At 57.0% G+C, this 270,305-nt stretch overlaps 11 protein-coding genes across 62 annotated transcripts; 5 read left to right on the forward strand and 6 right to left on the reverse strand.

The window, feature by feature from the left end:
* Window positions 1-244: 244 nt before the first annotated feature.
* Window positions 245-142,622, reverse strand: MACF1 (microtubule actin crosslinking factor 1). Of its 37 annotated transcripts, none has more exons than XM_085559687.1 (102): window positions 142,382-142,622; window positions 109,453-109,514; window positions 108,394-108,483; window positions 107,417-107,515; window positions 105,906-105,983; window positions 104,451-104,543; window positions 98,553-98,719; window positions 97,848-97,960; window positions 97,649-97,755; window positions 97,092-97,211; window positions 96,899-96,994; window positions 96,531-96,658; window positions 96,343-96,436; window positions 95,489-95,643; window positions 94,569-94,845; window positions 93,984-94,112; window positions 93,658-93,735; window positions 93,405-93,566; window positions 92,785-92,889; window positions 92,164-92,259; window positions 91,711-91,836; window positions 89,588-89,743; window positions 88,288-88,442; window positions 87,782-87,908; window positions 87,164-87,347; window positions 86,477-86,646; window positions 86,036-86,214; window positions 85,710-85,848; window positions 85,171-85,364; window positions 84,856-85,018; window positions 84,303-84,386; window positions 84,106-84,213; window positions 83,381-83,479; window positions 81,552-81,704; window positions 81,356-81,444; window positions 80,839-80,974; window positions 72,869-78,103; window positions 72,219-72,368; window positions 71,632-71,847; window positions 71,400-71,549; window positions 70,503-70,736; window positions 69,079-69,222; window positions 68,759-68,992; window positions 67,989-68,216; window positions 66,647-67,153; window positions 66,169-66,345; window positions 65,581-65,704; window positions 65,070-65,278; window positions 64,227-64,544; window positions 63,348-63,514; window positions 61,637-61,793; window positions 60,898-61,015; window positions 59,601-59,663; window positions 57,954-58,195; window positions 57,102-57,231; window positions 56,111-56,310; window positions 54,958-55,453; window positions 52,936-54,407; window positions 34,612-34,773; window positions 34,314-34,484; window positions 32,453-32,619; window positions 31,338-31,497; window positions 30,573-30,899; window positions 29,817-29,901; window positions 28,615-28,856; window positions 28,310-28,516; window positions 27,458-27,577; window positions 26,269-26,376; window positions 25,698-25,916; window positions 24,963-25,166; window positions 24,194-24,202; window positions 22,227-22,458; window positions 21,203-21,429; window positions 19,854-19,976; window positions 19,665-19,766; window positions 18,399-18,500; window positions 18,126-18,299; window positions 17,875-18,030; window positions 17,531-17,728; window positions 17,075-17,203; window positions 16,575-16,748; window positions 15,695-15,850; window positions 15,369-15,575; window positions 15,124-15,243; window positions 14,756-14,925; window positions 14,480-14,639; window positions 14,054-14,248; window positions 13,293-13,421; window positions 13,069-13,212; window positions 12,778-12,966; window positions 12,362-12,479; window positions 11,731-11,894; window positions 11,380-11,394; window positions 10,523-10,685; window positions 10,280-10,434; window positions 9,961-10,035; window positions 9,234-9,251; window positions 7,250-7,367; window positions 5,754-5,965; window positions 5,141-5,251; window positions 3,330-3,453; window positions 245-1,979 (listed from the first exon to the last, which is right to left on the reverse strand). In XM_085559687.1, exons 1-102 carry the CDS (start codon window positions 142,599-142,601, stop codon window positions 1,660-1,662), a joined length of 22,563 nt encoding a protein of 7,520 aa, XP_085415813.1. In that variant the 5' UTR covers window positions 142,602-142,622; the 3' UTR covers window positions 245-1,659. The 37 variants fall into 37 exon arrangements, with proteins under 37 accessions (XP_085415813.1, XP_085415816.1, XP_085415817.1 ...); XM_085559690.1 differs by lacking the exon at window positions 142,382-142,622 and adding an exon at window positions 135,797-135,958; XM_085559691.1 differs by lacking the exon at window positions 142,382-142,622 and adding an exon at window positions 126,022-127,435.
* A 5,423-nt stretch (window positions 142,623-148,045) lies between these two features.
* NDUFS5 (NADH:ubiquinone oxidoreductase subunit S5) lies at window positions 148,046-149,632 on the reverse strand. Its single transcript, XM_021539377.3, has 2 exons — window positions 149,344-149,632; window positions 148,046-148,273 (listed from the first exon to the last, which is right to left on the reverse strand). The coding sequence occupies exons 1-2, from the start codon at window positions 149,557-149,559 to the stop codon at window positions 148,169-148,171; spliced, it is 321 nt and encodes a 106-aa protein (XP_021395052.1). The 5' UTR covers window positions 149,560-149,632; the 3' UTR covers window positions 148,046-148,168.
* A 1,578-nt stretch (window positions 149,633-151,210) lies between these two features.
* On the reverse strand, window positions 151,211-158,830 carry AZIN2 (antizyme inhibitor 2). Of its 6 annotated transcripts, none has more exons than XM_085559703.1 (11): window positions 158,596-158,830; window positions 157,976-158,089; window positions 156,729-156,868; window positions 156,479-156,652; window positions 155,654-155,826; window positions 155,127-155,258; window positions 154,536-154,701; window positions 154,254-154,416; window positions 153,273-153,385; window positions 152,913-153,127; window positions 151,211-151,812 (listed from the first exon to the last, which is right to left on the reverse strand). In XM_085559703.1, the coding sequence occupies exons 3-11, from the start codon at window positions 156,825-156,827 to the stop codon at window positions 151,671-151,673; spliced, it is 1,377 nt and encodes a 458-aa protein (XP_085415829.1). In that variant the 5' UTR covers window positions 156,828-156,868; window positions 157,976-158,089; window positions 158,596-158,830; the 3' UTR covers window positions 151,211-151,670. The 6 variants fall into 6 exon arrangements, with proteins under 6 accessions (XP_085415829.1, XP_085415828.1, XP_021395096.1 ...); XM_085559702.1 differs by having other exon boundaries at window positions 156,729-156,887; window positions 158,596-158,735; XM_021539421.3 differs by having other exon boundaries at window positions 156,729-156,887; window positions 158,495-158,615.
* Window positions 158,831-160,481: 1,651 nt separating this feature from the next.
* On the forward strand, window positions 160,482-167,332 carry AK2 (adenylate kinase 2). 2 transcript variants are annotated; one of them, XM_021539426.3, is made up of 7 exons: window positions 160,482-160,603; window positions 160,979-161,104; window positions 162,886-162,996; window positions 163,099-163,193; window positions 163,759-163,831; window positions 164,386-164,581; window positions 166,514-167,332. In XM_021539426.3, the coding sequence occupies exons 1-7, from the start codon at window positions 160,490-160,492 to the stop codon at window positions 166,519-166,521; spliced, it is 723 nt and encodes a 240-aa protein (XP_021395101.3). In that variant the 5' UTR covers window positions 160,482-160,489; the 3' UTR covers window positions 166,522-167,332. The 2 variants fall into 2 exon arrangements, with proteins under 2 accessions (XP_021395101.3, XP_077644658.1); XM_077788532.2 differs by lacking the exon at window positions 166,514-167,332 and having other exon boundaries at window positions 164,386-164,802.
* Window positions 167,333-169,449: 2,117 nt separating this feature from the next.
* RNF19B (ring finger protein 19B) lies at window positions 169,450-195,299 on the forward strand. Its single transcript, XM_021539427.4, has 10 exons — window positions 169,450-169,538; window positions 183,124-183,793; window positions 188,633-188,838; window positions 190,896-191,040; window positions 191,424-191,586; window positions 192,034-192,148; window positions 192,545-192,685; window positions 192,829-193,036; window positions 193,984-194,115; window positions 194,500-195,299. The coding sequence occupies exons 2-10, from the start codon at window positions 183,234-183,236 to the stop codon at window positions 194,981-194,983; spliced, it is 2,154 nt and encodes a 717-aa protein (XP_021395102.1). The 5' UTR covers window positions 169,450-169,538; window positions 183,124-183,233; the 3' UTR covers window positions 194,984-195,299.
* Window positions 195,300-195,957: 658 nt separating this feature from the next.
* TMEM54 (transmembrane protein 54) lies at window positions 195,958-200,409 on the forward strand. 4 transcript variants are annotated; one of them, XM_085559706.1, is made up of 7 exons: window positions 195,958-196,174; window positions 196,683-196,876; window positions 197,124-197,183; window positions 197,895-198,083; window positions 198,674-198,808; window positions 198,945-199,303; window positions 200,081-200,409. In XM_085559706.1, the coding sequence occupies exons 1-6, from the start codon at window positions 196,162-196,164 to the stop codon at window positions 199,035-199,037; spliced, it is 684 nt and encodes a 227-aa protein (XP_085415832.1). In that variant the 5' UTR covers window positions 195,958-196,161; the 3' UTR covers window positions 199,038-199,303; window positions 200,081-200,409. The 4 variants fall into 4 exon arrangements, with proteins under 4 accessions (XP_085415832.1, XP_085415831.1, XP_077644636.2 ...); XM_085559705.1 differs by lacking the exon at window positions 200,081-200,409 and having other exon boundaries at window positions 195,994-196,174; window positions 198,674-199,187; XM_077788510.2 differs by lacking the exons at window positions 195,958-196,174; window positions 200,081-200,409 and having other exon boundaries at window positions 196,329-196,876; window positions 198,945-199,284.
* Window positions 199,277-202,915, reverse strand: HPCA (hippocalcin). Its single transcript, XM_021539378.4, has 4 exons — window positions 202,724-202,915; window positions 200,986-201,425; window positions 200,384-200,489; window positions 199,277-200,142 (listed from the first exon to the last, which is right to left on the reverse strand). Exons 2-4 carry the CDS (start codon window positions 201,361-201,363, stop codon window positions 200,045-200,047), a joined length of 582 nt encoding a protein of 193 aa, XP_021395053.1. The 5' UTR covers window positions 201,364-201,425; window positions 202,724-202,915; the 3' UTR covers window positions 199,277-200,044.
* Window positions 202,916-210,433: 7,518 nt separating this feature from the next.
* FNDC5 (fibronectin type III domain containing 5) lies at window positions 210,434-225,479 on the forward strand. Its single transcript, XM_021539428.4, has 6 exons — window positions 210,434-210,595; window positions 218,822-218,937; window positions 219,252-219,450; window positions 220,948-221,040; window positions 223,020-223,153; window positions 223,796-225,479. Exons 1-6 carry the CDS (start codon window positions 210,517-210,519, stop codon window positions 223,835-223,837), a joined length of 663 nt encoding a protein of 220 aa, XP_021395103.1. The 5' UTR covers window positions 210,434-210,516; the 3' UTR covers window positions 223,838-225,479.
* Window positions 211,411-238,400, reverse strand: S100PBP (S100P binding protein). Of its 4 annotated transcripts, none has more exons than XM_085559714.1 (5): window positions 238,348-238,400; window positions 236,221-237,376; window positions 235,933-236,030; window positions 235,181-235,285; window positions 211,411-215,476 (listed from the first exon to the last, which is right to left on the reverse strand). In XM_085559714.1, exons 2-5 carry the CDS (start codon window positions 237,271-237,273, stop codon window positions 215,353-215,355), a joined length of 1,380 nt encoding a protein of 459 aa, XP_085415840.1. In that variant the 5' UTR covers window positions 237,274-237,376; window positions 238,348-238,400; the 3' UTR covers window positions 211,411-215,352. The 4 variants fall into 4 exon arrangements, with proteins under 4 accessions (XP_085415840.1, XP_085415841.1, XP_085415838.1 ...); XM_085559715.1 differs by lacking the exon at window positions 238,348-238,400 and adding an exon at window positions 238,044-238,178; XM_085559712.1 differs by lacking the exon at window positions 211,411-215,476 and adding an exon at window positions 222,385-223,365 and having other exon boundaries at window positions 238,348-238,395.
* Window positions 238,196-245,048, forward strand: YARS1 (tyrosyl-tRNA synthetase 1). 2 transcript variants are annotated; one of them, XM_085559711.1, is made up of 14 exons: window positions 238,196-238,253; window positions 238,651-238,715; window positions 239,759-239,905; window positions 239,984-240,159; window positions 241,263-241,392; window positions 241,623-241,703; window positions 242,020-242,112; window positions 242,308-242,443; window positions 242,616-242,701; window positions 243,073-243,208; window positions 243,523-243,617; window positions 243,732-243,925; window positions 244,101-244,242; window positions 244,406-245,048. In XM_085559711.1, the coding sequence occupies exons 2-14, from the start codon at window positions 238,659-238,661 to the stop codon at window positions 244,514-244,516; spliced, it is 1,584 nt and encodes a 527-aa protein (XP_085415837.1). In that variant the 5' UTR covers window positions 238,196-238,253; window positions 238,651-238,658; the 3' UTR covers window positions 244,517-245,048. The 2 variants fall into 2 exon arrangements, with proteins under 2 accessions (XP_085415837.1, XP_077644659.2); XM_077788533.2 differs by lacking the exon at window positions 238,196-238,253 and adding an exon at window positions 238,513-238,559.
* Window positions 245,049-245,207: 159 nt separating this feature from the next.
* Window positions 245,208-269,974, reverse strand: NHSL3 (NHS like 3). Of its 3 annotated transcripts, none has more exons than XM_077788534.2 (7): window positions 269,712-269,974; window positions 251,064-251,219; window positions 250,802-250,857; window positions 249,653-249,770; window positions 249,196-249,312; window positions 246,259-249,108; window positions 245,208-246,031 (listed from the first exon to the last, which is right to left on the reverse strand). In XM_077788534.2, the coding sequence occupies exons 1-7, from the start codon at window positions 269,914-269,916 to the stop codon at window positions 246,009-246,011; spliced, it is 3,525 nt and encodes a 1,174-aa protein (XP_077644660.2). In that variant the 5' UTR covers window positions 269,917-269,974; the 3' UTR covers window positions 245,208-246,008. The 3 variants fall into 3 exon arrangements, with proteins under 3 accessions (XP_077644660.2, XP_085415834.1, XP_085415835.1); XM_085559708.1 differs by lacking the exon at window positions 269,712-269,974 and adding an exon at window positions 261,247-261,472; XM_085559709.1 differs by lacking the exon at window positions 269,712-269,974 and adding an exon at window positions 252,609-252,883.
* Between the last annotated feature and the right edge of the window lie 331 nt (window positions 269,975-270,305).

Consider the following 270,305-nt stretch of genomic DNA (forward strand, 5'->3'; position numbering starts at 1 on the left):
CCCAAATTCTTGGGCACCCCCTTGCATCCCTTGCCCTCACAGGCACCCACTTCCCGACCCCACTGAGCACCTCCCCAGCCTCACCCACCCACCTGGACCGTTTAATTTTGGGGCTGCCTGGCTCCCTGCTCCATCCCACAAGAAAACCCGGGTGCCAACATCCCTGATTTCCCCAGCCCCTGCCTTCCCACGCGGGATAACCAGCTCCAGCTCATCCTTACAAAGCTAACACGGGGGAATAAAGTAGGAGGCAAGATCGTTTATTACCGCAAGCAATTTTAATACAAAAATGTGTCTGGTTCTTTTAAACAATTCATTGGTAGAGCTTCGGTTTTGCCTCAATTTGAAACCAATTGAGAGAATCACACAGCAACACGGTCAGAGCCGGAGAGGAACAATATTTAATAAATACAGGAGCTGTGGAGAGCCCTGGGCCCCGGCCCGTCTCCTGGTCACTTGGTCAGTTGGATTTTATTACAAAGAAAAAGGAGCGTACAAAAGCGAGACAGGACTTGCAGCGAGTGTGCTGGTGAGACTCATTTCAAGGACAAGCAAAAACTGTGCGTGTAAGTCCAGATTTCTCCTAGGAGCAGAGTTCACATCAATCTCAGCCTGGCTGGAAGTGGAATGACCAGTTAAATAATAAATAGGAAACAAAGAGATGCAGATAAAACAGTGATTGTGTAAGGAACGCCTCGGGGCGGGCTGGTTAAGCCATCAATCCAGCAAAAAAATCTTTGATTTTGGAGGGCCCACCACCTCTAAGGGATGCATCCCAGTGATCCAGACCCGCAATCCTACCCCATGTATCCGCTGGTGTGAAGCTCCTCCTCAAACCCCTCCCCAAACCCTTCACCCTCGGTTTGTTCTTTAAAAACAAAGTTGTCAGGACAGTATTTTCAAGACAGCAAAATTGTCACGGCCTTTGCTGTAGTGTGTGCAAATTTTATTAAAGTCAAACTCCGCTTTCTTCAGATAAAACCACGTAGCTTTAAAAAAAATGGAAACATAAGCCCCAAGTCCCCTCACCTCATGTTTCTCTGGTTGAGGTATCTGTGATTTACAAAAAGAGAGTTCCTTGAACACTGCAGGATTCAGGTCTTTGCTTTTAAATATAATTTACCTTGCTGAGACAGCAAGTCAAGTTTATAAAGATGCATTTAGGAAACAATCCTAAAAGATAAAGCAGGTTCACACCCTGCACCGCGCAGAAATCCTATTTATATTTTAGTTTTTCTTTACACTTTCACATCTTGACCTTTTTTTTTTTGCTTCCTTTTTTTTTTTAAATCTTTTTCTTGTTTTTTTTTTTTCTTTCTCTCCCACATTTCAGTTTTCCAGGCCCCTCTCTAAACAGGGGTCACCGAGAGGCAATTTTTTTATCTACATAAATATTCACATGAAAATAGTAACTTACAAAAAAAAAAGAGAGAAAAAAAAAAATCAAAACCAAAACAAAACAAAAACCAAAAAAAACCCCCAAATAAGGCAGCTTCATAACACAACTTCTCTTTTACACTTTTAACAATATAGTTTCTCCCATTTAGAATAAATATACATCCAATGTACGGAGCAGGGTTAAAAACTGGACACGGGTCGGGTGCGGTTTTCGCGTTGTTCTTCCTTCCTCTCTCTGTCGGGAGGGCGGCGGGTACAGTATTATCTCTTGGGGCCGGGCGTTTTCGGGGTGGCAGCGGGCGTTTTCTTGGACATGGTGGGGATTTTGGAGGGTTTGGCGGCGGCGCGGCGCGAGCCCTGCCCGCCGGCCGCGCTGCTCTCCGAGGTGTCCGAGCACGCCGACTGCGTCTCCAGCACGTCCAGGTCGGAGGCGTCGCTGCCCCGGCGGCTGCTGGCCCGGCTCCCGGCGCGGCTCCCGGCGCGGCTCGTGGGACGGCTGGCTGCTTTCTTGGGGTCTGCAGGGAGAGCCCAGGGAGCTGGGAGGGAGGTTCTGGCTCCTGAGACCCCAGGGTTTGTGAATCCTGAGACCCAAAGGTTTGTGTCTCCTGATGTCCCAAGGTTTGTGTCTCCTGATGCCCCAAGGTTTGTGTCTCCTGATACTCCCTAAGGTTTGTGTCTCCTGAGACCCAAAGGTTTGTGTCTCCTGATACTCCCTAAGGTTTGTGAATCCTGATGTCCTAAGGTTTGTCACTCCTGATGCCCCAAGTTTTGCTCCTCCTGATTCCTTAAGTTTTGTCACTCCTGATGCCCCAAGTTTTGTTCCTCCTAATGCCCTCTGTTCCTCCTGATACCTTAAGGTTTGTTCCTCCTGATACCCTAAGGTTTGTGTCTCCTGATACCCCAAGGTTTGTCACTCCTGATACCCTAAGGTTTGTTTCTCCTGATGCCCTTTGTTCCTCCTGATACCCTAATATTTACTCCTCCTGATGCCCTTTCTTTCTCCTGGTACCTTAAGTTTTGTTCCTCCTGGTACCTTAAGTTTTGTCACTCCTGATGCCCCAAGTTTTGTTCCTCTTCATGCCTTTGTTTCTCCTGATGCCTTAAGTTTTATCACTCCTGATGCCTTAAATTTTGTTCCTTCTGATGCCCTTTGCTCCTCCTGATGTCCCAAGTTCCTCCTGATATCCTGTTTTACTCCTCCTGATGCCCCAAGTTTTGTTCCTCTTCATGCCCTAAATTTTGTCCCTCCTGATGCCCTTTGTTCCTCCTGATGCCCTGAATTTTGTCCCTCCTGATGCCTTCAGTTTTAGCTTTTGTGTATTCCAGATTCTGTACTTTTATCAGTGTAGAACTCTGAACTTTTACGTAAAGTGGTGACAGACAGCTCAGGCACACAAAACAATCAATTTCCAGCCCCAGAACCACGGGCACCACTGCAGCTTCAGGCCCAAAAAGTGCAAACAACAGGGAATTGAGGAGAGCAAACTAGGAGGATGGGGCTGCACAACCTGGAGTTGGAATTGGACAATTAACCCAAATATTTAAATGGACCAAACTTATAAAAGTGTGAGAGCTCATGACTCAGGGTCCATCTTGGGTGGAGGCACGGCCAGGCTCTCGTGCTGCCCAAGGTGTATCCTGTAAAGGCCTTTTAATAAATCCTTTATTCCTTTAACTCTGTTCCAGGGAGCCTCTCCAGGCATAACTCCCCCATCCCCAGATCCACAGCAAAACCCCCAACCCCTCTCTGGATGCTTCCACCAGCACCCCTGAGATGGAATGTTCAACATCTGATTCCTTCCCGAATTGCAGCAATTCCTTGGAGTGCAGAGCTGTCCCAGCATCTCCTCCCCCACCGCCCATCCCTCAAATATTCTGTATTTTCTCCACTGTGCCGGGGGGGAGTTTTTCCATCTTTTCCCCTCACTCACCTGCCCGAGTGGCTTTGGCACCTGTCGAGGCGGGTGAGGAGCTGTTACTGGTGTCCCCAGCCAGGGAGGTCCTGCTGGAGTGGAAGGTGGGGCGCTTCAGCTTGCTGCCCGCCGAGGGGGTCACCTTGGGAGGAAGCACACACAGGACATCCTTCAGCTGCCACCTGCGCTGTGACAGGCCCAGGTCACACCCCAGATCACATCCTCAGCAAAAATCTGGGCACTTAAGGAACCCCCATCTCAACGGTCAGGGAAGGCACCAGCTGCTCTTTCAGTTTCGGTTCCCTTATTTATAAAATAAGGGAAAAGCCCAAATGCTGAAAATTTGGAGGGGAATGGCAGTGTGTGAGCTGCAGGCTGATGAAAGGGAATTTGTTGGGAAAAAGAAAATCCCAAGCATCAGCTGGGCTTGAAACTTCCACGAGGGGAATATGGAAAAACAGGGATTTTAGAGTCCAAGCAGCTCAAGAGCATTTTGGAAGGTCAAGTCCAACTCGGGATCTGGAGTAGCACAACCCATTGTGGGCAGAGGTGCAGGGACACCCTGGTGCTGATGTCCAAACCCAATGCCCAGAGGCAGCCAAATTGGAGAATTGATGGACAGGGACACAAAGCACAGCAGATGAGCTCTGGCTGCATCCCACAACGGTGCCTTTTCCCGACCTTTGAGGTGTTGGAAGTGCAGCTGGTGTGGGGTGAAGCAGCACAACAGGCAACTCTGCTCCCACCGCTGCTGCAGGAAGCCAAGGGGAAGGTGCCAGCAGGGCGAGGGCACCTGGATCCAGCTGGAAAAGGCAGCTCCAGTTCCAGTTCACCATCCCAAGCTCTGGGTTTGGGGCAGTGCTGCAGGAAAGCTCCTGCCTGTGGTGTCCCCAGCCCTGGGGGTTTTAGTATCCCTGTATCCCTGGAGAGATGGACACAGATCCCAGAGGGCATTTCCCACATTTCCCTGCGGATTTTGTGATTTTTGGGAACCTCAGAAATGTTGGAATGTGATGAAACTGGAGCTGCAAGGGGAGAGGGGCAGCTGAGGGAATCAAAATCCATTAGCACGCGATTTTCGAGGTACCATTGTCATCACCAGAGATTTCGATTCTCATCCTTGATCCTATTTTAAAATAGGCAGCAAGCATCAATTTGGGGCAATTGGGGAAGTGCTCCTGACCTCGAGGTCAATCAAATGAATCCATTTTCCACATGGAAGCACCGCTGAGCAGGACACAGTCACCTCACCAGAGCAGTGAGCCACCGGGATCTACCCGGTGCTCCTCATCACCCACTGGCAAGGGCAGGAAAAGTCCATGAGGAGGCTGAAAACTTTAGGGAAACCAAAGTCCCAGCCCAAATTCATCCTCCTGGGAGCATCAAGGCGGTGGCTGGACACACCAGACGTGCTTCAACACGGTGATAAACACAAGCTCTCCATAAAACTGAGGCGGTGTGCTTACGGTGCATGCGCTGTAGCTGATTTTCAAGTCTCAACTCGGCTGCTGGATTTCAATTTTTGGGAAGCCAAACGCGGCCCCTTTCCAATAAAACTCGGAAAATTAATAAATTTTTCAAAGCGCCAGAGGATTAACACGGTCTGGAAGCGGGCGAAGGTGGATTGGAAAGCGTTGTGCTTCACTCTGAAGCCGACATTTTAATTTTAATCCGAGTTGGAGACCCATGAAAAACGCCAACAGTCGGAGCGTTAGCGGTGCTACAAGCGCTGCTCTAGCACGAGGAAAGCGTTAGGAGCAGGCAGGGCAGTGGGGTGGCTCCGTGCCAGCCTGCCAGCAGCTCCCTGGGGCTGGCAGACCATACTCTACCTCGGCGCTCGGGAGCTGGAAGTCGGAATAATCGATTCCCCTCAGGGGGGTGCCCGCTTTACTGTTTATCAACCAGGGTTTGTCATAACATCGGGAGAAGTGGTGTGGAGTCTGTGAAATGGAAAAGCCAAGGAAAAGCAGGGGGAGAGGTGGGATGAGTGGTAAAAAAATAAAAAAATAAAAAAAGAGGAATGGGAGAGTATCCGGAAAACGAGGGGGGGAACGGCACTAAAATGGAGCAGAATTGTATAAATTAAAATAAAGGGAAGAAACCCAAAAGGTGATGAAATAATGACGTGGTGGGGAAGGAGAGATGAGGGGTGATGGCTTCTTCCTGACACCACAGCCCTGCCTCGGGCACCAGGAGCCTTCGGCTGCACGGCGAGCGCTGGGGACGCTCCTGTGGAGCCACGGGGATCCAAATCTGGGCTGGAAACCTGGAAACCTGCAGCATCCCACCCCCATCCCACCTGGACACCAAGGAGCACCTTCTAGAGCCCTCCATAATCCCCCACGCCCCAACCTTCCTCCTCCCTACACCCGCAGCTCCTCAGCTGGGTTTTGGAGAGCAGCGGTTTCTAAAGGGAGGGGGAAGCTTCAGCCCTGTCCCCACCTTGGCTCCGCTGGCCGGAGTGGCCGGAGAGGAGGGCATGGAGGCGCAGCTGTGGTTGCTCTGGCTGGCACTGGAGCTGGAGCGGGTCGGGGAGGCAGCCCGGGAGGAAGGTTTGGATCTCCGGCCCCGCGAGCGGAACGGGGTCATTCCCTGCGAGGCTCCTTCGGGCAGGATGAACTTCTCCCGCAGCTCCAGGTTGGTCCGTCCTCGTGCTGGAAGGGGAGAAAGGAGGGGAGAGCTCAGCCTGGGAGGGACCCGACATCCTCAGCGGGGCTCAGGAGGCTCCAGGGCTGGGAGCAGCTTCCTTGGGCATCTCCCCACGCAGCGAGGCCACCCTGGTTCTCCTGCTCTGCCTTAAAGCCATCTCCTGCCACGGATCAGCTCTTTGAGAAACTGGCTGATTAAAAGCTGCCCCAGGGCCTGGAATTCACACGGGATGCTCTGTTCCTCTCATGTGGAAAAGCATCCCGATGGCCTTTACCTCACCATGTCACAGTGTGATCTTTACCGTGGCTTACAAACAGCAAAAGCAGCTTTGAAGGGTTGAGGCTCCTGAGAATCTGAGAGAGATTCTGCTCTCTCACAGCTCTGGGCAGCTCTCCATGAATTTTTTGGGGAGAGAGGAGAGCAAACCACCTTCCCAACTTTTCCAACCAGCCATCGAAAACCGATTTTTCAGAATCCTTCATCCAAACGCCTCAAAGAGCTGGAGGGTCTCCCTTTGACAAGCAAGGGGCAACCAAGCAGGGAGAAGGTCTGTGGGCTTCAGCTGACGTGTGCCAGAGTGCTTCATGCTCAGGGGTTTCAAACAGAGAGCCAGGGCATGCACCGAGCCTTACGGGACACCGGGGGGATTCCAGGGCCGACGGATTATGGACCAGAAAGCCAAGAAAGCAATTGCAGGAGGGAAGCACCACGCTGAGATAGGCAAGGGATAGCAACAACCTCGATGTCAGCGCTGCAGAACATCTGCTGCAAAGCGTGAAGGAGCAGGAAAACCCTGAGGGCTCTCCCCGGAGCTCGCTGTAAATCCCGCTGCTCTCAGCAGCAGCCGTCGGGCAGCCGGAGCACGGAATGCAGCAGCTTGAACAAGACACAGCCGAAGCAGTTAACATCCCTGAGACCCCAGGGAGACGTGGAGCACTCACCAAAACTCGCTCCACTCCTGGCCAGCCCCTGGCTAATCCTGCTCTGTCCCCCGGGCATGGCTCTTGTCCAGCCCAGTGGCTCTGACCACTGCCAAACCTCAAGGTTTTGGGGAGGAGGTGACCCCAGCTCCGCTTGCTGAGGTGTTAAAACCAAGGAAAACAAAACCCTTCCCTCTTTCCCTGGATAAACGCTGCCAGGTTAGCTGCAGCACCACCAAATCGGGTGATTCCAAATTCCTGGTTTGCTTCGGATCTGTTTTCTCCAGCTCCTGCCCACGCTGGTCACCCAGCCACAGCATCCAAACTCCCCTGGGTGGGTGAGGAGACCCTGACTGCACCCAGCCTTACCTCTGCACGGGTCATTCTTCACTAGGAACTCGTCCAGGGCCATCCATCCTCCGCCCACACGGACCATGACCGTGCTCCTCAGGATCCTGACCAGCCGCAGCTGCTGGGAGTCGCCGAACTGTGGGGAGAGGAGAAGGTCAGGGAGAGGGGAACAACCAGGGCAAGGCGGCTCCTTCCCTCCCCAGGCTGCACCAAAGGCTTTCATCCACCTATTCCACACTTTAAAGGCTTCTCCAGACAGGTTCTTCTGGAATAAGTGAGAGGTAATCCCAATTGATGAGTTTAAAGATGATGTAAGCAACCCAAATCCTTTAATTTTAAAGCTGGTTTTGGGTTTTTTTTTTTTTTTTTTTTTTTTTAGAGCAACAAAGGAGATTTTAGATTTTGGGGTTGGATGGGTTTTCTCAACCAGAATTCTAGATGTTTTTTTTTTCTCTTTTTTTCTGGTGAAGGAAGGCTGGCAATGCCCTGACCCTCCTGGTGCAGCCCACATGGGAAGGAGCTGGCTGATTCAGCAGGACAAGCTGAGCCAGACACCTCTGATCACCACCAAGTCTGAAATCCAGGGATTCCCCTGAGCCTCAGGCTTGACCCCACCAGCCACAAAGCCCCTGCTGCAGCAATTGCCCAGTGAGGATGTTTGGATGAGCGCAGAGTGATGGGAATCCAGGCAGGAACCCCCAGCAATGTTGATTAGTGATTGTGATGCTCATTAGTGGCTTGAAATGCCTGTGGTATCAAAAAAGTGCGCCCCAGATCAAAAGGGTGTGTTTATAAAGCTCCCCTAAATCTCCTGGACACCCGAGCCCAAGGCTCCTGGGTGTCTGCCAGGCATGGGAGGGACATGGAGAGCCTGGCAGGGATGTGGCAGCTCTGCAGAGCACCTGCTGCCATGAGGAGAAGGAAAACCAGGTCTTGTGCAAGCAAGACCCTCCCCAGAATGATTTAAAAAAAGGGAAAAAAAAAAGCCCCAAATAGGAACATTTTCTGTGGGTGGAGATGCAAAAAAAAAAAGCAGATTCAATGAAAACAGAGAGTGCAGAGTGACTGGGATGGGTCAGGGCAGGAGGTGACATCTCTGACCCGCAGGGACACGGGACCTGGACCATTGGTGGATCTCCCTGCTGTCCTTGTCTCAGTTAAAGAGCTGCCACTGTGCTCACAGGCAGGAAAGGGAGCAGGGAAACTTTTTCCCTCTCTCCAGGCTCTCCATGAGATGTCCTTCAAGAGCCAACCCCGGGGATGAATCAATTCTCGTTATTTTTCAATTTTTGTTGTAGACATTTCTATAATCACTGCCTAAATGAAAGCCAGGGATCTCAGGAGTCATCCACTTCCAACACCCAAGTTTGTTTCATTCTGGGCATCTTTTGGGGCATCTTTTTGGGTGGGCACCATCACTGCATGTGAAAAAGAAGCTTTTTTTCATCTGGGCAGGGGCAGTGGGGATGTCAGAGGGACACAGGGCGCTCCAACCCTGTTCAAAAAGGGGCTGGATTATCTCAGGTCACGACACTCTCAGGATTCATGCAGGTTCTGGAGCCCCAGTGAGGAGTTACTCAGTGGGAGTAGCAGGGATGAGGGTTTAGTTGTCCTACAGGATTACTCAGTGCTCTCATTCCATGGTGATTGCAGTCCAAACCCACCCTGAGCCTGGTGCAGGTTGTGCCCCCTGGGCTGGCTGTGCCCCTCAGGAGGACACATCCATCTGTGCCCCAGTGATTTACCACCATGAATATATCCAGGGGAGGATCCCGGACAGAAAAATCTCTCTGCTTTTGCCAAATCTTGTTTTTTCCATCGAATTTTTTCTGTCCAAATTTTTTTTTTTTGGGGGGTGGCACTCCTCTGTACCAGGCTCTGCTGAGCAGAGCTCCCAGATCACATCCTCCCACAGCACCACAGCATCACAACACACAGAGCTACAGTGGTTAAAAGAATTCCAGAGGTGAAACACAGCACCACAAGGTAAACTAAACTGTACCTGATTGCCGAGGAAGAACTATGGAGGGACAGGAGTGGTGTAGGGAGGGGGAACGGGGAGAGGGAAGGAAAGTCCAGAGGAAGAGGAGGGGAAAGAAAAACAAGAAAAACATTTATGGGATTAACAGTGCAATAATCATGAAATCTGTTAACTGCAGGAGTTAGAAATCTGGGGGGGTTTGGGCTATTTGGGGGGGAAGGAGAAGCTCTGGGAGCTTGGGGCCGGCGCTGCCGGAGCAGGATCAGCTCCTCCCTGCTGGAACATCAACCCCAACCCCAGCTGGGGCAGGAAAGTGGGAATTCCGCCGCCACTTCACCTCGGGGAAGGGTTTGAAACACAACCAGCAGCTGGTTACAAAGAGATTCTGTCAGGAAATTATTCTCCCTTCTTCGGGAGCGAGCTAAGAAAAACACAGGCACAGGGAACACTCATCCAGGAGGGAAACTTCAAGGGCGGCTCCGGCTGAGTGAATGCGGCGTTTCACGGGGGCCCGGGCTGCCTGCCCCAGAACAGGGACACTTTTATGTTCTCCCAGCTCAGGGAACACCCTGGGGCCAAGGATGGAGCTGGGAAAACACATCCCAGCCACCTCTGCCAGCGCCGGGGGATGAGTGTCTGCCTCACCCCGCGTTCCCCCCGTGCCAAGCTGGGCACCCCCTGGGTGATGCCCCCTCCCTTGGTAGGAAAAAGGAGGATTTGGGGAGGTTTCCAGCCCTCTCTGCCTTACCCGGTATTTGTTCTCGCCGATCTGCTCCACTTGGAATCTCTTGGCACACTTGCACTGGGCCACTTGCCTGGTGACCTGCCACCACCAACACGAGAGGTGAGGAACCAGGATTTTGGGAGTGTCCCCCAGTACAAATCAGTGCTCGGATAAAACAGCCCCAAGCAGCCTTTCCTTCTAAAACACGCTCACTTCCAACCAATTAATTTGGCTCAGCACCACCAAAATCCTCTTTTGATCGAATCTTTCTCTTCCCCACTGCCAACCCGCAGCCTGAACCACCCCCAGCCTTGCTGAGCACCCCCTTTTTTTGGTGCTTCACCTCATCCTCGATCTTGTCAGCATCAGTGGTGGGTCTGTAGGCGTCCTTGTTGGGATGCAGGGCGGCCACAAACTCGTAGTAGTCGATGTAGCCGTCACCGTCGCGGTCGAAGATATCGGCCACCGCCGTCATCTCCAGCTTCGTGGTGGGGAATTCTGGAAGGAGGAGGAAATGAGGAGGGGATGAGCTCCTCCATCAGAGCCAGGCATGCAGGAGCAGCAAGGCTGTTTCCCAGGGACTCACTGGAAGCCAGGATGCCGTCGATGAATTCCTGCCGGGTGATCTTCCCGTCCTGGTCCTTGTCGATGCGCCGGAAGAAATCCATCACCCGGGACTTCTTGTGGTTCATCCAGCGCATGTACTTCTTCCTCCAGACGTCAAAGTCAAAGTTTGCAAACTCCTTCAACTGCAAGGAAAGCCCACAGAGAGTCAGTGGGGGAAATCCCCAAGGAGCAACGCTCACCAACCACCCCAAAACGCCTCGGGTGAGCTCCCGACCGCCCTGCCCGCCCTCCTGGGAAGGTTTAATTGGATTCATCCAGACAATTCCCAGCGCAGGGCTTGCCCAGACTGAATTCCCAGCACAGGACACAGAGCAGAGCCGACAGGCAGCACGTGGATTGTGCATCCCAGGAGCTGCTGCGGGGACACACAGGCGGGGAGGATCAGCTACAGGCACACAGACACACACACAGCCCGTCTGCTCCGCCTTCTGGGGAGCCTTCCTCACCCCAGGGGCTTGCCAGGGAGGAATTCCCACTGCCAGCATCAATCTGGGCACGGATCTCCCCTCTCCCTCTCCCTCTGAGCAGCCAAGAAGGGATTTCTTGCTCGTCTCCCAGCTCCACAAGTCCCAGCCAAATTTAGACCCTCCAATTTAAACACCCATCTTATCTCCCCACCCCAAAAGGACCCCACCAGCTCAAGCAGCTCACATAAAGGTAAGACAACAATTTTAAGTTTGGTTTTGTTGTTTTGTTGGGTTTTTTTGTCTCTAAACACTTTTGGGGTGAAAAGCAACAAAGAAAAAACATGGATACGAAGGAACTACACTGACCTACAGCAAAAGCAACAGAAAACAACAAAAAAAAACCACTCACTTCTGGGCATAGCTGCTTTGTTAAGCATAAATAAAAACAAAAATGACATTAGATGGTTGGATAAAATAGAGACAGTAATTATCAAACTAATTACTAGGAGAAAAGCAGGGTCTGGCTGTCATTAACTCTACAGATACCAAATACAGGGGCACAAAGCTGGTTAATGTGCAGTTAATTACTTAATTACCAAAAGGTTTTTAGCCTTAATATTTTAGGAATATTTGATTTCTGAAAAGGCAGCAGGAACTGTCTGCAAGAGCTGGGGCAGCACTGATTTTAAAATGCTTCTTGCACCTCTCTGGGGATGAACTCCCAGCTCCCACCCTGCCCAGAGCAGCCAGGGGTTGTTACCTCCTCCAGCCTGTCCAGGGCATCGTTGAGCTTCCTCTGCCTCTCCAGGGCCAGCAGCCAGACCTGCTGCCAGCGGGCTGAGAGCTGGTTTATCCTGGGATTCTTGGTTTCAGACTGGGAGATAATGGGCATGCTGGGGGGAGCAGCCTGCCCCAAGCACTTCCCTGGGAAAAAAAAGGGAGAGAAGCTGTTTGAGGTGCTGAAGAGCAGCAGAGAAATGTGGTTTGGGTTTTTTTTTTGGAAGGGAAAACCTCCCACGGCCTTGCTGGCTGCTGTCCCCCGGTGGGAGGACAGGGTGACAGACAGCTCTACACCCACATCCCCTAGCACTCAGGAATTCACACTGGACTCTGGCTTTGAGAAACCACATAAAAAGACCCCAAAACTTTATCCTAAAGCAACTGCAGAGAATGAGAGAGAGAGGGGAGCAGTGCTGGCCCCAGCACCCCCAGGAACAGCGCACCCAGCACGGCTGTTTTGGGAAATGTCACCTGGATTCTCCCCTCCCGACGAGGCTCAGCCGCCTTCCTGGTGGCTGCTAGTGCAGGATGCCTTGTTAATTGATAATCACAGCTAATTAGCTTCCTAGGAATTTCATTTCCTGCCATCCCAGGACCCAAAGCAGACTCACTGTTGCTGCGGGATTTGTCGATGAAGGGCCCGTGGGGAGGCTCAGTCGCTTTTCTTTTGTAAGTTTTCGTCACCCGGTCCACGTCCGGCTGTTTCCGTGTCATCTCCTCCATAAAGGACTGTCAAAACACAGAAAAGAGGAAAAAAACCTTTGCAATTTCAGCCTTTTTGGCTTTCCAGCCCTCACTGGGACGTGCCAGGCCTGCAGAGGCAGGTGAACATGGAGCCCCAGCGATTGGGGATTGTGGTTGAGCCGCTGCTCAGAGCTGCCTTGGATTTGCCCGGAGATGATCCCTGGGCTGGTTTTGCTCCAGCTGGGAAGAGGGAATTCCAGGAGAAGGCAGTGCCTCCTCCACCCAGGGAGCCAGGGGAAGCCTCCCTCCCCTGCCCCTCTCCCGAGCTCAGCTCGGGGCTCACCTGGTGTTCGGAGATGAGCGCTTTGACCTGATCAATATTCTGGGGCATGGGGTCCTGGTCCCGCTGGATCAGGGTGGTCTCAGCCCACTGGATCCAAGCCAGGAGCTCCTCCAGAAGCTCTGCATTGGCCACCAGCTCGGAAAGCGCCGACTCCAACCTCTGCTGGTGCTGCTTTGCCCACGTGAGAACCTGTTGGGAGCACGGGGTGAGCACCCGGCGTGGGAAACCTGGAGCAGGACCCACCACTCCCTGGAAGCAGCAGCAGCCTGGAACCAGCCCTGCAGGACTCACCTCCTCGAACCTGGCTCGGATGATGGTGATCCAGTGCTTGATGGTGGTGATGCAGTCGGGGTGGCAGGCGCCCAGGATGACCTCGCCCATCGCCACCGCCGCGTTCACGTCCACCCTCTTCTCCTCCACTTTCTTCATGAACTCCTGCAAGCCCCAAAGGAATTACTTGCTGATATTCCCCCCTCTAAACTTGGCCTGGGTTGTGTTTTGGAGCTCCCCCTCACCTTGTGGGCATCGATGAGGGCCTGCAGGGCCTCGGCGTCGTCCGGCAGCGCTCCCCGAAATCGCAGGGACTGCTCAGCTTCCGAGAGCCACTCCAGCAGCATGTGCACGGCTGTCCTGAACTCCTCAGCCTGCAGCAACAGCAGCACAGGCTTTTGTCAGCCCTCCCCCTCCCCAGACAGGCTGCTGCATTCACTCCTGCCAGTGACAACACTCCTGGAGTGACAACAGGGCTGAAAAGGGCTTTAAAAGCACATTAAAAATGGGGGAAAAGCTGTTTGGGGCTGGGGTTTGGGCTGCCGGGTCCTGCAGCACTCTGGCACCTCCCTCCCCTCAGCATCAGCAGCACTGAAGAAGGAAATGTTTTTAAAAACAGCACAAGTGCTGTATCCTGAGCAATTTGGCACCTGGATAGTTTATTCTGTAAATTGCCTACTTGAAGTAAAAGCTGCTTAAGAGCCTTTGACCTTTTTGGTTGGTTTTTTTTCATTTTTTTAGCTTCAATTGAGTCTCTCTGGACACTGGCAAACACTGGCCTGGCCTGTCGTGCACATCAGTGAGATCTTTCCATCCTCCCTTTTCAAACCAGCCTTTATCTGCTCATTTTTTTAGGAAAAACAACCAGTGACAGGCTGATACCACCCCACTGCTTCGCAGGAACCACTGCAGGGCTGGCGTGTCCTGCCTGGAGAAGGCAAAACCTCTTCCCTGAGCTTGGTGTGGAACAAACCTGGAGGCCCAGCAAGAGAGTTTTCCTCCTCACCTGCTTCAGGGCCTGCTCCAGGCGGGTTTGCTTGGACACAGAGAGCTTGCACACCGTGTCCCAGCGGTTGCTGAGCTCCTGCAGCTGCACCTTCACCCAGGTGGTGTCGTCCCGGCTGTTGTCGATGAGCTCCCGGCCCGAGCGCTTCAGCACCTGCACGGTCCCCGTGCGCTTCCCCAGCTCCTTCTGGAACACCTGCATGGACACAGCAGAAGCTGAGCAAGGCCAGGCAGCTCCACTCCTGTCGCCTTCCCAGTAAGGTGGAAGTTCTTCCCGTTTTTTGGATGTTTTTTCTCCCCTTTTTATCCACTGCAGGAAAGCAGGACAGGCATTCCTGCAGCAAAGCACCAGCTCTGCTCTTTGGCTCTTAGGGAGGACAAGCCCCACTCAGGTCTTGGAGAAGAGCTTGGGGGAAGGTGCTCTCACCTTGTGAGCGTCCATCAGGTTCATGACCAGATCCAGGTCCCCGTGGACAGGCTGGTCCTCAGCTAACTGGGGCTCCACCTTGTAGAGCCAGTCCACCAGAGCCTGCAGCGCATCCATGAACTGCCCAGAGAACAGCAGGGCCTCCTCCAGCTTGTGCTGCCTGGAAAACAAACATCCCACTGAGCTCCCCTGAGCAAATCTCTCCTTTTTGTCACACCCCAGTGACCCCATGCCCACCCTGTGGCACTGCTGGTACAACCCTGGGGCCGGGCTCACCTTTCCACGGATTTCCCACACACCGTGTCCCACTTATCCCGGACTTCTCCCAGCAAATTGTCCAGCTTTTGAGTGTCATCTGAAAGCAAGGCTTTTTCTTTGAGGGCTCTGCCTGTCCTGATGGTGGTGTCATACACAGGCTGCTTCCCACCCAGAGTCTTCTGGAACTCCTGGGAAATGGGAGAGAGAAAACAAAACTGCTTCACAAAGCCTGGCCTTGGCTCTGAGGATTCCCAGATTTCCATGGCAATGGGAGGCATGGACGTGCTTTTCTCCTGTCCTGGCAGAGGAGATATTGCCCTGCTCACCCTCCCAACAGAGCCCCTTCCACCCTGTCCAGCACCAGCCTGGCTTTGGCAGAGCTTCACCTTGTGTTTGGAGAGCTGGAGCTTGATTTTGTCAGGATCATTGGAGATCTCCAGCTCTGAGTCCAGGTGATTCTCTGCATCCTCCAGCCAGTCAATCAGCTTCTTCCAGGCTTCGTGGAACTGCAAGGCAACACCAGCAAGGCTGAAACTTCACCCCATGGTGGTGCCCCCAGTCCCTTTGTGGTCCTGGGATCTCCTTCTGGCCGTTCCCTGGGCTCTGCCACAGCCTTGCCACAGCCTCTCACCTGCTTGGCTCTCTTCCTGGCGTCGTCAAGAGCCCGGCCCCGCTCCACCGAGCGCTGCACCACCTTCTCCCAGCGGGATTGGACGCTGACCAGCAGGTTCTTGATCAGCACCACGTCCTGCTTCTGGCTGAGGAACTTCAGCTGGTTCCCGCTCTGGTCCAGCTCGATGATGCGATCCCGGTGCGCGTTCACCTCGTTGGCGAACACCTGCCAACAACCAAGGGTGTCCCAGGTGTCAGAGGAGATGGCTGTGACCTCGAGGAGCCACGGGCAAGGCGAGGAGCCGCCCTGGCTCCCTCCATCCCGGGGATGGAGCCCTCGGGTACCTTGTGCTCGTCGATCTGGGCCAGCACCGCGGCCAGGATGAGGCTGGGCGGGGGTGCAACGTTCAGGCTCTGCTCAGCCAGGGTCAGCCAGTTGATGAAATCCTGCAGGGAGTTCTGGAAGTCCGTGGCCAGGGCCAATGCCTCCTCCAGCTTCGCCTGTGGCAGCGGGGAGGGAGAGAAAGAGAGGGAAAAAACACAACACGGAGGGGTGAGAGCTCTGATCTGCAGACAGAGGCAGCCTTTGTGTCCCTGCAGCAGGAACCTCAGCGCCCCGGCCCAGGAACGCCGCTGCCTTGCCAAGGGGAGGGGGCTGCAGTGAAAGGCAAGGCTTTCTCTCCAAACAAGAATGGTCCCTGAAAGAGGAGCCCTTCCTCAGCACCCCAGCAGCTGCGTCACCCTCAGCTTCCTGGGAAAGGGATCTCCGTGGGGACGGGGCTGGGTGGGAGGGGGATGAGGTTCTGATGGCAGCAGCTGCGGCGCTGCAAATTTATTCTGGGCCCGGGCCACCACGGCCCTTGTTTTATCTCATCCCCGGCCAAAAGCTGAGGATGGAGTCAGCTTGGAGGAGGGTTTGGCTTGACCAACAAAGCCTGCCTTTGAGAGCTGCGGGAGGCTTCTTCCCACCTCCCTGAATTAACCCAAAGTGCCATTTCACCCTCATTTTCTGTGCGATTTAACCAATTCTAACGACTATCGACAAAAAAAAACCCCAGGCTAACAGCTTGACACTCAGCACCACCTGACAAACAGACTCAACCTTTACACCCAAGGGAGACGGATTAAAAAAACCCCAACTCCCAACTCTGTGGGGAAAGCAGAGTGGCAGCAGCTGCTGTCAGACCATGGGGCAAGGCTGGATGCATTTTTCCCTCAACATTACCTTTCTCTCCTCCATCTTGGTGCTGACCAGGCACCATTTCTGCTCCAGCAGGGCCACGCTCTGCTCTGTCTTGGAGCTGGAGCCGGAATCGTCGCGGTTGAGCAGCATCAGCCTCCCCTTGGCCAGCAGCTGGCTGTAGACATCCTCCTTGGCTTTGAGCTGGCTGTACAGCTCCTGCAAAGAGCCACCAGCCAAGGGTTAGGCACAGAAAAGCTCAGAGAGGGAACACGCCGTGCTGCAAGGCTGCAGGTGATGGGAACACGAGGCTGGGAAGTGACAGCAGGGCGACACTTTGAGCTGAGAAAAGGTGGTTAAAGCATCCTGATGGTTGTTCCAGGCATCAGGAGCAAAATTATCTGGAAGAGGAGACCAGAGCAGCCTACTCTCCCCATCACACACAGGAAGGAGAAGTTTTGATGCTGACATTTGACAGGAACTTGCTGAATTAAAAGCATATATATAAAAAAAAAATTTTTAAAAAATCTCTCCTGAGAAATTACCATGTGGGCATTGAGCTGCTCCCGGGCAGTTTCTGGCAGACCTCCTGTGGGTTTCGATGCCGACAATTGGCTCTCCATCCTCGTTAGCCACAGGAGGAAGTCTTCAATCTCACCATGGAAACCCTGAGCCTGTTGGGGAGCAGAGAATGGGCCCCGGATCAGATGACATCAGCCACCATTGATCATGTGCCAGGGGTAACGCTGGGTTTGCTTTGAAAGCAGATAAAGAGGCAGAGCTGGACGTGCCAGCGTGCTCAGGAGGGTGAGACTGGTGTGCCCACAACCCACAGGTGTGCCTGCTCCCCACTGCACTTCTGGGCAGGCACTGAACCACAGCAGTTACAGAAAAACATCCATAAATAATCCCAGAGTCGCCACAACTCCTTCCCTGCTTTTATTCCTCCCTAAAACAAAGGGAAAAAGGGACACCCCACTGCACAGGGGGGTATTGCTGACCTGCTGGAGCGTGGATTGCAGCTGCTGCTCCCTCTCCTCTGTTTTCTGCAGCACGGATTCCCAGCAGGAATTCAGCTTCTCCAGGCGGTTCCGCAGGCTGCTGGCATCATCCCCTGCACTCGACTCCAGCAGCTCGTTCCCTGCTTTGTTCACTGTCTCCACGGTCGCTTGGTGGGCCAGGACGTCGTTCTTCAGCACCTGCACGAGGTGGGCAAAGGTTGGACATCGCTCCTAAACGCCCTGCCTCGCTCTCAGGGATCGAAACAGCTCAAAGCCTTCGTGAGAAATTGAGTCCCGCCAGGGGAACGGGGCTAAAAGCGGATCTGGAGCGGGAAAACACTCACATGGTGCTTCGCAAGTTCAACCTCGATGACTTTGGGGTCCCCGTTGATGGGTTTTTGGGCATCCAGCAGCTCCTCGGTGTGGGTCAGCCAGGCCATCAGCTCGGCCAGGGCGTGCTGGAACTGGCCCAGCGCCAGCAGGGCAGCTTCCAGCTTGTGCTGGGCAAGGACAGGGAGGGAAAAGGGCAGTTTTAAAGGGTTGGGGAGCACCACAGCCTGTTTCATCCTGTGACAGCCCCAGGTGTTCACTCTACCTGTCTGTGAGCAATTTTCTCGCCCAAGTTCTCCCAGAGATGTTTGAGCTCTGTCAGTGGCTCCTTGATGATGTCTCTGTCTGTCTCATCCGTAGCCTTTTTTAGCATCAGTTCACCTTGGTGATTAAGCTTTTCCATCTCAATCTGCTGCTGGTAAACCTCCATTTTAAACTCCTGCCAAGACAAGCAGGACAAGAACCAGAAGCGGGTGAATCACCGGAGCCCTGCGAGGCGAAGCAGCGCCGCAGAACCTCTCCCTGCCCTCCCAGCTACCTTCATCTCGTTCATCTGCTCCTTCACCGTGCTGAGGTCGGTGCCCACAGGGGACATGTTGCACAGTTTGATCACGGCGTTGTCCAGCCAGTCAAACATGGCCTGCAAGGAGCAAGGACAACGTGAGGCAATGGCAAAGTGTCCCCCCTGCAGCTGGTCAGGGGACAAAGGTGGTCCCTCCACCACCCCACAGCCGTGAAGCTCGTCTGCCAGGGCAGCTCTGCCTGCCCAGCTCCCTCCTGCCTTCCCTCACCCTGCTGCTCTGAGCAGGAATCAAGTTTTGGGAATGCTGGAACCCCCAGCCTGGTTCAGGGGTTCCGTGTGGTGGAAAAGTCTCTCCTCCCACCCGAGCTTCCAAAGAAAACTCAGCAGCCTCTTGCTGTTGGGTCTCAAGGCAGTTTATTGCAAGTTATCTAAAAGATTTTCTCCTTGGGCTGCTGTGGTTTGCTCACAGCTCAGGCAGAGGCACACACACACCCTGACATCCTCTCTGACTCCCAACTGCTTCTTCTCCCCACCCCGGGCTACTCTTATCTTTTATATGGTGCATTACATGATAAATGTTTACAGTTTTTCCCAATGCCCATTACCTATATTAAATGGTGCTTTTCTATCTTTTATATGGTACATTACGTGTTACATGGTTACAGTTTTTCCCCAATGCCCATTACCTATATTAAATGGTGCTTTTCTACTCTAAACCAACCTGTGAGTGCCAACATCACCAAGAACATGGAGGTGAGGAAGAAGAAGGAGGAAGAACAGGATCAGCCCACTTTCCTCCATCTTAGAACTTCTGACCCCCATGTACAAAGCAAAAACCCCCCTGCACAAGTGTTAAAACCCCCTCTACAATACTAAAAAAATTTCGCCTCTACTTTGTAACTACTCCTACTATACCATCTAACCCTTTGTGACTGGTTTGTTCCACCTCCAAAGTTGGTAACTCATTCCATGGCTCAAACTCAAAATCACAGCTGTTTCCAGCTGCCTGCCAGGGTCTCAAATGCTTCTGACCAAGGCCTGGAACCTCCAAAAATGTCTGAGGGACATTTTGAGTTCCAACAGGGAAGGCCAATGCAATCAAATATCTGCTCCTCCTCAGAGCTGGTGGCTGAGCTCAGGCTGGCTCAGAGCCTGCAGATGCTCGCCCAGGAGATGCTTCCTGCCCTAAGGAATTGCAAATCCCAGCAGAACTGCAGGGAGAGGGCTCCCAGTGGTGTTCCCCAGGCCCACCCACGCCACACCAGCAGCCCTGCCTCTTACTTGGAGCGTGTCTTGGTACTGCACAGCTGACTGCATGGCTTCCTCCAGCTTCTCCAGCCTCTCCTTCCATGTTTTGTTTAGGTTTTCCCACGCGTTGTTCATCTGTGGAACACAAAATTCGCCAGGCTCCTCAACCAGAGCTCCCACTTGCTCCCACCTGATTTTCTCTGCAGGGGAAGCTCTCCTTACCTCATCAATGCTCTTTTTCACTTCTGGCTTCTCAGTCTCACCGCAGGCAAAGATCAGGTCGGTCCCGAGGAGGCGGATGAACTCCAGCTCTTCGTGCAGCCCGTCTGTCTCCTCCTTGATAGTCTGCAGAGGCACAGCCACAGAAGAAAAACCTTTATGATCAACCCCTCTTCCAAAACTGCTCCATGAGCAGGAGGGTCCTTCCTGCTCCAGTGCCCCACTCCTTGGCCAACAGCCTAACTCCAAACCCCAAGAGCAGGTGACACAGAGAGCTGCTGTTGAGATGGTTGCACAGAAGAATTCTGAAAATAATAAATTCTGAAATTTATGCTATTTCAGAAGGCCTCTCTCTTCTCTCTTTGTTTCAAGATTCCCAAATCTTGATTGTAACAGCATGCTCTTATACCTCCCCACAAAGTTTATACTTTACTCATTGGCTACAACAGATCAACACAGTGCTCATTGGTACAAAGCAGTCTCCACCACTGTTTTCAGCTAACATCCAGCTGCAGGTTTCTCTCATTTATCTTTTTCTTCTTCTCAGTTTCCATGTCAACAACCTTGGCAGAATTCCTTTCAGGGGTAAATGTGAACCTTATCAGCTTCTTCTCCAGCCAGCTCTTCCTGGCTCCCAGACCAGCTGTCAGCCCCTTCCACATCAGAGAGCAGGAGGTCATTTTTGTCACCACCACCACCACCCTGGTCTGCTCCCACCTCTGGGACTAAAATAAGAACATCTGTATTTAGCTGGGAGCCTGAACTGTCCTGAAGATGTTTACAGGAGCGTTTTGTCAATACAGGAGTGAGGGTTTTGAGGTTCAAAAGGTACAAACCAGAGCTAGAATGGTTATGAAAAGGGAGCAGCAAGGCTAAACTTAGCAAAGCATAAAGAAACATCCCAGCTCCTCATGGCCTGAGTCAACTCAAATCCACCTGAAGTGCATTTTGCCACTTGAAGCAACCAGCAACAGACAAATCCAAGCACTTTATCTCTGGTCTGACCAAAATCTAAATATACTGCTCCCACGCCAGCCAGCCTCTGGCTGGGGCTGGGAGCAGAGCCCTGCAAGCCTCCACATCACTCCAAGCAAGTGGGCACAGAGCTCTGACCACACAGAGCTCCCAAAAGAGCTGCAGATAATGTGATTTAAGGTGAAGGACATGTGAAATCCACCTCTGGCTTTTTCCTTGCAGCTCCAAACTGCAATGGAAATAAAAGAACTCTTCATAATCTTGACTGACCGCCTACAAAACTGATTTTCAGCCACCTCTGGCCACAGTCATGATCTAAGATCTTCCCAGTTGAGCAGATAAGCTGAGGGCAGACCAGCTGCAGGCATGGGCCTCACCTCTGCTGCTTCCACCTGCTGCTTGATGATGGAGGGGTCAATGCCTGGGCTCTCCAGGTCGTGGACAATGTCCTGGGTGTCCTTGATGGTTGTCAGGAGCGCTGCCATGTCGTACCAGAACTTCTCCGCAAGCTCCAGGACATCAAGGAACTTCATCTCGCGCTCCTCGGTGCGAGCTTTGATGTCTTCCCAGAAGAAAACCATCTGATCCAACTTGTCCTGGATGACTGTGGGAGGAAATGGAAGTATTCGGTGAAGGAGGGAACCTTTTGACAACGCAAGAGCATTTTGAAAACGCTCAGGAACAGCCAACAGAATATCCAGAGGGGAATAAAGATGGTCAGAGCTATCAGAGCATTAACTCTGGGAGATGCTGAGGGACGTGAGAAACTCCAGCTTGCAGAAAAGCCTTTATTTATGTGCAAGCTCGGGGAAAATTTGCCCACACACTCTCCCTCCAACAAACCTCTGTTCTGGCCACCTCTAGCATGAAGTCCCTGCTCACTCAGTGCATGAGCTGCCTGTTGATCTGCCAGGGAAGGTGCCAATTAGTGCCAATGGTGCTGACGGGCTTTTTGTGCTGGGGGAGGTCCCTCCCCTCCATTAGATGCTGAAGTGATGTCAACAAATCCTGTCCCAGGGGCCACCAGCAAGAGGCCAGCTGGGCTGAGAAGCCACAAATAGTTCTTTTCTCTTCTGACTGATGCCACCCTGTCTGTTCCAGATGGAAATAGGTGCATTCATCCATCCATCCATCCATCCATCCATCCATCCATCCATCCATCCATCCATCCAACAGACTCATCCTTCCTCCTAAAGCCAGGAGAACCTCCCAAATCCAAACAGAGGACTCAAGCTTGGTCCTAAACCTAGGAGAACCTCCCAAATCCATCCAGAAGACTCACCCTTCCTCTTACAGCCAGAAGAACCTCCAAAACACACCCCAGCACATCAAAGCCTCCCCAGCAGCGATGGAACCACGTTCTGGGGAGAAGCTGGGATGCTTAAATCCACCCAGAGCTACCTTTGGCTGCCAGGTCCTTGTCTGCTCCCTGGGAGCGGGCGATGAGCTCCTCCCCACGGCGTTTGAGGGCCTCGAAGGAGGGCTGCAGCTTCTCCAGCTCCACCGTGGAGTTTTTGTTCTCGCTGATGCACTCCCGGATCTTGTCGACCTCGGCGGGGATCAGGGGCGGCAGGCGCAGGCGGGAGGAGAGGCCCTCCAGGGTCTCCAGCATGGGCTCGATCTTGTCGTGGAACTGCGGAGGAGCGAGGCCGTCAGGCCAGGAGGGAGGGGACAGGGGACACTGCGGGGCCGCCAGCGCGAGCCACGGCCTGGAGAGGGGCCGGGCAGCGCCTGCGACAGCGGCAGCAGCACCGCTGCAGCAGCAACGGCACCTCTGCAGCAGCAACGGCACCTCTGCAGCAGGAATGAGATCTCTGCAGCAGCAACGGCACCTCTGCAGCAGCAATGGCACCTCTGCAGCAGCAACGGCACCTCTGCAGCAGGAATGAGATCTCTGCAGCAGCAATGACACCGCTGCAGCAGCAACGGCACCTCTGCAGCAGGAATGAGATCTCTGCAGCAGCAATGACACCTCTGCAGCAGCAATGGCACCTCTGCAGCAGCAACGGCACCTCTGCAGCAGGAATGAGATCTCTGCAGCAGCAATGACACCGCTGCAGCAACAGCACCGCTGCAGCAGCAATGAGATCTCTGCAGCAGCAATGAGATCTCTGCAGCAGCAATGACACCGCTGCAGCAGCAATGGCACCGCTGCAGCAACAGCACCGCTGCAGCAGCAATGAGATCTCTGCAGCAGCAATGAGATCTCTGCAGCAGCAACAGCACCCCTGCAGCAGCAATGGCACCTCTGCAGCAGCAATGGCACCCCTGCAGCAGCAACGGCACCTCTGCAGCAGCAATGGCACCTCTGCAGCAGCAATGGCACCTCTGCAGCATCAATGGCACCTCTGCAACAGCAATGGCACCTCTGCAGCAGCAATGAGATCTCTGCAGCAGCAACAGCACCTCTGCAGCAGGAATGGCACCTCTGCAGCAGGAATGGCACCTCTGCAGCATCAATGGCACCTCTGCAGCAGCAATGGCACCTCTGCAGCAGCAACGCCACCTCTGCAGCCTCCCGCTCACACCTGCCCTGCTCCAGCAGAGCACCCACAGCCACTCACAGAGCCGCCGCCAGCACTTGTCACCCAAACACGGCAGCGCCCTAAAAATTCACTTTTTTTGCTGCTGCCTCGGTTTTGGTGGCACGGCACAAAACCTCAGCGCTGGCTGGGGGAACACCCAGGCAAAAAATGCTGCTGGAAAAGCGCCCGTGTTCGGTGCTGATGGGAATCTCCACGTGCTGGAAAGCCATCCCAGTTTTTCGGATCAGCAGGAGCTGCATGCGGGTCGGGAGGAGCTGCGGCCTCAAAAGCAGAACCAGAAAGGCAGGAGTGAGGGAGGGAGGGAGGGAGGGGGTCTAGCAGGGTTTGTTGTTGGGTTTTTGTAGAGAGAAGTCAACTTTGGCCTCAAAGATCCCAAACTGTCTCTGCTGGTGGGAAGGACAGCTCAGCACTGGGGCTGCTCTTGTCCCTCTCCCATTCCTACTGGGAACACCCTGGTGCAGGTGCCCCCAAAATCCCAGGCTCTCCCAGCAGAGAGGGAACGGGGCTCTCGGTGCAAAGTTGATCAGGACAGGCTGGCTCAGCCAAACAAGCAGGAGCAAGCCAGCACATCCAGCTGGAGCAGTGGGAGCCCTTCCAAAAGCAAAACCTCTGCCCTGCAGGAAGCATTCCCAGCGGAAGCTGAGACCAGGCGGCAAGGCGGCGAAAGCCATCCCAAAAAATGTGATTCCAGCCCCCGCCCCCGGCGTTAGATTTGAAGCACGTTGTGCTGAGCTGTGCATGGACCAGAAATGAAAAGTCTGGGTGTCAAATAGAATCAGGCCAGGGAGGGTTAATGAATCTGTGGTGGGGGGACTCGCTTACCTCCGAAATCTGCAATGGTGGGGCGCAGTCAACACAAGAATGAAATGGGACCATGTGGGGAGGACGGGCACAGGCAGCAACACACACAGACAACACATTCCACAATGGGAGTGAGAGATGAGAGGGGAGGGGAATGTGGGGGGGGGAAAAACTCGGAGTTAATACAAGTGCAAACCAAGAGAAGTGACTACACAATACAGGAATTAAGAAAATAAACACCCAAGACGTGACAAAAACCAACTGCGCTACGGTAACACGGGGTGAAATGAAACATAACTGGGGGGTCATCAACCCTCAGCAGCAGGAGCCTTCACCCCCTTTTTGGACTTTAGCACCTCCAGTTTCTGCCCTTCCTTTCCTATTTCTCCTCCTGCACTCACCCACCTCCTCAGGAGATGCCCAGACCCCGGAGACATCCCTTACCTCTCCCTTACAAAGCATCCCATGGCTGCTCACTGCACTCACAGCTTATCAGAACTGAAAATTATCTCTTCAAGCTCTTCCAGGGGGCCCTTCCAACCTTGGGTGGATGCCAGAGCAGCCCCTTTGAACCAGCATCATTACTGAGGTCGTAAAAATTTACGGCCCTATTTACTGCGTGGAGCCTCAAACGCCTTCTCCTCTGCTCCCACAGCCAGCAGGAAACTCCCCTGGAGGTGCCTGACCACTTTATGCCTTATAAAGGGATTTTACAGGGGGAATAAAACCACATTCCAAAATCCCGGGGGGCCGTGAGAGGAGGATTCACCTCCCTGGCAGCCCGGCGTACCTGGGTGGATTGTGAGAATGCCTCATCCAGGGCCAGGGCCCGCTGGCAAACCTCCTCCTTGATTTTGGCATACAAGGCCTCAGCCCTGGAGTATTTTTCCTGCACCATCTCCCCTTCCTCGGGGTTGAGGTCCTTGAGCTGGGGCCCGATTTTCAGCAGCTTGTCGATGTGAGGTTTGTGTTCAGCGATGGACTCTCTCAGTTGCTAGGGAATAGAGGGTGGGGGGGGAAAAAAAAGCCACATTTGTTTAGAAATCTGCTGCGAGCTGCTGCCTGTTTATTCCAAACAGCACTGCGAGAGCAGTGATGGTATCTGGGAGGAACTCACACCCTGGATTTCATGCCCCAGCATCTGCCAAGCACGTGGCACTCGGCTCTTCCCAACATGGCTATGGCACAGCGCCTGGCACGGGTCCTGCCCCAGCCTCTGACCCTCCCCACAGCTCCACGGGGGACCCCACTGGGAATTCTTTGCTCTGCAGTCTCTATCCTAAAAGCACAAGGTGTTTTTTTCCTGCCATGAACAGGAAGGAGATCCAAAAGCAGTCAAGGTTTCCTTGGGAGTAAGCTGAATTTTGGTAAGGAGCGCTTCAACGTAACAAGCGATTTTCTTGCACTACACAAGCAAACTCCCCAAAAAGAACAGAAAATGGGGGAAATGGAGGAAAATTCAGAAGAAAAAGGTGCTCTTGCCCTCTGTTGATGGACAGGAGGTGCAAACTCTGCATCCTCTTACCCTCATATCATCCTGCTGCTGCTTGAGCTGCTCGTGGTCGATGGCTGGGGGTGGCAGCTGGGAGATGAGGGCTTGGGTCTCCTCAATCCACGGGTTCAGCTCCTCGTAGGTCTCCCAAAACTGGTTGACCAGGACCTGGGCACGCTCCAAGCGGGCGTAGCGCTCCGAGTTGAGCTGGCTCACAGCCTCATACTGCTGCACCAGGGACTCGGTTTTCTCCTAAAAAAATAAAACCAGGGAGGAGAGTTATGGGGAGGGATGCAAAAGGGCCCAGGAAAAGGGCCAGCTCCATGCTGAGAGCTGGAAGAGAAGGAGGTGCCTTTGGTGGCCTTCCACGCTGTAATTCCAATTAAAGCAGCCTCGGGAATCTCCCCCTTCCCCACCCCCAAACCTTGCAATAAAAACAGGCAGTAAAGGAGAGTCATAAATGTAAAGAGATTCCTGCTAACGCTGGTGAGAATTACTGAAGATGGAGTAATTTTAAACTCCTTCAGCCCGTGCAAGGGCTGAGGATTCACCTCTGTGCCCTCTGTGTGCCCCCCTGTTGCAGGAAATGGCAGAGGGGGCTCACCTGGAGAAGAGCTTTTTGTTCCTCACCGCAGGTGCCGAAGATCTCGTTGCGCTGGCTGAACAGCTCGTCCATGGAGTCTTTGTGCCGGATGATGTCGATGGAAAACGCCTGCAGGAAGGGAAAGGGGAGAGCTCAGAGCTGAGCCCCACCTCCCCCCAGCCCATGGGCAGCATCCTCCTGCCAAAGAGACCCCGCAAAACTCAGCGCAAGCGTCCTGTGGCGAACTCACAAACCAGATTCCTGCCTGGTTTCCTCATCTACAGCAGCCTCTCTCTCTTTCAAAGACCCCAAAACAGCTCTTAAAAATAGCTATAACCCACACCCAAGGTCCTCACTGGAGGAAAAGCTCCATCATCCATTTGTTAGTGAATGTTATCCCACAAAATGATGCTCTCCAGAGCTGCATCCACCAGTGACTTTGCCATTCCCAAGGTCCACAAGATTAACAGTGGGAAGCTGAGCTCAATTTAACTTAATGCTCGATGGTTCAGCCCCCCCTCTCTTATAACACTGTCTTATTTTCCTTTTCTTTCTTTAATTTTAAATCCAATAAGCCTGCGTGCTGCTCTGATTGCCCAGGCAGAGGGAAGAAAAGGGCCGTTTATTTAAAGTGCACGTTCTTTCAGGCATGAGCTCATCTCAAAGATACATAGGAAAAAAAAAAAACCACCCAACAACCCCTCCAGCACCTCTTTGTTCCACGTCTGGCTGCTGGGAGGGAACTGTGGAGTCCCTCACTGCAGGGAACAATGAGCAAAAAGCAAATGGAAACCACCCTCATTAATCAATAGATACATTTCTCTAAACCCTTCCTGCTGCCAGCTCCGGTGAGACCCTGGCAGGGCTTGCTCTGGTGGTCACAAGAAAATGATTCCATGGGAGCAGTTCTCCCAAGGGAGACCAAAACAAAGCACCCATCAAGCCCTCAATGGCTCCTGTAAACAGATAGGAAGATTTTTCCCTGGAAAGCCCAACACTTGGATGATTTAGAGCAATTTTTTCCTTTGGTTTTTTTTTTTTTTTTCCCTTTCACACCTCAAGGACAAGTGTTGCATCTCTCCTGCTGCTCTGAGCTCAGCACTGCACACCCCAGGGTAAAGCTGCTCCCCCAAAATGCATCCCATGACCCCAGCTGGACACCCCTCCTTGCTGCCCACCCCGCAGAAGCCACCAGGGAGTGCACACAGACCTTCTGCACCTGCAGCTGAGCCGTCGTCTGGTCCTGCTCCAGGCGGATGGGACCCAGAGCCATCAGCTTCCTCTTGGTCTCAGCCACCCAGGCCAGCTCTGCATCAGCTGCCTGCTCGTACTGGCACAGGGGAGAGGAGGGACAGTGGTCAGGGATGGAGCACACAGGGGGAGCGAGCTGGGCAATCACAGAGGGACCCAGCAGGGACCAACACCTCGTCCTGGCGTGTGGAGGAGAAGGGGGACACTGGGGTGGGGCTCAGGTTTCTGACTCCACGCTGCCCTCGTGGCTCCTGCTGCTGGTTTTGGGGCAAGTTGGAGCAGCCAGCTCTCCCCACACCCTCCCTGCCTGCAGGGAAAGGGACGTCCCTAAAAACAGGAGCATTTCCTTTGCTCCTCCATGGAGAACTGACTCCATGGAGCGAGGTCAGGTACTCCCAGCACTCCACAGCCTCCAGTTCGTGCAGGACAAGCCTTTTTGGGGAGGACTGCTGGCCTGGAACAAATCCCTGTGCTCTCCCAGTGGGGGATGATGTTTTCCCAGTTTTGACAGTCACCCGTCACCAGTTTCACACCATCTACACCACCCCTGCAGGCAGAAGTTCACAGGCAGGATAACACAGTGCTGCTCCAGAGTTATCCCACCCCAAAACCACACACCAGGACGGGTCAGCCACCACCCCTGCTGCCACATGCTGCTGCTGGGGTCCATTCCTTGGCATCCCTGATGGGATTTGCCCTTTGGCTGGCTGTGCTTGCCATCCCTGCCACTGCCAGGGCCCCGTGTGAGGAGCAGAGCCCAGCTGCTCGCTGCTGCTCTCCCAAGCAAACCCCGCAGGGGTTCTTCACTCACCTGCTGAGACCTCTGAATGGCAGCATCGATCTCCTCCACCCTCTGCTTGATGGTGTCACTGACCAGCTTGTAGCGCTCGTTGGTGTCCGACACCAGCTTGTCCAGCCCCTCCCGGGCTCTCCAGGGAACCAGCTCCAGCAGAGCCCGGCTCACCTCGTTCACCGTGTCCAGGACGAGCCTGTGCTCCATCACCTCCTTCTTCAGCTCCTGTGGAAGGCACCCATGGATGTGTGTCCTTCCCAGCTCCTCCCCAGCCTCCCAAAGCAGAGGAGAAACCATCCCAACCCGGGCTGCCGCTCCCTCACCTTTTGCCGCTGCTGGAACTGGGGGATCTGCTCGCCGGCAGGGGATTGTGCCCCACCGGATGCCAGCTCGTCCTCCACCTTGCTCATCCACCCAGTCAGCTCCTCGTGGGTGGACTGGAATTTGGTGGCCAGCTGCCGGGCCTGCTCCAGCGTGCGCAGGGCCTTGGAGCTGGCGGCGGTGATGTCGGAGTAGCGGGTCTTGATTCCATCCAGCTTCTCCTGGATCAGCAGCACCTCCTCCCCTGCGGGACAGCAGCAAGGGGAAAATGATGCTGGGCTCTGGGGGCTGAAGGAGCCACCCCAGGAGGCTTCAGATGCCAGTTTTTATTGTCTTTCCCCCTTTTAAAGAGCGAATTCCAGCCTCACTTTTCTTTGTGTTCATGCAACCGTTTTTAGTAAGAGTTGACATCTTCCACCAGCATGGCGTCCACCTCATCCTGGGGTGGGATGGGATGGGATGGGATGGGATGGGATGGGATGGGATGGGATGGGATGGGATGGGATGGGATGGGATGGGATGGGATGGGAGTGTGCTGCCAAGCCCAGCTTTGCCACAAGCCCCAAAAGCCAGCCCAACTCAGTTCTCATCAACGTGCCAAAGCTCCAAGAAAAAAGGGTCAGTTCACCCTTCGCTGCTGTTTCCAAGAGGACACAGAGCTGCCTGCCAAACCCTTTGTAATCACTCTTCCTGCTCCACAGCTCCCACAAGGACACAGGGCTGTACATCTGCTCTGAGCAGACCACATCTGAAGGAAACGCAGCGCCCCGACCTCTCTTCCCACTCATAAACATAAACTCACACCCACGTGGCAACAGCCACAACTGCTCAGTCTGGGAAAGCAGCATTAGGAGAGGGCTGGGGGTATTTTTAACCTCTTTTCCATGTGATTTAGCAGCTGGCTGCAGTGAGAAAAGCCTCCCTCAGCACTGAGCATCCCCACAGCAGCAGGGAATCACCCGCTCCCCAAGCTGTGAGGTTGGGATTTTGGGACCAAGCAAATCCTGAGCTGGAGTGTTTGTGGCTTAGCATCCAAGGCTGGATGCAAACCAGCTACTCGGGGAGTTTCCAAAAGGAAATGAAGACCTGAGGGAGAAAAGCCTCCACCCAACAGAGCACGGACTTCCCAAGGAAAAGCATGTGGAGTTTGGATTCCCAGACCCCCCACATTTCCCAGAGCATGCCAAGATCTCCTCTGTGTTACCTGTGGTTTGCTTCAGGAGAGCTTGTCCATTTCTAATGGCTTGGTCCACGTTCTTCTTCCTATTCACAATTTCTTCATTCAGAGCCTGAAGAAAAAGGCAAATTTGGGTTATCCTGCTGCAGGCAGGTCCAGGTGTCCTGCCAGCCAGAGATGCTGTGGGGAGCATGGATTTCCCTACTGAGCACAGGCAGGCTGGACAACCCATCTGAAAACTGTCCAGTGGGAATTATTGGGATTTTTTGGGACTCAAAGGCCCAAATCTCAGAGCAAACCCAACCCAACCCATTGGATCTGTGTCACCAAAGGACTCGCCCTTGTATTAGAACCTCACTCTTGAAAAGAGTCTGCACAGCCCCAGGGAGCGGATGCAGAGGCTTCCTCAGTGGCCAGCCCAGCTCCAAAAACCCACCAGACTTTTCCAGCTCTCTGTTTTGGAAACAGCATCCAGCTTTCTGAAGGCACAGGGTGGCCAAGCTGGCTCAGACACTGTTCACAAATCAAACGAACCATTTGAAGTTCCCCCGCCTCAAAAAAGCCATTTTTTGGGAGTGGGGGCCCACAATTGTTGTTTATAACACATAAAATCTCTTTACACTCCTCTCCAAGCCTCACAGAGCCCCAGAAGCAGAACGAGCTTCGCAGAATTAAAACCAGGCCAGAAACATAAACAAAACCAGATAAAATGCAACAAAACAAACAACGCAAACATGGAATTAAAAAAAAACAAAACAAAACCAAAAAAAAAAGGGGAAATACCAGCTGGTCGGCATGCTGCTTCTGCAGGACGTCCCGTTTGTAATCCTTTATGGACACTGAGCCCAGCTTGTCCTCCACCTCAGCCAGCCAGTTGAGCACTTCCACCTCCTCCTCCCCAAAAATCCTGGCGTTGGCCAGAGCCTGGTCCAGCAGTGCTGCCTTGCGGCCGCACCGCTCGCGGACCTCGCCGTAGCGGCTCTGCAGAGCCTCTAATTTCTCTGCCAGCAGCCTCTGCTCAGCAGCACAGCTCAGGGAGGACAGCGAGTGCCCGACCCCCAGCGCCCGAGACACGTTGGTGGCGTGGCTCTCTATCTCTTCCTCGAGAGCCTGAATGGTGGAGGGTAGAAGGGACAACAGAAAGGGGTGGGGGGGGAAAAAAAAATAAAAAAAAAAAATGAGCGGAGAATGAGGGAAATGAAAGAAACGCAACGTAAAAGGGGGAACGCAACGGTGAACGTAACTGAAAAATGGAGGAGACATAAAAGCCACCCGTGAACGGGCAAACTGAGTGGAAATTTAAAAGAAACACACGGATGGGGATGGTTTTTTTTCTCTATCCAAACCTGCTGGGAGGTGCAAGGACATCGGTTTAATGTTTACCCACGCGGATGGGTCAAGGCTTGCAGCCTTCTCTGTACATAAAACAGCCTGGATAACTCCTCCAGTCCTTGTTTGTGCCAAAAACCTCTCTGGTTGTGGTGGAAACAACCACTGGAGCGGGGCCTGACTCCAACCACCTCCATCCTGCTCCTGCACAGGTCCTACCTTGTGGCGGCTGATCTGCTGCTGGATTTTGGCAGTCTGGGTACCAATGGGCTCAGAGTTGGCCAGTTTCTTCTCTGTCACCGACAGCCAGTCAGACACGGGCTCCGTGGTTTCATGGAACTGCTTTGCCAGCACCAAGATATCCTCCAGCTGCTTCTGCCTATAAAAAGTAATCATGAAAATTAGAAGGAAATGCTCAAGGCCAGGTTGGACGCGGCCCTGAGCGTCCTGGTCTGGTGGAAGGTGTCCCTGCTCTCAGCAGGGGGCTGGAACAAGATGCTTTTTCAGGTCCCCTCCAACCAAAAGCAGTCTGATTCTTAGAATCAATGAAAACACTAAGGAGCAGCTCCCAGTTGGAGCCAGGCATGGGAAGCAGCTTCAGGTATTTGGAAGCAGCAGCTCTGTTCAGAGCAAGGTGAGACACCATTGTCAGGCAAGCTACAATGGCAAAGATAAAAATCAATGTGGAGGAGCTGCAAAATAAGCTTTTCCTGCAGCTGTGCCTTTAGTTTATTGCCCTGTGAAGGTAGGAGAAGGGCTTCCCCATTGTGCAGCTTTTCATGAAAGAGTTTGAGATGGAAAGGACCTTAAAGATCACTTAGCTCCATTTGTTCCATCCCTATCACTCTCTTGCAGATCCCTCAGCTTGTGGCCAGGCTCTTGGTCTTTCAGAGCTTCTGGTTAAAGACAATCCTGGATGGACAACCCTGGATGGACAGTCCAGCTTGCTGGCAATGATTAAAAACACGGAGAAAGGTCCAATCTGGCCTCAGAAGTGACTTCACAACCTTAAACATCAGCTTAGGTGGAAATAAGTAACTCATAAACAAGATTCTGGCAGCACAAAGGTGTCAACAGGATGTTGCTAAACGTTAAAGCTTACAGGAATAAAAATAACATCCCTCCCCTGCAGGGAAATTATTTAATCTCAGCTCTTCCCTGCCATTGTCAACCACTGCTATCAGCACCAGCTCCCAGCCAGCCTTTGATTCCTCATGTTTTCCAGCTGTTTCCAGGATGTATCTGCACCGAGATCTCCGCCAGCTTCCCCAGCGCTTCCCCCGACTTCAGGGGCACCACAACCGCTGGGATGAGCTGGTCCCAGTGCCTCTCACCTGGCAGCTGCCCTGCCCAGCAGCCCTTCCCAGCGCCGTGCCAGGCTCTCCAGCTGCCCCACGATCTTGTCCCGGTCCACGGGCTCGGCCGCCTGCGCGATCCTGTCGCCCTCGGCCTGGATCATCTCCACCGTGGCCTTGCGATCGTCCAGGAGGCGCTGGAGCAGCTGGGGGGAGGCAAAGGAACGGGGGGAGTCACCAGATTGGGGTAGAAGCACAGCCAGCCCCTGGAGGGGTCAGATCCAGAACCACAGCCAGCCCCTGGAGGGGTCAGATCCAGAACCACATCCAGGCTTGGAGGGGTCAGATCCAGAACCACAGCCAGGCTTGGAGGGGTCAGATCCAGAACCACAGCCAGGCTTGGAGGGGTCAGATCTAGAACCACAGCCAGCCCTTGGAGGGGTCAGATCCAGACCCACATCCAGGCTTGGAGGGGTCAGATCCAGAACCACAGCCAGGCTTGGAGGGGTCAGATCCAGAACCACAGCCAGCCTCTGGAGGGGTCAGATCCAGAACCACAGCCAGCCTCTGGAGGGGTCAGATCCAGAACCACATCCAGGCTTGGAGGGGTCAGATCCAGAACCACAGCCAGCCCCTGGAGGGGTCAGATCCAGAACCACAGCCAGCCCTTGGAGGGGTCAGATCCAGAACCACAGCCAGCCTCTGGAGGGGTCAGATCCAGAACCACATCCAGGCTTGGAGGGGTCAGATCCAGAACCACAGCCAGCCTCTGGAGGGGTCAGATCCAGAACCACATCCAGGCTTGGAGGGGTCAGATCCAGAACCACATCCAGGCTTGGAGGGGTCAGATCTAGAACCACAGCCAGCCCTTGGAGTGGTCAGATCTCTAATTGTGGCTCAGAATCGCTGCCAGCACTGGGCTGAGATCAAGCCCAGCCCAAGGGGGCAGCTCTGCCTCCAAAACCAGTTCAAAAAATTATAGAGTTATATTGTATTGTTATATTATATTACATTATAATAATCACATGCTTTGATTTGGGCAGCCCTGAAGTGGTCAAGCAGCTGGACAGGGTGATCATTGTAGGTCCCATCCAACTGAACTTTCATTTTTTCTATTCTATTCTATTCTATTCTATTCTATTCTATTCTATTCTATTCTATTCTATTCTATTCCATTCCATTCCATTCCATTCCATTCCATTCCATTCCATTCTCCTTTCCATTCCATTCCATTCTCCTTTCCATTCCATTCTCCTTTCCCTTTTCACTTCCCCTTTTCTTTCCCCTTCCCTCCCCCTTCCCCCTCTTTTACACTCCTCAAGATCCAAACCACTTCTGTGCCAGAAGAGTTTTCCCAGTCTTTCCCACCAACCCCCTCCAACTTATCAAGTTCTCAACTTCCACTTGAAGCACATTTCCTCTTCCAACCTCCACACGTCAAACCAAGCCTGGGTAAGAATTCATTTCTAAAATATTTCCCCATGACCACACTTGACCTTCCCTCCTCCCACTCCAAGGGCAGGCGCCGACCTCGGGCTGTTATCTCAGCAAACATTGGCACACCTTGGGCCTGCTCTCACACTTTGCAACGTTCCCTTTGTCCAAACACCCAAACCAGGCCCTGCACCACCACCAGCTCGCTCCTGACACAGCAGAATTAGCAGCACAAAGCAAAACTCGGGGCTGGAAAAACACGGCCCACCAGCAAAACCAACTTCAAGAGGCAGCGGGACAACGACGGCGATGGGGATGGTTGAGTGTGGGCAAACTGTTCATTACACTGGGGTGTGAGGAACTGAGATCCACCAGGAGAGAAGCATGGACACCCCAGCTGGACCCCCAAAATGCTGCCTGCCTGTCCTGAGCTTCTCTGCCATAGAGCCACCCGGTGCTCACTCACCTTCTGCTCTTGGATCTGGGCTTTCACCACCTTGTACTCGGCGGAGGGAGGTTTCTGGTTGGAGATGAGCTCCTCGGTGTCTGCCAGCCAGCTCAGCAGCGGCTCCAGGGCGTCCTGGAACTTCCCGCAGTGCAACAGGGCCTCCTGCAGCTGAGCCACCCGCTGGGCCACCTGAATCCCAAAAAACAACCCCACTGCAGAGTCAGGCACCGGCAGCGCAGCCTCAGCTGCCTGCCCTGACCCCCTCCTTCCCCCAGACCCCAGTCAAAGCAGGGACAGCCCCTCCCCATGCTCCCACCTTCTTGTTGAGGGTGTTCCAGCGGGTGTTGATGTCTTCCATGTCATGCTCCAGGCCTTGGACATCACAGTTTTTCCCGGCGCTTTGGATGAGTCCCTGACCAACTCCATTGACTTGCTGCAGCTTCAGCTGGAGGGGATCCACTTGCTCCTTCTGGAATTGCTGTGGGGTGGAAAAGGTGGGAGAGAAAAGGTGATTTATAAGTTATGAGCTGCTCTTCCAGCTGCTCAGTCTTTCCATGGATACTACAGGCTTTCCTCTCTAGGGAAGATGCGGTAGCCACTTACACTGATTTTATTGGAATTGTGCAAGTTTGTCTGAACTCCTCCCTTGCCTTGACCTAGTGACACAGATGTCACAGGAATCTGTTGGTTTGGAGCACAACTCGGGGTCTATCCACACCCACCTCTGGTTTTAAATGGATAAATCCCATCTTTCCAAGCACTGGAGTGAGGTAAAAAGAGAAAGCTGAGGAAGAAATGAGAGCATTGGCTCTGACTCGCCATCAGATTGGGAAATAATGCTCCTGGGGAAAAACCCCAAGCAATTCTCACAGTGGAGCTATTGAGAACGGAGACCTGACATCATATGAGTTTTGTTAACCACGAAATTACAGGCAGCGAGGAGCTCGCTGTATTTCGAAAGACAAAGGCAAAAGGCAATTAATGTGCGAGTCGTTTACCACGGATTTGGCACGGTCCTGCCTGGGAATCCTGTGGGGAAAAGCTTTCTAAACCAAAAAAGATTTGATAGGGAAGGGGGAGGAGAGCGAATGAAGCTGCCCATTGTCAGCAGAGGCAGCAGGGAGAATCCTGTTTCTCCGGAGGAGATAAATGCTCTTTATCAGAGCTGGGGATCTGCTGGAACCACACGCTGCCCGTGCACCGTCCCTCTGCAGTCCTTCCCCACCGCTCCCAAGGGACAAGCCTGCCCTGTCCCCCACAGCAAACACCCCAAAATTAGGGAGGAGATTCCTGGCTGGCTCTGCTCCCCTGGCCCGGGAGCCCATGCAGAGCACGGGTCACCCGCAGCCGGCGCTGGGCAGGAGCAGAGCCCTTGGCCCTGTCCCGATGTTTTCCCGTTGGGAAGCGGAGGGGATGGCAGCCAGCCACCTGCTCCCTGTGCCCAAGAATGCACGGGCACTGCCTGCATGAAAAATTCCCACTTGGATGCAAGATCTCCCCCAGCAGAGCAGCAGCTCGTGGAGGACACAGCTCCCTGCGCCCGGCAATCGCTTTGCTCCGGAGGAGCACGAAACAAAACCTCCTAAAAACACCAAAATCCCCCAAAACACACAGGCACAGCTCCCAGCCTGAGCAAGAGGCACTGCTTTGACTTTCCCTGCCTCGTTTCCAAAGGAAAAAAAAGCTACTTTTTCCCAGCAGAGCTCAGCAACCGGAGGGCAGGGAGGTCCCTCCAGGACATGAGCAAAGGGTGAGCTGGCAGACACTGTCCAGAGCTGTTTGCTCATGGAGAATTCTGCCACGGTTATAAGAAATAAATGGGGACTTGGAATCACCAATTCCCGGGCTGTTCTCCTGTTACTGTTTATATATGGAGCTGCTGGGTAGAAGAGCCAAACCCACAAAAGGATCAGGCTGATAAGCCTGGCATGCCAGGCTGGTCCGAGCTCTCCATGTACTGCAAAACAAACTCCAAAGGAGCCAGGCAGGGAGGGAGCCCTGTGGAAAAGCCTGGGTGATCCAACCAGGGGTACCTGCAACACAGGTATCAGCCAGCCTGAGAGCCTGATGCTCCCTGAGGAGCCTGACAAAAATAATCCCAGCAACAGCCTGAGGGTGAGAGTGTCCAACACACTTGTTTTCCTTTGCTCATAAAAGATTCCAGTGATTTAGCTCATTAACCTCACTGTGACTCAGCTTGGAAACAAATATTTAACGACTCCCCTTTGCTGTGGAGCAAGGTGTCCTGCCCTGGGCAAGAGCTGGACAGACATTTTGGGCGAGCAGAAGGAAATCTGCTCCACCACACCTCCTCCTCCTCACTCCCAGAAAGGCTTCCCAAAGCATCCCCTTGCTTTCTGCTTCCCTCATCTCCCTTAACCCCTCTGCTGCTGGATGTGGAATTCCAGGAAGCGTCTCCAGCAGTGCTTGGAGCGAGGGGAAGGTCTGTGGGGTTAACAATCAGAGGTGCTGAACCTAAAATGAGGATTCTCACTGCTGAATTTCAAGCAACAGACAAGAACCCAATGGTTTCTCCCTCACCCAGGTCCTCTCTGGGCGTCCCAGCCCGTGCTCACATGGACCCCCATGTGAAACCACCTCTCCAAGCCCCTCCACGTGGTTATCTCAAAGGGGTGGTGCAGCCCAAAGGATGAGTAATTGCCACCAAATCGGGATTTTTGGTGCTGACTAAACTTCTGATGTCTCCTTAGTGATATTTCTCCTATTCCAGATGGCAGGAAATCAGCGCTCGGCTGTGGGAACTCCAGCACCGAGGTCTCTCCAGGCAAGAGCCACGAGCAACACAAATCCCCAAAGACCAGGGAGGATCTGAGCCCTTTCCTGAGCGCCTTCCACGCCTCAGCACCTCAACTCTCACAGAAAAATACAGACACCGATGACTGCACGGGGCAGGAATTGCTTGCACTTAATTCATTTTACAGGTTTCTCTTTCCTGAATATATTTTCTGCTTCAAAGATGGGAACTCCCTGCCAGGAGCCAGCGAGAAGGTTTTTCTAAAGTCCGTGATCTCCGTCTGAGTGACCATAACGTACTTTAATAAGCCAAAAAAGTGTAAGTCAACATTTCAGGTCATCGAGCAGCGAGAATCTTTTGCCTCCCTTACTTACACAATCACACAATTCCACCCCCCCCCCCACCACCCAAAAAACTTTTTCCCTGCCAAATTCAAGCCGATCTCAGGAGGGAGAAGGCTGTTTGGAAGCCCAGATCGTGCGTTACTGAGTGGGCTCCCACCTCCCACCCATCCCCGGAGTGCAAAATAAAGCGAATTCTGCGCCTGAAGCCCCGGCTGCGGGAGCCTGAGCAACAAATACCTCGTTATCTGGAACGAATCCATCTGGGAGAGCAGGGGGCCCTTCTGCCACGAGAGCAGCGCCGAGGGGTCCCTCCGTGCCCGACGTCCCCTCTCCCTCCCCGGGACGGGGGGACAGGGCACCCCCACAGCTGCGGGGACGGAGGGCACCCCTCCACGCCGCCCTGGGGAGGGTTTGTGCCCTGGCTGCCGTGGCCAAGGGTGTCCCCAGCAGCTCTGGGGTGGTGGGACCTTCTGGGAGGGGCGAGAAGGCACCAGGGGGACCCTCCCAAGCTGCCGCCCCCGCTGCAGGTAAGCTCGCAACGGGGTCATCCTCCAAAGCCACCACTTCGGCGGGCAGGTGCTCCAGGATGGGCGGCACCACCGCGATGGCAAAGTTGTCTGTATCCCCCAAGGCCACTGCCAGTGGCACGGGGTCACCACCGAGGTCCCCGGCACCTGAGGCGAGCGGCTCGGCCGCTGGTGGTGGCACAGTGGCAACAGGCACGTCAGCAAAGGGTGGTGGGGCTTCCAGAAGCTCCTCCACCATCAAGGGCATGGCGGTGGTGGTGGCTCCTGCAGGTTCCTCAGCATCCATGGTAGGATCCCCGGTGGCTGGTGGCATCCCCCGAGCCTGGGGCTCCAGGACAGCCACATCTCCTGCTGAAAGCTCCTCAAAATCCCATGGGATGGCAGGCCCTGCAATGGACAATGTGCCAGGAAGCTCTTCTGGGGTGGCTGGGCTGGCAGCACGTGGGACCTCCCAGCTGGGGGCAAACAACAAGTCCACATCTCCTGGCTGCAGGATGGCTGCTGGTGTCCCCCCACGTGTGACAGCCACCTCCACGGGGCACCCCTCTAAGTGGGCAGCCCCTTCAAGAGACAGAGCACGGCCCAGGGAAACCATTTCCCACGGGGGGTCCTCAACAGGCACCGGGAATGTTGTCAGAGCCTTGGAGCCTGGCTCTGATGCAGAGCCAGCGTGGAAAGGCAGCAGAGAAGCACAGCAAACATCCCCACTCCCTGCTGGATGAGTCCAGCCCTCAGCTCCACTCCCTGATCCCAAATCTGTGGCTTCATCGTCAGAAACCAGTTCTGGGACATCCCAGCTGGCAACCTCAGTCCTTCCAGGCAGAAGGTGACGGGTCCTGAACGGATCCATGGCCTCAACGCCAGCCTGGGGGGACCCCAGCTCCTCCACCGCTGTGTCCGGGGCTGGGGGCTGGCAGGGGGACACTCGGCCAGGACAGGTCCCCTCGGGAAGCAAATCTTGGCTATCTTCACCCCACCCCACTGGAGCACCGGGGTATCCATCTCCCCCCAGTCCAGCAGCTGGATGTGCCCCTGTGCCAGGACATGGCATCCCACCAGCCACAAGCTCCGGGTCCACCAGTGGGTCAGGATCAACCTCCCCCACCAGCGCTGGGGAGCCCTCCAGGAGGGACCCCAGCCCTGCCATGGCCACGGGGCTGGGGGAGGCGCCTCCGTCCGAGTCCGTCGGGGTGACAGCCAAGGTGTCCCTTTCTGAGAAGGGCTCTGTCAAGGGCTCCAGCGTGCTCAGCACCTGTGAGCTGCAGGTGACATCAAAGTCCTCCAGATCTGACACAACGGCAGAGTCCGAGGCGCTGATATCCAAGGGGGCCCTGTGCTGACCCCCTTCAACCACCAACCCGGCCAGTTTGGTCGGATCGGGGTCCAGCCCCTCTGAGTCCATTGGGGACATCTGAATCTCCAGGCAGCTGGGGACAGCTCCATCACTCCCATCTTCATTCAGGCACTGCTCTTCCAGCTCCAGGAACATCTGCACCGAGTCCGTGTCGGACAGCTCGGGGCCTGTGGGGCTGGCTGAGCGCTCCAAAACCGGAGCAAAGTCCTCAACTCCACATTGCACCGCCACGTCCTCCGTGCAGCACGCGCTGCCACCACCCCCAGGGGACGTGCAGGACCCCGGGCTGGGGGCAGAGCCATCCTCTAGAGCCGTGGATTGTTCCCTCTCTTCAGAAATATCTGCCAAGCAACAGCTCCTCTTCTCCTCTGCCACCAGAACAGCCTTTCCTCTCTCTGACAGCGTCGCCTCCTCCCACTCCTCCATCATCACCCAGCGCTCGTCCTCCTCAAATCTCAGCTCAGACTCCGTTTTCTCCCTGAGATTGGAGGTGACGAGAATATCCAGTCCCGTATCCAGCAGCTCTTCACTAAGGCACGGAGAGAGGTTGACATTCTCCACTGTAGAGTCCGACTCGGAGGCCTCCAGGGTCTCCTGGTGCCCATCGTTGAAGTTCCCCCTGATGAAATTCTTCCTGGCTCGTGGCCAGGTGGCACTGGGGAGCCGGCGGGCCCTGGCCAGGTCCCTGACACGGCTGTCACCGGCGTTCAGCAGGGCCTGGCGCTCGTCCCGGGCACCGCCATAGCCATCCACGCTGAACTGCTTGGCCACCAGAGCCTCTGCCGTGCCGGATGATTTGGAGACGTGCTCCAAGGTGAGAGACTCCGACACGGGCTCGCCGTGGTCGGGCTGGCCCGGCTGCTCGGCGAGCATGGCGCTGGAATCCCGCTTATCCCGCAGGGAAGGGTTGGAAGCGCCCGCCTCCGACACCTCGCTCAGCGAAGCCCCCATCCTCTCCGCAAACTCGGTGAAGTTGGGCGGCATGAAGGACTTCCAAGAGCGCCGGTTGACGTTCTCCTTCTTCTCGGGGTTCGGTCGCCTCTTTGGCGGAGCCGGCGCCGGCTTGGAGACGTCGCTGCTGAGCTTCAGCTGGTCGAAGATGACTCGCTCATCCAGCTTTTTGGGTTCCGGCGGCCTGGACTCGAAGACGTTGGCAGCTCCCAGAGTCCCGTTGCTGGATATGGTGCTGCCATCCCCCTTGCCCAGGGTGCTCTTGGAGAGCTGGTTGAGCTTCGATCCCTGATCGATCTGCTCGTTAATTCTCATCGTGTCGTATATCGATCTCTGGGGCACGTAGCAATCCTCTATATAACCATCCTCATCCTCGCCCTTCCCCAGGCAAGTGCGGTTCTGCCGTAAACAGTCTGGCCGGCTCAGTGGTTTGCCCATGCTCTCGTCCTTACGGATGACGGGACCACGCCGGCAACCTTTCGCCCGCCACGGCAGGAAGCATCACACGGCCAGCACGTCCCAAACCCGCCGGGGCAGCCTCGAATCCCAAAGTGACACTACGGGGATGGCAAGGGGGACCGGCAGCACCGCGCCGGCTCAGCAGCCCGACCGGCAGTCCCGAGCAGTGAAACAACCCATCTCACCCCCGCGGCCCCCCTAGACAACCGCATCCATCAGCAGATCATCCAACAGCTCCGGGAAAATATTCCAAGCGGTTTGCGACAGAAAGGGCGGAAGAGTTTGAAGCTCTTAAATGATCCTGTCCGTCCTTCTTTGCTAACAAAGGCACGGCTTGTCCCGGCCGCTCCCGGCTGGCAGTGGCGAGCGGCTCCGCGCGTTCCGAGCGCCGTGGAAGTCCAGCTGGTCCGAATTAGCCTCTCCCCCGGACTCTCGTGTTTTCATTTGAACCGAGCTTGTCAGCGGATATTCGTACAACTTTAAACACAGGAAGTTCTTCATTCAGGGCAAACTCGGAGGTTTCCTGTCTCAAAAACATGATGGCATTGTCGCTGCCGTCACCTCGCCCGGTGCCACCGGCAGTGCCGGAACCCCCAAAATCCAGCCGGTGGGTGCGCGGCGGTGGCGGCACGGCCGCGGAGGAAGGCTGCTGGGTCTTCGCTTTTTTTTTTTTTTTCCGCTTTCTCCCCAGGATAAAAAAAAAAAAAAATTGGCTATAAAACGCATCCAAAAATGGCAAAGGGACGGAGCGGGATGGAATCCCCCGAGTTGTCTCCGGGAGCCGACGGGGGGGACGGGGAGCAGCCGCGGCTGGAGGCGGCTGTTGCCGCTGCTGCTGCTGCTTCTTCTTCCTCCTCCTCCTCCTGCTGCTGCTGCTGCTGCCGGCCCCGCTCGCACTAACTTTCCCGGCGGCCGGTGTCGGGCAGCGGCGGCTCCGCGCCACCGGGCGGCCCGGCCATGGCGGGGCGGGCGCGGGGCCGGTACCGGCGGCGATGCGGGGCGTACCGGGGCTGGGAACGGGGCAGGCACACACACACACACACAACCCCCGGGGCCGCCCTCCCGTTCCCCTTCCCCGCCGCTCTCGCCCCTTTTGTGCGCGGCTCAGCGGCCGGGCCGGGGGCGGGGGGCTCCGCGCCGCCCCCGCGGGCAGCCCCCGGCCGGCGCGGCGGGATGCATGGCCGCTGCCTTCCTCCTCCTCCTGTTCCTCCTCGTCCTCCTCCTGCTCCCGGCCGCCGGCCGCCCGCTCTCCTTCCCGCCGGCGGAACAAAAGGCCGAGCCGCGCAGGCCGCCGCACGCCCCGGCCCCGCCGCCGCCGCCAGCACCGGCTCCGGCGGAGCTCCAGCCCCGGCGGAGGGCGGGGGGACGCGGGGGCGGCGCCGCGGGGCGGAGCGGCAGCGCCGGGGCCGCCCCTTCCAGCCCCGAGCCGTGCCGCCGTGCCTCCCGCACCCTCCCCGCACCGACCCCCCCAGCGGCCCCGGGGAGCGGGGCACCGGAGCGCGACCCGGCTGGCAAGCGGGGGGATGCTCGGTGGCAGCGCGGGGGTGGTCCCCGCCCGCCCCGCCGGGGATGGCCCCTCCTCCGGGGGGAGGCGGCAGCCCCCGACAAAGAGCAGCAACGCCCTGGCTCGGCGGCGGCTCCGGCTCCGGCTGCCACCGCCACCGGCCCCGCTCCCCCGGCTCTTTGTCCGCTGCCCGCGCTGGCGGGGAGATGGAGAGCCCCTGCCACACGCACGCATCGGGTGTCCCTGCTCCTCGCAGCCGCCCTCGCACAAAGAGCCGAGTTGCGAATTCACCGGAGAAACCCACCCGAAACACCCCCGAAGTACCAGCGTTGCCTCCCCCCATCGCTCTGCCAAAAAGCCACCCGGCAACTTGTTACCGTTCCCCTCAACCACTGCAGGCTCTTTTCCTAAAAATCATGATTTTTATAGCCCCAGCTCTTGGGTAGCATCCTGCTCCTCCCATCCTGAGTCCTGTCACCCTCTTTTCCTCCCCCAAAACCCTTGGGTTTAAGAGATGGGGAACATTGGAAGTGGGGAGGGAGGCAGCCCGGGCGCGTGAATCAGCGCTGCGAAGTGATGCTGAGGGAAGTCACAGACTTGGGAGAGAAAACAGGAGGGTTGGGAACAGCCTCCACGCATCTCCAGGCAACAACCCGCCCCACCAGCCACCCGGCCTGCTACTTTGGGATGAATTATGGCATCGGGATAAAAATACAAGGTGTTTAATACAGAAAAACGTGCAGCGTTGCACTCCAAAAGCACCAACACCGTGAGAATCGCAACTCGGTCTCTGCCTTGCTGTGCCACAGCTTCACCAAAAGCCTTCCCACCTGGCTATGGTGAGCCACAGCCAAAGAAGATGAAATCCCGAATATTTTTTGGATGCACTGCCATCCTGGAACCACCGAGACTTTTGCCAAAGTCGTGGTATGGTGTGGTGGGAGCCCAGCTCCCACATCCCCAAGCTCTCAGACCCTGCATCCCCACGTCCCGGCACCAACCGCACGTGCAGCAGCTCCAGCACCGCATTCCCGAAGCTTTGTTTTGCTTTGGAGAGATGGGAACGGATGTTTTGTGGGAGGGGAGGGTTCGGGGGCAAACTGCCCATTAAATAACCCGAAGTGCTCCTCAGATGGAGATTCTTGCACAGTGGGAAACCTTCGGAACCCCTTTTTTTCCACCATCAAATAGAACCAAGGAAAAGAGCGGGAGGCAGGGAGGGAGCGGGAATCTTGGAGGGGGGGGGAATTCCAAATATTCCTCAGGGATCACCTCTGCCCATCCAGGGCACGTCCCCTCCACATCCCCCCGAGCCCTCCAGGACAGACAGCCGGACATTCATCCTGCACATTCATCCCCAGCTGCCAACACTGCCGGAGAGCATCCCAACGCCTGGATTTTTCACCCTTTGCCGGGGGACACCGCTGCTCCCCGGGTCCCCTGCTATTAATCCAGAGCAGCTGAAACAACAAGAGGACAATGGTGCCGTGCCAAAAAAACGCCGGCCCGGCTCCTGGCTACCACCTTGGCCGGGAGCTGGCGGAGCTGCACCGTTACCGCTCCGGGGCCCCTCCGCCAGGAATCCCAGGCATCCGGGCTGGGGCGAGGAGGTTTTTTTGTTCCACTGAGAAGAAGGAACGATCCCCCTCCTCTCTCTCTTTCCCTCTCGACGTGGAGCTGCCCCGTTTCACAGCCAGAAATTCTTTTCCCATTTCCTCACCGAATCACGTGCGGGGAGCGAGCCGAGTTTTCCTCCGACACATTCCCCCCACCAACCACCAATTTCTGAAACCATTAGGGAAATATTGGGCAGCCGGTTGGAAAGCTGCTGTTCCCGGCCCAAAGATCCCGTGCAGTTCCTCAAATCACGGCTTGAAGCCTCCAAGTGCCACTCCAGTGATGGGGACAGGAGCCAAACAGTGCTGGGAATTGCAAGGTCAGGGCTTTGCTCGAGCTTTGTGCTGGTGGCAAGGGATGGATTGGAAGGACATGAAGGTCCTGCCTGATTTTTGTCCTTTCTGCTGTTTCCAAGTGATCACCAAGACCCCTCACTTGGCTTTTGCTCAGTCCCACAAACAGCTCCTGTCACCCAACCCAGACCCAGCCCAGGCCACGTCCTGCAGATTAAACACCCTCAGCTAAAACCCACCCAGAGGCTTTCCAAGACCTTCTCCAAGCAGGAGCATCCCCATTTGCCTCCTGAACCTGCTGGTTTCAAGCTTTCCTCACACGGCCACCGGCCCTGGTGCCTGGGGACACGCTGTCCCTTGTCACAGGCTGATGTCACCCTGTTTAGGCTGTGCTACGTCCTGCCACCTCTGCCACCACTGTTTACATGGCACAGCACTCTTTGGAAACCAGTGTATTTTTAGTTTTAATGCATCTCAGCAGCTGGAAGCGAGGGACAGGCGTTATGTGATGAGCAAGAGAGCTCAGAGGCAGCTCAAGATCTCTGATGGATGGGTCATTTATGAGATCAAGGTGCAACCAAGGGTTTTTTTCACCCTCAAAGCTTCCTTAAACTTCACCTTGGTGCCCTCCTGCCCTGGGAGTGCAGGCTGGGTGGAAGAGAGCTCCTAGCACTATGAGCTTTGTCCCTGCAGGTCTTGCTGACCATGTCATAAAATCATAGAATAGTTTGTGTTGGAAGGACAAGAAAACTCATCCTGTCCCACTCTCTGCTTTGAGCAGGGACATTTTCCACTAGACCAGGCTGCTCCAGCCTGGCCTTGAGGGATGGGGCAGCCACAGCTCCTCTGGGCAACCTGCTCCCCATGTCTGGCATCGTGTGGGGGTCACTGTGTCCCCCCAATGTGACTCCACGAGTGCCAGCCCTGGGCTGGGACACTGTGCCATGTCCAAGCAAGGCAGAGTGGATAACCCCAAGTGCCTCCAGCCCAGCAGAAGGACCGAGGGCGCATTCCACCCTCCCTCAGACACTGCAATAAAAGCACAAAGCCAAATCAAGCACACACAAAAATCTCCCTTAGAAACGGCGCTTTAGGTTGCGCTGGGATTTTTAGCAGAGGATTCATGGCTTTTTTTAAAGCCTTTGCTGTGTTTGTCAGAAGGTCAGAGAGACTTCTTTCTTTCCCTCTTGCTCTCCTAACTCTTTCCTTTCCCCAAATTTTTGTGCATTCCAGCTCCTGATCCAGGCAGGAGCACTGGGGTATTCCCAGCCCTCTGTGCTGCTCTGGGTGCTCCCTGATCCCTTTGGCTCACACTGACTTCAAACCAAGCTCACATCAGGGCTCTGCCACCACTCGATCCCCCTTCAAAGGCTGCTCGGGATGCAGGGAGCCAGCACATCTTTCAATCAGCCATTTGGAACCTGGAGCCTGCTCATTCAGGACTCTCCTCCACAGGGCTGTGGGAGGAAACCTCGGCAGACTCCGTGGGGGTCTGCACCTCCACGGGGAAAGTTTTAGGAAGAGGTTAAAATCCAAACTCCCAGAGAAACCTCCTGCACTTTGGCTGCACAGCTGCAGTGAGCGGTACATAAAAAAAAATAATAAAAAAAAAAGATATTAAATTTATTTTGCTCTTCCAAGAGTGCAGGAGCTGCGCTGCAGCGCTTTCCCTGCAAGGCAGCTAATATAGATGTTGGTATAAATAATTCTCCAGAATGAAGCCTGGAGCCCACGTGTTACAGCAGAGCTCAGGCACAGCCCCACGGCACTCAGCGCTCCCACGGAACCCCCAGAGCACCCAAAAACTCCCTGAGATGGGCCTGTGAGACAAGGGTAGAGCCCCGTGCCAGGGCCCTCGTGGCCAGGAGGTGAAAGCTGCTGAAATGCCCATTTTTGTCCTCAGCTGCTCTGTTTCCCTTCAAATTGAAGCAGCCTGGGCTCTCTGGGCATCCCACTGCCACCCCAGAGCCCAAAAACTGCAGAAGCTGCTCCCCAGAGCAGAGGGGAACAACAGGGATGGGGTGAGCAAGGAAGTGTCCTGAGGCTCTTTAGGAAGTGAGGAAAGTGTGCTATCATCCTCTGGATGGGAGACATCCAAACCCCTCCTTCAGCAGGAGCATTGGCAATTGTTCTTGAAAGGCTGCAGTGCCTAATCCAAGTCCTTCCCTGCTTGCTCCAGAGCCAGTGGCCACAGTCCCTCCTTTCCCAAGCCTGGCTCGGATGCTGTGGGTGATGGCAATGTCCCCACAGATCCCCCCCTCCACGGCTGCATCCTGCCAGGACCAGGCTCCTCTCCCTCCTCTGCTCAGCCCTTGCAGACAAAAAAGCAAAAAAGCTTCCCATCTCCTCCTCCCTCGGATCCTCAGCTCTCCTGCTCTTATGCAAAGCTGGTATTTTTAGTCTCTCCTGGAAACACTGGGAAGTGTCATCACCAGCAGCTAACGAGAGGGGACATTCCTCCGGCCACCTCCCTTGGCTGGGACCTGGCAGGGTCACCAAAGCATCTGCAAGTGGGTGGCTTTTGGAGCACTGACCCAAGGCAGCTCCTGAAAGGCACCATTTGATCACAGCCCGATTGTTTCACGGTCAAGAAAAGAAAAGGAAAGGAGGAGGGAGAAAAAAAAAAAAGCTACGATTTTGGTCGATCTCAGCAACTCTTGGCTTAATTTGCTCTTGTTCTCAAGATCAGGGAAGCCTCTGCTGACACGTCAAGGTCAAAGCCCACCCGTGGTTTGCTGATGAACCAGCACACCAGCAGCATTCCCTCTGGGAAGGAGGAGCTCCAGGGGTACATTTGCTCTTCCCTCACTGCTAAAATTTACTCCCAAGGTGCGAGGAGGCTGCAAAGGGCCACTCAAAACTCCTGGGCAAGCACAAGACTGCCAGGTTAGAAATGCAGCCAGCCCCAACAGCTTGGGCCACTCTTCCCCAGCCAGGCTGGGTGACAGCCCTGTCACCCAGCAGAGCCCCTGCTTATCACCCCCATTTATCATCCCCTTCCCCAACGAGGGGAGATGGTGCCTTTAAGGCAGCTTAACAGCTGTCAGAGAGGAGGCATTTCTGCGTGTGCTGCTGATGCTGAAAATACAAGCCAGAGATACTTTAAGTAGGTCTGGAAAGCGTTCAAGGAGAAGACACCGTCACGCAGCCTGTCCCCACTCCCAGCCCGGTCCCACCCAGCTGCTCCCGGCCCCACGACTGTCGGGAGCCGCACGCATTCCTCCGGGGGCACACAAGGGTTAAAAATACCCTGGGCCAGGCTGGGGCACAGCAAGTGGCAGAGTGTCCCTTCCCTGCCACATCCCATTCTCAGAAACCCACCTCCCCTCGCCCACCTGCCGGGGTTTTGGCTGTTTGATGGGGTGTGGAGTGCCCAAAAAAAGCCACCCCCGAGGCGTGGGCTGGCTGCCTGTGTGATCACTTGTCCTGGCTAAGGATCACTCTTGTCCTGCTGCCTCCAGAAATTAAGGCTTTGATTGTCAATACCTGGTGACATCAGCACATGGAGTCAACTCCTGCCCTCCAGTCCAGCCCCTCAATCCCAAAATGGGATGCTGCTTTTCCTCTCTGCCCATCCTCCTTAGGAGGGTTGGAATGAGGTGATCTTTAAGGTCTCTTCCAACCCAAACCATTCTGTGATCTTCAAGAGAAGCTCTGCAGTGGCAGGAGCAGAGCTAACAGTCCCAGGGAGAACCACAAAACCACTCAAGATCACCCTACAAAGGAAGGTCACAAAATGCCCCTTGTGCACCCAGGCACCACAAGCATCAAACCTAAATGAGCTAAAACTTCTGGGGAGAACCCCAAACTCTGATCCTCCTGCAAAATATCCTCAATGAAAAACACTTCAGGACGCTGGGCAGTCCCCATCCCACCCCTCCCTGCCTCTGACATCAATGGCTTAGGAGGTCACAGCAGTGGCAATCCCCTCTCCAAAACCATCACCCTCAGGCAGTGACACCTGGGAGAAACCCAGGGACACAGGCACTGGATCCAGGCACCAGTGGTAGAAAGGTTGGGGGAATTAGGAGTCATAAAGGAAGTGCTGAGAGAAGCTGGCATCCCCCAGGCAGGAAGGGGGGACAGAGGAGGGCACGGGAGCCACTGTGGGCTCCCAAGTGCTGCCTTCTCCCAGGGGCAGGGTCAGGCAGCAGCACTGGAATGGCCAGATGAGTAATTCTGGTTTGGGCCTCACTGAATGCATCACCATTCCCAGGATTTCTTTCCTGATTTTTGTTTTTTTAATTGAAGCAGACAAAGAGGGTGCTGGAGGCACAACGGCTGTGCAGGCCCTGGCTGACCTGACCTACTCTAAAATAAAGCAGTGAGCCTTCAGTTATTGCTGTCTAGGGATTCTCCCTCCCCCTCTTCATCATCCACCATTAAACCTTTATCGGTTCACCGCACTGAGCAACTCCAGTTTCCAAAAACTTCCCCAAAAACACCAGGAGGAGAGGCAGGATCCCAAAATCCCACCTCTTCCCTCCGCCGCCTTGGCAAAGCCATCACCCACCCCAAGAAGCTGGATGCGGGAGACCCTCTCCTGCTCCTCCTGCTCCTCTCCAGGGTGGGGTTTAATTAATTAATTAACTCTGGGATAAACAGCCCGGGCAGTGCCAGCTGGGCAGGTCCTGGCTCGCCACATTCCTGCGCCGTGCCCCAGCGCCACCGAGCTCAGCTGTGGTGACAACAGGAGCCACCAGCCACCTCACCAGGCGTCCCCCCCTCGGCCAACTGCACCTGCACCCACCCCAAAGTGATGGCCACCCTTGGTTGTGTCGAGTTTGATGCTTTTTCTCCCCCTTGGGTTTTGTTTTGGGGGAAGCTCCCCGGATTCTTGCAGGGATCCCTCCTGGTTGTTGAGCTCGGAAGGAACGCAGGGTTGATCCTGCTCTCGTCTTCCTCACGGGGACAAAGTGTCCCCCAGCAAAGCAGAACATCCTGACATGATACAGCTGAGATTCTTCCTGGAGGAAATGCCCACAGAAGCTGTGGCTGCCTCCATCCCTGGAAGAGATCAAGGACAAGCTGGACAGAGCTTGGAGCAGGCTGGGAGAGTGGAAGGTGTCCCTGCCTCTCCTCACCCAAACCATTCCATGATTCCACGACTGGGGAGGCACCAGGATCCATCACTCCTGACCACTGCAAGGCAGAGAGCCCAAAAATCCCTGCCAGCTGACCCAGGGCTGAGCCTCAAAGCTGTGAATTTCCTAAGTGAGATGTGACGTTAGGAGTTTCTCCAAAATCAACCCCGTGAATCAAAGAGGGTCCCAGCTCAGAACTGCCAACGCCAAGCACAAGCCACGCTTTGAAACCCAAGTTCAAAATCCACTGCGTAAAAGATAAACAAAAGCCAAGCTTAAGCTTGCTTAGCCAGGAGGCTGAGCTACCCCAGCACAGATGTCTCCCCAAAACACCCAAGAATTTGGTGGCTGCTCTTTGGCCAGACAGGACGAGCCTGGGGCTTTCTGGCACCTCTGCTCCCACCCAGCAAACCTCTCCTCTGCTTCTTCAGAGGTGGATGAGCCACTTGCACTGAGCAGCACAAGCCTCACCCCATTAGTTTCACCATTTTTGGGGTGAAAAGTTCTCACTCAGGGTCTTCCAGCTGATCAGGGGTTGCTGATGATGGAGACAAAGCAATGCAAAAATCCCCTATGCCTCCATGCGAGTGACCCCCCCCCCATCTCATCTGTACCTGGGGAATCATTTCCCTGGGGAATTCTGCTGTTTGTCAAACTGAATCCACAGAGCTGTTATGTTTAGAAACATCTCAACTGTAGCTCATTTGATTCCGTCATTAAAATTTAATATTAGCGTAAGCTTTGAGAAACCTGAGCTGACAGCAGAGACAGTGGAGGGGGAAGAAGTGCCCCAGCCTGGAAACTCCTACGAGCAGCTCTTGCTGGTGCCTGGCACTTGTCCCTCGTGCTGAAGAGCCCAACTCGGCTGTGTGAAGCCTGGCACAAAGATTCTCCTGACTTTTATCACCTTTTTTCACAAAACAGAGGCTCCTCAGAGGAGCAGCAAAGGAACGTGAGCCACTTGGGTTCAACTGCTGGAGAGCAGGAGTTAAAGATGAGGTTCCTTTGCTCTGACAGCCTAACATGAGCTAAACCCATGTTCTTTCTTCTGTGGCACAGCTGGATCCGAAGCGATCCATCGGGATGTCCATATAAGCACAGGCTCCCAAACCACAGAAATGCCTTTCAGCTGCACTTGCTCTCACCAGAAAACTCAGGGCTGAATTCGATGACCCCTTGAAGTCTCCCTCCAGATGGGGTTTCTTACAATCCTGCCACAACCAACCAGTCCCTGCCTGGTTTTCCCACACTCCCACAACTCCAGCTCCACCCTGGATCGCTGTCCTGGCTCCTGACTCCTGACGGGAGCTGGTGAGGACCGGTCCCCAAAATCCCATCCACTCACTGAAGCAAAACCCCTCCTGCAAACAAAGCTTCCCCCTGAGCATGATCCGCCAGCTGCTTCCCAGCCTCCTGCCTCGTAGGAACCCGGCTAGGAGGAAAACTTACAGCAGGAGAGGGCTCATCCATCCCAAAGCCAGGATTAGTCCCTCTCTGACCTGGGAAAGGGGCTGGGGGGATAGAGAGGAAATGCACAAATGGCAGCTTTCCAAAAGTTAAGGAGGCTGTGGCCTTTTGGGGAAAGAAAAGGGAAAAGAAAAATACATGGGAAGCTTTCAGACATGAGCTGCTCCCAAAGTCATCTGTTCCCAGCCTCCACCAGAGCCTTCAGTGTGTCTTCTTTATTAAAATCTGGACACAATGAGTCCAGAAGTGCCCACCTTTGTCAGGGCTCTATTGGCAACTTGCCTGGAGCCCCCGGGGCCGTGCCTAATTTGCATCTCATTTACACAGATGTTCATTAAAATTAATGCCTTAAGACATAATATCTGCCTGCATTTGATCCTTCTGGAGAGACGGAGCGCTCCCGGAGAGGCCCCGTCACCCCATCCCTCACCCCGGGGCACTGCTAGCATCAGCAGCTCCTCTGCTCCACCAGGACACGCCGGGCACGCCCCTGGTTTGCAATCCAAGGAGGGCAAGAGTGGTGATGTTGTGTTAGAGAGAGGATTTGTTGGGAAATCAAAGCAAGAGGAGCCCCCCGAGATGCCCACAGAGCACGAGCCAGGCTTTTCCACAGCCTCCCTCCTGGTGCCCTTCCAGGTGCAGATCAGGCTCTGGGATTGTGTTCCCCTTACGTAGGAGCAGGAGGTGAAGCTGTGCCAAGATCAGCTCTGCAACCTTTAGGGTTTGTGTAAAAATCCCTGGGGATGAGCCGTGCACGGGAGGAGCGGAGGAAAGGAGGAATGAAGGAATGCTGCTGCAACCACCATTGCTCCATCCTCCACTCGTGCTTCTCCCCCGTTTCACTCCCAGCCATTACAAACAGCAAAACCTTCCCACCACGGCTGCAGCTTTCACCTCCACACCCACAAAGGCCCCAACTGCTCCACGATGGGCAGAGAATGACTCTTGGTAAGGACACCTCAGGCCCCCAAACCCCCTCGGCCCAGGTCACCCATGATTTAAAGGGTCATCCTCAAGGTCACCGAGCTTTGGACCACGTGCAAACCCCACGGTGGGTTAAGCTGCTCCTGCCCAAGCTGGGTTTTGTCATCTTTCCTAATGAAAGCTGCTCAGCCAGGAATAACCCCGTGCTCTGCAGGAAAGGTTCGCTGATTTTAAGGACTAAAACCTCCTTTTTGGATATGTTTGTTGCAAGTGACTCGGTGGTGTTTAATGATGAATTGAAATCCTTCCCATTGACATCAGCTCAAAGCAAGCTGCCCAACACAAGCCACACCATCAGGTGAGGTTGAATTTGCCCCATAAATACACTTCAGCTCTTTTTGTTTTGGATAGGCAAACCCCAAACCAGAAACACCTTGTCCTGGTGAAGGTTTCACAGAGCTGCTCAAATGGTGGAATGGGATCAATTAGCCATGAGATGAAAAGTAAATGGCTGTAAAACTGCCTCTCCCTCCCACCCTCCCATCAACACCAGGAAACAAGCAGCCAGATGTAAATCAGCCCAATCATCAGCTCCTGAGCACATCAGGAATAGAAGTTTCACAGCAAGAGAATTTCTAAGCCGTGTTAATGTAATTAATGTAGTGTAACAGCATGACCCACCAGCATAATACTGTACAGAAAAATATCAAACACACTTCAACTCTTCCCTCTCTCAGTGCTTCATGCAAGTCTCGATGGTCTCCATCAGCTCCTTGCTTGAAATGTGAACAGCCACATAAAATTTCACCTCGGTTTTATTTCCTTGTCTCACAGTTTATCTGTGGCTCTTTTTATACCCAAGGATCCCAAAATGGGTGTAATGTGTGGCCCAGACAGAGTGAACAGCAAACAGGCACAGTGGGCCAGGCAGAGCCAGACCTACAGGATAATCTGATGTGGACTAGACTCTCAAACAGTGCAAATTCACAGCTCAAGTGGACTCAAACCCCTCCCTTCCTCCCCCAAAATCTAAATGCCACCCACCTCAGCCAGCCCACGAGGTGCTGGCATGCCAACATTACACATCACCAGGAGAACAGGGATTTTCCTGCCACTCCCATCATCTTTCCACACCTTTTCACCACAGACTATCAAGTCCACCAGCAGGATTTCACATCCTCCACAGCAAGGACGTTTCAGTGCAGACCCACTCCCAGTCGCAGCAACACAAACAACGGAGACGCCGCGGCTCGAAGCCCACCAAAAACCACAACGCCAAAAACCACTTCAAAAAAAAAAAAAAAACAAAACCAAAAACAAAACAACCCAAAAAAAAGAAACCATCACGGAATCAAACTTACCTTGAAGTCGGCCAGCTGCTGGTTGATGGTTTCCACCTCTGTCCCCACCACCCCCTGCAAGGCCTCGCTCTCCTCGGCCGCCGCCGTCATGCGGCTCAGCTCCTTCAGGCGGCTGTAGAAGTCCTCGACGCGGGACAGGGTGGTCTCCACCTGCTCCTGCCGGCTCCTGCCCCTCTCCGTCAGCTTGCTGCACTGCTTGCTCAGCGTCTCCAGCTCCCGCTTCAGCCCCAGCAGGTCGGGGCTGCCCTCGTCCTCCAGCATCTTCCTGCACTCGCTCTCCGAGGATTCCATGTCGCTTCTCAGCCGCTGGAGCTTGCCCAGGAAGGCGCGGACGTCCTCGGCCTGGGACTGGAGGCTGTCCGAGTCTCTGCCGATGGGGCCCATGCTGTCCAGCTCGTCATCCAGATCCGCCAGCTGGGAGAACATCTCCCTGACCCTGCTGTTGAACTGGCCAATCCCTTCCAGCTTGTTTTCCATGAGAGCACAGCAGTCGTTGACTTTCTGCTTCACAGCCTTGAAGTCCTGCTGAGCCACCTCAGCTTGGCTTAAGAGCTGGGAGCAGTTGGATCCAGCTGGAGCATCTTCTACCAGACCTTGAGTGAGGTTTTTCAGGTAATCCACTTGTGGCTCCAGGGTCTGCAGCACCTCCTGCTGTGCCCTGAGCTTCTCCAAATTCTTGTTGCTGCAGGCTTGTGGCCCCAGGGCATCGTAGATCTCCAGCTGGTGCTTGGCCCCTTCCAGCTTCTTCTCGATGTTCTTGAAGCTCTCCTGGAACTCCTTGAGCCTCTGGGACATTTCTTCAATGGAGCCAGTCTTGGTTTGCAGCTCTTCCGTGATGGCATCCATCTTCTGGTTGATGCTGGCCTTCTCATCCCGGATGTCATCCTCGTCCGTCTGGGAAGCGTCAGTCAGGATGTCAGCAGCACTGTTGAGCATCTCCAGCAGGGACCGACGCTTCTCCACGTCACTCAGCATGGCCTTGGACCTCAGAAGAGTGGCCTCCAGCTGCACTGGATCCAGGGTTACCTCCAGCTCTGCCATCCTCGCCTTGCAGTCCTCCACCCAGGGCAGGAGATCGTCCGCGTGCCGCTGGTACTTCTGAGCTTTCTGCAAGCAGTCCTTGAGCTTGGAGTGCCTGTCAGCAGCCTGTTTGCTGAGCTCCTCCCAGTGTGTTTTCAGGCTGACCAGCTGGTTCTGCAGAGTGGTCTTCTCCTCCCCAGGCTGGACTGAGAGCAGCAAAGATTCTCCCTCGGCCACGATCATCTCATAGGAGCCGCTGTGTTGGTTGAGGCTCTTCTGGAACTCTTCTTGCTCCTGGATTTGGCTCTGCAGCCTCTCCAGTTTAGCAGAGATGGGTTGGCTCTGGGCTTGCTGGCACCTTTTGTCATCCAGCCAGGTCCTGAGTTCATCAAACATGTGCTGGAACTGCTGGGAGCTGGCGAGCGCAGTCTGCAGTCGGTTCATCCGGTCGGCTGGAACGGCAATGAGATTAGAAGGCGACAATTAAGCTCAAATCAAATAAGCGAAGTGCAATTATTTAAAATCATCTCAGATGCACCAACTGTGTTTTGATTAACAGGAAGGAGCTTTCCATTGCATCACCAGCCCTTTTTGCTCATTGATTCATAAATTTTTTAAGTAGTAAGAGGCAGCGGTAATGCACAAGTCTCAGCTCTTCTGACCAGTCTCTAAATGTGACCTCTCAGACCAGAAGATCATCCCAAGGTCAGAGGGTGGCCACTGAATTTAGGAACCTGGTTTGTTTCCCAAGCATGTGCCACCCTGCTTGAAGAGTCACGTCAGTGGGGCTAAACACCTCTGCTCCCTCTCCAGGCTCAGGTATTTCTGGAGTGGGAACTCTCCCATGCTTGGTGCCACATAAAACAAGCAAGAAGAACCCTAAAAAGTGATAAATGGTGCTTCCCCGTTTATTTTCATAAACCCAGTGGTGGGAGAGCCCTTTAGCAAAGAGCAGGGGTGCAGCTTGACATCCTAACATCTTAAGCAACCCCTCTATCTCACCTGCCAGATCCTCCAACCCTTTGAGGGGAAGTGCCACCGTCTCCAGACGTTTCCTCAACTCATCTTTGAGGTACTGCTCCCCAATCAGGACGGAGAGGTCATCACAGAGGGTCTGAGCCTCCGAGATCTCCTCTTCCAGCTGCTCCAGGTCCGAGCGGATCTCACTGGTCTCCTCCAGCTGCTGTTTGACAGCATCAGGCTGGGTGCTGATGGCAGACTGGCTGCTCAGGCGCTGCCCCACAGCCTTCACCTTCTCTGAGAGGCCCTGGAGAAGCTCCTGGTACTGGGTGCTCTTTACTATGGCTTGGTCGATCTGGCTGGAGCGGGAGTTGAGGCGCTCGGTGAGCTCGGACCATTTCTGGTTGACCCCTTGGAGCTCATCCCGCACCTGGCTGGTGGATGGGGAAACATCTCCCGGGCCAGTCAGGATGCTCTGAGCTGCCTGGTTGAGCTGCTCGTGCTGTTGTCGGCGAGCTTCGAATTCCTTCAGCATAAACTGGAACAGAAATAACGTAAAAATGTTTGCATAAAACTGACAGCTCCGAGTACACACAGTCAAAACAAACCAGACCTCCAGGGGTTTTATCCAGCCCATGGAATCAGCAGGAATAGGCCCTGGGGTGGGACAGCAGTTGGGCTGGGTAGCTCAGGATCTACTGTGACCTTGGGAGTTAAAAACCTGGGAGGGGTCTGCGACTCCAGGACTTTGCTGTCTCTTATTTGTCTTGTAATGTAGCATAAACCACTGAGATGAGATGAAAATCCAATTATCTCCACTGGGGCTTTTTTGCTCCATGATGTGGCTGGTTACAGCCATGTTAGGATTTGGAAGCAGGAGGAATGGAAGGTCAGGCTGGCAGGCAGAGGGGCAGCATTAACAATCCTGCAGAGCATCAGCACAGGCCTTGTTTAAATGAATTTCACTCTCCAAGAGGGGCCAAGTGATTCATGGCTGAGTCAACCCAGCGCAGGAAGGCAGCTCAGCACTGCACCCTTTCCAGGTTACTCACAGCGGTTTGGGCTCAGCAGGGTTTGGAATACTTGGAAGAGGAGCCATGAGGTCTCTGAACACTCACTGCACGTCAGAACGTTCACAGGACACACACAACCTCCCCCATCCCACGCCCACCACGGGGGCACAAACTCCTCTCACCTGCACCTGCTGCTTCTGAGCGTTCAGCATGTTGGGGTCGATGGAGAGGGGGCCCAGCACACTCATCATCAGCTCCTTCTCCATCAGCCAGGGCCGCAGCTGGGCCTCGGTGGCCTGGAAGGTGGCCAGCTGGCTGGCCGACTCCTCCAGCTTCTGCTGCCGCGCGGCCGTGGCCTGGCTGGCCCTCTCCCACCTGCAATCTGGAGCACAACCTCTTGTCAGCCGTGATCAAGCCCCTGGCCAGCCCACCTCTCCATCAGCAAGGTTGTTTTCCCCTCCTCGTGGTTTTCCCAATGGGAAATCTCTGTTTTTCAATAGAACTTAGCGTGGCTCTGTCCACTTCCCCCATCTAAGAAGCCATTACCCAAATTTAGCAGCTACACAGTCTGGAAGCTCCTAGGAGAAGACCTTGCAAGCAGGATTTCTGTGCTCTAGTCAATGCTGCCATCACCTTGGGTGAGCCACCTCACATTCCTGGCCCCATAAATGAGGGTACTCATGAGAGTACCTCACACAGCACACTTGGATCTCCTGGGATGGAGTCAACACGTTCCTGCCACTTCAAAGGAGGGAATCTCTGGGCTTCTTTTTGAACACACAGCCTTGTTTAGTCAACACCTAATTACCTAGGGTAGCCTCACTAATGACTAGAATTTTATATCAAGCAGTGAAGCTTTTAATCAAAACAATCAACCTGTGCCACTAACACATTTCCCTCCCCACCCCTTTTTTTTTTTTTTTCCTTTAAGAAGCAATTTAAGGAGGCAATCCTTTAAAATCCACATCCATCACAGAGATTTCACTAATCACGACAGCGCTCATCTCAGGAACATCTTCCACACCAGACAGCTCAGAGATAGGTTTGCTATTTACTGAATTTTAATTAGAAGTGACTCTGCTCTAGCGTGACTTTGGGATCGCCCCACACTCCTGAACCACGTCTAACGTGATGTTTGGAGACAGAAGCCTCATTAATGCTTCAGGCACTTACTCAGGTCTTCCTGCATCTTCTTCCAGTTCGCTGCTTCTGGGGAATCTGGATATTTCTCCAGCAAGCCAGAAAGTGCTTCCTTTACCTTCTGGATCTTCCCAGAATTCTGTTCCAATTCAGCCAGAAATGCCTGGAAAAGAATGATTTTGTCTTCCTCAGATATAGGGCAGAAGAATTACTGAGTAGGAATGAAGCAGCACCTACAAGCTGGAGCTGGATGATTTCTAATTTCTGTTCTTTGCTCTGTAGTTAAATCAATTTTTTTAGCACTGTTGTGAGCTAACTTGGCCACAAGGGCAGGGAAATGCTGTGAATTGCTTTCCAGGAGAAGCTGGAGTGACCCAGCAGCAAGGGCTCCAAATAATCTGTTTCCCTCAGCCTGCCATCAACAGGTCTAAAAGCAAAGGGGAACTTTGGGCTGCTGCTCCACGAATCTGCCAGGAATTCACAGAATTCACAGAATGACCAGGTTGGAAAAGACCTTCCAGATCATCGAGTCCAACCCAGCCCTAACACCTCAACTAACACCCAGTGCCACATCCAGTCTTTTTTAAAACACATCCAGGGATGATGACTCCCTCACCTCCCTGGGCAGGCCATTCCAGAACTTTATTATTCTTTCCATTAAAAACTTTTTCCTAATATCCAACCCGTATTTCCCTTGGCGTAGCCCAAGGCTGTGCCTGGGAATGCCCTCCTTTAACTCAGGGCAAACCCTTGTGGCTAATTTGGTGCAATAAAGCCCATCTCTGGGATCCTTTGGGAGCTGCACGGCAGAGGGGTGGAACTGGATGACATTTAAGGGATGTTTTGTGACCCTGTGATCCCGGAAAGCCGGGAAGGAGCAATCACCTTGTTGTGCTCAGCCTGGGCTCTCATCGTCTCCGTCTTGGTGGGCGAGGAGGAGGCCTCCAGCTCAGACAGCATCTTTTCCTTGGACTCCAGCCACTTGAGCATGGAGCTGGCCTCCTCCTGCACCTCCTGCATCCTGTCCAGCATGGCCGAGAGCTGCTGCTGGCGCTCCCGCAGCGCCGCGCCCAGCGCCTGGTACCGCCGCCTCGCCTCCGACACGTCGCGCTGGATCTCCGTCAGATCTGCCCCCAAAAAACCAGCCCGGGGTCAGCAGCGCTGCCCCCGCTCCCCAGCTCACACCATCAGCTCCTCAGCCAGCCCCAGAGAGCTGAGCTGAGCTGAGATGAGGAGCAAGGGCCACGCTCTGCCCGCCTGCATCATCCTCGCCTCTCCTGCCACGCGCGATTTTCCTCTTGTCCCCCCCTGTTGGAACTCAGAATGTCCCTCAGACATTTTTGGAGGTTCCAGGCCTTGGTCAGAAGCATTTTAGACCCTGGCAGACACCTGGAAACAGCTGTGATTTTGAGTTTGAGCCATGGAATGAGTTACCAACTTTGGAGGTGGAACAAGCAGTCACAAAGGGTTAGATGGGATAGTAAAAGTAGTTACAAAACAGAGGGGAAATTTTTTTGGTATTGTACAGGGGGGTTTTAGCACCTGTACAGGGGGGGTTTTACTTTGTACATGGGGGTCAGAAGTTCTAAGATGGAGGAAAGTGGGCTGATCCTGTTCTTCCTCCTTCTTCTTCCTTGCCTCCATGTTCTTGGTGATGTTGGCACTCACAGGTTGGTTTAGAGTAGAAAAGCACTTTGTAATATAGGTAGTAGGTATTGGGGGAAAACTATAAACATGTAATACATAATATATCATATAAAAGATAGCAGCAGCCCTGGGCGGGAGAGAAGAAGCAGTCGGGAGTCAGAGAGGATGTCAGGGTGTGTGTGTGCCTCTGCCTGAGCTGTGAGCAAACCACAGCAGCCCCAGAAGAAAATCTTTTAGATAACTCACAATAAATTGCCTTGAGACCAAACAGCAAGAGCCTGTGCAGTTTTTCTTTGGAAGCTCGGGTGGGAGGAGAAATTTCACCACCACATGGGACCCCAGAGCAAGGCTGGGGTTCCCACACCCCCCGTGCCCTTTGACAGTTTACAAACAAAGCTCTCTGTTGGTGAGCTTGATGCAAACTGAGCTCCCTTTTTGTAAAGCCACTGCTAATACAAGGTTAAATAATTTGGCACCGAGATACGAAGCCGTTTTTATGCACCTATTATCTCGTTGAACCAGCGAACTAACAGCAGATAACGGGCAATAATTAAAATTGCTCTTCAAACTGGAGGGTTGGACACCATTATAATCCCACAGAAGCAATAAATTTAATTGCAGGCCTTGATCTCCCATTTATCAGCTCCTAACACCACCTGACGAGGTGTCGGGGTGCTGTCACTCCCCAAGGCTGCCCCTCTCCGTCCTTCAGCCTGATCTCCACCCTCCATCACAGCAGCTGAGAATTCCCAACCCATTGCCAAGCTCGTTTCCCTTCTGCTGGGGTGCTGATGGTGTCACGCTGAGGTTTGTATTCCCAGGGAATGGAAATGCATAGAGAAAAAAGGGACAGGGGCATGGCTCAGTGGTGTTGACAGAACTCACCTTTGCACGTGTGGTATCCATTCACGCTGCCTCCTGAGCCTCCTGGAGTGGGCAGAGTGGCACCTGGGCAAAGGGGACAGGGACAAGAGGGACAAGACAGAAGTGTTAGGGATGCAGACAGCAAGTGATGGATGGCTGCTGCATGACAGGGACCACCAAGCACTGACACGGCATCTCCACCGCCCACCTGCCCAGCACTGGGCATTAATTTGGTTTGGAGCCCCTTCATTTCTCCTCCTCCTGCTCCCCTCACTTTCCTGGAGCTGTTCCTACCTTTGTGGAGCTTCTGAAGGTTCTGGAGCAGCTCTCCCAGCATCCCAACATCACCCAGAGAGCAGGGATAATGTGCCTGCTGCATGGGCTGCAGTGCTGGGGACCACAGGCCTGGGAAGCTGCTACCCTGAGCATGATTTTGTGATTTATACCAAATAAAACTGCTGAATGCCTTCCCTGAAGGGATTCATTCCCCCACATCCTCCTTTTTTGATGGGATGAGACTATTCAAACCAGCCCTGTGCTCATGCTGTCTTTGCCCAGAGATGCAGGATGCACCAGTGTCCCTTCTCTGGACACCAGATGTCACATCCAAAGGGAGATGCACATTTTCAGGCAAGTCTCTCTTTTCTAACCACGTATTTTAAAGCTTTCCTGGACATGAGGGGCTGCACCTTTGGTCACCCACAAGCCTCTCCTCACTTCTCCTGATGATTTCCCAAAGAACTGCTCATGAACTTAATCCTAACAAACAAATCCAAACCATAAATTCCCATCAGTGATGAGAGTCCAGGGACTTGTTCTCACAAGCTGGAAGACATCTTTGAGCTGCTTTCCAAACGAACCAGACATAATCTCATTGCTTCACAGACTTGAAGCCAAAAGAGAGACCAGGAAATCTCATCTGACTATCGCAGCCCCAAATGTCATCCAGATATGAAACCCAAATGCTGGAGGTTGATTAAAACACTGCAGCCCTCAGGAGGCTGAAGAACATCACCAGGAGAGAGCACGAGCCACTTCCATGAGCTCCCAAGCTCTACCAGAGAGTGATATGTGTCCCCACAGCAAACACAGGGTTCGTTAGGCTACAGTTAATTAAGCCAAGTCAGGATGATGCATTAAAGCAATGAGTGCCAGTGACTCAACCACTGGGCTGAGCCCCATGATACTCAGATCACCACAGGCCCTCTGAATTTGGTTAAAAGGGGGAAATAACCAATTTTTTTTTGCTGAAGGCAGGCTCAGAGAAGGTGCAGTGGTGACAGCAGAGTTGTCCTCAGGAGCGCTGGCCACAACTCACCTGCCTTGGGCGGGGTGCTGGGGGCCGTGATCTCCACGATCAGGTTCTCCAGGAGGGTCCCTCTGCGGCCAATCTCCTCCACCTGGGGCCCCTTCCCCTTCCATTCCTCCAGGAGATCCTGCTCAAAAGCAAAGTTTGGCACTGGAGGCCACGTTTGCCCGGCCACTGTCCCCTCTGTGGTGACACCAAGGACACAGCACCCAGGGAAGCAGCTCATGGCTGCACCGGGGGAAGTGGGTGTGACACATCTATTTTTGCCAGGGGGGAATCAAACAGCAAAAAAAAAAGCTCTTCCCAACTAATGGGTCTGCTGAAGGAAACCTTCTCCCTCCCACCATTCCGGGGACATCCCTCCTCCCCCTCCCTGCATCCCGGGTGCCGTGGAGCTGCTCTGCCTCTGAGTCAAAGCCCAGCACATCCTGATTTATCACATCCCTCTGCTGCAGCACGGCGGGAGCTCGGGTGAACGAGGCCGCCTTCCACACCCACCATGGGAAACATTCCCAAAAAACCAGCATGCTCAGCTCTCCCACTCCCAAATCCCAACCAGAGTTGGCGCAGGGAGTGGCAGGAAACCAGGCAGTGCCCAAGGAAGCTCTCACACTGCTCCCTGCTCTGCAAGCCACTGGATGCACGCTGAGACCTCAAACCACCTCCCAGGCCTCTGCTTGCTGGGATTTGTTTCACATCCCAGCATTTCGACGCTTTCCCAGCTTGATTCCAGCTTCCCTTGGCCCACCTGGACCTGCTGCCTGTGCTGCTGCAGCTCCTGGGTGCCCAGGGAGGTCTCGGCAGGTGGAATTTTGCCTTCACTCTCCCTCAGCCACTTCCTCATGGCGCCAACCAGATCCCGAAACTCATCCAGTTGCTCCTGGCAGGATGATGCATCCTTTTCTCTGCCAGTGAAAAGGTTTTGGAGAGTCAGAGCTCGTGCTCTGCCTTGCAATTACCCCCTCCTGAATGCAGCAGGGTTGTGTCTCTAGGAGCCCATTTTATAATTATTATTATTATTATTAGATGTTGCTTGGGAACAGCACAAAATGGGGTGCAAGCAGTGCCAGCCCCTCACTGCTGCTGACCCCCTCGAATCCTGGCTGGTGGCACTTTTGGGCACTCCAGTGGTGGCCAACAGCCACGGGACCACCGCTGCCAAGCTGCCCAGGCTCTTTGTCCTGGGAAAATCGACGCTTTTGGGAAGACAGGGCTCATTCATGCCTGGACCCCCAGGCTCCTGCATCCCGGGGAGCCCAGGCTGTGCTGCCCCTCCTCCCTGGCCACAGCTCCGGCCATTCAGCCCACCCTGGGGAACAAGGCAGCCCCTGGGTGGGAGTCACGGGCCCCTCTGGCTCCTCCGTGCTGCCCGCAGCTTCGAGTGGCCTGCCCAGCCCTGAATTACTGGGGATTATTGGGATTGTGGTATTGATGATTCTGAAATTGCAAAAATTCTCTGTCTGTCAGCCCCACAGCCAAAGAAGAAGCCATAATTGGTCTGTGCTGGTTTCCAGGTTGTTTATTCTGTTTATCTCTAACATGTTCTGCTGCCCTGCCCAGCTCTGTCCTGCAGGGCAGCGTGTGGGGCTCTGCCCTCAGTGGGATGCTACAAACATTAAATACCAGAAACTCCCTGGGCTGGATTTACAAGAACGTGCCAATATCTGTCACCTACGTTGGACAGTGTGTCCCCAGCCTGAACCAACAGAAAAATGCCAACACCACAGTGAGACATGGAGGGCATGAAGAAGGAGAAAAAGGACAAGACACACCCCATTTCCTCCATCTTGTCCCCTTTGCACCCCTAATCTAGAATCCTAAAGTTTTACTTTTGCACTCGTGCCACACTTAAATTATTACTGATATCAAACACTCAGAGCTGGTAATTGATCCTGTAAGATTGAAAACTCTTTTCCATGGACAGAGATCACAGCCAGTGTCTCTGGGGGCTCTGTCCAGGGGGGTTCCTGACCCCTGCCAGGGTCCCAGACCTTCCAGGGCAGCCAGAGGGAAGCCCTGGATTCCCACAGGGAGTTTCATCTGCTTTTCCCCACCACCTTCCCTGCATTCCGCAGGGATTTTGGAGATGCAGCCAGAGAGGGGTGGCTCCCAGGGATGCTGCTGCTCTGACCCTGCTCAAGTTCCCTTTTATCCCCATTTCAGGCTGCTCTGCTGTCACCTCGCTTCCCCATCCTCCCAGCAGCCAGCAGGCTGCTCTGGGATGGAGCTGTGAAACGCAGAGCTCCTGCTCCTGCTGCAGCACCAGGAATTTTTCACAACGCCCCCAGCCAAGGCTTTTTTTAAAGCGTCAGCTGGAGCAGAGCTGCCTCAGGATCCTGGCGTGGGAGGAGGGTGGCAGGAAGAGCTGGCTCATGCCCCCCCATCCTTGGAAAGGAGATCTCCACAGGGCCTTGCTCGGACCATGAGGCCACCCCCAAGCTCCCCTCTGTGGGACTCACCTGTCTTTTGCCACCTTTTGTAGCTGCAGGAAATCTTTCTTCAGGCTCTGCAGCTTCTCCTGCTGCTGGAAGGTGCTGGGGGCGAAGCCACAGGAGCTCAGCTCCTCGGCCAGATGCTCCAGGGTGACCAGGTCCTCCTGGTGCTGCCTCATCTCTGAATTCAGCTCCTGCCGAGAGCAAAGGGTGATGCTGACCGTGTCCCCCAGCAGCAGAGGGGATGAACTGGGCAGCTCCACACCCCGCTGAGATGGACAGAACCCCTGTGGGCAGCGTGGCACCACTGCCAAATGTTGGGCACAGCTCACTGCCACCTGCTCCTCCAGCTCAGCAAATACTTTGAGCAGCTGCAGGGGCAAATCCCACTTTCCCCACTGCTGGTGACTGGGATGGGGAGCCCTAGATCAAGCTAAATCAACCCCTGCCACAGCACAGGTGTCTGGTTTCATGTCATCTTCCAGCATTTCTGAGGCTGTGGATGAACCACCCCCCGTGGGAAGCCAGAGGGAGAAACCCTGCACAGCCACCGTGGCCCACAGCACTCCTGAAAATGTCCAAGACAACCCGAAACAAGCTGGTCTAGTGGAAAGCATCCCTGTCCCTGAGAGGGGGCTTGGAATGAGATTATCTTTAAGGTCCCTTCCAACCCAAACCATTCCAGGATTCTCTGGCTCTAAGCCCTCCAAGGTCTCTGTCACATCCTGCCAGCACAGGGCTATTTTGCTGTATGAACCCCACGGAGTCTCTAAGTGATAAAATCCTGCTACGTTTGCAGTGGATCCTATAAAATCCCATCTGAAAAGCAGCCTGGCTCTTCGGAAAGCCAACCTGGACCTTCCTCAGCCACCTGGTGCAGGCAGAAGTCGTCCCCCAGGGCCTCACCTGGATGTGCTGGGAGAAGTGGGCAATGTCGTGGTCCGGCTGATTCCCGGCCGCCAACATCCGCGTCCTGCTCTCGGTGAACTGCTGCAGCCTCTCCCACAGCTGCTCGTACTGCTCCACGGTGGGGAGGAGGCCCTTGAGGGCATCCTCCCTCTCCTGCTGCTGCTGGCACAGCCTCCCGAAGCGCTCTGTCACCCGGGCCAGCTTGTCCTGCAGGGCAGAGGCCGCGGGGCTGTCGGCCGCCTCTGTGAACCGTGTCACCATCTCCCGGGTGGCTTCCAGGCAGCTCCTCTGCCTGGCAATGTCCTGCTTCAGCTTCTGTGGGGAGCACGGGAGGAGAAGGGAGGGTTTTTAAAGGAAGTTTCTCAAGCAGAATTAACTGGGAGCTCTGACATAACCAGAGTTGGGAAAAAAAAATAGTTTTATATCCCGTTTTTCCTGTCTTTTCTGACCTGCCCAACATGCTCCGCTTTTCCCTGTGTCTGAAATCTTGTTAGGAAAGAAAAAAAAAGGAGATTTTCAACGAGTCTGCAACCTTGCACAGTTTGCCCAGAGATGCTGGAGCTGCCCCATCCTTGGAAATGTCCGAGGCCAGATTGTACAGGGCCCTGAGCAACCTGGTCTAGTGGAAGGTGTCCCTGCCCATGGCAGGGTGTTAGAATTAGATGGTCCTTAAGGTTCCCTCCCACCCAAACCATTCAGTGATTCTATGAAAATAAGAACATTCTGCTCCTATTCCTTTTTAGGGTTTTTTTTGGTGCTTTCAGCACGCAGTAGTTACCCCTGCACGGTGCAGGTGCTGCTCTGGGGTGTTTGGGGTGAGGGAGCTGGGCCCAGCCTTACCACACTGGTGGCAAGCGAGTCCTGGATGGAGGCAGAGGAGAGCACAGCTGGCTGGTCCTTCTCCAGGCTCTTCTCAACCTCAGCCACCGACTGCAGGAGGCTCTCCAGGCTCTCCTGGACGCTCTGGGACTGGGCGATGGATTTCTGCAGCAGGTCCGAGCGCTCGGACATCTGCTGGGAGAGCCTCTGGAAGCGGCTCACGATGGCATCTGCAGGGTTCAGCGCAGAGCACGCTCAGTGGCACAGAGCTCCAAGTGCTCAGAGAGCACCTCTGGCTCCCCCAAAACTCTCAGTGATGGCAAACCCCCGTCCCCAAACTCGGCAGCGAGACCGGGGACGCAACACAAGCGGCCGCATCCCTCCCCCCACACGCAAACACAAACCCTGAGGATGCACTGCCATGCGGTTACCCCCAAATTCCCCAAAAAAGTGATTTATCTCTGTCCCCTCTGGCTTGTTCCCACTCTGCCCAACCCTCCCTGCCAACGCTGGCAGCTGCTTTGCTCTGTACCTGTTGTTTCCTGAATGTGGCCGTGGTCTGGGGCTGGCTCCCCTTGGATGTCCAGCAGGGTCCGAGCTGCTTTCTGGAGCTTCTCCACTGGCACCTGGTGCTCAGCCAGGTCTCCCTGCAGTTGCTGTTTGCACACAAGACCAGCCAAAATCAGAGATGAATCCCAGGCAGGATTGCCACACTCATGGAGCTCACAGCTCCTTTTACACCCTCGGAGGTTTCCTCTGCACTTCATCACTAAATCATTAAGAAATTATGGAAAAATCTACCCCCACACTGCAGGCAGAGCTGGATCAGAGGGTTTGGGTTGTGCCAGTGCTCTGGCACCCTCACGAGGGAGCAGTGTCCCTCTCTGTGTCCCTCTGGGGTGTCTGTGCCTGCAGCCCCTGCTCCTTACCCTGAGCACCTCTCCCAGATGTTTGACCCCACCTGACCTGCAGCACCAGAACCTGCAACATCTGCAGCTGCATCTTTGCCCTCAACCAGCAAAAAAAAAAAAACACCACCAACAGGTCAAGTCTCCTCCCTGCTGCTGACAGCTCAGAGCAGCCAAATTCTTGTATTTCCCAGGAAATCCCTCAGGTGTACCTTGGTGCTGGCCAGCTGCTGCTGCAGCACGGCCAGGTCTGAGGAAACCGTCTCAGAGAGCAGCTTCCCGAGGGCAGCTTCACTCTGCTGCAGCCACGTCCTGAGAGACTCTGCCACCTCCTGGAACTGCTGGTAGTGATCCAGCAAGGTGTTCAGGTGGGAGCCCAGCTTGGAGCACTGCGAGGGAGCAACGAGAGGTGACGGGGATGCACACGAGCACCGAGCAACCCGTGGGGAAATGCACAAACAGCAAGAAAGAAAAAGCAATTAAAAAAAAATCAATCTTGCCACACAGGCTAAATGAATTACCAGGGGGAACATGCAGACCAACAGCAAGACAAGGGTGTTGCCCATGCCCTGAAGAAGACAATCCTTGTCCTACAAGCTATAAATGTCCTCACAGCTGGGACAAATATCCCTCCCCAAATATCCTCTGCACAGCAGGAAAAGAGGACGCAGCTCACAGCCCAGCCCATACCTTGGAGTGCAGCGTGGTGTATCTCTGCGTGGCATCCTCCAGCTTGCTCTTGACCACCCTCCTGGAGCTCTCCAGCTGGGATTCATCATCCCCAGCATCCCCATCGAGAAACTTCTCCCCCGACATGGTGACGAAGCGCAGGTCACCCTTGTGGGAGATGACATCCTCCGAGAAGCTGCCCTGGCGCCGCAGCAGCTGCCTGAGGGAGGCAGGCTCGCCGCCCCCTTGGCACATCCCTTGCAAATCCCGCTCCGCCTGCTCCAGCCAGGCCTCGAACTCGCCGTGGTCCCGCAGGAACTTCTGCAGCTCCTCCCGCAGGAGCTGCGCCCGCTTCAGCCGCGCCTCGGCGCGCGCCAGCGAGGCCGGGTAGCGCTCCCGGAGCTCCGCCAGCCGCGCCCGCAGCCGCTCCCGCTCCTCGCCGGGGCCCTGCCTGTCCAGGAAAGCCTGTGCTGCCTGCCAGGCCAGGATCACGTCCTGCTGCTGCGACAGCAGCTCCTGGTGCTGCGCCTGCAAGGGACAAAGCCACGCTCGGAGCTGCGGCAGCAGCTCGGAGAGCCAGCACAGACCCTGCCGGGTGTTTTGCTGGGGGATGGTCAGAGGGAAGAATGAGAAACAATTCTTATCTCCACTTGTTGTCGTGCAGGTGTGGGGTGTGTCAGTAAGAAATCACCGGAGGGTGATTTCTGTGATTTCTTAGTTGGGCGCTGGATGGTGTTTGGATGGGTTGACCAGTTAGGTCAAAGCTGTATTGAACTGGCTGGAAGGCTTAGGGAGTTTCTTAAGTAGTATAACATACTATAAGCTGATATAATAAAGCAATTGATCAGCCTTCTGCAACCATGGCCTTCTGCAATAATTAGTCAATGCTAATTATTCCCCGGCTGGTGGCCTGTGGTGACACTGCCCCACATGCACGACCCGGCCTCTGTGTCCCCCAGCAGCTGTGGCTGGGCCATCCCTGGAAGGGTTCAAGGCCAGAGTGGAGCAGCCTGGTCTAGTGGGAGGTGGGAGTGGAACAGGATGATCCTTAAGATCCTTTCCAAACCAGTTATTTTCATGGTTCTGTGACAAAGCACCAGCAGGGTGGGGAAAACTGGGAATGCCCCGGGTTGGGCTACAGGAGTTCTGCTCACAGCAGTGACCCCTCCTGTGGTCACCATGGGCACCTTCTGGACCCTGATTGCACCTTGGCATGGCACACACCCACCACACAATCTGCATCTCCTGCAGGAAGTCGGGCAGGAGCTTCCCACATGGAGCATCCCATGTTTCAGAGCCAGCTAACAGCAGGGTCAGGGCGTGGGGCAGGAGGCTTTGGGTGGGACAAGGTGTCAGTGCTGACCTTCAGCCTCTCGTAGTGCTCATCCAGGCTCTCAGCAGCACGGTCTGCTCCCACAAGGTGCCCGTCAGGGACATCCCCAGTGCTTTTTCCCGCTTGTGTCCCCGTGCCTTGATGGACAGGGTGTGGTCTGTACTCTGGGAGCCCTCCCTTCTGCTCCAGAGATGCCACCCAGCTCAAAAGGGAATCGATCTTATTGCTGTTCTCCTCCAGCTCTTTGGCAGCTTTCACCTGAAAGCACAAGGGCTTCAGATAAGAATGACCCAGTTCTTGCATGTTCAGCAAACTGCTGCACGGGGGAGGGAGACAAAAATCAGCAGAAGGAAAAAAAAAAACAAAACAAAAAAACCCGAGGAGTTTCCCAGCCTCAGCAAATGCCTGAGACACCCCCAGACCCTTTGTGGCTCTCTGGAAGGTACAAAGAAGTTGTGAAAAATCTCAGCCTCGCTGCTACATTGAATTTCTCATCCTCACACAACCCAGGGCCCCCACCCCAAAAGGGCTGGGGTGTGATTGACAATCCTCACCCATCAGGGGTCACCCCAAAGGCAGAGTAAGGGACTTTTCCTCCACCATTCCCCCCACAACCAGCTCATCCCTGGCTGAAGCTCCCAAGGCATTTCATGACAGAAATATCTGGGGGAAGCCTGGCCCGGGGAGCACCCAGGAAGGAACCACAAATTGCTCTGTGCTGCATCACCCAGATGGGCTTCCAGGACCTCACAGTTCCCCTCAGGCAAAGCCTGGAGGCTCTGCAGCTCCTGGCACGTTACCTTCTCAGTCTCCTGCTGCACTGCAGCACTCACAGCACTCTCCAGCTCCTTCTGGGCCACCTCCGTCCTCTCCTGCAGGGACTGGTACTGCTCCTTGGCACGCTGCAGGTCCTGCTGCAGTGCTGCCAGCTCCCCGGGCTCCAGCTTGGCTTTGTTCTCCTCCAAAAACTGCTCTGTACTCTTGAGGAGGCCGGCGAAGGAGGCGGCTCTGCTGTGCATGCTCCTCTGCAGCTCCTGGGTGGGCGACGCCGTGAGGCTCTGGCCACTCCCGAGGTGAAACTCCTCCACCTCTGCCCCCCCAAATTTTAAATATCACTGACCTTAACATCGCTTTGCCTCTGCTGCAAGGCAGGCAGGTCTCCCTCTGCTCTCTGCTGCTCTGCCAGCGTGTCCTCTGCTTGGCCCAGCCAGCGGCTCAGCTCGGCCAGGCTCTGTGCCCGGGCTGCCTGCTGCTCCTGCAGGGTCTGCGGGACACCAAAGGGGACAGGGGACAGTCAGGAGCAGCCCTGCACCTCCTCCCACGCTGCTGAAAGGCAAGGTGAGGTTACAGCTGGAGCAGCTCCTGGAGGGGAGGATGCAGCACAGAAAACTTGGTGGCTCTCCAAGTGCTCCCTGTCCCTGCTGAGCTGGTGGCACCTTTGTCACCCTTGGAGGTTTCTCTCTGAGGAGCCTGTTGCTGGGCTGCTCTCCCAGGAAAACTCAGCCACGAGTTTCTGTGCCTTTCCCATTGCACCTCACACACATCAAAACAGCAGCAGAAACTCAATGGATGAGAGGCAACAAAGACCTGGGTCAGGCAGCGCCACTGTGGAGCCCCAGATAACACCAAATTAGGGGTTTTTTTTAATGATTTGGGGTTGGAAAGGGAGCCCTGGAGAGGGAAAGTGTTTCTGTAGCTGATCCAGCTCCTCTTTTTGCTGCCAGAGCATAACACAGAAGCGCCTGTTTGAGCAATTGAGCATGATGTGACCTGAGAGTCCCTGTGACACCCCTGTCCCCCTCTGCCAGGGGGGATAAAAGGTTTTTGAGTATTTCACTGGGCATTTCAGCAAGGTGATGTACAAACTTGTGCAAAACACTGTGCCTGTTTCTCCCAGTCATAAGATAAAACAACAGAAGCAAATTGAAAGAGCCTTCTTAAGAGCTCTTCAGCTGCAAAGCGAGTTCTTCCTGGGTTAGGATGGGCGCACACTCAATCTGAAAAGGCAAAGCAAACTGGTTAATACACACACACACTCCAGAGAGGACAGGCAAGAGTTACAGAGAGCAATTGTTAATTAAAAAACACATTAATCCTGTCTTGGATGAGAGGATCCATGCAGTGGTGGGTGCTGCAGCAGTGCAGCAGAGATCTGAGGACTTGTTTTTTGTCCTTGCCAGCTGTTTCCCTGGGACAGCAATGCCTGATATGTGCAGGGGAAACAGGACTTTGGGTGTCTGTGGTGGCTCTTCTGCACAGGGATTTTGGGGCTGATTACAGGGTTTATTCCCAAACAATCCCATATCTAACACAGAACTGCTACCCAGACCTCGGCAGGGCTCCGTATTTTGGGAGCAAAGCAACCTTCTGCCTGGTAGGAAGAAGAAAGACTTTTAGAGGAAGCTCACGATGTGCAGTGAGAACTCCTGAACTGGGAGTGGCATGCAAGGGAAATCCCAAATTTGAGATGCCTCAGCTCCTGTTCCTGTGGCTGGGAAGCGCTTCAGCGAGCAAAGGGCAGCCAGGGAGGAGAAGTCTCACAACCTTCACCTGCTCCGTCTGCTCCACTCGCTGGAGACAGACCTGCAGCACCTCCAGCCGTGCTGTCACACGCTCTGACAGGTCCCTGAAGGCTTTCTGCAGCTCGTTGAGCAGCCTCAGCAGCTGCCTGCTCTGCTGGGGGGTTAAATCCTGGGCGTGCTCCGAGATCAGGAACTGGATGTCGAAGGCAGCGGCGTCCAGCTCAGCCTTGGTGTCAGCGAGGGGCTCCTTCAGCTCCTGAATGGGAGAGAAAAAACAGCTCAAACGACCCTGCAGCCAGGGCTCTGCTGCACTGCTTCCTATCTGCGGGTGCCACAGGAAATGTATTCCAGAAACTCCCCCAAATATATTCACCAAACTCTCCCAAAACAGCATTCAGCATGAAGGTGAGAGTGTCTCGCCACAGGGGTTTTCCAGCTTCCCTCTGCACCTCACCAAGAGGTTTCTTGAATGTATGTAGGGCTGCCCTTGGGTCTGAAGATGACCCAAACCTGGCCACAGTGACTCCACATGCCACCACCAGCTCTCAAAGCCTTCAATCCCCTGATTTCCATGCCAAGATGCCACCACCACGCTTGGAAATGATCTTTATGGCTAGAAGAGGGATGAGGAGACTGGGGCTCCTCGTACAGGTGATGGAGAGGATGCAGCTCTCTCCTCAACAGTCTGACAGGAATCTCCCCAGGTCACTCAGCCACCACCACAGCCTTGCACAGGAGCACGTCCAAACAACCAAACCGTGTATCACGGAAACAAAGGACTTTGGAGAACACTCTGCTGCAGCACCAGCTAACAGCAAACCCTTGGTAGGGGAGAGAAGCAGGATTAAAAGCTTCTGCTCTCTGTGCAGAGGGCAGCAAGTTCATCAGGCTGCAGGATTAGGGGCATTGCCATGGTTACCTTGTAGTGCTGCAGGCAGTGACTCAAGCTGCTGGCATCGGTGACCTGCTGGAGATCGCTGTCATCCAGCGACGCCGTGGTGCCAGACACCCAGCTCAGCAGCTCCTGCAGCCTGCCCTGAAGAGCCTCGTGCTGGGCCAGGATTTTAGCCTTAAAAGCAGAAAAATCATCGTTTCAAGGAGGAATTTTAGGAAGCTTGTGGGGCAGCAGCGGGGCAAGTTGCCAGCTCTACCTTTTCAGCTTCTGCCGCCCCACGAAGGTTTTGCAGCCGGGACTGCAGGACTTCACTTGCAGAGCTCAGAGACTTCTGGAGGTTCTTGGCATCCTTCTCCAAAGCCTTCAGCAACTGCTCAGGGACTTCTTCAGGGGGGTTGGCCACAATCCTCTGCACAGCATCCAGCTCCTGATTCACTGAGAAGCTCAGCTCCTGCAGCTCAGCTCCCAGGGCCTGAGACAAAGACAGCATCGTTACGTCTGCGACAGGGTGACTTCACCTCCCTGCTGCCAAAACCCAGCAGGGGTTTTGGAGAGGCAGCTCCAAACACTGAGTCTAGAAAAATTCATCCCACCCTCCAGCCCTGCTCAGCTGCCAGCACTCTCCTGCCTTTCTGCAGGCTGTAAAATTCACATCAGCCAAGCTCGGGCTGTTGTCTGGGCAGGGTGGATGGGAGAAGGAGGGATGAGGTTTGATATAAAACCTGTTAAACCTGAGACAAAACTCCCAGAAGCAGGGAGGGGTGCAAGGGCTGTGCAGGAAGCTGGGGAGAGGGGGGAAAAGCTCTGTCTAACACCAGCCAAGCCTGGCCCAGCCTCACTCACCTCTGCTTGCTGCCTCAGGTCGTGCAGGGCTGCCAAATTCTGCTCCGCCGGCTGCACCCGTTTGATTCTCATCTCGATGTCTCGGAGCATGGAGAGATAAGATATCAGCCTCTGGTCGTGCTCCAGACACATCTTCTTGCTGAACTTGATCTGCACAATCAGACAGGAAATCAAAGCTTCAAACGTAGGCAGAAAAGGAGACAAAGTGTTCTATAAAATTCTTTTTTTTTTTTTCTCCAAAGGAGAAATTTGTTAATAACGTTCCCGCTCATGGATTTGCCACTTGCCAGCCTTATCTACAAGATTTACTACAAGAAAAATAAAACACACAGTTCTTTTTCCAACATAAGCTTATAAACGGCAAGAGATCTCTTGGAGCTGCAGCAAAAGTGCCAAAAATAAAATAAAAAAAGAGTTCTACTTGTTAGTCATTTAGCAGTAATGCTCCAGCAAAAGGAGCCACAACTCAGCCCTGAATGTTTCCAGTTGTACATCACCAGTTCCTTTGCCAAATCCACTGCAGCTGATACTGCAACATCCACTCCTCACGCTCCAGCTGCCCTCTGTGCCCAGGACCTCAGTCAGATTTAGCACCAAACACCCACAAATAGCTGAGAAAAATTGCCAAAAGAGCAAAAATATTCACTGACCTGGGCTGGTCGCGTGGATTCCCTCGAGGTTTCCAGCAGCTCCCCCTCCATGATCACAGGTAAGAGCAAACCCCGGTCACCCGGACCTGGCTGCTTGCTCCTCTCCTGGGGGTGCTCTTCTTGGGATTTTGGGGGAGCAGGGGCTTGCTCTGCTCTGAGCTCAGCTCTTTGCTCGTGCTCTTTCTCCTCTCCAAGCCCCAGGACTGCAGAAGTTTCCTGACCTTCTGTGGGCTCCTCTGTGATAATTAAGTCAGGGGGCAGTTCCTGTGCCACGGTGGCTGTGCTGGACACATCCCGGGTGGTTTCCACCCTGGTGTCTTCCTGAGCCATCCTCTCCTCCAGACTCAGGGCCACCAAGGAATCGTGACCATCCTTGATCCCACCTTTCACCACCTCGTGCTCGGGGGGCACAGGGAACCCCTGATCCTCTCTGGGGGTTTCTGTGTCTTTCCCAGGAATTGTTTTCTTTCCTTTTCCACCCTTGTGCTTGGCTGTGTCTCGCGCCAACCCAGCAGCAGTCTCGGTGCTGGATTCAGGTTTTGGCTCTGGCACACTGGAGACAAAGTGCTCCTCCTCACCCTTTTTCCTTGGAATTTCATGGGAAACCAGAGAAGGAAGGAGCTGCTTTTCTGCAGGCTTCTCTGGCTGAGTGCTGTCTCCTGGAATGCTGCCCTGCTTTGCTTTCTTTTTCTTGCTTTTCTTTTTCTGGGTAGGTTTCAGCTCAGTTTCACTTGATTTTTCCTGATCAATTGGACCTTCTGTGCCAGAGGTTTCTCTTTCTGTGCGTTTCACAGCTTTTTTCCCTCCAAGCTCATCTCCCACAGGAACACCAACCTCAGCGGGTTCTCCAGACTCTGCAGGGCCCATCCCTCCCTTCCCTGGGCTCACACTGACAGATTCCCTCAGAGCTGCTGGAGGCTCCTGGACCACGCTGGTCACTCTTTCTCTTTGCCCAGAAGTCACCACTGCACCTTCTCCACCTGCCACAACTCCCTCTTCACTCACAAACTCTCTCCTCCTCCTCCTCTCCTCACCATCCTCCTCCCTGTGAGGCACCTCTGTGCCCAAGAACTGCTCCTTTTCCAAGCCCGGTCTCTCTATTTTCTCTGTCTCTCCATCCACTTCTTCCCTGGATTCCTTGCCCCGGGCTGCTCCCACTTGGGAGCTGCCTTTTGGGATCCCTTTTTCCACCACTGCCCCTTCAGGGAGCGACGCTGTCCCCAACACTGAGGGGTGCTCTGGAGTCACCTCAGCCTTTGCCTGGGGGTGATGAAGACGATGATGGTCGTCTTGGGGATGGACACCACCTTCTGAAGCTTTCTGGGGTTTCCATTTCCTTTCTGTCTGTGCTCTGGGGGATTTCTCAGTGGCTGCAGCAGCACTCTGAGCTGTGTCATAGCTCACAGGTTCAGGCTGAGCTTTGGGCTCAGCACCATCAGACCTGGCAGATGTGGCAGGGAGGATGACACCTTCCCCTTTTGGAGACAGTTTTTCTACTTTTTCCTGCGCAAGTTGCTTTTGTCCTACTTTGCAAACCTCAGAACCAACTTCCTCTTCAGGTATCTCCACATCCCGAAGACCAGCAGCTAATTTTTGGCTGATCAGCCCTTTTCCAACAGCTTCCTTCACAGTCAACCTTTTCCCACCGGGGGCATCAACAATTCCCCCAGCCCTGAGCTGGTTGGTGGCGATGACTTTGGCCATGGGCTCATCCAGCATCCCCTGCTCCACAGCTTCCCTCAGGGACAGCCTCTGGCTGACGCTGCCCTCCACCACCCCTCCAGTGTCTGCCTGTGCCTGCAGCAGCCTCAGGGCGGGCAGGGGGTCCACCTTCCCCAGCCTCACCGCCTCAGCACACGGCAGCTTGGTCCCTGTCCCCTCATCCCTGATGGCCTGGAAGGGATGGACCTCCAGGTACCTCTGGCCAGACTCGACGTCGATTTTACACTTCTTCAGGAACTCCGAGTAGGGAACGACCATGCAGGTCTCGGGGTCCACAATTCCTTCTCTCATTTCTGAAGATGACAGGGCTTTCTCCACCACCTGCTGGGGTACCAAGCCCCCCTGCACCGCCTGGCTCAGCGCCACTCGCTGGCCAGAAGCTGGATCAAGAACGCTCCCGCTCTCAGCCTGGATTTCCTGCACTTTCCTCTGGAATTTTGGGCTAACAAGCCCCAGTGACACTGCCTGGGCCAAAGGCAGCTTCTCCTTTGTAGCTGGATGGACAAAGTCCTGCAGGACCACACTTTCAGCTTTCCTGAGCTCCTTGCATAGATCTGGGTCGATCAAACCGTGTTCCATCGCGCTGTCCACCGAAAGCCTCATCCCAGACACGTGGTGGATGATTCCTCCATCAGCAACCTGCTTGGTCAAGAGCTGAAAAGCTTTTTCCCTCTCCAGGAGCCCTTTTTCAACAGACTCTGCCACAGTCAGAGGCCGTTTGGTTTCAGGATCCACAATTCCACTGGTCTCAGCCTGCAGATTAATGAGCTTCTGCCTGGTCACCTCATCAGTGGCCTTCCCCTTGGAAGCCTTCTCCAGCTTCACCAGCTCTGTCTGACCCGTTGGCTCTATGAGGCCCAGGTTTGAAGCCAAAGTCACCGACACCTTTTTGCCACGTTTCAAGTCAACAATCCCCCCAGTAACCACCTGCCCTTCCAAGATCCTCATGGCTGTCTCCTTGTCCAGAAGGCCAACAGCAGCAGCATCCTTGATGGAGTAGACAAAGTTGTTGCCTGGGTCAAGGACACCACTTATGGCTTTGTCGGACGCGAGGACCTTCTGGAGCAGCTCCTCATCCATCAGACCTTCTTCGATCACGTCCTCGGTGGTCAAGGATTCGCACACCTGAGAGTCAAAGAAGCCGCTGAACATCTTCATCCTCTCCATGAGTTTCACGGCCGTGTGGCCGGACACCACCCCAGAGGCCACGGCCTGGTCCAGCAGCAGCGTCCTGCCCGTCTGCTCGTGGATGATGCCACCGCTTTGGAGCTGCATCAGGAGCTTTTCCAAGGTGTCCTCTGCTTCCTGCTCCTCAGGGGCTGCCAGGGATGGTTCCTCAACACCCTCATCACCCAACACTTCTTCCCGCTCTTCTTCCTCCACTTTCAACACAGTTTCCATGTCCGTGCTTTGCCTCTCTGCCGGCGCTGCCTCCCCACGTGCGGGGAGCACAACCTCCTCTCCTCCCAGCACGCCATTTTCAGCTGTCCCCTCCTTTGGCAAACAAACCTCTCCAACATCTTCTGCCTCTCGTTCGGGTTCCCTCACACCCTGAGACCTCTCTGCCACAATTTTCAGACTGTCTCTACTTTCTGGAACGCCCACTGTAATGCAGATTTCACTTTTCACAACCACTGCTCCACTTTCCAATGCCCTCTTCTGGTGTTCGGGACCTTCCACTCCATCTACGGCAGGAGGCTTTGACTCTTCTGCCTCAACCATCATTTCTTCTGTTTCTCTAATTAATCCACTATCAAGGTCACTGGGAGGTTCTGGCATCAATGATTTTACCTGATGTTTATCCTTGGTTGTAAAAGTGACCCGTTCTTTCCCAAATTCAGCATCAGCTTCACCCCTGATGGTCTCCTGTTCAGTGGAAATCTGCTCCTGCTCTTCCGCACGCAGGAAATCCTCTGCATCCTCCAAGAGGAGACTTTCGGGTCCCACCACCACCTCCCCATTCTCCAAAGCAGTTCTGGGTGGTAGGATCTTCTCGCTTTCACCTTTTGAAGGAGCAAATTGAAGCTCAAGCCGCTGCAAAGCCAAACCATTGCAAGGTTCACTTTCAAGCGCTGCGTCTGCCTGTGTCTCCTCAAAGCCTTCCAACACCTGTGCACAGGATCCATTTTCTTGGCTTTGGATGAGAGCTTTAGTGAGATTGTTCAACTCTGCATCCACTAAGAGCACCTTCTGGCCATCGTGGATGTTGATGTAGCTGTGGGTCATCAAGTGGAACATCAGCCTTTCGTCGTCGCTCCTCAGCTGAGGCTCCTCCTGACCTGTGGGGCTCCTTCCAGGGGAGCTCTGGCCATGTCTGCTGCTGCTTGGGGACCCAGCGAGCTGCACGCTGCCCATGACATCAGGTATGGCTGTTGACTTCAGCTTCTCCACCACCTCTCTCTCCAGGACGCCCCGTTCCACTGCCTTCTGCCAGGACAACACCTCCGTGGTGTCCGGTGTAAGAACGGCCTGAAGGAGCTGCCTCTTGCTGAGAACCTCCTGAATCAGCTCTGTGGAGAGGATCCCCTGCTCCAAAGCATCTGCCACAGGGATGATCTCCCCCGTCTCTGGCCACAGCAGCCCCACAAAGGACCCCAGGGATTCCAGGACCAGCAGTGCAAGCCTTGGAGCTACCAACCCCTTCCTTAGGGCTTCATCCACGGTCAGCCTCTGTCCCGTGACGCTGTCCATGATCCCACCCGTCCGCAGCTGCCGGATCAGAAGCGTGCAGGCCAAATCCTGGTCAATCAAACTGTGCCTGACAGCCTCATCCACGGTCAGCCTGTGTCCTGTCCTGGGGTCAACAATGCCACCAGCAAAGAGGTGGGCTTCCAGCAACCTGATGGTCACCTGCCTGTCTATCAGCCCCTCCTGCACCGCACGGAAGATGCTGACCTCCCTGCCTGACCTCAAGCTCACCATCCCACCTGCCAGCTGCTTGACTGGCAGCAGCCTCAGCCCAGTCTCCTGGTGGATGATGCACCTGTCCAGGAGCTCGGGCAGACTGATTTTCTCAGCAGTGTTGGGGTCAATCAAATCCTTGCCACCTTCCAGGTGAGACAGGAGCCTGGAGTGGAGCTGGTGGGGAAGGAGCTTCCCTTGCACTGCTGTCTCCATGCTGATTCTGCCCTGCTGGAATTTAAAGCCCCCAGTGATGAGCTCAACCTCAAGAATCTTCAGCCCAAGGCTCTCACTGATCCTCCCCTCTTCTATGGCAGCGACGACGGGGAGGAGCTGCCTCCCTTCACATCTGACTTCTTCCACCTGCTGGAGAGCATCCTTCAGTTCCTGCAGCACCCGGAACGCCCAGAGATCAATGATGTTTCTTGCCAGAGCTTTCTCCAAGGAGAGTTTCTCACTGGTTTCTGGGACAACTAAGTCAGAGGAGATCACCTGGGCCTCCAGGAGGGCCAGGCCTGTGTCCTGATCTATAAGACCTCTCTGCATGGCACCAAAGACAGGGAAAATTTCTACCGTGCCAAGATCGATCACTCCTGCCACGGCTTCGCTGCCCTGGAACAGAAAGAGAAGGAAAAAAGAATTAAATCAGAGTCCAGCATTTCCAGCACTCATTGCATGAGTTTCAGGGAGGCCTCAGTTAAAAAAAAAAACAACCAAACAAAAAAAACAAACTTAAAATCCCCAAACAGGCTAGAAAGTCCTAAAGTGTTTGAAATCTAGTCCATCACCAGGGCAACACCAAGATGCTTCCAATATCCACCAGCAGTAATGCAGCAAAGCAGCAAGCACCAAAACTCAGAATCATTCCTAATGCTCCACAGAAAAGAGGGCAGGAGACCAACAAGCACAACAAAGCCCTTCACCAGCTCCAGCTTTAAAAAGTAAACACAACACAAAGCCCACTGTGCACTCACGGGGAAGAAAACCCCCCCCCCCAAAACCACCCACTTTGGGGTAAAGAGGAACCTTTCCCAGCACAGCCTCCACATTGATTCCTGCCATGCTGAAAATCCTGCACTTCCCAAGCAAATCCCAAGTGGCAGGATGGGTGGGGAACACCCCAGAGCCCCATGCCATGGAGCAGCTCCCAGCCATGCATCGGGGCAGGAGCAGCACAGCTCCCCAGGCATGACCACAGCCCCTGCTCTGCCACTCCAGCACCTCCAAGTTGCTCCCCAGACAGGGCCAGGGGAGAAATGGAACAAGCTGGAGGTTCCAGCATGAGAACAGTGACCAACTGGGACCACACCAACTACTGTGGTGTTTTTTGGAGGGGCTCTTCTTGCTGCTATCTCCACAGGGAGGGTAATAATTTAGGTGATAAAGTGTCTTTGTTCGAAGCCTCTTTGGATGTTTGGGTTTCTCCCACTGCCACTGGTTGGGTGTAAGGCTGGCCCAAGCACGCCAAGATTTTTGTGGGGATAGCAAGGAGGGAATCAGGACTATGGAATGAATTCCTTTTGCATCCCAACACCCTGCTGTGGGGACAGGAGGAACCTTCTGGGACAACCTAAGCTCTCCACCACCATGGCCAGACCCTGACGTGCATACTCGGAGATGAACAAGCCGTGGAAAGACAGAGAAGAGAGGGAAAGGGGGGAAAACAAAAGAGAAGGATAAAAAAGGAGACGGATGGGAGGGGAGGGGAGTAAAAGGCTTTTACTTACCGACTTGCAGGGTGTGCCTTGAGCAGTTAAAGACAGAGCCTTATGGAGCAGTTCAGCCGTATCACACACAGTGTAAAGCTTGGGGTTAGCGTCCAGCATGCGACTGTTTTGTTTTGCAAAAAGAACCCCCACACACAGGTCCGTCCTCTTTCCCTTTTGTGTGTTTTGTTTGTTTAAATCCCAGGGGGGTTAGTTAAACTTGTAAGCAAGGATGTCAGTTAATCTTAAAAACAGTTGACATGAAACACAAACCATACAGGGACACATCATGCTCAATTTAGCGCGCTCTGCTTTGCATTTTTTGGTCTTTTGTAACTTCTTTCTGACAGTTGGATGTTTCCAGCAAGCAAATGTTAAAGAGTTCTTCATGCTCCCTCTACAGTGAAGCAACAGCTCTGCACTAGAGCCGCAGGGATGGTTTTGCAGACGGGGATTTAAGGTGAAGCCCCACTGCCATCTCTTGTTTTGCAGCTTGGCCTTCGTCGAGTCCGTGAGTGAAAACTGTTCCAGCCCCAAAGCAGCATCATGCTGTACCAAAACAAGCCCTGGAGAAGGTTTTTGCTCTAAAATAATTTTCCTGACCAAAAGGGAGGAAAAGGGAAAGGAAAAGAAGCATCCATTCCACGGGGAGGCTGCACCAAATCAGTGATGGCTTAACAAAATGATGTGTTCACCTTTCTGCTGTCAGCACGAGGGCTGAAGGGCTTGCAATAAAATAAATAATTTCCTGCTCTGAAACACCTGGAATGTGCTGTAAAGCTTGGAGCAAATCACTGCATATTTAGGTGAAAGCTGGACAGGCAGATCTCAAAAAGAGCAGCTCTGCCACCTTCTCCACACGAGTGGCTTGAACAGGGCTTCACTCACAGACCTGAGAGCCAAAACCTGCGTCTCACAGCCAGATGTGAGCGGGCTGTTGCTTCAGGGTACAGGGAGCCAGCAAGCAAACACACAAAAATATCCATTGACACATGAATATACACTTAGAGAACACGCACACGTAAATCTGTGAATGACAGCTGGTAACAGAGGCAATAAGGATGCGCTTCCAGCCCTCCCTACAAGGATGGGACCTGGTGGGTATGGACAGGGAACGGGTCCTGGAGGTCTCCCAGGTCAGCTGAAGGGCTGGATAATGCCGTTGCCTTCCACAAGGAAGAGCTACTTGGTTCAGCCAGCGCTGAGAAGAAGCCTTGGCCAGACCCTGAGATCCCTGAGGCCACATGAGTCCCACCTTCAGCACCCCCTGCCCACAGGCAGCTGTGGGACTGAGCCCTCTGAGGGTTACAGCCATCAGGGGACACAGATTTCCTCAGGGGACACAGATTCCCAGGGCAGAATTCCATCTGCCACCCTGCTCACCGAGCACAAACGAGCTTTGTGCAGAGGGCAGAGCCCTGATGGCCACCAAAGGACAACTTCTCCCATGGAGCTGGAAGGCAGCAGGAAAACAGCTCCTGCTTGGCACCCCCAGATGCTTTGGGTGACCATGAATAGGAGAGAGGGGAGGGCAACCAAGAGGCTGTGAGTGGCCAGTGGCCAGGAGACACACAGCAAAACCTTCTGCACAGCCTGAGGAGAGAAGGTGAGGAGTGAACAGGGCTGAGCAGGGAGCAGTACCTTGTGCTCTGTCTCCTGAGCCAGCTGGCTCTGGAGCTGCTGGAGCTGCTCCGTGGAGTTGCTGCAGAGAGCCTGGTAGGTCTCCTTCAGAGCACCAATCTGAGCAGAAATCTGGTCCTTTTCTGGTTGGGAAAGCCTGTAAAGGGAAGGGGAAATATCTCAGGATACTGCCCAAACCAGCTCCACAGAATTACCACGTGCTTCCAAGGCCAAATCCACCACGAGTCCCTTCCTCTCCCTGCCCTGCTCAGCTAAAACCTGCCAGGATAACTGAGCAAAGGCCTTGTAACAATCAAATCCCCAAACATATGGGGCTGCATCTCAACTAAAGAGGATTCATATCGTCCCACAGCATAAATGGGTTGCAAATTTCACAGATCTCATTGCAGATAATAAAGAAGACAACTGCTGTGTGCAGCTCATTGTTTTTAACTGGAGTCAGGCACTGGAATCCATGGATCCACCAGCTCTAAGGACTCTCACCTCCAGCCCCTGTTCTCCCCCTGGTCACACTCACTTGTGGCTGTGTTTTGCCAGGAAGATTTGGGAAGTTTTGATGGCCTCAGAGACCTGCTCCTTCTTCGCAGTCAGCTCCTCGTTCAGGGCCTGGAAAAAAAATGTAAAAAAAAAAAAAAAGAAAGAAAGGATCTTAATGCAGCTGTGACAAAAGAGCAGAAGTTAAACCCCAGGGCCTGGTGTCAGTCCTGCTTTACCTGCTGCTCTGAGATGGATTTCTCGATGTCTCCCAGCTCTCTGCTGCCAGCAGCAGCTGTCCTGCCCTGCACACTCTGCTGCAAGCCCAGGGCCCAGCCCAGCAGCTCCTTCACCTTGTCCACGTGCTCCTGCTTCTCCTCCTCCACCACTTTCTGCAAACACAGGAGGAAGGAGGAAGACAACCACGTCAAAAGGGATCTCCAAAGCGGGAGCAGAGCCCAGGGCGAGCCCTCAGCACGGAGCAGCATCCTTGGGGGTGGGGGGATGTGGGGACAGAGTGCAGGTGAAATGTAAATTTTAAGGAATTTAGAGATTTTAGAGGAGCTGAGATTTTAGTTAGAAATAAGCCTTACTAGAGTTAATCAAAATAAATGAGTAGGCCTTGATGAAGTTAAGAGTTAGTTAACTAATAATTGATTGCTTGTCAGCACAATGTTGAGTTATCTGTGTTTATAATGAAGAATATAAATTGACAAATAGCTTTTAGAACATAAGACAATTGTGGCCTCCTCTGTTCTGAAACCAACTGAAGACAAGGAATGGGAGTTCTACCAAGAGTTCATTTGTCATATTGGCATTGGAAAGGTAGAAAGGTCAGGAGGAGGAAGACTTCATTGACTTCCTCATTTTGGGACCCCTCCCCATGAAAGGGACCACCCACCCATTTCAAGGAGCAAATTATGCATGCTGAATAGTTTTTGAAATAATTAGCATAGGAAGTGAGGAAGGGGATGTACCAAAACGATGAATATGTATTTGTATTTTGGGTATTCAATACTTTGCTGGATAAAAAGACTCTTTAATCACCTGAGAGGTGCGGTGTGGATTTGGGAGTGATCCCACACACAATAAACACACACTTTCTGACTTTAAACTGTTAGAGAGTTTTTGTCTGTCACAGCTGGGTATCAGTACTAGATCAATATCCAGATTTCTTTAATAATTCAGAAATTGTAGCTTTGTAAACACACACTTTTTATCTTTAAACTGTTAGAGAGTTTTTGTCTATCACAGTTGGGTATTGTCCTAGATCAATATCCAGATTTCTTGAATAATTCACACTGACCCATTTCAAGGAAGAAACTACACATGCTTAGTAGCTTTTGAAGTGATTAGCATACGAAGTGAGGAATGTGATGTACCAAAATGATGAATATGCATTTGTATTTTGGGTATTCAACGCTCTGATGGATAAAAAGACTCTGTGATCACCTGGAAGGTGCGGTGTGTATTTGGGAACTATCCCACACACAATAAACAGAAACTTTCTAACTTTAAACTGTTAGAGAGTTTTTGTCCACCACAGATGTGTACCAGTACAAGATCAATATCCAGATTTCTTTAATTTAAATTCAGAAATTGTAGCTTTGTAAACACACACTTTCTAACTTTAAACTTTTAGAGAGTTTTTGTCCGTCACAACTGGGAATCGGTACTAGATCAATATCTAGATTTCTTTAATAATTCAGAAATTGTAGCTTTGTAAACGCACACTTTCTAACTTTAAACTTTTAGAGAGTTTTTGTCCGTCACAGCTGGGAATCGGTACTAGATCAATATCCAGATTTCTTTAATAATTCAGAAATTGTAGCTTTGTAAACACACACTTTCTAACTTTAAACTTTTAGAGAGTTTTTGTCCGTCACAGCTGGGAATCGGTACTAGATCAATATCCAGATTTCTTTAATAATTCAGAAATTGTAGCTTTGTAAACACACACTTTCTAACTTTAAACTTTTAGAGAGCTTTTGTCCATCACAGCTGGGTATCAGCACTAGATCAATATCCAGATTTCTTTAATAATCACAGGGGTGTCCCACAGCCTCACCTCCTCCTCCTCCAGCCGCCGCAGCGCGTCGCTGATGTACTTCACGTGCTGGGTGGTGAGTGTCACCAGGGCCGTGTAGCGAGTCCTCAGATCCATGAACTGCCGAGGGACAGAGGGGAAAACAGAAGGAAGAGGGGGTGCATCAGTGCTGCTGGTGGATGCAGAGTGTCACCCTTCACAGTCCACGACAGGGGTGAGGCACCTGTGGGCTTGGCAACCCCCCAGGGCACCTGGCAGAGCCAGGATGGCACCACTGGGATGCAGCAGGTCTGCTGGGAAGGGTGGTGGCCACACAAGGCATGCTGCACGACACTGGAGCGAGGGGACACTCCGGCCACGGACACTCTTACAGAGGATCTTTAATACCCACACAGAGCAGACAGGAGCTCGGGTCCCTAAAAAGGTTCTCATCCCAAAGGTGCACACACAGCAACACTGCATGGTGCTCTGGTTATTTACCTCGCGAGGCTGAAGGGCTGAGCCGAGCCCGCTGGATTTGACCCAGGGGTTCCCAGGAGTCTGGGTATGGCATACCTGGTGCTTAGGGCACTAAGCCATCCTCTCTGGCTATTGGAAAAAACAGCGAGGGTGGAAACTTTATTTATACAAGAGAGTTCAGCAGGAAGGAGCTCATTTCACAGAGGCTGCTGGGTGGTTTTGCTGGGTGTGGAAGAACCCCCCCCCACCTGAAATTTCCCCTCTGCTGAGCTTAGGTGGGCTCCTACCTCCTGGGTGATGGCATCTGAGGAGGAAAGCATCCGCCGGCGCTTCATGGGGGACTTCTGCTGCGACTCCACGAAGGCCCTGTAGGTCATCAGCTGCAGCTCATAGTCCTGAGAAGGTGGGGAGATGTGGAGCTTGTGAGATCTGCAAACTCTGCCAGGGCTGCTCCTGCCCAGCCCACCCGACCCAGGAACTGTACCTTGACGGCGGCCGAGTACTGCTGGGAGAATTTCTGACACTGGTCCAGCTTGGCTTGGTTTTTCTCAATTTCTGCAGCCAAAGCCTTTGAGGAAATTCAGAGCAAAAGTGGTTGTCAGAACAGGTTGGCTGAGTTGTTGCCCAGGGAAGCTGTGGATGCCCCAACCCTGGAAGTGCTCAAGGCCAGGTTGGACAGGGCTTGGAGCAATCTGGTCTAGTGGAAGGTGTCCCTGCCCATGGCAGGAGGATAGAAAGAAGATGATTTTAGAGATCCCTTCCAACCCAACCTGTCTGGGATTCTATGACAGCGGCCATGGGCACGTGAGCAGAATTTTGGTTCACATCCCTGCACTTTTGGGTAAAATCTTTACACTCTCCAATTTTTCACGCAAGACCTCATCTGCACCTCAAGCCAAGCAGAGCTCCTCCATTTCCCAGACACCCAGCTCAGGCCTGCAGCCTCTTCCCTGCTGCTTTTCATATTTCCAAGCTCAGAGATGAAACGAAGTGACACGTTCACGGCAGCAAGGAGACATCACCAGGTCCTGCCTCACCGTTTGCTGGCTGAGCTGCTCCGACAGCACCCGGCTGTCCTCAGCCTGGCCAGGCTTCATCAGCTCCTGCTGGGCTGTGATCTCCTCAATCCACTGGATCAGGGCTCTGTGGCACTGCCGGTAATCACTCAGCACCTCCTGGATGCTCTCCAGCTCCGTGTGGCTGGAGAGAAAACCACGACAGGTTAAGAGGAGGGGGTGAAAACAGCACCAGCAGGAATCCCAGGCAGAAAGATTTCACCTCCACCAAGCCTGCCCCAAGGTGTCAGCTGAAGGATGAGAGCAAATCTGGGAGAGGAGGCAGGGGTCTCTCACCGGGTCTCGATCTGGGCGCAGGCTCGCTGCCAGCGATCCCACAGCTGGCTCCCCTTCTCCTGGAAGCGCTCCAGGTCGATGCTGCGCTCCTGCCTCAGCCTCAACAGCTGCTCCCCCACCTCCTTCGCCTTGGCCATCTCCTCCTCCAGCGTGGAGAACACGGAGCCCTTGTCCTTCACCTCGCCGAGCCATTGCTGCAAAAGGAGACAGCACCGGGTCAGTGCCACTGAAAGCAGAAGGGACCAAGTCAGAGATGTCCTCCCAGCCACAGGTGACAAAGCTGCAAAGGGGTTAATGGGTTTGTTTTCCCACTCTCCTTAAGCTGCAAAGAACTGGGAGGTGTAGAATGAAGGGGAAATGCTCCCAGTCAGATTGGTTCAGGTCCTGTCCTACAGCAGCAGACAGAGTACAAGGCACATCACCTCCTCTACACTCACAAAACAATCAGGGCCCTCACAAAACCCTCTCAAATGTACCAAGGCAAGAAAATTCAGCAGAACAAAGGGAAGGACGCTGCTTGACAAACCACCAGCACCCACCTGCAGGGCTGCCCTGTGAGTCTGAATGGCTGCCAGATCAGCAGGAACAGCCTCCTCCTGGCTCAGCTTCACCTCGTAGCCTTTCACCAGGGACTCTGCTCCTTGGGTGCTGCGGATAATGATGTCAACCGTCTTCAGCCTGGCAAACCAAACAGAACACAATGACATCCCAGGCGTGGCAGAGAGCTGCAGGCTGCACCGTGTGCTGCAGGGGCACGGATGCAGTTACATCCACCACAAGGTGTGTTGGAGGGACAGAACAAGGCCTTCAGCAGACTGGGAACACTCAAAAGGGAGTTTGGGAGCAGAGGCACATCCCCACTCACTTTTCCAGGTAGGTGGAAGACAGCCCATGTGTCTGCTCCATCTTGTTCACCACCAAGTCCAGCTCTGAACGCAGGTGGGGCGTGCTGGGCCCTGCAGGAGCTTTGTCCAGGAAGCTGCAGCACCTCTGGGACACAACCCGCAGCTCCGACTGCAGCTGCTGCAGATCCGCCTGCGTGCGCTGCAGGGGGAGAGAGACAGCGTGAAAGGAGAGCCCAGAGGGGCAGGGAAAAGGCAGGACTGCCCTTGGCAAAGGAGCTGGTGGGGAACAAGGCAGGGATCCCAGCTGCTGGGGCTCCCCGCTGCCTCCTGCGCAGCGAGATTCCCTCAAAACCCGTGCCCTGCGCCCACGCAGGGGAGCTACAGCTGTTCTTGGATGTGGATTTTTGGATATTTTTGCCCGCCTCACCCCTCCCTGGCCGCCTCCCAGCAGCAGGCCTGACCTCCTGCTCTGCCATGCGGATGGCGTTTTCCTGGATGGTGTCACCGTCGGCCCGGGCGCCGCTCGGGGACTGGATGCGGCTCACGAGCCGCTGCTCGCACTCCTCCAGCCGCAGGCGGATGTTCTTCAGCTCCGACAGGTAGCTCCTGGCAAGGGTCTCATCCTTGTCTTCTGCAAGCCAGAGACACACAGAGAGCAGCTCAGTATCTGTCCCAAACGGGACCTGCTGGAATCCCCAGAGCCCAGCGCTGACACCGACTGCTAACATCTCTGCTCAGGTGGAAAACACCTTAATTAAATCAGCTCGTTCTGGAAATGAGTCCAGCCTCGGGGAACCTGACTGCAGTCCTCAGTCCTAGTGGGATTCACAAGTGCCACCAGCACATGTATTTTCCCAAAGACTAAATGCAGGAAGAGCTCCTTGCATGGAATGCATCCCCGTTACCAACACTACAAGGGGAAGAGGGCTCAGAGCTCAGCTGAAGCTGCAAAGCCAAGGCCTCTCTGCTGGAATGGTGCTGGACAAAGGCCCAATTCTTGGAGGGATAGATGGAGAAATAAGGAGAGCAGCTGCTCACACCATCAACCAGCTAGCTCAGGAAAAGAAGAACACTAAGCCATCCCATAAATCCTTTGATTATGAGTTCCCACAGCTCCTGGTAAAGCCATCAGGCCCTTTGAAGCTCACCGTTCTCCATGGACTCCAGCAGCTGCCGGATGTGTTCCTTGGAAGATTCCACTTCCTCCTCCAAGCGCAGCCGGTCCGACACGGAGAAGAGCTCTGAGTCCCGGCTGTCCTGCAGGAAATCCTCGTAGTGGGCCTGCAGGCTCTTCAGGGCTTGCTGACACTCCCCCTGGGCCAAGGATCTGAGCTGTGAGTGGAAAGAGGCACAAGCAAACATCAGGAACAACTTCCTGCACACCAACTGAACTGCCTTCATTTGCCCAAGGAGAATTTTCAAATCCTCTCTATCGGACCCGTGCCTCCCTCCAGCTGTGCTCACTCCCTAATGAAATGCTCAATCCACCATCTCTCAGCAGCAGCAAACTCCTGACCCTCTTTTTCTTGGGAAAAGCTGCAATCCTTCTGCACAGCACCCCTAAACTCAGGTTTTCAAGGTGTGACTTGTTCCCCTTTTCCCCGTTGCTGTAAACTGAGACCCTTTTCAAGGTGTGCACTGTTCCAGGTGTAAAGATCCTTGATTTCCCCAGTCTTGCACTCCCTGGTTTTCTCCTCTTTGTGGCCACGCAGAGAAGCCTGGAGAGCAGCAGAACCCCAGAACCAGGCAGGGAAGCTCCCCTGTACCTTTTCCAAGCTGAAGCTCTGCACCAGGGCTATGTCCTTCCTCAGGTAGTTCCAGGAGATGAGGCTCTTTGTGTTCATGTGGAGCTGGTGCCAGAGAGCCATCACTTTCTGGTACAGCTGCTCCACCCTGCAAGGGGAAAGGAGCAGATCCATCAGCCCTGGATCTTCCCAGCAAACGCAGCCTGACCCTGTTAATCCCCCAGCTCATCAGTCCAGTGACCCCAGAGTGGCAGCATGCAGGGAGCGATGCTCCTGCTGTTCAGTGCCAGACATCCCTGCAGGGATCCCTCCTCCCAAATTGTCATTTTTTTTCATTTTGCAAGCTACTGCAGCTTGCAGAAAAAAACCTCTCTGCAGTAGAGTTTGCAGCTGGAGAACCACGAGGGATTATTTTCCTCACCCCAAACAACTTTCATACCTCCGTCCCCACTCTCTTCCCATTCCCACCCCAAATCTGTCCCCTCCCATGCCACCATCCCATCCCTCCGTGACTGTCACCAAGTTACCTGTTGGCCACCTCGATGGCCTCTTTGTTGGGTGGGGGGATCAGGAAGCAGACAGAAGGCACCATGGCCTCGTTCCCCGTGGGGCTGATCACCTTCCACTTGGTCCTCTGGGAATTGTCCTCCAGGACACACTCGTCGTTCCTGCAGATGGTGATCTGCAACAGCACCAGCACCAGGAGCCCGTCAGAAACCAGCAGCAGGGCCCTGCTCACCTGCCCCTCTCCTGGGGGTGAGCCCAGCTCCCAGAAATTCACAGATGGATGGGTTTGAATGGAGCAACAGCCTGGAAGGGTGCCAGGCAGTGCGGCAGGCTCGTGCCGGGAGAGGAAGGGACAAGGAAGCTACAGGGAGTTGGCTGCCACCCACGTGCTTGTTTGGCTGAGGCTGATGAAGCCCATCCTCCTTGGAAGGGGAAAGGACTCCAGCTCCTGCCCAGAATAAACCTGAGACACGGAAATCTGCTCCAGGAAAAACACTCCTGCTGTTTCCCTCCCCCTGCCTTCCCACTCCGCTCCTGCTTTCCACTGACAGATCCTGCAGCGCTCATCCTAAACCACCTTGTCGCTGCCTTCCCTTCCCAAGGGCCACTGTCGGAACTCAAAATGTCCCTCAGACATTTTTGGATGTTCCGGGCCCAGGTCAGAAGCATTTGAGACCCTGGCAGGCAGCTGGAAACAGCTGTGATTTTGGGTTTGAACCATGGAATTATTTATCAACTTTGCAGGAAGAACAAGAAGTCACAAAAGTTTAGATATTATAGTAGAAGTAGTCACAAAGTAGAGGGAAGAATTTTTTCGTGCTGTACAGGGGGGTTTTGGTTTTGTACATGGGGGGGTCAGAGGTTTTAAGATGGATTTGGGATTTGGGCCTGCCCTGTCCTCCCTCTTTCTCCTTCCTCACCTCCATGTTCTTGGTGATGTTGGCACTCACGGATTGGTTTAGAGTAGAAAATCACAATTTAATATAGGTAATAGGCATTGGGGAAAACTGTAAATATGTAACACGTAATGTACCATATAAAAGATAACAGTGGCCCAGGTGTGGGGAGAGAGGAGAAGATGAGAGTCAGAGAGGATGTCAGGGTGTGTGTGTGCCTCTGCCTGAGCTGTGAGCAAACCACAGCAGCCCAAGGAGAAAATCTTTTAGGTAACTTGCAATAAACAACCATGAGACTGAACAAGAAGAGACTGCTGAGCCTTTCTTTGGAAGCACGGCTTGGAGGAGAAGGTTTTTCACCACACGAAGCCACCCTTGACCTTGGGTGGTCCTGGAGAGGCCTGCAGCCCCCTGCAGCCCTCACCTCGATCTGCCGGTAGTCACAGACAGCCCTGATGGGGATGGTGGTGCTCCTCACAGCCTGCTCAGGGTTCCTGGGCCGCAGCTGCACGATGCTTTTGGACCGTCCCACCAGGCTGGCCACCGAGCTCTTGGACTGGATCAGCTGCTCCTTCTCATCCTGGCAGGGACAAGGAGGATGGGATGCTCAAATTTGGCGAGGGGAGGTTGGTCCCGGGCGTCTCAGCTCACCCCCCACCCCAGCGCTGGCCTGCAAGGGCTGAGCAAACACGTCAGGAGCATCCTGCTGCCCTGGAAGGGTGGGAAGAGGGCTCAGGAGATGGGATGGGACGTCACTGCTACTCCCACTGCCCTGCAAAGCCACATGCACACCTCTGGCTCTCTGGCTGGTAGGACAAGAAAACGTTTTCTTTCAAAAGGGCAAAAAAAAATAAAGAGAACACAACATCCACCAAAACAACGTCCCAGCAGCTGAGAGGGGCCGAGAGCAGGACAACGTCCAGCCCAAAGCTGGTTTAGCTGCCTGGAGGAGAGCCCAGGGAAGCATGCTCCCTTCTCTAAAGCAAAGGATGAAGGGGTATTTAAACAAGGGCTGGAATGGGAGGCAATGAATTATGGGGATAAAACATCTCAGGAGAAAGGGGCTCGGGGTGCAGCGACCGCACAGGCCTCCGGCTGTGGGGAGAAATCTGCCAGCTGGAGGTCATTGATTCCTACAGATCCCTGCTGGGTTTGGTGATGGCACCAACCCGGGGGGAATGGTGGCAAAGGTGACCTGGAACAGCCTCTGGCACCGTGGAGACGTGTGCGGATCACGACACTGGCAGCTCGTGTGATGAGTGACAGCTCAGCCCCTGCTGGCTGTGGCAAAGGTTTCAAAAAGGAACAAAAAAAAAAAGGAGCCCAGAAAAGGTTCTCCCTCATGCTCGGTACTCTGGGGTTGGTTAGTGTGCTAGGACAGTGGAGGAGAATTTAATGGTTAAAAAAAAAAATCAATCAAATCAAATTAAATTAAAATAAAAGAATAAATGATTAAATAAACTACCTGTGCCTGTCCCAGGGAGCATGATTGGAAGAAATACAACTTTAACTTATTAGGTAAGAAAGAGTCCTATAGCTGAGCTCAGGGCAGCTGCCCCAGTCCTGGGTTTGTGGCCACTCTCTGGCTGCCCAGAACAGCCTCTCCCACCCCAGGTGGCACCTGCCAGACTCCTGATGGTCCAGGGCTCCCAAATACAGACCCCAGGAGCCAGCCTGGCTCTCCATGTCCTGGCAGCACCAGAGACAGGCCAGGACAACCCCGAGACCGTGACAGAGAGGATGGGGGAGCCCCCAGGCCTCCAGGAGAGAAGACAGTGCTGATGCACCCATCACCCCCAGCAAGGGCACCCCAGTGCCACTGGGGACACCCTGATGTGCACATCTTAGTGACCACTTGCCTGCACTGCTCAGTGTCACCTCCTGACCCTGCCACCACAGCTCAGCACTTCAGCCACAGCCCAACTCCTCCCCTGACCCTGGTGTCAAACACCAGCTGATGCTTTGCTCCTTGGGGGTTGGTTTTAAGTTGGTTTTTCTCAAGCCAAATCAGGCAAGAAGGTGACAGTGCCACGGGCTGGGCTCAGCTCAGCTAAGCCAGGCCACGTGCTCAGAGATCAGCCCCTGGCACAGCCCGGCTGCCCTGGCTCTCCCCCATCCAGCAGGATGGATTAGCACGGGATTTAGGCTGCATAAAGAGCAGGCATTTCTCCACCAGCTCCAAAGCAGAACCAGGAGCATCCTAGAGGCCCTGCCTTTGTGCAGGATGGGCTTGGCTGGGGCAGGAGCAGCTCACACGTCGGGCTGTGACCTTGCACAGCCAGCACAGGCTGCCTGCTCCTCACCCTGAGGACACACAGAGAGGTCAGATGGTGCCTCTGAATGACAGTGACCAGCTCCAGCTACACCACACAGCCTGCAGCTCGTTCAGCAGCTCCACGGGAAAACAAATCACGGCAGGAGGTGGAACACAAACCACATCCCACCAAACCGCGGGGACAAGGGGCCCAGCTCTCCCTGGAGAAGCAAGAGGTGTCCCAGGCAAGGCTGCTGGAGCAGAGCAGGGTGGTGAGGTGCCAGAGAACCCACCATGGAGTCCTGCAGGAGGTCCTCCAGCCGTGTCAGGCTCGTGCTGTGGTCGCAGGAATATTTCCTTTTGATGGAGTCCTGCAGGTTCCGCAGGTACGTCTCTGACTCGCGGGCGTCGCTGAAGAACTGTGGAGGCAAAAAGGGTCACAGGGACCTGGAGAAGACCCCTGAGCAGCCTGAAGGCAGGCAAGGAGCACCCCAAAGGCTCAGCCAGCAGCTCCTGACACCGCTCTGGCTTTAGGGCTGCAAGGGCAGGATCGTCCCAGGTGGATGAGCAGAACTACAGGGAAGCTGATCCCTTTTTCCCCCCTACAAATGCCCAGGGAGCAGCTAACAGACATTCCAGAGAAAACACAAATCCCTCCTTCCCTCTCCAGCAAGGACACCAGCAGCGTGAGCAGCTCATGGAGTGGGATTCAGCAGATGGCACCGAGGGAATTTGGCCCCAAATACCTGGAAATAGGCAGCGTTCTCCTTGACGTGCTGCTCCACGCACAGGCAGAGCTGCTTGATCCACTGCCACTGGGTGTGCACAGCAGCACTGTAGGCCTGTGGAAAACACAGAAAAGGGCACTGGAAAAGGGCATTCACAGACAGGAGGGGCACAGCAAGGACACAGGAGATGGAGGGAGGGACAGAAATGACCAAAATCTGGCTGCAGCCAGGAGGGTTTGGACACAGGACATGGCACTCTGTCTCAGTGTCCCCATGTCACCCACGATGCCAGAGGCAGGAACAATTTTGCTTTTACCCTGTGGAAAAAGTTCCCACAGCCTTTTGCTTCACCACCACAGTGTCCCTGGAAGCCTGGATGACTCCAGGGCAGCCAAGACCATTCCCTGCATCACCTCTCTGTGGGAAAGGCTCACGCTCTGCGTGTTTGTGTCTTAATTTGAGGTGTGTTTATTTGGGAACGGCCCCTTCCCAAAATTAAAAAGCTCCACCACTGCACTGATGTCCTGCCACCACAAAACACTTCCTCAGGCCCTGTGGGGTGGGGCAGTGAGTCTCCCAGTTGCAGATGGGGTGATCTGATCCTTGGGAACCCCACAGCTCTGCCAGGCTCCTGCTCACCTCCACGGTTTGCTTGGCCGGGTGGTTCTCCAGGGAGAGCAGCTCAGCCGTGTCCTGGAGGGAACGGAAGATGTCCTGCTTCTCCTCCAGCTCTGCTGTCAGCTCCTGCAGGAGGGAAAGTCCAAATCTCAGCTCTGGGACCTCGCTCAGACCTTGTGTCCAACTAACACAGCGTGCCAGTGGATGCCAGGGAATCCAGCACAGCACCACAGCCCCAATCCCAACAGGAATCTGCCTCCTGTGGGCACTGGAAACCCGCCCAGGGACCTCTTCACACGGTGTGATTGTGGAAAGATGGGAATTTGTTTATACTGCTGTAAAGAGGAATTAATTTTCCTCTTTGGCTCAGACTTAACCTCCCTCGCCCCCACCAGTTCAAGATGCCTTGAGCTCCAAAATAATGCTAAAAACACATCTTTTGATGCCTTTTTGATCGCAATTCAATTGAACACACACGTTCATTGCACTTTCTGCTCTGGGGAGAGCTTCCATCAGCTCTCTTCAGGAGCAACAAAGCTCAGGGAGCTGGGAGGGAGCATCCAGCCTCGGGATGTCGGGTCTGTTTGGAGCTGAGGGCTCCACGGAGAACCAAAAGCAGCACCTGCCATGCCAGCACTCACCGAGAAGTAATTCTTCTTGGCTGCAATGTTGGGGTTGTTGTCACTCCAGTCGTAGGCCAGCTCCTCCTCCTCCTTCTCATTCAGCCAGATCAGCTCAGCAGTGGCCCGGGACACGAATCCATGCAAGCTCTGCAGGTGCCTCAGCCTGAAGCTCGAGGTTTCCTGGGCACAAAGAATGGTTTATCATTCCTCCTCCCTGCCCTGTGGCTGATGGGTTTCTGCCCCTCTGCCCGGGCTCCCTGGCAGTGCTCACCATCAGCTTGCAGTACTGAGTCTCCAGCTTGCCCAGCGTCTCCGTGTAGCTTGCGCGGAAATTTGGAGACATTTTACCCTGCAGGATGAGAAACGCTCCCGTTACCCATCACAGGGCAGCACCACTCGGAGCCCCATCCCCAAATCTTCCTCCACAGCTCTGCATGAGGAAGGGGAGGGTGGAGAGGATGGCTCAGGGCAGCACTGCATCAACTCAGAAGCTCCATCCTTAAAAAATCACCTCTGTCCCAAGAAAGTGACCCACAAGAGCTGATCCTAACGCCCCTCATTCCCCACGTGGGGCCATGCCTGGTGTCCCCACCATACCTCATACATCCTGGCCTCCTTCACGCTGGAGCCCAGGTCCTCCACGCTGGCATGGATGTGCCTCTGGGTCTCCAGCTGGGATTCCACGCTCGGCAGGTCGGTGCCCCACTCTGCCCGCTCCAGCCTCATCTGAAACCAAGAGGCTCAGTCAGCACTGCTCATTCTGCTCTCAGAGGGACACCAGGAATCCTCCCAGGCCACCCCAGAGGGAACAAACACCTCCCAGTCTTGGTAGAAGATCCTAAGCCAGTGCTCCAACACTGAATTATTTCTGGGACAGCCCACACAAGCTTCCCACCCACGTAAGACCAAGTGTCTGCATCAGCACAGATCTGCTTCCAGCTTTGAAAGGCTCCCACTGGCCAGCAGTGGGGATCAGAGAGAAACTGATCCCCAGTTTCTCTCCGGGGAGAAAGAGAGAAAACCCAGAGAGAAGAGAAAACAAGAGAGAAACCCCAGCTCCAGACAGAAGCCTCAGATCTCCAAAAACTACAACCCATCAAAGCAACCATTCGCAGATAAAGGCAGGAAAAGGCCTGGGGCAGCTTCCCACATCACAGGCAGCAGGTTTGGCCCAGCACTCACCTGCATCTCCTCCACCCAGGCCAGCAGCTCGTAGACGAAGCGGAGGCTGCCTTCATCTTCGGAGGAGGAGATGGCCACCAGCTCCGTCCTGGTCATCGGCTTCCGGAACCAGGAGGCCGAGGAGGTGTGGAGCCCCTTGGTCAGGGACTCGCCCTTCAGGTGCGTGGTGCTCGGCGTGGACGTGGGCACCAGCTCCAGGGTGGAGAAATGGCCTTTCCTGTACAGGTTGGTGCACTCCAACCTCAGCGTCACCAGCTCGTCCTGCAGCCTCATGATCCTGGGGGAGCGAGCGAGGAGAGGGTGAGGAGATGGACACCACACTGAGCAGGTTTGCAGCCCCTGAGGAGGCTTCTCCAAGGTCACCTTGTCAGCGTTCAGGAGCACACCGAATCACGGGATATGATTCCATGCAGGTGCTTTAATAAGAGCTCTGGGAGTCGGGGTACAAACCCAAATCTGACTCCGACACGGCTTTCGAGCTGAGCGTATTTTATATCCTATCGTTATATAACTTACATATTAATTATTAAACTTATATTGTTCTGTTGTATACATTGACATGAGTTTCTCTCGTGGTATTTCTTAGGTCCCTGACCAGTTTCTCATGATTATTCTTACATTTAACTTACATATTAATGATTATATTGTTCTATTGTATACATTGACATGAGTTTCTCGTGGTATTTCTTAGGTCCCTGACCACAGTTTCTCATGATTATTCTTATGATTAAACAGTAATTATATTTAATTACTAAACAATCATCCCATCTAACAAGTCTATCATTTCTCATGTACAAGTGCAGTTCTAGCAAGCACAACTTCTCCATGTGCTAAGGGTGTTTATTTTTCCAGAGCCTACTAAGCTTAATTTTCCTTTTCACCCTAAATCCCCAAGATTTTAAAACCCTTTTGCCATCAACCTGAACACCAGCTCCTCCAGCTGGTAGTAGTTCTCGTCGCGGAGGATCTGCACGTCCACCTGGAGCTGGCGGAGGAGCCCCTCGCACTCCTGCAGGTACACCACCACGTCGGCCTCGTACTGCACTGGCTGGCCTGACTCCAGCTGAGCAGCATCCTGAGGGGACAGGGGACACTCAGGGCCACGTCCCCTCAGCCCAGGAGGGGCAGGCAGAACGTCACAGCAGCCCAGCTTGGAGATGGAAACACCTCTGCATCCTCAAGCGTAGCTGGAGCAGAACAGGAATCCATCCCCCCACACCACAGCCAGGACAAACCCTTTAGAAAAATTTCTATTTGTGGAAGCTTCCAGTTCATCTCCAGATGGGATCACCGTTTTTAGCTCCCAACCCTTTCAACCAACATCTCTTTCTCCCATAACAAAGAAAATCTCTTCAGAAAACGGCTCCCTACACAGGGTCTGCCACTGAGTCCGCCCGGCAAATAAATCAGATTTTGGGGGTTTTAAGCCTCATTATACAACAAAAAATAGTCAGCAAGCTTCTCCAGAAGTGCTGTTCTCCTCCACACCATCCCCATCAGCACCTCTGCAGATGTCTAGCCTCACTTGCTGCATTCCCAGAGACAAGACCATTCCCCATGTCCCTGTCCTCAAAGTGATCTGTGGATCACCAAATATCCACCACCACCCCTACAGCACCTCTGGGACAGGCTCAAGGGCTGAAAAGAAAGGAAAACATTCCAGGGGAACCCATCACCCCAGGCAAAAGAGAGGAGAGGAGATGGGTAAAAAAAAAGAGTAGGAAAACAAATAAATCAATAAAATCAGGAGTGAGAAACCCCACTCCCCACTCACAGCCTGTAGCGTGTTCTTCGCCAGGGTGAGCTTTTCTTCACAGCTCAGAGCACCATTCTGGATTTTGTTGGCGATTTGTAGCAGCAATTCCAGCCTGGAATGACAGAGGGAGGTGAGAGAGGGGTTTTGGATGTCCCCCCAGGCAGAGGGAGGAGCAGGGGATGTCCCTGCCTGGGCACAGCACCGACCTCTCCACCGCTGGCCGCAGGAGCTTCTCGCGCTCCAGCATCTCGATGATGAGCTTGCCCCACTCCTCCTCCACATCGTTGGGGTGGTAGCCTTGGGGCAACTTGATGCGTCCAAATTCAATCCAAACCTGGGGGAAACATCAGCAGAATGGCATTTCCCACCTCTGCCTTGAGCTGGCTGGGGATTCCAGCGAGGGAAGAGAGGCTCTGCCTCCGCTCCCGCCGTGCGCTGCTCGCTGCCTCCTTTATCCTGAGGGGTATCCCCACTTCTCCACTCCAAAATAAACCTGAACTGAGCAAGTTCAGCCTTGCTAAAAAAGCCCAACATTCCCACCTACCAGCCTCTGGGCAGCCACGATGAGCCTCACCTCTAGCAGTTTGTAGAGCTCCTCTATCTGTCCTTTCTCCTGCTCTTTCGCTGGGATTTCAGTTTCTTTGAAGTGTATGTACTGGTTATAAAGTGCCTGGGATGAGAAAGGCTCGTCAGGAACCACCCTGGGGAATGCCACCACCCTTCCCTCAGCACTGGACACACTGAGGAGAGACTTGTGCAGCACCTACCTTTAGCTCTACAGGGTTCTGGGGGAAGGATTTGTCTGACATGAGTATCGTGTGCTGCTTGATCCACGAGATGAGGGACTCCACACGGGTCTGGTACTCCAGCCACCTCGAATCCACCTCCTGTGGGGTGAGAATGTCTTTGCAAGCACTGCTGGTGGGCAAATCACAGAAGGGACTGAGGTGCCACAGACAAGCTACAGGGTGGATCATGTGCCAGGGCCTCCCTGCTGTGATGCCACCCCAGGTACAGAGAGGAAGAGGAGGAGGAGGATCCTCCTTGCCAGCTGCTCTGTGGAAATTCAGCTTTTTTCCTGCAGGAAATCTTAGGAACGGCCTCTTCCCAAAATTAAAAAGCTCCACCACTGCACTGAGAGCCTGGGCAGAGCTGTGGCCTTACAGACACGCCAGCAGGTCACAGGGCAGACACCATAATGGGGCCTTCCACCCTCTCCTCAGCCCTTTTCCACAGGGAACAGAGCCTTTCCCAAACCCTCCCCACAGCCCCCAGCTGCCTCCCAAATGCCCATCCCAGCCCCCCAGCCCTCAGCAGTGCTTACGATGGCGCTGATCCCTTCTCCTCCCTCGGGGACTTTGGGAAAGGCATCGTAGATTGAAGACACGTAAGTTATCACGGATTTCTCATCCGGAGAGGGAACGTCCACGTCTGGCAGGAGGGAAGCAGAAGGGCAGTGAGGAAAGGGAGTGGGAAGAGAGGCTGGCACGTCCCCGAGCTGGTGACATGCCCTGGCCACCCACCTTCGGCGTCCAGCAGCCGTGTGACCCCCAGGCGCTCGGCGATCTCGAAGGCCTGCTCCAGGTTCTCCCGGTTACTCTGCAGCTGCACCCTCTCCATGTCCACCAGATCTGGCCTGCAAGACACACCTCAGACTCACAACCAGCACCAGGTGGCCAGGGCAGAGCATCCAGAATGGGCACTGCTGCCACGGGTGGCTCTGAGCCCCTGTCCCAGGGTGGTGGCTCTCCAAGGGGACCTGGGCTGCAGGACTTCCCTGTCTCATCCCCTTTGGGAAGGGGGTTCAGGCTGCAAAGAAAAACCTTCCCAGCTGAGGAAGGAGGAGCCAAGAGAGGTTTAGCTGCTGTTTGGGAGACCTCCAAGAATCTGGGATAAAAGCATGGATGGAAGTGCTGCTGTTCATGGAGAGCTAAAGGGCAGCACTGCAGCACTCATGACTTTAAAAGCTTTTCTTTTCTGCCTCTCTCCTCAACGTCATTAAGATCTTTTTTCCCTGCAACCTGATGTATCTTTTTGCTCATTCCAAGCATCCCCCCTCCACAGCTACCTGGCAGAAGAGAGAATTCCAGGTGAAAAAGACATTGCTCCCTGCCAGCCTCACCCACCTCTCCAAGCACTCCAGCCCATCGCTGACCACAGCAGTGGACAGAGACCCCTGGGAGATCCCCATCCCTCATGACACTCCCCCATTGCTTCTTTCTGCCCACCTGTATCTGTGGATGAGGGCGTTGAACATTTTGCCATCGCTCCAGCAGGAGGAGAAGTTGGTGCATTTCAAGCCGATGTAACCTGCTGTCACCTTCTGTGTCCACAGCAGGAGCTTCTCCTTGGCTGACATATCCCCCAGCTCCCCGCTGATGTAGATGTCAGAGATCTGGAAGGAAGCAGCACAGCCATGGGAGGATGCAGGAGCAGGGAAACCTCCAGCAGGCACATCCAGCTTCTGTGAACTTGCCCCAGACCTGGCTACCAGAAAGGGCAGGAGGCAACTTGTGCTCACCACGGGGGAGAGGGGATCCTGCGGCCGTGGAACTGGGGAAGGGGGTCATAGGACCTGCAGGGTGGGGTTTGGGCAGGCTGGAGATCCAAGCAGGCAGAGCCAGACGTTTTCTAACCCCATTTCACAGGTGCTGCTTGGCCACACAGCCCAGCCCAGCTGCGACACGAGCTGACAACCCCAAAGCCACCAGGGCCGCTCCCTCCACACCATCCCTGTCCCCACAGACAGGGACACACCTCACTGGGAACACAATGTCCTGGAGAGAGGAGGCTCCAGGCAGGTCCCTTCCTGTCTCTCCCTGCTCCAAACACACCGTGCACCCTCCTGTACCCCCTGCCCAGCACCCACCACGAGGAGCCCCAGCACCCTCAGACACCCAGGGCTCCCTCAGGAACAGTCACTGCCCCCCAGCATCACCCGGGGTGGGCAATGAGAAAGGACCACCATCAATATCTCTTGTTGGGGCTGCAGGTGTGGCAGGGGAGCTCCACCTGGAGCACCCCGTTGTAAAAAAAATCCCAACTTCAGGAGCGAGAAAGAGAGAGGAGATCTCTCCCTGACCTCCAGCCACGGAGCAGCTCCATGCTGGGGGAAAAGGGAAGGATGGGGAGAAGGATGTGACATCCCCCCTGTGGCTCGCTGGTGCCAGGGGTGCTGTGACCCAATTCCCAACAAAAGACAGCGACAGTCACGGACCCCTCAGACAGGGCTGGCTGCGAATCCCAGACTGGCACGTGACGCCACGCACGTGTCCCCACATGCCAGCATATTCCTGATTGGCACGGCTTCCTCCTCACCCTCCCCTCTCCAGCTCCCCACTTAGAACAATTACCTCCCCTTAATTAAGGGGAGGACAAAGAGGAGGATGGGAGCCACTCGGATTTTTCAGGGTGCCCACGGAAAGGCAACACAGGCTGTTTGCTCCCTGATTCCTCCTCCCGGCGCTGCAGGGTGCAGGTGTGCCAGGACCCAGCCCTACCCACCACCCTGAAAACACCCAAATCCCTCCCCAAAACAGGCTCAGCTGGGTGCTGGCACCGCTCAGGTCCATCCCTTTGCAGGCTGGAGACAGGGACCTGCGGGATTATCCCTCTCGGCGGGGCGGATGCTGCCGGTGTCATTGGTATGCTGCAGCTCACCTCCCTCTCCAGCCCGATACAATCCTCACACATCAAACTGCTCTTTGTCAGCTGCTGCCACACTGCCGGAGCTGCCTTTAACTCCTCCAGCCCCGGGGCTGCCTTTCCCCAGGGATGTCGGGAGCCCAGCAGAGCAGGGATAGATGGGATGATGTGCTGGCTGAGCAGCAGGATGCAGGATGGGACCCTCCACGCCTGCAAGGAGCAGGGGAGGACCCACAAAGCTGCCTCTGCTCAGCACCTCTTTATTAATTACCTGATGGCTCTCAATTAAGGGCAGAATTGAAGCCTTCTGTGAACCCACCCACCAGCTGTGCCCCACCCGGGCTCTCCAGCAGTGCTGCCCATCCAGGAGCACCTCACAGCACCCAGATCTGATAAATCCTTTATTTTTAATCCCTGGTACAGCACTGGGGTTCTCCAACCACTGGGCCTGTTCCCTGAGAGCATCCTTGAAGGAAACTCTCCTGGAGATGTGCTTATGGAGGTGCAGGGTGCGGCAGCAGCTCCACCCTCCTTTCTTCACGCGTCTGTGACAGGACAAAGATTTAGGGAGGCACCAGCAAGAAAAGAGAGTGGAAACTCGCAGGACTTGGGGCCAAACCCTTCCAGAATCAGCTCTGTGCATCAAGCAACTGGTGGCAGGATGCTGAAGGCCACATGGTGGCTGTGACAGTGGTCCCAACCTGGCAAAGGCATCAGGGCCACAGCCCCTCACACCACACGCTTGTCCTGGGGCATTCACAGCTTGACCAGACCCCAGGGCACCTTTGCCCACGCTGTCACCCCCACAAGAGTGACCAGCAAACAGCAACAGGCTCCGAAACACAGCATCACCCCCTCCTGTTCCTCCTGGAGACCCTCAAAGCAGGCAGAGCCCCCATGTCTCCATGTTCATCCTGCACGGGCAGCACGAAGGGGACACCCCAAATTCACACCCTGAGGGCACAAGTGGCACTGGTGACAGCAGCCACTGGATCCCACAGGGACTGTCACTCCCAGCCTGCCTGTGCCAAGAGCAGGGAACAGGACAGGTCAGTCCCCAAGGGATACTTTCCCAGTGGAGATGCTGAAGGGGAAAAGCTTCAGGAGTTTTCTTCTCCAGCATCCTGCCACCCCTCCCTGCTCAGCATGAAGTTGCCCCTTGCCAAAATGACCGTGCCCAGGAGCCACCAGGATTTGGGGTCCACCGAGCCAGGTCCCCCCACCCCGCTGTGGAAAGGGGGCGAGAGCACACTCACACACTGACCATTGCTCCGGCCGTCCCCGAGCTCCCCCTCCAAGCCCGGCCCTCCACAGCGAGCCTGAGGCCACCATCAGAGGGTGACACCGTGGTCCCACCAGCTCCTGTGCCCTTGGCCGGCCGGTCGCTGCCGTACCCCGAGGAGCTCCGGGCCGCGCTGCCGCTGAAGGAGGACGGGCTGCGGGAGGCCGGCAGCCCGTGACCGTCTCCCTCCCCGGCCCCAGACGACGACGACGGCAACCCCGAGCTTCTCCCCACGCTGGGGTTTTCCAGCTGATCCACCATGGGGGACGGCGTGGACAGCTCGGACACGGTGCCCGGCTCTGCTGCAGAGGAGCAGGTCCAGGCGGCGCTGGAGCTGGGATCATCGCTGCCTCCTCTCCCCCGGGCATCCAGGGCGCTGCCGGGCACGGCGCCGGCCGGGGACAGGAGTCCCCCGGCACGGCCATCGCTCCCCGCTCGCAGCGGCAGCAGCACGGCCCGGCAGCTGCCGCTCCTGTGCAGCTCGACCAGCCGGCTCACCGCCTTCTCGCAGTCCTTCTCGGCCGGGTTCTCCAGCAGGCGGGCGATGACGGTGGTGCCTTCCTCCCGGCCAGCTCCCGCCGCCACACCCGGCCGCTGCGGCTCCAGCACCAGGCGCGCTTTCTGCACCTCCCCTTGGAAGCGCTCCTTCACCTGCACGATGATCCCGGGGCGCAGCGCCGCCGCATCGGGGTCCCCGCTGCAGGACCTGCTGCCGGGGGGTTCCTCTCCTCCATCCTGCCCGGGGGCTGCCTTCCACTTGGGCGCCTCCTCATCCTCGGCCGCCTCCAGCGCCGGCGGCTCCTCCTGCGGGGCTGCCTCTGGCATGGCTCTCCTCTTCCCTCTCCGCCTCCGTTTGAAGCGCACCCTTTTTTTGGGAGACAGCGGTGCCTTCCCCGCGGCTTTTTCCTTCTGCTCTTTAACGCAGCCCAGCGAATTGCCCATGTCCTCCTGCTCGGTGCCGGCAGGAAGGCAGCAGAGCAGGCGGCCGGCTCCCGAATCAATCCCGAGCCGGGCTTCATCCGTCCAAGCGCCCGGCGCGCAGCGCTCCGCCAGCTGCCCCTTGTCGCCGTCCCCTCCCGCCAGCCCTGCCGCCACCGCCGCCGCTCCAGACAGCCATCTTACACTGCCAGAAGACAAATTCAAAGCATCTCACTGCAGTTCAGAAATCACTTGACCTAAAAGCAGAGGGAGCGGGGATTGGCTGCGGCGTCCTTCTCTCCAAATATGAGGTAATTGGAGCACGGCCCTCGCCAACACAAACAGGGGCGCAGGAATCAGGCAGCGGAGCGAGGAGGGGAGTGGGAGAGGGTGGGGAAGACGGGGATGTAAAACACAAAACCTAAGGAAGGTTGGCAAAGGTAGAATAAAGGAAGGGGTGGGAGAGAAATGGGAAGAAAAAAAAAAAAAAAGCAGGGAGGAGTCAGAGTGACTCTGCATGCTCGCCAGCCGGCTCCGCAGGGCTGTTTCTCTCCGGTTCGGAAGGTTTGCTCCTTAATTCCTGATTCCGGGAGCTCCAAAAGCCCAACTCGTGTGCTCACGCTGCTGCCAGGCTCAGCCAGTTTGGCACAGATGGGCACAGAGGTGCCCTGGAGACCCAGCATCGCTCCAGGGAGCTGCAGGCAGAGGCTCCCAGCAGGAACGGGAGCGTGATGCTGCCCATCCCAGTCCGGCCCCAGTCCTGCCTCTCTCCTGTGGCTCCTGCCCCAAACACTGCCCAAGGCAGGGGTTTGAGGAGCACGGAGCACCCCAACTCTGCCTGCCAGCTCAGAGGGACCAGGGTAGGGTAACATGCACCAGAAGTGGGGGTGAGACAAAAATTGGGGAGTAGGGGGCATAAAGATGGGGAGACTGAGCTCAGCCCCAAGAAAGCAGGGAAACATTCAATGAGGAAACACTCAGCAGGGAGCAATCCAGAAGATGACTAAGGGAAACCAGCGACCACAAGAGCTCCCAGGGCATGGGGAAAAGCCCCCAGGGCAGCAGAGCACCCTCCTCATCCTCACCACACTGAGTCTGAGCTCCACATCAGCACCATCCCACCCCAAAGCTCTCCCAGGGCTCTAGCTGCCTGCCCCCAGGCAGCAGCACTGGGAGATTAAGAGGTTCACAATGGAGCCACAACCCCAGAAAAAATCCCGTTAGCGCAGCGGGAGCAGCCAGCACCGTCCTGCTCCCGTGTCACCCGCCCTGTCCCCCACGCCAGGGTGGCAGTGTCCCCTCCCAGCCAGGCATGGAGGGGACCCAGAACCTCCTGATGTCCCTCTCCTGCATGCACCAGGGCTGGCTGACCACAAGGACAGCAGGGACAAGATGCCACAGCCAGGGCCCCACCGGGATGACCGTGACTCATCAGCATTCAGAGCCTGCTCGATCCCGGCTGCTTCCCAGGGAAAAGCCTGGGAAAAGCCTCGTCAGCAGCCTTACACACAGCTCAGCCCCATGCTTCCCCCAAAATCCTCTCCCTGAGGCACTGCCCATCCTCCAAAAAATACAGTCTTCCAGCACAATTTTCCTTAAGAGTCTCAAATCCAGCACGAGTCCTGGCTGGAAGATGCCAGCAGGGACAAGGCAGGGAGCTGGGATGCAGCAAATCCCATAAGTTGGGGCCCACAGAGCTGCTGACAGCAGCACTGCCCAGCAAACCCCAAATGCCAACTCGCTGATGGCCACACGTCACCCCCCTGAAGCCATCAGAGTTACAATCGGATAATTTGAAGCTACTAAAGACTCAAAACTTGCTTTTCCAAGGGCAGCTCTAGCACACAACTGCTGGAGACAGTCCCAGGTCAGGGCACTTCTCCCATCCCTGTGCTGTCACCCAGCTGACACATTCCATCCCAGTGAAAACTTCCCAAAAGGCCAGGAGTGCCTTGGGATAACAGCCTGTGGCCCCTTCCAAATTTGCTTTTCTCCTCCAGTGACTCCAGCTGAGCAAACAGCCACGGCCAACAACCCCAGGAGGCCACGGCACACAACCCATCATTAACGATTTCATTATGCAAATGACGAAGGGAGGCTGTTGCTGTTCCCCCAGCGTGGTCTCCATGACACTGCCATGAACCTCCAGACCCATCCATGTGCTGCCATCTCCATGGAAAATGCAGAAAACAAGGAAATAAGGAAATTCCACTGCCCCGGCGAGACGACGCGCTGCCGATGCCTGCCCCGCGTCCTCCAGCAAGAAAATTCCATGTCCTACCTGGAAGTGGAGGATGATGGTCCAGATGAGCCCCAGGGTGAGCTTGGGGTTGCCATCTGTGATGTCATCGTTGCGGATATTCACCAGTTTCACCTGGAAAAAAAAGAAAAACGGGGTTAAAGTTTCCCATCTCCGACGCGGAGAGCCGGGGCACGCGTCCCCACCGCGCTGTCCCCAGGGCCACCCCGGGCACTCCAGTGAGGAGCAGGCACACAGGAGGATCCCAGTGCTTCCCAAAGAGGCAGAGATGCCACCTCATCACCCAGCTTGGGGAGGATTTTTCCATGTTCCCAGCACTCTCCATCCAGAAGTGCTTTCCCAGCACTTAATGGCTTTACTTCGGCTCACAGAGCAGCGTCCCCGAAGCCCTGAGCACTGGTGCATAATTGAACAGCTACAGAGCACAGGGAGTGGGGAAAAGGGGATGACCAAGCTTGAACTTGGGCTCAAAACCAAGCCCTGATGAAGGCAGGAACACCCTTACTCCTCCCCTGGGGGAGTCCCCTCTCCCCAGCACTCCACAGGACCCCACGGATCATTCCCTGGCAGGAGTGTCTGGGGTAAGACATCCCAGCAAGGCCACCACACTTCAAAAAGCTGTTTTCATCCAAGTGGAGAAACAAGTTCCACAGAGCCCTTGGCAAAATGTCTCTGTCAAGGAGCTGAGGAGGAGGAGGAGGAGGGGGGCTGGAAGCAGCTCACCCTCCCTGGAGTAGGGAATGTGCTCAAATTTATTCCATGCCCTCAGGCCAGCAGCGAGGGAGAAAAGTCTCTGCTTCAGCATGAACTGGTACCATTTATCATCATCATCATCATCACCTTGGAATATCTGGGAGCATCATGGTGGGGAGAACCTGACCCAACAGGCAGAACAGGACACCCAGCCCCTGGGGCTGTGGGGGTTCCACCTGCAGAGCCAACAAGTCTCGGGATGCATCCCATTGCTCCGGGCAGGATCTGCCCAGGGCTGTGCAGCTTGGCTGCTCTCAGGCACAGCTCCCAAAAGCCTGGTGGAGAGAGCTTCTCCTCCAAAAACCGAGGGATAACAAGACCATGCTGATATCCAGAGGGGTGGTGCCACACAGTGCCAGCCCCCAGGTCAAGGCTGCGTGGGCTGGGCAGAGCCAGCTGCCACATCACCCCAAAAGTTGGTGGGAAGGCACAGAGGTGCCACAGCTGCCAGGGAGCCTTTAGAGGTGCAGAAGTGACATTTGCCAGCCCCTTCTCAGAGCTGGGGTCAGGTCCCTTTTTCATAGTGGTTTTTGTGTGCAGGGGTGGTTTCCAGAGGCACAACACCCACAGGGGGAAAATCCCCCTGAAATCCATCCTCCATCAGCACCACAGAGACACACCCCGTGCACAGGCTGCTTCTCGACTCCTTCCAAAGCTTCAGACAAAGACAAAGAACTGCACAAACCACCCAGCTCTGCTGGATGAGCTTTTATCAGCCCTTACCTGTCGCTGCTTCAGGAAATCCAGGGCAATCTGCACGTTCTGCAGGCGGTGGAAGCGCATCCGCCCCTTCTCACGTGGCTGCAAGAGACAACACAGCACTTTTAGGTCAGGCTCTGCTCCTGGGGCTGGGCTGGCAGCACCCCACATGCACAGTGACCCCCCCCCCGGGAGGTGCCAGCGTGCTGCTGTGACCCCCTGTGCCCCCACACGTCCTGCTCTACCTTGTTCTGGAGTAAATAAGGTCATTGCTCTGCACAGCCCTGCTGGGAGAAGGTTAAAATGCCCTGCTGGGAGGTGGAGGTGGGAAGATGCTGAGATCCAGACCTCTGAGAGTCTGTGTCAAGGCCTGCCTCAAGCTCTGAGACCCCAGGGCAGGACCTTGCCCAGCTCATGGACAGCCAGGCAAGCTGGGCTCAGCAAAGAGGTGGACTCAGGACAGGTACAGAGTCCAGTTTGTGCAGGTGGAAGCAGAGGCAGGACAGGGGGACTCACTCAGGACAGGGGGACTCAGGACTGCAGGATGGCAGAGGAACCCTGACCTCAGCACCAGCCCCAGGTCAGCTGCTGCTCCAAGTACCTCTGAATCCCTTGGGAAGGGGCACATGAGACACCCTGGGCTTTGCCCATCTCTGCTGAAATTGAGGAATTTCCAGAGGTTTCCATCAACTGAGCCACGGCCAGGGAAAGGGGATGGGAGGCTTTGAATCAGTGGGAGCAGCGACACCCAAAACCAAATCCCAGCCTCAAGACAAGGAATCACCAGGATGTTTGTGGAATCCCAGGGATTCCATGTGGATTCCCAGCAGAACAAACTGCTGGGACACCCCAAGTACTCTGAGTCCCCTTCCTTTTCCAGCCTGAAAGGAAGAGCTGTCCCAGCAGGGGAAGAGCTGTCTTTCCAAGGGGAAATCTGTCCCTGCCAGGGGGGAAAAAAGTTTGTCCCTGCCAAGGGGGAAAAATTTGTCTCTGCCAAGGGGAAAAGTTTGTCCCTGCCAAGGGGAAAATCTATCCCAAGGGGGAAATCTATGCCAAGAGGAATATCTATGCCAAGGGGAACTCCTCCAGGGCTGCAGGGGACCATCAGGAAGGTGCTAGAGCCCGCTGCAGGGAGGTGACACTGCACAAGGGCGTTGTCACCCCTGAGCACAAGGGCTGACAAACACATCTGGGCACATTTCGGGCTCTGAGCCTCACCTGGGCTGTGCTGTGCTCGCTCCCACCCCCAGTCCCATGCAGGATCCCAGGAGGTGCCCGTGCCCAGGGCCTGTCCATGCAGTGCCAGGTGTGCAGGGACCCGTCGCTGTCCCCTCCCGCCCCGTGGAGGGGACACATGCTGTCACAGCGGGCGGTGGCGTGTCCTGCCTGCACGCTGCCCCGCAGTGCACGCCCAGACACAATCCAGGCAACACAGCCCTGCCCCAGCCTCTGATCCCAAACCCCGCGGGGATGGCACTGGGTTGATCTGGTGGCACTGCCAGGGAGCTGCTGCGGCCGGGGCAGGCTCGACCTACTTCTTCATCATCATCATCTTCCTCCTCCTCGCTGCTGGCACGGCACCAGGCCGGCGCTGGCACCAGGCGAAGGCTCCGCTGAGCTGGTGGCTCTACGGGCTAAGGGTGGGGAGGGTGGCACGGCGGGGACACAGGATGGAAACCAAAATGTGACACCCAGGCACGAGGAGAAACGAAAATAAAAATAAAAAAAAACGAACAGCAACAGCACGGGGTGAAGGAGGCCGGGTCTCCGGAACACCCCGGGCTCCAGCACTGGAATTTCCTCCTGATTTTGGAAGCTGAGGAGCAGGAAGCTGTCTGGATCACGAGTAGAGTGATCCAAGTTTTCAGCCCCCACAAAATGTGATTTGGCGGCTCCGGAGGGTACGGAGGGACGTAGGAGATCTTTGCCCAGATCCTATTTTTGGGGGAAACTAAAATAATTCCTGCTGTGCTACGGCAATGGGGATCTTCCCAGAGCTGAGGGAATGTGTCAGTCAGTCAGGGAAGAGGAGGAGGAGGAGGAAGGAGGGGGAACTCTACGATGCTCCAGGCACCAATGACTGCCACAAACCCAGGAGCTGAGCATGAGGCAGGAGTGTCACATCTGAGACAAATTGCTGGGCACGCTGCCACAGAAGCAGTTTTGGGTCAAATTCTGCTGTTATTCATGATTTTAAATATGGAGCCAGATCTGGAAGGTGAAGGCGTGTAAAACTTGGCAAAAAGAGGGCTTTACCTAAGGCACCATAATCAGGTGAGAGACCAGCCTGGGGAACAGGGGTTTGAGTAAAAATAGATAAATAAAATATACAGAGATAAATGTAATAGCAAATAATAATCTTCATGATAATAAAAGAAACAATGACAGACATTTGAAACTGAAACCATGGGGTGAGAAAAGACAGCTGATGGCTGGGGGTGAAGGGGAGAAGGGAGAGGATGGAGGGGATTTAGGGGGAGTCCAAAATCCCTGCCCAGCCCTGAGGACTCACCAGCTTCACTCCCGACAGCACTTCCAGGAGGGAGATGAGGTTGTGACCATCTCTCAGGTCTTCATAGAGGTCATTGATGTGCTTGCGCACCTGGGGAGGGGAAAAGCCATCAGCGATGCCAAAATCATCACCACAAAAAGCAGAATTATCACCAGGGAAAGCAGCCACCCCCTTCCCAAACAGCCTGGCAGAAGCTGCTGCCAGTTTCACACACAAAATCCAACCGTGGCACCATCTGTAGCCCAGGGAACCCCGTGATACTGCAGGGAGGGCAGCCCCTCCTGAATTTACCTTCTCACGTTCCTCCAGCTCCCACCTGGCAGCAGAGCAGCTTTCCACGGGCACCAAGTGCAGCCTCTCATCCCCCAACAGCCAGACCTTGTCCTGGGCTTTTACTCACTTGGGAATCCCTGGATGTTTTCCCCCAGCAGCCTCAAGATTTTTCTGTGTTTTCCCCTCCTCTGCAAGGTTTAGGAAGCAGCCAAAAGCTTGGCACAGAGCTTTGCAAAGCTGGCAGGAAAACACAGCTGGGACACCTAGTGCTCAAACCATTTTTTTTTTCCTTCCTTTTTTTTTTTTGGTAAATGGAGAATTAATTAAAACCCACCCAGCATTAAGCAAGAAAGCAGGAGGCAGCACGTGGTGCCTTGTTAATCTTGCTTAACAAACTTTGGGTCTTGTCTCCATCCTGGAGCATCCTTCCAAGGACAAAAATGCCCCTTTTTTCTGGCAAGGGGGGATTCAGGATCCCCTCCTTTCCTCCAGGATGCACAAGCCTCGTGTTAAAAAAGGATCAGGAGGGATTATTATTACCTTGCCCGGGAGGGAAAGGTAATAAAGGGCTGGGTGGTGATGCTACAGTGCCCTCCAAAGGCTCCAGCACATTTCCAGCACATCCTGCTCTGCTCTGACTCACGTGAATGCTCAAAACAAACTGTCCTGGCATTAAAAAAATAACTTTAAAACCCTTCAAAAGGCATTTATCTGCCAGTCCCGAGCTGCAACAGGCAGAGAGATGGTCACTTCAGTGGCTTTATAACAAAAATCCATGACTCTTACCTTCATCAAGTGTTTGTTGACCCATTTAGTGAAGGTTTTCTTTTGGACTCTGTCCCGTTCATCTGTCAGAAGGAGACAAAGGCAGCTCTTGGTCAGTGGTTCTCATGCAGAAACTCAAACGACTTTGAAATGAGGGGAAGAGACAGAGGCAACGCCGGCGCTGCCAGCACGGATCCCAGGGAACAGAGGCAGCTTATTCAGGGAATGCTGCGGGATGGGGCCCTTCCCGCAGCTCCAGCACACCCCCCGGGCAGGGAAATGCAAGTCAGGCCAAAATACACCGATTTTTTCTGCTGAGAATGAGGGTATTTAACGAAAGCAGCGTGGATGACTGGGATAGGTACAACCGGCAGCACCCACGGAACGCCCGGAATTCATCCCCTCTGTGCCCCCCCACCTCCCCCGGAGGCAGCACAGGGGGGTTTGCCCAATTTTAGGAGGGTGTCCCCCTCCCCTGCCTCCTCCTGGAAGGCTTTAGGGTGTTACATAAACCCCCAGATGTCCCGTAACGGGTCCTGGCTGGGCGTGCAATTAGCAGCTTATTCTGTCACTGTATTTTTGGTTCATTGGATTGCCAGGATTTAATGTTTATTTCTGTCCCACAGCTCAACCCCGGCCGGACACTGGGAGCTCTGAGTGCCACCAAGACAGGGTGACAATGTGGGTGTCATCCCCAGGGGTGGCAGGGGGACGGGATGGGAGAATTGTGGTGAAGCCAAGCAGCGATGGGGGAGCTCTAGGCAGGCTTTTTGCTCCACGAAAAAGTAATATCAGAGGAAAAACAGGTGAAAGGAGATGGTCCCACAGGGCACGGAGCTCCCACTCAGCTCCCCAGGCTGCCAGCCCTGTGTCCAGCAGGATTTAACAACATCATCTTGGAGCACAGAGAGATCCCCAGCACCAACCCATGGCACACAACCCTGAGCACTGCATCTCCAGCCCACAGGACCCCGTGGATATTTCGGGAAAGGATGAGCCCTGCTCACCCAAATCTCTGACATCAGGTGGCCACACCCCTTGCTTTGGTTTTAAGTCAAAAATCGAGAAAAAGGAGAAAAGCAGCAACTCCCAGGCCCAGCTCCCCAGGGCAGCCCCAGAACACCCTCCTGGGGTGGGGAGGGTCGCTGGGGGTCCCTGCAGAGCCCCAGGGACCCTCGGGAGCACCTCCCGATGTCTCCATCCACGCAGGCTGGAAGGCACCACCCAACGTTCTTCCTCTTCCTCACCCACCCTGTGGCTTCCCCCTCCGAAATCGCCGCAGACACGTGGCACAGGGTGGCACAGGGTGACACAGGGTGGCACAGGGTGGCACAGGCGTCACCTCCCCGTGCCCCACTCCTTCCCCAGGCCACGGCACGGAACCAGGTGCCACAAACAACCCCTGGGCTGAGCCACATCCACCCTCACTTCCCATCCCACCAGCTCCAGCCTTGGCACTGCTTCCAGGAGCCTCGGAGCTGCCGCCTGGCACCGCCAGCCATAGGAATCTGCATCAGTGCCACGTTATTTTGGGGATTTTCCTCCAGCAGAGCATCCCTTCCCAACTCTGGTGTCCGTGCGGGATGGATGAAGCACGGACAGGGGGTACTAACCCATGCAGCACATCCGGCACACCAGGCAGGCGCTGAGCCGCCTCTTCTCCCCGGAGAGAAGCCGCCTCTCCATCGCCCGGGGATGGCGAGCGCTGGTCCCGGCAAAGCGGCAGCACCCGGGGCAGGCTCTCGTGGCGGCACCTCCCGCTCGCCCAGCTGGACCCCGATGGCTGCGGACGGATGAGTTCTGGGCCACAGCTCCTCCCACAGAGCCACTTCCTACCCCCGGTGCCCGCGGTGCGGGCAGCGCCCGTTCCTCCTCCGCGCCACCTCCGCCGACCTCGCACCGCTCGCCGCTCCTCCGGCCGCTCCCGGCCCCGCAAAACCCTCACCGGCCCGCGGTCCTGCGGCCGGCACAGCGGCTCCACCAGCCCCAGCAGCCACGGGCAGAGCCGCTGCTCCGTCCGCCCCGTGGGGATGGAGCGATGCCGAGCGCGGCGCGGCTCCGCAGCCCCAAATCCCGGCGGGATGCGGGATGCGGGATGCGGGCTCGTCCCGCAGAGCCGGGCGCTGCCCGCTGGCCGGCTCTTGGCTGGTTTTCCCTCGTCTTGCTGTCCAGTTAATTGCGCCAGGGCCAGCAGGGACAATGCCGGGCTGTTCTCCGCGCTGCCCGGTGCCCGAACCGCGTCCCCGGTGCCAGCGGCGCGGGCGGGACGCGGCCCCGCTCGGCACGCGGGGAGATAACGGGGCCGCCTTATCGCCGCCTCTCTTCCTCTTCTTCTAAATATAATCCCCCTGCAGCCCTTCTGCCGGCTGCTGCCCCGGCCTGGAGGGCGACAGGAGCCGGGCTGCTGTCCCGGGGAGGTGGCAGAGCATCGCACGGAGCAGGGGACAGAGGATGGATGTCACCACGGATGTCACCACGGATGTCACCATGGATGTCACCGGGTCCCACACGGTGATTCGGCAGCCAGACACCTCCAGCACTGCATCCCAAAGGTGCTCACAGCCCAGGGGCTCCTCCATGAGATCCCTCTTCCCATGTCCCGCAGAAACGGGGAGTTTTCCTCCGTTTTTTTTTTTCCCCTCCGTTTTTTTTTTTTGCCCTGACTCACTTCCTTCGAGTGGTTCCCGGGCTCTAACCAGATTAAACCTCCCCAGCCCCGGACCCGTGCTATCAGCTGAGCTAATAATAATGCTGGTTACTGCTTACTAACAATATTAAGGCATTGCAAGCTTATCTCTGCCCAGCTAATCTTTACCAGAGTCACCCTGACAAACAATTTGTTGCAATCCCCCCTATGCTCGTCCTCTCCTTGGTCTAGCAGAGGTTTGCTGGCCCCAGCCACCAAAAACCACCCTGTCACCATCCAGGGACATCCAGGCAGGCAGGTAGAGCAGGGACAGAGGGAAGATTATGGGGAAAAGAAAAGGAAAATCTTTCCCACTCCAAAGACAATCCAGTGGCAGGAAAACGGACTGCAGAGCCTCCGGCCCCTCACACACAGGACATGGAGCAAGGGCTGGTGGCAGTGCCACAGGGAACACCAGCAGCAAACAGAGACCAGCAGCCTCTGCAGGACCACACGTGGCTTCATTGCCTCCCCACCTCCTCTCCTGACATCGAACATCAGAGCTCAGCTCAAGGCATCCCCAAAAACGGGGGATCCCAAAGGAACCGGGGCACTGTGGCACGAATCCCCCACAACCGGTGGCTGCACAAGGGGAAGGTGAGGCTTGGGGGAGTTTCCTCTCCTCTTGAACTCACCTAATACAAGGAAACAAGGAAAACCATCCTGCCCCCCCCAGCTGCTGAGGCATCAGCTGAGCACAGAAAGGAAAACTCCCACTGCCCATCCCGCTGGACCTCAGCATCGCCAGGCACTTTCCATCCTCACAGGGATGGCTCCCACAGGTGCTGGGTGCCAGAGAACCCCCCCAGCACCCCACAACGCCCTGCACAGGCAATCCCCTCCCTGTTTGCCTGCAGCAGCCTCTGTCCTGGCAGCCTGCCTGTCCCCAGCAGCTCCCAACACGTCCGGCCAGTGGCTGCTGCTCCCCTCCAGATTTCTCCTCCATCATCACCGGCCTTGCTCGCTGTCACTCTCCATCCTGTGTGCCTCCTCCTGCCTCAGGCTGCTGCCAGAGTCCAGCCCCAGCCCCAGGAACCAGCGGGACAAAAGGTGCCTGGCAGGCACCATCCCTAATCCCAACCCTGCCTTGCCACCCTCCATCCCACCCGGTGCCCCCTGGCATGGCCTTTTGCCATCCTTGGGAGGGAACCAGGGGGTTTCATGTTGCCCACCAGCTCCTGGAATAAAGCTGGGAAGTGGCTCCCAAATTTTCTCCTGCTGTTGAATCCAAAGGAACACAGGAGACATCAGACAGGGCACTGATCCCAAAGAGATTTCGAGGATATGTCCAAGCCCATGCTCAGTGTGAAAGTGGGATTAAACAACTGTGAGGTAAAGGAGGGGTTGGTTACTTAAAAAAGCCAAAACTCCAATGTTTTAAGCACTGAAACCCAGAGTTTTCCCTTCAAAACAAGCAAAGAATGAGAATGTGCAGGGGGCTTTTTGAACCTAGCACTTTTGAGATGGGGGGGATATGCAAAAAAAATCTGGCTGGCTGAGGAGCACAAGGTATTTAAAACATGCTGGCTGCCAACTTGAGAGCTGACATAATCCATCACGACAACAGAGCCAACAGGGCAGGATTTACAGAGCCTTTCACCCAGGGAGAGGAAACGGAGCCTGATTCAGCCTGCAAGAATGCACAAGAGATACCTGCGGTGGAAAAGTATCCAACGCCCGGATATTTAATGAGGGAGACACCTGAGATGTGGTGATGCAAAGGAGGAGCAGGGCAGATGCTCAGCAGAGCTGGCTGAGCGTCACAAAGCAAAAAACCTGCTGCAAAATGATTCTGATCTTCCAGAATTGGGCTCTACCTGCCCTTTTCTGGGGAGAAGTAGTGGAAAAACCCAGTGTTGCTGCTTGCAACACTTACTCGAGGATTTTTTCGAAAAGGGGTGGATTTGGGGGAAGGAAACAAGTAGGATGAAGCAGCAAGTCAGCATGGGGAAGAGACAGACCAGTTGGGAAGGATCTAGGAGGCTCCCAAATGGAGCCAAGAACATCACTGGACAACACTGCCCAGCCACGGAGATTAATTAAGTGGACAGATCAGCAGGAGGAATTGCAGCAAGGCTGGGTTTAGTGGGTGACAGGGTGCATTCTGCATGATGTGTTTGTGCAATTCCCTCACAGCCTCCCTCTCCCGGCAGCTCAGAGGGAGAAAGGGATCAGCGTATCCCAAAGCAGCATCCAGGGAAAAGTCTGTGCGGCGGTCCCGCCCCTTGGCATGGAAAAAGGGAAAAGAAAAGAGGGAATCGGTCATGGACGCCGGGAAAGGGCCCCATGCGGAGGCACCGGCGAGAACAAGCGCGGCTGGAAAGAAAGAGAGAGGAATCAAAACAAACAGATCCCATGGGGAAGAAGAGGTCGGGACGGGGAAAGCGTTACCGAGCCCTGTCTGGGGCCCGGAGCGATCCCACAGCCCTGAAACGAATCCTCGCCCTCCTTGAGCAGTCATGTGCGGGCCCTATTTTGGGAAACTGAGGCAGGGTCAGCCCCAGCTGCTCGGAGAGGCCGTGCCAGCTCCAGGAGGAGCTCCCATGGCCGCGTCTTGTTGGCGTTGGGAGCCGACCGAGACGCCGCTGTCACCGAGAGGGGTGGCAGCGACCGGGGCAGAACCCCAGCCACGCGTCGGGGGATTGTGCCAGACAAAAATCAGCCTCATCCCCCCCACCCCATCCCAGTCACCCCCAGCCCCACACAGGCCGGGAATGGGTGGTGAGGCCACATTTAGGCTCCCAAACCTCTGTCCCCCCCCCATCCCCATTTGGGTTCAGAGCCCACTGAGGGTTCCCCGATGTCGTGTCCTCCTTCCTCCTCCCCACAGCTGTGCCTCGCCCCTGTCCTTGGGTTGCCACGGCTCCTGGGGAGGAAAACAATCCATATCCCGGTGGTGCCAGCCACCTCAGCACCCCGTGCCCCCCTGAACACCCCCACCTGCCCTGCCCTACCTTCCCTGCTCCGGCTCCTCCAGTACAGGACGCCGGCGATGCCCAGGACGTGGCTCAGGACAAAGGCAGCGGGTGGCAGATAGGAGCTCTCCGACAGAGGCATCGCTTCCTACTCCCGGCCCCTCATCCCAAGCCTGGATATGACTTTCCTTCTCTCTCCGGAGCCCGGCATGGCCGGGGAGGGGTGAGGGGATGAGCCGCTGCCTGGAGAAACTTCCAAAACTTCCTGCCTGCAGCTCTGCCCGCAGCTGGCTGTGTCCTGCGGAGCTGGCAGGGCTTGGGACGGCTGGCAGCGCCGCTGGGACTGGGAGATTTGGGAGCTCCAAGAGGGGGGCGGGTAAAGGGAGAAAAGCGAGCGTCAGGCCGGCTCAAACATCTTTCCTCGGAGTTCTCGCGGCCAAACTTCTTCGTCCCCCCCCCTCCCCTTGGTGGGGAGAGACGTCATCTCCTCCATATCCATTCCCAGCCCTGCCGGGAAGGAGCTGCAGCCGAGGGGATATCGGCGGTGGTGGCATCGCCACGGCGTCCCCGAGCTCACGGGGGTTTGGGACAGGCACAGAACCTCAGTTCCTCCCCACCCATGGGTGACAGCCAGCAGCAGACCCTGCCAGCAGGCAGCCGGAGGTGCCAGGCGCAGCCAGGAGAGGCTGGGACATGGAGCAGCACTTCCAGGGGCTCCCCCCTTCCCGTGGAAAAAGGGAAAGGAAAGATGCATTGAGCCAGCAGGGTCTGCCCCCAGGAAACTCTGCCCAGCAAGGGGGTGAAAGCAACGCTGATAAAATTTGGCCTTCTGGGGGTTGAGGACCACAAGCACATCCCCATCACCCTGCCTGGATGCTCTGAATAACATTTCCCCATGAGGAAACACCCCAAAAGATGCTCCAACAGCAGAGGTTTGTGCACTTCCCCACCCCTCCAATGGCCGGGTGTCCTGCTTGCCCTCAGCACGGCAGATTTTGGGGCCCAGCCCCGTTTCCCAGCGGTTTGCACCGCGTTGGGCGTTACTCAGAGTTTCGGTTCTTTTCGGAAACGCTTCCGCTGCCGGCGGTGCCGGGAAGGGCGCGGGCAAACCGAGAGCAGCCGGTGCTGCCCGGCCCCTCCGCCGTTGTAACCACGAGCAGACGGGTTGGGGAGGCTCCCACAAAGCCTGGATTGAGCTCAGCCCCTCACCCAGCGCTGCCAGCTCCGCAGGGACAAACTGCCTCTTGCACTGAGGTTGTATATGGAATTAAAGGCTCGTTTTGCGCCCTTCCCGTCTCCCAAAGGCTCAGACAAGAAGGGGTTGTTCTGCTGGGGTTGTTCAGGTGAGGGTGGTGCAGAGCAGAGCTGCAGAGCATCAGCCTGGCTCAGGATTTACTGGTGGGAGAGCCAGGAAGCCCAGCTCAGGATTTACTGACCAGGAGATGAAGCATCAGATGCCATCCCACAACTCCTGCTCCACATTTGGGAAACCCCGTGAGGTCCAGGGCTTCAAAAAGATATTTATATTATATTTACAACCCTGAGCGGTTCCCCATACCCAACAGCCACCAACCAGCCAGGCACACAAAGAAAACCATATCAAGCAAAACCTGATAGACCCAAACGCTGCCTGAAACATTCCAAAAGCTGGCACAGTCTGCCCAGAAAAGCTGTGGCTGCCCCTGGATGCCTACAAGTGTCCAAGGCCAGCTTGGACAGGGCTTGGAGCACCCTGGGATGGTGGAAGGTGTCTCTGCCCATGGCAGGGGGGATGGAATGAGATGATCTTTAAGGTCCCTTCCATGCAGCCATTCCATGATCCTATGATTGCACCATTCCCTGGGGTTCCTGCAACCCCCACATCTTTTGGGACAACGAGATGGGTGATAAAAAAAATACAGAATTACCCCAGGGCTCGGCGCTGTTGCAATATATTCTCCAGAGCTCCATCCCTGCCTGGATGAAAAATATCCTGGCATAGTTTTCCTCCAAAGACGTCTGCTTTCTGTTAAAGCTGCAGAAGGAATGACCCACCACGAGGCCACCATAAATGGGCCCGTGGTCCAACCTGAGAGGGGCAAAGAGCCTCCTGCAAGGCAGATGAGAGCTGGGGACGTGATGGAGCTGGGATGTGCCAGCCAAAAAGGGTCCAGGAAGCAGGAGCTGGCTTCCCACATCCCCTCACCCCAGCTGCAACCGTGGGGGCTCAGCTGCTCCTGGGCTTCCCGGGTGTTTCCTGCACAGAGGGGATGATAAAATGCACTGAGAGCTGCCAGCTGCTCCAGCTGGAGAAGGCTTTGGGTGAAATACATTCTTAAAATATATATAATTGTATGTAAATAGATGGTTTTTGGTTTTATAAATATAATTCAATGGAATCGCAGAATGCCCTGACTTGGAAAAGACCCACAAGGATCACCAAGCCCAACTTTTGAATATATTTATATAAATGCGTATTTATCAATACATGCCTCTCCTGCATCAGGACATCCTGGGGATTCCTGTGACCCCAAATTCCTCCAGCCCAGTTGAACACCATCACCCCCCTTTCCTTCCCCCACTGCAGGGAGCTGACAGGGCAGGAAGGAGGTGGCTGCCCCGGGGTTTCAGGAGCCGGGTTTTGGGGTGACTCTGCCAGGCTCTGGGGATCACTCAGCCCCGGATGCAGCCACCAGCCCCCACACCTCCCTCTCCCCGCCATGGAAACCACCCAGAGCACCCAAAACACAAACAGCTCATTTTTAGCTCCTTGCAGGGCGCCTTTGCCCAGAAAGGAAAGGGGGTGGGGAGAGGACACGACTCCCGCCCGCGCAGGAATTTGGGGAGAGGAGAGGCCCTGCCCTCCCACGGGGAGGGGTCCCCACCTGGCAGGGCACCCCCTTGTTTAACAGGCAGCATTTTGCACCACCCAGGAGGGTGGGAGCCCAGCACTGCCCCCCAGCCGGGTTCAGGGTACCCCACGGGGCGGCCGGGGGTCCCGCATCCCCTCGCTCCAGCCTCTCTCCTGCCCGCGGCTGAGTCATGCCAAGCTTTGGGCATCCTGGGCTCTCCCTCCCCCTCCATGTGCCTCCCCACGAGTGAGTAATGCTCAGGCGACAGAGATCAGCTCCCGGCTCAGCTCCCGGCTCCGGCATCTCCTTATATGACCGGAGAAGCTGCCGGGCAGCGTCACCCGGGAGCGGGGCACAGCCCCCGTGTCCTGGCACCGCTCGGGGCACGGAGACACCCTGGCATCGCTGTGGGCAAAGCCACCGGGGCGCTCCTTCATCCCCTAGGTGCTGTGGCCTCGCAGAAGGCAGCAAAAGGTCTGTGTGGCCGAGTGTCCCAGCCCGGGGAGGTGGCAGCCAGGTGGCACTGTGGAAACGCTGGAGTGGGCATCGCTGTGGCAGAGCCAGAGCTGGCACCCAGCAGCACAGAGCCGGGGTGCAGCATCCCTCCGGGGCTGTACCTGCACCCTGCCATGCCCAGGTGGGTGAGGGTGCTGCCAGTGCCCCCCTGGCCCAGCCCAGCCAAGCCCCACCATTGCCTGCAGCAGGAAAAACTGGGCACGGGGGCAGCTGGGAGTGCCCTGGAGGGCTCCTGTGCCCCAAGGGGTCATCGTGGTCACCCCACCCTGCCCACCAGGTTCCCACAGCACTTCAAGGGCCTGGCCAGCAGCAGTGCTGAGCACGCACAAACTCGTGACTGCAGGACAGCAGCCAGGTTTCCTGCCCTGCTTCCTCAGCAAAGATTTTCCCCTTTCTGTTGTTTTTTCCTCCTTTCTGGGACTTTTAGAAGCAGATCTCGGTCGGTTAGAGCAGTGGCTAAAAATCGACCAGGAGGGGAAGGAGAGTCCAGGTTTTGGATCGGGGCTGGCCTGGTAAATCAAAACCAGCATCACCCAGGGGCAGGTGGGTCGAGGAGTCTGGCTGGGTGGCACAGGGGTGGCACAAACACAGCTCCTAACCCTCATCCAAGGGATGGAGCACGTACCCCACCCCAGCGCCCGGCTGCGGTCACTCCCCCTCGGATCACAGCATCACACCCTCCCGGCAAACCACAGCAAAGGCGGCTGCGGACAGACAGACGACAGACAGACAGACAGCTCAGCAAGACCCGTCCCTGGCTGCCCAGCGCTGCCACACGTGCCAGGGCTCCCCGTTCTGCCGGCAAGCACGGGCACGGCCCTGCCGGGGTGCGGAGCCCCGCTCCACCCTGCCCGCGGCACCAGGAGCCTTGGGAAAGGAAAGCCAGAACAAAGATGACGTTTCTTCTGATCTGGGCTATTAAAAACAAGGTGGAACGAGGCAGGTCGCAGCTCCCGACGCTGCCCAGCTCCTCGGCTCCAGCTCCCCATCCCCTCCTGCTGCCGGTGAATCACTGCCCGAGCGTGTGCGGGCACGGCCGGGGAGCCCTCGCCAGCCGGCTCCTGGCACAGCGGGCACATTCCCCACGTTCAACGTTTCCTTCTGGCTTTCATCATCCCCCCGCGGCCACATTCCTGCTGGGAGGGACAGGGAAAAGCCTGCCGGGTCCAGTGCAGGCCCCTGGGCATCGCCACCCAACTCCAGCGGGGCAAAAATCAGGACTGTGGAAAAGTGCCAGCAGCAAAGCTCTTGTGGCCTTGGCAAACCAATGTCCCAAGCACAGGGGTTTGTGGAAATAGGGATTTTGGCTCTGAGTATCCCTCCACTGCTCCCCACTTGCACAGCAATAGTGGGAGCTCGAGCTGGGATTCATCTGGATTAACCAGAGCAGCTCCATCCCACCCAGGGCTGGGGGGCTGCTCTGCAGCAGCACCCTCAGTCTGCACTGTGAGGGCAGCACAAATCAATATTTGCCTGCAAATGCCTCACAGAGGAGCTTCCAAAGGTCAGCAAAATGAGGGGAGAGGGAAAGGGTTGGGAGGGAACCTCAGAACCCCACCCAGGCACCATCGGTGGTAAAATCGGAACTGAGCAAAAGGAAGCTCCAGTGATAAGAATGAAGATGTTCCCTTTTCCAGCAGACGTCTGGGCACCAAAATTAGAATAATATCTTTTAAAAAAGACAAGACTTCCCTTCCCACAGCACGGCTGGCACTGCTGCCTCGGGGGGGGACGTGGGAAAACACCCCAGGACCCCCTTGCTGTGGGATACAGAGGTGGAGGGCCGGGGTAAGAAGGTTCACGGCAAGGCTGGAAGCAAACATCATTCCTGTGCCTTTCCTCCTGCAAAGGCAAACAGCTGAACTCAATGGCCACCTGCTCATGATTTAATCATTGCCCAGCAGCACGAACTCCTGCTGCAGGGCTGGAGGGCAAAGCCCCCAGCACACCAGCAGTTATGGGGTCTGCGGGAATGTGACATCCCAACGGGGGCCATCCAAAGGGACCAACTCCAGTGAGATGGACAGAGCCAACAGGAGAACCCTTGAGAACCTCAAAAATAACTTGAGACTGTTCCCTACACGGCAGGATCAGGAAGAGGCTCCCACATTTCCTGCAGGAAGAGCAGTTGGCGTTCCCAGGGCATCACCCTCCTTGCCTTGGTGGGGCTCACTTTTTGGTGTCCCAGATCCAGCACCTTTCCCGGGGCACCCAGAGCCAGCAGCACTTCCAGCCCTGCTGCCCACCCCTCCATGCATCCCCCCCAGCTCCCTGCATCCCTGGCACGGATCCCAGCACACCCTTGCCCAGGAGCCACGTGCACACACAGCCAGCCTGGACACATCCCATTCTGACACTGCCCGGCCTTTGGAGCTCTCCCTGCAGCGTCAGGCTGGAGGGGGGGGTGATCTCACCGCTGCTTTCCCAGCATGACAAACCTCCCTCCCCAAGGCTGCTGGATTCTGCTGACGCAGCAGCTCAGGCATTATTTCATCGCTTCCCACTTCTCGGAAGCCTCCCGTGGCTTGTCACCCCTCCGAGGACGCTGGCAGCTCCTGCTCGTTGAGCGATGCCATAAAATTCACGGCCACGTCACCCCGGAAAGCAGCGGACCCCGCGGAGCTGGCACGGACTCGGTGGCATCGTCCTGCACGGGGAGGGAGGGCAGGAGGGAACGGGGACAGGCACTGGGGGCACAGATCAAAGCTGCACGGAGAGCTCGGAGCCATCCTGGATGCACTGGGAAATGCTGGGTGAGAGGGAAGAGGTGAGGACGGGGATGGAAAGGAACAGCGAAGGTCTCCCGGCAGAAAACGCCGCGGGCTTTTCGGGAGGGAGCAACACCAGCCCTGGGCTTGCTCGCACACCCACGTGCAAGAGGACACACACATCTGCACGCCCTCCCAGGGGCCTGTGCTGACACGAGAGGTGGCTTCTTTCCCAGGCCGGGGGAGGAGGAGGAAGGCGATGCCATCTCCGGGTCCCTCCCTGCCCCTCCGGCCACGGGGACAACGCCGCACACCTCCACAGAGCCGCCACCAGCTCCAGAATTCCCAACACACCCCGGCACTGCAGGGAGAAAGCCATGGAAAAACAAGTCACCAAAAACCCAGGAGATTTGATGGAAACCCCGGCGGGGGTGGGGAGGCACAGGAGAACAACCCAAATCCCAAATCCCGCACCCGATCCCGCTGCCTGCACAGGAGCACCAGGGATGCCCTGAATGGTGGAAAAATGCCCCAAATTAAGTGTCAGGCCCCTCTGGCAGGAGGCAGAGCCTGGTGTGCTGTGGCTGCTGGGGGTGCGGAGCTGCTCGCCAAGCCCCGGGGAGCCGGATCGGAGCCGTGGCACTGCCATCACCCCCGGCAGCTCAAATCCAAGCTTTGCACTTCCCACGGCAGTGGAGGGATGGCCAGCATCAAAACTCCTTTTCTGCCAGCTAACAAAAGAGCCGGTGTCTCCTCAGAGAGGCTCGTTATTCCAACGCCAACCAAGGGCTGCTTGGCAGCGGGGGAAATAGGGAAATGTTGGGATAGTGGGAACTGGCTGTGCTTTGTTTGGGGGCTGCTGTGTTTGCACAGCCCCCACACAATGGGGGTGTTGGGGTCAGGGCTGGGCTTTCCCCACCAGCTCTGGTGGCCTCGTCCTATTCCCCCACAAATAAAGCACCAAGGTCACTGCCCAAGGTGCTGTTAGGAAGTTGTGGGTCTCCCCTTTTTTTCTGCCTGGTGTGCCCCAAAAAGCAGCTCAGGGTCTCCCCACGCTCGCCTCGCTGAGAACACCAGGACGGCGACGGTGGAGCCGGAGATGTGCAAAGCCTCCTCTGAGAAATGGAGGTCAAAGAGAAGGAAGCAGCCGATTCCCTCCTCTTCCTCTGCAGATGGAGGGCAGGCAGCAACCTTGAGCCCTGATCTCATTAGATGTCCCAAACTAAGCAGTGTGAAACCTGATTAGCGCCGGGCGGCAGGAGGGAGAAGGAGCGGCGGCTCGTTCAGGCAGCCAGCCCCAGCCTCTGGAGAGGGGGGTCTGAGGAGCACAGCACCCACAGCTGCCTCCCCACAGCACCCAGGACCTGCTCCTGGTCCTCCCAAACTCGATCACTCCCCAGGTCATGGCCGTGCTGTGCCCTGAAGTGATGCTTCATCCCAGCTGCTCCCGCCAGCTCCCGGCCAGTTGGCCTTGGCGTGCAGCAGCACAGAGAAACGTAGGATTAAATCAAAAGGGGGAGGCAGGAGCCCAAAACTTCTGTTCCCTAGAGACCTGCTCTCCTGCAGAGAAACTTAATCCCTGTTAAAAAGCAAATGAAATAATCCAGTTGCTAACACTGCTCCGGCCGCTCCGTTCAAGCCCCAGACCCGCCGGACCCCTCCAGCCTGGCCCGAGCCCAGCAGATTCCCTCAGCAGGGCTGAGCTGGACCTTTCTGGGGCTAAAACCACCCCTGGCACCACAAAGCTTTGGTGGCAGAGCTGTAAATCAGCAGAGATCCTCAGTTAGGGCACAGCCCGTGAGTGTCCCTGCCCAGCAGGGCTGCCCAGGGGACATCTCACCGGGTGGAAAAGTGTCCCCTGCCCTTCCCCAGGAGACCCAGCCCCATCCTCCTCACAGGGACACAGGGCTGGCAGAGCCACGTGCTGGACGAGCCAAAACTCACCAGGGCCTCCACCCAGGGCAGCCAGGGAAGATGTTGGCCCTGGATCTCTTATCACACCCGGCCACCTTGGGCGGCCCCGTCTGCTCCTCGGGGAAGCCACCACATGATGGGACGAGAGCAAACAGCGACGAGGGGACGAGCTGTGCCACCACTCCAGCGCTGTGGACGCTGCTCCTGCCTCCTGCTCGGATCCCACACACCCCTCAGGCAGCAGAGCCAGCACCTAACACCCAAATCCCTCCTTTTGAACAGCAGAAACTCGGCAAAATTCCTCACTGCGGGCACACGCGCCCACGGTGAGATGACAGGAACAAGCATGGACCCACTCCTTGGTCACAGGGGAAAATCTGAGCCTGGTTCCTCTGGGGAAAGCACGTGGCAGCTCCAAGGTCAGATGGAGCCAGATTAGCTGGCAATGCACGGACAGGGCCGAGGAGATGCCAGGTTTGAGCCGGCTACCAAGTAAACAACAAAACTCCTCAGAAAGCGAAACCAGCCGGCCTCCTGCTTGCTGGTAAAATTAACCCAGCAATAAATTTGTAATCTGATGGGTTTCCTCAGCCAAGCCCACAGGATCCGGTCATCTCGGGGCCGTGACCGACGCTGCCCAGGGAAACTCAAGATGGAAAGTGTGTGGAAAGTCTGGGTGACCCCACACCCGCCGGGGCAGGGTCCCCCCCAGGAGCAGCACCCTTTGTCTCCAGCATGGAGACAGGGATCTGGCAGGGCCCCCCAGCCCCATCCCAGCTGGACGGGCTGGGGGCACTGGGATGCTCTCCAAGCCCCTTGGAGGGCTGACAGGGATGGATGCTGGCACGGAGCCGGGGGTCAGGGGCCTGGACTCACACACACACACGAGCATTTACATATGAAACACTCCCAGCTCCAATATCCGCTGCTGCCTCCACCTCCCCGGGGAGATGAATAGAGATGAGGGGGGAGAAGGGAAAAGAAACCTCTCCAGCAATAAAACCTTGTTTTCCTCCAGCTCTGGCCAGCCCCACAGCTCAAGGGCAGGCCGGGCTGGCTGTTCTCAGTGCTGGGAGCACACTTAGATCCATGGCAATGCCAAACAGTGACAGCAGGATGCACGGCACAGCATCCCCCTGCCAGTGAGCACCACAGAGCCAACCATTCCCTGTGGGCACCCCTTTTGTGCCTGGATGCATTGGGAAGCCCCCCAGCAGCGTGGAAGGGCTCAAACTGGTCTGGTTCAAGCAGCACTTGGCCTCCTCCGAGCACAGAACCCCAGAGTGGTTTGGTTGGAAGGGACCTTAAAGGCCATTTCATCCCCACGGGCAAACACACCTTCCACCAGACCAGGTTGCTCCAAGCCCTGTCCAACCTGGCCTTGGACACTTGCAGCCTCCACCGCCCTGAATTAAAACCACAAAGGGCTGTGGTAAACACAGCTGGTGACAGACAAAGTCGTCATCACTGGGTCTAGAGGCAGCAGAAGAGACCAAAACCCACAGGCTGAGCTTCTCAGGGACGTGCCAGCCGCGCTTCCACGTCCTTGTTCCGGGCTCGCGGGAACGGAAAGTGCCACGAGCTCTGGGATGTGGGAGCCAACGCTGCCAGCAGGGCTCTGGGCAGCACCTGGAGAGGGGGAAGGCTGCCAGCTCAGCTCCTGCAAGCAGTCACCTTGTAAACACGATTAATAATGTCATCCTGGCTCCCCGGCCTCGCTCAGCGGGCACGCCGGGAACGCGCCGAGCTGCAGCTGGAGACGGGGCTGGAAAGCTCCGTGGCAGAGCTTCAGCAGCAGCCCCAAAACACAGAGTGGGGCTCAACGGCACCCAAACCCCCCACCCAAACCCAGCACCCGTCCCTGCTGCGGCTGCCAAGGGGCTGGAGATGGAAGGGACGGAGCCAGCCGCCAGCCCCGGCACACCCAGCCGGCACATGGCGACTCGGGGCTCCTTTTACATTGATTCCCAGGGCCAGCTGCAGCGAGGCTCAGGAAAAATGTATGATGGACACCACGGCAGCAGAAGAAAGTGAATTATATTCCTCCCAGACTCGATAACTCAGGGCAGCTGTCAGCACAGAGCTGCGGGATTAACCCTTCGCAGCGGCGGTGGCGGCATGGGAGGGTGGGGACACTGCCAGCCTGCTGGTGACAACTCCCTTGGCTCCCTGCTAAATTAAACATGGAATTGATTCACCTTTGTTATACAATGGGATCAGCTGGTAAAGCCCAGCCGAGGCCTTGCTGTAAAAAAGGGGCAAGTCAATGACAGCATTGTTGGATGACAGGCGATGGCATTCCAGGTGCCTTCTGTTTTCCTCTCCTCTCCTTCCAGCAGAACTCCTGCAGCAGAACGAGGCTGGCTGCGAATTCCAGAGGAAAAAGCTCCTCTGGCAACAGGGAGGATAAAAAAATCAAGAAAGAAAGGGGAGGAAAAGCATTCTCAGAGCAGCAGGTAAGCCGAGCTGCTCTCCTGCAGCCCGGGCTCGCTGCTGGTGGCAGCGGGACAACGGCTGCGTGCCTCCAGCCACCTGCCAGGGGCCAGCCCAGCACGATCGGGTGTCCCAGCTGGCTCTCCAGGGACAGCCCGAGAGAGGCAGGACAGGGCAGAGCACTGGGAAAGAGCTTTGGAAAGAAGGGAAGTGGGAAAACAGCGACCTGCGCCCGGGTGCCCCCGCGCAGCGCAGCAAAGGCACCCTGGGCAGAGCAGGATCAGCCCCCAGCCCGTGGGAACGGCAGCCTGCTCTCCTCCAGAGCAGGAATTTCAGCTCAAATCTTTTCCCAGTTATTTGCCAAGCAGCTTCCCTGCACTGCTGGCAGGGCTGGGCCGGCCACTGCCCCAGCTCTCCTTTGTGCCCAGCTCCAAACCCAAGCAGAGGACAAAGGAGGGAAGCGGAGCAGAGCAGCCCTGCCGGGGAAGCCAGCAGCTCCTCCTGGCTGGGATCTGCCTCCATCAGGGATCCACGACAGATGGTGGCACCCATCTGCCCAGCCTCACCCTGCCACGGGTCACAAATACCTCTCAGGGTGCCGAGTCCATCCAGGAACCTCTTGTACTTCTCCAAGTTCATCTTCCAGGCGTGCTGCTCAGCCGGGCGGCATCGGGGCGAGCAGCAGCAGCTCCGGCCGCCGTGCCCGGCTCAGCGCTCCCCCCGGGCTCCTCGCAGTCGCCCTTTGACCACTGGCAGTGTTTCCTTATTTGAGGAAAGCCTCCCAGGGCTGAGGCCAGCCCCCTTTTTGCAAATGAGCCCAGCAACTGCCCTGCACCACCAGAGCCCCCCCCCGGCATCCCCCATCCCACCCCTCCGGCCGCAGCTTTCAGAGATTGGATGTCCTGGGGATATTTCCAGCCAGGAGAGTGTTGGAGGCAATTGGGAGAGGAAGGAAAAAAAAAAAAAAAAAAATCAATGGGATTGAAAGCGAGGAAAACGCAGGCAGGGGCAGATGGGTTCCCATCCTTGTGGGAAAAGCCACACTGACTGACACCGGTCTATGAGAAGCCATCAGAAAAATGCCACAAAATGTTGGAAAAATGGGCCAGGTGAGACCCAGGAGCAGATGGGGAGCAGATCCCTCCCGTCTCTGCCCCCCGACACTCGCCACATGTTCACCTCGCCCTGGCTGCAAGGGGCTTACAAAGCTGAAAAGGAGATTTACTGGTTTTAAAGGAATTTTTGGCAGCAGGAACCAGCCCAGAGCGATCCGAGTGCCTGACCCGCTCATTGCTGCCCTTCAGCAGGACTGGTGTCCACCAGGCACAGAGCAGGGCTTCTGTTAAATCAAATAATAAAGGCAATAATGACAATGATAATTTTAGGAATATAATCACCATCTCTAGTGTTGAAACGTGCTGTCATGGAGGTAGATCCTGCTCTCCCCATTCCCTCTCTGGAAAGATCCCAGCAGATTGAGCAAGACCCACCACACGGTGCAGGATCATCCTGCCTGGGCTCCCACGCAGCATTTGAGCTTTGCCAGAGGAAGGGGAGAGAAACGGAGCAAGGATGTGCTGCAGGAGCCAAAACTTCCCCCAAAAACCAGGGGGGAACCTCCCTAAAATTCAGGGTAGCAGAGAGATTCCCCTCATCCACGGGCACTTGAATCCCTGGCTCGTTCACCGTGTGTTGAGATGCACCCCCAGAACAACCCCCATCCCACAGCAAATTATCCACAAAAACATCAATAAAACCAAAACACTCATGGAAACAACCCTGTGTCCGCCTCCTCCACAGCTGCAGGACAGACAGACACTTCTCCAGGGACAGACACCCACCGGGGGTATCACTTGGCATGGTGAGCACAGCAAACCCAGCAGGCCAGTTGCTGCTTGTGCCCCTGACAGCTGGGAAGCAGGGAGCCAAAAATCCCTCTGGGAGCTCCCAGTTGGAAAGGGGGGCATGGTGAGGGGGCACCCATCACCCTCTGCACCCCTGGGCTCCGGTGGGATGGAGGTGCCATCCGTTCATCCCAGCTGATCCAGGAGCAGATCCAGCCACAAGAAGAGCCTGGATTTAGGAGCTGGAGGTGCCTGGTGCCCTCTGCATCCCTGGCATCACAGGGTCATCCCCAGCCATCCCCGTGCCCGCCGGCAGCACCAGCAGCAGAATAAAAGTTGTTGGGAGAAGCCAAGTTGTCACCACTAAAAATAGCACAATGGAATTTTCCTCTAAAGGAAGACAAAAACCAAAAAAATCCCGATCCTTGCTGACAAAGGGGCTGTGAGAAGGAAGGGTGGGAACAACCCCACGGAGGGGACATGAGGGGACATCAGGTCCTTCCCCTCCGACACCCCCAAAGAGGCACGGAGAGCTGAGCCCACCACGGGGGGGGACAGAGAGATCCAAACTTCTTTATCTCCATCCTCTCCTTCCTGGCAAAGAGGAGAGCCCAGAGCCAGGACGGGCACTGGACATGGCAAGCAGGCTCCAAAACCACAGCAGCAGGAGGGAGAGGGGGGAATTCATCCTGAGCCCCCCCAAACCCTGCCCTGATGGGGAGAAGGACACTTCTCCCCTCCAGTCCCGAGGGGGTTAATGGGAAGCGGGGTCTGACGCCACACCAGATCCCATCCCCAAGCATCCCAGCTCCTCTCCCCTCTGCTGGGAACGCCAGGAATTCCTGGAGGAGGGAGGATGGCTCCAGCTGGCTCCATCAGCACACTGAGACTGGGGTGGGGGGGGACAGTCAGGGCAGCCCCCAGCTCCAGCAACATCCAGGAATCCCAGATCCCCCAGCACAGCAACTGCCCTCCCAGCAGGAACGACAGGCATCCCAAACAGCCAGGATGAAATATTGAAATATCCCAGCAGCAGGGCCAGGATGAAATATTGAAATATCCCAGCAGGGCCAGGATGAAATATCGCCAGGGGCAGCAGGAAACCTCCCGTGTGTGCCACCCCTGGCTGTCCCCCCGGAGCTGGGGGGATGCTGGGGACCCCAGGAGTGCTGGGGCTGTTCCAAGGTTGCTGCCAGGGGCAGGGAATGGAGGTGTGATCCTGGACACGCCTGGGCTGCAGACTGGATTTATTTTGGGACAGCCTTGAGGCTGTACCGTCACCCCAGCGGGGTCACAGGGCCACGCCAGCTGTCCCCAGCATCACCGTGGACACACCTGAAGCAGAGGGGTGGTTAATGTTGATTAACCCCGTTAATTAACGCTCATTAACGGGGCAGAGCGGGACCATCAGCCTGGGAAGACATCCCGACCCCACGCTGCATGGAAAGGAGTCGCTCCCACAGGATTTACCAGGAGCAAAACTGCCCCAAGGTCAGCTGGAAGCTCCCAGCCAGGGGAGCCCTTGTATACAGTTTCCTGCAGGGAAAAATAAGCTGCTGGTAAAAGCATTTCTATAGGGCCACGCAACGGACACGAATAATGATTAATAAAAACCAAGAAGAGTCCCACCCTGATAGGAGACAAAAATCCCACTGGCATCAAGGCACAGCTCCGTGGCTGTGCAGGAGTGGGGTGGGTGGCTGGGGGGAGCAAGGGCAGAGAAGAGATTTGGAGAAGGAGCTGGTTTCAACCCCAACCGTGGCAGGATTATGCCCATGACCTGGGCAGGGGTCCCAGCAGAGCTTGAGGAAGGGGAAGAGGCTCCCAGCAGAGCTCAAGGTGGGCAAAACAGAAGCTGGGAGAGAACACAGCCCACGCAGGTGCTGCAGAGGTGCAAAACACAGCACTCATCACCTGTGGGAGGCTGGAAAAGCTTCCCCAGCATCATTAAAAAAAAAAAAACACTCATCTGAGCAGAGGAGGGCAGGCAGGGCACGCTGCGACTCAGCAGAGGGAAACAGGGCTCAACAGGAAATGAAAAATGGAAATGCAGGCTTGTCACGCACAGGAAAACAAGAAAATAAACACAATTGTGGCCTCCCGGAGGCTCAGAGCGCTGATAAACAGCGGGTGACAAAGGGACACGCCAGGCACGGCTGCAGGGACCAGCACAGGCTCTGCAGCCAGACCTGTCCCACCTCTGCTGGCACCACAGGGCCAGGCTGTGCCCTCAGGGGTCACAGGGAGCTGCAGCCCCTCCCGGTCCTGCTTCCCACCCGGAATCTCCCAAACCATCTTGCCCAAGAGCCGCCCTCCCACTTCCCCCCTCTCTTCCAGGAATCCCTGGGCTTATCTGACCCAGGAGCAGGACACACAGATCCCATCCCAGCACTCATCTTGCCCTGTCCTGGGCCAAACACGCACCAAGACTGATCACTCAGCCTCCTGCCCCACCACACATCCCCACGGGAAGCTGAGGCTGGAGCATCCCCCTCCCCAGGCAGGTGAGATCCATCCAGACACACAAAACCCCATGCCAAGAGCTTGGCTGTGAAACTCCCCAGCTTATTAACACAAAGCATCCTCCGTGCAGGGAATTTCCTTGGCAGTTTCCCTCTCCGAGCTGGAGGCTGTTTGAACACCCCCAGACCCCCCCCCTCCCCTCCAGACAGTGCTGAGAGGTGAAATCTGGAGTTTCCCGGGAGAAAAAACGTCTGGAAGGAAAGGCAGATCCCAAGGACAGCATCCAGCAGGGATGAGGGCTGTGCTGGGGAGCTCAGCTCCCTGCCACCACCACCAGCACCGGCTCTGCTGGTTCCCACCCCACCCGCAGCCTCCCATGGGGTGGGAAAAAGGTGTGGGCAAGCAGGGGTGAGGAGAGGAGCCGGTTTGCTGGTCCTGCCCATGGGGCTGGGAGGGCTCACCCACTGCCGGGGGACACAGCACGGGTGTCCAGCCCCGGCCATGCCCATCCCAGGTGTGCCAGCACCGCCTCTCCCCAGGGCAGCGATTGCCTCACCTGCCTGGAAAACTCAGCTCGGATCCGGCCACAGCACGGAGCTTGGGAAGGGCTGGATTCTTGCAGCTCGGCGAGTGGGGGTCCCCCTTTCCAGGGCTGATCCTGCTGGGCTGCTTCCCAGCTGCTCCGAGCATCTTCCTGCCACCCCAGCGGCAGAGAAACACTGCCCCGTGCAGGAACCAGCCAGGCTGAGCCATGTCCAGGCAGGGCTCAGCCCCTCTGAGCGGGATCCAGAGATCCCAGCATGGACCAGCTCCCTGACACCCACCCCGAGCTCCATCCCAGCCTCTCCCTGCAGCAAGACGGGAGGAACAGAATCTGCAGCAGCCTGGATTTATCCCTTGCAGACCCATAAAAAAGGCACTTATCACCCGGGTATTCAAACAATGGTGTTAAGACACTTTAAATTTAAATAAAACCTCTTGTTTTACTTCCCTCTGGGAGGTTCCTTGCCACTGGCATCAGCCGGTATGTCCAGAGCAGTCTAAACTTAGCTGACACCAGCGAGACGAGCCTGCAAAAGGAGGTTGGCTCAGACCCAGCAGACGGAGGTCAAAGACTCCGGTCTCGCCCCGGAGCATGAGCCGGGGAGGAAAAGGCTCCACGGGAAGGCAGAGCTGAGGAAAGCAGGCAGAGAACAGCCCCAGCCCTTCCCAAAGGCTGCAGAGAGGAGATCACACCCCGCTCGCATCCCGGTACCGGGGCTGAGGGCACCTCGCAGCCACCCCTGCCCTCCCAGGGCATCTTCTCACAGCCCTGGGCACGAGGAGAAGCAGCCAGGAGCTGCAGGAGCTGCCAGAGCAGGGCCCAGCCAGGGCTTGGTTCATCAGCAGGGCACCAGGACAGCGCTGCTGGGCCCGGGGATGGGATGGGGATGGGATGGGGATGGGGATGGGATGGGGATGGGATGGGATGGGGATGGGGATGGGATGGGGATGGGATGGGAATGGGGATGGGATGGGATGGGATGGGATGGGATGGGATGGGATGGGATGGGATGGGATGGGATGGGATGGGGACATGGATGGGAGGAGGCACACACCTCTCCACCAGGCAATCCCAGCCTTGGCGTGGTGGTGGCTCCACGCAGAGCCAGCTAGGGTGGATCCTGTCACCTGCAACGCCACCAGCCCCATTTCCCCGCTGGCCAAAACAAACGGAGCAAAGCAGCTCCTTGCACCCAGTGCTGGGGCTCCACCTCGGGCACCCGGAGCTGCCCCAGGCTCCTGCCACCTTCCCGAGTCCCCCTTCTGCCTCTGGTCACCCCTCTCCATGCCAGAGAAGCCAATGACTCCCACATAAACCCCCCAAAATTCAGGGTTATTCACTCAATGATGGAAAACTCCACAGCTTCCAGCCCACCTGCTCCAGCCAGGGACTCTCCACTCCAAAAGTGGAACTTGGCCAACCTTCCTCCCGAGGGATGAAGAGGAAGAAGGGCTTCCTCTGCCCCAGCGAGGAGTCACCAGCACGCCAGCAGCCCCAGCAGTGATCTCACAGGCCACAGAGGCCTCGTGCAGCCCGCTCAGCCCAGCCAGGAGCGATGCTCATCCTCGTGGGATGGATCTCCCAGCAATCCCCGGCACCAGGAGGCGGCTGCACGCTGGGAGAGCTGCTTGGCTCAAGGAACAAGGCACCTCCGAGCCCTCAGACACCTCCAGGTGCATTTGTTGTGGCACAACACCAGCCACAAGTGGGGAAAAAATGAGGTTCTTCAGAGATGGGCATGGCCAAGAATGCCACCCACCAGCAGGAAGGCTCCAGACCCAACTGGAATGAATCCTGGTTGATTTATAGAAGGGTCTCCCACCTCTCCTGCCCACCCCAAAGCCTCCTGCAGTCCTTGGGAGGTTGTTCCCTCCCTAACTGAAGGCAGTTTACTCAACCAAGGTGACAAAACACCTTGTGCTGTCCCAGTCCAAACAAGCCAGGCCACGTGCTGGGCACCACAGCACAGGCAGAGACAGCACCAGGAGCGGGGAAAACCTTTTGAGATGCCACAGCTCCAGGTTTTCTACCCCCAATCCCAAAAAAAAACCCCAGTTAATTACAAGAAAGCAAGGATTTCACCAGGATTGATTAGTTAATGTTTACAGCACTGAGAGCAGGGGAAGCATGACCTGTGTTCTGAGCTCGGCAGAGCTGCCGGCACCCTTGAGCTGCCGGGAGCTGCTCACGATTCCCACGTGGCTGGAAATTCCTGATTTTCCAAGGGGACAGCGAGGGTCAGCAACCCCAAAACATGACATGGGAATGGAGAGCGGCCTCAGCTGCTGGGTCCTGCTCAGGGTGACACAACGAGGCTCCCAGCCCCACAGAGAAGCACCCAAAAAGCTCCACCAGCAGCGTCACCCCCGGCGCCGGTGCCGTCATTCCCACCGGGATCCGCGGGCGCAGGTCCCGGCATGTGCTGCCGTGCAGGGATGAGGCAAGAGGGGCTGGAATCCCAGCAGGGAGCTGGCCTGGTGGCTTCCAACTGGGCCACACAGCTGAAGGTGGTGGTGGCACTGGGCACCTCCCAGCTGCAGGTGTGGGGTTCTCTCTCAGGACACCCCCGAGGATGCAAGCAACGAAGTGCTGAGACATCACCCCAGCTGCCGCCCCCAAAACGGCCACTTTTAGCCCCATCCTCTGCTTGAAGCCACCCCCTCGGGAACAGGGCACGGCGGGTGGGTGTCCCCGCAGCGCTGATGCAAACGTCCTCCCCCGGGCAGGCCTGGCATCGGGAGCGCTGCGGCACGGCTCCCCGGCACCGAGGGTGGGGGTTCTCGGGAGGAAAGGAGCCACGGGGATCTGCCAGTGCTTCACTCCTGTCACAGTGAGCTCCTGGGCACTCTGTGCCCCTTCCCCAGGACCCCGGGACTCTGATCTGATACCCCTGGACCCTCCTTCCTGCCCCGACCCTGCCCAAAGTCCATACAGACCCCTGACATTTCCTGTTCTGCTCTTTTGCCCCTTGGACACCACAGAATAAAGAGAGCTGAACCAACATATTTCAGGGTAAGAGCCTCTTTTAGGAATCTTTACATCTCCTGACATTCCTCCCCTCACAGCCTCGGATCTCTGGGCCAGCTGATATTCAGGGGCTGTGTGAGGTGGGGAATGTCAGAAGAGGACACTCAGGTGAGACATTCTCACTCTGCAATTGCCTGAAAGAAGCTTGTGGCCAGCTGGGGATTGGCCTCGTGTCACAGTGAGCTCCTGGCACTCTGTGCCCCTTCCCCGGGACTCTGATCTGATACCCCTGGACCCTCCTTCCTGCCCCGACCCTGCCCAAAGTCCATACAGACCCCTGACATTTCCTGGTCGTGCTCTTTTGCCCCTTGGACACCACAGAATAAAGAAAGCTGAACCAATGTATTTGGGGTAAGAGCCTCTTTTAGGAATCTTTACATCTCCTGATATTCCTCCCCTCACAGCCTCGGATCTCTGGGCTAGCTGATATTCAGGGGCTGTGAGGGGAAAACATCACACTCCTGCCCACTAGGGAGATTCAGCACCCCAGCCTGCTCTGGGACCTCTCCTTCCCTCCAGACCTGTCCCAGCTCATTCCACAGCGGAGGCTTTGCTGCACAAATTGGGTTTTTTTTTAGGGTTTTTTGGGTTTTTAGTGGTGCTGTCTCAAAGAATTGCATTTGCAATCCTGGCTCTGGCAATGCCAAGCGTCCTCCTTGCCGCCGGCGCTGGCAGAGCCGGGTCCTGGATGTGCCCACCACAAGAACACCACAGGTCTCCCCACTGGGCCCTCAGCAGTCACATTTCATTGAAAATTCTCTGTTTTTGCAGGATTAAGAGGGGGAGGGGATGAGCCAGTGGAAAACTTGTTCTGGACAGGAAAAACCAAGCAGTTCACAGGAGCTGCAGTGGGGAATAACAGGGAAGAGACAACACATCCACCAACTCAAACTCAAAGAACCCAAACTGGGGTTCCCACTCAGCCCTGGCAGTGCTGGTGGGATGCCCCAGGAGGGGTGGGGAGCTGGGAAGGGTTCAAAAGCAAAGGAAAGCTTTCATGGGGTATAAACACTCATTTCCCCTACTCTACAAACAAGCTCCGACAACACCCAGCAGGGTATTTCCAAGTTATCCAGCTTTTTACCACATCCCAGTGCAAAAACCAGGTATTCCCTGGAAAAACCCCTTCCCAAAAACCCAAACTGCTCATGGAAGGCACCAAGAGCCAGAGCAGGGAGTGGGCAAGGGGAGCCCAGGTGCCAGGGGTGCTCCATCTGGATGAAGTGCATTACAGGCCCTGGAATTTCCTTTATTTTTCCTGGAACAAAGCAAACCCGATGCAAACAGCAGCTCCTTCCATGCCAGCGTCTCTACGCTGAACCCAACTACATCAAAGCAGCTCTTTATTAATAAAAAAGTTTGTCAAGTACTGGGACAAGCCCAAGTCACGTTTCCCGAGGCACCTGAGGAGGTTTTATTCCCTGCTCCCTGCGGAGGCTGAGCGTCTCTCCCACCTCTGGGATGCTGGAGTGGCACCCCCCAAATCAGGGAGCCAGGGAATCCATTATTCCCCTTTTTCCGCAGGAAAATAAAGGAAAAGGAAACAGCGCCCGGCTCCTCTCGGCTCAGCCATCCACATTTTAAAGAGACTTGGCTGTTAAACTTCTAAAACGGAGCACTGGGAGCCCTGTGGGGCTGGAATCTGGGCTCCAGCACAAGCCTAGCGCTGCAGCGGGGAGGAGGGGAAAAAAAATAATAATAACAAGCAGAAGAATGGGAACGCACACACACAGCTGCCGGGGACGAGCCGCTGACATCAAAACTGCACACTCACTGCCGGTACCGGCCCCGGCCCCTCATCCCCACCCACCCCGGCCGCGTGGGGGGCTCTGGGGACACGGGTGGGTGCCCACAGCCCCGGTGGCACCGCGGGGGAGGGCGCAGGGATGAGGATGCCGCGCTGCTCCGAGCGGCTGGGATGCTGGGCACCCCACGGAAGGGCCACGGGGACCCCAAAACTCGGGGAAAGCGCAACCCAGGGGATTTGGGGGGATGCTCACGGAGCCATCCCACGCTGGGCACAGCAGCGCCGCTCATCCCCCCGGCACCCCACGCAGGGATGCTGAGCCCGCGGGCAGCCCACGCAAGGAGCAGCGGCGCCCAGGAACCCCACGCAGGAGCGGGGAGCTCCCCCACACAGCCCACGGCAGGAAGCCGGGACACGCGGGACGCTCAGAGGCTCGTCCCCGCCGTGGGGACACTCGGAGCAGGACACCCCACGCGGGGACCCGAGGATGCTCCCCCGAGCATCCACCCCGAGCATCCGCCTCCAGCGCTCCGGCACCGAGGAAACACCGAGAAAACAGCGAGAAAACAGCGAGAAAACACCGAGGAAACACCGAGAAAACAGCGAGAAAACAGCGAGAAAACACCGAGAAGGCTCCGGGAAGGCTCCGGGAAGGCACCGCGGAGGCGCCGGTTCAGCCCCGCGAGGCGGCCCCGGCGCTCCCCGGGCCCGGCGGCGGGCGGCGGCGGGCTCGGTACCTTTGTAGCGCTCCAGCACGTCCTCGTAGGCCTGCACGAACTCCTTCTCCTGGCTCCGGTTGGCCGGGAGCAGCCCCGGCACGTACCCGGCCATGGCGGCCTTTGTGCCCCGCCCGGCGCAGCTGCCGGCGGCGCGGCCAGGGCCCGTCTGAGCCGGGGCCGCTTCCGCCGCGCCGCGCCCGGCGCCGGGACCGCCCCGGGACACCGGGACCGCCCCGGGACCGCCCTGGGAACCGCCCTGGGACCCGCCCTGGGACACCGGGACCGCCCCGGGACCGCCCCGGGACCGCCCCGGGACACCGGGACCGCCCCGGGACCGCCCCGGGACCGCCCCGGGACCGCCCCGGGACCGCCCCGGGAACCGCCCCGGGACACCGGGACCGCCCCGGGACCGCCCCGGGACCGCCCCGGAACATCGGGAACCGCCCCGGGACCGCCCTGGGAACCGCCCTGGGACCCGCCCCGGGACACCGGGACCGCCCCGGGACCCGCCCCGGGACACCGGGACCGTCCCGGGACCGCCCCGGGACCGCCCCGGGACACCGGGACCGTCCCGGGACCGCCCCGGGACCGCCCCGGGACCGCCCCGGGACCGCCCCGGGACACCGGGACCGCCCCGGGACCGCCCCGGGACACCGGGACCGCCCCGGGGCCGCCCTGGAACATCGGGAACCGCCCCGGGACCGCCCCGGGACCGCCCCGGGACACCGGGACCGCCCTGGGAACCGCCCCGGGACACCGGGACCGCCCCGGGACCGCCCCGGGACCGCCCGGGAACATCGGGAACCGCCCCGGGACCGCCCCGGGACACCGGGACCGCCCCGGGGACCGCCCCGGGAACCGCCCCGGGACACCGGGACCCGCCCCGGGACACCGGGACCCGCCCCGGGACCCGCCCCGGGACCGCCCCAGGACGCGCCCCGGGACACCGGGACCGTCCCTCGCCAGCGAGACCCCCGCAGCTGACACGGGACCCGCCCCGGGACCCGCCCCGGGACCCGCCCTCGGGTCGTGCCCACGGACAGGGACACGGCCCTAGATCCGCTCATGGCTCCCGGGACACCCCAAAACCGCCCGTGGGACACTGCCGTGGGGGGGACACTGCCGTGGGGGGGACACTGCCGTGGGTGGGACACTGCCGTGAATGGGGACACTGCCGTGGGTGGGACACTGCCATAGAGGGGACACTGCCGTGGGGGGGACACTGCCGTGGGTGGGGACACTGCCATAGAGGGGACACTGCCGTGAATGGGGACACTGCCATAGAGGGGACACTGCCGTGGGGGGGACACTGCCGTGAATGGGGACACTGCCGTGGGTGGGACACTGCCATAGAGGGGACACTGCCGTGAATGGGGACACTGCCATAGAGGGGACACTGCCGTGGGTGGGACACTGCCATAGAGGGGACACTGCCGTGGGTGGGACACTGCCGTGAATGGGGACACTGCCATAGAGGGGACACTGCCGTGAATGGGGACACTGCCATAGAGGGGACACTGCCGTGGGTGGGACACTGCCGTGGGTGGGACACTGCCCTGGACACGCCCCAGAGTCCCAAATTCCCATGGCCACGCCCATCCGCACAGACCACGCCCACCAGACCGGTTGGCTCCGCCCCTGATGAGGCCCCGCCCCCTGAGCCCGCCCCCGGCTCGCCGCGACCCCTGGCGGCCGCTCGGGCAGCGCCGCGGGGACACCGGGGGGACACCGGGGTGACACCGGGGGTGACATCGGGATTATACTGGGGGGACATAGGGGTGACATCGGGGAGTACACTGGGGGCGACACCGGGGTGACACCGGGGTGACACCGGGGGGACAACGGGGGTGACATCGGGGGGACAACGGGATTATACTGGGGGGGACATAGGGGTGACATCGGGGATTACACTGGGGGGGACACAGGGGTGACACAGGGGTGACATCGGGGATTACACTGGGGGTGACACCGGGGTGACATCGGGGACTACACTGGGGGTGACACCAGGGTGACACCGGGGGGACAACAGGGGTGACATCGGGGTGACATCGGGATTATACTGGGGGGACATAGGGGTGACATCGGGGACTACACTGGGGGTGACACCGGGGTGACACTGGGGGGACAACGGGGGTGACATCGGGGGGACAACGGGATTATACTGGGGGGGACATAGGGGTGACATTGGGGATTACACTGGGGGGGACACAGGGGTGACACAGGGGTGACATCAGGGACTACACTGGGGGTGACACAGGGGGTGACACTGGGGATTATAATGGGAGTGACATCAGGGTGACATCGGGGATTCTACTGGGGGTGACATCGGGGTGACATTGAAGATTACACTGGGGGTGACACATGGGTGACACTGGGGTGACATTGAAGATTACACTGGGGGTGACACATGAGTGACACTGGGGTGACAATGACTGTGATACCAGGAATGACACCAGGGGAGTGACACTGTGTGTGACACCAGGGGGTGACACTGGGGACAACACAGGAGGGTGCCTGACACAGGCAGTGACACCAGGGGGTGACACAGAGGGGTGACAGCGGGACTGACACCAGGGGTGACACCCTGCACTGCCTGGAGGGGACCCCTCAGCATCACCTGGAGAGGAACGGGCAGGAAAAAGGGGCCCCTGAGAATCAGCCGGGGCACTTCGGAGGGGACGGAAAGGGGACCAGAAGGGCAGAGCCAAACCCCGCCGGGTTTGGGAAATGGGGGTTCAGGGCAGCCTGGAGCTCCCGGACCCACAGAAACCCCACTCAGCCCCCCCAAATCCCAGCTGAGCTGACGGAGCAAAGCTTCCCGTGGAAACAGGAGCATGAGAGTGGCTGTCCCCAGGCCAGGGGACACCCCAGGCCCCCCAACACCCATGCAGACCCCGCTGAGCCCACAGGACACCCCCTGGCCATCACCCCCGCCGGTCCCAGCCCCCCCACCCCACACTGGGGCAAATCCCGGCCCTTTTTTGGCCATCTCGAGATGTTGCTTTTTTCACCCCGATGCGCCGTTCCCATGGCAACTGGAGGGCCCGGCTGGGTAACCACGGCAACGAGAAAAGCCCCATCCCGCTCAGCCAGCCACCCTGTGTGTCCCCACCGTCACCCAAAGACCCCCGAACCCCTTCAGGGTGGGGAGGGCCGCACCCCACATCCCTCCAGGGAATGAGGAGGGACCAGGGGCAGCACCTCCATCTTCCTCCTCCTCCTCCTCCTCCTCCCCCCGCAGCCCCAGGCCTGGGGTGGGGTTCCACAAATCACCCCCCTCATCCCGGTTTTGGAGGCATCTCCCTTTCAGCTTGGCGCCTTAATTAGGAGAAGTAATTAACGTGGCACAGAGCGCGGCTGCCCAGCCGCATCCCCGGCAGAGCCTCCATGGGGAGGAGGGTTTCGATCGCCGCGACCTCGTGGCAGGGCCTTTGTGCCCGGCGGTGCCAGGCACGCATCCTCAGCGGAGCATCGCACTGGGAACGGCCGGAGAATCCCCCTGGGAACGGCCGGAGAATCCCCCTGGGAACGGCCGGAGAATCCCACTGTTAATGGCTGGAGAATCTCACTGGGAACGGCCGGAGAATCCCCCTGGGAACGGCCAGAGAATCACACTGGGAACGGCCAGAGAATCACACTGGGAGCGGCCGGAACATCCCACTGGGAACGGTCGGAGAATCTCACTGGGAACGGCCGGAGCATCCCCCGGGAGCGGCCGGAGCATCCCCCGGGAACGGCCGGAGCATCCCCCGGGAGCGGCCGGAGAATCCCACTGGGAACGGCCGGAGCATCCCCCGGGAGCGGCCGGAGCATCCCCCGGGAGCGGCCGGAGCATCCCCCGGGAGCGGCCGCAGGGCCGCAGCTCCCCCGGCTCTGCCCGCGGCGCCGCCCGGCACGGAGCCCCGCAGCGGTGCCACATCCCCGTGACCCAAAATCGCCTTCCCAGGCAAAGGGAAATGCGTGCCGGCCAGCTGGCACTCCGCGATTCCTGCTCGGGCAGCGGCAGCGCTGCTCGGAACCTGCCCCGGGCCGGCGGCTCCCGGGGCGGCGGAGAACGGGGGGTTTGTTCCGTGTCCCCGGGGACGGAGCGCGGCTCCTTCCCGCAGGCAGCGCCGGCCCTGCCAGCGGCGCGGGGGACGCGCCCGGGTGACAAAGGACTCCCAGGAACCTTTTCAAAGAGCCTTGGAAAGCCCCCGCGACGCCTCGTCCATCACCCCCTGGCATCCCGGAGTGCCCCGGCCCCTCCTGCCCCAGCCCGGCCCTGGCAGCACGGAGCGCAAGCAGATTTAGGATGAAAGAGCTCCTTTTTTTCCCCCAAAAGCAGCCACCCCCGCCCACCCTCGCCCTCTGCCAAGCGCCCGGAGCCAGACAGAGCAAGGCAGGGCCAAGGGTCACACTCTGACCCTCCACGTCCTGCTCCCTCCTCCCCTCCCACCGCTGCCTTCCCAGGAGATGCCAGAAAAGCAGGGAACGGCTCCAGAGCTGCCTGGAGACCTGGGCCAGCGAGTCCCAGCCCCCCACAGGCCCTCCCTGGGCTCTGGCCTCCTTTCCTGGGCTCTGGTGGCCAGAAGAGACGCAGAGACTGCTGGACCCCATGAAGAGTGAGGAGGAAGAGCCCCCCAGACCTCTGAGTCCCCTCAAAACCAAGATCCCTGTGTCCCCCAAACCCACAAAGGTGCCACTCCTTCTGTGTCACCTCTGCAAGGTCCATGGTGGCACAAGGCTGGGGCTCCCCAGCCCCAAATGATGCCCAGGCTCCATGGCCAGGCCCTGGTGGCCCTTCCTGGGGTTCCCAAAAAGCAGAGCCCCCACTGCCCTCCCCTCAGCTCACTGAGAGGTGCCAGGTCCCCCAGGGCACGCTCCTCAGGCACCATCCCTGCTCCCAAGCCTGATGCCAGTGGGAAGAGGCACTGGGGCAGCCAGCGCCCCGCAGACGTTCCCACTGAATAATGCAAGGACCTGAATCAATATTTCAGTTCATTTTCAAACTTGGTGACACAAAACTGTCTCGGAACTCTTCTTTTTTGTTGTTGTTTTTTGTTTGTTTTTTTTTCCCAGCTCAGCACTGTCTCATTTCACCTCCCGAGTTATTTTTAATGGGCAATCTGCATGAGACCGAATTTTGTGACATCCCCCTGCCTTTCATCACGGGCTGGATCCAGCTGGGTGACAACAAGCCCTCGGCATCCCGGGCAGAAATGGAGCTGGGGAATGGCTGAGCCTTGGCAGAATCCATCCCTGGCGTGTGGGAGGATGGGGATTTTGGGGCAGAGCGGGTCCATGAGAAGCAGTGAACATGGCAGGATCCCGGTACCCCTCCATCTCCCAGCCCCAGGGATTTGGGATTTGGGATTCGGGGCAGGCCCAGCCACACCCTGCACATTTGCCTATCCCAGCCCCAGACGGTGAATTCTCAAGAACCATCATTTGAATCAACTGGTTCTTCCAGCCCCAAGATCCCCGGGCTGGCACGGCGGCACGGCCGGATCCCCGGGCACCCCCGTGCCATGGGGCAGGCAGGGAGAGAGGGAGCAGCACCCCACAGCCACCCCTGAGCTGGTGGCAGCTGCCCCTGTGCCAGGAGCGTCCCAGTGCTGCCCAGTGCTCCCAGTCTGTGCCCCCACAGGGTGGAAGCCCAGCACTGGGGCTGGTTGGGTCACCCACTGGGCAGAGCGGGCACCTCAGGGCTTGTCACCCTTGTGCCCACCCCCACCAGGGAGATTAAAGCCCAGCCCCGGGTTCTTCTTGGAGCGACAGGCAGGGACAGCCCGGCCAGGGCTCAGCAGGGTTCCCCCAGCACGGCCCCGATTCCCAAATCCCCAAATCCCCGTTTGCTCGGGCAGATCAAAGGAGATGCGGGCAGACCTCGGCAGACACAGATCAAAGCCCTTGACGGCCATTTGGCCCCAGTGAAGAATCAAATCGCAGCTCCGGTGCCTGGAGGCCCCACCCTGAGCAGATCCCCCCATCCTCCCTCCCCAGCGCCCCCAGAGCGGCGCCGGACCAGGAGCCCCTCGGCCAAGGTGGGTCCATCCCTGTCTTTGTTTCTGCTTCCCTGCCCTGCTCCTTCCCCGGGCTGGGACCGGGTCAGCAGCACGGCAGGCAGGGGGACACACGGAGCGCTGTCCCCTCCACACGGGGACACCAGCACGTCCCAGTGAGCGCAGACACGGAGCTGCTGATGGGCACCACAAAGGAGCAGCCCCAGCTCCATCGGCCGGCCGGGAATCCCCAACCTCCCCGGGCAAATTCCTCCCCGGAGTTCAGCCGAGGGCATTGTTCCACCGAGGAGCCATTCAGTCCTTAATGAAACCTTTTAATGTCACCCAAGCCGCGAGCTGGAGGCGCCCAGTCATCCCTTAACCCCGGCGCTGAGGGGATGAGCCGCCCGGGGCGAGCCTGGAGAGGACAAAGCCAGGGCAGAGCCAAAGCACCACCCTGCTCCTCGGCCACCAGAGCCACATCCATCCCTCCCCTCCTCTCCCCATCCATCCCCAGGCTCCCTGAGGAGCTGTGGGGCACAGAGGTGACCCCAAGAGCAGCTCAGTCACCGCGGGGGAGCCCCGAGAACCCCCGGGGGGAGCCAACAAGGCGCTGCCTTACCTGCGACCCTGACGACAGCCCTCTCGGCCGGGTCCAGCACCGAATCCTGACTCTTCCTCTTCCTCTGCTCATGGAGGGGTAAATTCCAGGGCAAGGTGTCCCCGGGGGGGCAGGGGGAGAGGCTGCCCGAGCGCTCGCTGCGGTAGGAGCGCTCGCTCCGGCACGACCGCTCGCTCCGGCAGGAGCGCTCGCTGAGGGTCTCCTCGTCGGAGGACGACATGGCCCAGGGCAGGGGCAGGAGGGCGGGCAGGACGTCCCCGCGGGCAGCGGCGGCCTGCAGAAGGAGCAAACAGCGAGTGACACCGGGCCACCGGCCGCGGGGCCCTCCCCGCCACAGCTGCTGCTGCGGGTGGTGGAGAAGGGATCGCCCACCATGGGTGTCTCTGCCCTCTCGGCCAGGTGGATCAGCCCTCCTGGAGGTCCTGAATGCTGCCTCAGTTTCCCCCTTGCTGGGCTTCCCAGGGATGGGGACAGTGGCACGGCTGCCCCTCTAGCAGCAAAGCTCAGGCTGGCATCCCTGACTCGCTCCCACAAAGCCAAGTCCAACCTTTTGGGCTCGATTTCTTTGTGCTCGGCGCAAGAAGGAGCATGAGCTCGGCTCTGCCCTTTGTACCTGCAGGTTTTTCCCCTCTGACAACGGGGATGGCTTTAAAAATCTTATTAATCATGGCAGAGGAAGATGGTAGGGCTTTCTGGAGCACGCCGGGAGTGAGCTGTGCCGCGTACACACGCTGGGCAAATAAGCACCTTGCATGAGACATATTTAAAATAAATCTCATTGTGTCCTCTAGCACGGCCAGGAAAAATGCCTGAGACTCCTACAACCGATGTGCCGCGGCGCAGGAGCCGCCTCCATCACGCCGAGCCTTTCCTTATTCCCATCATTTAATCAGCAAAACAGGAACAAAGAGACCCAAAAAAACATTGAAAGAAACGGAGAAAGGATTCCATGAGTCATTCACCCCCCATTGAAAAGCTGCGAAAAAATGAATCGCGGCCCAAAACCCCGGTAGCCCCGAGGGGCTCAGCCCGCGCCCCGCTCTTGGGGGACCCACGGGTGCGGGGCCGGGGGGGCTGCGGGGCCGGGCGGGGTTCGGTGCCCAGGGAGCGGCAGGGCCGGGGGCTGCGGGGGTTGGAGCCGGGTTTGCGGCACGGCCGGGGGGGCAGCAGGTGCGGGAGGCAGCGGGGCGCGGGCACGGCTCTGCGGGGGCACACGGGGCCGGTGTGGCCCCCCCCGGGTCCTGCTCCCACCTGGTCCTACCCTTCCTCCCGGTTCTCTCCCGTGCCCGCAGCTCCAGCCCAGCCCCGGCGGCTGCTGTCCCGTTTTCCCGGTCCGTCCCCATCCCCACCCGCCGCCCTTCCGCGCTCCATCCCCGCTGCATCCCCGCGTCCTGCCCTTCCCGCTCCATCCCCCGCTCTGACCCTGCGCTCTCCCGCTCCATCCCCGCTCCATCCGCCGCCTTTCCCCGGTCCCTCCCCGCTGCGCAGCCCCCTGCCCGCAGCCCCGGCTCCGCTCACCCCCCGCCGGCGCTCCGGTACCGACTCGGCGCGGGCAGGACGCGGCGCTCCGGTGCCGGCCCGGCCCCGCCGTGCGCTCCCGGTCCGGCCGCTCCCGGCCCCGCCGTGCGCTCCCGCCGCCGCGGCGCCTCCCCCGGCCCGGCCCGGCCCTGCCCACCGGGCGGCGGGGAGCGGCGGGGGGGTCCCGGCCGCCTCCCGCCCCGCACAGCCCCGGGGCCGGCCCCGCCGCCCGCCCCTGCGCCAGCACAACCGGCACCTCCACCCCGGGCACCCCCGGGCCGGCCTCGGGCAACCCCCTCGGGGCTCCCAGCCTGCGCCCTCCGACCTGCCCGGGCTCCCCAGAGCACCCCAAGGCCCGCTGCCTCCCCACCCTGCACCCCCCTTGCACAGGGAGTCCCCCCCAAGCACCCAGCAGCTCTCCGCACCCCGCAGAGCCCCCCCGGCATCCTCGCAGCATCCCCGTTCCATCCTCATCCTCCGGCTCCCCCCAGGCCCGGGGGAATTGGAGCACCCATCGATCGGGGATCGGGGCCGGCAGCCGCAGCGGGGCATGGCGGGGGGACACGGGCTCGGGAAGGTCCCGAGGGCCGCGCCGGGAGAGCCGCGAGCTGCCCAGGGCCTCACCTGCGGGGCAGCCGCGCATCCCAGCCGCAGCCGAACGCGTCCCAGCGCCAGCCGCGGCGCGGGCAGGGACACCAGGAGCAGCCCGAAGGGGTGGCGGAGCTGCACGACAGCCCCGGCCGCCTGGCAGGAGTGAAGCAGGCTAAACCGCTCCGGCTGACGGCAGATCCAGCCGCCCCGCACCGACGGCGGCATCCCACGGGCGGCGGCGGCGGCTCCGTGCCACGGCCCCGGGCCAGCGCGGCCGCTCCCGCGGCGCCGCACGCGGCCCGGCCAAGCCCGGCGGCCCGGTCCCCCCGGGGTCTCGGCGCTCCCGAGCGCCCCGTGGGCATCTCTGCCCCGCCGGTTCTCAGATCTCATCCCAACAGCTCTGCTCCCCCGCCGCGTGTTTCCCCGAGTGCTTCCAGCCACGGGGTGGGACGCGGTGGAGGACACGGGGCGTGGGGTGTGGTGACAGCCGCTCCTGGACGCGGCTTGGGACGTGTTGCCCTGCGGCCCTGCCCGCTGGGGTGCAGGGATGGGGAGGAAGCACTCGGCCAAAACCGGCCCGGGTGTGGACACGCCGGTGGGGTGACTCCACAGATGCAAGGCCTCGAAGACACGAGGTCCAGTTGGGAATGCGGCTGTGAGCTCCGGGACCTGGCAACCCTGGTGGGCTGCAGACTGGTGCTGGGGACGTGCGGGCAGAGTAAAGGGTGTACTGGAAAAGGGTGTGCTTGTGGGCTGGCACCAGTCCCACCACGCCAACGACAGGGGACAGTGGCAGGGCCATCACCCTGGTGCCACCCTGGCGCTGCTTTCTGTGCACACCCTCGGAGCGTCCTGGTCACTGATGGATAAACGCGCTCAGGCGGGGGCTGCGGATCCCATCGTTACAGGGGACCCCAAAACCCGTGAGAGCTGTGGAGCAGGGGAGGCTCACCCCGGCAGCCCCAGAGGCGCTGGGAGAAGAAGGAGAGCGCCTGGAGAGGCAGACGCTGCCGCAGCGCCGTGCCCAAAGCTCCCGGACGGGTTGGGCGGCTCAGCCGCGTGTCTGCAGCGCTGCCGGCCCCGAGAGAGCGCGGCCGCGGCCGGCCCGGCCCCCGGCACACGCCGGGGCGATGCTGTGACACCCTCGGTCACCCCTGCTGCCCGCCTCGGTGACCGGGCACCGCTCCCCTCGGGACAGCACGCGGGGCTGACGGCCCGCCCGGCTGCGGGAAGCGCACGGTGACGCGTGCCTTTGTGTCACCAGGTGCCTTTGTCACCCCGTGTGTCACCAGCCGGGCTCCAGCCTCCTCCCTCCCGCTGCTCCGGGAGCAAAGGCAGCCAATTCCAGCCGTGCTGAGTCCCGGGGGAGCGCGGGCGGCTGGGAGACGGCGCCGGTTCCAGCCCGCGTGGATCTGACAGCCGGAACGCGCTTCCCGAAATCCCTGGAGCGCCGGGAGGCGCTGGATTATTTGTGCTGCGAATCTGGGTTAGGATCCTGCGTTGTTTTGCCTACGTGGAGACAGGGAATCGTTATTTCGGGAGGAAGGGGAGGCAGGTTCTCCCGAAATAATTTCATTTCCCTGTTCCTGCGCTGCTCAACAGGATTGAGGGGACCCCCGGGACCCCGAGTGCCGAGACCTTGGACATCCGCAGGGATGCAGGGAGATGTCTCCTGGTGCAAATCAGCCAGAACCTGGCTCTGCCCCCAGAACTGTCCCCTCTCCCTCATTAAAACCTCTGCCCAAGCCCAGGGCTGAAATCTGCCTTTTCCCTTGACTTTTGATAAATTATTCATTTCCTGAGAGTTGTTTGTTCCCCCTCTCCAAGGCAGAGAGGAGCTGCAGATGATGCGCAGCACATCCAGGGAGCTGCAGGAGGTGGGAGCTCAGCCCAATCCCAGAGCCCAACTCCCACTCCTGGGGGCTAAAGGTTGTAGGAAAATGGGAATGAGGGGCTGGGGGGAGGGATGGTGCTCTGCCCTCAGCAGCTCCTGGCCAGCCAGGGCTGTGTCCACGGCAGAAGCAGCTCCCCACGGAGATCTCCCACCCCCGGTGCCTCCCACCCAGCTGGGACGTGGCATCACCCCGTGCCAAAAAAGCGACAAAAAAGGCAAAGAGCAAAATATAAATTTGGAACTACTACAGGCTGGATATGGATCCTGTTCAGGCTTGGTGGTGAACCACACTGTGGAGCTGAGGATGCTCCAAATCCCTTTGCCCAGGGGAATTCAGTCAGGAGCATCGGATCCATTTTCGATCCCTGCTGCTCAGCCAGAGCCTTGGCCTCCTCCCAACAGAGCTGGGACGTGTTTTTATTTTAATCTCTCCGTAAATTTGATTGTTTTCATCACGTCTTTGATGATTCCCTTTATTGGTGCAATTCCTGACAGAGCTTTTAACTCGAGCAAATGGATCCTCCTGCCCATCGCCGGCACAATTGGATTTTGAACGGATCTAAGGAGCCACTCGGGAGCCAGGAGCGCTCGGATGCATCCCAAATATTTCCCCTGACATCTGGAGTGCTCCATGGGATGAGTCACTCTCCACACCAGTCAGCTGCCAGGACTTTTGCTGAGCCTGGTTTTATTTTTTCCTTCCTCTCCCTGGAAAAGCAACGCTTCTAACCAAAACAGGGGTTTTCCCCCCAAAACCAGCAATTCCTGGGAGTTTTGGCCCCTCCTGCTGGCGTGGCTCCGGGTGCCAGCAGCCCTCACGTCCAGCCTGGGAGGAAGTTGTGATGCCACTGGCAAAGCTCCACCAGAAAAGTCATCCCCAAAGTCTTCTCTGCACTCCTGGTGCCTCCAACAGTGCACATCTCTTTGGGAAAGGGGATTAATTAATTACCATCCATTAATGAGCGACTGCAAGTGTGAAGGCTCATGAAGATTTGACCTCCTGGCTGGCTCCACTTCCCAAATTTCCATCCATGGCTGAAATTCAGGGATTGGCCCTGGGGAGCTGTGCTTTGGTGAGGGATCAGTTCCTGGAATAGCTGAGCCCTGCTCAGACCTTCTGGGTACTCCATGTATCCTCATCCTCCATCCACAGCCCATCCCTTGCTCACTCCTCCTCCCCAAATCCCCCAGGAGAGCCCACTGAGGCTAAATCACTCCCATGGACAATCCACTGAGGATGAATCACTCCCGTGGACAATCCACTGAGGATAAATCACTCCTGTGGACAATCCACTGAGGCTAAATCACTCCCGTGGACAATCCACTGAGGATGAATCACTCCCGTGGACAACCCACTGAGGATAGATCACTCCCATGGACAATCCACTGAGAATAGATCACTCCAGGATTAAAAACGTGGATTAAAGCACTGAGCTGGGCACTCTCCACTTCCAGGGACTCTCCTGCTTCGGTGCTGCTCCAGAACTGAAGGGAAAAAACTCTCCTTGGCAGGGACAAACCCCCTGGGCTGTGCCAGGTCGTCCTGCTGGCATTTCAAAGCCCCCAGTGAGGAAATCTGCCTGCCACACACCGAAAAGATCCCAAATCCACCCTGAATCCTTGTGGAAAAGACAAAAAAAAAGACAAGAGACAGGCAAGGAGACATTGCAAAGGGATGTTTACTGCCCCAGCAGTGCCCGACCTGAGGCTGTTCCCCTCCAGCCACAGCAGGGCCCCTGCCCCGGGCTCTGGGAGTTTTCTTCCCAGAGGAATTCCAGCGGCAATCACGGCCTGGGCTCCTCCTTGCCCATGTGGTGCTCGGGGGGTGTGTACTTCCCCTGCTTGATCATCCGGTCCCGCTGCTCCAAGATGAGCCGGAGCCGCTGAGTCTGCCAGGGACACGGGGAGGGGTCTCAGGGGGTCCCCACGGCAGGTCCTGGCAGCCCCACAGCCGTGGAACCCACGCTAACCCCGCCCTGGGGATCCTCGCTCGGGTTTGAGGCTCCTCTCAAAGCCTTTGGGGCTTTCAGGGTGTTCTGTACTGATGGCATTTGGGTTCCTAACCCCGTGTTCTGAGCAGGGTTTTATCCTGGATGTTGTTGGGGGCAGGGAGAAAGCTCTGCTCGGTGCCGCCCCAAAAGCACGGAATGGTTTGGTTGGGAGGGAACTAACATCCCATCCAGTCCCAGCCCGGTGGGCAGGGACACCTTCCACTAATCAGCTTGCTGCAAGCTGGCCTGGAACACGTCCAGGAACGGGGCAGCCGCAATTTTATATTCCCCGAGCTCCAACAGTTTTATTTTCCCCGGGTTCCTGCAATTTATTTTCCCCGGACTCCCCAGTTTTATTTTCCCCAGGCTCCCACAGTTTTATTTCCTCCGGGCTCCCCAGTTTTATTTTCCCCGGACTCCCCAGTTTTATTTTTCCCAGGCTCCCACAGTTTTATTTTCCTCGGACTCCCCAGTTTTATCCCCCCCAGACTCCCCAGTTTTATCCCCCCAGACTCCCCAGTTTTATCCCCCCGGGCTCCCCCAGTTTTATCCCCCCGGGCTCCCACAGTTTTATCCCCCCGGACTCCCCCAGTTTTATCCCCCCCGAGCTCCCCCAGTTTTATCCCCCCGGGCTCCCACAGTTTTATCCCCCCGGACTCCCCCAGTTTTATCCCCCCCGAGCTCCCCCAGTTTTATCCCCCCGGACTCCCCAGTTTTATCCCCTCGGACTCCCCCAGTTTTATCCCCCCGGACTCCCCCAGTTTTATCCCCCCAGACTCCCCAGTTTTATCCCCCCGGACTCCCCCAGTTTTATCCCCCCGAGCTCCCGCAGCCCCGGGGGCAGGGGCAGACCCCTCCTCACACTGGGAAGGAGCAGCAGCGCTCCCACCCTGCGCTGCACCCCCAAACTCCCCTGCTCGCTGTCCCCAGCGCCCCGTGCCAGCACCCCGCGCCCCCCGCTCACCCACCAGCTTGGTGCGCTGCATGCACTCCATGAAATCCTCATATTCCAGCTGGCACTCGCGCCGGGCGCGGGTCTGGCCCAGCCCGTGCCCGCACTCCACCCACTCGCGCTCGAAGGCGTGGCACACCGCGGCCAGCCCGTGCGGCTGCGGCATGCTCTGCCGCAGCAGGAAGCTGTCCACATCGATGCCCAGCTGCTTCTGCAGGCCCCAGAACGGCATGGCGGCGCTGCTGCCGCGACACGGCCGCGGGCGCGATCCGACCCCGCCGCCCCTCACGGGCCCGTCCTTCGCCGGCCTTTCGCGACGCCCCTGCCGTCAAGCGCGGCCGGCGGCGCGACACCGCGGCGCGCTCGGCGGCTGGGCGGAGCCGGCGGGAGGCGCGGCCCCGCGGCGGCCCCGCAGCGCCCCCTGGCGGCGCGGAGGACCCGCCGCACGCCCAGCGCCCCCTGGCGGCCACGGTGCGCAAGGCGCTCCCAGTGCTCCCAGTGCCGTCCCAGTTTCCTCCCAGTGCCTCCCTCTGTCCTCATCTCAGTGCTCCCAGTTTCCTCCCAGTGCCATCCCAGTTTCCTCCCAGTGCCATCCCAGTTTCCTCCCAGTGCCTCCCTCTGTCCTCATCTCAGTGCTCCCAGTTTCCTCCCAGTGCCATCCCAGTTTCCTCCCAGTGCCCTCCCAGTGCCCTCCCAGTGCCATCCCAGTGCCATCCCAGTGCCATCCCAGTTTCCTCCCAGTGTCCTCCCAGTGCCATCCCAGTTTCCTCCCAGTGCCCTCCCAGTGCTCCCAGTGCCATCCCAGTTTCCTCCCAGTGCCCTCCCAGTTTCCTCCCAGTGCCCTCCCAGTTTCCTCCCAGTGTCCTCCCAGTGCCATCCCAGTTTCCTCCCAGTGCCCTCCCTCTGTCCTCATCTCAGTGCTCCCAGTGCCCTCCCAGTGCTCTGTGTCATCCCAGTTTCCTCCCAGTGTCCTCCCAGTGCCCTCCCAGTGCTCCCACTGCCCTCACAGTTTCCTCCCAGTTTCCTCCCAGTGCCATCCCAGTTTCCTCCCAGTGCCCTCCCTCTGTCCTCATCTCAGTGCTCCCAGTGCCCTCCCAGTGCTCTGTGTCATCCCAATTTCCTCCCAGTGTCCTCCCAGTGCCATCCCAGTTTCCTCCCAGTGCCCTCCCTCTGTCCTCATCTCAGTGCTCCCAGTGCCCTCCCAGTGCTCCGTGTCATCCCAGTTTCCTCTCAGTGTCCTCCCAGTGTCCTCCAAGTTCTCTCCCAGTGTCCTCTCAGCGCTCCCAGTGCCCTCCCAGTGCTCCCAGTGTCATCCCAGTTTCCTCTCAGTGTCCTCCTAATGCTCCCAGTGCTCTCCCAGCACCCTCTCAGTGTCCTCCCAGTCCTCCCAGTGCTCCCAGTGCCCTCCCAGTGTCCTCTTAGTGTCCTCCCAGTGCCCCCCCAGCTCTCCCAGTTCTCCCAGTTCCTGGCCTCAGGGTCTCAGGGGGCTGTACCTAGGGCAGAGACTTCGTGAAACCTGACGAGCCCCCAGGGACCAGGGAGATGCCACAAGTTCCAGGTCTTCCCCTCAGTGTCACCCACAAAACCTAAACCCACGCCCTATTCCCACAGCCCCCCAAAATTCCAGGGGTCCCTCCAGATCCCTGAGCAAGAGCCTGAGGTTCGGGTGAACGGCCCCGCCTTCCCTAACGAGCAAAGCCTCATTAAAGCTGATTACAGATGGACTCTCCAGCACAGGGTGGGGAGGAAAAGCCAGGCCTTCCTCACCCAACCCCTCCAGCCATACTGGGCTGCCAATGGTCACCCCCACTCCTAAAATCAGAGCCCAAACCTGCCAAACCCCTCTGGGAGGCACGCACACCACAGGAGCTGGATGAGCAGGATTTATGGACAGGATTTATGGACAGGATTTATTTCCAAATCCATGAGAGCAGAGCGGGGCAATGCCAGGGGCAGGATGGCATCTTCCCCTTCCCTGGCACTGCCACGGGATCCTTTCCCCCTCTGGGACAACCACAGGGCATCTCCCTTCTGGTACTGCCATGGGATTTTTACCACTGTGGATATTTAGGATGTAAAAATCCTGCTTTTCCCTCTGTAGGATTTTTATCCCTCCAGCACCACAGTGGGACTTTTTCTCCTGGTGCTGCCATGGGATTTTTCCCACCCCGATACCATTATGGGACATTTCCCCTGGTATTACAATGGGATTTTTCCCACCCTGATACCATTATGGGACATTTCTGCCATGGGATTTCTCCCACCCCAATCCCATTCTGGGACATTTCCCCTGGCAGTTCCACCACAGGACCTTTCCCACCGTGGCTCCTTCCCCAGCGCTGCTCAGATGATGCCAGCTGGAGCGAAGACAGGGGTGACACAAAGTGTCTCTGCCATCTCCCAGCCACAGGACAGGGGCATGCAGAGGCTCTCACGGTCATCTTCTGCCTGGGGTGGCTTTCCCTGGAAGAGCTGGACAGCTTTCCTGCAAGTGGAGAGCCAGGGGAAGGAGCAGCCCCTTGAGAATGGGATGGGGACACTTCAGGGCTCTCCTGTCCCCCACAATGACAGCCAGAGCTGGCTCTCTTTTCTCCAGTGAAAAACTGCCTGAAATTTGACAATATTTAAAAAAATCGGATTTTTTGCCTCTGGTGCCATGATTTCACCCTGAATTTCCAGGTTCTGGGATTCAGATTTCCCCCTCTCCGTTGGGCCAGGAGCCCAGGTGGAAGGGTGTTGGAACTCAAAATGTCCCTCAGACATTTTTGGAGGTTCCAGGCCTTGGTCAGAAGCATTTGAGACCCTGGCAGGCAGCTGGAAACAGCTGTGATTTTGGGTTTGAGTCATAAAATGAGTTACCAACTTTGGAGGTGGAACAAGCAGTCACAAAGGGTTAGATGGGATAGTAAAAGTAGTTACAAAGTAGAGGGGAAATTTTTTTGGTATTGTACATGGGGGTTTTAGCACCTGTCCAGGGGGGTTTTTACTTTGTACATGGGGGTCAGAAGTTCTAAGATGGAGGAAAGTGGGCTGATCCTGTTCTTCCTCCTTCTTCGTCCTTACCTCCATGTTCTTGGTGATGTTGGCACTCACAGATTGGTTTAGAGTAGAAATCCACTTTGTAATATAGGTAGTAGGTATTGGGGGAAAACTATAAACATATAATACATAATGTACCATATAAAAGATAGAAAGGCACCATTTAATATAGGTAATAGGCATTGGGAAAAACTGCAAACATGTAACATGTAATGCACCATATAAAAGAGAGCAGCAGCCCTGGGCGGGGAGACAAGAAGAAGAAGAAGAAGAAGAAGCAGTCGGGGTCAGAGAGGATGTCAGGGTGTGTGTGTGCCTCTGCCTGAGCTGTGAGCAAACCACAGCAGCCCCAGGAGAAAATCTTTTAGATAACTTGCAATAAACAACCATGAGACCAAACAAGAGAGACTGCTGAACCTTTCTTTGGAAGGACAGGTTGGAGGAGGGATTTTTCCACCACACGAGACCCCAGACCAAGCCCGGGGTTCTCACAGAAGGGAAGCCAGAATCTCCCATCCCTGCCCTCCCACCCTGCCCATCTCTTACCAGGCCACGCGGGACATGGCGTAGGTGACCCGTGCCTGGGGAGCCGCGGTGAGCAGGGATGAGCTCGGCATGCTGTAGGCTCCCATGTTCCCAAAAAGCAGCCAGTCCCCCACGTGCAGCTGGGGCAGCTCCAGCCCGTCGGCGATGCGATCCTCGCCGGGCCCCGGCGGGCCCCGCAGGCTGCTGCTGTGCCAGGGCTGCTCTGGGCACGGCCTCTGCGGGCAAAACGCGGCGTGAGGATGTGCCCGTGTCACGGTGAGCCCCGAACTCAGCCCCGCAGAGGGGTGCAGCTTCCCCTCTGTGGCAGGGGGTGGGCTGACCCGATGTTAGGGACAGCCCCAAGCCAGGTGAGCCCCTCACCTTGTGCAGCCGTGGCCTGGGGCAGGGGCTGTCGAACAGGAGGCAGCTGAAGGCACCGTAGATGCCATCACTGAGGTGATAGACCAGGCTCTTCTTGCTGCCACACTCTTCCTCTGGAAGGGAGAGGGGAGAGGGCTCAGGGACACAGGGAACACATCTGGGAATGGGGACAGGGATCAGAGGGGCTCAGGGACACAGGGGACACATCTGGGAACAGGGAGAAGGCTCAGGGACACAGAGGACACATTGGGGAGTGGGGAGAGGGCTCAGGGGGCCTCAAGGACACAGGGAACACATCTGGGAGTGGGGAGAGGGCTCAGGGGGGCTCAGGGACACATCTGGGAGTGGGGAGAGGGCTCAGGGACACAGGGGACACATTGGGGAGTGGGGAGAGGGCTCTGGGGGCCTCAAGGACACAGGGAACACATCTGGGAACAGGGAGAGGGCTCAGGGGGGTTCAGGGACATATCTGGGAGTGGGGAGAGGGCTCAGAGGGGCTCAGGGACACAGGGGACACATTGGGGAGTAGGGAGAGGGCTCAGGGAGCCTCAAGGACACAGGGAACACATCTGGGAACAGGGAGAGGGCTCAGGGGGGCTCAGGGACACATCTGGGAGTGGGGAGAGGGCTCAGGGAGGTTCAGGGACACATCTGGGAGTGGGGAGAGGGCTCTGGGGGCCTCAAGGACACAGGGAACACATCTGGGAACAGGGAGAGGGCTCAGGGAGGTTCAGGGACACATCTGGGAGTGGGGAGAGGGCTCTGGGGGCCTCAAGGACACAGGGAACACATCTGGGAACAGGGAGAGGGCTCAGGGGGGCTCAGGGACACATCTGGGAGTGGGGAGAGGGCTCAGGGACACAGGGGACACATCTGGGAACAGGGAGAGGACTCAGGGGGGTTCAGGGACATATCTGGGAGTGGGGAGAGGGCTCAGCGGGGCTCAGGGACACAGGGGACACGTCCTGCTGTCACACCTACCGTCAGAGCCAGGCTGCTCCATGGGGGTCTCCTCCAAGGCAGTGATGCTGACAGCCAAGGTGAAGGCAGAGGTGACATAGTAACGCCCAGGCCTGGCAACAATGTCCACCCCGCTGCCCTCGGGGAAGTACAAATCCAAGGCAGAGTTTATCCCGGCAGCCATCTGTGAGGGAAGAAAACAGAACCTTCCTCTTGGTTAGCTGGGAATTCTGCAGGCAGCCAGGCCTGGGGAGAGCTTCCAAGCTCATTCTCTGCCTGTTGAGGGCAGGTGTTGGTTTGTACCTCCTCCAGCAGGGCTCTGGTGTCCTCGGTGCCAGGGAAGCCACCCCCGATGTCCAGGAGGTGCATGGGGTGTCCCAGCTCCGTGCCCATGTCAAACACCAGCTGTGCTGTGGCCACAGCCTGGGCCCAGGCCTGGGGCTCCAGCCCACGGCTCCCGAGGTGGAAGCTGAGGGCACAGACACACCTCAGCAGGGTTTGATCATCCCCAGAGCAGAGGGGACACTGGGATTGTCACTCATACAGCTTCCCACGCACCACCCCAAGCCAGACCCGCAGAGCCCCACGGAGCCTTTCCTAGGGTCCAACCTGCCCCAAATTGGCCCCGATGAGCTCAAATCCCTGCCTTCTCCTCACTCCCAAGCAGAGCAGCTGGATCACTGTGTGGTTCCAGCAGGGCAGAGCTCCCCAGATCCTGATCCAGAGGGGCTGAGCCCCCCTAGGTGTGGGAAAAACACGCTCCAGCACTGTGTGGGTGAACGGAGGCAGAGATCTCTGAAGTTTGCTCTTGGGGAAAGAGGTTTATTGGGGGTGTAGGGAGGTCCTGCCTCGTGCTCATCTGCAACACCTAGGGAGGAAGGCCCAGAGCTGTACCTGATGCCAACAACCTCCACAGCCTGTTCCTTCGCTGTCTCCAGCAGGTGCCGGCAGGATTTCAGCGTGGTCCCGAAGGTCATGCTCGGGTGGGCAGGAGGGATGGAGTCAGCAGTGATCCCCAACAACATCCTGCACAGCAAAGCCACGCTGTGTTGAGGGCTCTCAGAATAACAGGACCATGAAAGGAAAAGCCTTTGAGGGCTGGAAAAGCCCTCAAAGATCACTGAGTCCAAATATTAACCCCAATTGTTAAGTCCAATGCTAAACCACGTCCCTGAGCACCACATCTACAAGTTTTTTGAGCATTTCCAGAGGTGACTAATCCATCCCTTCCCTGGTCAGACTGTTTCACTGCCCAATAACCCCTTCAGTGATCAAATTTTTCCCCATATCCAATCCAAACTTCCCCTGGCACAGCTTGAGGCCATTCCTCTTGTTGAACCCACCTTGTACAACCTCCTCTTGCCCCCCACAGCCCATCCCCTCCTCCAGGACCCACTCCAGGGACACTGCCAGACACCCACCTGGCACGGGGGTGGCTCCTGGCCACCTTGCTCAGCTCCACCTCGTTGTCAAAGGCCATCAGCCTGACCCCGTGGGCTGCAGCATACCTGATGTGGGCGACCTGCTTGCAGGGGCTGCTGTAGAAGATCCTGTCAGCTGGGACCCCAATGCCTTGAACCCGGGTGATCTCTGCCTGCAGGGAGAAGGGGACACGTGCAGCAGGTCCCCAGGAGCTGGGTGGGGACCAGCCACCAGCTCTGGGTCTTGGCCAGCTTGCAGTGCTGAGGAGGGTGAAGCGCCGGCGTTGCAGCCTGGGTTTTTCCAGGGAAAAGCTACCAGAGCTCAAAGGGATCACAGTGGACTTTGTCCTGGCATGGACAGGTTTAAAAACACCATGAGAATGGGAGAGGAAACAAGTGGCGTTGGCAGGCCTGGGGCTGAGCCCTGGTTTGAGCTGTGACAACTCTTGCCCTTTCTCCCCTCGCCCTTTCTCATCTTATTTAATTACATTAAAGTAAGTGATTTAATTTTGCCTCCTCCCTGGAAGTCTGGCTGTTGCAAATGACAAGTGGGAGGGAGCAAAAAGCTTTAGGTTCAGCCCTAAGGACATCAAGAGCTGCACAGATGTGGCAGTTACACCCCAGGGATGTGCTGTGCCACCAGGCAGGACAGCAGCTCCAGAGACAGGAATGTCAGCCAAAGAGACAGGGAATTTTGGGCTGTGACAGCAGAGGGAGACTCCTGTCCCTGTAAATGTCACCTCGAGCAGAGATTTAGGAAAGGAGGGTGAGCTCTGCTGCTCCCCCACAAACATTTCCCCTGGAGCTGTCCTCCCACAGCCCTACCTTGTTGGCACAGGCAAATCCTGCCCCCAGCTCTGCCAGCAGCCGAATCACCCCTTCGCTGCCGTTGCATTTAACTGGGAAATAGGGTTTCACTCGGGGCAAGGCCTTCAGGAAACGCAGGTGCTTCTTCACGATGTCCCCAAGGTCTGCCACGAAGAAGGCCTGCTGGTGGCTCTAGGGGACAGCTGGAGTGAGCAGCAGCTCCACGAGTGCCTTTTCCAAAGGCAGCAGCAGAGCATCAGCCCCTCACCTCTTGGCACAGCTCCCCCAGCAGGTTCTCCAGGAGGTCTCTGGTGGTGAAGCCCTCCTCCACCATCAGGAAATTGGATTCGTTCAAGTACCCGTTCATGGTGTGATGTTCTGGGTGTGGAGACGCTCCTTTAAAACCTCCTAGAGTAGGGGATGGATTCTAAGGATGAGGCACAGTGTAAAAATGAAAGGAATGTTTAGGGAAAGGGTCCAGGAGCTCCATCAGCATGGACCCCCCAGCCCATAGCCCGGGGTGCCCCTGGGTAGAGCTTTGTGCTGCTCTGCTCCAAACCAGCAGCTCAGCAGAGCCCTGCTGTGGGTTACAGCTTCTTCCCCCGGGGGAGGAGACACATTTCTCTGCAGTTCAGAGCTCTGTTTTGGCACACAGCAGCCTTGTCTCCACCAGCAGGCACCAGCACAGTCAACAACAAAGCCAACTGCACCACAAAGAGCAGAGATGCTTTTCTAGGCCAGGACAGGCCCTTTCACGCTCTGGAATGCAGCTGGATCAGCTGAGTGTTCAGTGGGGTGAGCATCCTGGATGGATCCCAGATAGCTGAAGGCTCCTGGACCCACCTTCCCAGTGGAAAGCCCCAGGACAAGGCAGGCACAGCACTGACACCACCCAACCTCAGGACAGCCTGGATCCCTGCTGTGGATGCTGTTCCACAGCTCTCCTGTGACACAGGGTGTGGGACAAGGTGACAATTAAGCAGCACAGAGTTTTGGGGCTCATCCTAGCAGAGCTTTAGCTTTGAGCTCACACCCTGAGCTTTAACAATCTCCTGCCCTGGATCCAGCCTGGCCCAGAACCCAGGGAGCTGATGAGCTAGCAGGGAACATTTCCACTCCAGCAATCCAGGTCTAGCTCCAGGGCTCTTCCAGGAGCATGGTCTCTCTAATTTGAAGTGCAGGAGGCAGAGGTTTCATTTCTCAGAGCTGCACAGAGACCTCCTGACAACATTCCAGGGGCACTGGGAGAAAGACCACGCTGACCCCGCAGCAGCAGGATGTTGTAATGCATTGAGCAAGCACCACCAGCCAATTCCAGAGATGGAGAATGGGATGAAAAAACATGTTTTGAAGCTCTTAGAGCTTCCTAAACAGGAAAGGAGAGCAACTCCTCCAGCTTTACCCTTCACTCCCCATCACCAAACAGCACCCAGTCCACCCTGGTGGGGCACAGAAGGGATGAAATGGGTCATTCCTGTCAGAACTCGTGCCCCAGCCTCAACACCCCCTCCTTACCACGGTCCAGTTGTCCCTCCCAGGTGTCCTGGTGTGCTGTCAGGGGGGGTCCCCGAGGAACGCCGAGCTCCTGCAGCAGCCCGAGGTGTAGCTGTGCCTGGGGGTCCGGGGTCTCTGAGGAGAAGCAGTGCAGGGGCTTAGAGGGGCATTGACAGCACGATGCCCTTCACCCCCGTTCCTAAATTAGCAACCACAGTCACTCTGCAGCTCCCTCCTCACTGTGCCAGGCAAAGCAGCTCCCCCACAGCCCCCCCCAAAAGCCCCCTTACCTCAGGAAGCATTTAAACAGATTCTGCCATGAGTATCCCGAGAGAATGAACCGGCTGCAGAGGATGGGGGGGCTCTGCACCCCTTCTCTCCCAGCACTGCCTCCCAACCGTAGCCATGACAACCAAATCCCGCCACGCCATTGGCCGAGCCGCCTCCGAGCATCCTTCATCCCTTTTGGAGAGCGCTCCCCATCCTCGCCCACCCTCTCCCAAGGCTGGGGCCGCCCCTGCAGTCACGCCGGGCTCTCACCGAGTCCCCGCAGCTCATCCCCAGCCTGGCAGCCCGGCCCTGCTTCCCGCGGCTGCGCATCCTGAGCGCCGGGACCCTCGGGGGAAGAGAGCCCGAAATACCTTGGAAATGCTGCTGCCAGGGAAACCAGGCTTCCTGCAGATTAAAGGCTGTTTGGCTGGGACTCCGGAGAGGGGGAGGGAGTTGGGAAGGTGTCAGGGACTGATCCTGCCCTTGCTGAGTTGCTGCTGGTTTTGGGGGGTGCCCCAGTGGCAGATCCAGCTCTCCAGCAGTGTAGATGCTCTGTGTGATCCGTGAGACCTGGATCTTGGATGCTGCTCCATCCCACAAACAGGATGAGCTCGGCAGGGATTTTTAAACTCTTCTTCTTAAATGTGCAGGTCACTCTCTGGTGCTGCTGAGGAGACAATATTCTGTCTGTGGAGGGGTGGCTGTCCCCACTGAGGGGGGAGTGAGAAGGATGAGCTTATCCTGGGTTTCTGTATTCAACACTGTGGTCTTGGCTTTGCCACAGATTCTCCTGGCAGCCAGGCCCAAGGAAGCTCTTGTCTGCTGTGAGATCCTGGCTGGTTTTGCCTGTGCTCTGGCCCATCACCAGCACTGGACTGTGCTCTGTGGGATGTGGGGACCATGCAGAGAGGCTGGGAGAACAGAGAGATGCAGAGCCCTGCAGTGCCAGCCTCTCCTGGGTGTGCTGGGCAGTGCTGTGATGCACAGCCCATGCAGAGCAGGGCACTGAGCCCATCCCACGCAACACCAGGGCAAGCACAGCTCGGAATCACAGAGTCAATGTCCTCCTTGAACAGAGTGACCCAAAACTGGACACAGCACTCACGGTGCTGGGTGCTGGACATATTGCAGCAGCACAATGTAATTTTTGAACCGAGTGACCCAAAACTGGACACAGCACTCACGGTGCTGGGTGCTGGACATATTGCAGCAGCACAATGACCCACCTCCTTGAACAGAGTGACCCAAAACTGGACACAGCACTCACGGTGATGGGTGCTGGACATATTGCAGCAGCACAATGTCCTCCTTGAACAGAGTGACCCAAAACTGGACACAGCACTCACAGTGCTGGGTGCTGGACATATTGCAGCAGCACAATGTCTTCCTTGAACAGAGTGACCCAAAACTGGACGCAGCACTCGCAGTGCTGGATGCTGGACATATTGCAGCAGCACAATGTCCTCCTTGAACAGAGTGACCCAAAACTGGACACAGCACTCACAGTGCTGGGTGCTGGACATATTGCAGCAGCACAATGTAATTTTTGAACCGAGTGACCCAAAACTGGACACAGCACTCACAGTGCTGGGTGCTGGACATATTGCAGCAGCTCAATGTCCTCCTTGAACCAAGTGACCCAAAACTGGATGTAGCACTCATGGTGCTGGGTGCTGGACATATTGCAGCAGCACAATGTAATTTTTGAACCGAGTGACCCAAAACTGGACACAGCACTCACAGTGCTGGGTGCTGGACATATTGCAGCAGCACAATGTCCTCCTTGAACCAAGTGACCCAAAACTGGATGTAGCACTCATGGTGCTGGGTGCTGGACATATTGCAGCAGCACAATGTCCTCCTTGAACAGAGTGACCCAAAACTGGACGCAGCACTCGCAGTGCTGGGTGCTGGACATATTGCAGCAGCCCAATGACCCACCTCCTTGAACAGAGTGACCCAAAACTGGACGCAGCACTCGCAGTGCTGGATGCTGGACATATTGCAGCAGCACAATGTAATTTTTGAACCGAGTGACCCAGAACTGGCCACAGCGCTCGCGGTGCGGCCTCAGCAGCTCGCAGGACTCGGGGACATCTCGGTGCGAGCGCGGCGACCCCGAACGACCCCGCGCCCCTCGGGATAACCACGCCTGCTCATCATGCATAACCCCGCCCACCCGCGGAAAACGCGCGCTGTAATTTGCATATCCCCGCCCCCGCTGTGCGTGTCCCGCCCGCGCGGCGCGGCGCGCAGTCGGCGGCCATGGCTCCGAGCGCGCAGGCGGGGGCCGGCCGCGGGCAGGCCCCGGCCGCGGGGATCCGCCACGGCATCCGCGCCGTGCTGCTGGGCCCGCCCGGCGCCGGCAAGGGCACGCAGGTGAGGGCGGTGCGGCGGCGGCGGCGGAGGGACCGGCCCGCCCGGCCGGCACTCAGCGTGTGACCCCCGCGGGTGTCCGGCCTTGCGTTGCCCGCCCAGGGATCGGGGTGCGCGGTGTGTTCGTGCGGCTCCGGGTGTCCCTTCCGCGGGGGCTCGCTGGTGTCCCGCCTCCCGTGGCTCGCTCGCCGGGGCTCTTTGTCCCGGATCCCTTTGTCCCGGGCCGGACGCGGTGTCGCTGAGCTCCGGGGCTCCGTGCCGGGCCCTGCCACGCGCTGGCCGGTCAACGACTGGCTGTCGCGACAGGGGGACAAAGCCTCGCCGGGGTGGGGATTCTCAGCCTCGGAGGTTCGGTCTCACCTCTGTCCTCTTCCGCAGGCCCCGAAGCTGGCCGAGACCTACTGCGTGTGCCACCTGGCTACCGGCGACATGCTGCGGGCCATGGTGGCCTCGGGCTCCGAGCTGGGCAAGCGGCTCAAGGAGACGATGGATTCGGGGAAGCTGGTGGGTCGCTGGGAATGTGCTGGGAGGGGACATGGGCTGGCAGCATCCGGAATGAGAGCAGACAAAATCCACCTCCTAATTAGGATTCTCTAATTAGTGTAAGAATGTAGATTGCAGGGTTAAGGTAGAGATGGAGTGGGGGCTTTCCTTCTATCACCCTGCAGGAGAAGCATCCTGTATAAACATCCTTCCTCTTCAAAATTACTGTTTGCTTACCAGCAGCCTGTGGCCCTGGGTTGTTTTTCTCTTTTGGGGTGTGCAGTCTGGCTGGCAATTTTCTGGCTCCTGAACACTGAGATGACAGTGTATCCTTGGAGCTGTGGGGTGTTACAGCTGTGCTTTGCAGCTCCTGTGTCTCTTCATTCGATACCTGAACTCCAGGTATCACTTCAGAGGGTTCATCTGCATCCCAGCTCTTGCATAAGCTCGATTCACCTGTAACTCTAGGATGAAAATAGACCTAAAGGTGTTGCTCTGGTAGTTAGAGCAGCTGCTGTGTGAGAGACACTTTGGATCCCCAAGAAACATGAGTTAGAATCTCTGACATTCATTTTCTGAGGGTCTCATTATCTCATCCTAACGACTGAAATATCTCAGGGAAACTCGAGGAACCGCAAAATTGCAGTGACTTGCCCCAGTGCGGGGCAGATCTTGAGCATCGCTGCGGCTGCCGCAGGCTCATAACACCCTGGGGAGGATCTGTAGGCCCCAGAAGGGGAGAGCAGCCTTTATCTCACTTCTGCTCAGAGCTCATTGCAACACCCAGCCTGCAATAGCCAGCTGGTTATGAAAGATAGGGACGTTATCTGGGCAGGCTGGTGGTATCTGCCACGTGTGTTTGTGTGTGGCAGGCAGCTCCAGGCTGCTCCACAGGCACATCCCGCAGCTCTGTGATAACTCAGCTGGGAGCAGCCCAGCATTTCAGGATGGGGTTTATGCTCAGGATCTTTTTTTCTCCAAAGGGTGTAATCAGGAAGGCACAGAAGCAACTTGTTGCTTACTTCCCCTACCTGCAGGGCTGTTTGTGTGCTGTGACAGCCTGGTCCCCAATCCTGCTGGGTCCCAGCTGTGTGTGCTGGAGAGAACAGCGCTGCTCCCGAATAAACAGCTATTGTTGGGGCTGCAGCATCTGTGAGTGCTGCAGTGTGGAAAAGGCACTAATCCCAGTGGTATGCTGAGATTGTTAGATGGGGAAAAATCTATCCAGTGAAGCCAGAACTTGTCAGCAACTATTGGGCTTTTACCTTTGTATGAAGTTTATAGGAGTCAATGAGCAACTTGCCTGCTCTGCCCTTCCTGCCCAGGCCTGCCTCCCGAGGTGCATGTGTAGGTGAAAGTACAAAGTAACAGGAAATCAACGTTCTGCTGATACTTTGTATTGTGAATTGGTTAAAAAAATACTAATCTAAGGAGTTTGAGCTGACCGTGTTCCTTGCAATACAGCAGCCTTTGTAACAGTGAGGTCACAGTGCTGGTCCGAGTCCCTGCTCAAGGCTGGAGTGTCCCTGGAGAGAAATGTGGCATTGCCTCTGTCCTAGTGTTGCAGGGAGTGCTGCCCTGATGTGGGCAGGTCTGAACTGGCAGCCTGGGCATTGACATGAATCACGGAATCACAGAATATCCTGACACACAAGAATTGGAAGGGACACGCAAGAATTATTGAGCCCAACCCTTGGCCCTGCACAGGACAACTCCAAAAATCCCACCCTGTCCACACGGGCAGCAGCTGTGTGTAAATTCGGGGTGCCCTTCCTGACAACATACCTGTCTCATCTCTGCAGGTGAGTGATGAGATGGTGGTGGAGCTGATTGAGAACAACCTGGACTCACCTCCCTGCAAGAATGGGTTCCTCCTGGACGGCTTCCCACGCACAGTGAAACAGGCAGAGATGGTATGGGAGCCCCTGCTCGGGGGCTGCTCCAGCACCTCCTTCCCTCAAACCCAGGGGTCTCTGCTCCCTCAGCCCCTCTGAGGTGGGTGTTTGCTGTTGCAGCTGGATGAGCTCCTGGAGAAAAGGAGAGAGAAGCTCGACTCCGTCATTGAGTTCAGCATCCCTGACTCCTTGCTGATCCGGAGGATCACGGGCCGGTAATCCTCCTCTGCCAGTGCTCAGTGCACGGGTTGGGATTTCCTAGTCTATGGAAGAGCATCCTAATTTCAGATCCCAGGTTGTACTCATGGTGCTTAAGGCTGGCTGTGGTGCTGGTCTCTATTTCTGCCCTGATCCTTTGCTCGTTCTCCTATGCCTGGGCCAGAGCACCTTCCTTGCCCTGTAAATCAGGGATTTCTATAGAAAATCTCAGCTCACTCTGTAAGTTCCTCCTTCTCCAAAGCTATTGTTACTCCCTTACACAGGACACTGAATACATTTGGACACTAGTAACCTTCCTCCAGGGTCAGGAGTGTGTTCTCTTGCACTGTTTTCCAGACCCCATTCCCAGCAGAGCAGGATGTAAAACCCCTTCTCAATCTCCCAGTGCAGCTGCTTTTCCAAACTGAAGAGGCCCTTGTTACAGAAATAACTGGAGAGAATTTTCTTACAAGTGAAAGGCTAATGGTGTTGTTGTGGCAGATGTTTCCGTGCTGATGAGTGGCAGGTTCAGGAGATCTTGTCCTGACCAGCTGCTTTGCTGACACTTCTTTTCTGTCTCAGGCTGATTCACCCAGCGAGTGGCCGCTCGTATCACGAGGAGTTCAGACCCCCGAAAGAGCACATGAAGGACGATGTATGTGAGCTCCCAAGGCCACAGCTTACCTTGCTTTGGGTTTAGCTGATACTTTGCAGTCTCTCCCTGGAAAAACTCATTTCTTTCCTTCTCTTGTACCTTCTTGTCCTGGCTTTCTGGGGAGCGTGGGGAGCTGCTTGGGCAGCCTGAGCCGACGGCACGGCGGGGAGCGAGGCCTGGAGGGATGGATGGATGGATTGGATGAAGGGCATGGCCAGTCTGCAGAGCTGGCCCAGGCTCTGCCAGCCTCTGAACTTGTTGGACTCTGTCCACAGCTCAAGTTGCGGTGGGTTGTGACTGGTTTCCATCCTGGGGAGCAGCTGTAGCTGCTGCCTGGTCTCGAGGCTCCTTTTAGCAAGCAGAGTGGTGTGTGAGGGAAAAAGACCACGGTGCTGAGCCCTTCTCTCTTCAGTGACTGCTCTGAGACTTGTTCTGGCTCCTCCGCACACCTGGGGTCTCCTCTGCAGCACCACCTTGGAGGAGGGGAGCAGGGAGAGAAGGGGGGAGCATCCCAGGCTGCAGCTCGCTGGAGACTGTCCCCTTGCTTCTCCCAGGTCACTGGAGAGCCCCTGATCCGCCGCTCGGACGATAACGAAACGGCCCTGAAAACCCGCCTGAAGGCCTATCACACCCAGACCTCCCCCCTGGTGTCCTACTACAGCAAGAGAGGGATCCATACGGCCGTGGATGCCTCCCAGTCTCCCGACGTGGTGTTTGCCAGCATCCTGGCAGCCTTCACAAAAGCAACATGTAAAGACCTGGTTATGTTCATTTAAGGCCCTATCCCAGGATGGGGTTCTCCTTTTTTTTTTTTTTTTTTTCCCTGTCTCTTCCTCTTTCTCTGTCTCTCTGGGGCCAAGGAGGGTGAAGAGCTGAGCAGAGTAGAAGGGGAAAGGATGAGGCGATGCAGCCCAAGGTAGGGCTGTGCTAGTTCTCTAATTTAATTAAAACGAGCTGTGGCTGTACGTGAAGTCGGTCTGTGTGTAGATGTTGGGATCTTGGCCTCTAGAGGCCGCAGCGAGCCCAGGCTCCAGCTGCCCGAAATGGGCTCTGCACTCCTTTGGGTCAAAAAGCCTTTGTTTTATCCTAGAAATGCACCTCCCTGGAAGGAACTGTACTTCCAACTCCTCCCAGCTACCCCACAGGGGCCTTGGAGAAGGCTGGGGATGTGGGGGAAGGATTTCCCAGGAGATGTGAAGCTGCAGGATGGAAACCTGGGGTTGCTCTGTGTGTGTTGGTGTGGGAGCAGCCTGAGGGACAGCCTGGCTTAGGGCTGGGTGATGATGTGTTCTCCTTGTATGTGTTTTATTCCCTGTGGGGTAGTAGGTTCCTGTTCTGATGGCACCTGGGGGGGCAGAAAGAGGGTGGGGGGGTTTCCCATTATTTATTTGTGGGATTTATAGCAAATTAGTGAGATGCTTCTTGCTCTTTTTAATGTGAAATCTGTGGTCAGTGTCTGACAGTTACTGTGTGGCAGGTTGGGATGTCCTGAGGATAAGAAAAGGGCTTGGGTTTGAACTCTTCACTTTTGCCTTGTTTTTGACCAAGGAGAGGAAGATACGTTGAGCTTCTCCTGATCCCAAAGTCTAAATATAATAAAGCCTTATTGCAAAACAAATGATTTCTCAAGGCTCAAGAGACAGCGTTATTAACCACTGGCTCCATGTGCCCTTGAGCTAACGACCTTCATTTTGAGCTCATGGAAATGTTCCTGTTTCTTGAGCAAATCCAGCAGCTCTGTCAGGCTGTGTTGGAGGACACTGTTTGTGCTCAGTGCCTCAGCCTCTCCAGGGCATTGTGCTGCTCTGTGGTGACACTGCAGGGCTGGCACTGACCTTTGGCCATGAGGGATTCCAGCCCTTCCTAGAGGACCCTGCTGTAAATATGGATTGGCCCAGATGAAACTTTGTCCTTTGGCATTCCATGTGTGTTTACTGATTGAGTGTTACTGAGTATCCTCCTCTCTCTCTCTCTCTTGGGATGGCCCATTCCATCCTGTGCACTGTGGCCAGAGCAGATGTTTAATCCTCAGGAGTCCCTTGCTCTTTTCCTTGATTATTTCTCTTTTGCCTGACAATCCCCTCTCTCTCCTCATGCATCCTTTCCAGGGACAGAACCTCTTCCCTTCCAGCAAACTGGGAACCAAAAGCGGTGGACTTGTTGCTCTAGAAAGCACATCACTGAGGAGAAAGGCTCTGACAGTAAATTTGGGCTGGTTTTGCCAGCAGCCTGTTGTGCCCTGGGATTCCTAGACAGCCCTTGCTCTGTCTCTGGGTTTCCTGTGGAAGGATAACCTGGAGTTGGTGTGCTGGGAGGTTGGGATAGCATTTAGGAAAAGACTGGTGTGCACCAGGGAGTGGGAAAGTGTGTGGATTACAGCTGCCCTGGCATCTTGGTGATTAAAGAAATTGTGTGGAAGCAGCTTTTATTTTGAGAGCCAAAGGGAGAACTGCAGACCCCTACACTCTGGGAAGGGTTCCCAGGCAGTTGGCATTCCTGGATTTGGTCAAGGTTTTACTCTACAGCAAGAGCAAGATGTTCCCCTACTCTTCATTCCTTTCCTCCCTTGTGCTTTCTTCACATCCAGCTCACCAGCCTTTTTTTTTTTTACCATAAACCATGCTTAATTTTGTTTGTTTTTCCCTAAATATTTTTTTTTCTCTCTGTTCCCATTTATTCCAGCTGAGTGACTCCATCAAGCAGATGAGACACCACCAAATGCTGCACACTCTGCTACATCACCCATTGCAGCCCTTCCCTGGGTGCAGGGAGGGCAGCTGGGAGGGGGGTATGATTGATGGTGGGGGGGGGGAAGGAGGTGGCAAACAAGGGGTTGGGGGGCTGATTTGGTTGGGTTTTGGTTGGATTTTTATTTGGCAGAATCATTGTGTAGAAGAAGCAGCCTTCTCCTTAGGAATCATGTTTGTGGAGGCAAAACAATTGTGGAGAGGGAAACATCTCTCAGTGATCAGCTGCAGGTCCTTGACCTGTTGGAGGGCAGGACTAGATGTTACTCCAGGCTTCTCCAGGACTTTCAGGGCTTGTCTCATGGCCTCTTGGTACTCTGAGGCCACTGAAAAGTTTGCTGTGATTTTTTCCTAAAATTGCTTCCTATCAGCGAGGACCAAAAGGAACAAATGATTCATCATGTCTGAAATGGAAAGGAAAAAAGAGATGCTTTGGTCTTTTCCTGGGAGTTTTGTTTTTCTTGTTCTGCTGCATTCCTGAACCCTGGCATAAAGACTTCTCAAGGATTCTCTGCTGCTGAACAGAGGGGCTGTGGCTCTAGTCCAAACCTGCCTTACTTGGGAGTGGGGTGGCTTTTCTGTGATCATGACCAAGCTGGAATTCACACAATGCTGAAGAAATGCAAGAGACTTTTCTTAATTGCTTACAAAAATAACACTTAACTGGGGAGGTTTTTTTGCATTTCTTTTTTACATCAAATGGTGCCTTGTCTAACCTCTGAATCAATAATAAAATAACCCCTTTACATTTGTATCTGGTGCTGTGTCCTCTTTGACCTGCAGACAGTGTGGAGGATGAGGAGGCAGATGACAGCATCGACTAACAATTGAGCTGGGTGGATCCTGGGGCCTGATCCTATCTCAAGGATGTTCTGTGCAGCTGGAAATGTAGCTTGTAATTCCTTTTATCTCTTCTCCTTGCTGAATGTGTCCAATGCTTTAGATCACCATAGCAATGGTGGTTTTTTGCTGGTTCTCTCTCCTGTTTCTTCCTGTGTGAGGCTGAAAGCACTGAGCCCCTCTGTATCCTCTCTGTCCAGAGCTCCTTGCAGCATTTTAACTGATGTAATCCCTTTTTTCCCTCCTCCCTTTGAATCTCCAGTGTGTGGAGGAGCTGATGTTATTTCCTTCTTTCCTGCAGCAACTGGAAGCCACATTATTGTCTTCTGTTTCTGCCTTTCATACTTTGCTGCCTCCCTCCCTCTCTCTAAATTCACAGGGAAAAATCTCTCCTAATGCAGGGAATGAGAGCATTTCCTGGCCTCCCTCTCTCCTGCCTCCACAGGGACTCTGACCCTCTGTGGTATCCCAGAGGAGGCTGTTCCTGATGGACTGATGGAGCTTTGTTGTTTATCCATGGTTCTTGCAGTCCTGCATGTGTTCAGGCACCAGAAAGTGCTGGGCTGAATGTACCCATTTCCTGCAGAAATTATTGGGTTTTCAGCATAATTGGGCTCTCCTGCTCCTCTGCCATCCTGTCTCTGTGCTCAGGTGTTTTCATTACCTCTCTGAACCTCCCATTACCAACCTTGTGCCTCTCTGGCCTTTGTGGTTTTCTTCCCTTGTTCCTTTTGATGGTGGATGTTAAACTGTGCTCTTCCTCCTTGTCTGGGATTGTGTCCTCTGCTCCTTGCCTGCTGTTTTAAAAACCTGTTCTGCCTGCTCCTCCTGGCTTTCTGGTCTGTGGGATGGAGGAGCCTTGGCTCCTTCTGAGCTGGGCTGCCTCTGTTTGATCCTTACCTGAGCGTGGAGCATGAAATGGATTTCTGGGGAGCTGTGGGGAGGCTGCAGTGGGGAGTCTGTGAGCTCAAGCCTGGATCCTCTGGAGCTGGAGCTGTGCTGTGACCTGTCTCTCTCAAGCTGACCTTGAATGTTTTCCACAGCACACGATGCTCTGCAGGTGCTGTAAATTCCTTCTGCTCAACCATTTCGTTCCAGCAAGCTGCTTATCAGGCACTCTTTTGAAAACTGTGTTCATATTTCATACACACAATTATTCAGCAACTATAAAAGGGGAAAATTCCTATTTATAGCACAAGGACCAGCATCAAATAGGACACTGAATTCTCACTGATAGAGGAAGTGACCTGTTCTCTAATGCAGCAATATTTCTGCTGAAAAGAAACAGCATCTTGAATGGGGGGAGGGATGAAAGCCCTGGGCCATCTCTTTCCATTAAAAATGTGCTGCAGTCCCAAAAATGTATCTGCCCTTCTCCCTTCCCAGTGAAACCACTGGCGACAGGGACTGCAGGAAAACCTTTCACTGTGGATTTGTGGTTAGTGGTAATGAGCCCACCGATTCCTGATGGTCTGGTTTGGAGCTGGGCTTAAGTTTCTGATCAATAACCTGATCTCTGACCTTGACGTGGGGGCGAGGAGAAGCCTCTGCAGAGATGTCAGTGGGGACTTTGTGCCATCACGGTGCTCGTGTGCACAGCCCCGAAGGAGCGAGCACGTGAGGCTGAGGAACAAAGAACTGCCTGGGAGCGAGCAGTGGAGGGAGTGGGAAGGTGGGAAGGGCTCAGGGGACACGGGTGGAACTGCTGCGGGTGAGGTGAGAGCCTGTTTGCTCGGAGCCCGCTTCCCCTGGCTCCCTCTGCTCTCTCTCCCTTCCAGGTCTGTTGAGCCACAAGGCCATCGCTGTCGCCGACTGTCGCCCTGTCCTTCCCGCGGTCTCTTTGGGAAGAGCTGCAGTGGGTGATACCAAGCGAGGCCCTGGGAGGTGGAGGAGCAGAGGATGGGATTCCCCTGCCGTCGCTGTGGCAACGCTGGGCAGGGAAGCAGCAGCGGGATGCGATGGGCGGCTGCGTGGCGTGGAGGGTGCGCTGGGGAGGCTGCGGGGGCCGGGCTGCGCTGACATCACGCGGGGAGTGGCGCAGAGGGAAGGGGAGTGGGAAAGGGAGCGCGGGGAGACTGCGGAGGGGAGAGCGCGGCACCGCCACTGGGCTCCGGGGACAGGTAAGGGATGCCCGGGGCAAGGGGGAGCTCCGCCAGCTGCTGTGGGATCAGCGTCTGCCTCGGCATCTCTCGGGGTGATGTGGGGCTGGGGGACGGCTGCTGGGCAGCGGGAATATTATTATACAATGCCTGAACAGCCTGGCACAGCAGGGCTTGGCGGTGGGATGCTGAGAGCAGGTCAGAGCCCAGCTGGCTGGCGCAGGAACTGGTGCAGATGCTTCCCACCAGGATAGCAGCGTGTGCGTGTCACTGGTGCTGTACTGGGAAGAGCCAGGAGTAGCTGCACTTCCAGAACAGGATAACGGGACTGGAGAACAGCCCTGGTCCCTGCCTGGAGAAGAGTTCTCCCTAGGGATTACAGCACGGATCATTGACGAAATTAATCAGAAGTTTGAGGCTCCATCCCCTGAGCTGCATGTATCTTAAAGGAGGCTGTGAGCAGAGCTGGCGCACTGGGGACCGAGCCCAGCAGCGCGTTTGTGGTGGGAATCCTAAACTGCACATCCCCAGCAGCCTCAGCACTTCCCCTGCCTGTGCAATAGTTCTGGGGAAGGCAGCCAGGTGCACGGGTACTGCCAGGAGCATTCTGGATGTGGATCCTGGGGATTGCAGACCTGGAAGCAAAACAACAAAGTCCTTGAAGCCTCTCTGGGGTGTCGTGTTGCCTTTTAGCACAAGGGTTGCATAACGGGATCTGTTTTGTTAGCAGAGGGAGTGAGGGTGACAGTCACCTCTGCCCAGCAGTATCTGTGTGCTGTGCTGGCCCGTGGTCCTGGGGGGAATTTCATCTTTTTCTTAATCCAAGAGCTGGGCTGGCTCCATGCTCCTTCCCACCTCCAATCCCACAGCTGCAGGGTGCAGGGACTCCACACCTACACTCAGGCTACACAGCCTTAGCAAACTAGAAAATGAGTTTGTGAGCACCCCACTCACCTGTGCTGACCTGATTCTGGCCTGTCAGGATTCTCAATGTGTTTCCTCTTCCCTGACTGAGGAAAACACATTTGGGTTCAAAAGCTCAGTGTTGGGGACCCCTGTGTGTGTCAGAAATCAGAACAGGAGTGGAGATTAAAGAGGCACAAAGTAGAAACCTTGCTTGAAATTTGAGAACAGGAGAGGCCAATGCTCCTGTCACAACCATTTTGTTGAACCAACACATTTCCCAAGGCAATAAAAGGGCTGGGGGCTGTGACTCAGTGGGGCCACGGAGAAATGCAGCCAGAAGAGCTTGAGAGTGTAATTGCAACAAGAAGCATAAATATGTTTCAATTAGGGAAGCAATTGCTGTGTGATGCACAATCCCTCCCCACCAAGGCACACGTGCTGGGTGTACTGGGACCACTTGGGAGTGGCCCAGGTGGCCATACTGCTGCTTATGGGATGGAAACTGCTAACAGCAACAGCTTGTGCTGCTCTGTGGGGCTTCTCTGGGAGCAAGGGGTGGGAGCCCCACGCTTGGAGGGTGACAGGCAGTGCTGTCACCCAGGTGGCTGCATGGCCAGCTGCATTCCAAGCCTCTGGCATGGGCAGGGAGGGGAGGGCCTGTCAGCTGCTCTGTGCCAGCCCTCAGCTCTGCCCAGGGCAGCTGTGCTGGGAGGGAGCCAGCTTGGGATGGGCCCCTGTGCCCCAAGGGGGATCTCACTGGGCACAGCCTGAGCTGGGTTCCCAGGGCCACTTTGGGAAGGGTGCAGGGAGGAGTTAACACTGCTGTTCTGCAGTTTCATCCCCCAGGTTGTGGTTCTGCATGACCAGCAGCAGGACTGCTGGTTGTGGTTCTGCATGACCAGCAGCAGGACTGCTTCAAAGTCATGTTCCAACTTGATTTTTTTTCAAGGTTATTCAAAATTCAGTGCAGGAATGGTACCGGGGCCTCCCACAAACAGAAAGGCCAAGTCACCCCCTCCTAGTCCTTGACCTTCTCCATGGCTCAGCTGGCTCTCCTTGCTTTCCCCCATACTTGCCTACACTGCAAAAGGGATGATCATGTGAATATTACAAAGCCTGGCATCTGCACATCAGCTGCAGCAGCTGAAGCTCTGACATGCTCCCGGTGCCTTGGTGTGACCCTGTCCCCGCAGACATGCTCTGTCACCTGTGTGTTCAGCCTCCACCACAGGCTGTCACTGCCAGGCACACAATAATACAGAAATACATTAACTGGGAAGTCGTGCTCCCTCCTGGGAAAAGTGCTATGGATCTGTGAGCCACTGCAGAGACCCGGAGCATCAGGAAGAGCTGCCTTTGTGCCAGTGTCCAGAGAAGGCCCTGGGAGCTGAGCCAGGTCCTGTGAGACATTTTAATCCTGCCTATTTCACAGTCCATCTTGGCCATGATTCCACTGCAGTGAACATTTCCCCCTTCCTTAGTTAGGGGCACTCACAGGCACCTACTTGGTGTTTGTTTTCACTGCTTATCTGGTGCCAATGGGAGCAGGCAGGGCAGCAGTGCAGCAAGGAGAGTCGAGGAGAGTGGGAATACACATTCCCACTGTTGCCTGGCCACCCTGCAGACCCCTCCATCCTCTCCCTAAAGCCAGGCTGAAATTTCTTTCTGCTGAGGTAGCTGTTTGTTAAATAGTTGAGGTTACTTGAGTAATCAATAGTTCTCTGGTTCCCAACAGAAATATTATCCCTTTGGCCAAATCAGCTTTTCTATCTTTGCTATAAATCTGCTCCTGCCTCTCAGCTGTTGAAGGATCGAGGTGCATTCCTGATTTATCTGCACAGAACCCCACTCCTCTTCTTTCCTCCTGCCAGCACCACTTTTTCTCTCTGAGGTTAAGCTGTAAGGGCTGGAAGCACACGGAGAAATCACTGGAGTCATTGGACTCTTCAGTCTCAGCCCTTCTCTTGGCCCTGCCCCAACAGCTCCTTCTCTGTGCTTGCTTCTCCAAGGAGAGAGTTGAGAGTCAATGGGATCCTCATGGCCAAGGGCACTGCTGACATAACTCCCAGTCCATGGACTCCAAAGCAACTTGGCTCAGCTGCTGCCAGCTGAAGAAAAATTGTTCCCATCCCACAGCAGGAGCTGTATCCTGGAGAACCAGGGCTGGAAGACAAGGTTCCATGGCTGCACATAAATTTTCCTTGCAAACAGGCAAAGGCACCAACTCCCAGGAGCTGGATTTCTGGTTCCACTCCAGCAGCCAAAGGCTGGACTGTGGCTCTGGGCTCCAGTTTCCTGTGACTGAAGGAGGCCATGAGGTTTGTTCTGCTGCTGGGGCAGTGGAAACAGCCTTGCTGTGCATTGTGAGCATCTCTGCACATCTCTGTTCTTTCCAAACCAGAAAAGGTCACAGAGACCCAAGAGAAACCCACTTCCCTCCTTCACTGAACTCCTTCTGCCTCACACATGCTTTTGTTGCCATCCCTTGCTTGCCAAAGGCAGGAACAAACACTGGGGTTTGGCAGGGCTCAGAGCCTTGGCGTGTTGGATGGGAAAGAGGCATTCTTGGTCCTCAGCCCGGGGACAGGGCTCTGCTCCACGTCCACTGCCAGATTTTCCAGCTGCGATTTCGCTGCTCATCCCATGCTGAGGGCACTGCTCTGGGGATGGGGAGCACCCCTGGGTGCTGGGCTGTGAATCCTGCAGGAGATCCATGGAATGGGGGAGGGAATAGCTGGAGCAGGACCCAGAGCTACGTGAACCCCTGCATGCTGCTGTGGCTGAGCTTCACATCCAGGGGAAGTGCAGGAGGAGCTGGTGTTGCCCTGAGAGGCTTTTCCCAAAGAATGCCTGATTCCAGGGAAGCAGGGAAAGGCAGAGGGAGGCCATGTAAAGCCAGGTTGTCCCTGCTTTGGCTGTTTTTGCTGACAGCTCCTCCTGAGAGACGGCAGGGAGGGATTCTGTAACTCAGGGGCAGCTGAGAGGCTCTTGGCAGCTACTGCTGTTTCAGTGTCAGGCACTGGACTTTTCCTGGTGCTCAGGGGAAAAGGGATGGCAGCCCAGATCAGAGATGGCAGGGCTGGGCAGATGAGAGGCTGCTGCCTCTCTGTTGGAAGGATGCTCTGGAGCAACAGCAGGGCTTGATTTCAGAGAAGCATTTGAGGTCTCAGTGCACACTGATCATCCCAGAAACTTCCTACTCAATTTTCTGCTGTGCACAGCCCAGTATGAGGCAGCACAGGGGGAAGTTTGCTCCAACACTAGTCAAGACAACCCACAGCTGACAAGCCCCAGAGAGGGGTGAGTGTTTCTCATGGTGGTGAAGGGCTGAGGGAGAGGAGGGAGCAAGAAGAGGAATTTCCTGGTTGTGGTAAAGGTGTTTGAAGTTAGAGAGAATGGGCTTGTGGTCATGGCATCTGGTTGGGGAAAGGAAGGAGTGGGTCAGCAGCAAAACCCAGCAGAACAAACCCCATTTGCCCTTCCATGCCAGCCCAGGAATGAAGGACAAACTACAGCTCCCCACTCCCTTTCGCCACCTTGCTCTGCTGCAGAGGACAGAGCACAGGGGGAACAGCCCTGGACTGAGCTGGGGGCAGGGACCTGGCAGTCAAGAGTCAGACTGGGGAAAGATCTCAGCTGAGACAAGGGAACCCTGAGCAAGCACATGTTCAGAGTGAGAGGCTCATACATTCCCCACCTGGTTAATGCTGGCTCAGCCCTCTGGAAAATGACACACATTTTCCTTGCTGTGGGGCCAGAGGGCTGTGCTGGGAGCTCTCCCTGCTCCCCCAGCCCGGCTGCAGGCAAGAGGTGCTGCTGGCAGGGTCCAGAATCACTGTTCTTTCCCCTTTTCCCAGCTGTTGCTGGTTATGAAAACAGGAATGTTCCCCAGGCAGTTCTCAGCAGGAACTGCCTTTTCCAGGGCTGACCGCATGGGCTCTTTCTTCCTCTTCCCACCTCCTGACAGCAGTCACAGTTTTGGGTACGTTCTAGTCTTGGCAAAGCACTGCCCTTCCCTGCTCCTCTTCCTCACATGACACACGGGAGAGAGAGGCTGTGGCCTGTGGAAGGGGAATGTTTGTTCCTGGACTGAGATCAATACAATTTTTGAGGCAGTCCTTCTCCCAAAGCCCACAGAGAGAAAGAAGAAAAGTCGGGATCAGTCTCACACCGTGGGGATTTATTTACACCCCAAACTGTCAGTCTGTTCCTAGCACAGAGATCCTGACACCAGCTCTCCTTTTCCCAGTGCAGGATGGGGGGCACAGCTTGCAGGAACACCAGGGCATGTTGTGGAACATTATTTCTTGTCACATCTGAAGCAGAGTGTCCACAGCACAAAGGAACACTGGGCAAAGCTTAGGGAAGGCAGGCAGGAGACAGCAGGGCTTGCTGCTGCTGCTGGAAGCTGAGGGCACAGAGCTCAGCAGAGAGGTCAAACACAGGAGTTAGCACAGATTTCAGGGTAGGAAACACCAGGGTTCAGAGCTTAAGCCAGTTTCTAAAAGAGCTGGACTAGCAGGAAAGGGGAATGACTCCAGGCCAGCTTTGTGGCAGTGCTGGATACTCAGAAGACACCAATGGCACAGAAGGGGGTGGATTTGGGCCACATCCTAGCCAGGAGCTTGGGAGTCCTTTGGAAAACCCAAATAATGCAACTTAGCTAAGTCAGAGAGAAGTGGTCTGGCTAAGGCCAATGTCAGTCTGAATAATTCCTTCCACTCTCTCTTCTGCTTTTGTGCAGCAAGGCAGGAAGCTGAAAATTCTCTGGCTTATTTTGGGAGTCCAGAGGTCAGTGACTATTGATCATCCTGGCTCTGAGGAACACATGAGTGTGTTAGCACTCAGATCCCTCCTGACTCCTTAGCATACATCCACAGAATTTCCTGCCTCTTGTTTCAGAATTCAGGGAAAATTCCTGCCACCAGCGCTGAGTTAAATTGAAAGTTGGTAAGTTCAGGAGGCTTCTTTTGACAAGGCCCTAACCTTTGGAATTGCCTCAAGAGTTGGTAAAGTCAAATAATAACTGGCTTGGAAAATCCTGATGGTTTTATGACCTTTCACAATGTCTGTACTTCTGTACCCAGACAAGGGTCACCACACTGCTCCAAGACATGACCCGAGGGATAAAGGAAGAGTTCTCTTCCTGTGTTTCCTTGGTGTGATTGCCATTGCTCAACTCTGTAAAGCACAGGAATTACTCCAGACCATAGCAGAGTGGCTGGAGTGCTGACCTTGTTCCCATAAACCCCACTTTGGGATGAGAATTCAAGTCTCTCCACGACCTCCTGGCAAGTGAGGGAATGTGGATGTGGCCATTGCTGAAGGGGCTTCAGAAAACCCTGCTGAGGACAGTTGTGCTTGGAAGTTGTGCGTCCTTGGAAGTTCTGCTGAGACCTTTCCCTTCCCAGGTGCTTTGTGGGATTGAAGCCCAAACTTCCTTGGAGACCAGGCAGCCATGAGGAAAGACTTCATCTACCACCTTCCCATGGCAGCAGGACCCAGTGGTGCTCAGTTCACTGGAGCTTTCCCCCACTAGCAGGTCCCTGTGAGCAGTGGATTATGGCCTGGCAACAGGGACATTGCAACATGCAAACCCCAAAACTGCAGCGCCTGCTCCACTACACAGCAAAATAGGTCGTGCATCAGCAAATGAAAAAGGACAGATGGTGTCTGCTAATACAGCTTAGTTTATGGCCTGCAGGATTAACTCACTAGTTGTCATGTCTGCAGAAAATAGGAAATGGGTGGGTCAGCTGGAGGAAACGTGTGGTGTGCCCAGCCCTACCTGTGCTGTGGGATGCACCAGCTGGAGAGGATGTCAGAGATCCGGTGAGGTTTTGAGATGTTGCTGAAGAGCTGCCAGTGTCTTTTGGGGGCTCTGGGCATTGGAGATAGTGCACCAAGCCTTCCTGCCCACCTCGGATTCCCACAGTCCCACTGCAAAGGTCAGCGCTGCAGGGATTGACGTGAGTGGAGCAGGGATCTCCAGCAGACACAGGGACACCCTCTGTGGTCTCCAGCAGCTCTGCAGGAGGAACCCACAGCTTCCTGTCCTCTGCCAGCTGCAGGACAGTCTCTAGTTCAGCCTTTTGAACTCCCAAGACTCCACGTGTCTGCAGGAGTAAGACTGAAAGCTGAGGCAGAAGCCTCAGGTCTTTTCAATGCCTTCTCTGTGACACACTGTTCTCCTTTCCTGGAAACCAGGCCAGTGCCTCACTCTGTTCTCCTTGCAGAAATCCAAGCCCGTGCCAGAGCTCTGCCTTGTGCATCTGCTCTCTGAAAGGCAGGACAAACTCTTCCTTTCCTCTCCATGGGTGCTCCTCCTGAAGATTTAACTTTGATCTTGCTGCTTCTGCTGTGGCCAGGTTTGCTTGTGTCCTGCAAGAGGCTGAGCATCCCAAAAAACAGCTGGCATCAGGAAGATACTCCAGAGCCAGGGGCATGCCATGCCATGCCATGCCATGCCATGCCATCTCCATGTCTCTTGGCCTTCTGCTGTCACAGGTGTTTGTCACCACCACCTTCTAACCACAGCCAGCCATCACAGGCACTGAGGTTTTCTCCAGTGACTAATTTGCCTGTGTTTATGCCAACACCAAATACTTAATTGTCTATTTAATGACTCAGGTGAGGAGGGAGTCTGGCTCCTTCCTCCTGCCATAGGGATCTGGCAGCACCCTACAGTGCTAAACCTTCTCAGTTATAAATCCCCCATCATTAAGGGTAGCAGGTCAGTGGTGAGAGTGACTTGAGAGCAGGGATCATTGTCACTTCTATCCCCAAAGCTTTTCAATGAGCGTGGAGGTGAATAAAGAACACAGAACAGCCTGTGCTTTTATTACAAAAGGAAATGCTGCTTTTTGTAGAGGGGAAAAGCATGTCAGATTACTATTATAAGTAATTGCTTAATGGCCCCTACCTTTGCGTCAGTGCTGAAGTACATCCGAGTCCCTTTTTGGGGTCTCTCCTCGCTGCACGTGTGCCACCAACGGGGCCAAGCCCGTGGCCATCCCGGCTGCGGGAGCCCTGCAGGAGACAGGATGGGGGAGCTATGTGGGCATGAGAGCCTCCACATTCTTCCCCCTCGAAATCTCCCCACCTCCCACCTCTTTTATCAGCTGCTGACAAGATTTGCCATGTGTGTAGGCGGCTCCCAAGCTTCCAAGATGATTCCCTGCTCCCCCCGCCTCCCATCCATGAGAGGAGCGCCCAGGATTTCGGGGAGGGGGAGCGCAGCATTCCTCCGGCTGCCGGCCTGTTCGGATGCTTTCAGAGAGCTCCATGTGGTAACTCTCTCCCAGGATTTCACATGACAGCCTCTTCCCCAGAAAGTCGCAGCAGGGAGTGGAAGATTGCCCTGCATGTGGGTGTTAGGAGGGAGCAGAGTGGGATGGGGAGATGGAGGGGAGAGGAGGTGCAACCACACAATAAACCAGAACAAATCCTCTTGGAAGAGCCTTGCATTTCTGATCCCAAGGCTCCCATCTCCTGCCTCTTCCTCTTCATTTGAAAGACTGTCAATCTTTGTTAAGTCCAGCAGAGAAAAGAAGAGTCAAGCACAATCATCTCCTTCCTTCCCTGAACACATCTCAGGGGACCAGGAGAGGCAAACAGAACACGAACTAACCAGATAGAGACAGAGATGTGCACACTGGGGAGAGCCCTCCCCAGCCACGGGTGTCTTCCCTGGAGAGACATGAGCGGCCATTAATGACATCTCCATCTGACAAATGATCACAGTGCATGTCATTACAACCCAGCACTTCCCCGGGGCCCTGGCAGAAAATGACCCCAATGAGCTTCAGTTCTCACAATCACAGCTGCTCCCCAGTTCAGCATCACTCCTTGTAGAGCTCCGGGCTCTTGGGGTTAAGGCTCGCCAAATGCCTCAGGCAAGGCGAGATTGAAATCCCTACTCTGGAGCAGAGACCCCTAAAAGAGGAGCAGGGAAGCCCACGAGCCCCTGGCACAACTCCCCAGGGCAGGGAGCTGGGGGGACACCTCGCACTGCACTTCTGAGAGATTTAAAACTACCTCTGTGCTGCTTAAATCTGTCTGTCCCTCTCATCTTCCTCCAGATGCCGTGAGTGCAGCACAACTCCGGTGGGTCCCGTGGTGGGTCCTCAGTAGAGAGACCCCTGAAATTGCCATCTGCATTTTGGCATCCTGAGGCACCTGGATCCCTTTAACAGCCCTGGCCGTCCCACCTTAATAAGGCCAAAGGTCTCAGCCTGCCCAGCAAAACCAGAGCTGAGTCATTCTCGAGTCTCCCTGTGCAAAAACAAGGAAGAATTCCTGGTGTAAAGCTGCTCCCCTCCTTCCTGCATTTCATCAGCAAGCAGCCACATGAGCTGGGTTTTCTCTAAACTCCATCTGCTCTGCAATGCAGCCTGTCCCCTTTGAATAATCCCTCATCCTTGCTTGGGAAAAGTGGGAGAAACCCTGGGGAGACCCACAGACTTCTAGAGAAAGGAGTGCTAGGGAGGGGTTCGCTCCTCAGTGCCTGCATTCCAGAGGTTTAAGGCAGATTGGATCTTTGTGTGTGCTAAATTAGCTGTTTCAACACCCCCTGTGTCCTGCAGGCCAGGGAGGAGAGCACCAGGCAGGTATTTCCCATACCTGTGATATTTGGGTCACCAGGAAGGGGGAAAAGTGGACAAAAGGGATGTGGTAGGAGCTGGAATTTCAATTTTATCGGCTGTAAACCCCAAACGGACGTGCTTCCTCCCAGTGTCCCACCGCAGCCAGGCACACCCCGGTTCCTCCATGCAGTCTGACTTTCACAATCCCTTCCCAGCAGCCCAGCCTCTGCTTTCACTCTGAATTACCAAGGGGAATTTTCATTACATCACCAGAGGCACTTCCTCCTCGACAGTGATAGAGCTGTCACTGTGCTTTGCAGGGGGGTTTTGGGGTGTGGGTGACGAGGGTATTTCTCTAGAAAGAGAAATACCTCCCAAAAGCAGGTCCAGCCCAGCTCAGCCTCCCACAGTGGTTCCATCCAGGCTGGGAACAGCACTGGGCAGTGTGGGGTGGTTCCAACCGGTGTCTGGACAAAGCTTTCTCCCTGGAAGCCTTCCTGGGGGATACAGTGCTTTCAGGCAGCTTTAAAAGTCGCCTGTGCCAAATGCAGCGGGGTCGGAAGTCAGCAGTCTTCCAGCTTTCTGCCAGCGTAAGCAAAAGCAAATTTGCCTATTGGAGCTGGGATTTGCAGAATGATTTGCTGCAGCATTTGAGTCCCCCTCCACGCCCCCGCCTTCTGTATCTTTTTTTGTTTGTTTGGTTTGGGTTTATATTTTCAAATATCCCCCAGTTTAACGGTCAGGCCCGTGGCAGCTTCCCCGCAGCTCTGGGGAGGAGCTGATCTGATCTCACTCCCAATCCAGTGACTTCCCAATCAGCCTCTTTCCTCCCTGGCAGCTTGCTTTCCTGCCCTCTGCTTCCAGTTCCTGGCTGTTTGTCTTGGGGGTGTTGTTTTTTTGGATTTTTGGGGTTTTTTTTTTGAATCAAAACAAACTACCGGGTTCAAGCTGCTAGTCAGGAAGCCGCTGAGCAGGAGCCTTTGCTCCTGGCAAGGGCTGTGGAAACTCGCCATGGAGAAACACCTCAGCCATAGAGAACTTGTTTTTAAGTAGCTGGGATGTCTGGACCACAGTGGGGTCCGGACAATTGGAAATCTGTGTCTCAGAGCTCCATAAAAGCACTGAGTTCTCTCAAATATAACCACTGGCAAGAGCTCTGCACAGTTTAGGAGGAGGGAAGATGGCTCTGAAGTCACTTGGATTTACCCTGGCCTCCCCCAGCCTTGCTGGTATCGTGATTCCTCATATAAGGCAGTGAAGAGTCATTTCTGCCCCATCAGCCCATCCTTTCCCAGGAGCTCCAGATGGTTTTGCTCTCTGTCTCTCTGCGTCTGCACTACTGGTAATTCAGGCCTGTCTCACATTAGCTTTTGAGCTGAAACCTTCCCACAATTAGTTAGAGTCTGCTTCTGCGCTGCAGAGGACGTAGGGCTGAGCTGGCAGAGCGCTGTCTGGGAGATCCGTCCCACACAAGTCCTGTTCAGGGTTCTCTATTTCAGTCAAGAAGTGTGATTTTTCTAGTGAAATCATCAAAGCAAGACAGTCTCTGCTACAGATGGGCAGCGACAGCCATTTGAAGATGCCTCATACCTGGCTTGTCTCAAAACAGAAGTAGTTATTTTCAATATAATCTCGTTTTATACTAATATAACATCTCTCCCTTCTCCCTTCCATCTGGTGCTCCTTTCCCAAGGAAAAGGGTCCTGTTCCTCTGGGACCTCCACACCACAAAGTATCAGGGAAATCTTCATGCCTGCCCAAGGACCACAGCTCATCAATTCACTGCTCAGGGAAAATGTGCTCCACAGACACCCTGGAAGCATCCCTGCTTCTCTTGGAGCAGAGCTGTTTGGCCCTTGCCAAATTAACTTGCTAATTAACAGAGTTTTTTGATCCCAGGCAGGAATTTACCACTCTGAGGCCAAACTTAAGTGTGGTCCAAAACTTCCAGCTGGTCCAAAGCCCTGTGTGCTGTGGCAGGAATGTGAAGAGCTGACAAATGTCTGGGGAATGCAATCTCTGAGGAAGGACTTGGGTGTAGCAGACATCTTGGGATAAGCAGTAAGGGAGGGTGTATGGCAGGCACAGAATTAATGGAGAAGGAGCACAGGGAAAAGCAGGATTGCTGCAGGGCATTTGGGAGAGGAGGAAGCTTCATTTGTGCAGGTGATTTACTCCTTCTGTGCCTTCATTCACCCATCAGACAGGGAAGTGTCATCATTATCCCCACTGTGCTGACAGATCTGGGGTCTTTGCCTACAGCAACCCAGAAGCACCAGCGCTGAAATCCTGGTTCCTTGTTCCCATCCCAGCCCTTGGAAGGATCCTGGTAATAATAATCATGCAAACAGGCTTTGCTGAGGGAGATGATTTCAGGAATGGTGATAGCTGGGAGACAGTGAGGGAGCCACACTTGTCACATGAATAACCACAGTCTGTCCAGTTAGAGCTGACAGTCTAAGGAGAGGCAGCTCCTTCTGTGCTGATTTAAGAGGCTCTTCGTAGACACAGCAGATCTTTCTGCTTCACCTCCCCTGCATAATAAGAAGAAGCGTCTTTCCTGTTAGTTTATCTGCCTTTAGATGGGATGTGAAGCTGGCAGACCCCTCTGGGCATGGGGGAACCCTGGAAGGAAATGAAGGCTTTTAACTTTCTGCATGAGCGCAGTGAGAATGTGGGTTGTAGTTTCAGTTCCTCTAAACCTGGCACTCAGGGAGGAGTTCCAAGCTGAGTAAATCTTTACAAGATCTTCAGAAGCGTTATCAAGGAGGGACACACAGCGAGGGACAAGGTGGTCCACTGGGATGGATGGATTTAGAGGGGGCTCCTGAGGTTATAGACACCCCTCTCCAGTGAGAGATGCTAAAAAGCAAACTGCCCCAGGGTTTCTTATAACTAGGAACCTTTTTCTTTCTGCACAGTCCAGCCAGATGATTCCCCCCATTCCAGGCCCTTGGTGAGGCAGCCATGGCACTGCTGAGTGAGGGATGTTGAGGAGGAGATGTAGAGCTGAAGGGTGAATAATAGAATAAGCCGAGTCGGAAGGAACTCATCAGAATCATCGAGTCCAACTCCTGGCCTTATGCAGGACACCCCATGAATGCCACCATGTGCCTGAGAGTGTCCAAACATTGAGGGCATCAGGGCACTGAGGGGAAAATTAGAGTGCTGAGGGGACCCAGGAACTGAGAGGAGCAGGGTGTTATGAGGGCATCAGGGCACTGAGGGGAAATGGGGAGCTGAAGGGAGACAGGGGTGTTTGGGGGACATGGGGGCACTGAGGGGAGCTGGGGATGCTGATGGAACTGGGAGGCTGAGGAGAGTCGGGCGCTGAGGGGTGCAATGGCACTGAGGGGAGCAATGGCACTGAGGGGAGCCAGGGGCTGAGGGGAGCAATGCCACTGAGGGGAGATGGAGGCACTGAGGGGAGATGGAGGCACTGAGGGGAGACGGGCTGACGGGAGCCAGGGGCTAAGGGAAGATGGAAGCACTGAGGGGAGCAATGGCACTGAGAGGAGCCAGGGGCTGAGGGGAGCAATGGCACTGAGGGGAGCCAGGGGCTGAGGGAAGATGGAGGCACTGAGTGGAGCAATGGCACTGAGAGGAGCCAGGGGCTGAGGGGAGCAATGGCACTGAGGGGAGCCAGGGGCTAAGGGAAGATGGAGGCACTGAGGGGAGCAATGGCACTGAGAGGAGCCAGGGGCTGAGCGGAGCAATGGCACTGAGGGGAGCAATGGCACTGAGGGGAGATGGAGGCGCTGAGGGGAGACAGGGGCTGAGGGGAGCAATGGCACTGAGGGAGATGGAGGCACTGAGGGGAGCAATGGCGCTGAGGGGAAATTGAGGCACTGAGGGGAGATGGAGGCACTGAGGGGGACAACGGTGCTGAGGGGAGCCCAGAGGCAGAGTGGAGGCTCAGCTCTACCTCGCTGAGATGCTTCCGAGCCACTCGGAGGCACCGCAGCCGCAGGACGGGCGCACGGACGGGCACCGCAGGCTCCGGGACTGCCCGGGGGCGATGCCCACAACCGAAATGGCGGCGGCGGCCGCGCCCGGTGCGGGGCGGGACGAGGCGGGGCCGCGCTCACCCGGCCCCGGCGCCGCTTTCGTTACAGCGCGGCCGAGGCAGCGCCCGGCGGGACGCGGCGCCCGGAGCCCCCGGACCGATCCGCTGCCTCCACCTCGGTCCCACCGCCGGTGACAGCGCCGGGCTAACCTCGCCGCCATGGGCTCCGAGCGGGACTCCGAGTCACCGCGCTCCTCATCCATCCACTCGGCCGCCGCCAAGTGCCCCAAGCCCGGCCGCCGCCGCCGCCTCTCCTTCCAGAGCGTCTTCTCCGCCGCCGCCGCCTCCGCCGCGGGCGGCCGCCGCCGCGCCAAGGCCGAGCCGCCCCCGGCCGCCCCGCCGCCGCCCCCCGCCGCCCCGCCGGCCCCGCCGCCGCCGCCGCCGCCGCCCGCCGAGGAGGCTCCGGTGGTCCCGGAGGGCGAGGAGGAGCTGGAGTGCCCGCTGTGCCTGGTGCGGCAGCCGGCGGAGAACGCGCCGCGGCTGCTGTCGTGCCCGCACCGGTCGTGCGGGGCCTGCCTGCGGCAGTACCTGCGCATCGAGATCACCGAGTCCCGCGTCAACATCTGCTGCCCCGAGTGCAGCGAGCGCCTCAACCCCGCCGACATCCGCCGCCTGCTCCGCGACTCCCCGCACCTCGTCGCCAAGTACGAGGAGTTCATGCTGCGCCGCTGCCTCGCCGCCGACCCCGACTGCCGCTGGTGTCCGGCCCCCGACTGCGGGTGAGTGCTGCGGGGGACCAGGGGTGGCGGTGGGATGCTGCCACTCCGTGCTGGGACTGCCCGGGCAACGGTGGACCTGAGCCCTCGGGGAGTGGGGAACCGCTGTCCTCTCCATCCTGGGACGACCTGCTGTCTTCCCTCCTGTGGAGGGGAACACTTCTGTCTTTTCCATCTGGGACAGCTCGGCAGGGAAAACCTGCTGTCCCATCTGTCTATCCTGGGGCGTCTCGGGGAGGGTAGACCCCCGCCCTGGAGGGATGCTGCCTGTCCCCAACCATGCTGGGATAGCTGGGTGAAGAGGAACGCGCTGTGGGTTGCTGCCTATCCCCAGCAGGACAGCTGGGATAGCCCTGGGAGTCACTGTCCGTGCCCGTGTGGGTCCCAGGACAGCACAGAGAGGGGTGGCTCACCCTCAGTTGGGTGCTGCTGCTGATACACTTCTGGTCCTGCTGTGTCCCATGAGGAGCCCTCGCTGCAGGGGTTCTTTGCTTATCTGCAGTCTATTCAGGACAGCTGATATGCCTTGGGTACCAAAATTCCATCTATGCCCATTATCTCTCAAGAGCTCCAGGATCTGACCTTGGGGATTATGAGAACACAGACAAATCGGGCAGGAGTGATATGTCTCGAAGGGGGTTTTAGGCAGAGCCATTGCTTCCCTAATATAACAGAAACCGTTTTTTTCTGCACAAATGGTAAGTGTGGATTTTCCCAGCTGTGCTTTTCACTGCCAGTGCTGGGGACAGTGCATGAGGACAACGCTGCAGCCTCCAGTAGTGGGGAAGAAAGGACTGTAACCAGTCCCTCTTTCCCAGTGAGGACGTGAATACACAACAGAGAGGAGTGATGTTGACTCACTGTCCGTTGCCCAAGTGAGGAAACGTCTGTCTGTCCAGAAGTCAGCCCAGCCAAGCCTGATGACTGTGTAGTTATGAACGTGTTGCTTTCGTTTTCTCTTCCCTTTTCTTTTAAACGACCTCTGTTGGGTTTCTGTTCTGGGCGTGAGCCAAAGCTGCCTGGAAAAGGGCTTGGTCGGGGAACTTAAGAGAAGTGCTGTGAAGTTGAGCTATAACTCAGCTTGGATGGCAATTTTGGGTAGCAAGAACATGAAAGGAAAGTCTGACCTAGTAGTCGGAATGGAAAAAGTGGTGGGAGGATTGTGAAGATTTAATCAGAGCCTTGTAATAGGCATCCTATGCAAATCAGAGAACCTGGCTCAGGTTACCCATTTCACGGCCTCTTGAGCATCCTGCATAAGGGCTTGTTCTTTCAGACGGTGCAGTTAACAGCAAACAACACCTTTGCTCCTTTCTGAAGCCAAATCGAGTGCAAGATCTCGATATTTCAGCAGCGCTGGGGATAAGATCGGGGAGATAGAGCAGCCACGGAGGGAATGCCTCTGCTGGTAACCAGCTGGAGAAAATCCGGTTCCTGCTCACCGAATCTCAGTTCCTTGAGTGTTGTGTTGTTATCTGTGCTTAGGATAAGGTGTACAAACCTGGGCTGGCTGGTTGGAAGGAGCCAGCGCGGCCCCGGAGGGCGTTGCCTCTGTGACAGCAAGGCAGCCTGAGCCTGATCCCTTCCTCTGGGAGGTTTGGGCAGGCTGGCGTCACACACGGCTCTTTCTCTGAGCCAAAGCCTCCTCCCTGGTTAGTCAGGGAGCAGGATGAGCCAGGTGACGTGCTGGCATCCTCCTCCCAGCCGCCCAGAAGAGCAAGAAGCGACCCCGGGGCTGTTGGAGATGTTGGAGACAGCTCTAGTGGACCGGCGCTGCTGGTGTGTCTGTAGCGCTGGAACAAAGGCTGTTGGAATCAGCCCTCCGGCAGGGAGAGGAATTAATCACCCTATTCATTCTTCCCAGCAGAGCTTGTGTGGCTGTGCTTATGTAAAATCAGGGTATGAATTATTTACAGCGGGCTTTCCCCGCTGTAGTAGTGCTGGAGTAGTACAGAGCGTAGGGCTGGGGGCACGGCAGGGTGATGTTTGGCACTGAATGTCACCCACCACTGTCACCCGAACTGAAACCTGCCAGCAACGTCACTTCAGTGTCAGAGAATTCCTTTATTCTGGCCAGGATGTGCAAGAGAAATCATTTCATCCACACACGCCTGGCTTGTGCAGTGAAAATCCTTCCATCCCACCTGGTTCTTTACCAGGCTTTTCACAGATTTATACATTAAAAACCTCAAAGAAATTCACGTTCCTTGATCTTAAATTACGCAATGAGTCGATCTCCTATTGGTTATTGATCCCTTCGATGCTAATTCGGCCCTCATTCTTTGGTTCTCTTATCGATCTTTTCCCAGACCAGGTGTCTCCAGCCTCACCGGGGGGTGATGTTTGTTGATGTCCGTGTATTTCCTCTGTTTCTTCTGGCTCCTCCCAGTCTGTTGATGTTCAGCTCATGAGGCGTCACCCCGGCTTTTGAAGAGAAACTTCAATTCCCTCCCCCTGGGCAAAGGCGAACAAAACCCCTGAGTGAAGTTACAACAAAAATGCTAAAAGTTGTATCATTACCAGCGCCACCGGGGTGCCCCACGAGGACTGGGGTGACACTGGTGGTCACCCCCACCGAGGTGGCGGCATCAAGGAGCTGCAGGGCTGTGACAGGACCCTAAAAACATCCTGTGCCTTCCTCGCAGCGTTTCCTAAATGAAAGATCCTGGCTGTGCTGCCCTGGGGGAGGAGGAGAAGGAGGAGAACACAACACCGGTGCGTGTTGCCATGGAAACCCGGGTCAATTGATGCGCCATCAATCGCAAAACAAATCATTTTCTGTGTTTGCAGCTCCGGGTTTGTTGTTTTTTTTTTTCCCCTTGCTACAATCAGGTGGTATCGCTGTCTAGTGTTTGTCACACTGCAGCCTTCCCAAAAGCTTGGGAGAAAAACAGAACCTTTGAAGAAAACGGAGGTGTGTGGGCTGAGATCCGTGAATGGGCAGGAGGAGGGATGGAGGAAACTCGTGGCCATCCAAGGAGGGGGCTGGAAGCAGAGCCGTGCCATTCCTGGGGTCTCAGGAAGACACTCACATTCTTTGTGGGGAAAACTCAAGGAGGAGAGAACTCAGTTTCTCCTCTTATCTAAAGGGATTGAGCCTGAAAATGGCCATTTAAGCCAGCAATATGTTGGAGGTCAGTGGAAGAGGACAACCACTGTCCATCCAGGTCCTGCCATGACTATTCCTCAGCATTTCACTTCAAAACCCACTTTCCAAATTGACCTTGACCTGGAGATGTGTTATTTCTTTCCCCACTAGACAGTCCTGGAGCTTCTTTCCCCACAGCTGTCGGCTTGTGCATGATATTTGTCATTTCATTTCAGCTCCAGCAATAAAATATAAATGCTGATGATTTTAATTTCTTGAGTGTTTAAAAAAACCCAACATTTTGAGTGAGGAGTTAATTTAGGGTGTGCTTAATATATTACAGTGTGCTCTCCTAGGCTGCTGTTATGGTTTGAAATAGCAGTGTCACAACACAGCTGGGCAGATGAAGCTTTTCCTTTCTGTCTTGCCAAGGGCAGGCCGGGGGGTAGTGACAGAGTGAGGAAATTTAGTGGAATATTCCTTAGAGAAGGTGCACAGGAATCAAATTCATCCCTCCCAACCCCCTGGACCATTTGAAGCACAGAATTATTTTATAGGAACAGAGTGGTTTGGGTGGAAAGGGACCTTAAAATTCATCCACTCATGGGCTGGGACACTTCCAGGGATGGGGCTGTCCCGTTTCTCCTCCTGCTGGGCTCAGGTGCAGGTGTGTGGATGCACAGGCAGAGCTGCAGTCGTGCCTGCCAGCCCTCAGATGTTGTTTCTTTGGCGATGCTGTCGTAGCCTGGTAGGATGAAGTTGCTCAAACTCCCACGGGATGTGAATCATTGTGGTATGACACATTCAGTGGTTCTCACGCCGCTGCCTCGGAGAAGGAGAGGCAACTACAACTGGAGCCACACGAGCTCTAAATATGAAACCTTAAATAGGAGTTGTTCTCTTCTGACCACTAACAAAAATACCCTTTTTGCCATATGGATGTTGCAGGACCGGGAAGGCACTTCTGGGATTGCTCATGTCAGCTCCTGCCAATGGAAACAGCCTCATCCTCAGTGACTGTCAGTCAGATTTCTGCAGCACTGCTTGGTGATGCTGCTTAGGCTTCTGTGTACACAGGACACTTCCTTCTGGGCGTGTCACACTGCTGTCCCAGTGAGCTGGTTGAGCTTGGCCTCTCTCTCTTGCACAGTTGATTATTTTGCTCCAGTTTTGGCTTGTTCCAAAGGCAGGGCATTGTTCTTCACCACTCTTCGGAAAAGGAAGCTCTGAAGAGATCCTCAGGAGCTTGCTTGTTGACTTAGCTACGTATGGAACTGTTGTTGCACTTTTGCTAGAATCATTAAGTTGATAGAAGTGCTGAGGACAAGCTCAGCTTTCCTAGACTCCTCTGGACCATACAGCATCCACCCATAGATCTGTCCTAAGGAAATGAGGGATGTGTGTGCCTGGAAAGAGCAGCCAGAGCCCATCCTGGGAGGAAACAGCAAGGAGTTAGCTGGGCACACTGGGCCAGACAAATCTGCCCTGTGTGAGTTGCCAGTGAGAACTGCCAGCAGTTCCTGAGGAGAGAACAACTCAGCATCTCAGGCTGCCTGCATGAAAGATCCTTGCCCTGAGTAACCCAATTAGCAGCGCTTAATTTCAGGCCCTGCAGAGCGCAGGAATGTGTCTGGTGTGGAGGCTGCCGTAGCAGTGATCAGGAATGAGAAGGGGGAAGGTGGGCTGGTGGCTCGGGGGTGTGTGAATGAACGGGCTCTCACCTGGTACCTTTGTGTTTTAATTCCTCCCCGCAGCTACGCCGTGATCGCCTACGGCTGTGCCAGCTGCCCCAAGCTGACCTGCGAGAGGGAGGGCTGCCAGACAGAGTTCTGCTACCACTGCAAGCAGATATGGCACCCCAACCAAACCTGCGACATGGCCCGGCAGCAGCGGGCACAGACCCTGCGGGTACGGACCAAGCACACGTCGGGCCTCAGCTACGGACAGGAGTCCGGGCCGGGTACGCATTGACCCATTTCTCATCAAATAGTACAGAGCGTAGGGCTGGGGGCACGCCAGGGTGATGTTTGGCACTGAATGTCACCCACCACTGTCACCCGAACTGAAACCTGCCAGCAACGTCACTTCAGTGTCAGAGAATCATGGCATTCCTTTATTCTGGCCAGGATGTGCAAGAGAAATCATTTCATCCACACACGCCTGGCTTGTGCAGTGAAAATCCTTCCATCCCACCTGGTTCTTTACCAGGCTTTTCACATATTTATACATTAAAAACCTCAAAGAAATTCACGTTCCTTGATCTTAAATTACGCAATGAGTCGATCTCCTATTGGTTATTGATCCCTTCGATGCTAATTCGGCCCTCATTCTTTAGCTCTCTTATCAATCTTTTCCAAACCTGTGACATGGCCCAGCAGCAGTGGGCACAGACCCTGCGGGTACGGACCAAGCACATGTCAGGCCTCAGCTACAGACAGGAGTCCAGGCTGGGTACGGATTGACCCATTTCTCATAAAATATCCCATATTCAGAGAGACCCACCAGGCTCCAACTCCTCATCCTGCACAGGACAGCCCCAAGAGCCACACCCTGATTTTTTGGTTGCTTGGCTCTGTGTGTGTGTGTGTGATGAGGGAAACAGCACGTCTGTGCAAACCTCCTCCCTTCAAAGCCTGAGTGCCTCCTGCAGCTGTGAAACTCAGAGTCATTTCCCCTCCTCGTGTGTGTTAGAACACATCTGATCTCTTCCAGCAGCACCAAACAGATCAGTAGGTGATGATGTGCTTTGGGTCCTTTTGTGTCACGGCAACCGCCCCAGCTCTGCTTGTGGCTCTTTTGATCTTGGATGTTCTTGCTTTTCTGCTGATCTAAACCCTGAACAAGCAGTCGCTTTTTTACTGTTGCAGCTTCAAAGTTGCCTGGTCGTGAAGAGCAGCATTCATGGCCAGCTGAGTGTGGGGAGCTCTGCTCTGTGCACTGTTAGGTCTTGGTAATGGCAGGTACCAAAAAAATGCCAACCCACAGAACTCCTCCGCTGCCTGCTAGGAGCTGCTGTGTCTGCTGAGTTTGTGTTCCTTAAAAATAACTCTATTGACTCTGGAAGTGGGCAGTGAGGCCATTTTTTTAAAGCCCTGCCCTACCCCCAAACAAAATACCCTGTTTTTCCTTCTGTGTGAGGAGTTTAAATATTAATTCACTCAGTGTGGAGCTGTCGTGGGTGGTTCTGAGGTGGCTTAGTGGTGTGCCAAGGTCCAACATGCCCCAGTTTAGAGAGCCCTAAGAATGGACAGCATAGATACTGCCCCAGCCAGCAGAAAAAGCCAATTTTTCTATCCTGTTAGAGAGATCCCTGCCAGGAAGGGCACTTAGCCACGGGAAGGGAGGTTTTTGAGACAGTGGTTTCTCCCCAGCCCGCCGTGCTGGATCCAGCCTGGTGATTAATAAGGTGTGAGCAGGACTCACAGCTGGATTTCATCTTGCTGAGCTTTGCAGGGGCCAGCAGAGCCCTGAACCACGGCACAGCCATTGCATAACCACGATCAGATGATGCCTGAATTAGGGAAGGGATGAAAACCCCTTATCCTGCTCTGCCAGCAGCACGCTGGGGCCTGGGCAGCCTCTGCAGCTGTGTGTGGCTGCAGCCCCTGGTCCCCTAAAAGCCAGATTTGGGGTTTCTCCAGTGCCTGTCCTCCCAGTTGTTGTGTTGTTCTTGGCCCATGAATCACCTCCGTGGAGCAATTCGGTAATGGCTCGTTGTGCTGGGCAGGTATGACTTGTTCCCAGTGTTTAAACATGAATTCTGGAATACATCCCATTCAAGATTAGAACAAGCTTTTTATAAAGCGGCTGTTGTTCCCAGTCCCTGCTGTTGGTGGGGTCTGTCACATCAGAATTATCTTCTCGGAGATAAATTAAAGACTCACCACCCCCCTGCGAGCAGCAAAGGTGTTCTGCTGCAGGGAAAACAAGGATTTCAATCCTTGATGAGACTCCCCTGGCTGACTGCTCACTCTCACAGCAGAGATCCCACCTGAATTCCCTGTTTCCTCCCCTCAGCTGATGACATCAAGCCGTGCCCACGCTGCAGTGCTTACATCATCAAGATGAACGATGGCAGCTGCAACCACATGACGTGTGCCGTGTGTGGCTGCGAGTTCTGCTGGCTCTGCATGAAGGAGATCTCAGATCTGCATTACCTCAGGTGAGCAGGGCAGCAGCACGTGCCTCTCTCAGGCTCTGTGGAGGAGCTCACTGCCCTGGTTGGACTTTCACCCTCCTGCTTCAGCGAAATTTTATTGTTTCTGACCCAAAGAGGTGAACTCTGTCCCCACTTATGCCCTTCCCACACCAAACAAAGCTCCTGATACAATTGCCATTGAGGCCTCTTGGTGTACTGAGTATTAAACATAGACCCAATAGTGTGATATTCACCTTTTTGGGAAAAAAAGAGACAGAAAACTTATTTGTATTGTCTACCTTCTTCCTAAATTTTGAGTTTTATTCATGTGCAAGTTGAGCTTGGGATTCTCAGGAGCTTATAGGAATTGCTGGAGTGCTAATGCCATTTTTTCCCCTTCCATGAAGCCCCTCTGGCTGTACATTCTGGGGAAAAAAGCCATGGAGCCGTAAAAAGAAGATTCTCTGGCAGCTGGGCACGTTAATTGGAGCTCCTGTGGGCATTTCCCTCATTGCTGGCATTGCCATTCCTGCCATGGTCATTGGCATCCCTGTGTACGTTGGGAGGAAGGTGAGTGTGGGGGGCAGAAGGGTTTGGGGTGCTCTCTGTGCTGTCCAGAAATTTAGAGCTGATAGGAAGGGTGGATCTTGTCATAGAACCCAAATTCAGTTTTCTCTTCTAAAGCTTCTCTTATCTCCTGGGCTTTGTGTGGGCAGGGGAAAGGTGGTGGCTGATAGCCCTGGTAGCCCTTTAGGCTCAGGTCCTCCCAAATGCATTTTGCATGTCTTTTGTGCCTCTGCTTTGACCCAGGAGCACCCAAGGAATCCCTTTTGAGCCCATCAGCCCTGTACTTGTGGTAACTTCTCTTTCTTCAACACACCCCCTCCTGCTAGGTCTGCTCTGTGAGGAGATCTGTGCTCCAAATTAGGTTCTTCAAGGGCTCATACAGCTGTAAAATCACTTCTTAATGTCCCCTGGGTGTCTGCTGTTCTCACCTGGTGCATTTTCTTCCATCAGATCCACAGCAGGTATGAGGGGAAGAAAACCTCCAAGCACAAGAGGAACTTGGCCATTACTGGTGGGGTCACCTTGTCTGTCATTGCCTCCCCAGTCATTGCTGCTGTCAGTGTTGGTAAGTGGGCTCAGCCCTGTCCCTTTTGCTGCCCAGTAGCCACTGAGACAAGTGGGTAGCCCAGCCCTGTGCCATGGGGGTGGCCAGAGGGCATTTTGCAGAGTGCAGCTCAGTGTGGGTTTGGGCACAATGCTGTCGCCCATCCTGGAGTCCCTTGTCACACAGAGCTGTCTCCTGTCATGGTTTGGTGGCTGATGCCTTGGAACGTTCTTGGGGGTTCAATGCTCTTGGGGTTCCCCCCCTCAGCCCACAGAGCTCCTCCACTGTCTGTCAGCATAACTGATTTGGAACCTTTAAATGCAATAAAAACATGACTGAGAGAGTCCCTAAAAAATCTTTTCTGTCTGCCCAACGTATCTTCAAGCTCTTCTTAACCCAGCTCCTCCTCCTCTCCAGGAATTGGGGTCCCCATCATGCTGGCCTACGTCTACGGGGTCGTGCCCATCTCGCTGTGCCGGGGTGGTGGCTGTGGGGTCAGCACAGCCAATGGAAAGGGGGTGAAAATCGAGTTTGATGAAGATGATGGACCCATCACAGGTAAAAACTGGTGATGAGAAGGCGGTGAAGCAAAATGCTCTTGAAATGCTTTGAGGTCCTGATGTCTCCCAAACCTGAGACGAGACGTCGCAGCCGAGCGCTCCCGCTGCCGATTCCACCCCCTGTGCTCTCCTTCCCTGCAGTGGCCGACGCCTGGAGAGCCCTGAAGAACCCCAGCATTGGAGAGAGCAGCATTGAGGGGCTGACCAGTGTGCTGAGCACCAGTGGCAGCCCCACAGATGGGCTCAGTGTCATCCAGGGCAACTACAGCGAGACTGCCAGCTTCGCCGCCCTGTCCGGGGGCACCCTGAGCGGGGGGGTCCTCTCGGGGAGCAAGGGGAAGTACAGCAGGTAACTGGACAGTGGGAGAAGCAGAGGGGATCCCAAGGCCTGTGTGGGTTGAGTTGGTTTGTTTTGGGGGGCTTCCCAGCAGTGCGAGTGAAGCTGCTTTGATCTAGGGGTTGTGTCGTGGTGGTTTTGTGCCTTGGTTTGTTGTAAAATAACCGGGTCTAGGAGATCACTTAGGATGATCTGGAACCCAGAGCCACCCAGGGCTCTGGCACAGATGGCCCAGAGAGGTTGTGGGGTCCCCATCCTTGGATGCTGCTCTGAGCAGCCTGGTCTAGGAGAAGGTATGCCTGCCCATGGCAGGAGGTTGGAACTGGATGATTTTTTAAGGTCCTTTCCAACCCAAACCATTCCATGATTCTGTTTCTAGAGTCAGTGCCAGTCTAGTTCTTGCAAGGAGGACAGATCCCTACTGAGCTCCTTGAGACCACAGAGCTGATGCTTCAGCTTATTTGGGAACAGCACAGAGTTCCTGCCTGCCCTGCTTAAAGCTATTCCAGCCCTGTTATCCCAGCCTGGAGGCTTTGATGCTTCCTGTTCTGCCAGCAGGGTCATGGCTCTCCAAGTCAGGAGGTTACACCACAGTTTTCCTCCTAACTTGCCTGTGAGTCAGTTTGCTGGGTAATTAGAGCCACGTGTTGATGTGGCAGCCAGGATGTAATCTGTGTGCGAGATCCATGGAAATCAGCTCTTCGCAGGAATCGTGTGAGTCATGGCTGTAAACACTGCTTTACCTTCGTCATGGAAAACGGAATGGATTTGCCTAAATAGAGCCAAAAATGAGACTAAACGAGAGCAACCACCGGGGTTAAACTGCAGTGTTTAACATGGGTTAAACACTGAGCTGGGCCAGCTCACAGGGATTCTCGCTCTCCCGTGAGGAGCAGGGATGGGTCGGTGCTCCTGAAGCATCAGAAACATTTCTGAGGAATCCTCTTCTTTCCCTGCAGGCTGGAAGTCCAGGCAGACGTGCAGAAGGAGATTTTCCCCAAAGACTCAGTCAGTCTGGGGGCCATCAGCGACAACGCCAGCACCCGAGCCATGGCTGGTTCCATCATCAGCTCCTACAACCCCCAGGACAGGTGGGAGGACGTGGAGTGCTGAGGGGAGCGTTGGTGGAGGCCGTCCTGGGAGTGTGCACGCTCTGTGGGTGGTGGGATGGCTGTGTGTGCACCAGGGATCCTTCTCCCAGCACGGCAGGAGGGCTGGGGACGGTGTGGGAGCAGCCTCCGTGTGTGGTGGGCAGGCTGGGGAGGGGATCTGCAGCCCAGCACCCTCAGGGGCTGCTCTGGCAGTTTGTGGGGACTCTGGAGCTTTCCCAGCTCAGCCTGGGGGTGGTTGTGGCTCTCATAGGAGGATTCAAGGAGGGCAGGGAGTTGTGGGGTGAGGAGCAGCACCTTGCTGGTGTTTGGGAGGTGTGATCCTCCCAGCACAGCCCAGTGACGTGAGGGTGGTTGCTCCTGCAGGGAGTGCAATAACATGGAGATCCAGGTGGACATCGAAGCCAAACCCAGTCACTACCAGCTGACCAGCGGCAGCAGCACAGAGGACTCCCTGCACGTCCACACCCAAATGGCAGAGAACGAGGAGGAAGAGGAGGAGGAGGAGGAGGAGGAAGAGGAGGAGGATGACAAGCGGGAGCAGCCGTGCGAGCACCAAAGCTGTGAGCAGAAGGACTGCATTGGCAGCCAGACGTGGGACATCACCCTGGCCCAGCCCGAGAGCATCCGCAGCGACCTGGAGAGCTCGGACAGCCAGTCGGACGACGTGCCGGACATTACCTCGGACGAGGGCGAGTCCCCCCTCTGTCAGACTGCAGCAGGCTGCCCTCACACCCCCAGAGCAAGAGGTGCCCAGAGCCCAAGTGCCCACCTGAGCCACTGTGCCCAAGCCGAGGGCTGCCGGCTGGATGAGATGGTCCAGCTGGAATGCATCGAAGCCAGAGTGTGACCTGAGCACTCTCCTGTCAGCTTCTGGGCCAGGGTTGTGTCCCTGTTGGCTTCTGTTTGCCATCCTACAGCTGGGCTCCTCCAGCCTCGCCTCGGGGAGTTGCTGTTTCTTACGTGACAGAAAAAAAAAACACCAACAAAAAAAAAAAAAAAAAAAAGGAAAGGAAAAAAAAATAAATTCCCCCCTGCCCTCTTTTTGTTTTAATTTATTGGTTCAAACTCTGTGAGGTGTGTAAGAGTGTAAATATGTACGTGCGTCTGTATGTCTGCAACCATCCTAAGGGACTCTTGGAATAAAGATTCTGGTTGTCATTCGACCTGAATCCAACTCATCCTTTCCAAAGTTGCAGGGAAATCTTCCAGCTGCCTTTGCCCATGTGAAGCTGTTCCCAAAGGCTTGGGAAGGGGAGAGATCTCTCTTCTTCTCCTTGTGCAGCAGGGCTGGGCACAGGTGCAAGGAGGGGAAGAATGGGCAAAAAGGGCAAATTTCCAGCACTTCTGGGTGTGTGGGAGATGAGGATGCTGAGAGCAGTGGCTCAGGTGGAACGTTGGGGACAGTGCCTTTCCCCAGAGCAGTCCCAAGAACCAGAGTTGTCCTGGAATTAAATTGGACCCCACAGCCCCTCGCTGTGGGCTGAGCAAGGCCCAGGAATGTCCCTGGAAGCTCCCTGAGGGACCACGGCCACCAAAGCTCCTCTGAGTCACCGTTTGGTGGAGTCACGGCAGCCCTGGCCCCTCTGCTCTGCCCTCAGTCCCTGGCAGGGCTGGTCACTGCTCCGGCAGTGTCCCACCTCCCAGACCCTCAGCCTGGGGGATCCCTGGCTGGATCCCAGCCTGCTGCCGCAGCTTTGGGGTGGGGATGGATGGGGAGGGGGATGAGGAAGCGCGCAATGGTGAATTGGCACGGCACGGCGTGTCACGGCACGGCTGCTGGCTTGGCAGCAAGGGGAGGGCAGGGGTGGGACACGCAGGAGAAGGTGGAGTTATCCCTTTGTGCCGGGGAGCTGGTCTGACAGGAATCTCACAGGAATCGGAGCAGCAGCCCGGTGGCTCCGGTGTCCTGGTCCTGCCCAGTCCCAGCCCTGCTCCCACCCAGACCCGATGGATCCGGGGGCCGAGGGCAGGGCAGGTCCCCGGGGCATCGAGGGGCTCTGACGGGCTGATCCGGGCCCGGTGAAGATGTGCCAAGTGGGTGAGTCCGGCTCTGGGTGGCGATCGCAGCAGGAGGGCAGGGGAAACTGAGGCACGGAGGCAGGGAGAGGAGCCGAGGGGCTCGGTGGGCTCGGGGAAGGAGCTGGGCTGAGCACTGGGTGGTGATGGCTGCGTCAGGGTGGGTTCCAAGGGAGAACAGCCCCTCAGTCACTCCTCGAAGTGCCGGGTGCCAGAACCCAGCCCTGGAACTGCCACTTGGGGACAGCTGCTGTCCCAGAGCTCCCTCGTCACCCCGAGGAGCCCCAGCCCTTCCCAGCCCCACAGGGCCCCTGTCCCCATGGCCACTGCCCCAGACCTCTGCTCCAGTCCCAGGAGAGCTGGCTGGACCAGTGGTCTGCATATTTGGGCTGCCGGTGCCTTCCACATCACCTCCTGCCTCATCCCCTGCCAGCACGTCCTCTGGGGCTGTCCCCAAATGTCCCATTCCTGTGGCAGGGAGGGACAGCTCGGTGCTGGCCACCCCACACCCCCCTCTCCCCTCGTCTCAGGCCACCTCGATCCCAGCGGCCTCCGAAATGTGCTGATGAAAACGGGGCTCATCCTCCTCATCGTCGGGCACCTCAACTTCATCACCGGCGCCCTGGTCCACGGCAGCGTCCTGCGCTTCGTGGTCACCGCCCGCGATGCCACCTCCCTGCACTACGGTGTCACCAACAGCGCCTCTGTCATCGCTGCGCTGCTGGTACCGCCGGCAGCGGGGCCGGGGAGGGATGGGAGAGGGCTGCAGGCTGGGAAGGAGATGGGATGCAGGATGGAGCCTGCTGGGACTCCCCCACCCCAAACAAGCCTTTCTTGGGGAATTAAACACTCCGCGGGAGGCTGTGGGAGGTGAAGCGCTGCCCCCTGGATGAGCTTCCAGGATGAAACCAGCGGGGAAAGGAGCCCTGGGGCAGGGTGGCTCCTGCTGAGCTCCCTGTGCTGCCCCCCAGATCATCTCCTGCGGAGTCTCGGCCCTGCTGCTCTCCCGGTACCTCAGCCCTGCTGCCCTCGTAAGCACCCCCAGACCCTCCCAGTACCGGGGGGTGCAGCCCTCCCAGGGAGCCCGCACAGACCCCCCAGCCCCAATCCTGGGTCTGTCCTGGGGAGGGGACATCCCCTAAAACCCTAATCCTAACCCTAACCCTAACCCTCTCAGGGAGCCCACACAGATCCCCCAGCCCCACTCCTGGGTCTGTCCTGGGGAGGGGACATCCCCTAAAACCCTAATCCTAACCCTAACCCTAACCCTAACCCTCTCAGGGAGCCCGCACAGATCCCCCAGCCCCTCTCTTGGGTCTGTCCTGGGGAGGGGACATCCCCTAAAACCCTAATCCTAATCCTAAAACTAACCCAAACTCTAACCCAAACCCAAACCCTGATCCTAAACCCAAACCCAAACTCAAACCCTAACCCAAACATTAACCCAAACCCAAACCCTAACCCAAACCCAACCCCAAACCCAGACCCAGACCCAACCCAACCCCAACCCCAACCCCAACCCAACCCAACCCAACCCCAACCCCAAACCCAGACCCAACCCCAAACCCAACCCAAACCCAACCCCAAACCCAACCCAAACCCAACCACAACCCAACCCCAAACCCAACCCCAAACCCAACCCCAAACCCAACCCCAACCCCAGACCCAAACCCAAACCCAGACCCAACCCAACCCCAACCCCAGACCCAAACCCTGTCCCTTCCCCGTTCTCGCTCCCGCAGAAATGGGCGCTGCTGGCCCAGAGCTCCTGCAGCAGCCTGTGCTGCCTGTGCCGCCTGCTGGGGCTGCTCGTGGCCATCGGGCTCACCCTGGGCAACCAGGGCCGGGCGCTGCTGGCCCCCTGCTCCAGCACCGCCAGCGGCCTCGCCCCGGTGTCCCGCGAGTGTCCCTTCGACCCCACCCGCGTCTACGTGAGTGCCCCGCGGGCTGGGCATGGGGTGTGCTGGGAGTGCCAGGGGCTGATGCTGGGCTGTGTCCCCGAGCTCCACGCTGTCCCTCTGGGCCGGGCTGGGGGTGGGATGTGCCGGGAGTGCCGGGGGTTGATGCTGGGCTGTGTCCCGGAGCTCCATGCTCTGGGCCGGGCTGGGCGTGGGATGTGCCGGGGGTTGATGCTGGGCTGTGTCCCCGAGCTCCACGCTGTCCTCCAGGCCGGGCTGGGGGTGGGATGTGCCGGGGGCTGATGTTCCCGTTGTGCCCCAGAGCTCCACGCTGTCCCTCTGGGCCGGGCTGGGCGTGGGATGTGCCGGGAGTGCCGGGGGTTGATGTTCCCTCTGTGCCCCAGAGCTCCACGCTGTCCTCCAGGCCGGGCTGGGCGTGGGATGTGCCGGGAGTGCCGGGGGTTGATGCTGGGCTGTGTCCCGGAGCTCCATGCTCTGGGCCGGGCTGGGCGTGGGATGTGCCGGGGGTTGATGCTGGGCTGTGTCCCCGAGCTCCACGCTGTCCCTCTGGGCCGGGCTGGGCGTGGGATGTGCCGGGGGTTGATGTTCCCGCTGTGCCCCAGAGCTCCACGCTGTCCCTCTGGGCCGTCTCCCTCCTGCTGGAGGCCATGGGGATCTTCTTCAGCGTCCGCTGCCTCCTGCTCACCCTCGAGCTGCTCCGCCTCGGCCGCTGCTGCCGCGGGATGCTCCGCATGAAGGTGATGCTCTCTGGTTCCTGGGCTCAGCTCCAGCCCCTCTGCTCTGCTGCAGGGCTGGGACAGGGCAGGTCGGAGCTGGTGGATCCAAGGTTTCCACCCCTCTGCTCCCATCCTCGTCCTTCTCTCTGGCTTCCAGCTCTCTCTGCAGGAAGCCCCCGTGGAGACCCCCGAGCCCGGGCAGTGCCTGGCCTTGCTGAGACTGGACAGTGGAGAAACTGCCCGGCTCTGAGCAGGGCCTGAGGGATAAATGACCCTGTGGATGTGTCCTGGCCATTCCTGCCCCGTTCCGGCACCAGCACAGCCCCACGACAGGACTCGGCTGCATCCCAGGAGGTGTGGACACATCCCCTGGAGCACGAGCCCATCCCGTGGCCTTGGGCTGCAGCGAGGGATGAAACTGGGCTGGATCCAGAGGCTGCAGGGAGGAACCTCCCCCAGAGGCTCCGTGTCCCCTTTCCCAGCACGGACTGCACTGACACAAGCTTTATTCTGCAGGTATTCCAGCCCAGAAGCACGGCCCCCCCAGCCCCACCCCATCCCTGCCGAGGGGAAGGGGCTGATCCATCCCTGTCCATGGGGAAGGGGCTGAGGCTGATCCATCCCTGTCCATGGGGAAGGGGCTGAGGCTGGTCCATCCCTGCCGAGGGGAAGGGGCTGATCCATCCCTGTCCATGGGGAAGGGGCTGAGGCTGATCCATCCCTGCCGAGGGGAAGGGGCTGATCCATCCCTGTCCATGGGGAAGGGGCTGATCCATCCCTGTCCATGGGGAAGGGGCTGAGGCTGGTCCATCCCTGCCGAGGGGAAGGGGCTGATCCATCCCTGTCCATGGGGAAGGGGCTGAGGCTGGTCCATCCCTGCCTGTGGCGGAGTCCCCACATGGGGCTGGGTGCCGGGGACCCCCCAGCCACCGGGGTTTTGTCCCCTGGGCCGTGTCCCCGCGCCTGCCGGAGATGCAGCGGGGGCTTGGCCACCAGGCTGGGCTGTCCCCCTGCTCCAAGCCCCGGCGCTGGGGGGGACTGTCCTCACTCAGGGCAGACCCTGCCTCCATCCTCCCACCGGTGATGCCAGTGCAGAGCCCCCCGGGGATGGGGACTGTCCCCTGGGCTCCCCTCACCCCAATATCATCCCACGAGGGGCTGTGGGGGCACAGCGGAGGGCACAGTGGGGCTGGGCAAGGGGCAGTGACCATCTGCAGGGTGGGGGGTGTCGGGGGGGGCTGTGGGGGTCCGCGGGGCTCAGAACTGCACGGCCCCGCTGGGGTCACACTGCAGCAGGCGCACGATGGACGGGTCGCTCTTGGCCCCTCTGATGAACTCCTCCAGCGAGAGCTTCCCTGCGGGGAAGGGGACACGGCTCAGCCACCTCCCGGCACCAGAGACCACCCAGCGCAGCCCACGGAGCCCCTCCCACCCGGGAGGAGCACCCTGGGGTGCCCAGCACCCCGAGCCCCTCCTGCCAGCGGGGCCAGGCCGGGGGACATGAGCCATTTAATCAGCGTGCGTGCGGCTCCTTCTGAGCGCCCTGGATTTAGCCATGAGACCTTTCCCTAATCCCCCGCGGCTCCTCTCATTTACCGTCGTTATTAGTATCCATCTGTCGGAAGATTTTGTCCGTCCTTTTCTCCGGGGTGGATTCATCCTCAGGCATGTTCATGACCGAGGAGACCATTTTGTAGATGGCCTGAGGGAAGGAGAGGGGGTGAGGGTCCTGGCACTACCCACCCGGGACGGGCACAGAGCTCTGGGATTTGCTTCCCTGGCCATGGGGCCGGCCTCTGACACCCTTCCCATGGGATCGGGCTTCAGCTCCCAGCACAGCCGGGGCTGGAGCTGCTCCTGCAGGGAGGATTTGGCCGCTGAAGATGCCACTGAGCATCAGCGGCTCGGGATTTGGGCAAGGAAAGCGTCTCCTGCCCGTTTGCCAACAGCGCCAGGCGTGCTGGGGGACAACAGCCCGCCCTGGAAGCACAGGAAGGGTCCCGGCATGGGGTGACAAAGGGACACCGCCGGGCACGGAAAGACTCGGGATGCTCCAGGATAAAATGACCCCTGCAGGCAGCATATTTCATCCCTGCTACCGCAAAACCCTTTCCCGGGGAGGTCCCACGGGGCGAAATCCCCAAGCCACCCGCAGCCCGGGAGGCGACAGCCCGAGGCGCGGCGGGGCCGGGCGGTACCTGCACGATCTCCAGCATCTCCTCGCGGCTGATGTAGCCGTTGCCGTCCAGGTCGTACATGCTGAAGGCCCACATGAGCTTCTGCTCCAGCTTGCCGCGGGAGGTGACGCTCAGGGCGATGATGAACTCCCTGAAGTCGATGGTGCCGTCGCCGTTGGTGTCGAAGGTGCGGAAAACGTGCTCGGCGAACTTGGAGGCGTCGCCGTAGGGGAAGAAGTTGGCGTAGATCTTCTTGAACTCCTCCACGTCCAGCATGCCCGAGGGACAGTCCTTCAGGAAACCTTTGTACCAGCCCTGCAGCTCCAGGTCGGAGAACTCCGTGTTTTCCCGCAGGTCCTGGAGCATCTCCGGCCGGAGTTTGCTGTTCTGCTTCCCCATCCCGCTGGGACGCGTCCCGGGGGGACGAGCGCTGCCGGGCCGGGCTCGGGGGTCCCTCTGAGCTACAGGAGGGGACAGGGACGGGGCAGCGCTCGCTGGCAGCCCCCGGACACCGCTGCTGCTCCCTCCATCCCCGCCGGGAGCTCTGAGCCGTCGGGGACCACGCAGCGCCGGGCAGCGCCAGCCCCCTCCTGTTTGCGTAATAAGCCCTTATCGCTCATTTGCATAATAAATAGGTGATATATAGGTGGGATCAGCAGGGCAGAGCGGCCCCGAGGAGGGGAGGGGGTCCCGGCTGAGCGGTGCCTGCGGTTCTGGCCGGATCTGGGGCAGGTCCCTCGGAGGAAGGTTTATTTTCAGCTCCTCCGCTGGCTCCGCTCGGATTTGATGCCTCCGGCGGGCACCGGAGCCCCAGGAAGGGCTGGGGGTGGCAGGGACCTGCCCCAGGGTACCCCAGGAGCAGGAGCAGCCCCGAGGAGCTCCGCGGGGACGGTGCCCGGCACCTCATGCCCCCAGCCTGGGCACTCCGTGGTGACCTTGACCCGCTGCCACCCTCCTGGGGTGCCCGGGCTGCAGAAGTGCCCGGAGCTGCCTTATCCAGAGCAGGGAGAGGCCCCAGCACCCCCAAAGGTTCCTTTGGATCTCAGCACTCCCCAGGACCCCGCAGTTACGGGGGGCTGGGACCCCTCAGGGTCTCTCCTTTCCCCCCGAGGGAGGATCTGCGGGTCCCACCCCTCTCAGGGGTCCCCGGTTTTGTCCCCCCGGGACTGGCACGACCCCCACCCCCGATGCCCGCGGTCTGTGACCCCTCCCCACTGCCCGGGGCAGAGGGGAAGGGAACCGTGGGGGGCTCTGCACCCCGAGAGGGCTCTGCCAGGACCCCCCTAAAAGTGACACCTCCAGAAGGGCGGCTGGGCACCCCCAGGGAATCCTCTCCCGGAGTGGGGGGGCTCCAGGGGATCCCCAAACCGGACACCCTCGGACTGGGGGGACACCCCCACGGGAAGGTCCCTCCCGCGGGGAGGCATTGCGGGCACCCCGAAAGAAGGGCGGGGACCGAGGGGGACCCCGAGCACCCCGAAAGATGCGGCGGGGACCGAGGGGGACCCCGAGCACCCCCGAAATAAGGGCGGGGACCGAGGGGGACCCCGAGCACCCCGAAAGATGCGGCGGGGACCGAGGGGGACCCCGAGCACCCCGAAAGATGCGGCGGGGCGGGGGCGGCTCTGCAGCCGGCGGCGGGGACGGACGTGCCCGGGGCTGGGTCGGTGCCGGTGCCTCGGGCTCTGCGGCTCCTCGGTGCCCCCCGCTCGTGTGTGTGCGTGTCCCCCCCGGGTCCCTTGTCCCCGCCACCTCCTACCTGCCCGGAGACGGCCGCTGTCGCCGCCGCCACTGCCACCGCAGCCCGGGAGCGCCCGCCGCAGCGCCGGGCGGCGGGGGGGCACCGGGACCGGGGACAGCACCGGGACCGGGGACAGCACCGGCACCGGCACCGGGGACAGCACCGGGACCGGGGACAGCACGGCACCGGCACCGGGAGCAGCACCGGCACCGGGGACAGCACGGCACCGGCACCGGGGACAGCACCGGCACCGGGACCGGGGGCAGCACCGGCACCGGGGACAGCACGGCACCGGGACCAGGGACAGCACGGCACCGGCACCGGGGACAGCACCGGCAGCACCCCCGGGACCCCCCACCCGGGCCGGGACACCACGCAGCCCCCGGGGCTTTGCCCCACGGAGGAGAGGTCGGGGTGCAGCCCCTGGTACCCCCAGAGAAGGAGCTGGGGGGGCTCTGGGAGCACGAGAGGGTCTTGGAGACTGGGAGCACTGGGAGCACTGGGAACACCGGGAACACTGGGAATACCGGGCATACTGGAGGTTTTCAGGCGCTGGGAGCACTGGGAATACTGGGAACACTGGGAGCACTGGGAACACTGGGAATACTGGAGGTTTTCAGGCACTGGGAATACTGGGAACACTGGGAACGCTGGGAACACTGGGAACACTGGGAATACTGGGAATACTGGCAATAGTGTGGGAATCCAGGGCTTCCCTCTGGCTGCCCTGGGACCCTGGCAGGGGTCAGGAACCCCCTGGACAGAGCCCCCAGAGACACTGGCTGTGATCTCTGTCCATGGAAAAGAGTTTTCAATCTTACAGGATCAATTACCAGCTCTGAGTGTTTGATATCAGTAATAATTAAGTGTGGCACGGGTGCAAAAGTAAAATTTTAGGATTCTAGATGAGGGGTCCAAAGGGGACAAGATGGAGGAAATTGGGTGTGCCTTGTTCTTTTTCTCCTTCTTCATGCCCTCCATGTCTCACTGTGGTGTTGGCATTTTTCTGTTGGTTCAGGCTGGGGACACACTGTCCAACGTAGGTGACAGATATTGGCACGTTCTTGTAAATCCAGCCCAGGGAGTTTCTGGTATTGAATGTTTGTCACATCCCACTGAGGGCAGAGCCCCACACGCTGCCCTGCAGGACAGAGCTGGGCAGGGCAGCAGAACATGTGAGAGATAAACAGAATAAACAACCTCATAACCAGCACAGATGAATTATGACTTCTCCTTTAGCAAGAAAGACAGAGAATTTTTGCAATTTTGGAATCATCAATACCTCAGGACAGGATTGGGCTGGAAACACGAAGCTGGGGAGGGGAGATGCTGCGGAGGTGTTTGCTTCTCTCCCGTTGTAGAAAGAGATTTGGGAAGCGGGGTGGGATGGGACACGGGCAGGAAAATGAGGAAAAGGGAGATTTTGGTGCTTTTGGGAACACATCCCGGGGGGCTGGAGCTGGAGCTGGGGGACAGTGGGGGCACCCAAGGTGGGGGTGCCACCTGCCCTCGGATAATCCTCATATCTATTTTAATCCCCCCGGGCATGAGCGGCAGAGGCACAACTGACGCAGGCTGATTTGAAAGCATCCCATTTCCGACTCCAACCCGACCCTAAACCCCCCTAATCCCCCGAGCTGCCAGGGATTGCAGGAGGGACACGGAGGATAATGCCCGGGAGGGGGGCACGGGCACGGGCACCGAACCCCCAGCGATCCTCAGGGTCCCTGGCACGGGGGGCAACTCATCCTGCCTGCCTCCCACCGCCCTCCACCCCAAAATATCGTGGGTTTATGGCTGGGGACCCCTCCAGCACCTCTTGCCAAGGGGATGGATGGGTGGCACAGCTGCCGTGGCAGCGGTCAGGATGCCCTGGGGGTGCCAGGGCCGGGTCCCGCTGGCCCCGTGGTGCTGCAATGTCGCGCTGTGCCATGTCCCCAAAGCTGCTGGGGACACGCCGGGGTGCTGCTGATACCTGCCTGGGTGTTCCCCCTCCTTTTCCTCCTGCTTTTCCTTCCTCCTCCTCCTCCTCCTCCCGGCAGGGATTCCTGTGGGAATTTCCTGCGTTGTCATGGCAGCCGCGATGCCCCCGAGGCTTCTCCGAGGCAGAGCAGGGTGGGGTGAGGCTGCAGGGGACATCCCGAGGGGACACCCCCGAGGGGACACCCCGGAGGGGACACCCCCGAGGGGACACCCCGGAGGGGACACCGCGGTGTCCCTGGGCCCCAGGACACCCCTCGGGGTGTCCCGGGCACTGCGTGGGGGTCTCGCTGTGCCCCCCAGGCTGATGGGGCTCGATGATGCCCAGAGTGAGCAGAGCTCGGTGTTTTGGGGTCCAGCATCAGCCCCGAGTGCCCACGGGAGCACCCTCGTGGGTGCCAGGGTGGCACAGAAGGAGCGCGGGCGTGTCCAGGGAGGTTGGGTGCTCAGCACACAGCAGACGCCATCCCGAAAACCTTCTGGGATCCTGGGACGAACTGGGACAGGGCAGAGCAGGAGGGGCTGAGCACAACCAGGGTGTCCCCAGTTACCCCACAGACCCTTCCCCACGGGCCCACGCTGTCCCCAGAGCTGTCCCTGTCCCCAGAGCGTGTGCCTGTCCCTGTCCCTGTCCCTGTCCCTGTCCCTGCCCCTGTCCCTGTCCCTGTCCTCAGAGTCTGTGTCTGTCCCTGTCCCTGTCCCTGTCCCTGTCCCTGTCCCTGTCCCTGTCCCTGTCCCCAAAGCTGTCCCTGTCCCTGTCCCTGTCCCTGTCCCTGTCCCTGTCCTCAGAGTCTGTCCCTGCCCCTGTCCCTGTCCCTGCCCCTGTCCTCAGAGTCTGTGTCTGTCCCTGTCCCTGTCCCTGTCCTCAGAGTCTGTGTCTGTCCCTGTCCCTGTCCCTGTCCCTGTCCCTGTCCCTGCCCCTGTCCCTGTCCCTGTCCCTGTCCCCAAAGCTGTCCCTGTCCCTGTCCCTGTCCCTGTCCCTGTCCCTGTCCCTGTCCCCATCTGTCCCTATCCCTGTCCCTGTCCCTGTCCCTGTCCCTGTCCCTGCCCCTGCCCCTGTCCCTGTCCCTGTCCCTGTCCCTGTCCCTGCCCCTGCCCCTGTCCCTGTCCCTGTCCCTGTCCCTGTCCCTGTCCCCAAAGCTGTCCCTGTCCCTGTCCCTGTCCCTGCCCCTGTCCCTGTCCCTGTCCCCGTGTCCCCATGTCCCCGTGTCCCCATGTCCCCATGTCCACGTGTCCCCGTGTCCCCCCGTGTGGTGCCCGCGGTGCCACCCTGCAGCCCGTCCCGCTCTCCTCGCCCTGCCAGCCCAGGTCGGGGCTCTGGGGACACGGTGACACCGTGCCGGTCCCCGCGGGGCGCTGGCACTGGCCCCGTGCGCTCAGCAGCGCCCTGGCACCGAGCCACGGCCGGGCTCTGCCTCAGTTTCCCCAGTTTGGGCTCGGCTGGGGGGTCAGGACATGCCCGGGGGTGGCTGGGGGCTGCAGCTCGTCCCTGCCGTGTCCCAGCCTGGGGACTGAGGGCACGGAGGTGGCACTGCCACCTCGAGAAGGGCACGGCCCCGTTGGGACAGGAATGGGTGACACTGGGGGGGTCTGGAGCGGGGTGGGGGGGCCCAGACTTGTCCCTTGTCCCCAAGGAACGGAGGGGTTAAATATCGTCACCAATGCCACCGGTGCCACCAGCGCCACCGGTGCCACCAGTGCCACGGCCACGCGCGGGCCCCGGGCTCCCTCTCGTGGCTTCTCGCCCCTTCTCATGGGGTGACCGAGGGACCCTCGGGGACACGGGGACACGGGGACAGCGGGGACACGGGGACAGCGGGGCCGGGGGTCTCCGAGCCGGGGGGCTCCGAGCGGGGGGACCCCAGTCCCCTCCCGGCCACCCCGGCTGCCCCCAGCCCCCTGCGGCAGGAGCGGGGCCGGGCTGCGGGTCCTGTCCCGGGGCTCCCGGGGGGATGTTGGGGGGTCCCGGCTGTGCCCCCCCATCCTCTCCCGGCGCTCCCGGCGCGGGGTCGGCAGATGGCAGCAGTGGCTTTCGGCAGCGCCGGGATGCGGGGGCTCCCCGCACCTCCTGAACCCCGGTATCCCGCACCTCTGCACCCCCTGAACCCCGGTATCCCGCACCTCTGCACCCCCTGAACCCCTGAACACCCTGAACCCCCGTATCCCGCACCTCTGCACCCCCTGAACCCCTGAACACCCTGAACCCCCGTATCCCGCACCTCTGCACCCCCTGAACCCCCGTATCCCGCACTTCTGAACCCCCTGAACCCCAGAACACCCTGAACCCCCGTATCCCGCACCTCTGCACCCCCTGAACCCCCTGTACCCCGCACTTCTGAACCCCCTGAACCCCCGTATCCCGCACCTCTGCACCCCCTGAACCCCTGAACACCCTGAACCCCGCACTTCTGAACCCCTGAACCCCCTGAACCCCCTGTACCCCGCACTTCTGAACCCCCTGAACCCCCGTATCCCGCACTTCTGAACCCCAGAACACCCTGAACCCCCGTATCCCGCACTTCTGAACCCCAGAACCCCCTGAACCCCCGTATCCCGCACTTCTGAACCCCTGAACCCCCGTATCCCGCACTTCTGAACCCCAGAACCCCCTGAACCCCCGTATCCCGCACCTCTGCACCCCCTGAACCCCTGAACCCCCTGTACCCCGCACTTCTGAACCCCTGAACCCCCATATCCCGCACTTCTGCACCCCCTGATCCCCAGAACCCCCTACACCCCCTGTACCCCGCACTTCTGAACCCCAGAACCCCCTGAACCCCCATATCCCGCACCCTTTGCACCCCTTGACCTCCCTGCCCCTTCCACACCCCACACCCCCTGCACCCCCTGTTTCCTGCCCCCCCTGCACCCCACAGCACCCTCTCAGGACGGCACTCAGCACCCCCCGCACCCTGCCCAGCACCCCCCGGGCAGGACCCCACACCCAGCAGAGGATTTGGGGGGACCCAGACCCCAGAGAAGCTCCCGGGGGGTGCCCCCGCAGTGGGGTCTGCAATGGGGTGCAGGGAACCCTCCCCGCGATGCTTTGGGGAGCTGCAGGTGAGGGATGGGGTGACCGAGCTGCTCCAGGGGCGCAGTTAGGGAGCAGCAGCAGCAGCAGGGTCCCCCAAATCTGCCAACATCCCTGAGTGCCACCACAACCCCCCAGGGCTGGCACTGTCCCCCTTGGGGGACATCCGGACCCGTTTTTCTGGGGGGAAAAGCCCCTCACAACGGCCCCACTGATTTAGGGACAATCTTTGGGTGTCACCGGGCTGTGGGCTCGTGGGAGGGGTGGGACAGCTGGCGGCCTCCCAGGTGCCTGAGTGCTTAATTAGAGCCGTGGCTTAATTGGCAGACGCGTGACGGGCACCGTGTGACTTGAATAGTGATGGGCTGGGGGGTGCACGGGGAGCCCAGGGGTGACCACGGGGAACAGAACACCCCAAAAATCTTTTCCCAGCGGTGGGAAAGGAGAGGGGAACAAGCACAGAGTGGCTGTCCCATGGACCCCAGAGGCACCTGAGGCCTCAGAGGGGACCTCAGCACGGTGGTGACATCCCAGGGGCGGGCAGAGGACATGGGGCTGGAAAAGAGCAATGTTCCTCCTTTATTTGGGAAGGGGGAAAGGAAAAAGCCGAGGAATTGTGGTGTTAGCTGTGTTCAGCCTCTGGAAAAATACCAGGACACATCCAAAACCCTCCAGTGGGAGTCTGGGAGGCAGCAGGATGACAGGGACCGGCCTTGTCACATCTGCCAGGAGCCACTGGGGCAAAACACGGCCTGTCCCATGGTCTGGGGCTCAGGATGGGGTCCAGCCAGGCAGGGAATCCTTGGTTTTGTGTGTTATTCCCTAAATCTCACTGCTGGGGGACTTGGAATTCCCTGTGCAGAGATGGGGAAGTGCTGCTGCTGCTGCTGCTGGCACATCCTGCTGGGACCTCCCTGGAGATGTCCTGGGCTCACCAGGATCAGAACTTGGGGCTTGTGATGCTGCTCCAGGTGTGCAGACCACGGAGGAAGCAGCAGCAGGAGCCTGAGCCTGGCAGAGTCTCCTGCCCAGCCTCGTGTTCCAGAAAAGGAAAGCCCAAGGGAAGCAGCAGCCCAGCCTGGAGCCACCCCCCTGCAGGGCAGTGCCCAAATCCTGCTCCTTCCAGAGCATCCATCCCTGCAGGGCAGTGCCCAAATCCCTGCAGGGCAGTGCCCAAATCCTGCTCCTTCCAGAGCATCCATCCCTGCATGGCAGTGCCAAAATCCTGCTCCTTCCAGAGCATCCATCCCTGCAGGGCAGTGCCCAAATCCTGCTCCTTCCACAGCATCCATCCCTGCATGGCAGTGCCCAAACCCTGCTCCCTCCAGCCCAGCCATGTGTGTCTGGATTTGGGGGTCCCCAAGCTCAGTGCAGGCAGCTCCAGGGAGGGGCTGAACCCCCCTGTCCATCCCGGGGCTCCTGCTCCTCCCCTGCACCTTCTCCAGCGCTGAAATGATGAAATTTTAATCTGCTGCCAGGCAGGAGATGAAAGGGAGGCACCAGAGGCGTTGCCCTGGCAGGCAGCAGGGACCGTGGCACGGGCACCGTGCTGGGAATTGTCACCACCCAGCTGGGGAAGGACAGGTGGAGTGGCACGGCTTGGGCAGTCCCCTGGCTCTGGCAGAGGCTTTTTGGCTCTCCCTGGAGCACCTCTCACTTGTCCAGGAAGAATCTTTGGGGATTCCTCGGCTGGGGGGGGTCTCTCAGGGTGCCCCCCAAGGAGCACGGGCAGAGGGAGGGTGGCAAGGGGATGGTGGCAGGGGCTGCCAGAGCCCCCCACACCTGATTCACCCCCCTCTCCATGCAGCTGCATGGATGAGCAGAGAAAAACCACCAGGCCATAAACCAAAGCGTAGAGACCGGGACTGCCGTAAATGTGGGGACCCCGCTGGTGCTCCCCAGCACACCTGGGACAGACAGACAGCGAGGGACACACAGCCAGCACCTCCCACGCCAGCACGGCCGGCCGGGGCTGTCCCGGGCTGCTGGGAGCTGCCGGCCGTGCCCGGCTCCTCACGGGGCCAGGACACCCCGGGGCCGGTGGGGAGCACCGAGGGGTCCCAGCGGGGCCCCCCTGCAGTGCCGCACGGTTTGGCAGCTGAGCTGGGACTGGGATTCTGCTCCCATCACCAGCGAGCATCAATCAGAGGGGGCCGGTTAATTAACCTGGAGGCGCGGCTAATTCCAGAGGTTCCCGCTATCCTCTTCCCTCGCGTTTCAGCTGCCGCTGACCCGCAGGGCCCGTGTGACACCCCGGCGGTGGCACGGCCCCGCTGCCGCGCCCCGGGGCTGCTCCCGGTCGGGATGGAACCCCCCGATGTCCGAGCACCCCCGGGACGGGGCGGGCCGGGGAAACTGAGGCAGCGAGCGGGGCCGTGCCGGGCGGGGGGCCCGAGCCGCCCCCGTCCCGCCGCCCCTGGGGCCGGGGGAGGGACCGGAGCGGGGCTGCCCGGCGCTGCAGCGGGCGGAGCCGGGGCTCGGCGGGGCCGCCTCCCGGTCGAGCCCAGCCGTACCGTACCGTGCCGTGCCGTACCGAACCGAGCCGAGGCGAGCCGGGCGCTGCCGGGCGCAGCGGAGCCCCGCCGAGCCGCGCCGCACCGGGCGGCACCGGGCGGCACCGGGCGGCACCGGGCGGTACCGGCGGCACCGGGCGGCACCGGGCGGCACCGGGCGGTACCGGCGGCCCCGGCGCTCTCCGCGGTGCTGAACGGCTCCGCCGCGCCCGCAGGACGCGCCGCCGGCGGGGCCCGGCCCGGCCCGGCCCGGAGCGGCTCGGCCCGGCCCCGAGCGGCCGCGGGGGATGGAGCCTTTCCTCGGCTGCACCGGCGCCGCGCTCCTGCTCTGCTTCAGCTACGCCGGTCTGCGCCCGGTGGAGGCAGGTACGGGCGGCCGGGCCCCGGGAGCGGCTGCCGGGATGTGGGGAGGGGGCTCGGTGCCGGGAGAGACCCCCGGGGGGCAGCGGCGGGAGCGGGCGGGGCTGCGCCCAGGGGTCGGAGTTTGGGGGCGCAGGGACTTTGCCGGGATTTGGGTGCGGAAGAAGCGATTCGGGACACGCAGCCCCGCGGCACCGGGCGCGGGCGGCACCGGGCGATCGCAGCCCGGCATCCCCGGCGAGGGAGAGGTGGAAACGGGGAGAGGGAGCGGAGCCCCCTCGCCCTGCAGGGGCACGGTTTGGGCACCGGAGCAGCGGCCCCGGTTCGTGTCACGGGGCTGGACCGGAGTGGAGGAGGTAAAACCGGGTCTGCTCTGCCGGTGCCCCTTCCCGGCTGTGCAGGGCCCAGCCGGGCTCTGCTGGGAGCCCCGGTGGCCCCAGAGGAACCCCGGTGGTCCCAGAGGAACCTCGGTGGTCCCAGAGGAACCCTGGTGGCCCCAGAGGGACCCTGGTGGTCTCAGAGGGACCCTGGTGGTCTCAGAGGAACCCTGGTGGTCTCAGAGGAACCCTGGTAGCCCCAGAGGAACCCCAGTGGTCCCAGAGGAACCCCAGTGGTCCCAGAGGAACCTCGGTGGTCCCAGAGGAACCACCTCTCCAGGGGCACTGCACATCCTGGCCACCAAAGCCAGGCCCCTCCGAGCTGAGCAGCTCACCCAGATCTTTGGTCGAGGCAGTGATCCCTTGAGCTGGACCTAATTTTGGAGTTACCAGGATGGACCCAAACCCACTCTTGGCTTCATTAGCCCCTGTGTGTAAAGTGGGCAGTGCTGGTGGGGCTCCCCAGCCCGAACCAGCCAAGGGCTGTCTCTTCACTGGCTGCAAGATGTTGGTGGAACAGCTGCTTTGATTTGCAGACTGCTGCTTGCCAGGATACCTCTCATTCCAGGAGGCTGGGGGTGATTTTTAGGGATGCAGAGCTCCAGGGAGTGGAAATTCCTTCGCTCCAGCCATCCCTGGAAGTTGCTGGAGTTCCATTTGGGCTGCAGGAAGCCCCGGATGCCTTCAGCTCTGCCACCTGTCCTTGGCCAGGCGTTGGCTTCTGAAAGTTGCTGTTTCACAAGTGCCAGATCCGGGGAGATTAATGAAACATTCCCAAAGGGAGGGAGCGACGAGGAAAACACCATGGAGGCGTCTGCAATTGTGACAGAGCTCGGGCTTTTCTGTCAACTGGGCCACTTCCCTGCTCTTCCTTATCCTTGGATCACCTCGGTTGGCATCTGAGAGTGAGCAGGGAGTTGTGTCCCTGCCCAGAACCACCTCCTGCTCCTGGAGGTGTCCGTGCCACGTCCCCGGGTGCTCACGGTGAGCTGTGTGACTTTGCCGTGGTGCCACCTACCCCACACCGCCTCCTCCTCCTGTGCCACCCGTGCCAAGGGTCCTGAGGAGCTCTCCCTGCACCCAGGTGAGGCAGAGAACTTGTGCTGTCCCTGTTTCCCAGAGCAGGAGCAGAGGGATGAGGGCACCGAGTGATTTTCCCCAAGGTCACACAGAGGTAGCGGCAGCGTCACCAGCAGCTCCGTGTCCCCAGCCCTGCTGATGGTGTGGCCACAAGGCCACCAAGGCACGCAAGCCAGGAGTCCCCCCACAGGGAGGAAATCATTCCCAGGCAGGGATGGAGGCTCCAGGGTCTGTCCCCTTTGGACCCAGAGCTTGTGTGAATGGCTTTAAAATAATCCCTGTCATGAGAGATTAAAGATGTCATTCCCAGGAGGGACTGGTGCAAATTGCCCCCTGGCAATGCCAAGGCAAGGGCTGGTGAGTGGCACCGAGCACAGGCCCCGCTCTGAATTCAGGGATTTTGGCCAGGCAAGGCCATTTTTTGCCAAGGTGATGCCAAGGTGAGTGAGGAGGGGAAGCAGGAGCAGGATGACGAGGTGGTTGAGAAATAATCTTCACGCTAATGCTCTTTGGTGACCCCAAATCCCACCTGGGTGGGTGATGCCCTCCCATGGCTCCAGAAGGTCCCTGAGGAAACACTCAGGATGCCTGGCAAGTCAGGAATAGGATTGAATTTTGCCCTTGCTTTGCCAGCATCCCCTCGTTAGGCTGAGCTAATGAGGAGAGGGGAGCTGGGCTGGGCTCGGGGCACTGCTGAGGGCTCAAAGAGCAGTGGGGTGATGATGGAAGACCCCAAAATAGGCCACAGCCCCTGTGACTTGCAAAACAGCCTCACTGCGAGGTGCCAGCCTGTGGAGCAGCTCAGGTCAGGTTTATTTTTGTGAGATGGAGAGCAGAGGTGACACACAGCTCAGGTAAAACCTCCCCTGCCAGCACAGTTCTGGGCCAGCCCTCGGATCCAGGACAGGCTCCACTTTGAGGAGCCCCTCCTCAGCTGCCCAAAAAAGTGCCAAACCCCCGTGGGTGGATCCTGAAGCGTGTCCTCACCCCCTGAGCTGCTGCAAACCAGCCTCACCCCCTCCCTAGGCAGCCCCCCAGCCTGGTGGGGGGAAGGAGAGCAAAGCAAAGGTGCCAATCTGCCTGCAGGTGCTGATCCCAGCTGGACGTGCTCCCCCGAGCCCGGGGAGCTGGGCTCACCCGTGGATCAGGCTGAGCAACAAGCTCAGCACGCCCAAGAGAGCAGCAAAAGGTGTCTCAGCAATTTGGGAACAACAAACCCAGCCATTGCAGCCCTTTCCCTCCATCCCAGAGGCCGGGGAGATTCCTGGCTGGCTGTCGGTGGCGTAAGCACTTTATTGATTTCTGCCTTCAGCGTGGGAGGGATTTAATTGGGATGAGGAGGTTTCTCACCCCAGTGTCAGCTTCTCAGCAGGGATGATGCTGTGAGAGGCAGCCAAGGTTGAGCCACGCTCTTCCAAATGCTATCTCCTGCTGGGAATCTGTTTGTGGGAAAGGGAGATTCCTCCCAGAGAGATGTGCTTGCAGTTATTAGCCACGCGCTCCGTGGCAGTGCCATCCACGTGCTGCTCCTGGATCCATCCTCACCCTTTGGATGTTCATTGCTAAAACAAATTCTCGCTGGTTTATGAAGTGCCCAAGGGCTGAATTAGGGCCTGGATCGAGTATAATTCACTTAAAAGCAGAAATGTATTGAGCAATGAAGCTGCAAACCTTTACGTGTGCAGTAAAAAGTGGGATACGGGAGCAGAGCTGGGCTGGGAACAGGCAGCAAAATCCTGGGAGAGGTCTGGTGTCAGCAGCCAGAAATTCCCAGGCTTCCTCACTCCCTCTGATTGCTCTGATACTACACAGGTGTGGGATAAGAGGAGCTAGAAAAGCCTGTGGTACCCAGTTCTCCATGGATATTTAGATCCTGGATTAAACATTCCATGATGGGAATGACTTTGCTCCAAGTTGGCAACATTTAAACCCAAACTGTGGCACTGGGGAGACCTGAGAGAATCCTGCCTGTCTCTGGGACTCTCCAGGGCAGAAATATTCCTTCCTTCTGCCCCAAGGAATTCCCAGTGGCTGGCTGGCCACAGTCTCTGTGCTCCCTGAAAAGGCTCCACACTCCTGGCAGCATTTCCAGCACGTTTGGGCAGCTGCTCCCTGGGGAATCAGCCACAGAGCCAAGGGGTGGGCAGGAGGGGGCTGGTGGCCTATTAATATCCCATTTTTACAGGGAAGTGAGCGGGCAGCAGGGAATAATTGCCTCTTTCCCAGCTGAAGAACCACCAGTTGGCCTCTCTGCTCTTTGAAATCTCAGGATCTCAGCAAACAGCTCTGCTTCCCGTGGGGCTGGGAGCGGGAATGATCCCTGCTCCCACACATTCCCCCGGGGCTCCCTTCATTAAAACCCTCGGGAATGCTGAGCCATGTGCCAGCCCTTCCTACACACCCCATAAAACCCACAAGCAATTACATCCACGGGTGGGATCCATGCTGGGAGAGCTCAGAGAAGCAGCAAAAGCAGCTCTGGGTGAATCCACACGCAGGGAAAGGACAGAAAACATTTTAGGGATGCTCCTTTCATTGTGGAGGTCGTGTCCTTTCATCTCCTGCGAGCCCGGGGAAGGTTGTGGTGCAGGAATCAAGAGATGCTGGGAATGAAGGCTGGGATTCACTGCTTCCTGCAGGAAGGGGCAGCAGGAAAGCAGGGAATCACTGCTTCAGAGCCTCAGCTCACCAGCCCATGTCCCTGGGGCTCTGAGGCAGCTCCCCAGCAGGAAGGAGCTGCTTGGGAGAGGAGCTGAGTGGATTGGGAAACGCTGGGAACACAGCACAGGCTCAGGAAAGATGGAATTCCAAGCAACTCCACGGGAAAGGTGGATTCAGGGGGTTTTGGGGACCCCTTGGCTGGAGAGATAAATCCAGAAATGCACTTTAATTGCAGACCTGTGGCCTGGACTTGGCTGGCCTGAGGTGACCCCGAGGGTGTGATATTCCCACAGGTTCCTCCTTTCCTTCAGCGATGCCTTTGTGACCTGGGTACCTCCCTGATCCTACCAGGGTTTGGACACCCCAATATCCAACCACCTCCCCATTCCCAGGTGACAGCAGCAGTGGGATGGAACAAATAAACCTTTTCCCTGCTCTTTTTCCCATCCCTGCCACAGCTCCCACAGGGAATCCAACTCACAGGGAAGCAGGGGGGCTCCTCTTCCTCGTGCCCATAACGAGCCAGGGACGAGCTGTAAAAATCCGTGCGGGGTTCCTCTCTCTCCAATTAAAGTCCAACCATAACGAGGAAAACATTTAATGGAAGGCTGGGAGGGGTTCTCAGCATGGGGAAGGGATGAAGGATCATCTCCAGGATTTCTTGGTGAACAGCGGGGGCTCCGACCTGCTCCTGCCAAAAGGGCCCCAGGCACGGCGGAAGCGGGGAGGGCTGGGACACACGGACCTGGGGGATGGGAGATTTCGGATTCTGTGGGAAGGAAACCAGATGGGATTTTAGAAAGCCTCAGTTCTTAAGCTGCTATTCATGTTTAAAAGTCCAGATTTCAAGCTGAAGTCATCAGGGTTTCCCTTAATGAAGGGTGGGGGTGATTTCTGCTGACATGAAGATGAGAATATTTTTCCGTCTAAATTTGGGCAAATTTCCTCTGCTAGTTTGCAGGGTGGGATTTTCTCCAGCATCCTGCACTGGAATGAAGTTAAAGTGCTAAACCAGAAATCCTGCACTGTTCCCTTATGGAGCAGACAAGGAATGTGCTGCCCTCAACAGCTCTGGAGTAAACAGGCACAAAAATAAAAACCTTGATCCACAACCTGCAGCATTCCCACCCTCTGTGCCCTCTCCCAGAACACCAGCAGCTTTCCTGGCTGCCACAGGCACAGAAGCAAAGTTTCCAGGAGTTGCACATGACTCTAGAAGGAAACAAAAATTTGGATTTGGCACCTCGAGGCCCTGCTCGAGCTGCCCACCCCCTGCAGCCAGCTGGGAAATGACAGGAATTGCACCTTTTCCACCTGATCTCAGCCAGGCTGGCACTAACAAAGAGCTGCGACAGGGCCAGGGAGCCAAAAGTCCTGTGGAATATCTTGGAACAGTGTTTTAGGTCTCAGGAAGTCACGATCTCATCATTTCATCTCTTAGGAACAGGGAGAAAAGCAAACTCATGGATTGAAAATTTTGGTTCCAAATTATTCCCAGAGCTCTGGGAGCAGGAAATTCGTTTTCCTGGGTTTGTATATCTGTCAAACACGGTTTAATTCTCTCTTTAGTGTTTTTATGCTGGTTTGACACCACTGATTTGGGTGTAGCAGTGCAAGGGAAGGCACACTGGGATCTGCTGTCCTGCATTCCTGGATTTTAGAGCTGCTGACTACCCCATCCCTCTGTCAGGTATTCCCACACACAAAGGTTCTAGAATGTTCCTTACCACCCACTCCAGGGGATTTCTCCCTCACCTCCATCCAGATTCCAGTTTTGGAGACTTCAAGCTCTGGGTTTCAGCTTTGCTGAGTGCTTCCCTCCTGCCTCACAGCTCTCCACCCTCTCCCACCACTTGCCAGAAGAGTTTTTTGCTCTCCTCCAGCTCTTCAAGGTCTTCCCAACTCCCCCACATCTTATGCCATCAGAAAACTCGGACACTTTTTATGCTGTGCCTCCCTCAAGGTCACAAATTTCAAAGGGGACCCGAACACTCCGAGTGCTGTTCCCTTTTCCCAACTTTTTCCCCCGTGATCTCTGCTCTCTGTTCCTGTGGGGTTAATTCATTTCTTTTCAAAGCCCTCCTCCAACTGGAGCTGGCTAAGTCAGTGGTAGCTCCTAAAAAATATATATATATATAAAAATTGAGCTCCTAAAAATACCCAGGGAAGACAAGCAGGGCGGGATTGAGCCGGGAAGGGCGAAGTGCTTGGCTGCAGCTGGAGACTGTTTTGTCTCCCATCCCTCAACCCCGTCATGTCCTCCGTATGTTCCAGCAAATTCATCAGGCATGACTCACAGACCTTCCCGTGCACATTCCTGTCTGCTGACTGCCCCTTCCTAAAATTAGACTCGACTTTTGTTGCTTCAGTCACGGGGGAAGGTGAAGAGCTGCAGACCCACGTCCCTTCCTCGTGGAAGGGACTTTTATTCCGGGATGGGGAGGATGATCTGTCTCCTTCCTCGGCTGGTCCTGCTGCTGCAGGGAGGGTGAGGATGCTGAGGGATCCCATCCTCCAAGAGGATGGCTGGGGAATTCTGTCTCATTCCATGAGGGCCAGGCACTGGGAGGTGAGAATGCTCTGGATCAACACCGATTCCATTGTTACTCCAGAGAGGAATGACATCCCTCTGTGGAATCAGAGACTTGCTGCTCCTCCTAACGTGCTAAATTTGGGTGAATTCAGCCATTCAGTGACTTTTTTTCTTACTGAGAATCAGTCTGGCTCGAATGGCTTCTCCGGGCATTTTACTCCTAAGGCTCTACCTGCTGGCTGTGAAAGGAATGAGGGATCACTGTGCCAAGTGACCTTCAGCTGGGGAATTCTGTGCTCCTCTGTTCCCCGGGGAACATTCACCAGCAGTGATGTCAGACACTGACACCACAGCTTGAATATTTTCAGCTCCATCCAGGAGGCTGGGAATGGCCATAAATCCAACAAGTGTCACTGGAGATGGGCACAAGTGCACCCCTCTTGTACTGCTGACCTGTCCCAGCCCCAAAAGGATGGTTATAATGGAATAAATGTATTGATTTCTATAAAAGTCAGAATAAAATTACTCTTCCTCACCCTACTGACCTCCTGGGGCTACTCAGAGCATTCACTGCTTTGAGTTCAGAGCAAAGCTGAAGGTTGTGAATTAAATTTGACCAGAGGAGCAGGAACAGAGTCCAGCTGAAAGAGCAGGGCCAAGCCTAGGAGGCAAAAGCTTCCCTTGAGATGCCAGGAAGGGCTTTGGACTGGGCAGCTCCCTTGGGAAGAGGCTCCTGGGGAGGTTGTGCAGGAGCCCAGCTCTCTTTGGCAAGGCTGGGAGGATCCTGCTGGAAATTCAGCTGTGCTCTGGAACTGGGAAGAAACACAGAGCCTCAGGCTCCTGCTCTCCTGGCCTGCCCTCTCCACATTACAATATCCTGGCAGCTCCAAGTGGATTCTCACTGGATGTGCTCCTACATCAGGCACCAAACATTGTAAGGAACATTTTCTGCCAGAGAAAAAACAAAAGAAACTCTCCCAGTTATTCCGTTCCCGCGTTTCAAATGCTCATCGAAGCGTTTTTGGAGTGAACACGTCCATGGCAGAGCTGGAATTTCCTCCCAGCTGTCACTGTCAGGCTTTAACAGGGAAAAATGTGGCTGGGGAGGATGGCATGAATGAGCTGCTCAGGGCTCGGCTGTGGTGTTCAGGAAATTCTTCTCAAGGGTCGGGTATTTCACACATGAAGTTGTGGAATGGTTTGGGTTGGAAGGGACAGGAAGATCAGCCAGTCCCTCTCCCTGTCATGGGCAGGGACACTTTGCACTGTCCCAGTGCTCCAACCTGGCCTTGGACACTTCCAGGGAAGGAGCAGCCACAGCTTCCCTGGGCAATTTCCACTACCCTCCCAAGGAAGGATTTTTTCCCTATATTTATCTTAAATTTCCCCTCTATCAGTTGGATGTAACTCATATTCTCAGGTGACATCTCCTAGCTGCACCCTGAGAACTGAGACCTGGAGTGCCTGCAATTTCCAGGTCACAAATCCAAAACAGATCCTGAGGAAGGTCCTTTCCCACTCCTTTCCTTGCCTCTTCTGTGCCTCCTGGCCCTGTAAAGGCTCTGCTCTCCCTCCTTGCAGACAGCCCATCGGCTCCAGTAAATGTCACAGTCAAACACCTGAAAGCCAACTCAGCCGTGGTCACTTGGGATGTCCTGGAAGACGAAGTTGTCATTGGATTTGCAATTTCCCAACAGGTACCGTGCCTAGAATTCCCCAGTTTCAGCCATGTCCATCTCCCCCCAGGTGCCCTTGGTTCCCAAATCCTCTCGCTGCAGTTTAAGCCCATTATTCCTTCTCGTCCTGTCCCTCGTGGTCCCGGAGGGGATTTGGCTCTCCCATCCCCTTTGCAGCAGCGCTTTGCGCCTCGGTGGCTGCAGAGAGGGAAGGATCCTGATGGTTCCTCCACATCCACGTGGTGGGCAGGGCAGGAATCGGTGGCCTTAGGTGACAGCAGATGCACAAGGGGAGGTCTCTCCACCACTCTGTGCTCTCCTCTCTCGGCTTCCAGAAGAAGGACGTGCGGATGCTGCGCTTCATCCAGGAGGTGAACACCACCACCCGCTCCTGTGCCCTCTGGGACCTAGAGGAGGACACTGAGTACATTGTGCATGTCCAGTCCATCAGCATCCAAGGCCAGAGCCCTGCCAGTGAGCCAGTCCTCTTCAAGACCCCCAGGGAAGCTGAGAAACTAGCCTCTAAAAATAAAGGCAAGTGTGGGTGAGTTCCTACGTGGCCCCTGGGACACGGGGCTCTGCAGAGAGGAACCAAGATCCTGTGTGGTGAGAGGAGCTGGGAGAAACCCTCTGGGATAAACAGGATAAACACTCATGGGGCTGAGCGTCCTCTCAGGATGTGCTGAGGGGACACGAGGTGCCAGGGAGGTGCTGCTGGAGGTGGCTGCTCCTTCTCCCTGCAGATGAGATTTAACAAAGTGAGGAGGAGGAGGAGGAGGTTTGCAGCTCTGTGTCCTGCTCCCAACACGTGGAGAATGCCAGAGGCAATTCCTGGCCAGCCTGTGAACTCATGTGGAACCAGCCCCCCTGGATGGCACCGGGAACACCACTGTGCTCACAGGGCACTTGTGGGATTCACGGCGCCTCCTGTGCTTGGGTCTCAGGGGAAAAAATACCCAGAGGCTCCCACTTTTCTTGCATTTTCGATATTTCTGCCAAATCACAGAGAGCTGAGCTTGGAAGGGATCTCACCCAGGCAGGGTCAAGTAGAGCAGGTCGTCCAGGATCACATCCAGCCGTGTTTTCATTACCTCCAGGGAGAAAATCAGGCATTTCCTCACTGGCAATTCCTTCACGTGCTCCTCTTTAGCCAAACCAGGCTCTTGAGGGTTTTCTGTCAGCAAGAATCCTGCTCCAAAGGGCGCCTGGCAGTGCAGGGCTGTGGGGACACCCACGTCCTTCCCTGCCTGCTGAGGGCCCAGCCTGTTCCAGGGCTTTTGGCTGTGGTTCTGAGCATGTGAGTCCTTGACTCTCTTTATTAAACTGCTCTGGAGGCTGTAAATCCTGAATTGCTGTTTATCTGGAAGCACTAAGAGGAGAACTGCTCCTTTCCTGGGGTCCTGAACTGTAATCTCCTTTATGCTTTGAAGCCAAGGAGGCGAATTACGCCCTGCAAAAAGGCTCTGCTCCTTTCTGAATCCCAGGGCTCTGCTGAAAAATATCCTGCCAGGCTCTCCACGCTCCTGAGCTGGAGCTGCTGGAGCTGCTGGAGCATGCCAGGCTTTGTGACGGGTGCAGATGGCACTAGCAGGGACAGGGCCAGCAGAGAGAGCAGCCATGGGGACAGGTAACACTGCCCTGTCCCACTGCTCCTCCTGAGCCCCGTCCCCTCAGGGTGCCACGGGATGAATCCTGGAATCCCAGACTGGTTTGGGTTGGAAGGGACATAAAATTCATCCTGTCCCACCCCCTGCCATGGGTAGGGACACTTCCAATATCCCAGATTGCTGCAAGCCCCATCCAAGCTGGCCTTGGGCACTTCCAGGGATGGAGCAGCCACAGCTTCTCTGGGAAATCCATTCCAGCCCCTCTCCACCCTCGCAGGGAAGAATTCCTTCCTAAATCCTAATCCAAGCACCCTAAGGAGTGTCAGGACTCTGTCCCTGACACACTGACTGGGGTTGGTGGCACTCCTAAACCAGGCTCTGAGCTGGGCTTTGGGTCTCACAGAATCTCTTTGCCCCTGTGCAGATGAGGTGACAATGAAGGAGATGGCGAAGAAAAACCAACAGCTGCGAGCGGGGGAAATTCTCATCATTGTTGTGGTGTTGTTCATGTGGGCAGGTCAGTCCCAGCTCTCTGTCAAAATATCCACTCAGGATATCCTTGGGAATGCCTGGCTGCACGTGGAACCATGGAAAAAAAAACTCTTTCCCTCACAAAAATCATGGAGTTCTCAGCTGTAAGGGCTCCTCAAGTTGGGCTCTGCAGCTCGAGTTTGGTCCAGCAGGAAGCAGAAAATGGATTTGATGGAAGCAATTCCTGATGGCTGATCCTGTAATCTCATTTTTTTTCCAGACTGCCCTGATTATGATGCCCTCAGCCACAGAATCGTGGAATGGTTTGGGCTGGAAGGGATATAAAGATCATTTTGTTCCACCAAACCTTCCACCAGAGCAGGTTGCTCCAAGCCCTGTCCTGGAAAGTTTCCAGGGATCCAAATATCCAGTCCTTCAGATATTACAGGTTGCAGTAATTTTCTGGACATTATATGACTCCAATGCTCAGGCAAAACAGAATTTTAAGAGTCTTGATCTCCATACCCACTAATTTCTATCTATAGTTATTGTTATAATTGATATTTATATTTTATATTTATGTTTTACTTATATGTATACTTACATTTATATTTAAATTTTCCACAGAAATTTCCCCATCACAGAAAGGGATGGAGGAATCCAGGTGACACTGAATCAGATCCACGTACAATAATTTTTTTTTTTTTTTTTTTTGCCCTTATTTGCATCTCCAGAGACTGGACAGCAATTATTCCTAAAACAAACAATCACATCAAAACCATAACGAATTTAGAAGATTTCCAGAACCTCTAGGCCATTATTTTTTCAGCATTTATGCCATGTTTTAGTTGTGCACATCCCAGTTTCAATGCCCTGCCAGGGAAAATAATAATGAATAATTACATGGGATGAGTGAACAACTGATTCATCTCCTGCTGTAGAATAATCTGAGACTGGATCAGCTGGGAACAAAGAATTTGCTAATCCCACAATTTCCCTTCCAGACAAATTCCTTACATTTAAAAAGCAACAGGGGTGTGGGGAGAATCTCTCTGCATCAAATGGGTTCTCAGTACACAAAAACCTCCTTCCAGCTTTTAACCTATCCTGTATGGCAATATTTGGGAAAATCCAAGTGGAACCAGTCCATGCTCAGGGCTCTGGACTGAGCCAAGCCCCAGCTCTTGTGGTTCTGGAATTTTTCATGGCATTTTCTTTCTTTGTGTGCCAGTTTTACCCATGGAAATCACACAAGGAGTGGCTGTGGCAGATGTTTCTCCTGGCATCAGCCATTTACCTACATTCCCAAAGAAAGAATTTGGGCCACTGTGTTTATCAGTAAAGCCTGGGGGCAACTGCTACGTGTTTTATAGAGCAGTTCGTGGTGTGATGCTGCAAGACTTAAATATATTTGGCTATTAAGGAAGATTTTTTTCAAGGAGGGAAAAGCAGCATCTGCCTGGATCCACTTCACCTACGTGTCTGGAATCCGCAGGCAGGGAGGTTATTTGGTGGAAACATCACATAAAAGCTTCCCAGACAGACATTTGCAGTCATCTTACGTGCCACGGCTGCCCCTGCTTCCCTCTCCACGTGCCTGGGGGTGTGGGGAAGGAAATTTCCACTTGCAGCTTGTGCTGGTGCCCATTTGCAGGTGCTGGCAGGTTCAGAACCTCTCCTCTGCCAGCTCCAGAGGACGGGGAGCAGAGGACAAGGAGCAGAGGACACATTTGCAGCGAGCAGAAATTCCAGGAGCTCCAGCACTCGCTGGACCGTGGGGTTGGCGTTGGTCGAGGTCCAAATGCAGGGTTTCAACCACTTCATAACAGGGAGGCTGAAACAGAATTAATCTTCTGTCGTCCTGTCTAACTGGTTTAGCATGGAATGAAGGGAAGGGAAGAGCCAGAGGCAGCCTGGCTGTGGTCTGGGAGGAACTGGGAATGCTGCCGAGGCTGGCCAGAGGGATCTGTGATGTCTGCAGGCTGCTGAGCTCCTGGGTGTGACGGTGATGCTCTCTCCCGGCAGGGGTGATCGCCCTGTTCTGCAGGCAGTACGATATCATCAAAGATAACGAGCCCAACAACAGCAAGGAAAAAGCCAAGAGCGCCTCGGAGAACAGCACACCCGAGCATCAGGGCGGGGGCCTCCTGCGGAGCAAGGTGAGTGCCCGATTTGTGCTAAATCAGCCCAAAAAAAGCCTCGTTAAAAATCCTTCCCCTCCCCACCCAGGGGAGATGCGGGAAGGGAACACCCTCCGCACCCACGGCTCTGCTGATGGGGACGGCAGCGCTTCACTCCCACCTCCAGGATGCTGCGGGGCCGCCAAAAAAAATCAGATTTCAAGCCACGTTTCTGGATGATCTGAGCATCTCTGGAGAAAAAAAAAAAAAAAAAGAGTTCCTCGGGTCCTCCCACAGCAGCACGTGGCAAAGGGGACACTGCTCCTGTAATTAACTGGAGAGTTAATCAGCAGGAGCAAAGATGGTAACACACGTGATGTGGAAGTGTAAATAGGTCAAGCCTTCAATTTATCCCAACTTATTTCAATTGTTTTAACTTCCTTGTGTTTCTGCTCGCATTCCCACCATATTTATTCAGTATTTTAAATAGTTCATTGATTTATGATGGTTCAGAAGCAGCAATGAACCCCACAAGCCTAAAACCTCAACTTTGACCCTTTTTCATCATCACCAAGAGGTTGGGAAGGAGAATTTTCACAAAACACAACCTGCAGGCTGCACTGAGCTCTGATGAGATTTTTCCCTTCTTCACATCCGTTTTTCCTTTGTTTCCTCTCCTAGTTCCCAAAAAACAAGCCCTCAGTGAACATCATTGAAGCATGACACCTGAGAGATGGACTCCATCCCTCGCTCTCACTCTGAGCCGTGATGACTGAGGAGGTGAAACATTGTCGGAGCGATTTGCAAAACAAGACCTCGCTGGCATCCACCTCCTCATCCCTGTTCTGCAAAACATCTGGCCAGGAAGGGAAATCCTGCAAAAAAAAATAAAAAAACCAAACCAAACCCTGACACCCAAACAAAGAAGATGGAGAAGAATCAGTGATGCTGGAGTGATCCACGAATCACCTGGGTTGGAGCAACATCTCCCACGCTCCTTTCCACGCTCACGCTCCATTTTCTAGGACGGTTTTCCTGGTTTTTTGGGAATGCACAAGGTTCTGTTGTGTCTTTCTCTGGTCTCACTGTCATTCCACCCCGGCAGTACTCCCAGGCACATCCCTCTCTGAGCAGGAATGGGGGGAAGCTCGTGGCAAACGCCACCCAGAAGCCAAATTTTGGCTGCAGCGTGCTCGGGCCTCGCTTCGTTCATCGATGTGTGTCGTGTAACACGTCTTGCAGGTGGGTTTTTCCAACAAAAAAGGCATCCCCCAGTTTCCATCTCCACCAGGAGAACTTCCCTGGCTGTTTTCCAGCCAGGCTGCAGCACATTTGCCACTGCTGCTGTCTCTCCTCTGTCACACTGGTGCTCTTCACCTCAGAAATATCGGGGAACACTGAGGCACAGACCAACATGAGGGGACACCAGAAGCTGTTATTTAGCTTCCAGGATAATTTCAATTGTTTTCTTCGTGGTATTTTCAGCTGGGCCTGAGTCCACCACCAATGGGATTAAAGGTCCATAAAAATGTAGCCAGTCAGCAAAAAAAAAAAAAATAAAAAAAAACCAGAAAAAGACAAAATACCTGATGATACTGGTTGCTATGCAAGGTCTCCAGGGGCAAGAGCTGTTAATTGTGGAAGGCTCTGGCCTGAGGGGCCTTTTTCTGAGGGCTTAAGTTCTTAAAATGCTCCTTTGAGTAAGGTTTCTGTGTGGGAAGGGCTGGTTCTCCTCACACATCCTGCCTGTGCTGTTCTCCTGACCTTGGAACGGCAGGAGGCTGCTGGAGACAGCCCTTCCCAAAAAGGGATGAGGATGGAGGGGAAAGGGGCTGGGCTTCTCTCTTTCTCTTCGGAATGCTGGATGTCTGTAAGCTGACAGGATCCCTGGGGATTGCTGGTGCTCTGGAAAGCTGGGAGATGCAGGACCATGACATGAAAAAGATTTACTCTTTGTAGTGTGCCATGGGCTATCTGTATTTATTGAACTCCTCCTCCACAAGACCACTCCACATGCACTTAGGGGATGAGGGAGGATCCAGTTTGTTCCATCAAATGCCAACTGAGGTTGGCCTGAGGAAGGTTTGGAGGAGCCTGGGTTGGGAGTCCCTGCACAGGAGCAGCCTGGCAGTGAGGAGCTGCCATCTCTCCTCCCATCACCAGTTTTTCCCAAAGAACTGGTTTGGGAAAAAGGCACTGGGAAGTTCTCCTGAAGATGTGCTGCTTCCAGCCAGGCCAACCCCAAAGGTGGCTCCAGGATCCTCTGCCTGAACATACTCTTCCATCACCAAGAAGGAGAGGTCACCACCTCTGATACAGACAGAGCAATAAACATTTTATAATGTACAATAAAAGAGTAAAGGCATCTCTTGTGTCCTTGTAATGCCTGAATTTAATTCTTTCATATTTACCTGCTTTGAGCAGCACACACACCCTACAACTGGGGGACTTTGTATTTCCCAGACCTCAAACCTAAACAGATCTACAAAATCAAATATTTTCTCAGTGTCTGGCTGGAGAAACCCAGGGAGGTTCAGAGCTGGTTCTGGCTGCAGAACAAAAAAAAAAAAAAAAAAAAACAACCTTGCACCATAAATAGCATCCCAACCCTACCTAACAAAATTCTTCAGCCATGTCTGTTATCTCCCAAGGAAGAAATAGCATTTGGAATCCACAGCCCTGCAAAGGGAGATTTAGGACAGATGGTACAGCATGTGCAAAATGATAAGGGAGATGCTCTCTCCTAATCCTGAGGAAATCCAGCCTGGTAATTTGGCAGGTTTGGGGGTTGTGTGGCTGTTTTTAAAGCCACTTGTCCCTGGGAATTCAGACCATATCCCTTTTTTTTTTTTTCCCACAGTTGTTCCCTAGGGACAGGTTTAAGCTATTTCTTTCCTGACAGAGCTGTGATCACTCATTGGCAGAACAGAATTAAATTTAAAGTGTCAGTGTGGGGCAGAGTTCAATATTCACATGTGGCAGGAGGTGCCAGGGTTATTTTGATAACCTGCATTTGATAACCCATAAGTGCAGGCTTGGAGAGTAAGGAAATGTTATTTGTGAGGAGAAACAACTGTGGGCTGGCAGAATTCAGCTCAGACAGGGACTGCAAACCCAGTTCAAGTGATTCCCTTCAAGGAAATTTTTCAGCCACTCTGAATTGAAGTGGTGGAGTAAATCCACACTTTAGGAAAAGGTTATAGGGAAATAAAGTTACTTGAAACGCTGCTGTTCTGAGGGTCATAAACATCAAAGCTTTAACTGCTGTCTGGGCATTAAATTCCACTGTAACCCATGAGAGTCAGCCACTGTGTGAGCTCAACCCTAAACCCATCTTTAGAACAGAGACCTCACTCCCATCAGCAGCTGCCAAAAGATACTCCCGAGGTGTTTTACAGTCAATAAAGGCAGGAGAACAAGCAAAAATAAACCCAAGACACACTGAGGGAAGTCATGCTGGGCCACAGCACCACACACCCTCCAGCCCACCCACGTCCCCCTACGTGGTTTTGCCCTGGCTGCTGATTTTGACTCATTGTTGGAAGAGGGAGCTGCCAAAGGGAGGTTTCAAGAAATACTAAAAAGCAGCAAGTGGGAGTGGGCTGCTGTGCCAGGGATCCCAGAGAGGCTGATTCCCCGCTGATCTCTGAAAGCAAAGCCCTCCCAGCTGGCTCGGGATGAATCCCATGGATTTCCAAGAACCAAGCGAGCAGAGATTTGGGGCACAATAGGAGCAGGGAGCTGCAAACAAAAACCCCTTTGCCAGCACACCCAGGGCGTGTTTGGAGTTAAGCACCGCTCTCCTCCCTCCTTCCCAGCACTGTAATATTATGCCTACAAGTACAATTTAACCAATAGATTCCTCCCCCACGAGTTTAGCAAAGAAGAGCCGCGGGAGGAAGTGTGGAGCAAACAATCCTGCACAGCGTGTCCTTCCAACTCACAACACAGCCCCAGCCACTTGTCACCCCCTCCCCCGGGCCACCAGGCACCGGCACAGGCTCCTGCTCCCAGGAAAACGGCATTTGGAGTCGCTGGCGCTTGGAGAGGAACCGAGGAGGAAACACCTACACGGAGGAAAAGTGTTAGCACAATCTCAGCTGGGTGATGGAGATGCCAAAGGGAGAGGAGCAGGCTGCCGATGGCGGCGTTTGCCAAAGATGGGAGAGGTGACATCGCTCCAAAGCCAATGTCACAGCTGCACATTCATTTCCCCCAGCAAAACAACACGGCAACCTCGGCGAGGCCCGAGCTTCCCGAGGAGAGAGCTGAAGATGACACCATATGTTCCACCAAATGTAATTTCCCCCAGATTTGCAGGAAAAAAAAAAAAAAATCTTCCTAACGACTGTAATGAGCTATTACAGCCTCGTCTGGAAGCAGAGCTGACCAAATGCAATCAGCATTTCCAGCCTTTGTTAAAAAGCTGCCCGATCAACGGGCTTGTTATGCTAAAATATCTTCTGTTTGCTCCACAAATCTGGCGTCTATTGAATTGTCTGCTGACCTCAGGCGTTCAAATGATGCTGTTCCCCCTTGGTGGGGCTGCAGCCCACACGTCTGGGGGGGAAAAAAAGAGTTGGTTTCTCCTTCAGCCTCAATTTTGGTTAAGTAAGTTCCAAAATGAAGAATCTTCATTATTAATGACAGAGCCGGGGAAGGCACAGCTTGGATTTCAGCTTCCCAGATGGAGGCAGCAAAGCTAGCAGCCAGAAAAATCCTCTTTTTCCTTGGAATCTGGACACGCTGGATGCAGAGCCATTGAGAGGCAATAATGACAGAGCCCCACGATGCCATTTGTCACTTTGCAGCTTCCTTGTCCTTTTGAACTCACAAACCCCTCACCTTTAATGCCACCAACTGCCAAATAAAATCTATTTATACCATCCAGACCTGCTCTGCACCTAAACCAAAGGGAGAATTTTATCAGCTTCCACTATTTCCCAGTTGTGGATGTAATTTCTTCCTCCTAACAGGCAAGAGCTGGTTCATTTTTGAGGGGAAGGCAGCAAAAAAAAAAAACCAACCCACACACAGTGGTTTCATTTCAGTCTCATTGTTTTCCAGCTGCTGTTGGCTGGCTGCAATGCATTGATGAACACTGTTAAATTTTTAATTGCGAGGCATTTCATCAGAGCTCACGCAGGGCTCGCACAAAGCCAGTTTTATTCTGGTTTTTATTGATATCACTGGGTTCTACGACAGCAAAAATCATCAGCAGGGCCTCTTGGCTACTCTCTAACACACAGCAAAACATTCTGTCCTTCCACGGAGGTTTAATCCACAACCCCTCCCTCCTCTCCCCACCGTGCAGATGTGAATCCCTTGCAGTGTCAAATTTGCAGCCCTAAATCCTTGCCAAAAAGCAAGGCAGAGCTTTACACTCCTAAAGAACACAAACCCGAGGGGATGGAGCACCCCTGGAGACACCAACAGCACCTCCCTGGCATCATCAGGAGCTGCTTGCTGAGAATTTCCATCCCTGGGAGTGTCCAAGAAGCAAATTGGGATGGAGGGAGATGTCCCTGCCCTGACTGAGATGATCTTTGTGTTCCTTTCAGCCCAAACCACCCTGGGATTCCATGGACACCAAGTGAAATTCTCCCCAGACCACAAGTAAAGGATTTCTTTCCCTAAGAACTTAATTTGTGAGGTTCACTGCTTTAAAAGCCATGAACCACCCCGTGCTGACAGCTCTCACATGCTTCCAAAGGATTTCTCCTTCTCCCTCAATGCAAAGCTCTCTGTAAATAAAATTTACAGAGGTTCTGGTGGCATCAAGGACCTGACCCATCACAAAACCCTGACACTGGCCATGCCCCAGCCCCAAAAGTGCTCTCCATGGGTTCCTTCCTGCCTGGATTCTGTGATAGCTGGGAGTTTGTGCAGTCAGGCTCTGCTCCAAGCTTCACTGCTGATCCTTTGGACAAATGACTTCCATTCTCCCTGTCTCAGTCACTGCACATTCAGGGCAGGGAGAAACTTTGCCTGGTTTTCAAAAGCCTGTCCCACTCTGGGTGAATAAAATCTACGAACCACAACGTTAAAAAACTTCGGTACTGAGCCAAACTTTTGATTTCTTTAAGATCACATGAGCTGAAAGCATCTCCAAAAATAGTCAGATTGCGATGATAAAAATATGAGATGATTTGCTGCCTGAATAAACTTAATTTGCTCTCCAAAATTCCACTTATAAATACCTAAAGGAGTCACAAGGCCCTGCTGGCACCCCTGGGAAGAACATTGAGAAGATCAACCTATCCACCTCCAACTCATTTGGAGTTGCTCAGTAGCACAGAAAAGAAGAAAATGACATCTAAAAGCTGCAAAATATTTATAAACTCTAGTGCAAATCTCATGAAATGCTTTTGCAAGAGAAGTTACAAATAAAACTTCAAACCACTGAAAACCAGTCCAATTAACACCTCTAAAAGCAGAACAAGAACCAGAACAGCCCCTCAGCAGCAAAATCCAATGGGCTTGCACTGGAAGTGTTGAGGAATTCTCTGGAAATTGTGGTGTTTGGCCAAGATCTTGCTCACCCACTGGGTATGGGTTGGAATTTGGGGAATTTCTGCCAAAAAAGTCGTTCAAAAAGTTGAAACAAACACGAGAGGAGCACTTGGATGAGGCTGGAGCAGCAGCAGCTCTGAAAATAAATCTCCATTTCCTTGGTGCTCGCAGCTGATACCTGATTTTCTTGGTAGGAACTTTTCAAAGTGAAACCATATCCTAAGAAGGCACCTTGAGAAGTGAGAACATCAAAGCTCCTTTCAGGAATTCTGCCTGGTGCTTCATCCCCTTCTTTGCAGAGCTCCTTCTCCCTGGCCCACCACAAAGGCTGAGGGTTCAACTTCAAACAAAAAGGAAATTGTCCTCCCAAAGTGCAGAGCCCACCTTAAATCCTCTCATTTGCACGTTCTGAAATAGCAAGGCAAAACCCCACCAACTTTAGGCAAAGAAAAGCAAGATTAAAACCCAAACTACTTCAAGGGACTTGGTTATCTGCAGGCCTCAGAGTGTTACAAAGCTTTGTCCCATTTGTGTTTTGAAAAAAAAACCAACTTTGCTGCCTTATTTTGATCTTGTTTATGCACAGGGATGAGCCTAACTCAGGAAATCACATTTTTGAACTGCAAAACCATCTGGTTTTTAAACCAAAATCCAACCATGGGGGTCACTCCTGCAAAACTACTGTCCAAACATCTGGTTTGGAGCAGGACCATCTGCCTGGCACGGGGTTGTCACCCCTGTCACAGCACAGTTTTATTTTCACTGCTCAGCAAGAACAGGCAGTGACCAGAAGGGCTCCAAACAAAGCAGCTTGCTCTGGATTCCACTCAGAGCTCAGGGAAAGGCCAATTCCCTGGAATTCTGCCCTTCCCAGGAGCTCCCAGCACAGCACAGAGCGTGTCCTTGCCAAGTCCAAACTCCAAGGATTTTCCACCCTGCAGTCATGGGGTGGATGTGAATCACAGCTCCTCCCCCCAGCAATCCCAGCCTCCATCGACTGCAGGATCAGCTCCTGCTTACCCAAAACTTGCCAAAAACTGATACTTCTAGAAGGGATTTTTACAAGTTTTTCTCGAGAAATCCATGGTTTGTTTGGGAGGAAGGGAGGTGCTCCAAGGCAAACTCTCACTCTTCCCATTGTCTGCAGTAAGTGTAGAAGAAATCACAGCTTTATTTTACACATTTTGAGCCTTCCTACATCTCAGTTCCCTCACTTGGCCTTCTGAGTCAGAGGTGAAACAGGTCATAAAAACAGAGGGAACATTTCCTACTGCCAGGGGTGCACTTTTCACCCCTGAGGAGAGACAAGGACTTGGACAAACTTGCACCCTGACTCACTCCAGGAAAAAATTGGAGCTGCTTCCAAGAGGGAAAGTCCCAGGGGCAGATTAATCTCACCAAATATTTGGAGGAATTTATCCCAGTGCTTCACCACCCACCCCAGGGCTCAGAGGCCTTTTTGGGAGCTGGAGAAACTCAGCTGCAACCTTTGGAGTTCCTTGGGCACATCCTCATTCCTTCCACAGCAGTCAGGACCAAACTACAGATTTGGGATGAGGTTTCCAGCCAATTTCCACTCATTTAGGAACCAGGAGCTCTGATTATTTCAGCTTTGTCACTAGAGAAGCCCCTGGACCAGGAGTTTCCCACTCTGAACCCAGGGAACTTCTTCCTCCCCTCACCACAAACTTAGAAATCCACTTTATCAATTCTTACCCCATCCCACATCTCTTGAAATTTAGGCTTTGGAGGTGGATTTCATTTGCTTTGAAGTGAAATCTCCCTGCTGAGCTCAGCCACTAAATGGAATTCTTCCTTTATGTCAGCACAGCTCCAGCCCTGCACCTTCCCTGCCCACTCTCCATCCAAGCAAAATAAATTTGGGCAGGTAAAAAACTGCTTCAAGATTAAGTTTTTTTTTCTTCCCCTCAGCCAGCTCAGCATCAATCAAGAGACCAGAGTCTTCAAGGCAGAGTCTGCTAGCAAAGAGTTCATTTGTATTTCACAGATTTGTTTCTCCATCTGTTCCCTGACACTGCTCTCCCTTTCCATCACCTTAAACACACTGTCTGTTTTTTTTTAAGATATTGATCTTTGTTATTACAGTAAAACCAGATGATTTGTGCCTCTTTATAAGGTATTTCCTCCTCCGCTCCCTTTGATTCCAGGGAGAGCCAAGGAAATAATTTATCAGGTTTCTGCCAGGTTGTGAAAAGTCTGATAACATTTTTGGAAGCATCAAAAACCTCTAGCAAGCACACCAAGCCTTGAAGGAGAGCTCCTGATGGAGTCCTGGTTGGGGAAAAAAAAATGGGTGGAGGTCAGAGAGGAGCCAGCTCAGCCTCCCAGAGGTGCCTGCAGCAGTGGAAGGTTCCTGCTCATGGCAGGGGGTGGAACAGGATCACCTCTAAAGTCCCTTCCAACCCAACCCATTCTGTGATTCTGCTCCAAATAACAGGGTTTTAGGAGCCTCGTTATTTGTGTAGCTGATCCAGCCCCAGAATTGCCAAGGAGGATCTCATCAGGAAGGAAATAATTCCATTTACTGCTGGATAAAGGACAATAACAAAGTGCAAACACTGACAATTGGTCAGCTGGCAGAAATCTTGTGTGGTCAATTATCAGCCCCCCATTGCCAAGCAGATGCTCAAATCACAGCTCATTTTTACATCTGTTCCAGCACAGACTCAGCAGCATTTAAATTCTTAGGGGAAGCTGCAAATAAATGAATATATTAGGATTTAACAGCATCTAGAAAGCAGAATGAGAGGAAGCACAAGTCGAGCCACGGGGTTGTCTCCCAACACACTGGAGATGGCTCAATGTGAGAAGTTTATTCTGAATATAAAAGGATTTTTTCCCAACTACTCAGTGTGACTTTTAGCACTCAATCACCCAATATAAGAATATGTATGAGATATAAAAGATATATCTATGAAAAATTGATTTGATATAGATGGAAGTTGTATTTATATATACGAAGATTCCATTTCCTGCAAGTGCAGATGAGGGAAAAGACAAAAATCTCTCCTGTAGCCAGCTTGGAATTCCCTCAGACAGCACAGCAGCAAGAGCCAGGATCCAAGGAAGAACAGACAGATTATGTAAAAGATGGGATAGCAAAGCAAACATTACCCTGAGACAAATGCCAGGAGATTTGCATCTGAAAACAGAGCTGAAGATTTGTAGCAGCAATATATTAGTTACTGCTTCCCAGAAGGAATTCCCTTGCTGGCTCTAAACCTGCTGATTTTCCTTCCTGAGTTCCTTGGGATCACTCAGCATTTCCTGTGCAGATGGCACAGCCAGGACACCTCTGCAGCCCCAGGTGCAGGGGCACAGCACCCAGGGCACTGCCAGCCCACCCAGCAGCTCCTCACCTGGGACAAGTGGCACAGCCCACGCTGTCTGTCGGGCTGAATTCCAAACCTACAGCTACTTGCAAGAAGCAAGGTTTGCACTAATAAGAAAATCAAATTGTGTGCATCACAGACAATGTTCTCCCCCAGCAAAAGAGAGCTCCATTTCACTCGGCAGCCTCGCTCCTTTAGAGCTCCTCGCCTGATTTTTTGTGACTCACGACATACGTCTTGCATTTTTAATTTTGAAAGCAAGAGAAAACAGGCCATTTTAGCTCTCCCTGCATGTCCCCTCTGCATTACTTATGCTGGATTCATCCTCTGGAAGCAGCCCTGTGGCGATGCAGCTGCTCCTGCTGCCTGCCTAAGTGCAGGCTCCACACACACAACTGTCAGCTTCTTGTGCCTTGCAAGAAATGGCAATTATTGCACCCAAATAGCCACAGGCAGCCGTGGCTGGAAGCTAACAGAATATTTTGCCTCTCAGAACATCCCAGTCTGATGCTTCAGGTTTGAGCTTTTCTATTTTTCAGACTCTGTGCTGCTTTAGTGTGCACTTCTGGGCTTCATATTAGGGGATGGTGAGTTTTCTTCACAGAGTAGGAGACAAAAACAATTCCTTCTCTAGCTGGGGACCAAGGACAACTGATCCAAATTTCAGGCCCAAGAGAAACAACGTGGGCTGGAGAGAGAAGAACAAGCAGGATGGGACTTCATAGCCTAAAGCTATAATTGGATAATTCACTCCAATGTGCAAATGGAGCAGAATTTATAAAAGTGAGAGACTCTGTGACTAGGTGTTCATTTTGTGTCTGTTTTGGTTCATCTTGGGCGTAGCCCTGGCTGTGCTCTTGTGCTGCCCAAATTGCCATTGAGGCCTTTAATAAATCCCTACTTTATTCTTTAACTCTGTCCAGCCTCTGTTCTAAGTCAGCCTTCACAAGGCCTCAGTTTCTGGTGACCACAAAGGTACAGAAGGCATCTGGAAAACCCTCTCCCTGTTTGTTTTTTTTTTCCTTAATTTCTAACTGTTAAAATTAATTTCTACTCATAACTGTTAAAATATGGGGTGTACATTCTACTGCGAGTGTTGTAGTAGTAATATCCCTAGAGATAATCCCCTGGGATTAGTACTGAGAAACTGGGGAGATCTTACCAGGGGGGAGTAATTGTTTTTAAAATCCAAACTATATTAGACTCTCAGAAAAGATCTGGCACCACCTCCGCCCCCCATGAGCTGAAATCCAAACTTCTTTGCAACACTTTCCTTTCCACACCCCCACAGTCGCTGGCTCTTGGATGACACCACTGAGGCAACACAGAGAAGGTGTCAAAAATAACCCCAAATCTCAGCACTTGAGCTCAATTCCCCAGTCTGAGTCCAAATCTCAGCACTTGAGCTCAAGATTCCCAGTCTGAGTCCAAATCTCAGCACCTGAGCTCAGTTCCCCAGTCTGAGTCTAAATCTCATTAACTTGAGCTCAAGATTCCCCCAGTCTGAGTCTACATCTCAGCACTTAGTTCAATTCCCACAGTCTGAGTCCAAATCTCAGCACTTGAGCTCAAGATTCCCAGTCTGAGTCTACATCTCAGCACTTAAGCTCAATTCCCCCACTCTGAGTCTAAATCCCAGCACTTGAGTTCAAGATTCCCAGTCTGAGTCCAAATCCCAGCACTTGAGCTCAATTCCCCCAGTGTGAGTCCAAATCCCAGCACTTGAGCTCAGGATTCCCCCAGTGTGAGTTCACAGGTTCCAGGGAGGTGGAGGAGTCCTGGAGATGGCACTCGGTGCTCTGGGCTGGTGATAAGGTGGGAACTCGATGTTCTTGGAGGTGTTTTCCAATTTTGATGATTCTGGGATAGTTGTGAGCTGACCAGACCAAGTTAATCCCCAACAGAACAAGGCAGAGCTCAGCTCTGCTTTTCCTAGGGAATACAAACCTGCTTTGGTACCATTCCTGATTTTCCACACCTTCACAACATTTCCCAGGTATCTGTAAAACTCCTCTGAGCCAGGCCTGGAGCCAGGCTGATTCCTGTGCAGAAATTTTGTGCGTGGCAGTGCACAAAAGTGTCACAGGCACTTTTTATTCCCCTCTGAAGACAAACACACTCCAAACAAAGAATTCAAGTCCAGCCAGGAGATAAATTTTTCCCTCCCCACCGGCCTCATCCTATCCCACCTGGGGGTTACCTGAGGTAGTAGCCACACCTTTCCTCACTTGGATTGGCACAGCCTGGACAGAAACGTCTCTTTCGTTCAGGCTGTGCTTCTGAAATGCAGCTCTGTTGTTTTGGCCTGGAAAATAATAAATTGTGAGTTTTTTGGGGTTTTTTAGGTTATTTGTTAAATTAGGTTACAGTTGACAGAGAGGGCAAAGAGCTGCACAGAACTATGGCAGATGTGACATTCTTGTAGCACCGTTCTGGGACGGAAAAAATGCAAGTATTTATTTGAGTAAAGCTGCCAAAGATCAATCACGCCGAGAGCAAAGCAGCTGAGCCACCCAGCCGGTCACTCCCCTGCTGACCACAGCGGGAACCTGCAGGGAGCTCTATAAGCAGAAAAATCTCTTTTTCACTCAACAACAACGCCCAGAATGAGGAGGAAAGCCCCGATATTCAGCCTCCAAGAGTAGGAAGAGCAGGAGCAACATCCCGACCCGCTCTGCTGCTGCCACCTGCAGGGAACGGCTCCGGGAGGAGCAGCCAGAGCCAGGGAGGCACAAACATCCCCTCCTCCACGGCCCAAAACTGCCTGACCCACCTCCTTTCCCATTTCCCGATGTTCTTTCCCCTCTTTCAGGGTGAAATATTTATTGTTTCCCCGCTATTTCAGTGCAACTTAATTTAAAAATAGAAATAAACCCAGCAACACACGGCCAACGAAGTGGTGGAGGAAACAGCTGGGATGGTTTTTGAAGTGCAGATTTCCTAAGAAATTACCTTTCTTCTTCTTCCTGTGGGACAGGAATTACTTTGGCACTTTTCTTCCCACTGGGTGGCTCTTCCTGCCCACTCTGGCCTACAGCTGTGTCCCTTAACTGGAAAGGGAAGGAAAAAGGGCATTAACATGTAATAAAACTTTTCCAGGTAAGTTTTGCTTATAGACTTTTATAAAAATCCACTTGGAAAACCTCCCCTGTATAAACACAGCACTTGTGTGCACGTGGACAAATCCAAAGGGATGGGAATAAAAGCATTCAAGTTCCAAGAACGAAGGTGTGAGTTTACTTTAGTGCTGCCTGGTGGCTGCTCAGCTCCTGTGGATTCCCCTTCAGCATCCTCTGGAGAGCCTGATTTCTCTGACAAACAGCTCGTTGTTGCTTTGGGAAGTTCTTTCTTGGGTGGCAACACAGATGCTGGACTCTCATCTGCCGTGCCACAGGGAAGGCCGGACGAGGGCACGGATTTTCCCAGGCCATCCTGAGCCAGGCTTTCCTGGCTTTTAGGCATCACCCTTTCTGAGGGCTCTTCAGGAATGCAGCTCCCAGCAGCTGTGGAATATCCTAAGCAATCATCTATCATGGCATCCAAAGTTTCTCTTTCCAGGTTGTTTTCCTCCAGAGCCTCATCGGCGCAGGCGGCGGCGAACAGGCTCAGGCTCAGCAGCTCCTGTAGGTCGAGGTCCAGCTCCTGCTGCAGCTTCTGGGTCCCATCCAGAGCAGCAGTGCCACCCAAAAAGCCACCACCACCCCCAGAGCTGCCTGAGGGATGCTCCTGGGGTTCCTTTGCCTCCTCTGTGAGCCCTGAGGCCGCCCCGCTGAGCGACGTCCCCGCGGTGCAGCCGCTGCCGTCGGCCTGCTCGCTCTTGCCACTCTCACTTTGGCTCAGGTGGCTCTCAGCAGTGAGGTGCTGCTGCTCAGCTTCCAGGGAATCGTCTGCCAAGATCTCCTGGATCTCTTCCTCGGTGTAATTGAAGGGAGAATTCCCTTTCTCGCTGCCCGACAGCTCCAGCAGGGAGTCGTCCAGCTCGCTGTCGTCGAAGCAGCGGCTGATGTCCAGGGAAATGGCCACGTCGTCGTATTTGGAGAGGGAAAAACTGGCCCCGAGCTCATCCTGCCCACTCTCATCCAGGAAAGGGGAGCAGCCAGAGCCTGGGGAAGGGAAGAGAGCATTCCCTGCTGGATTTGGAGTGCTGCAGTCACGGCTCAGCACACAGGCTTTCTTGGCTGACTGCAGGGCCTGCACCTGCGCCGTGGAATCCGAGAGCCTCTTGGCCCTGGGGGTTGGCTCCTGCCTGAACCCCTGAGGCAGGCCAGGGGAAGGAGGGCAGCTGTCTGCCATGGCTCCCTGCAGCTCTGCTTCCAGCTCTACAGGCTCATCTGCTGCTGCTGCTGGCCTTTGATCAGCCCTTCCAGAGGAGGAATCAGCAGGAGTCAGCTCCAACCTGCCAGCAAAAGCAACATCCTCAGTGAAAGGAGCTCAGCCAAAATGCTGGAATTTAACAAAGCCATCATTCTGTTCTTGACTGTTTTAGGGGCCAACCAATCCTTCATCCCCGCATGTTCCCTCAAGCAGTGGAAACCCCAATGATTGGAAACTCCTCAGGCTGTGCCCTCTCCTCCCAGACTGCTGCCAGTCCCCCACAGCAGACCCCACCAATCCCAAATCACAGCCTTAAATTGCAGAATACACCTGAGGGCATTAAATAAAACCTGCAAGTGTCTCAATCAACCCCCCACTTCCGCCCTTCAGAGATACAAATAAACAGTTTTTCTTTTTTTTAAATCTTATTTTTTGGGTTGGGAAAAACTGAGCAAAGAGGAACCCTGTCAGGGAATTAGTCACTGGGACACACAAAATCCTTGGTGTGTAGCACTGCCTTGTGCTGCCCAAGGTGGAACCATTGGGACCTTTTAATAAATCCCTATTTTATTCTTTAACTCTGCCTAGTCTCTTTTTGGTCAGCCTTCACAAGGCATCAACTTCTCTGAGCAAGACCTCACAGAGAGGAATTTTTCCCAGTGTATCCTGTTCCCCCTGGCCCTTATCCCACGTCGCTTCCCAACTCTCTCAGAACCCCTTCAGGCACCAAAATCCCGCACTGGGCTCACCCTGGAGCCTTTCCCTGCGCAGATAAACCCTCAGGAGGCGCTAAGGCCTCGCTCTCTCCGTCAAGGGCCCGCTCGCCCCTCAGCGAGCACCGCCCAACCGGCGCCTCAACGGCACCGCCCCAAGGCGGGGCCCAGCCCGCCCCGCCCGCGGCTCCTCCTCCCGGCCCACCCCAACACGGGGAGCTCCCCGAGCCGGGGGAAAAACAAGGGGTAAAACCGCCGCAGAATAAACGAGGGGGAATTGAGCTGCGCTGAGGGAAAGCCGCGGCCGCGGCCCGGCCCGGCCTGGCGGGAAAGCGCTCACCCGCCGCCATCTTAACGGCGCCGAGGCCACGCCCCCGCGACCGTGAGGCGCCCTCTGATTGGCGGAGCGCGGGCTCCTCGCCGCGCGGGGCGCTCTCTGATTGGAGGAGCGCTCACCCCGCTTCCTCCCGCTCGTGGCATCGGCAGCTCGGCGCTCGGCAGGCTCAGGGGTGGCAGTGGAGCGCCGAGCGGAGCTGATGCAACCCGGGGCGGGTCGGTGGGACCGGGGGAACCGGGGGAACCGAGGGGAACCGGGGGGAACCGGGTAACCGCAGCGCTGGTAACAGTGTGTCCTGCCCTGCAGCCGCCGCCATGGAGCCCGCGCCCGGCCCGCAGGAGAAGTACCAGCTCATCACGCGGAATCTGCAGGTACCGGGAGGCGGATGGAAACCGGGGCTGGGCCGCGGCGAGAGCGGCGGCACCGGGGAGGGATGTCAGGGGCCAGAGGGGCTGTATCGGGGTCGGGCGGAGGAATTGGGGCTGGGAGGGTTGGCTGAGGATGGGCCGGGGCCGGGACCGAGGCGGGGGCAGGATGGGGTGCGGGTACCGGAGGGATGCGGCGGGGTTGGGGTCCGAGAACGGGAACGGGGCAGGAACGGGACGGGATCAGGGCATTGGGGGGATCCCAGCCCGGGGATCAGCACTCGGGGCCGGGCGGAGGAATTGGAGGTGGGCGGGTTGGTTGAGGCTGGATCGGGACCGGGACCGGGGCAGGATGGGGTGCGGGTACCGGGGGAACCAAGGAGAATGCGGCGGGGTTTGGGTCCGGGAACGGGGAGGAACGGGACGGGATCGGGGCATGGGGAGGCCGGCATGGAGAGGATCCGAGCCCAGGGGTCAGTACCGGGACCCACCCCGCAGGATGTCCCGGTGCGTTCCCCCCACCCCGGTGTTCAATACCGGGACGCACCGTGCGGGATTTCCCGGTGCGTTCCCCGCCCCCGGTGTTCAATACCGGGACCCACCCTGCAGGATGTCCCGGTGCGTTCTCCCCATCCCGGTGTTCAATACCGGGACCCACCCTGCAGGATGTCCCGGTGCGTTCCCCCCACCCCGGTGTTCAATACCGGGACCCACCCCGCGGGATGTCCCTGTGCATTCCCCCCACTCCAGTGTTCAATACCGGGACCCACCCTGCAGGATGTCCCGGTGCATTCCCCCCACCCCGGTGTTTAATACCGGGACCCACCCTGCGGGATGTCCCGGTGCGTTCCCCCCACCCCGGTGTTCAATACCGGGACCCACCCTGCGGGATGTCCCGATGCATTCCCCCCACCCCGGTGTTCAATACCGGGACCCACCCCGCAGGATGTCCCGGTGCGTTCCCCCCACCCCGGTGTTCAATACCGGGACCCACCCTGCGGGATGTCCCGGTGCGTTCCCCCCACCCCGGTGTGTCTGTACCCCCGCAGGAGGTGCTGGGCGAGGAGAAGCTCATGGCCATCCTGCAGCAGCGAGAGCTGAAGATCTACTGGGGCACGGCCACCACGGGCAAGCCGCACGTGGCGTATTTCGTGCCCATGTCCAAGATCGCCGATTTCCTGAAGGCTGGCTGCGAGGTGGGGCACTGCCAACCCTGCTGGGCGGCACAGGGGGCACAGGGGGCGGCTGCCCTGACTCTCTGTCCCCCGTGGCAGGTGACAATCCTCTTCGCCGACCTCCACGCCTACCTGGACAACATGAAGGCTCCGTGGGAGCTGCTGGAGCTGCGCACGCGGTACTACGAGCACGTCATCAAAGCCATGCTGGAGAGCATCGGCGTGGCCCTGGACAGGCTCAAGTTCGTCAGGGGCACGGACTACCAGCTCAGCAAGTGAGTGCTGGGCACGGGGGCTGAGCTACAGCAAGGCCAGGTGCAGCTAGAGGATTGATTACATCTAATATTATGTATTTTTCATATCTATAGATATTAGAAGTATCTAATGTTATATATATTTATATATATATTAGAAATATCTAATGTTGTATATATGTTTTTATACATATTAGAAGTATCTAATATTGTATAAATTTATATATATATTAGAAATACCTAATATTGTATATATATTTTATATATATAAGAAATATCTAATATTGTGTATATATATTTTTATACATGTATTAGAAGTATCTAATATTGTATATATTTTTTAATATATTTAATATTAATATATATTTTTATATTATACAAATATAATTAACCCCTGGTGACAGAGCTGTGCCCCTGGTGACAGAGCTGTCCCCGTGGTGACAGACTGTCCCCTGGCTCTGGTGACAGAGCTCTGCCCCTGATGACAGAGCTGTGCCCGTGGTGTCAGAGCTGTCCCCTGCCCACTGGTGTCAGAGCTGTCCCCATGCCTGTGGTGACAGAGCTGTCCCCATAGTGACAGAGCTGTCCCTGTGCCCCTGGTGACAGAGATGTCCCTGTGTTCCTGGCGACAGAGATGTCCCTGTGTCCCTGGTGACAGAGCTGTGCCCCTGGTGACAGAGCTGTCCCTGTGGTGACAGAGCTGTCCCTGTCACCCTGGTGACAGAGATGTCCCTGTGCCCCTGGTGACAGAGCTGTCCCCCTGGTGTCAGAGCTGTGCCCCTGGTGACAGAGCTGTCCCCATAGTGACAGAGCTCTCCCTGTCCCCCTGGTGACAGAGATGTCCCTGTCCCCCTGGTGTCAGAGCTGTGCCCCTGGTGACAGAGCTGTCCCCCTGGTGACAGAGCTCTCCCTGTCCCCCTGGTGACAGAGATGTCCCTGTCCCCCTGGTGTCAGAGCTGTGCCCCTGGTGACAGAGCTGTCCCCCTGGTGACAGAGCTCTCCCTGTCCCCCTGGTGACAGAGATGTCCCTGTCCCCCTGGTGTCAGAGCTGTGCCCCTGGTGACAGAGCTGTCCCTGTGGTGACAGACTGTCCCCTGGCCCTGGTGACAGAGCTGTCCCCGCAGGGAGTACACGCTGGACGTGTACCGCCTCTCCTCGGTGGTGACGCAGCACGATGCCAAGAAGGCGGGCGCGGAGGTGGTGAAGCAGGTGGAGCATCCCTTGCTCAGTGGTTTGCTGTACCCAGGCCTGCAGGTGAGGCGGGCGTGGTGCCCAGGGAGGCGCTGGCAGGGCCAGGCCGTGTTTGGGGCCGAGCCTCAAGGTTCTTGTTGTCCACCCCGATATCACACAAAGCCTGGAGCTGCTGTTCCAGCAAATAGTCTGGAATGTTCCCGAGCTTCCCTGGCTGGCAGTGCCCCAGGAGGAGCTGAGGGACAGGCCAGGGCTGCTCCGGGTCCACCTCGAGGTTCTGTGTCTCTCCACAGGCATTGGATGAGGAATACCTCAAGGTGGACGCGCAGTTTGGAGGGGTGGATCAGAGGAAGATCTTCACCTTCGCAGAGAAGGTCAGGAATGGGGGGATTGCTGCCAGACTGGGGTCTGAGGGAGGGTTTGGCCGCTCCCAAATCCACTGGGAGAAATGTGTGGGATTTTGGTTGATGTCGCAGCTCTGTGTGCTGCTGCTGCTCCCGTGCTCTGTGCAGCCACGCATCCCTGGCTCTGACTCTGCCCTTCCTGGGTGCTGTTAGCCCAGATCCCAAAGATCTGGATTTGGGATCCCAATTTGGGATGCCAAAGTTACCTGGAGCCAGGAGCAAGCAGGGATTGTGAGTTAAAGCTGAATGAGGCTTGTTTCTCACTTGCCTCCTTGTGTTTTCCCAGTACCTCCCTTCCCTGGGCTATGCCAAGCGCATCCATTTGATGAACCCCATGGTCCCTGGGCTGACAGGCAGCAAAATGAGCTCGTCAGAAGAGGTTGGTCCTGGATCTGGCTGTGCTCAGGGGGCTCTGGGGGCACAGCTTGGTGGCTGGGCACTGAGAGGGAACCACCCCAGGGAGGGTGAGCTCTCCCTCCCCACTCACACGGGGTTCTAAGAACATGCAGCAACTCCAACTTGAGTTTCCTGGGCAAAAGCTTGGGTGAAAGGCTGAGGAAATCTCTTGCTGCAGGACTCCAAGATTGATCTTCTGGACCGCAAGGAGGACGTGAAGAAGAAGCTGAAGAAGGCTTTCTGTGAGCCAGGGAACGTGGAGAACAACGGTGTCCTCTCCTTCATCAAGCACGTCCTCTTCCCCCTCAAGTCAGGTGAGGGGCTGGCCACGCTGGGGCATGGATACAGGAGGGGACAGAAGTGTGTCCCCTGAAACAAGGCTGCCCCTGAGTGCCACCTGCCCAGCCCCTGCTCTTGAGCAGGGTGGGGTGTGTGGTTTATCTGAGCTTTGGGTTAATCTGAGCTTTAAAACCTGTTTTGTCCCAGAGTTTGTGGTCCTGCGAGAGGAAAAATGGGGAGGAAACAAAACCTACACAGCCTATGAGGCCCTGGAGAAGGACTTTGCTGAGCAGGTGAGTGCTGGGAGGGGCTGATTCTTCTGCCTGAGGTTCCTGGGAGCGATCTGGGAGGACTGGGAGATGGAAATCTGCACTGGGAGGAGGTGTGGAGTGTGGCCTGGTAGTGTGGGATGCTCCCAGGCAGGAGAACCCGGGGAGAGAGGATGAGTGAAGGATGTGAGCACCACATCAGCCACATCCTGCAGCAGAGCAGCAGTTTAACCCTTCCCAGCTGTTCCCAGCAGAGGCTGGAGGCAGAAGTGCCCAGAAACTTCTGTTGACCAAGGGAATCATCAGGTCAAGGGTTTGGGATTCATCTTCCCACCCTTTTTAGTCTCCATTTCCCACCCGTGGCCTCAGACAGGAACACCTTTGTCCTGACACAGGTTGTGCACCCTGGAGACCTGAAGAACTCGGTGGAAGTGGCCCTGAACAAACTGCTTGACCCCATCAGGGAGAAATTCAACTGCCCAGAGCTGAAGAAGCTGAGCAGCGCCGCGTATCCCACGCCAGGCAAAGCCAGTAAGGAGGGGCTGGGAGCCCGGGGAATGGGGCCCTGGCAGCTCAGGGGAATGGGGCCCTGGCCAGGCAGACCTCAGTGGGACAGCTCCCTCCAGGCAGCTGAGGTCAGAGAAAGTTTTGAAGCTCCAGACTCAAAAACAGCCATGGAGAGCAATGGGAAAGGTGAGGAAAGCCAGCACAGGAGGGACTCTGCTCTCTGGTATAGGGACAAGCGTGGAATTCTCTGCAGGGAATTCCCCCCAGGGATTGCATTTGGGGCTGACCACCCACCTGGGTTTGTGCTGAGTGTTGTGACCATTCCCTTCGCCCTGCAGAGCCTGGAGAGAAGGGCACCAAGAACTCAGAGCCAGAGGACGTGGTCCCATCCCGCCTGGACATCCGGGTGGGCAAAGTGATCAGTGTGGAAAAGGTATGGGGCACGAGGGGAGGAACATGTGGTGACATTTGGGGTGTGCCTGGGGTGGCGGGGGGAGGACTGCCACCTTCTTTGCCACCCCATTCCCATCCCTGCTCGCCCTGGCAGCACCCAGATGCCGACAGCCTGTACGTGGAGAAGATTGACGTGGGTGAGGCCGAGCCCCGCACCGTGGTCAGCGGCCTGGTGCACTTTGTCCCCGAGGAGCAGCTGCAGGACAGGCTCGTGGTGCTGGTCTGCAACCTCAAACCCCAGAAGATGAGAGGGGTGGAGTCCCAGGGCATGGTGCTGTGTGCCTCCAGGTGAGGGACAGAGAGGACAGCGGGGCTGGATCCACCCCTCCTGCCTCAGGGTGCTGAGGGGCAGCACCTTGGGGTGACTCTGGTGTCTCCACCAGGGCTGGACCACCCCTCCTGCCTCAGGGTGCTGAGGGGCAGCACCTTGGGGTGACTCTGGTGTCTCCACACTTCTCCTTAGCGTGGGGGAGCCCCGTCAAGTGGAGCCCCTGGACCCCCCAGCCGGGTGCTGCGCCGGGGAGCGCGTCTACGTGGAGGGCTACGAGGATGGGGAGCCCGATGAGGAGCTCAAGCCCAAGAAAAAGGTCTTTGAGAAGCTGCAGGTGAGGCCTGGGAGTGGCTGGGCTTCCGTCCAGCAGGGTCACACTGTCCCCACCTCTGGGTGACCCCAGATGGCGTGTTTGCCCCCTCGGTGTTATTGGCAGCAGAGCTGTGGAGGAGATGAACCTTCCCAGGGCTGAGCCCGCTCCCTGTTCTGCTCCCCAGGCTGATTTCCACATCTCCGAGGATTGTGTCGCTCAGTGGAAGGAGAGAAACTTCCTGACCAAGCTGGGGACTGTCTCCTGTAAAAGCCTGAAGGGTGGCAGCATCAGCTAACAAGTGCCAGGGCTGCTCTGGTGCCTCCTGCCTGACTCCTGCACCTCAGCCAGGCTCCTCCCAGCCATCTCCCCACCAGTGCCCCGATTCGGGGGGCTCAGCCCTGGGGGCTCTGGGACTGAACTTTCAGCCTCTCACCCTGGGAGCCGCCTCCAGCATCCCCCTGGGGGCTGGAGGTGCCACCACACCCCAGGGACTCTTGTGACTCATCCCCATAGCCTTGGGGCCAGCTGTGCCACTGCCTGGGCTCCCTGCCCACTGGGGTGGCATCTGTGGGTGCTGTGGTGAGGGCAGAAGGGAAAAGCTGCTTCTCCAACCTCGTGTTGCTGCTACCAGAGCTGGGGACAGCCCGGCAGGGCCCTGCTGCACCCCCAGCCCACCCAGCTCTGTGGCCACTGCTGCTGCTCTTTGGCCAGGAGCCCAGGCAGCGCCCCTGGGGCTGTCCTGAGCCTGTGGGAGGTGTGGGCCTTGAACACTGACTCGGGAACCATCTGTCTGTCATAAAACCCAATAAAACATGGAGCTGACTGCACGTGGCTGTGCCCATCCGTCCAGGAGAGCTGGCAGCCAGCCCTGCTCTGGAGTTTTATTGGGCAGTGTTGCTGGGAGCCAGCCCAAAGGTGTGCCTGGAGCTCAGCACCACCAGAAGGGAGCTGCAGCCATAAACCAGGAAGGACAGGAGGCAGCAAGCTTCGGTCATCATTTTTACCAGCCAGGTACAGAGCTCTGAGCAGCTACTCAGCAGCAGAGGGTCAGTTGCTTTTGGTTTGGTTTGGTTTGGTTTGGTTGGGTTTGTTGCTTTGTTTGGTTTTTGTTTAAGGTTTTGGTTTTTTTTTACAATCAAAGAAATCAAAATGTGACCCGAGTTTACAGAAAGAGAATCAAGGCTCTACCCCAGAGCCCAGGGCCAGCTCGAGGGGCAGCCAGGCCTTCCTCTTGCTGGGCAGTGGCGAGTGGCCGGAGCCAGTGCTGGCCACGAGCCCCTCTTGCCTTTCCATCAAGAACCAAAGCCTTGATCCCTTCCCAGCCAGCACCTCCATCCCCTCCCGTTCCTGTTTGCATCCCCCAGGCGCTGTCGTGGCCAAAGCCTTCCCATTCCCTTGTCCAAAGTGCTTCCATTCCTCGTGGTCCTGTCTGGCCGGCAGTGGTGGCTCCAGCTCCGGTGTCTTTGGCCCCCAAACTCCTCTGGGTGCAGCTGCTCAGCTCCACACACCCACACCAAGCATCAGCTTGGCAGGGAGGAGGTGCTGGCTCTGGGCACGGGCCTCGAGTCCAGTAAAAAAAAAAAAAAAAAGCAAAATAAAGCTGTAGTACTTAGGAAAGTGAAACCAACACCATTTTTGCATAAATATCATCAAGGCCGTGGAGGCTAAGGCTGTTTGCTTCCTGTGTTAAGTTAGTTGCCAGTTCCACACTCGTCCGTTGACCTGCCCAGGTCCCTGAGAGATTTGGATTCCCGTCTGTGGAGGCTCCAGTCCTGCAGTGTCATCCTTCAGGCCGTCTCTCCCCGTCTGTCTGCAAAGCAGGAGGGAAGAGCCCATCAGCCACCCCGCATCCCAGCTTCCCACAGCCCTGCCAGGCTCTGTCCCTGCTGTCCCGCTGCCTCCCAGCTGGAACACAGCCCAGCAGCCCTGCTGGGTATCCAGCTTGGGAATTTATCACTTAGCAACGTACAGCTCAGGATCCTGAGCAGCAAGGCTGAACCTCCAGCAGCATCATCCCGTGCCTCCCACCCCACCTACCTTGTGCAGGGAGGCTCTGAGCCGGCGGCTCCGCGCCGTTCCTGCCCTCCGTCCCCGCCAGCTCGCTCTTAGTCCTGCTCTCCTCCACCTTGGCATCCCCGTCCAGCACCGGGGAGCCCAACGCCTCAGCCCCCGGTGCCTTCGGGGAAGGAGCCGGCCCCGAGCCAAGCGAAGGCTTCTTGGCTACTGGAGGGGGGATCTTGCCGGGTTTCCTCTGGGCTTGCGCCTTCCCGGGGCCCTGCGTGGCGGCGGCGGCGGCGGCCGGGGCTGCCGAGCGCTGGCCCGAGACGTTCATCAGCTCGGCCACCAAGTTCCTCTTCAGGTCGGCCTGTGCCTCGGGCGACGAGGCCGTCTCGATCACCAGCCTCCTGGAGCTCTTGGCGAAGATGAAGCTGGCGGTGGAGGCGGGCGATTTGTTCCTGGGGGACAGCTGCCCATCCCCGGGGAGCCCCTCGGCGCCGGGCTGCGCCGCTCGGCCGCCCGGCGGCTTCTCGGCGGCCTCTCCGGCGGCCAAGGCGGCGGCCTTGAGGTGCACGGCGTGGTGGAGCTGCTTGGAAGGCACCGCGTCTTGGGCAGGAGGCGGCTGCCGCGTGGACAGGGAGCGCCGGACGGGTTTTTGGGGGGCCGGACGCTCCTCGGGCCCGGCTCCGGCCGCCGGCTCGACGCTGACCGAGCGCAGCCGCACCATCTGCAGCAGCGACGGGGTGACGATGGGCAGGCTGGCGTCCTCCTTGGCCACGGGGCCGCTCTTGCTCCTCGACACCGGCTCCTTCTTGGCCTCCACTCGGGGGCCGTTGGCCGCCTTCTTAAGGCTGATTTGGGGCGGCAGGGCCGGGGCCGAGGGCGGAGGGAGAGGCGGCGGCGGCGGGGGCACGGAGGCCGTGGGAAGGGGCTCGGCGTGGCGCGGAGGCTGTGGAACCCCGGCGGGCGGCTCTTGCTGCTGAGATGATGAAGAAGCAGCCCCCGGGCTCGTTGTTGCCGTCTGCACGTCCACGGTGGCCGAGGTGGCATCGGGCAGGCTGGAGAGATAGGATTCATCCGGAGGGGGGAAGTCTGCCATGGACAGCTCGTGCTCCTCGGGGGCTGGTGGCGGTGGCGGGGGCCAGGTGGTGTCGGCGGGGGTCTCGCTGCTGGTTTGGGGGCTCCCCTCCACCTTCTTGGCCGGCGGCGGAGGCGGGTGGTAGGCAGGCGGCGGTGACGGCGGCGGGGACTTGCCGTTGGGCTTGGCCGAGGGCTCCTGGCCGGCAGTGCTGGGCGCTGGGGGGGTTGGCGAGGGCTGGAGGGGGCCAGCAGAGGCCGGGGGCTGCTGGGGCTTGGTGGGTGGCGGGGAGAAGGGAGCGGGAACCTTGGGGTGCGGCGGGATGATGAACCGGTCTGAGCGACCGCTCAACGCCTCGGGGGGCGTCGGGTCCGAGGCCGAGGAGGAGATGGAGGTCAGGGAGGAGGACACGGAGAGCGCCGGCGACTGCAGGGAGCAGACCCGGTCCGGCTTCTGGGGCTGAGACTTGCCCGGGGACACAGCCGGCGGTCCCAACCCCTTGGCGGGCAGCGTGGGCGTCCCGCTCTGGCTGGAGTAGCCGCTGGAAGGGGACATGGTGCGCTCAGACCCATCGGGGCAGCTCCACTTGGCCTGAGCTTGGGGCTCCCTCAGCACCACCGTCACGCCGGGGCGGCCCCGAGGGGCCTCGGGGGAGCTGGCGCCCGCCAGGCTCTCGGAGCGGAGGCTGCTGGTCTCGCTCAGCGACGGGGAGAACACCTCATCCTCGCCCGTGGGGCTGAAGGGCTCGGGGCGCGGGGACCAGGGCGCGCCGCTCTCCCGCTGGGGCCGCCGCTCGGGCCTGGGGGGCAGCCCCAGCACCTTGGGCTCCCCGTCTGCCTTCTGGTGCAGCGAGTAGGTCCTGCGGGGAGGGGCCGGGGGCTTCTTCATCTTCCTGAGGGACACGCTGCGGGCGGAGGAGCGCTCGCTGGCCAGGCTGGCCGTGTCCGAGCCCTCCGCCTGGCTGCTCGTGCTGTAGGCGGGGGATGCGCGGCCGCTGCCCACGGCCAGGAGCCCGGGGGCCGTGGCAGCGAGGCCGGCAGCGGGCTTGGAGCAGGAGCTGGCCAAGCTGGCGGAGCTGTAGATGCTGATTTGGTCGGCGTCGGAGCGCACGGCCGCGGCCGCCTCGCCGTGCGGCCCCGCCTCGGGCTGCCGGGGGTCGCAGCCGCCCTGGGAGGAGATGGTGGAGCTGTTGGAGACGATGGTCTCCGTGGACTGCGAGTGGCTCCAGTTGTCGCTGGAGGAGGAGGGCTCGCGGCTGCGGGGGCTGCGCTCCGAGAAGCGCGACAGGGAGCGCACCGAGGCCGGGCTGGACGACACGAGGCTGCAGCGGCTCAGCGTCCGCACGCTGCTGCTCGTCAGGGCCACCACGTCCACCATGGGCGGCAGGATGGCGTTGGGGATGATCTTGGACATGTAGGTGCCCTGGGGCGAGATGGACATGACGGGGCCGACCAGAATCTCCGGGGGGTTGGCGTAGGTGGTCATGCCCGGCACGGCCAGCGACTTCGGCCTGACCATGGGCGACAGCTTGGCCGCTGTCTTCCTCCCCACCAAGCTGTCGTCGTAGTAAACCCTGTTGATGTGCTTCTGCAGGGCTGCATCCGCCTCCTCCAGCACTCCCAGGCAGACGCGGGCGCCGCCGGCCCCGGGCAGAGGCTGCAGCTTCCCGTCGATGGTGGGGATGCGGACGGCGTCGCCGGACACCTGCCCCCCGTTCAGCAGGGGCTGCCCTGCCTGGCCGTGCCCATGGCCCGCCGGCCCTCGCCCGGCCGCCTCGGGATGACCCTTGGCTCCACGGCTGTTCCTGAGACCTGGGAGCAGGGAGAGGTGAGCTCAGCGTGATCCCAAGGCAAGGCAAACAGATCCTAAAAATCGCCCCCTTGCCCCCCAAAGCTCACCCAGCTCCTTATGGACGTGCTGGGGGATGCCCAGCACTGTTGTCCTCCTCTCCTTCCTCTTCTTGCCAGCCCTCTCTGAGGATTTGGGAAAGGAGTCGTGTGGTCGGAAGGTGGAACCTACAAGAGATGTGAGGGGGTCTAGCAGGACACCCTGGCCTGGGTGTCCCCAGTGTCCCCAGCACTTCCCACTGCCAGGGGTGCCCTGGGATAAGCCAGGCTCAGGCACTGGAACAGCCCAGAGAGGCACCAACAGAACAGTCTGAGCAGGGAGGAGATGCTGTCTGCCTGTCTGCCTGCCTAACCCAGCCCAAATACTCCCTCTGACTCAGCCAGAGCTGCTCTCCTCTCTCCCAAGGGCCCCCAAATCCCTGTGCAGGCTCGTGGCCACACCGAGGCAGAGCCCAGCTCCCTGCCACACTCCCAACCCCCCTGGCGAGCCCCAGCCCCAGCCAGGTACCTTTGCGCTGGATCATCTCGGAGCGGATGGAGAGGGCATCCTCAGAGGTGCTGTCCGTGGCACTGGAGGCTGCCTGGGTCCGGAAGGACAGGCTGTCATCCTCCGAGGATGCACAGGACTGCGGGGACACAGGGGGGCTCAGCAGAGCCGGGGGCTGCAGGACAAGAACTGCCCCGGCCCCTTCCCCGCCGCGATCTGACTCTGCAGCCCAGACAAAAGCTCTTCCGAGGGCCAAAGGCTGAGTCAGCCACGCCGGCATCCAGAGTCCTCCCACCAGGAGCAGGGCTGGGAGCAGCCCCTGGGACCCTGCGTGGCTCCGCAGCCCCCCGGAGGGCAGGAGAGAAGGGGCTGGGGCATGCAAGGAGCAACCCCAAGGAGCTGCCAGGCTCGCCCCCATGCCAAACCCAAAATGATTCCGTGGATGTTGCCAGCCTGGCTGTGCCCCAGAGGCCGGGGCTGGAGAGCTGCCATGGCTGGGAGAGGGGCGTGGGACAGGGACAGGATCCCCAGCACTCCCTGGACACGGATTGTGTCCAAAGCCCCCCTGGCACAGGCAGAGCTTGGGATGAGACACCTCAGAGTGAACCTGACCTCGCTGCCCCCGTGGCTCTGCCCATCCTGGGGTTCCCAGTCCCCCACTTCCAAAGGGTTAAAGGGGCTGAGAGCCAACGAGAGCAGCAGCTTGAGCAAACGCAGGCGGGTGAGGCTCTGACAGCGGGGTCAGAGCCCAGGGATTGCCAAAGCTCAGCCTGGCCAAAAGAAGGGAAGTTTCTCCTCGTTGGCAGCCAGGGAGGGGCACAGGCACCGGGCTGGATATGGCCAGGAGTCCCCATATGCCACCACATCACCCCTCCTCAGTCAGGGCTCACAGTGGGGAAGGGACAGGGGGATGCAGCACAGGGGGAGCCCCAGCAGAGCTCCACAGGGCAGAGCAGGCTGTGCCAAGGCTGAGGATGGGGAAGAGAGCTCAGCATGGGGCACAGGGGACAACACCAAGGGACACACGGCCAGTTCCATCCCCGCAACCCCCCTGGACATGGTCCTGCCACCTTGGCTGGTTGTCTGTCTGCCCCCAAACACCACCCAGAGAGGACAGAAGAGCCACCCGGTGTGCCCTCACCCCCAGGAGCACCACTTGGCAGGGCTCACCTGGAGGCTGCTGGTGTCCCCGTGGTCCCAGGCACTTTTGGTCTGTTTCTGCTTCTCTGCAGAGGGAAGACAGAAGATAAATCCCTCCAGGGGATCCGGAGGAAGCAGCTGCCCAGCTGGCAGTGCCCCCTGCACAACCCAGCCCCCAGCACTGGACTCTGCTCAGCCCCGTGCACCGCCCACAGCGCCCAGCCAGCCAGGAGCTGGGGTGACAGCCCTTCCACCGTGTCCCCAAGGCCACCCCGGGGTTGGGGACACCTACCCTGGTGCTGCAAGGACTTCAGCCCCTGCTGGGCCTGGCTGTGCAGCTCCTCCAGGTGCGGGGGCCGCGTGCTGGGGAAGAAGACGTTGTCGGGACATTCCTCGCCCGCCGTGTACTGCACGCTCAGCCGCTTCTCGCCCTCGCCCTTGGCAGCGCCTGCGGGGACAGAGGGCTCAGCTGGGCTGGGGGGACACGAGCCCCGGGTGGTGACAGCCACCCCGGGGTGACGTTGTCCCGCTCAGCTCCGAACCAGGCGCTGGAAAGGCCGAGAGAAATCCCATCCTGCAAGGCTCTGCCCGGCCGGTCGATATTCCGGAGTCAGGATGTCTCCGCTGGGTTTCTCCCTGGGATGGGGGAGAAATCCCCCTCCTTCCCCAGCGCCCTCGTTAGGAGCTAATGAGGAGGTGAATTGTGTGGGGCTGGGGGCAGCTGAGCAGGGCAGGGGCAGCACAGGAGGGGATTAAACGTGGATGGATCGAGGATGATTTTCCCTCTGGAGCATTGCGTCATTCCCACACCTTGCTCATCACCCCAAAACAGGGACTCCCCCCGTGCCCAGGCAGGCTGGCAACTGCACGGAAGAGGGAAACTGAGGCACACCCAGCAGCAGAGATCCCAGAGGACCCAAATCCCTGCTGCGAACCCCGCTGGATGCTGAACACCCCATCTGCCACGCCCGGAGCAGCACGGAGCCTCCACGCCCTGCCTGGCACCCCCTCCCCACAGCCACCACCAGCACCCTGCAGTGCCCACGGCCACCCTGGCATCACCCAGCCCTGGCACTGCAGCACCGTGGCACAGCCCTGCCTGCTCCTACCACACGCCTGAGCGAAGCCTCAAACCCTTCCTGCCCAGAAAAAAAAACCAAAATTTTGAGGAAGGGAAGGGCGAGCGCAGGAAACCCTCGGGGCTGGCGGCGGCACCCCGGGGCAGGGGCACCTGCTGCTCGGCACGGCCAGCAGCGCACAGCATCCCTTGTCCCCTGTGCTCCCCGTGTCCCCGCTGCCCCCAGGGCCAGCCCAGGCAGGTGGCGAGGCTGCCGTGCTCCATCTCCAGCACACAAAGGAGCAGGCCTGGAACAATGGAGCCTCCCGCCCCGCCGCCATGCCGGCCGCTGCCTCCGCCAGCCCCGGGCTGTGCGCGGGCACCGGGGCACGGCCCGCCCGGCACGGGGCTGTGCCGCACGGATCCCCCGTGCCGCTGCAAAATCCCTGCGGGGAGCACAGAACACCCACAGCCCCTCCCCGCCATCATCATGTTCCCAATCCCCGTTTCCCCCCCCCGAATTTCGGCAGCCCCTCGCACGACACCCCCCCCCCCCCAACCCCGAACGCTGTCGGAGCTGCCTTGCGGGGAGAGGAGCGCAGTGATTTATTCCGGTAACTTCGGGAGGGCTGGGGTGACCTTCCCTGCCCTCCCCCGGGGCTGGCAGCCCCCCTGCCCCCTGCGGGTGGGCGAGCACCCCGGGCCGGGCCGGGGGGTCCCGGCGGGCAGGGGTTGTGTAAGGACAAAGCTCTGCTCCCTCCCTGTCCGCTGCTCACTCACCCTTCTTCTTGAAGAAGGCCAGAAGCGAGGAGAGGTTCCTGCCCATGAAAACCACCATGGTGGCCGGGGAGAGGGTCTGGTCCCCAGGGAAGGGGGGTCCGCCGCCCCCCGAGGAGGTTCGGCCTGTAGTGCCGAGGCTGCTCTCAGCCGCTGTGTGCCGGCGGGGCGGATGCCGGCGGCCCCCAGCTCCCTCCCTCCGTCCTCATCCGCACGGGCGGGAGGATGCTCGGCCGGGCGAAGACGCTCTGGCGCAGCTGCTCGAGAGCAGGGAGCAGCCTGAGCCGGGCACGGCTGCGCGGTGGCAGCAGGGGACAGTGCCGGGCAGGAGGGGACAGTCCCGGGCAGGAGGGGACAGTGCCGGGCAGGAGGGGACAGTGCCAGGCAGGAGGGGACAGTCCCGGGCAGGAGGGGACAGTGCCGGGCAGGAGGGGACAGTGCCAGGCAGGAGGGGACAGTGCCAGGCAGGAGGGGACAGTCCCGGGCAGGAGGGGACAGTGCCAGGCAGGAGGGGACAGTCCCGGGCAGGAGGGGACAGTGCCGGGCAGGAGGGGACAGTCCCGGGCAGGAGGGGACAGTGCCAGGCAGGAGGGGACAGTCCCGGGCAGAAGGGGACAGTGCCGGGCAGGAGGGGACAGTGCCAGGCAGGAGGGGACAGTCCCGGGCAGGAGGGGACAGTGCCGGGCAGGAGGGGACAGTCCCGGGCAGAAGGGGACAGTGCCGGGCAGGAGGGGACAGTGCCAGGCAGGAGGGGACAGTCCCGGGCAGGAGGGGACAGTGCTGGGCAGGAGGGGACAGTCCCGGGCAGGAGGGGACAGTGCTGGGCAGGAGGGGACAGTCCTGGGCAGGAGGACACAGTGCCGGGCAGGAGGGGACAGTGCCAGGCAGGAGGGGACAGTGCCAGGCATGAGGGGACAGTGCCGGGCAGGAGGGGACAGTGCCAGGCAGGAGGGGACAGTGCCAGGCATGAGGGGACAGTCCCGGGCACGAGGAGACAGTGCCAGGCACGAGGGGACAGTGCCAGCTGTGCCCACCGCGCTCCTCGGCCGCGGGAGAAGGAAAGAGGGGGCTCCTCCTCTGGCCCCCGGCTCGCTCCCCCCGGCCCTCCTGCCTCCTCCCACGCACGGCACAGACCACAGGGATCTGTTCTTCCAGGCCACAGGGATCTGTTCTTCACAGACACAGGGATCTGTTTTTCCAGGCCACAGGGATCTGTCCTTCCAGGCCACAGGGATCTGTCCTTCCAGACCACAAGGATCTGTCCTTCACAGACCACAGGGATCTGTTCTTCATGGACCACAGGGATCTGTTCTTCACAGACACAGGGATCTGTTTTTCCAGGCCACAGGGATCTGTCCTTCCAGGCCACAGGGATCTGTCCTTCCAGACCACAAGGATCTGTCCTTCACAGACCACAGGGATCTGTTCTTCATGGACCACAGGGATCTGTTCTTCCAGGCCACAGGGATCTGTTCTTCCAGACCACAAGGATCTGTTCTTCACAGACCACAGGGATCTGTCCTTCCAGGCCACAGGGACCTGTTCTTCACAGACCACAGGGATCTGTTCTTCCAGACCACAGGGATCTGTTCTTCCAGACCACAGGGATCTGTCCTTCCAGGCCACAGGGACCTGTTCTTCACAGACCACAGGGATCTGTTCTTCCAGGCCACAGGGATCTGTTCTTCACAGACCACAGGGATCTGTCCTTCCAGGCTCGGGGTCAGCATTTCCCCTGCTCCTCCCTCTCAGACCCCTGGAACTCCCCAGGACCCTGCTGGGCACAGCAGCGCTGCAAACCAGCTTCCACAACAGTGCAGCCAACTGGGAGGAACTGGGAGGAACTGGGAGGAACTGGGAGGTTTTTGCAGCTGGGCTGTGGCACAGCACAGGGTCACGTTCCCCGTGCCAGCCTGTCCCCAGTGCCCCTCCAGGACCCTGCCAGGACAGCCCCAAGGCGAGCCAGGACGGGGAAAGGGTGTTTGTCCTTCAGGACAGGGCTACGTCACGGTCACAAGGGCTGGCAGCAGCGGGGAAAACCAGGTCTGGGACCAGTCTAACCAGTAACTCCAGCTGCTGCTGCGGAGGCAGGTGAAAGCAGGGGCAGAAATGCCAGGCGGTCACACCGTGGCACTGCCCTGGCACTGCCGGTCACTGTCCCCACCATGGAGCTGCTGCCAGGGCAGTGGGTGCCCAGCACCTCCAGGAGCTCCATCCCCCCCATTTACAGGTGTTTTACCCCAAAAGGTGAACAGCACCCAGCGTTTACCCAGCAGGCAGCCGTGTCCTTGTGCCAAACCCTCTGCCCCTGCCCTGCAGCTCCCCACGGGCTGTGCCCAGGGTTTGTTCTGGCATGGTGCAGCGTGGGCTCAACCCAGAGCAGGGTCCCAGCAGGCCCCAGGCGGTGACAGCAGCCCAAGGGACAGTTTGACCTTGTGAAGGGCATCTCTGTGTGCCCAGCCAGGCAGCTCCAGGCTCAGTGAGGATTTCTTGCCTGGAATTCCAGCATGGCCATGGCCCCAAACACCAGCAGCTCCCTGGCTGTGTCTGAGCCAGCCCCTGCTCCAGCACGGGCAGGATGGGCCCTGCTGCCCACAGGCCCCCCAGAAGGTGCTGGTGGTGGCGGGCAGATGTTCCCCAGCGGAAAAGGGACATAATTAAAGGGCTGAGGATGCACGAAGCAGGCAGCCACGTGCCAAGCTGAGAACTGCCCTCTGCTCTGGGCAGTCATGAGCCCAGAAAGGGCCACGGGCAGTGGCAGCCGGCAGGGACACTGCTCCCAGCTCCACAGGGAAGGCTCCAGCCTTCCAGTTCTGCCCACAGAGATGGGACTGCACCAGGAGCCCCCCAGAAAAGGGAGACAGCCCCTCCTGTGCTGCTGGTGCAGGGCCCAGCAGAGCTCAGCTTGGGCCCCGCAGCTCTGCCGGTGGCAGCACGGGTGGGAGCTGCTGCCAGGGCTGGGGACATTCCCGGGTGCTGGCAGACAGCCTGGCCCCGCTCCACCTTCCTGCCTGTGGCCCGTTGCCCACACAGAGGAGCTGGAGAACACCCCACACTGATGGAGACGTGTCCCTCTCCGCTGTGACACCGCTGAGGAGGAGCTGCAGCCTCCCAAAAGAAAATCCAGGGCTGAGCCAGGGCACGACGCTGCCTCCACTCCTTCCACTCCCTGTGACCTTCGCTACCTCCTCATCCTCACCCAGCCGGCCTCACCCCGGCTCTGTCAGCACGGGGTGAATTCTGCTATAAGCAGGGGGGGAATCCAGGAGGGGGAGAGCCCCGATGCTGCAGCAGAGGCTGCAGGTCCCGCTGGGCTGGGGAAGCCGCCGCAGCTGCAGCCGCTGCCGGTAGCAACACGCCCGCTTGGAGCCGGTGTCCTGGCCCCCGTGCATTCCTTGCGGTGCATCCCGGATCGCCCCGAGCCCTCCGGGCTCAGCTGACAAACGTGCCTCGGCCACACGTGGCAGCGGGATTCTCGCAGATAAGGAGACGGGCACCCTCTCAAGGATGGGCTCGGAGCTGGTACCGCTGCTGCCAGTGCCAGGGATGGTCCGGAGGGAGCACAGCATCCCTGGAGCGAGGCACAGCAAGGGACAGGGAACCCCGGGCACCCTGCCTTCAGCTCTGCCAGAGGGGCTGGAGGTACCAGAGCGGGAATGGGAAGGGTTCCACAAGGGCTGAGCCCCCACAGGAGCACGGCCAGGGCCGCCCAGCCCGGTGCTGCAAACAGAACTCGCTGCTGGCCCAGCTCTCGCTCTGCCGCTCTTCACCTGGAGAGAAAATCCCATCCAGGGGAGAAAATCCCAGCTCCTGTCCCCCTCCTGGCCAGGCCTGTGCCTCCTGCGAGCAGCAGGTTTGGCCGGGCTCGGCTGCAAGCATCCATCCCTGCCTGCTCGGCACTGCCCCGACTTGCCTGCTCCAGGCGCGGGTCCTGCAGCTCCCTGCCCGCCACTGAGTCACCGCCGAAAAATGGGGAGCAGGGGGAGCCCCAGGGGGGCGGGAGGGGGCTGCGAGGTCCCCAGGGACCCCACTCTCAGCAGGAAGAAGCCCCCCTGCCCCACGGGGTTGGTGCTCTCCCACCGCTCTGGGGGTCCCTCCCAGCACCATCCATGCCTGGGGACAGCTCTGCTTGCCAGCTGCCACCACGGGCATGGAAAACACCAGTGGGGTGCACCATGAACCCCATTCCTGGGAGCAGCACGGAGCTGTCAGGACATGGATGGACCCTGACAGAGCTGTGCCCCAGTATCACCGAATATTCTGGTTTGGAAGGGACCTTATCCAGCCCTTCGTCTCCAGCATCCTGTCCCTCTGCTGCTTTTGCAACCTTCAAGTCTTTAGGGTGTCTGGGAGCCCCTAAAGACAACCAACCTGCTCCCCAAATCCTTGTCTCGGCACAGGATCCACGCCCTGGGACACGCCAGGGGACCCTGAGCACTCCGGGCAGGGGAAGAGCACAATAATATTGACAGTGGCTCTGGCCACACAGCCCCTGCTGCCAGCCTGCCCTCGGCCACCCCCGGGGGGCTGCTCCAGCCAGAAAAACATCTCCACCAAGAAAACAAACACCATCCACGCTGCTGGCTCGGCTCTCGAACACGATCCCACGCAGAGGCTGAACTAAAATTAATTTCAACCGGGAAAACAAACTTGGATGTGTTTTTTTTTTTTTCTCTTCCCCTAAATCACAGCGCAGAAAGCTGCCTGGTGTCACCTCGGTGAGAAGGAGCTGGTGCAGGGTGAAATCCCACTCGGAGCAGAGCCGTGGCTGCATCGCCTCCAGCCATGGCTGCTGTCATGACAGGAGCACTCAGGGTTGTGCAACGGGCCCCGACCTCGCCGCTGTGCCACACTTGCCCCACAGCCAGCCCCGAGGTGACACGGAGTGTCTCCTGCTCCCCGAGTTATCCCAAATCCGGGCGAGGGGCTGGCAGCAGACCAGAGGGGTCCCGGGGCAGGACCACCCCAGTGCCCGGCTGTGCCTCATTCCCGGCCCCTGCAGCAGCCCAGCGAGCCTCCATCCCACCGCCTCCGTCCCCACCCGTCCCGGAGAAGCCACCGAACAGGTTTGAAGGTAAATAACAACCTCCCCCAGCCAGGAGCCCCGAGCCAGGAGCCAGGAGCCGGATCCGGGCGGGAACATCCCAGCTGGGGAGCGCAGGGCGGGACAGAGAAAGCGGCACGGGGCCAGAGAGGGTGACACGGGTGGCACTGTGACCAGGGGTGGGCCACCACCACCTCCTCCTTCCATTCTCCAGAGCTTTGTCACCTCCTGGTGCCCTTGAAAGTGGGGTGGCACTGTGACCAGGGGTGGGCTACCACCACCTCCTCCTCCTATTCTCCAGAGTTTTGTCACTCCCTGGTGCCCTTGGAAGCAACACGGGGCCACAGAGGGTGACACGGGTGGCACTGTGACCAGGGGTGGGACACCACCACCTCCTCCTATTCTCCAGAGCTTTGTCACTCCCTGGTGCCCTTCTCTCGGTGTGTCCCGCTCGCACGGGGCTCGGGGCTGGCTGTCCCCGGGCCGGTGCCGTCACACCCGGGTGCTTTGCAGGGCACCCGGGCGCTCCTGGCACGGCAGGGGCGTTGCCTGTCACAGCAGGCACCTGGCACCACGCTGGAGCAAACCGGGCAGACGGATTAAGGACAAGACGTTGCAGGTTCTATCCGTGCACGGATCCCCCCTCCCCTGCCCGTCCTTGCAAGCAGCGCCCAGCCCCGCTCCCGCCCCGCGGGGCTTTTCCAAGGAAACGCTGCGGAGGTGCCGATCCTCCCACGGAGATGGACACGGCCGTGTGGCATCAGGGAGAGTCGCTGCCACCAGGATGGGGTGGGGGATAGCCCAGAGGCACAGGGCAGGTCCCGTCCCTGCCCCTCGGTGCCGGGAGCGTGCCAAGCCGGCACGGCACGGCATGTCAGACCGGGAGCTGCGGCTGCTGCCTGCCAGGGCCAGCGCCGAGCGCCTCCTCCCCTGCTCCGGGAGCGGGACGGGGGCACCGGCAAGGCTCGGATGTCCCGGACGCAGCAGGATGCTGGCAGGCGGTGCCTGGAGGAAGCTCCTGTGTAAATCTCGGCGTGTCCCCCGCCGGGACCGGGCCCCGCTCTCATCCGCCCCCCACGGGTGTTTGCGGAGCCGGCCCAGCGTGGGTCTGGCACGGAGAGAGGCTGCAAAGGACAGAGCTCAGAGCTGCTCAGCCCACAGCGGAGCTGCCCTGCAGGAGCCGGGACTGCCGAGGGGCTCCATGGCTGCTGCTGCTGCTGCTGGGGACGTTCCCAGCCACAGTCACCCCGAGGCATTGGGATACCCCGTCCCTGGAAGTGTCCCACGCCAGGTTGGAGCAGCCTGGGATAGTGGAAATGTCCCTGCCCATGGACTGGAACGCGATGAGCTTCAAAGTTCTTTCCAAATCAAACCATTCCATGATTATTTTCCCTGCGGGCCGCTCCAGGGGCCAGCGAGGGTTCGCGGCTGCCGGGTGACCCCGCACGCAGAGCTCCGCGGGGCGCAGCCCGGCCCGCAGCCGCGTTCCTGCGCCCTGACTCAGCAGCGCCCGGCGGGGAGTCCCGATAAGGAGGCGATAAGAGGCTTCGCTCTCCCTGGGGCTCAAGGACCTTCCTCGGTATGGGCGAGAGGCTGGGGATGCTCCCGGAGCAAGCCAGGCCCCGCTCTGGCACGGGGAAGTGGGCACGGGGTGCGTGGCTTTGGCACGGGTGGGCAGAGTGGGTGCGCTCAGCGGCAGAGCCACCCCGGAGCCCTCGGCTGTGCCCACCCTGGGGACCCCTGCTCTGTCCCCTCAGCACCCAAAGGCGGTGCCCACACCTCTGCACGCACGGCACAAGCACAAAACCATCCTGCCCGGGCCTGATGCGCCAACACCGGGCACGGCAGGGCCAAACGAATCCTCCAGTCAGCGGAGAGGCAGGAACCGGGGGACACTGCTCCAGCCGCTCGCAATTGTTCTCCAGCCCAAAATCCGAGGCAGCCGGGGTCTCGCAGGGGGGACACGGCCGCCCGCAGGGTGCCGGCACACCCTGCCCCCAGCCGGCGAGCCGGGCTGCGCCCTCCGAAACGCTGAAGCGACACAATGCAAATTCTTTGGCTTTGTGGCCGCCGCGCCGTTGCCATGGAGGCGTCGCAGAGAACAAACACAACTCGCCCCGTGTTTTCTCAGCACCTTCCACCCCACGGCCTTCGGCCCCAGAGCCAGCCCTCGCCTCCCGGGATCCCTGCCGGTCCCACATCCCGCCCATGCCAGGGCGCTGAGATGGAGCAGGGCTTTCCCAGGCAGCCCTGGGGAAGGGTGGCACGGTCCTGGACACGCGAGGCTGGCAGGGGATGGAGAGGTGACGGAGGTCTGGGCAGGAGTGGCACGTGGAGAAGGTGAGGATGTGCCCGGCCTGGCCAATGGCACCGGGCCCTTCCTGCAGGGAGAGCAGGAGCAGAGAGGCAGAGAGGAGCCTGCAGCCACCCAGGTGAGGAGAGGAGCACCGTGGAGAGCCTGCAGTGAAGGAGATGCTGTCCCGGCATGGCCAGAGGTGATGTGTGACCTCCTGCCTCAGTTTCCCCAAGCACCGAGCGGATGTTCTCAGCCAGGACATTCCAGCCCCCTCTCCCTGGGCACCTGCGAGGTGTCCCCATCCCAGGCAGCACCTCTGGGATGGTTTTGCTCTGAGTGGTGCCCCCAGGCCTGTGCAGAGATGATTCCAGGTCCCGTTTACCCTGAGGGCTGCTGCCTGTAAAGGGAAACGGGGCAGGAGGGACAGCAGGGCCAAGGATCCCCCAGAGCTGCTGAGGGAAGGAAAACGCCCCCGGTTACCCCTTGGTCCTGCTAACCCCGCTCCTGTGATCCTGCCCAGACACCTCCCAAGGCTCCTCCTTGCCTCAGGCCGGGCTGGGGACACAGGGACACTTTAATGACACCAGCGGGGGAGTCAGCAACCCCGCGATGGGGACGATGCTACTGCGAGAGACTTTCCCTGCCAGACTTTCCCTGCCGGCATCGGAGCTCACCAGACACCCCACGGGGTTCACTGTTCCACGCGTGGGACCCTTTCCCTGCTCCTCGTCCCTTTCCCTGCTCCTCGTCCCTTTCCCTCATCTCGACCCCTGCTTCCCGCTGGGCTTTCCAGCGGCATCCGTGGGGACGGAGCACAAAGCAGCGGGGCAATCGCTCTGCGGACAGACGGACGGACGGACGGACGGACGGAGCCGCGCAGGGAGAGGGGAGGGCGGCGGGGCAGCAGCCCCCGCGAACACTCCCAGATCCGCCTCTCCCCGCGGCGCAGCGAGAGAAACCGAGGCACGGGGTGCGAGCGGGGGGCCGGGGAGGAAGGCGGCAGCGCTGGGCTCCCACTTGGAAAAACAAATCGGTAACTAATGCAGCTGATCCCGTCCTGATAGCGCGCCCAGCCCACGGCTGCTCCCCGGCGCTCCTGCGCAGCCCTGCCCGCAGCCAGGGGGGCTCCCCCAGCCCCGCAGCGGGCTGATCCTGCCCCCCGAGCACAGGGAGGGCAGAGCGAAGCCTCCCCTCACCCCCCGCTCCTGCCCAGCCCAGCAGAACACCAGCGGCCAACTTTTCCCAGCTCGACCCCTTCCGAATCCCCGCGCCCCATCCTCCGCCGGCCGCACGGCTCCTACCTGCCCTCGGCTTCCCGGCGCGGCCGAAGGGCCACGAGGAGCCGGGCTTGGTGCCCGCCGGGCTCCTCTTGCGCTGCGCGTTGCCCATGAGGCCGCTGCCGCCTCCACCGCGGCCGGGTGGAGGGCACCGCGGTGCTACATGGCCGAAGCGAGCGGGCTCCGGCGCGGCCCCGGCGGATCGCGGCTCTCAGCCGCCGCTCCCCATCGCCCCGGCCCCGGCGGAGCGCAGCGCTCGCAGGCGGCCGCGCCGGAGCCAATGGTACGGGCAGAGAGAGAGGAGGGGCCTGGCGGGATGGCCCGGCGGATCGCACAGCACCCTCCCAAACCCATCCCTCCGCCGGGGATGGGATGCCGGGGTGATACAGGGAGACGCCCCGCTGGCCAAACATCCCCGACCCGGGGATTTCACCTCCAGCGGATCGCACAGCACCCTCCCAAACCCATCCCTCCGCCCGGGAATGCCGGGGTGATACACGGGCTCAGGGAGACGCCCCGCTGGCCAAACATCCCCGACTGGGGGATTTCACCTCCAGCGGATCGCACAGCACCCTCCCAAACCCATCCCTCCGCCGGGGATGGGATGCCGGGGTGATACAGGGAGACGCCCCGCTGGCCAAACATCCCCGAGTCGGGGATTTCACCTCCAGTGGATCGCACAGCACCTTCCCAGCCCCATCCCTCCGCCCGGGAATGCCGGGGTGATACACAGAGGCTGAGCGGGCTCTGGGAGTCGCCCCGCTGGCCAAACATCCCCGACCCGGGGATTTGGCCTCCAGAGGATCGCACAGCACCCTCCCAAATCCCATCCCTCCTCCGGGGATGGGATGCCGGGGTGATACAGGGAGACGCCCCGCTGGCCAAGCATCCCCGAGCCGGGGATTTGGCCTCCAGCGGATCGCACAGCACCCTCCCAAACCCATCCCTCCGCCCGGGATGGGATGCCGGGGTGATACAGGGAGAAGCCCCGCTAGCCAAACATCCCCGAGCCGGGGATTTCGCCTCCAGCCGCGCTCGCAGCTCCCTGGATTTCGCCACGCTGCCGCCACCGCTTCTGGCCGTGCTCATCTCCAGCAGCCGCCGCTACAACCCTCCCACCTCGGTGGGTTTTTTTTTGGGGACGGGGAGACCTCACGCAGCCCGCCCAAGGTTAGGACAGGACTACCAAAGCGCCCGAGGCCAGGGGCTGGGTCCTGCCGCTGTGCCCAAAGTCAGGGCGAGCAGCCACATGCCAGCCCTGGCGTGGGTGGCAGCCCCTGCCGCCCTCGCCACGGCCACTCCTGCCTCTGGGGCGAGTCAGGAGCACTTTGCTCACACTGCCGGCACCTTCCCGTCCCTCTCCGGGAGCACCTCGGCCTCTCCCGGCCCCAATCCCTGCTCTGCCAGCAGCCAGGGAATTGCTGGCCACGGGAATTGCTGCTCCAAGAGCTGCCCGAGCCACCCGGACAAGCGCCTCCCTTCACGGCCCCTTCCCCAAGGCCACTTTTCCCTCCTGATTTTTAATTAGAACATTAAATGCTGCCAGGGCAGGGAGGGGTCAGCCAGGCAGGCAGTGGTGGGCAATTCCTGCTGGCAATGTTTATGTTCCTTAGGTGATTCATCAAAGGCTGGGATAAATAGGAAGGAGGGTTTTGTGGGAAAGGCACAAAAACCGGGGAGGTGGTGCAAGAAAGAAAGGAAAAAAAATTAAAGATCAACCAGCAGCTTTGTCCTGACCTCCCAAGGTGATCAGCACCGAATTAATCTTTGGACTTCAGTCTCCTCAGTAATGGAAATATTGACGGTTCAGCTCCTCACCAGCTTGGTTGGGTGCCCAGGGCACGCTCAGCTGGGCAGGGACTGACTCTGTGGGTCTGCTGCCCCATCTGCTCTGGGAGCTGTTAAAGAGATGAGGGGATCCAGGGGGAAAAAATTCCCTGTTTTCCACTCCCGGCTGTGCCCCGTTCACAGGACAGCCTTGGGGCAGCGGGGATGAAACAAGGCCACGGCCACACGGGCAGCAGGTCAGAGATCTCTGCCCAGGGACTGTGGGACAGCAGTTCTCCTCTGCTCAGCCAGGGGCATCTCCAGGCTGGGATAAGGCTTCCTCCCACCATCCCAAAACACGGGATGGACATCCTCCTCTGACCCCTCTGCAGTGCCCTGGATCAAACCCCCAGGTTCAGCTCTTGTTTCTCTCTCTGGGAGAAGCAGAGAGGCTGGAGCCTGCCCCAGATCCAGGCAGACACTTCCCCCTGCACTCCCAAAACAGATCCCTCCGTGCCAGCATTGCTCAGGGAGCCGAGGCGCCGCCGCCCCCGGGCTCAGCCCGGGATTTGGGGCAGAGCCCCGGGAGGGAGCGTGGCCCCACGCATGCCAAAAATACCCAGTGGCTGGGGTAACTCACAGCCACAGCTCCAGCTCCTCCTGGGCCCCGTGGTTCTGTCCCTGCCGAATTTGGGGGGCTGGGAGCAGCGTGGGGGGAGCTCCAGCATCCCCACAGACCCCACTGAGCTGCCCCACTGCTGCTCCAGGGCACAATCCCCCCTGAGGTCTGAGGGCAGGCAAGCTCTCATCCTGCATCCACAGCTGGCTGGTGCTGCTGGGAGCAGAAACCTGGCTCAGGGAGCCTGGGGGGTGGGGACAGCTGTGGGGACAGCTGTGGGGACAGCTGTGGGGACAGCTGAGCACCCCAATTTCCTGCTCCGTGTTAGAACCTCAGTGCAGCCCAAAGGGGAGGGGAGGGGAAGGAGGGGAAGCACCCTCAGCCTCCCCAGCAGGTGAGAATGGGGAGCTGGGGGCCACAGATGCTGATTCCAGGCAGAATTTCTTCTCCAGGCCAGAAATCCCTGGTTTTATTCACCGAGAGATCTCTGATAAAAGCAGCAGAGAAGCTGTTCATGAGATACAGATCTGGCCAGCACAGCGTGACTGCCCCAGGCACATCTGATCTCCCCAAAGTCACACATTCCCTTGGCCAGAGCGGCCAGTGCAGGCCTGGGGACGCCTCTGTGCTGGCACAGGGGACAGATCTGTCCCTCCTGGTGCTCTCTCCATCCCTCCTGGTGCTCTGTGTCCCTCCTGCTGCTCTGTCCATCCCTCCTGCTGCTCTGTCCATCTCTCTTGCTGCTCTGTCCATCTCTCCTGGTGCTCTGTCCATCCCTCCTGGTGCTCTGTCCATCCCTCCTGCTGCTCTGTCCATCTCTCCTGGTGCTCTGTCCATCCCTCCTGGTGCTCTGTCTGTCCCTCCTGCTGCTCTGTCCATCTCTCCTGGTGCTCTGTCCATCCCTCCTGCTGCTCTGTCCATCTCTCCTGCTGCTCTGTCCATCCCTCCTGCTGCTCTGTCCATCTCTCCTGGTGCTCTGTCCATCCCTCCTGGTGCTCTGTCTGTCCCTCCTGCTGCTCTGTCCATCCCTCCTGGTGCTCTGTCCATCTCTCCTGCTGCTCTGTCCATTCCTCCTGCTGCTCTCTCCATCTCTCCTGGTGCTCTCTCCATCCCTCCTGCTGCTCTGTCCATCCCTCCTGGTGTTTCACCCACTCCTTCTGGAGTTTTCTAAACCCGATCCCATCTCCCAGCCAGCAGAGAGCAGGAGCTGAGCTGCCTGAATGAGAAAGGAATTCAGCCCTTGTTCCCTTCACGGGGAAGTAAAGCTCAGCGAGGCAAAGGTAACACAAAAACCCCACTTGAGGTCCCCAATCATTAACAGAAATACATAACCAGGAGGGTTCCAAAGGATTTCCTGCTCCAGGCTGGCTCTGCTGCTGACAGGTCCAGCTCCAGCCCGCAGAGGTGGAGGGAGCCCAGCTCCCTGCCCAGGCTCAGGTGGGTTTTATCCATGCTCAGCACCACCAGCCCAAGGCTCCGGCTCCTGCTTGGCAGGGAAATGGTTTTTCACTTCATCCTTGCCCAGCTCTTCGCCTTCCAGCAGGTCGTGTTCCCATCGCTGCCGGAGTCAATGATGATATTGTCTTATGAAACCAGACCTGCCTTCCACGGGGGAAACGTGACCCCGCCGAAATCGTTTTATCGGCTCTTCTGGAACGTTATTCTCAGGAGTCATTCTCCCGCTTGTCTCCAGGTGGAATAGCTGTGCTTGCAGACACACCTCTCTTTGTTCGCCGGTGCCAGGCCCGGCCAGCCAGGGGATTCCTGCTGCTCACATTTTCTGAAGTGTCGCTCCGTGCCTCTGGCAGATGAACCAACTCCTTCCCACACACGATCCCCACGCCTCCCCCCTCTCCTTTGAGCTGACAAGCTCAGGGCTAAACCCAAGCCCTGTGTTTACACCAAACCCTGCGTGGCAGCAGAGGATGCAGGAAATAATTGTCCGGGGAGATTCCACAGCTCAGCCCCACATTGCCTTGAGGGCTCACGTGAACCCTGCGGCATCGAATGTCACCAGTGCAGAATCACGGAATTATTAAGGTTGGAAAAACCCTCCAAGATCATCAAAGCCAACCTGTGATCCAAGCCCACTTTGTCAAGCAGCCCAGAGCACTGAGTGCCACGTCCATTTGTTTCTTGAACGCCTCCCAGTGCTTGAAAACCTTTTCCATGAAGGAATTGAGCACGATCCCCAGCACAGCCCAGCCCCTCCACCCTCTGCTCACCCCGCACATGGCAAATCCCCAGTCCCAACAAGCACTTGCTGCTGCTACAAAGCAGCTGTGAGCATCGAAAGCTTTATTTTTAACAGCACTATCCCCCACCCCAGTGAGGAAATCATTGCTGCTGGACTAAGCTGGCATCAAAAAGGAAAAAAAAAATAAAAAGAGAAAAAAAAAATAAAAGAGAGAGAAAAAAAAGCCAACCCTAATTTAATATTTCTGGAACATCGATTCCTTTACTTCATCAAGGAATTAAGAGGAATGTTGTGAAAGCCGGATAAAGCAGCAGCCAAAAAACCCAGACTAAAAGCGCTGGACCCCAGCACCAGCTCATCCTCCATCCCAGAGCTGTGTTTCCATCTCTGCACTCAGAAATCCAGCGCAGGGAGTGGCAACAGCCGGGCATCCCAAATCCTGGCTCTGTGCGTGACCCTTGGCACAGCCCAGCTGCCCTCGCTGGGCCTTCATCACTCCTCAGCCTCCAGAGGTTATTGTGGAAATAAACCCAGCCAGCAGCGCAGAGCATCCCGGGGATGCAATTCCAGCTGGGATGGAGCCACCCCCCACTCCTGGAGCCGCTGGGTGCCCCGGGGAGGCGGCTGATGCTCGCCCAGGGGTGGGAAAAAATTCCCTGTTTTCCACTCCCGGCTGTGCCCCGTTCACAGGACAGCCTCAGGGCAGCGGGGATGAAACAAGGCCACGGCCACACGGGCAGCAGGTCAGAGATCTCTGCCCAGGGACTGTGGGACAGCAGTTCTCCTCTGCTCAGCCAGGGGCATCTCCAGGCTGGGATGAGGCTTCCTCCCACCACCCCAAAACACGGGATGGACATCCTCCTCTGACCCCTCTGCAGCCCCCTGGATCAAACCCCCGGGTTCAGCTCTTGTTTCTCTCCCGGGGAGAAGCAGAGAGGCTGGAGCCTGCCCCAGATCCAGGCAGACACTTCCCCCTGCCCTCCCAAAAAGAGATTAGGGAGCCTTTCCTCACAGCTCAGCTCTTTGGGCAGCCAGAGATGGCATCGCTGATAGCCACGGGCCCCGGGGGATTGATCCGAAGGGGAAATGCTCTCATCCTCCCTGCGCCGTGATTTCAGTGCTGAGCAATGCCGGGCAGGCAGATGCTCAGGAATGAGCCCCGATTCGGTGCCCTGCGATGAATTCTGTCTCTCCCACCCCTTGGAGCCATCCTACTCCCCCTCCCCACCGCCGGGACGCTCAGACAACCCTGTCCCAAATCCATGAGCAATCCACGCCCAGGGGGATGAGGAACTGCCTGGTCCAAATCCCCCAGCACCACTGGGACCCAGGGAAAGCTGAGAGCACGCAGAGCCTGCCGCAGCTCTCCCCACTCCCCCTCCCAGTGCTCCCAGCACCGTCAATATTATTGTGCTCTTCCCCTGCCCGGAGTGCTCAGGGTCCCCTGGCGTGTCCCAGGGCGTGGATCCTGTGCCGAGACAAGGATTTGGGGAGCAGGTTGGTTGTCTTTAGGGGCTCCCAGGCACCCTAAAGACTTGAAGGTTGCAAAAGCAGCAGAGGGACAGGATGCTGGAGACGAAGGGCTGGAAGAATTCCCAGCTGGTCCCTCTGCACGGATGCTCGCGGGGCCAGCGCAGCCTCCGGCCGGGTCAGAGCCGCGTGTGGCACGGCGATGCCGCCGGCTCCGAGCCTGGAGAACACCCGGGGCGAACGCTCCTTCCTTCCCACAGCATCCTGAGGCATCTGACCCCCCCACCCTGCAGGGAAACGTTGTCCCCATCCCGCGGGGATGGGTGCCGGGGCCGCTGGAGCAGGGAGGGGTTCCTGGCGTGCTCTGCGGGCCGGAGCTGCACGGGGAGGGTGATTCAGACACGCAGGCAAGCTGCAACCGCGGCACATCCGCGCTGCTTCTCCCCCAACACCGCGGAGAAGAATTTGGGATGCAGCCCACAGGGGAAGAGTCCCCCGGGCTGGGGCACTGAAGGGCTCCTCCATCCACTGACAGCTCTCCCGATGGGACAGCAGGGTGGCAGTGCTGTGACAGAGCCCTGGCTGGCACAGCTGCCACAGAGAGGTCCCCAAGCTGTGACCCTGACAGGCCGTGACTTGGCATTTTGAGGGTTTAGCTGGTGAACGGTACAACTTCAGGGAAAAAAAAAAAAAAAAAAGGAAAAAACGGGCTGGCAGAGCTGCTGGGGGCGTTTCTGCCGCCAAGAGGAACATCACATGCTCCGGCACATCTCGTTTTTTCTGCTCAGGTTTCAGTGCTGGGCTGTGGCAGCGGTGTCCACACACGGAGGAACCACCAGCAGCATCCGATGGATCGGCCCAGGAGAGAGCTCAGCTCTTCCCAAGCTTCTTTTCCCTTCCCACGGCCACTCCTGTCCTATCACAGATCCCCGTGTGCTTCTCCAGGCAGCACGCAGCCTTGCGTGCCTGGAAATTCACTCCCTGGAGCAAAGTGAGGAAAAAAGTCCCAGCTGGCAGCGTCCTGCTACGCTCGGGTGCCACGGGAGAGGCCTCTCCCTTGGCAAAAGAGCCAAAACATCCCTGCCAGAGGTGCCCTCAGGGAGGGCAGGGCTGTGACACAGACACTGTCCCCAGCAGCGTGGGGTGGGACAGGCTTTTGGGGTGGGACAGGCTTTTGGGGTGAAACCTTCCCTGTTGGGACATCTGCTACTGCCAAAAAAGCGCTGAGGAGAGGAGCGTGACCAGACAAGCCAGCAGCCATGGCTCTGCCAAAGCTCGCTGGCTGAGCCCTTGGATCCCCAAAACAGGGCTCCAGGGTGGCCAAGAGAGGGGACCCAGGGCAGCTGCCCCTGCAGGATTGTCCTGGTCAGGGTGGCAGGGACGTGACCGGGCCGTGCAGGCAGCAGGCACGAGCGGGCCGGGCTGAGACCGTATCTGGGCCAGGAAGGGCCACACCTGGAGCACGCAAACACCCTGCCCAGGAGGAGGAGGAGGAGGAGGAGGAGGAGGAGGAGGTGGCAGCAGCTGGCATCTCTCCAGAATTCCCTCAGCCCCAGTGACCTTCTGACTCAGCGCAGGAGAACCTACCCAGTGAACCAGCACCAGCCCTCGGGGCTGGGTGAGATTGTGCCAGGGACTGCCGGATCCATCCTGCTGCCACCACGGCCACCACAGCCCCCGTGGCCACTGCCACCACCGCTGCCATCTCCTCCCCCTGCTGCCACCACAGCCACCATGGTCCCCGTGGTCACTGCCACCACCGCTGCCATCTCCTGCCCCTGCTGCCACCACAGCCACCATGGTCCCCGTGGTCACTGCCACCACCGCTGTCACCTCCTCCCCCTGCTGCCACCATGGCCAGCAGCTCCACCCCACCTGGCCACCACCATGGCCAGCACCCCTGCCCCTCCTGTGCCCCCTCTTCAGCCACGTCCACGGCCACCACCTCAACTCCTGTTCAGCCACCACGGTGACCCCTCTTTGGCCACCTCCAGGGCCAGCAGCCTGACCCTCCTTGGCTTCCACTGTGACACCTCCTCAGCCACCACCTTGACCTCTCCTTCACCACCTCCATGGCCACCGCTGTGACTCCTCCTTGGCCGCTGCCACCACCCTGAGCCCTCCACAGCCACCACCTTGTCCCTCCTTGCCCACTGCCTTGGCCACCATTGAGAACACCACCCCAGCACCTCCCTGCCCACTCCCACAGCCACCACTCAACGCTTTGCCACCACACCAAGGCCACCGTGGCCACCGCTGTGACCCCTCCTTAGCCACCACCGTGGCTAAGGGTGGGACAGGATTTTTGGGGCTGAAAAACCACCTCGCCACCTCTTTGAGCAGCTCCCTGAAAATCTCCTCGCCCACCTCCTCTGTGGCCACCACCGTGCCCCCTCCTTAAGTGCCACCGTGGCCACCACCCCGCCCGCTCCTCACCTGCTCCCTCCGTCCCTCCCGAGCCGCTGCCGTCCTTGGGCTGCCGCCGCCGGCCCCGGAGCCAGCTGATCGCCCGGCGCAGCGAGTTCGCCCGGCCCTTCTTCCGCCGGGGGGGAGCCCCGGGAGCGCCCTCCGAGCCGCCGCCGCCGCCGCCCCGCTCCGGCTCCCGCTCGCCGCCCGCCGCAGGTGCAGCCCCGGCGGACATGGCCGCGGCGGGCAGCGCCCCGCAGCGCCCCGCACCGCCGGCAGCCGCTGCCCATAGGGCCGGGCCCGCCCGGCTCGGCTCGGCTCGGCTCCGGCCGCAGCCCCGGCCCCGCTCCGGGCTCCCGCCGAGCGCCCGGCGCCGACGGAAAGTTTCTGTGCGGGGCGGGGCCGGGGCTGCGGGAGCTCCGCCCGCACCGGCGCCCGCCCCCCCGAGCCCGCAGGTGGCCCCGGGGGCGTGGGGACCGGGGACCCTCCCCTTGCTGCCAGCGGGGTCACTCCCGGAGCCGCCCGAGGTGTTCTTCCCGTTCCCCGGTGGGTCCCGGCTTTGTCCCCTCGCTCTCCGCGCGGGGAGGGGGCGGTGCGGGGACAGCGGGGCGCCCTTGGGACCCT

Source organism: Lonchura striata, chromosome 23, assembly GCF_050655825.1.
Source record: "Lonchura striata isolate lonStrDom1 chromosome 23, ASM5065582v1, whole genome shotgun sequence".
Classification (NCBI taxonomy): Eukaryota; Metazoa; Chordata; class Aves; order Passeriformes; family Estrildidae; genus Lonchura; species Lonchura striata.

What these genes read in the sequence shown, in the direction of transcription:
- FNDC5 (XM_021539428.4), top strand. Translation starts at nt 210,517, where the DNA reads ATGGAGCCTTTCCTCGGCTGCACCGGCGCCGCGCTCCTGCTCTGCTTC. An exon ending in TCTGCGCCCGGTGGAGGCAG is followed by an intron (nt 210,596 to 218,821) that starts GTACGGGCGGCC and finishes CCCTCCTTGCAG; the next exon opens with ACAGCCCATCGGCTCCAGTA. An exon ending in GGTGTTGTTCATGTGGGCAG is followed by an intron (nt 221,041 to 223,019) that starts GTCAGTCCCAGC and finishes CTCTCCCGGCAG; the next exon opens with GGGTGATCGCCCTGTTCTGC.
- TMEM54 (XM_085559704.1), top strand. Translation starts at nt 196,472, where the DNA reads ATGGCCACTGCCCCAGACCTCTGCTCCAGTCCCAGGAGAGCTGGCTGG. An exon ending in CTGTCATCGCTGCGCTGCTG is followed by an intron (nt 196,877 to 197,123) that starts GTACCGCCGGCA and finishes GCTGCCCCCCAG; the next exon opens with ATCATCTCCTGCGGAGTCTC. An exon ending in TCGACCCCACCCGCGTCTAC is followed by an intron (nt 198,084 to 198,673) that starts GTGAGTGCCCCG and finishes GCTGTGCCCCAG; the next exon opens with AGCTCCACGCTGTCCCTCTG.
- AZIN2 (XM_085559703.1), bottom strand. Translation starts at nt 156,827, where the DNA reads ATGAACGGGTACTTGAACGAATCCAATTTCCTGATGGTGGAGGAGGGC. An exon ending in TGGGGGAGCTGTGCCAAGAG is followed by an intron (nt 156,653 to 156,728) that starts GTGAGGGGCTGA and finishes GCTGTCCCCTAG; the next exon opens with AGCCACCAGCAGGCCTTCTT. An exon ending in GGAGCAGCCTGGCTCTGACG is followed by an intron (nt 153,386 to 154,253) that starts GTAGGTGTGACA and finishes TCTCCCTTCCAG; the next exon opens with AGGAAGAGTGTGGCAGCAAG.
- S100PBP (XM_085559712.1), bottom strand. Translation starts at nt 237,273, where the DNA reads ATGGCAGACAGCTGCCCTCCTTCCCCTGGCCTGCCTCAGGGGTTCAGG. An exon ending in AGCCACCAGGCAGCACTAAA is followed by an intron (nt 236,031 to 236,220) that starts GTAAACTCACAC and finishes TTCCCTTTCCAG; the next exon opens with TTAAGGGACACAGCTGTAGG. An exon ending in AGGTGTGGCTACTACCTCAG is followed by an intron (nt 223,366 to 235,180) that starts GTAACCCCCAGG and finishes TTTTTTCTCCAG; the next exon opens with AGATGCTCAGATCATCCAGA.
- RNF19B (XM_021539427.4), top strand. Translation starts at nt 183,234, where the DNA reads ATGGGCTCCGAGCGGGACTCCGAGTCACCGCGCTCCTCATCCATCCAC. An exon ending in TCAGATCTGCATTACCTCAG is followed by an intron (nt 191,041 to 191,423) that starts GTGAGCAGGGCA and finishes CCTTCCATGAAG; the next exon opens with CCCCTCTGGCTGTACATTCT. An exon ending in CATTGCTGCTGTCAGTGTTG is followed by an intron (nt 192,149 to 192,544) that starts GTAAGTGGGCTC and finishes CCTCCTCTCCAG; the next exon opens with GAATTGGGGTCCCCATCATG.
- YARS1 (XM_077788533.2), top strand. An exon ending in TCATCACGCGGAATCTGCAG is followed by an intron (nt 238,716 to 239,758) that starts GTACCGGGAGGC and finishes GTACCCCCGCAG; the next exon opens with GAGGTGCTGGGCGAGGAGAA. An exon ending in TCCCACGCCAGGCAAAGCCA is followed by an intron (nt 243,209 to 243,522) that starts GTAAGGAGGGGC and finishes TTCGCCCTGCAG; the next exon opens with AGCCTGGAGAGAAGGGCACC.
- MACF1 (XM_085559663.1), bottom strand. Translation starts at nt 104,518, where the DNA reads ATGACATCACAGATGGCAACCCCAAGCTCACCCTGGGGCTCATCTGGA. An exon ending in GAGAAGGGATCAGCGCCATC is followed by an intron (nt 97,212 to 97,648) that starts GTAAGCACTGCT and finishes CTCACCCCACAG; the next exon opens with GAGGTGGATTCGAGGTGGCT. An exon ending in TCCGCATGGCAGAGCAGGAG is followed by an intron (nt 86,215 to 86,476) that starts GTCAGGCCTGCT and finishes CTCCCCCTGCAG; the next exon opens with CGCACGCAGGCGGATCTGCA.
- HPCA (XM_021539378.4), bottom strand. Translation starts at nt 201,363, where the DNA reads ATGGGGAAGCAGAACAGCAAACTCCGGCCGGAGATGCTCCAGGACCTG. An exon ending in AGATGCTGGAGATCGTGCAG is followed by an intron (nt 200,490 to 200,985) that starts GTACCGCCCGGC and finishes TCCTTCCCTCAG; the next exon opens with GCCATCTACAAAATGGTCTC. An exon ending in GATGGATACTAATAACGACG is followed by an intron (nt 200,143 to 200,383) that starts GTAAATGAGAGG and finishes CCTTCCCCGCAG; the next exon opens with GGAAGCTCTCGCTGGAGGAG.
- NHSL3 (XM_077788534.2), bottom strand. Translation starts at nt 269,916, where the DNA reads ATGTCCGCCGGGGCTGCACCTGCGGCGGGCGGCGAGCGGGAGCCGGAG. An exon ending in CGAGATGATCCAGCGCAAAG is followed by an intron (nt 249,313 to 249,652) that starts GTACCTGGCTGG and finishes CATCTCTTGTAG; the next exon opens with GTTCCACCTTCCGACCACAC. An exon ending in GCACGTCCATAAGGAGCTGG is followed by an intron (nt 249,109 to 249,195) that starts GTGAGCTTTGGG and finishes CCCTGCTCCCAG; the next exon opens with GTCTCAGGAACAGCCGTGGA.
- AK2 (XM_077788532.2), top strand. Translation starts at nt 160,490, where the DNA reads ATGGCTCCGAGCGCGCAGGCGGGGGCCGGCCGCGGGCAGGCCCCGGCC. An exon ending in GCGCCGGCAAGGGCACGCAG is followed by an intron (nt 160,604 to 160,978) that starts GTGAGGGCGGTG and finishes CCTCTTCCGCAG; the next exon opens with GCCCCGAAGCTGGCCGAGAC. An exon ending in CGATGGATTCGGGGAAGCTG is followed by an intron (nt 161,105 to 162,885) that starts GTGGGTCGCTGG and finishes TCATCTCTGCAG; the next exon opens with GTGAGTGATGAGATGGTGGT.
- NDUFS5 (XM_021539377.3), bottom strand. Translation starts at nt 149,559, where the DNA reads ATGCCGTTCTGGGGCCTGCAGAAGCAGCTGGGCATCGATGTGGACAGC. An exon ending in GCATGCAGCGCACCAAGCTG is followed by an intron (nt 148,274 to 149,343) that starts GTGGGTGAGCGG and finishes TGTCCCTGGCAG; the next exon opens with ACTCAGCGGCTCCGGCTCAT.